The 288358-nt window shown below is 40.1% G+C and overlaps 4 protein-coding genes across 5 annotated transcripts; 2 read left to right on the top strand and 2 right to left on the bottom strand.

Moving 5' to 3' along the window:
- Positions 1-67942: 67942 nt before the first annotated feature.
- Positions 67943-104654, top strand: JAG1 (jagged canonical Notch ligand 1). Its single transcript, XM_050894215.1, has 26 exons — positions 67943-68390; positions 69312-69617; positions 80571-80622; positions 86112-86366; positions 87360-87420; positions 91264-91394; positions 91713-91832; positions 92276-92389; positions 92943-93056; positions 93899-94012; positions 94424-94470; positions 95014-95187; positions 95695-95845; positions 96395-96559; positions 97093-97206; positions 97861-97974; positions 98085-98198; positions 98322-98438; positions 98950-98977; positions 99091-99176; positions 99988-100101; positions 100338-100447; positions 100529-100765; positions 101098-101229; positions 101695-101845; positions 102634-104654. Exons 1-26 carry the CDS (start codon positions 68313-68315, stop codon positions 103089-103091), a joined length of 3657 nt encoding a protein of 1218 aa, XP_050750172.1. The 5' UTR covers positions 67943-68312; the 3' UTR covers positions 103092-104654.
- A 7312-nt stretch (positions 104655-111966) lies between these two features.
- Positions 111967-192978, bottom strand: SLX4IP (SLX4 interacting protein). Its single transcript, XM_050895101.1, is given in 10 exon segments — positions 111967-113179; positions 113182-113795; positions 115302-115408; positions 128348-128436; positions 131169-131246; positions 148668-148791; positions 152138-152227; positions 186722-186770; positions 191447-191627; positions 192932-192978. Coding segments are annotated over 8 exon segments (1329 nt in total). The 5' UTR covers positions 186749-186770; positions 191447-191627; positions 192932-192978; the 3' UTR covers positions 111967-112979.
- Positions 192979-196223: 3245 nt separating this feature from the next.
- On the top strand, positions 196224-200857 carry LOC127015003 (molecular chaperone MKKS-like). Its single transcript, XM_050894701.1, has 4 exons — positions 196224-197214; positions 197740-197915; positions 198613-198723; positions 199188-200857. The coding sequence occupies exons 1-4, from the start codon at positions 196224-196226 to the stop codon at positions 199626-199628; spliced, it is 1719 nt and encodes a 572-aa protein (XP_050750658.1). The 3' UTR covers positions 199629-200857.
- A 31996-nt stretch (positions 200858-232853) lies between these two features.
- SNAP25 (synaptosome associated protein 25) lies at positions 232854-261816 on the bottom strand. Of its 2 annotated transcripts, none has more exons than XM_050894583.1 (7): positions 261745-261816; positions 261052-261093; positions 252310-252358; positions 243833-243950; positions 239476-239601; positions 237185-237329; positions 232854-232922 (listed from the first exon to the last, which is right to left on the bottom strand). In XM_050894583.1, the coding sequence occupies exons 1-7, from the start codon at positions 261814-261816 to the stop codon at positions 232854-232856; spliced, it is 621 nt and encodes a 206-aa protein (XP_050750540.1). The 2 variants fall into 2 exon arrangements, with proteins under 2 accessions (XP_050750540.1, XP_050750539.1); XM_050894582.1 differs by lacking the exon at positions 243833-243950 and adding an exon at positions 243578-243695.
- Positions 261817-288358: the final 26542 nt, after the last annotated feature.

Below are 288358 nucleotides of genomic sequence, written 5' to 3'. Positions count from 1 at the left end.
ATCAAAGTATATGAGGAAATGCGTTTCTTAACAGGTATATAATACAGGCAGTATGGAGGTAACTTTTATTTAAGCAATATAGAAGGAAGGACTGTAGCAGTATTATCATGTAGAACAGGAACCATCTGATGGATTAAGAAGTAAAAAGAACAACCTACAAATACTATAAAAAATGAACCCTCCAATCAACAAAACCTGACACCGTGTCTTTGTACCCGACTGCAAGGCAAAAGGACAAAAACAACAGGTAAGTTTGAAAGGCTCTGGGTGTTAATAACAAAAATATGGCACAGCCATCCAATTCCTCCTTGGTGCTGGCTCCCACTAAAACCACTGGAGTCACCCAGGGGCACTCTGACATGAGCAGTTAAACCTTGACCCTACTGAAGTGAATGACAAAATGTGGGACTTAATGATTGCCTTCCCTGAACATAGCACAGAGCTTTCATTGGCATGATTGCAGCCTCCCTCAAAGTCCACTGTCTTTACAATTACTGCGAACGGCAAAGTCCCTTTGGCCTAAATGAGACAAGTATTAGCTTCTTCTCCAGCAAAACACTTTCAGACGTGAGTAACCTTAGGCCTACAAATGCTGTTGGGACTACCCACGTGCTCAGAGATACACATGGGCTTAGGCACTTTGTTATGAAGGGAATCTCAAAAAGGAGGATATATCCCAAGGTCAAAGAAGTGGGAATGAAGAGCATCCAGCCAAATCCTGTTCATTAGTGGGTAACATTTTTTTCTATTAAAAACTGCCAGGACTTTAATTCCATGTTGTCCTGGTTTCAGCTGGGATAGAGTTAATTTTCTTCCTAGTAGCTGGTATAGTGTTGGTTTTGGATTTAGTAGGAAAATAATGTTGATAACACACTGATGTTTTTAGTTGTTGCTAAGTAGTGTTTATACTAAGTCAAGGATTTTTCAGCTTCTCATGCCCAGCCAGCAAGAAGGCTGGAGGGGCACAAGAAGCTGGGAGGGGACACTGCCAGGACAGCTGACCCAAACTGGCCAAAGTAATATTCCATACCATATGACATCATGCCCAGTATATAAACTGGAGGAGTTGGCCAGGAGGGGCGGATCACTGCTCAGGCATAGGTCAGCAGGTGGTGAGCATTGTGCATCACTTGTTTTGTATATTCTAATCCTTTTATTATTATTACTGTCATTTTTTAATTATTATTATTATCATTATTATTATTTTCTTCCTTTCTGTCCTATTAAACTGCCTTTATCTCAACCCATGAGTTTTACTTTTTTTCGATTCTCTCCTCCATCTCACTGGGTGGGGGGAGTGAGCGAGCGGCTGCGTGGTGCTTAGTTGCCGGCTGGGGTTAAACCACGACACATGCGTTCACAGCAAGAGTGCTGGCCCATAAACAAATCCAAAATATACAGAAGATCGATTTCTTCTAATAAGGAGGGTCAGTGACTTTCCATGAGAGTGAGTCACTGAGTTCTCCAAACCCTTAAGGTGTAGTAGAGCAAATGAAAATGAGGTTAGCTGAGGAATGCAAACAGATACACGGCACATATAGACCTTTAGCTTCACTCCAACATCCATATGTGGCCATAAAATATAGCTTCTTAAATGTAAAATGTATGGATTTCCCTCTGCAACAAAGGCATAAAATATCTCACTCCCAAACAAGTATTTGAGCATACGAACATGATCTTTCACTTCATCTAGGACTACCCACCCAGTAAACCAAGCTGTATTCTTTCTGGGTGGCTCAGAGAATAGCATATTACAGTGGAAACACCCATTTATTTCATTTACTGCCATTTATAATATTTTCCACTATTTGCAGATAATGAATTCATCCACTTTTTGCCAAGATTATGCAGCCTGTTTTATAGCCAAAATTATCCAGAATCCTTCTAAAAATGTGTTACCCTTCATTTTCCATGATTGCTTAGTGGTTCTCTTGGAGCAGGACCAAGATCAACCATATTAACAATGCACAACAATAACTGAACTGTCATGTTCCTATTCTCCTGGCAGCAGGAAGAGTGCCATCGAGCTGGTCCCTGAAGTATGCACAATTCAAGAGCATAACTGTTCAGGTTAATTAAAGCCATTAGATGAGAAAAGAGGAATTACTTTTGGAGTTCTTTCCTCTACACATTCTACAATGGTCTTCTCATAAAGGTAGATACATTTCAGATTATCTGATGTTTTCTTGGCGCCACTGACTCTTCAGTTCTCCAGGATAAATTGTATTTGTAGAATATAACACAATGGAGACCTACAATGTGTAATGCGCCTGAACAGACCTAGCTCCTGACCCTGTAAAGACTGACACACATCTTTAAAATTACACACCATGAGTAGCCCTTTCAGATTCAACAGGGCCACAGACAGTGGGTAATACAGGCACTCTGTGACCAAGCCCGTGCATAGGGCGCTGCATAGCTGCACCAAGCCACAAGCAAGGCAAGCAGAAAACAGTGGAAAGGGACAAGTCCTTTGTGGGATGATGTGTATTGGGTTAGTGCTGATTTCTTAGTAGACAACTTCCCGCTCGCTTCACTGGCTCAGCTGTGCTGGCATGCTATGAAGGGTGGAGCTGCAGCACCATTCACTCCCTGCTCTGCACAAGGGAAGAGGAGAAACAGGCCCGTCACATCTGCTCTTCCCTTGTGCAGGGTCTGGCAGTCTGAAAATCCCATGCAGGGGAGAGAGAGGGCTCCTTGCCATCACCAGGCTCAACAGCTGTGCCCAGCATGTAAAATGAAGCACATGCAAATCTTTGCAGGAATTCCTTAGTGTTCAGCCTGAGGGTTTGATCTTGGAGTCAAGGAAATCTATCTCAGGACCCTAAATGCAAGAAGCAATCCCTGCCCAGAGGTTCCAGTGGTCAATGTTAGCAGTAATAACAGAAGTAATCACACCAATAATTATAAAAAAGGCTAAACAAAACAGATTCACTTGCATTTCTTTGAATTTTATACAAAAAGAAAATGAGTGCAATAAATATCCTAACAGCCAAGTCTTTGTTTTTTAACATTATCACTATTTTCTTTGGCACTACTGGGAATCTCTTAGCGGGAGCTAAGAGGAAGGAGAAATTCTGGCTCAGCAAGAGGCTCTGTAGCAGCCAAAATCTGTTTTTCACCCAAATCGCCATTGATCTGCAAGACTGAAGCTGAGCAGCTGGTACTGAACAAGTTAATCAGCCACCATGTATGACTTGAGAACCAGGGGAGGCAGGGCAGCCACACAGCAGGTTGAGTTATGGCCACCGAAACAAAAACAGGTTGTCATGATATAGCTGAAGATTTCTTAGCACTGACAACTGACAGCACTGCAATAAATATTAATACTCCAAACTCCTACTTGGATTCCCATAAATACTCCAGACTTTGCCAGGACCTCCTTTCCCTTTGGCCACTCCATTATTCAGTTTTACCATACGTAGCTGGCTGGGGTCTTTATAATTTCTCCCTTCCTCTACATGCAGCACCCCGGCACCACCACTTTACCTCTTCCTATACAGCAGGCTCCACTGATACCACCCAATCTGGCCTGGCTTAGACTTCTCCAGCCAACCCAACACACACAGATTTTCTCTTTTTTGGCTCCCTCCCAGTAACATCTTGAGGCCCTAATACTCATCCAGTTGATCTCAACGGAGCAGGATCTCAGCTGATTAGCTTTATTCAGATGGGTTTGTTTAATCTTAATCTCTCTCTTTCTCTCGCCCTTTTTTTTTTTTTTTTTTGCCAGGCTCTTTGATTCCCTTTCTGGTTCTTCTCAGGGTCTCCAAGTTTCAGGCACTTCTCTAAACACCATCTAATGTTTTGACTTTTGATGGTTAAATTTAAACAAAACTTAAAAGCTTTTCCAACTATTTTTACTCATTCTCAGAGTCATTTATCAATCCCATAGAGAGCCTGGATTCCCCCTATATAAATTGATCGCCCTGTTCATGTGTAGCTAATGTGTAACCTCCTTTATCCCACAAAGACAAGATTCTGGCCCCTTCCTTCTGGGTAAAGCAGCTAGAAGCCACTGAACCTTTTCTGCTCAAAACATAACCACTTCTAGGGTATGTCCTGCCAGACCCACCACTAAGGTCACAACCAGTCCAACTCTGGGCCTTCAAGGCAGTTAGGGTGCCCTCAGGATGCTGCAACATATTCTGGCTGTAAAGGTAATCATCTTATTTGCCCTGGCCCAAAAGGCCCCGTGTGGTTGACACTCTAGTCTGGACAGCTGCATACCAACTCTTCCCATGTCAAAGGTGTATTTCCTTTCAAAGCCCAGCTGCAGGCTATGTGAGCTATACACATGCTGCTCCTCTCGTCTGTCCAGTTCCCCAGGCAAAAATTCTGACTTGCACTTCTTGCACTTACTGGAATCGCAGAGAGGCATATGAGAAGGAAATGTGTGGCCTCTCAAATCCTCTAAACATTGTCCAGCTTCCACTAAAAAGGTGCCCTGACTTGAATTCATTTTTTAATTTTATTTTTTAAAAGACAACTACTCCGTGCTTTTGTACAAAGCCATAGGAATTTTATTCTTGGACCAGTAGATAACCACAGCACATCTCTCCCAAGTTTCCAACCCCACAACCATTTTTCTTAATTTTGAAACTTTAAAGGAAGAATGCTGCTTTGGCTTCACAATTTTACACAACTTGTTAGAACCACGGGAGAATGTTACAATACCAAGCCACATGAAATGGAAACATTTGAACAGACCTTTGGGCTGGATCCCCTGCTTCCACCAAGCTGCACTCAGCCCATGACTGAAGAGTGTCTGGCTTGGGTAAAAGACAGTTTTTTGTGACCTCAAGTCCTGCTGGCCTGCAAGAGGAGTGGTTTGACCTCCCAGTGCAATTAAGAACTGCCTCAAATCTACTCAGAATTGTGTCCCTGACTCAGGACCTCCTGAGGACCTTCTGACAGCTAGTGATAACTGAAGCCCTGCACGCTGTGCTGTACTCGGGGACCTGGGAGTTACCCCAGCTCGCTGACATGAACAGCTCTTTCCTAACACCTTTGGCAGGAGGTTCCTGAAGCTGGCTCTGCGGGTTTCACTGCCAACATAGCAGTGCAAGGAGACCAGAACAGTTCCAAGGAACTGTTTCCCCTAAGAGGAAATGAAAAGAGAGACTGAAGCCACTGGCAAGCCATACATTAGACATTTTGGTTAAAAGCAGCTAGGCTGTACTTTGGAATGACTACATTTGTAGAATGCTTTGTTCTTCTTCTGCGTGCATCGTACCCCCACAATTCGTTGCTCCAGTTATAGGCAACGCTTTTAGTTTAGTCCTCCAAAATTGTACTTTTCTAACACAAATTTCCACATCACAACAGGGCTTAAAATACAATAGAGGTATTTAAGTGATGTTCTGCTCCTGTAGACTAGCTGGCTCAGTCACTGCATTTCAGAAGGACACAGCCCAGTTATTAGAACAATACAGGAATGTGCATGGAGAAAAGCATGGTTAGCAGGAATCAAAAACAGAGATTCAAGAGAGATGGACTTCCATATGACAGGTCTGCACTGGGGTCTACACAGCTCAGATACTCTTACAGTGGAGTTGCTTTTGCGAGCACAGTATTAAGCCCTCGGACACCTCAGGTATCCCTTCTCAGGCTGATCATTCCTTAGGCTGGGCTGCTCTGCTTCCCAGGGCAGGGCTAGCTATTCCCTGCTCCCTCTTGCCTTCAGAGGAGCAGACAGCCACAACCCAGTATTAGTTAGGTCAGGAGCCCATGCCATCGTGCCAGGCACTAGTAAAACACATATATCACAGTATCTGCCCCAACAACTGGAAAAACTACACATTTAATGTAAATAAAGTTTTAGTAGGTAATACTACTGTATTACCTCTCTTGTATACGGACAAATGAACTACACAGCAATTCTGTGACCTGCCCAGGGTTAAGGACCATCTTGAAGGGGGGTATTACACCCAGACCTATTAACAGCTGGCCCACTGCCTTCTGCAGAAGGTCATTCTGCCTCCTGTTCAGAACACAGTGCAATGCAAGTTGAGCTCACCCTATAACATCACTTAAAACAACATAAAATCCCCCCAATCCTGGATTTGAAAATGCTTTACAACACAAATGCTATAAATACAGAGGGAAGCCAAGAGCAGGAGCAGAATGAACTTCCGAAACAGAGGCAAGGAAAGAGAGATATGATTTCAACTGAGATGCAGAACCAATGAAGAGAGAAAGAAAAGTCTTTCCAGATGGCTGGAGCTGTAAGAACCCTCTTGCTCTGAAGCTGGCCATACTGGATAAAGAGAGAGAAGTTTTGGGGTGATAATTGGGCTTCACTAAGGTCACAGAAAATAGTTCTTTGCAGCAGGTCAGAGATTCCTCTCACAGAGAGGCAGACTGCTGGTGAGCCCTCAGATGATGTTGAAAGTGAAAAAGACCCTGCCTGTAAATTCAGGCTGCACAAAGAGAGCCTATGCCATCTGGCAGAATTGCTGCAACTCTTCTGGGAGTAGCCCAATGAAGTACTGACAGCCACGTAAAGGCAGTAGCAGCACAAACCTCACCACAGGATAAATGCCTGAGCACTTACTCAGCCATCCCAGGTGGGTTTTGCAGCCTTGGCTGAATCTGCGTGGCTTCTGCTTTGTTGTGATCAGTACCCCACTCTGACCAGTCTAAAGTGACCTCAGAAGTGTCCCTATGGTTGCAGTCACATCTATAAATCACAGCACAGATGTATCCAGTGACTTTGCAAATCCCCCCCAACAGTTACTTTGTCTTCCTTAGCTTTACATGCTTAGAAATGGCTGAGGAAAACCTACAGGCTAATATCTTTTGAAATGGCTTTTAAGGGCTCTTTTTTGTCAGATTCCTCACCTGCTCTGTCAGGATGTTCTTTTAATGCCTTTCATATTTCCCATGAAAGACCATAAGCTCCCTAAGCCCCAGCATATCTGCCATCTCAGCGCTATCAGGAAAGAGCTGATGAGAATATGATTGTCAGTGATGATTACAAGTACTTTACAAACACAGGAAAGCATGTTCTGCATTAATTGCTAATCTATTTCAGTCAATTTGGCACCATGACAAATGCAACTGGTTGTATCTAACAAGCCAGGGGATCGGGAATAATTCTGTTTCAGTACAGTATGTCCAGGGAGAAGAATCAACCGTTAATCCCAGGTGACTAGTTTCTTTATAAATATATTAGCACCATAATGAAGGGCTTTTTAATGGGATTATAACCACACAAGCAGACCCTAAGCAGCTGCTCTGCTAGTCAAAGGGAACATGGCTGACAGTAAGATTTAAGAAACTGAATGAAGGGAAAATGGCAAACCTCTGGCATGGCACACTTAAATGAGCTTGCTGCTTAAAAGGAATTGCATCGTGTTGCATACATGAAAAGAAAATCAAATGTGCTTAAAGCAATCTCTTTGGGCATGCTCATCACTACTTTCTCGGAGAAAAATGGCCAAATCAAGAACTCATCTTTTCATATACTAGAGATAGATTTTAAAGCCAAAAAGATTTCACTCATACACTGAGTAACTGAGGATTCATTGTCAAGGATGGCAGGGCCCATATATTGTCACACAACCTTTGTGTTACTCTCTCTGCAGAGCTGAAATAATTCTTCATTCTGAGTACAATTTAACAGCTCAATGCTGTAAATATGTAAGTGTGCAAGCATGTCTTTGAGCGTGTGTGTGTGTGTGTGTATATGGGTTGGACTAGATGATCTTGGGGATTGGACTAGATGATCTTTAAAGGCCCCTTCCAACCCAACTCATTCTATGATTCTATATATGAATATATATAAATGTACATACAAAAAAGGACAGCCATGAGGCAGCCACTGGGAATGACCCTGCAATGGCACGAGCAAGAGAAGAAACAAATCTCATTCAGAAATCCCTCTCAATACATTTTACAGGACAGGCCTAGATTCTGTCCATGGTAATACTTGGGTTCCCTTTCTTACCATTGCTTTAACTGAGAGGTATAAAGACAGTATTGTAACTTACTAAAGAAATCTATTTTTTTAAAGTTGATGGAAGTAATGAAAGACAACTGTGTCTGTATAAATGGCACGTACACCTCAAAATATAATACTTACATATTTTTTTGAGTCATTCCTTGTTCGTAGTTCAGTGATGAGGCTGAGGCTAGGATTTGGCTCTGACTTTGAAAGGAATACAGTATGGTATAATGCACGTAACTGTTATGGAATACAAGCACTGCAGTATGTAGCTGCTCGAGCAAGGACTATTTAGGCAACTTAACCTTAGCATAATGAAAATAATTTCTGAAGTCCAGATCTAATTTGTGCAGCTCTGGAATCTGTTACCAGAGACCCTTGGTTCAGGGTGGCAGAATGACTCGCAGGAGTATTTAAGCACTCATTTAACACTAAACTACACTTTACATCACTCTGAAATGTTTTTTTTAGAATCAGCTGAAACAAAGGACAGTGACTTACCTAGCCTGACCAACCCACAGTGCCCGTCTGCAATTCACTGATACTAACAAAATATCTTCAGTGATTTCAACAGCTTGGGATCAGACCCACATGTTATTCTTGAACACCTCTTAAACTTTCAGGGCTCGACCTCAGGACACCCTGGCACCAGTCCAGGTGACACTGTGCTTCCTTTCAAACAGCTGCATGGAGCACTCAGCTTGACCTCCTGTTCACCAAACACTGCTGAGCCCATCATGGTGGCACAGGAAGTGTTTAAGATATATATTTTTATACACATGCATGCATTAGCAGGGATACCGAGGCATGTAAAGGTTTAACTGGCCTCAGTTTTCATGGTTGTGATGGCGAGCTAACAAGGTTCAATAAATTCTTGCTATCACACTGATGTGATGGATTCTGCATGCATCACCAAATCTTGGCAAGTACCTAACAGTGTCCTCCAAAACAATTTCCAACCGTATAAGTGCATCACCCTCCAGTCAAGTAACCTGAGTGTCTTCCTGCCTTTTCTGTATGACATTAATCACTGTTATGAAAGCTCCACATCTTAAGGCTAGTTGGTGACAATACTTCTGTAGTGCACATAACAGCGGATGTAATATGACCCCCTGACACATTTACATTTTACTAATGATAAGCACTGGCTGTGATGCACTAAAAATACTGTGACTGTGGGGAGAATTAAGTGTATCTCTAGTGCCTGATTCAGGAGAGCAGTTAATGCTGTGATTAAGTTCATGGTTAGTCAGGACAAGACAGCTTATGTTTAAAGAGAGCTAAGTATGTCCGGTAGTACCATCCTGAATAACACCAACCTCCAGAATTGGGTCTGTACCAAGACTGTGGAAGGATATCCTTATGGAGCCAAAAGCCACTACGACCCTAGCTGTCTGGTACTCAGAGGCTAAGATGTGCTTTTTTGAACTGGCTTTATCATAAAATGTAGCAACCTGTGTAATTTTAAACCCATGTAATTTTAAAAAGTCTAAACCAGAAGACTTACACTGCACACATTTCTCCTCCTAAAGAAAGAATGAAAGAGTCTGCGTGGGACGGCTATTAGACACACTGAGCAACACACCACTGGCAGGGCACTCAGAGAGTAGTTATAGGTGCCTATCAGAATCCATACAAAACCGACTAACAAATGCTGGAATTAAAAATGAAGACTTGCAGGGAGACAGGGGCTTTGAGCAGCACAGTATTTCAGATCATCTTACTGAAAGCTTCAAAATATCACCAGCTTTCAGTCTGAAATGCGTCAGCAATCGTTTCATTTTTATCAAAACACAATTAGGCTGTGGTGAATGACAGTATAAATCTTAAATAAGAAAGATATAGGATGAAAGACCACCAGGGTGGAACATAACTGTAAACCTCTCCATAAAACTGCATTTGAGTTCTGATTATATACACAGGAACTCCTTTAAATGATCCAGCAAGAATCTTAACTCACTGACTTCCAAAGAAAGTGTTACCAATTAAGTGGGAGAAACTTTAACAGTCAATTTTAATTACGCTAAGAGATTCACCAATCAATTCCCAGCTCAAGCTGAAGTTTTTACTAGAGACAACTGGAACCAATTTACATGCTTTTATGTTGCGTCTAGACTTTAATAAATGGTCTAAGCGTGGAGCATTTCTATGCCAGTATCGAACTAGTTTTCATGTATACTGAGAAACGCACCAGCTTCTCTAAAATTCTCCAGTCTTTGTGTCTTGAAACGCTCCCCTGAGAAATGATTGCAAAGGTTACAGAGTATATTACATAAGCACCACTGTAGGGTTACATACCAAGATAGTGATGCCACAGATTGTCCTCCAGCTCATTGCTTTAATCTAACAGACGCGAAGCGTGCAAAGCCAGCTCTTCCCTTTAGCGTGAAATGGAATAGCTTTTCTGATTACAAGACATCATTCCTATTGAGTATTAACCCAAGTCCATTAGACCAAAAAATATCTAAACAATATGGAACCACTCAGGACAGCTACAAATATTTAACTGCTGGCACAAAAAGGTACATCTAGGCAGTCTTTCAAACACCTAAAAAACATATCTTTCTGTTCTGTCACCCCTGCTCTGTACCTCTCATGGTCCTGATTAAGCTGTGAGCTACTGTGCTAAAGGACCTGAGCATCCAGTCATTCCAGCAGCACTGATACAGAGGAAAACGAAGCACCTGGTTGCTAGATTGTTTAAACATTGCAGAGCCTGCTGCAGCACATGCAGTAGCACTCTAGCTATATGAGACTCACCACTACGGCATCACTTTGATCATTGCTGTAGGTCATGGAATCACTCTGAAACCAAAACAGTCTTGTTAAAAAATTAAGTTGAATTACCATTTAGGGAGCTCTGTTGCCTTTTTTTTCTTCCCTCCCTTCCTTCTTTTTAAACATGCCTGTCGGGAGTGTGAAATTGTATGCATTTATCACTACCCTGCTGAGCAAAGCTTGTTAAATTAAGAAAGACATACTTAATTAAATGGATTGATAAACATTCATATACTTGTATTCATAGGGCACTGTAAATAATTTTAATTTTTGAAAACTGAGAGGTTGCTTTGGTGATTCAGAGCTTCTTAAGATGTTTCCCACAGGATGATGTCAGACTAATAAACCTCCAGGGAGATCTGCATGCCAGCGGTCTGACAAAGCTGGGCCTCCTGTCTTCTGGAAGAAACACAAGGATTTACCTGCTACCATATTTTAGGAAAAGGTAGCAAACAACTTTGGAAGTGCTGCACTAGCTTGGCTGCCACCAGAGATAACAGCCATGAAACTCAGAAAGAATTGTTTTCCATTTTGCAGTAGCACATAGCCCTTTGGTGCAGCAACGAGCAGAGGGTGCCCCATCTCACACCTCCCTCCTCCCACCAGCCTGCTGTGCAAAGAGCTCCAGGCTGTGGGGCCACACGCTAACCTACACAGCGTGCACCTGCATACAGGGTCATGCATGCTCTGTAGGCTATTGGTTTGGGCAGCACATCTTGAGGATTGTCTTTGGAGCTATTCTAAACCTGCAATATAGAGAAGGACTCTCCGTTAAGTACAGTACAAATATACAGAAAAGAAGTCTGCTTCAGGGACAGGACAGTGTGGGCAAACAGGACAAAAGGAAGGAAGGAAAAGGAAGCAACTAATAAATGAGGTTACGTGTCTAAGATAGACGGTAGCCCAGTAACAGAGCTCGGACCAGCACCTGCCAGCCTGGTTCCCTGTTCTGTTCACAGGAGTGGTTTATCCAAGGCGTTACTCACAATTGCTGCCAGAATGAGCAAAGCAGACTCATATTAAGGCAGCTGGAGTCTTGACTTGACAAAGTATCCCTTGCTCTCAAGGATTAATTTTGCTGAATGGCAATAATAGCTTGTAAAAATCAAATAAAAACCAAAGGCACCACATGTTGCAGGATGCTGGGATTGTATGGGGTACTGTAGGCAATGCTTTTTGCAAAGACAGGGAATGTTATTCATCACAGTTGTCTGTGGTGGGCAATTTGGTTGCCTTTCAGGGGGCTCACTAACACAGGATCCCTGCCAACATAAAGAAGAACTGGTCAAAGCATTGTGCTTTTCAAAGTTGAAGGATTTTTTTTCCTTCCGTCTCCTTCAGAAAATGTACCAAACTTTGGGACGTCACAATGATCTCCATTGCTGAAAACAAATTACTAGCAATTAAAAATCTTCTGTTTCGTGCACACTTTCATTACACAGAATAATATACAATGTAAAGATTCACAGACTTTTGAGGAAGCATCATGATCTTCAGACCTGACCTTCTGAATAACACAGGCCAAAGCACTTCACTTAGTGGTCGCTGCCTCAAGCCCAGATCTTGTGGCTGAACTGTAGCAAGTCATTCAGAACGACATTCATCTTGATTTATGGGTACCAGTCTTGATGTGAGAATGCCACACAAAGCAGTTCCTGTCTTGAGCTTCATGCAATGAATTGCAAAGTTAAGCTGGTTCATGGGTTTGAAATGCCTGTAATCCAGTAAGATTCTCTCTCCAATTCCAGGCGGAAATAGTGTGTAGGTGGCTTATAAAACTTCCTTTCTACAGTGACCCCAAATCTAAGCAAAAGGTCAGAATCATTTGTGTTGCTTCAAAGGCTCAATTGTTACTCAGGCCAACAAGTTAGCCATGAAAAAAACCATATTCAATTCTTCAATCTATGACATAGCTAAGATAAACATGGTGAAAGATTGTTATTGTTTAGTCAAATTCTTTCTCTACTGAGAGAAATTGTAATATCATCTTTCAGTGCATTAATTGCTTATGGTTCTCATGCCATGGTTTTTAAATCCTAGGTGCTAATAACTACATTTTACTCCCAGATACATACATGGCCAATAGCCTTTCTTTATAGAAATTCCAAAACAGGTGGATGAAATCCTGGTCCCAGTAAAGTTAAAAGGAGTTTTGCCAGAGTCTGTAACCAGCAGAGCAGTCAAGTCCTTGTGGGAACAGTACCAATTCCAGTACCAGTTGAGGTACCAGTTCCAGCACCGACTGAGGTGAGGAAGTGACTCCTTTTGCTTGCATAAGGAAGTTTTCTGTTACATGACCGTAACTAACTGGCAAATACAATCTTTGAAATGTGTCTAGTTTTATGTAGGGGAGGGTACATAAGTCTGTATCTCAATACAGCCCAAGGACCTGGCTGTTGCTGTGTATGTGCATGTGCCTGTGCCTACTAACACAATTACTCACACTGCTATTTGTTGTTGTTACAATGTAATACAAGATATAAAATACATATGTTACACTGCATAAAACAGACTATTACTACAATGACACTAACCACTCATATTTTAGTGCCATCAACTGAAACAGGGACCTCACAATACAAGTATTTGACTGACAAGTGCTTAATGGACAGTACCCCATAAGACTTACAACCAAACTAGTCAAGGCAGGGAAACAAATAGTAGAAGACTGAGAAAGAGGAATTGATTTACTGATGGCCACACAGCAGATAGCTGCAAAAATCAGGAATTGGACAAGACAGATCAGGAATTAACTTAACCATCTACTATTTCCCAACAAATATTAATCATCCAAATGCCAGAAAGTCATTTATTAAGTTACAAGGCCCTTCAACTTTGGTCAATAGCTATTCCATTTCAACCTGGACTGTACCTACCAAGCAAACACACATAAGCCCCATGGAAGTGTTCTTTAAAATGCAAAGCATTGGCTGAAGCTTCATGTTTACCCTTTCAAGTCATGTAAACCTGAGAATAAATCCACCTGTTGCCCTTTCTTCAATAAGGTCGCTAAAAAGACCTCCCTTTTATTTGCAAACAGCTTAGTGGCTACCAAAGAGCAGTTGCCCATAAGCTTATTCCAAACAAAGATTAATTCCTGATTAATCACTGAGAAGGGTTAAATCAGCATTAAGGAAAATGCCAGCTACTGAAAAGTGAGATTTTTCTATAGCAATTTATTGCAAACTTCCATGCTGAGGCTAACTAGAATTGGACAAAAGAAGATTTTAAAAATTGTGAAAAGTAAAGTGAAAGGCCATAAAAACTGAGAAAGTAAATAATGCAGAACAACAAGACTGACAGGGAATCAGGAAAGATAACAATAATGACATGACCAAAAAAGTATACGTTTAGGTAATAACTTGGTAATGGGAAGAAAGGAATAAAATTCAGCTCTATGAAAAGTCAATTCTGAATACGTCATTTGAAAAGAGCTGAACACCATCCTGTTTTTTTAATTAACAGTATATCAAACTTAAAGTAAAACAGATTTATTATCAATGATAAGACCATAATACCTTTAACAATGCATTTATTTTTCCTCAAAAGATCCTACACAATTTTCCTATGATTTGCAAATCCATACACTAAAATAAACAGTTGCTAAGTGTTCCTTACTGTAAGTTCTGCCTGTAAACAGTCTCAGAATGGAGATGGCAACAATCTTCTAGCTGTGTAGCACATTGGCTTCACTGAAGGTACTTCTGATGTGTCTCTGAGAGAAACCCGAGACGAGCAGTATATAACGAACCCTCTGCCATCTACACTGTAATAAATAACCGACAAGTTAGACCGAGGCTGGTAGAAGGTCAAATCCTCCTTCTTGTGCCTCAAGAGACAGGGGAGCAGGAAGATGAGCTCTGCACTACAGCTTCTCTCTGGAGACAAGGGCGCAGCACAGGCTGACCCACAGTGCCACAGAGGCAAGTGAGCAAGAAGGATCCTCAGCAGATGGATGAGTTGCTGCATTATGGAGAATGGAGGATGGAGTCCAACTGGAGATGGGAGGGCACACAGCTTTCTCCAGGCTAAAATCTTCTGGTTTGAGAGAGTGAAAATGTATCCAAGGAAGCAGAGGCTGAAAGAAGAAAGGCCTTCTTCCCAAACTCTCATGGGAAAGCCCAACTTCTCATTAGGCAACAGCCTGGAGGGAAACTTTGACCTGGCCTAGCTCTAACCAGAGCTGGGTATGAAGTTCTTTTCTCTCCCCACTCAAACTTCAGAAATGCCACCTTCAATAAACTATAAGGAATATAAACCAGCACAAATTTTAATGAAAAACAAAAACAACTGTTGCCCAAGTCCAACAGTCTTGAGCTAAACATTTTACTTAAGCAACTCAATAGAATTATACTTCTTGAGCTTATTATTTAAGCAGAATCAAACTTTTTTGAAGTTAAAAAACCCAAAAAAGAGCAAGTGCAAACTAAATAAAAAGGGAAAAATGACCCAACACAAGAGTGTGATCCCCACGTTGATCAAGCACCATGAGCTGAGCTATGGGCCTTTTTGGTAAAAGCAGTTCCATGAGCGACCCTTAGAGCTTCCCCATTGTGCTGCACCACTGTAAATTGAATTGTTGGCTAACTACATAACATAATGTGGTGTTTGCAAAGCCACTGAGATTTGGCTTTACTCCACTCCTGTTTACATCAGTAAGAGTCTGACAATCAAATTCAATGGAAGAAAAGGTAAACTACGGAGTCCAGGGTTTTTTCCAGTATGCTCTCGTAAATAAGACTTGCTAACACTGTATAGACATTTCTGGGATGCTGTTTGCTGGAGCAGTTACAGTGATGTGCTTGTATTCTTTGTTATGAATTGACCATAATGATAAACACATCTGTCTTAGGAAAGAACTGTTATTTAACGATTGGAGAATGATGCCTTTTGCTTGAAGCATTTGCTCAAATGATGTGTTTTTCTCTGACTTTTTCTTTCTATTTTTAATAAGGCAAGGCAAGACCAGGAAGGGGAGAGAGGGAGAGAGAGAGAAAGAGAGAAGAGGAGGGAGAGGAAGAAAGAAAGAGAGGATGAAAGAGAAAGCAAGGAAGTGCTAAAGAGAAAAAGAAAGACAAAAGAAAGAAAAAGAAAAAGGAAAGAAGGCAAGCAAAGCAAGCAGCTGGTGCTGAAAGTGAGCAAGACTCTTTCTCTCTCATTTTCTTCTGTCTTTTAATAAATCATTGTAGCAGCTTTGTGACAGGTCTCTGTTATCCATAATGCCCAAGCAAACAGCTTTTCTTTCAGCCTCTATTCAGTTGGCTGCCAGGGAAGCAGGACTGCAGGCAGGAAACTTCAGTGGCTCAGCCTGCTCCCCTGTAATTCAATTAGAAAAGCAAGCATGAAGTCAATATTCATTGCGCCAGGCCAGAACTGCACAGCACAATGAAATGATAATGAGAAAGTTCACAAAGGAGACGGGCTTAATGATAAGTTTTTAAAGAGGTGCTGCAGCGGGTGACCCTCTGTGCGACTGGCAAACACACATGGGCATATGGGTCTTTCCCCTCAGGGATTTACTCTCATCCCTTACCATCTGTATCCAGGGCAGACGGCCGATTGTGAATCCAAGGGAATCTCATGATATACTGTCTTAGGTCGCCCTATTCAGCTATTTTGCATCTCTGAAGGGAAAGAAGACATGTTTCTTAAACACCCAGGCCCCAAGGGAACACATACAACTTGCTGGATCACAGGCAATGTAGTTTCAAGTGGCACGGAGCTATGACTCCCAAGCCCAGCAGGAAGGTTGGGCCTGTGGGGCACAGATCAAGGAAATCATGAGAAAGAACTTCCAAAACTTCGTGGAAGTGCAGAAGAAGAAGAACTGCACCCTTGTGCTTTCAGAGCAAGGCAGCACTCAGTCCCTACAACCGTGAGAACTTAAACCATTTGTGCTTTAAACTGATCAGTACTGGGTAAATGCTGGACCCAATTCTGCAGCTCCCTCTCAAAAAGATCTCCCACTGGAGAAGGTCTCTACATGATTTCCTTTCTTCTCCTTTTAGCACTTTGCTGGTGACAATAAAATATGTAGTTATTTATTTTGTAAACATCATTGTATTTAGTTTTAAAAATAATGAATGATTGAAGTAGTAATTAAAAAAACAGCATTGGGTGTATAAGCCCAGAGTTGCCTTGTTCTAATTTTGCTTTGGGATTCAACATTCCAGATATGACAGAATTTGTTCTTTTTAAAATTACTTCTATGGTAAAGCCCTGGGCCCCTCACAAAGCGACTTGGGCCTCATTCTTTTCGGTGCAGTACAGAAAGAACGAGTGGCCCCAACTCTAAGCAGGCAAACATGAGAAACAGAAAGTTTTTCTTTTCTTTTCCTTTAACAAAAGGGAAACAGGGCACACAGAGCTTATATAAGCTCCCTGAGGTCACACAAGGTGTCAGTGACAGAGTCACAAACTGAACTCAGATTCTCAGGCTTTCGGTCCCAGTTCGTGTCATATTGTAGTACAAGGCACTCCAAAGCTTTAATGTAATTTTCATAAATATGTTGAAATTTCCCTAAATTAATCTCTTAGCCTAACATATATTAACATTCCACATATCCCCATCAACGGTAATGGCTGCTTAATGTGCTGGTAAATAATTAATACAAGTCAACACCTGTATATTTTCTCAAAATCTGGAGGTATTTTTCAACATTGCTCATGACAACAGCCCATTTTTCACTTCAGAGCCCAACAAAAAGGAAGTCAATTTTGCCATTCTTCCTGATTCAAAAAGCCTTCTACTGCTAATAATAGAAGTGGGTGGTGAATTGCTTCATCTGCAGTAGGAAGCTCTTCATGTCCTATTGGGCCAGTTCTTCAGCTGCTACAAACACGCACAGCTTCACTGAGGGCAATTCAGCTTTGTCAAGTCTCACAAGCCAAGGGCAGATGTATTTGTGTTTCACTGCCCACTGAATCTCTTAAGACTGACCCAATCTCTGCATCTCAAAGGAAGAATGAAACACTGCCCACAACTGGAGCTATATCCAGGGATGTAACAGGTAGAACAGGCTGGCTGGGTGCCTCTTACGGACGTCACTCTTCTCCAGAAATCCTCCGTGGGGAAAAGCAGAGGTAAACACCCGAAACAGCAAGCCTGTCCCAACAAGCCATGCCAATGTCCTGGACTAAACACCCACCCCTCTGGAACATAACACAGGATAACAGCAAAGTGTCTCAGAATGAGCTGCTTTCTTCCGACACTGACCAAGAGATGTTATGCGAAAAAAGGGAAGAGTTTTATCTCTAAATCTGCACACATTTGTGGCTGCTTCTGCAGTTCACAGTTTTCAACAACTTTCTTGCCCTCACTGCAATTTGTTGGCTTTTGCCAGTATTTTGACGGGTTACAGTCCCTTGGTGGACATAAAACTCTTATTCTCCTAGCAGAAGGGATCAGATGCTGAACCGATGTACGTTCATATCTATACTGAATTATGCCAGCAAAGGGCCAGATCCCAAGATTTTTCCTTTTGGTTAATTAATCTCCAGTGCAACTCTCTGAGAGACTAGAGAAAGAGGGGTAGGATAGCCACATCTTCCTATGTATTTGTGCTCATACTTACTATTGTATAAAAGGCCAGATAAGATAAGAAGTACTAGTCACTTTAGATGTCAACACAGAACATAATTATACTCTATCTTTTCACAGGTATATAAACCCCAATTTTCACAACTAAATGCAAATTTTGGGTACTCTCCAAAGGCCCAATATGTAAAACGGAGTCCTCGCTGCTCAAAACAACTAGAGGTCAAATGTCCCTGTGTAACTCCTGCGTGTAGCTGTCAGAAGTGATCACAATAACTTCCCCTTTCTTATTTTAGAGGCAGCACTCTCACTCTTATGTAACGAAGGCAAAATCTGTTGAGGTCAGGGATTCAGAGACACCAGCTTCATCCACTAAACAGCCTTTGCCTCTCAGTGACAAGCCCTGGGAAGTTCACAAGACACTGCAGGTATCTATCTCCCTTTAGTTATCACTCGTTCATGTCAGACCGCGCTATCCTGTTTCATGCTCTGTGCTTTGATGGGAGATGTTGTCTGCACAATATCCTCAGATGAGAATTGGTTTTTCCTGGAGACATTAATGCATGTAATTGGCACATGCTTTTCTGGAGTATTTCTATCACCTTTCAAAGATAGAGACAATCAAATCTCTCCTCCACTCATCAAGGAAATGCTTAAAGCATCAAGTGGGGAATTCCAGGCCAGCTCATAAGCTGGTACTTACTTTACATTTTCTCAAGGAGCAAGGTAACATGGGACGAGGACTGTCACGGTGTTTATTTTGAGTTCCCTGCTGAGAAAAACATTTTACACTTATCCTGTATGGTTGAAACCTTCCTCCCCTCCCGGGAAAGTCAGGCTATCTCTGCCATTCGTATACAGCTGCTGTCACTTGACTTGACCCATCCCCACTGAACACACATCGCAGAGAGGCACTCAAGCCAGTTATCCTAGGTCAGACTCTAACCTTCACAAGGGTAAGGTGAAATAGAGCTCTCATCTCTAGCTAGGTCATAGTTCTCATTAGAGATTAGCTCAAACCTCATAAGCTGACCTCAAAGAAAAGTAGGAAAAGACCAAAATCCTTCTCAAAGTTCTGCATCTCTCTAGTTCCTGCCATGCTGTTTTCAGTCTTGAACTAGGCCATTTAAAAATGGAAGAATCGAGAAAAATACACTCAAAAGGGAAAAGGTGGTCCAGTAATTAAGTGATTAGCCTGACCAGGGTTTAATTTCAAACACTGACGTAAGACTGCTTTGTATCAATGGGCAGATGGAGCTGTGGGCTCTCTTCACCGTGCCATTTTAAGAATAAATGAGACATGATAACACTTTTCTCCCATTCTTTGTTTTGATTGTCAGTGTTTAGAGACAGATATTTTTTATTTGATCAGAAAGTAGCTTGCACAACAGCCCTCTCATCTTCTGAGAGATTGCTGTGTTGTGATACACCTTTTATTTATGCACTACAGAACACGCCCAGATGACAAGGAACGCAATGCACCTCTGTGCTCCATGTATCCTTTCAGCAAAAAGGAGTGAATTTGAAGGTGGAGACACAGATGATCTAGGTACAGGTTATAGCCAAAGACCTACAAAATTGCATGCTGAATTCAATCCAGCAGAGAAGTTACAGAAACACAGAATGGAGAGTCTATTTATGTTATTAATAATAAAGGTACTGCAACCAGTGAGTCCAGAGCTATGCAATTACAAGGAGACATGCAGTGTACACAATCAGGAATCCTTATCAGATTGTTTGGTCTATCTTTTCCATTTAAAAGTGATGTTTAAACTATGTTTATAGACAAAAGAATTGATCAATGAACCTGTCATTTGGTCACGAGTAACATGGAAAAAATTAATCAGGTGATGAAAATATTGCCTTTTCTCCATTTGGGGAATAAATTGAAGATATTTCAAAAAGGTTTTGTCAAAACTTTGGGGATACGTGCATCAGCAAAGTCAAATGTTACATCTTTGAAAATTTCCCACAAGCAAACATCTCTAAAGATATTCGGAAATGAGATTTTCCAAAGGTAAAATAGCTGGAAAAAACAAAACCAGAGATTTACTATTATTTAAGCTTTTCAGCTGCTCCCTGAGAAAATAAACTTGGAGTTAAACAAGAACTTCACTGTTTTCCTACCAAATAAATAACAGTAACATTATACCCACTAAACAGGAATCAGCTGTGTAAACAGTTTACCTGCTTCTGACAGCATCAACTATAGAGAGAATTTCTGGGCAACTATATTCAAAGAAGGAATAACCCAAGTTATGGCAACCATTGTAACCCAATGCATAATAAATGTGAAGTAGCAAGTAGGAAGGAAAAATGCCTAAAAACTTCATCGTCTTGACTAAGCATCTTCAAATTTTATACTTGAAAAAGGTGACAATCGCCACACTCTTCTGTTTGTCACTTTAAGCTTGTCCAATAGTTGCCATCATAAGCCTTTGATTCAAAATTTAACTGTCTTTAACCAGTTAATCTCAGTTCAGTCATTTCTGAAACTTGGGTGTCTGATTTTCCACATTCGTTCCCTTCACCCACAAATAGACAGACAGACATTGTATGCAGTTTGAAAGTATTTTGCAGCTTGGAAACAAACCTCTATTTTTCTATTGTGTAGTCCCCCTAGATACTTTGATTAATTTCAATGAACTAAACCTAAAGAGCTCACAGGCCTCACATGGTCCAAGCAAGGGAAGAAGAGAAAAAAAAATCTATCATTTTCACCGTATCGTTCTCTGCACACTTGAACTACAACTCAGTGATCAAACGATTTGCAGTTGTGAACACTAAGAAATGGGAGCCTTTGAAATATGTCAGCATGGCAGAAACGTATCTCCCCCCTACTCTCATCCTTCCCACCAGTTCAGCATATGTAAACTTTTAGGTACTGCATGTTCAAGTTGTTCCCACAATATATAACAGAAAAATGTATGCTGTTGCAGAACAGAGGCATGTGTAATAAATATTTTGTGTGCTCAAGAGCCTAGAAATAGATTGCAGGCTGCATGTGTATTACAGACTTGTGTCGACATAGCTAGATCCATCAGGTGCATGAAAAGAAATGATCCTGATGGACACAGCCGGGTTTCAGAAGCTGCCTCTACAGCCTTATTTATAGCAGCAAAACTGTCCGTGTTCTAGTTCAGCTCTTGACAAAAGGATATATAACAGAGCTTTGCTAATGGGGCTGCATCTACAGTAGGGGCACATCAGCTGTAGAACACATGATATTTGCAACTGATACAAATCACCCAGTACAAATCTGGCATGAGATCTAGGGATAGAAGTTGGATGTGGAGGGATTGCATCCAGCACTTTCAATGACAGTGCTCTCTGAAGAATAAAAAGGGCTTGACTCTACCTTGCCCCAAATTTTGTGCTGTCATCTTCATCAAAGCAACCAAGATGAAAAACCTTCTCTCTTTAATCTTGGATACTGGTACATTTCACACTACTTTGTGAACACCTTTGTTTAGTAACCAAGTGCCTTGAAATAACAAACCTGAATCCTCTCATACAATTTCAGCTTTACCATGCCTGGAGTCACTTTTCTTTTAGAAGATTTGCAATAGGAACTGAATGCTGAATTCCTCTTTGTGCTTCTTTGGACCAGATCCTCAGCTAGTACAAACTAACTTAACACCCACAGATGTCACAAAATCTTCCCATATTTATACCAGCTGAAGATCCAGCCTTTGTTTGCCAATGAGGGTGTTGCTCTACAGTAATACTGTTTCTGGTCCAAGTAATTCCTAACATTACTGTAATTTACAACACTACCAGGCACAAAAGGGAAAAAGTAATCACCAGGAACAAATCTTCTTTTCTGATTCTCTAGAATATGTGCATATAGCTAATATATGGTCAATAGAAAAAATATAGGGATATGGCCATAAAAATATCCTGTAATTATCTTAACCTGCTGCTTTGCGACAGACTTCATTGTTCACTTCCCTCAGATGCTCTCCTGCCTCCTTCTTCACACCCTGAGCGCTGTCAGTTTGCTGTCAGCTTTACAGTATCAAGTATGTGATCTCTCCGTTGGTACCCTGTTCAGTGTCATTTAAGCTGGGCAGTCTGCAAGGCCACCAAGGTCAAGGAACTATCAGGAGTAAGGTTTCTTAAGTGCAACGTGTGAGACACCATCTGACACTGTTTATAGATAGACTTAGCCTCTTATTGACCACAGGATAGAAGTTAAAAGCATTGCTTTGGGAGTTCAAATGTGTTAACCTCTGAAGTGATGTTTGAATTAGGGTTATAAAGGGCCTAAAGTTTTGATCAGAGGCTTGGAGAATAAAAAGGATTTGGAAAAATTTTAGAGCAGGATCAGAGTAGCTACACTGAGTGTGCCAACTGCTATATTATTGTTGATTTAATTGAGTCCATCTATCAGGTCTGTGCATTATGTGATCCAGTTCCAAAGATGTTTCCCTGCTGCAGCTGACAAAATACAGACTATACACTTCAAATGCAGTTGTCGGTCTTTAAAACAGGCAGTTACAAAACATGTTGGCTGCTCTAGCAATCAATAATGGGAAGGGCAGTGTACGTTGGACTAACTCCCAAACAATTAAATACTTGCCAGTGTAAAGTAAAAAACGACGCGAGACCACGCCAAAAGCTTGTTCACTGTTTGGCAACCCACAGTACTACAAACACTGATGGTTTAATAATCAGGCAAAATTAACAAAGCTGGAAGAGCAGAAACATTTTCTGAGAGGTTTTCTGATGAATACACTGAAGAGGTAACAAATACACCTTCCCTTGAATTGTATCCACATGCCACCTGGAATTCCTGATGCACTGTTTTCCTGGAAGCTGACTCACAGAGGAGGAGGTTAGATACCTGTTATGAATTGCATACACAAACTATGAGGACATTACACCACCTTCAGCGAAAGAAGCAATGCCTTTTACCCAGAAAGGAGGCACCTAACAGCTTAAATATTTTGGAATGCTGGACCTGCACTCTGCAGACTGAGAATGAACAGTTCAACCCAGCCCTGAGAACAAGGGAAGGAAAGTGCCATGTCAGAGTGCACCAAGGGCCAGTTACTCCCTAAGGGACCAGGAGCTGAGCATGATGACACAGCCAGGGGACAGGCCAGCGAGGTGAGTAGAGCAGGTCTAGGGTGACAGCCCAGGGGCAGCCCAGAGCCCGGACCACCAGCCAAGTTCATGGAGAGCTGAGGCCAGGCCAGGCCATTAGACTGCAAGTTGGGCCTGGAGCAGCAGGGCCCGTGGCCAGGCAGGGCAGGGCTGTGACAGAGCTGGAGAGTGGCATCCTACAGCATCACTGGGACAGCAACTGACGGCCCCAGCTGGGCTGAACTGGAGCCCTGAGCCACACGCAGGAATGTGAGTGGAAGTCCCAGGAGAGGCAGCCCATTAGTGCCATTTTTTCCTTAAGATTTTACTGTTTTTCAATATTAAATTATCTCTCTTCCCATGCCTTGGTTTCACCAGAACAAAGTGTTAAATATGTTGGCCCTTTGAGGACTTATTAATTTTACCACGTTTGTGATCTGTCTTATCAATACAGAAAAGAGACAGAAAGAGCACCAAAACTGCAGAGAAAGAATGGTAGAAAGGTCCATGCTATATGCTATTCCAATGGCTATGCTTAAAAAGTATGGACTTCCTTTTACTACTCCACAGTCTTGCAATAAGTATGTTACCCCTCTGCACCAAAATAATAAGGCTTGGGCAACCATGCTTTGATTTACGAGTGGAAGGAGGGAGTCACTTAGGGGCTTAGGGTCAACTTCCCCTTTGCTATTAATGCCAGCCTAATGTGGCATGTTTATTTGTCGTCATGTAACATGCAGGTACAAGGCTGTTACCCTCAACCTCTCCATGCAGACAAGGGCTGGGCATACCCCTGCTCTCTTCCAGGAAGGACTGAGAGGGGTCTGCAGCCAAACTGGATAGATGATGCTTGAGAGATGTCGTAGTGTCAGTCAATGATTATTGCTCATGGGGCCAGAAACAGAGACCCTAACTGGTGTTACAGAGTAGTCCTGAGTAGAAACAGGCCCTTGCGGGCCATTCTTTTTCTGGACTTGTGCTAACAGCTACAGCCTTGTTGCAAATCTCTTCAGTCTTTCAAAGTGTGGAAAATATGGTAGATTTTGTATTATTTCTCTGAAACATAACAGGAAATGCTACGTACTCAGCTGTTCTTGCTGCTTGCTACTGCAGTGTACCCTTTCTATAGTGATGTTATAGGATATAAGATCCATACTCACCTTTTCTATCATCTCCATCGGTTATCTGGGATAATAATCTCTTCATACTTTTTAATCCCCCCACTGCATAGCTGAGGAAATGACAAAGTATAGGTAGCTATTAACCTTGCGTTAAAGGTCATTTAGAATGCTCCCGTTACACACACAAAAACCTCTGAGCTGGACTTAACTTCAAAGACGTTTCTCTTTCAAAAGATGGTGCATTTACCTGGGACAATGAACATTACTAGAAATCAAATATTCTGGTGCCCAAATTAACACAAAACAGGTTGGTTTCTCTAACTCTCCCCCTGTCCCCCTCTCCCTCCCTCCCCTTTCTCACTTTCTCTCTTTTCCTTTCTCTCTTTCTGTCTTCCTTTCTTGATTTCTTAACTGTAGTACATGAAACTAACATGGGAGTAACTGGATATAGAAATACATATCTATTAGCTTTTACGCTTCTGGTAAAGCATGGTACTGTGTGATTTCTAGGCACATACAGAGAGAAAGATGAAACAAAGCAAAGTTACCTAGCAAGTGTCAGTCTTAATACTCCAAACTATCATTTCAGAGTGCTGCAGAATACAGTTCCCTTTCTTCAACCCTCCAATAAAATGTGTTTCAAATCTCTGTAGACCAGACCCCAAGTAGTCCAAGTCCAAGGCTCTGCAACCCTTCCATCTGCCACTCAGCTATCAGTAAAAGAACTGTCCCAGACAGGATGTGTAAACAAATTGTCAAAATACAGTAGCCTGTAGCACCAAAGTCTCAATGTAGACAACAATCTCTGATTAATGAAAGAAAAAACTGATGTCAGCCAAATCAAGAGGTCCTAGACCGGGAGATGACACCATAGGTACATCACAAAAAAGTTCCCAGCCAACAATAAAGAAGGAAGGTAGTGACAGAGTGGTAAGTGGCATTTACTTCAGAAGTGTCAAGAGGTGGATTCTTATGCATAGTCCTACAGCTGTTCAGGTGAGGCGTGCTAGGAGCATGGGCTACCTAAGAAACTTTGACAATCTCACTAGAATATGAACCCAGTGTTACTCAGGCATCTTCCTTTTTTCACCCTTAATTTTTACTCTGAGGAAAAGGAAACGCTGTTAGAAAATGAATTCTGCTGGGATATATTAGTTTGTAGCAGAAGATACAAAATTTTACTCAGTGCTTTATAAGGAAATGCACTGATTTGCAATACAGTCTAACTCAAATTGCCTGCTGGCAAACAGTTCGACTGAAACCCTGGGAAAACCAGACCAACACTATGTGCCCTGTAATAGAAAACCAAAATATAGTTCTAGAGGCTAATTCTCACCCCAAAAGCTTTTTTGAGCTCTCTTGTAATGCTCATAACTTTTTTCTAAGTCAGGATCTTTTTAGATGGAGGTACAATCTGATCTGCAATTTGCAGTTATTCAGAGGACTTGCAATATCGCACTGACATTAAAATTGATACTTTGGCTGAGTATTCCATCCTAGCAGGAATCAGCAAATATTTAGAAGAGAAACCTCAGATTCTGATCACTACCCATTTACAGAAATTATGTAAAAAATCAGAAAGAAAAGTTTGGTCCTGAAAATTCATAAAAATGCAAGCTTGACTTTCCATATTTTAAGAGTGGACTAAAACATAAGTTGGTTGACTTAAGGTAATATTTTAACCAGAAAGCACAAGAAAAGAAACATCCTAATTGACTGAAAATCCAGCTGTGGACTTAAAATAGAATTTTAAAAAGTCGCATTTTTCATGTTACTAAGTTCAGCACTGTCTAGTCTTTGAAGAAATGGATTGGCTCGACAGAGCTAGCTGGAGCACTCAGCATTCACACGGGAACTCTCTTCTGCTGTCAACTGGCCCAAAAGCATGGCTGTGAGACTTACCATATCCTGGCTGCTAGCTATTAAACATATCTGCTAGGGCCACCTTCATGCTTGAAGGAGAGATTTAGAGATGGAACTTTTTAAGCTTTTTGTGGATGCTTTGTTCTGTTTAAAAACATCTTTGCCTTTACCGGAGAGATTTTTCAAAGCTGAGGAAAGAATCTGTGGGCTGGATCCATTCCATTTTAGCAGTAATTAAACTCTATTCCTAAAGGCCCAGTCTAACTCTTAATGAAATAAACAGCATAGCTCCCATTGCATTCTAGAGAGGCAGGATCCAGTTCCATCTACTTGGGGTTCTTCACATGAATGCTTCCTAACTGTAATCAAGACAGCAGCAGATAGAAATCAAAGCAGAGCAAAGTGTTTGAAATTTTTATCTCTAGCACAATGATTAATCTGTGCCACATTTTCCACTATCAGTCCCTTAATGGAAACTCCAAAAACTGTATCCGCTGTCTGTTATATTAGCATTCTGTACTTAAACCAACCACTTCATTCATTGATTTCCATGTAACACCCACCTCGTAACCATATACATTAAAATCCTGCAGTGCCAAGTGTTTCAGGGATCCCGAAATGAGTCCCTGCTAGCACTAACTTTTCCATCTTCAAGGCCTTTACCCTACCCACTGAACTCTCCTCTTATTTCCCTGCTGCCTCATGACTCACCACTGAACCATGCTGTCTGTGCAATGCAACCAAGCGATCTCTAGCCACGGAGCCCCAAAACCCTTCTCGCTCAAAAGCAGTACAGTAGCAGTGTTGTAAAATTCAGCTGAACTCACGAGGCTTCTGACTTCTCTTAGAACCGATACTGGTTGGAAAAAATGCTGATTTGGTGAAATCAAGACGTTCCACAGAATCATTTTTACTTCTTTTTTTTTTTTTTCTGAAGGAAAAAAATCAACAAACATTTCAACCTGAAACCTCTTTAGTTTCCTGACAGCTCATCTATCCAGCACATTGACAGCTCATCAGGTGGAGAGGCATCCAGCACCTGCAGTTTATTACCCAGATGGAGCCAAGGGACCTCAGGCTTCCAACTGATCACTGGAAAGCTCTGTAGTAAGACGTAGTATTTATCTCAATTTATAAGCTTCAGGGACAAGGTTCTTCAAAGAGTGAAAAATCAATGCAGCTGAACAGAAATTAGCAAATGCCAGGGCATTTGCAGGAGCTGGGGATTTGGCCCTTGTTTTGTAATATTTGATTAAAACAGACTTCCACATCCCGAATGCTACACTGCCAAAGTTGAACATCAACTGCATGAGCAGCTATGTGGCAGGATGTGGAAAACTACTTTGTGTTAATGATTCTATGCTCTGATCAATATTCTATAGTCTCCCCGTGAACAAGTTACTGTTTCACAGAAGATAACACAGTGGAAGCAACAAGTGTCAAATCGCTAGGGCATTGCCAGATTTCATACTGCTACAATCCTGTACTGCAAGCATTTGAAAGGCTGCCTGAAGCAAAATAATAGTAATTGCACAAAACATATGCAAAAGAATCTCACTATTCTATGAAATGTAGCATTTAATCACATGGGTTCTTGCTGTTTGGAGGACAAGAGAGGCAAAGAACTCCAATGAATGCTCTTCAATAGGAAGTCTATCAGCTTATGGGTGTTTGTATCGCATAAGGACTTGATCATATGTCTGACTCTCATTTGGTATTTTTTAAAGAATTAATGGTGCATAAATCACATGATTAAAGCCATTGCAGGGTGTTTTATAACTGTAGGCTCTCTTTATAAACCATAAGCTTACTATGTGACCTAAACCTGGCTACGTTTTATAATTCTTTTTAATTCAGTTGCCAAGAAAATCAACTGGCAATGCTTCCCTAATTGTCTGCATACACAACTAGAAGGTTTTCAAGGATTCCTCTTATTCAAATCTTTCTACCTGCCTTCATTAAAATTCTGTGAAGCTCTGCTGATTAGTCAGAAAGACCTCCACCTTGAACAGCCTGTCCCATCTGTGATTACAAACCTGTGTTGCCCTCTCCACTGGGACTTCACTGAGGCAACCATTCACAGGGTGAAAGTGCCAAACCTGAGTGACCACAGATCTATACAGACACCTTCCGCTTGCCCACCAATCACATGTGATTTTTCCCATTCATGATTTTTTCCAAATCCCAGAAGCCTGTTCTGGGTGCCTGATCAGTTAGTCTTTACCTTCTTATTTTAAGAGGTCCAGAAGTGAATGAAGAATGTTGTAACATGAGACATAGTTCACTAACATGAGGGTGGAAAAGATCTTTGGCACTGTCAAAACCACCTGTTAAAATGAATATATTTAACAAAACCTTATCTCTCTTGATGGCATGAAAAGCTAAGCACTTTATCCCAAAGGTTTTCTCTGCTCTCAGTTTTTTTTTTCCAGATCAATTTCCAGTTCTGGTATTTAAAGATGGCTTCAAACTGTTTCTGTCTGTAAAGTACCACATAATTTATTAGTCTGAAGACAGGAAGTATTCTGCTTTAAAAACTTCTTCTGCTTATGTGGTGTTGGAAATTGGAAAGGGTTAAATATCTGGGCAGTGGGGACTGTCCAACATAGGCCCAACAAGTCAGCAAAGCCCAGTCTTTTTTTTTTTTTACACAAGCAATACAGGAAGAGACTGATAATTAAAAGAATAACAATGAAGTTACTCTCACAGCCTAGGAATAGAGAAGCCTATGAAGGCAATCATGAATTAAAAGTTCAGAGTCCAAGTTCTTCATTCTGAAACTAGAAGACAGTTGGGGGAAAAGGGACATCTGTTCCCAGAACAAAAGGCCAAGAGGGACAGGATGGGGGGAGCTCAGCTTGTTGCCGCCCGCCCTGAGCCGCTACATAAGTTTGTTTTAACCTGATATGATTTTTAGCTCTCCTTGGAAGACGCATGCATTTGACACTGTGCTTGTTCTACTTACTGTCACTACTAAACCCTTTTTCTTCCTCTGCAGGGAAAGCTTAGTCACTGGATCTGTCTACTCCTTCTCCCATCTTGTCCCATCTCCTCCCCTCCCCTCCCCTCTGACCCTCAAAGCCAAGACATGAAGTTACATTTCTCTATTTCTTCCATCAGCTATTGTGGTATGAGAGTTCCACTAAGACATGGGCACGTTCCAAAAATAACATGCGAATAAGGACTTCTGTGTTTTTAAGACCTGACCCAAAATATTTATTTATCCAGAAGTTGAAATTCTCACGAGCAATGGGTGAAATTCTGAGGAGAGGAGATCTGCAGCAGGCCTGGACATAACACTGAATCTCAGGGCAACAAGTGCTATAATACAGGCAATGAAGAATAAGCCATAAACCAAGCGTCAGCAGAAATCTATATATTAACATCATTTCATAACTCGCATCAGTCACTTTTATATTAGAAAGGAGTGAGAATGAAAGCATAGGTACACTTGAATAATAATAGAGATTCCTACAAATCCTGAAATGATTTACTACTGACAGTCCAGTAATGGATTGCTTATGGCAAACAGGAGAGTCACAGTTTCCCAGGAGGCTTATTCCCCCACTGCAGGATACAAATAATTCCCATTGACTTCAGTGCCTTTCCTGCCGTGAAGGACGAGGAATTTATTGGCTTCAGTGGGAGTTACGAATAACTTGCATGAGGAAAATGAAACCCTAAAGAAACAAATTAAGAATGACTCTGTCTACTTCTTAAATCTATTTCAAATATTTCTCTCTATGTCAGCTGGAAAAAACCCACACTCAGCTCAAACTTACCCATCGTTAGAAACTAAAAATTCTAGCAACGTCTATAAACAAATGTATATATGGTCAGTGTAGAGCAGAAGTAGCAACAAAAGCCATAAGAAGCTGAAAGATTTCTCATGGAAGAAGTTCTCTGTAAAGGATTTGTCTCCTGGGCAGATTTCACCAGCTAAAAGCCAAGATGCCTTCACCCTGCAGATGCACACAGGATTCCCTCACTAACACTGTGTAGTCATCTCGCTGTAATTGTGCACTTTGTTCCATTTACCAGTGAAGAGCAATTACATTAAAAAATCAACCCAAATAATAGGTTCTACTTTTTGACAGTTGTGTGCTTAAATTCCCATCCTGCCCATCTGTGCCACTTGTCTGACAGCATATCTGGTGCAGAAGAAGAGGAGGAAGAAGTGTTCTTCTTTGAGAACTGTATTTGGAGAAAAATTCATTGCTTTAAAGGAGACATAAGGGCTAATATTTAATCTGGTAGACCAGCAGATGGACAATCACACAGCTGTTGGCCTACCTAGTCAGGCGTATCACATTTCCACAACAAGAGAGTGTTTTCAAGAAACCAGTGAAGTGTGTATGTTTGGCAGCTAAGTGGGTGAGCAGAGGACTGTTGTGGATTTCTTACCGCCTCCTCGCAGACATCTAGCTGGGGCAACTCCTGATGACAGGAAACACGGCCAGAGGACCCGCTCCAGTGTAGCAACTTGTGTGGAAGGAGACCCTCCCGCAATCTCCACTGGAATGGCAGCACTGAAGGAATCACTCCTGGAAAGAGGAATTAATAAATTACTCTCAGACATCCTAGGAAGTCTCCCACTGATGTCAGTGAGACCATGGGCATAGGTGAGGGAATAAACCTGAAAAGGCAGGGCTTTTCAACAAGAGGAAAATACATACAGTATTTATATATATGTAATTTATAATATATATACTCATTGTGCCTAAATCAGTAATTTTACATGTGATATAGCACTTGGTTTCAGCTGGGCTTTTCCAAGCTAATGGAGACTCGCAAAACTGAGTAAACTATCGAAACATGTCCTTGTAAATGTCACCTTTATGTAGCAGATAGGGATTATGCAATGTGTTTGTTATTTTCAACTTCCCATTTAAAAATAAAAATTCTTTTGCTTTGACAAACTCTACTGCCCTTGTGACATCCCCAAAAGATAGCACTGTGAGGTGTCTCAGATTGTACTAGAAACGTAAGATGATTTCTAGTCACACAGCCCTCAGTAAATTGAGGGGAGGATTGTATTATGGTAAAGTGGTTCAATACTACCATAGAAAATCTACATCCAGCTGGAAAGGAAATAGCATCTCCAGAGTATTCAGTACCATATATGCTGGCAGGACAGTTTGGGGACATAGGAATTGCTCCATATACTTATTTTCCTTTTAAGCAGAAACTAGGCCCTGAAAAAGCTAACAGTTAGCGTGTACACAAGAATATAAGCAATGTATTTGCTAGAATTGGTTTGCCTTTGCTGTTGTAGAAAGTGTGGACAGCCTGTATGACTAAGTAATACAGGTTCTGCTGGAAAGGGATGAAGTAAAGATGCAGTTTTGTAAAGGATTTAGAAGGAAGCAGGGAAAAAAGGGAGGCTTCATTCTCTATTTAATATTTTTTAAAACACCTGCCATTCAGTCAGTTCCTAAAGCTCAAAAAGAAAGTATCCTTCCAGAGGACTTTCATGAGCCCTGGGGCCAGGCAGTTGCTCATCTGGATGAGTCAAGAGCATCCACTACAGAGGAAACAACAGCAGGAAGCGTGGAAATCATCTCAGACTTCCCTTGGCTTTACTGACTTAATAGGGAGACCCCACCTACACATTTAATAGGGTCAGAGCTATAACCCAAGGCCATAGGGTATACAGATTCTTGATCATTCCATTACAGTAAGGCTGTACATTTCTAGTTAAACCTACAAATAATGCTGAATAGCTACTCAGAAGATTAACAGGACCTCCCACTTCATGGAAACAGTGACTGTTTACATAATATGTAATGACAATAAATCATAACAAATCCTAGGAGAAAACTCCAGTGAGAGATAAAATAACATGACCTTCTGATTTTTCTTCTTTTCTCAGTCATACAATCCATATCTTTATTCCCCATCCTGTAAGGATTTCTGCATGTGCTTAACTTTCAGCACATCAGTAGTCCCACAGGTTTCAATTAGTCTAATTAGGTGCAAAAAAATAAGTGCATCCATAAGAGAATGTCCTTTCTTCCCTTTGCTTATGCAGTGCCTAACATGGTAGGATCCCTCTCCATAGCTTGAGCTCCCTACCACTGTGATATAAATAATACAATACGTTCCACTTTGCAAGGTTAAACAATTAGCATTCTAAATACAGGGCTGGTATAAAGTAGCACCACTATTGATCTCCATTACTGTGCTGAGCTAGACCAGCTGAGGATCAGACCCTGCCTAAGGTGGTGAATAGCTTGCAATATGCAAAGGAACTAAACAAACATACTTCTGTGGGGAAAAAATTTGCAACTGGACAACTCGTTTCTGAAATTCATCTGTCAGTTGAAATTAATTACTGAAGAATGTCCTGCATGAGAAATTCTCGTTCTATCATTTGCTATATTATAATACAGCATCGCTTTCGCAAGACAAACAGACTTCATTACTCTTCCCCTGGGAACTCCTCCACTCTCTTTTTGTGCATGTGCACGTGCATGTGAGCAGATCCATAATTACACAACCAGAACTCAGATTTGCTTAAAATGAACCATTCAAGTTCTTCTTCCCTGACAGGACACTCCTGTGAAAAAATACCTACTCCCTGCTAAGACAACAGAGTCAAGGCAAGAAAAAAATATATTAAAATTTGTTTCCTTTCACATCTAGCATTTACTTGTGCTGCACTTGCATCAAGAAGTTAACGTCAGGCCTGAAAGCCAGTATGCTAGGTATTGTACCAACATGTGAAAGAAAAGACAGAGTCTACTCCTGAAGCTTTCCATCAGAAGTGTGTCTGCATTACATTACAATGCGTGACTTCTAAGGGAAGGGATTGCCTGTAGCAGATGTGCAAGGCTTGGTGCAAAAGGTCTGCATGCCTGCCAGAGGCTGCAGGAATGCAAATCCTTCACATCAGTGCTAGAAGGAGGTGATGCACATCCTGAGAGCACTGTCTGCAGCCTTCTGCCAGCCCTCGCGACGTGGCCAGGGTGTCCGACACAGGTTGGAGAGTCCTCCTGCAGAGTCTCCCCGTGTGGTCAGCAGTCAGGAGAGGGTTCTAGCCTCTTTTAATATTATTAGTGATTTAATCATCCAACAAAGAAACAAAATTCAAAACAAGTACTCTCACGTGTGAATTCACTACACTTCAGCACTTGCGCAGCTCCCATTCATATGGCAGCTAAAAGATCTAGTGGAAAAGAACAGACTTTAATGACCATGCGTCCTTGTGCTCTGGAGTGTGGGCTACAGCAACTAATAATAGATGAAGGTTTACATGTTTTTCTTGTGTTTCTGCTGGGGCTGCTGTGTCATTAATTCAGCTTGTGCCTGACTACTTATATTAAACATTCCCTTTGTGGCTTTCTCTAAATCTTAAATTTTGCATGTGACCACATGTAAATGTAAATGTGTATTTTTATGGTCCTGTAATCTCAGTGCTTTTAAATCTCAATTGCCTGAAGGCATACAGGGAGCTGAAGCAGAAAAGCTTGGTCAGTTTGTGATCATTTAGAGCTAGTTTATTTGCTCTTTCTGAGTGGATTCAGTTCCTGTAGAGGTTTTTGCCTTTCGTGTAATAGAGTAAAGATAAGATCTAGGAACCTAATTAACCCTGCAGGGCCTGTGAACAAGGCTCATTAGAAAACAGTCCAACACATTTATACTTAAATACCTTATTTACAGGAATTCATATCATATTTCTGAACAGCAGATATACATGCTACACACTCATACCTTTAACCACTGTAAACCATCTCCTTAAATAAAGCTGCAAAATGCACCAAGTCTGAGCTCAAAGTCATCTGGATTATACGTGTAAACAGCTTATAGTTTGAAAAGACTACCCAGTAATAAATGAAAGTCCTGTCTGCAGGACAGTGTAAACTATAGTATCTTTCACCTGCACCCAAAAAAAAGTGCACGTTCCACAAAACCAGCATTATTGCAGCCCACGTCCTGACAAGTAAACACCACTCTGAAGCAATTTCTCTGGTGACTTTCCCATCTGTCCTAGGCAGTGACAATAAGATATATGTGATCACAGACATCTCTGAGGACTTCTGAAAAGACTTCAGAAGAAGTCAGAATAAGGTTATTAAAAACCTCATTCTGAGGTTACTTCCTATCTCTGTAAATATCCTGGGTCAGACAGTAGCAAAGCATGGGTTCTAGTACTCAGTGCCTATGAATATATATGTACTTGTCATACAGGTTCCAGTTATTTGAGAACAAAAGTATCCTCAGCAATTCCGAATTCTCCTTCTTTCCTAACCCTTCATTCCTTCCACCCCCAACCCTCATCACAGAGAGACCAGAAAAGCCAAGTGAAGAGAGATCTTCGGAAATACCTGACCCAATCTTCTACTCTGAAGAAAGGTATGGGAAAAGAAACGTTTATTTGTGGGCACAATTGGTAGTTCAAATCCACGTCCTCAAAGTGCCAGCACTTGACATATCCTGTTGATTGAGGATGCTGATGATTAGCCCCTGCCTCATATGTTGGTGCATTACTAGGTGCAGCTCTACACATGTACCATGTGCATAGTGGCTTAAAAGCCAGAAGAATTAGTCTTGCTTCTCGTGACATCTTGAAGGGCAGTCTGGATTCAGAATTAGGTCTGGTCAGTACTTAACTCTGCTATAAGTGACTGCCTGCCCAGTGAGTAGGATAAATGATGCCACTGGGACTGAAATGTATCTTAAAATTAATCATTTGCTTAATGGTTTTCCTGGAGAAGGATGGGTTTAAATACAAATTTAAGAGCATTTTCTGCTGCCAGGCTTGTGGGAGTGAAGATCCCATCACAGAGAGATTCTAAGCAAGACAGACCTACATTGTGTCATGGATATTTTAAAATCAAAGACATTATAAATTTAATTTATTCTAAATTCTATATCCAGACACAATTGGTAAAAGCAACCAAATCTTTACACTGTAAGTTCTTCAGGAAAGAAATGAGTTTTGTTTGGGATTTATATGGCATTCAATACAACAGGAACCAGTCTAGGACTGGGGCAACGGCACTGTAATGCTATACAAATGAATATAATTGTGTTTTTTTAAAAAACCCTTAGCTTAAAGTTCTGCTTCAAAGGCCTGAAATTAGTATTTTATTAGCCAGTTTAAAAGCGTGCTGTTTAAAAAAGACAAAACCTCGACTGCTTCTGTAAGTAGATCCATGATTTATATTGTGAATCACTTTGCCAAGAGCAGGAAAATCCCAAATCAAGTTACTCTTCAACCTGCACTAATAAATCCTGTGTTGACATGAATTCTTTTTTCAGTGCTTCACTTTCAAGGAGTCATGTGGTTTTTTAATAATCAGTCTTGCTGTTTCCTCTTCTTCCTATTCAACAAAGCAGCGATAACTGCAAAAGCATCTTAGGCAACACACAGCAACTCAAATGCAGCACTGAGAAATATCTCTGTGAAATCAAGTTTAATGAGATATCAAAATATTACATCTGCAAGTCTTGGCTGCTGGACAGTACTTTGGAAAGCAAAGCCAGTTTCCCTAGTCCAGATTAGTCAACATCAGGTTCACTGGTCTAACATTTCACAAAATATTTTCCCACATTTGTCCGACTGCAGTTTGAAGGGTGTAGCTGACAACATAAATGTGCCCTTAGGTGAAAATCCCTAAACATTTCCCTCGGCGATCTTTTCGTCTGGACATTACCAATGCAGATGTCTGTAATCAAGAGATCTCTATGGACCTGCTAATTATTCCCTAGACTTTTCCACTGGCAATAAAAATCCCATTTGTCGCAGCTTGCTTGCAGAACTGCTTCCATTTCCACAGTGGTGGCATTAATTAGCAAAAACCTGTGAAAATTGTTGGAGTTTATAGGTTCAAAAAACCCCACTAAGCATTGCTCCTAAATATTCCTATAAATTCAACCATGGCAACAAGTCCTGAAAGTCCAACTTTCTCAGTTGGAACAATTTTTCATGCTTGTAGCAATAAGTGGGAAATAATGGGGGTCTCAGATTCACATTAGGAAAGTTGCTTCTGTGACCTCTTCATGCAGATGGATGGTGAATTTCTCAGATAATAAATCAAAGTTTCCTGATGGTACAGTGGCATCTCTTGCTGAGCCCCATAGAGCTGCTGGCTGCCCTCTATTCAAAGGCAGCAGGCCTCTACCCTGCAGGATGCTTTCTCTACAAATCCTTCAGTCACGATCAGGAGATATTAGGGCCTCTATAAACTGCCCAGGCATTTTGGGGAACAGCCAGCATCCTGCTGGGAAACGGACACTTTTCAACTTCATTGACATCTGTCACACATACAAAGAATAGAAAGTGATCAGGAAAAGCGCCACATTATGACTTTCCCATCAGCAGGGCCAGTTAAGTCTTTGTTCTTGAAAGATATTTTAAAAGTTCATCAGAGCTACCTTGCTTAATAGTATCTTTACTAAGAGAATCTTACCTTTGGGTTTTAATGACCATAGAGTGTTTCTCTGTTTCTTGATACTTTTTGCATTCAGCTAACTTTCCTGTAGGAATTTCAAACAAAAAAAAAAAAATAGCTGTGATGCTAGTTTTTCCATGAAGTTTTTATTAACTTTCTTCCGAATAAGTCCCTGCAAGGAAAATGACACCGATTTTTATTATCAGAAATATATTTATTAAGTGACAATCTAACTCCCAGAATAGCAATGCATTCATTTTTTTGGAGTTAAAGCTTTTTCCCAAATGACCCTAAAATAAGCATGGGAAAGCAGTATTGTAAATACAGTAATGAACTTCAAGCGAATATACTTTTTTCCCTCAATGTATTGCCTATATTAAACACCATATGGGGGATAGGGCTGTCAATTATTGTGCTTATATAACATACGGATAAAACTTAAGGTGATGCTCTCTTGCTATTTATAATCATTTTTAAGTGTCTTAAACGCAAGTGACAAAACTTCAATAGGAATTTCCCCTCCTCTGAGTGTGTTGTATACACACTACTTTTTCAGTTTCTTCTTTATGCAAGTATTTCCCTCAAAAAGCAATAGAATCCAGCAGGTAAAAGCACGTGGTAGGGAAACAAGAATTTTCAACTGTAGCTCTGACACGCTATGGGACCATGGGCATACTTCTGGGACTCAGTTTCTTCAAAAGCTCATGATGCATAATGTAAATGCTTTTACATGGAATTGTGATACCTAATGATAAAAAGAATTTTTAATTGCTTTTGCACTTATCACAGAAGTCAATATAATCTATTCATTCAGGGTTTTCTCTATTGACTTCAGTAGAGTCAGTGTAGTTTATGTAGTGATAACTGAAAGCAGGATCTGGCCAACTGGCTTCAGTCTTTTTACTAGTTCCACCCAAGTCAACGAAATTCAACAGTGAGATGAACGAAGCAAGCAGGACTAGGCCATATTTTATACAAAGACAACATTGAGCTTGATCCAGCAGAAGTATGGGAGATAATGTACTTATCCAAATAAAACCTGGGGGAAAAATCTCAACATGCCTGCTCGGCTACAATGACAAAGCCCTGGTACTGCATAGGTGCCTGAGGAAAGGGATTTAGCTGCTGGTGGCTGGACAAAGAGGGGCAGTGACAGGTTGGGATCATCAGTCACTGAATGCTGACCATGGTATAATATTTGCGATTTAAGATTAGATGTAAGATTAGATGAGTAAAGGATAAGGTGGGCTTAGAAATGGGTCCTGGTGAGGCTTACAGCAGACCACTAAGCCCAAAGCCAGCTGGTGCACTGGTTTCCCAAAGCAGCATGAGAGCCAAAGAGTCATACAAGTAAGTCGCACCTGCTTAAAGCCATCGCAATAGAGAGCGATGAAGGGCAACCTGGTAATGGCAAGCAGTGTGGATCCCTCCATTGGGTGTTAGATTTTTAATAACCTTTTTTCCCCCTCTAGTTAGAAGACTTTTTTCTAAAGGCTGAGCCTGACTGAGCAAACTTAGCAGCAATGTCAAATTTAGCAGTCTTGAAAGTTGTAATGGAAAACACTATCAAATTCTGTTGGGCAGAAAATGTGCTTTTCATGAAGAAAACCTCTTTGTTAAAAATTAACATACTGAAAGCATTAACATAGTGTTTAAAAGACTAGGCTCATTCCGAACACCTTAAAACAAAAGTAACTACAACATTCCAGAAACAGGTTTTCATTCAGTCAGGAGTTTAACAGTTAAATACCTTTAAAGGTCCAAAGTTTAATGATTCAGACCCTGGAATGACTTTTTAAAACTGCCTAATTCTACTAAAGCATGTAATTTTTTATAGCAAATGGGCTTTTCTGAAATAAAGCTGCAACTTCCATCTTTCTTCTTATGATTTCATGGACTGCCCACAGAATTTAGTTCGCTGCATACTTCAGTTCTGGGTATATGTGAACATGGCACAAGGCTGATGGAGCTCAGTTTATCACCGTCAGTCCTACCTGTGCTCAGAGCTCAGGTTTGGAGCACAGGACAACCCAATGAAGTATTTAAGCATACGCTTCATATTCTAGGACACAAACAGTGAAACTAAAGTCAAAGAGTCTGTTTGAATGCTTAAAACTACTCATAACCTCAAGCATTTCACTAGATGAGCCTAAAGTACTCTCTATCTTGCCGGATCAAACTCTGATGTAAGGGCAAAGAGGTGTAAAATTGCAACACAGCCAAATCAAGCCAAAGGCAGCACTGAAGTAAGTCAGTGGTCTTCCCAGTTCATGCTAAAGCTACTCCATACAAAACATTTAAAATGTCAATGCTTTAATTATGTATTGACTCTTTCAAAAAGGGAAATTATTCGAAATAAATTGAAAAGGATCTTTCTATTTTTGAACACAGTTTAAATATTGCAAAACTGAGATTTTCAAAGTGTTGGTTTGTTTTCTGTTTATTTTCTGGAAACTGTCAAATAAACTATTGTCCTTCTACTCCTTCTATCAGGCTGTACCTTTTTCTGAACAGCTGCGTCTTTTATAACTCTATATAGAGGGCATTTTATCACCGAGATTTGAAACAATCAAGATATTTTGGAATATAAATATTCTAGAAGCGTCCTTAACAATCTGCAAGTATCTACATACACTAAAGTAGCGTATTTAATACTGAGAATCAGTGCACAGCTAAAGTCTTAAGGCAAACAGCACAAATTCTGAAACACAGACTTTTATGGTTTTTAATTATATATCATCAGGTTCTCTTTCTAGCATTATAATATAACGTCAGAAATAATCTGATACTATTGTTCCCATGTGCCCTGTATATAAGAAACTGCCATCCTTCTTTTACCTATTGTCTTATTCCATAGAGGGACTTCTGGGTTCTTGTTTTGTTTAGGAATATGCTACAGAATGCTGAACATGCTTTACTGTCATGCAAGCATATTTAAAAGCTAAGGGATGTCTCTCCTCTCCCTGGATCAAATAATTTCCTCTGTGTAAATATGTTTAACATTTTAAAACTCCTTTTACACATGAAAAAATCTGGCAATCTTTTCCCCAGGATTTTCTGAAGAAAATATGAATACTTCATACTCCTGTGCTGTAAAGGGGAAAATTCATTCATCCTTTGCAGTTACTGCAGAAGATAAGCTAATGACCCAAGATTTGCAAGGGGACTGCCCCATGCTGCGACTCCCAGCTTTGTAAAGGCCACACGGAACGTTTCATTTGTCTCATTCACTTTCTCACTGTACCAACCAGAAGTTTATTATACAGCACTTTTCTCTTTCAACTTTTACAGTTCATATACCTCGGCAGGAGCCTGGACACAATGACCCAGGACGCCCCTTCCAGTCCTAGGTTCCTATGAGATGCATGAAAACAAATCACAAAGGTCCAAAGCAGTATTTTTAGAAACTCTAGATTAGATGAAGCACAACAATGGAACATATAATTACAACAACAACCTTCAAGGTAATATGACAGACACAAACTATATTGTGTTGTGTATAAACTATACAAACATCTCCACTTGATTTCCTAAGGAAATGAGGCTTATGCAGTCATGCCGTCTGTCCATGTATCCCCCTAATAACTTTCAAACCCACTGGCACAATTCAATGTAAGTTGTCAGGGGAGAAGCAAAAGATTTGGAGATAATTATGCTCCTACAGGTCTTGTCATTGCACAAAGGAAAGAGACCTAAATTAGTGCCCCCAGCTGAGGAAAATCTCCTTGAAGGTGTGGGATCAATGGTTACTTGTCCAATCAGTACAAATCAGCTTATTTCTAGCCTTTGAATCAGTACATGCGTAGCTCCACAGCAGATGCAGCAGAAGCTGCCTTTTTCCCTTCTGGTCATGAGTGGTTCTGGGAAGGATCTGAGGGTCTCATGAAGGTCCCTAGAAGGTACATGGGAGATAGAGGATATGGTTCCATAGGAAACTGAGCTTCTGCTGCTCCTGGAACAGCTCCTTATATTTTTTCACAGAACGAACAGGATAGTTTCCGATTTTAATCCCTTGGCTGGACTATTTCTGCTCTGTCAGTTCTTCCATTGGCTGCAAAGAGCTAGGAATCCAGTACATAGTCATCCAAGAATGCTTGGTCATACCACTGGCTGCATTTTTCATTTGAGATCGAGAAATTTATTACTGGGCCCAGGATTCCCTCAGACCTTTCAGAGACTCTTCTAGAGAGGCCATGTCCCATTCTCCTAACCTTCCAGTAATTTATTAAACCACATGAGTCCCTGCTGACATGCAAGGTTTGCTCTTTCTCACACTAAAGTTAAATCTACCTAATTTTATTCTTTTGCCACCCTTTGCTTGAGGGTGTCCTTTGGAACCAGTTCATCTTCCACAGTTACCTTCCTTTCCCCCCCTCCTGTCTTTTTTTTTTATTCCCAGATCGCATACACTAATACTGTCATATCCAGAGGCATTCTGAGACACCTGTTAAACTCATGCTAAGTGGAAAGCAAAATGAGAAGACACTCATTGAAGCTGTGCTGCTGACATGCATCATATGGAAAAGTTTTGTGAAAGTGGCTGATTTCAGCATCCTGTGGAGCATTCTAAATCCTGTTGCTGCACTTGAAAAAAAAAAATCAAATTAATACATCTGGGTGCAAGAAAAATCACCCTGAAAAAAGAATTAACGCTCTGAAAAACATCTGACATGGTTTCCAAGCCACTAAGACAGTCAAATAGAGCAGGTAGTGCAGCAACTTGAGAACTGAGCAGAAGAAAAAGAAAGCTTTAATCTAAATGTACCTTGAAGTACAATACTTATGGATCCAGCAAGGCCTGTCCTCTTAAGTTAACAGCTATTAAGTACTTACACACAAGGAAGAAGGACAGATTCATTGCATCTGAGATAAACAGAATACTGATGCCAAGTTGGAGAGTCTTTTAAAAGTCAGATCAATTCAGTCAATAAATTAAAGACTCCAATGCTTTACACACTTGGGATGGAAAGCTTCTTCCCTTTCCAAGTTATCTGACCCTTCTTTTGAGGAATTAAAGTACACATAAAGGAATTCTAGAGATTGTGATTTTGAAAAAGGTTTATGCTTGCATTCTTCGCTGAAAATGAGTTACTTGCTGGGGATGTAGTCATATTTTTAAAGGATTCACTAGCAGACCTTATTTTTAGTAACTGTTTAACCATTCTGCCAACAGAGCATTACTCGTAAGAATTCATGAATGGATAATGTTGTCAAAACAGTGTTTTTCAAGAAGGACCAAGCAAAAATGAAACTGCAATCAGGGCATCTGAACAAACAACACACCATTGTCCAAACTCAGTGTTATAACTCAGCTGGGCACTGTTGCTGAAGCCAGTCTGTTATTTGCATGGATATGAATTGTGAGAATTGGGCTTTTTTCTTTTTAATGAGTTATTGATTTTAGAAAATCACTCAAGGCAGAAAATCCATACATTAACAGGCTGGCTTCACTCGCCAAGATGTGTTATTTTATAGCACTACTGAGAAAATTCAATGCATAAAGTCCTTTCAGCTACTCTAGACAAGACAGATCAATGTGCCTCTTAGAGATCAACGCTTTACAGTAGTGATCAATAAGGAAATACCTGAGAGACTCCTCCCTCAGAGGGATTAAGATGTTTACACTTATTCACTATGACAAAGACCTGAGATACAGAACTAGGGGGTGAAGTAGATACCCTATTCATTGTATACAGAGCTCTTATAGCTTTCCAGGAGATTTCCTTGCAAAAGAAATTCCAGGTCTTGAAAACTAAGAGCTTGTGAGAATGTAAAGGAATATACTTTTAAACTCAACAGGATGTTACAGCAGATGTGTTTTTGAAGGGAAGAAAGAAGAAAAGCAGCAAGATGCCAGAAAATAGAACTCCCTTGAAACAGATGAAGCACACAAGTTATATCTCCAGTTCAGGAAAGCATCCCTATTCAGAAAAGGTGTTTATACACACAATTACATGTTGTCCGTAAGAAGGATGGATTTCAGTATGTGTTGTCAGAGTCTGGATTGGCAGCCTTCTATAAAATAAGTGTGTTCAAATACATTTAGACAATAGTCCTGAACTTAGGAAATGCAATGGTAACAAAGCTCAAAAGGACTTTTGAAGAGGATTTTTTGTCTGGGCTCACCTGTTTTTTAAATAACCCCCCCCCCCCCAAAAGTACAAATTAAGTATAAATTAAATTCCTACTTCAACTATCTTAGGTGTTAAAGGTACTCACTTCCTTGTCACTTGTTAACTGACAAATATTTCCAAGTTAAACATTGATTTTTCCTTTGCCTCCTTTCATTCGTGTCTTGAGCAATCTCTCGGATTGTGGGATTACAAAAAGAGTACATACGTATATCACCCATTTCAGGTTTCATGGACTTCGGAATCATTAGCTCTTTATACAGTAAACTTACAACAGCCTAGTCAGACTACATCTTTGGAGAGTGCTATTGCTTTGAAACCGAAGTAGTAAAAGTTAGCAGAGGTGCGATCTGGCCCACTATCTGGCAGGAAATAGTTTTGCAGAGATAACTGATAGGAATTCTGTGGCATGCAAAATATATATGGTCATATTAGATAGTCTTGAGTTTCCTTCTCATCTAAAATCCATTAATTTAGTTATGTTTCCTTGGTAAATGGAAGAGTAACTTTTGACGAGATGCAGATATATTTGCATCTTCACTAAATTTCTGCTGTACCTCTTGAACTCAACATTGTCCCAACTTTGGACTAAATTCACTGTGATTTTACTGCTTTCTGTTTATGAAAGTAATCACAAAAATGAATAAAATAAGCACAACATCTTATGAAAAACATTTAAAAAGTAAAATGTCAGTGGAGTAGACAAAGCCCAGAACAAAAATCTTCCGAATTTTGGGTCTGCTTTGCTACGTGCTCCCAAGAGCAGAGTTACTTGCTTCATTTCTCTGCCTCATTTTTTTCTTAAAAGTAAGAGAATAGCTGCCTGCTTGCTTTTCTCTCAAGCATATTGTAAAAATTAATTGATTTTTGTGCTTGCTTGGCTTATTTAGTTTACTCATATTTAATAAGGCCCTCATCCAGCAAAGCTCCTAAGCATATACTCCACAAACAACTGTACAGCCTTCTGTAAGAACAGAACACCTTGAACCTGACCTCCACAACTGTGATTTTTCATCTTACTTTCTGTGCACTCAGTGAAGTTTACCAGTACATTTAGGGGTTCATGTTAAAATGGATTTCCCCTTCTACACTTGCAATGAGACTATCTCTTAAGAGCAAACCTGTCCTCCAGCTTGGCTTCTCTGGACACAGTGGAGACCGCACCGATGAATGCAGGGAAGAGAAAAGCTTGTTGAAGAGAGATGTAAGGGAGATGAATGGGGCTTTATGTTTCTTCTGCAATGAAAAGAGTAATGATATAGAAGGGCAGAAGAAAAGATTTGAGATACTACTCTGGGTTCTTCAGGTTTAGGCAGGGGTCACCTACCCTGGTTTCTAAGGAAAAAAGCAAAACGGAACCCAGTGGCCATACAGCACATTTAAGGCTCGTGGAAACCGTACCTTCAATACGCTCTGATATCTGTCAGCCAGACTCTCATTAGCAAATCAGGCTCCAGCACTAAGTGAGGTTGCTATTAGGAGTGAAGGAGGCTGTTGGTTAGGCAGAGTACTGTCTCCCTTTATTTGGAGCAACTTCTGAGAACTGTAAAATAATAGGAATAAAGTGAACAAAGACACTATTCCATGTGGAAGAAAAAAGAATTTAAAAATCCCACCAAAGCCAAAGCCGTTCAGAAAGACAGAGTAGAGATAAGGGAAATTTAAGCAGTAACTTTCCTTCCTAGCCAACAGGAACATGGTCTCCTTTCAGGTAATGGCTGATTCTGAAGCCATAGATGATTTATATAGTTTAGTTAACTCAGGCAGGGGAGGCAGACTATTAAATGTACAGGAGTACTATACTGAAACAGTACAGAAAAAAAGATGGAGATATTCTGTTACTAATTGATAGCTGACAACACAAGCTGGTATGAGGGTCAAGCTGATATTACAGTGTAGGGGGGGGGAAGAGAGAGAGAAATATTGTTAAAAGATTTAGAAATAACCCAACTAGAACTTGCCAAGAAAAGGAAGCCACTCTACCCAAACTGAAACTTAGGGGGCAGGGACAGTTCTGACAGATATGAGAGACAACATACAGAAAAAGAGACCTGTGGCAAAAATATCGGAGTCCGCAAAAACAAGACATAGTTTATGAATAAAAGAAGCCAAGACAACATCTGCTATTTGGAAAAAGATACCAGAACTGCAATGGCTCACATCATTTTGGCATTTGCAAACTCTTGAAGGGAGGTACTGGAGAAAGTCCAGTACAATGTCAATGGCCACTGTGTGACTAGCTCAGAAAAGACTGTCAGACATTAGATAACGCTGCAGAGGATCAACTCACTGCTTAGAAAATGGATTGTTTCATTCAAGTTGGACACAAATGTGCAAGATAGTTTGATCCCAAAAAGCAATATTTGTGCTACCTTGCCAATATTAGCGACGACCATAGAAAACAGCCAACAAAAAGGCAAAACTCTTCTCTTTACTAAGGAAATGTAAACTAAGCATTGAGGTAGATAAACTAGAGAGATATATTGTGTAGCACTACCAAGAGAAAGTATCTGCTGTGGTAAAAACATGTTCTTGGGTCTTCTTAAGAGTGTACATTCACTGCAAGGTTATGGGAGAGAAACAAATGAAGACTTTGATATAAACTTTCAGGGGCGAGCAACTTGTCTGAGTACACAAAACTCAGAGAGCCCAAACACATGATATTTTACACTCCTGGGAAAGTGTCGCTGGAAGCTACTAGAATATTTGAATAAGATTATTGTTTGAGAATAAGCAGAAGAGCCAAGAGTCAATTCAATCATCAGTTCAGATTAAGGGAAAAAACTGAGTTCTTCAGCTGTGTATTGGCACCTCCATTCTCCCCCAACAAAAAAAACCCCGAAACTTCAAATGTGCTCACTCAAGCAGGCGAAGAGATCAGATACAGAGATCCATTGGGAGAGTAGTGTGCGATATGAAGATAATGCTCATTCTAACCATCCAATACTGTTCTGAGAGGACAATGGCAGGGAACAGACGTAAGGGCAAATCACAGTAAAAAACAGGAGAAACTGAAGCAACAAGTTAGAGGTGCCAAACCCAAGGTGTGACTGCAAACTTAAATCTGAATTCCCTCGGAAATTTCTAAGGTGGGTACCAGCACAGCCTTCATAGCTGGGATGCTGAGGTTTCTGAAGACTCACAGCTTGCTGTAGTGGCACAGAGCATCCTGAACATTGAATGAATATTACTAATTAGTTAATAGATATTTAGACACATAAAATGCTGTCTTAGGTTAATGTTTTGTGGGAAACTATCTCAAACATAATTTATTATGAGCAAGTTGGAATTTCATATGTTATACAGTCTCATATTAAGTAAAGCTGGGTCTGTCAGACATCTTGGCTCCAAGCAATTTCTGCATGGCAGAGGACTGAATGCTACTCTTGCTTTTTACATGTTTCTCAGTGATGATAGTCCTCTGCCAAAACTTGCAAGGTTGTACCTATGTCAAGTTCATGGTGAATGAGGTAAGGCTCTGCTCACTCTGATGTAATCTGAAATAAGTGGGATGGACAAGTGATCAGATTAAAGAAGTGGGTCAGATCTGCTGCTGGCGCTGCTCCACTGACGTCAATGGAACTAAGCTGATTTACACTAGTTGAGTATCTGGCCTGGAGGTTTCAGTGTATTTAGACAAAATAAATGAAAATGCACATAAAAAACTCCCCTTGGAAGACCCCAAGTCCAAACCCCTCATTCCTAAATAGAGTAAATAAATTACAAGAAAGCAGTTACTGTAGACATCACTCGTTACAAGTCAACAATGAACAGAATAAAGGTCAGGCCACCCTAAATTGCCCCTTACACTCCTGAGTGAGAAAGAAACTGATAATTCAGCACAAAATCACCTTAACTCTGACCCAAAACAAACATCTTAGCAGTAACCGTTCCTGGAATGAACAGGTGCTGTCCTTTGCTTCATGAAACATTAACTTCAATCCACATCAGGCCATTGAGGCTACAAAACAAAGCTTAGCTTCTGCCCAGAACCGGGTCATACCTTTATTGCTGAAGAAAAGCAGTGTTTGTGGTCTATATACAGGAACACAAACGCTTTCTGAAAACAAATCTACATGCATAGATAAACTCTCAGGTGTTCCTCAGACTTAAGTGCACACCCCCACACCCTTATCCTAACTAACTCTAATACAATTTCCTTTGGAAAATGTCTTTATAATTGCTGTTCTAAATAATACGTTGAAAATATTACAGTCAGACAATATGTGTGCATTGTAATACTTCATAACTTCAGCCCTGATGAGGAAATATTTAGCTGTTGATAGTGTAAAACAACCATAAGAAATGGAAAATCAGGCTTATTATAATGAAATTATAAATCATATACATTTCTTTGCATCTAGGAAAAATAGGCCATATCCTCAAATTGTTCGAAATCAGTGTTGCCCTGCAGAAATTACATAGCTTTGCCACTCACACCAAGTGAGTGTTTGCTTTGGCGCATTTATCATACCAAAAAATAAAACATACCCTCAGTTATTTAAGGATAGTGATCTAGAGAGGTGGAATTTCAGACAAGTTTAGATACACTTATTTTCACGAATGACACCAAGCTGTATGTATTCCATACAAAAGCACTCTAATCTGTGTTTCCAATTTACTTCAACCTTAGCAATTCCTATGTGCTTCTGTTCACACTGTGTTGAATTAAAGCACAGATGTTTCTGCTGAGACCTAGAAGAGAGCTGGAGACTTGTATCATGTGTTAAAAGTCCACCAGACATCATGCATTCAAGAAGCAGTCAAATTGTCTTGCTGGACATACAAACTTACTCTGGCATCTCTCAAGTCTCTACTGCTTGTGTTTGCCACAATAAACTTAGGTGTGTTTTACATACACAAACTCCCCCCCAAATATTGCAAAGTAAATAGATTTGTTTATATTTATATTGCTGATCTTTTTTTCCTCACAGAAAAATAACTATTTTCCACTTCTACACTTCAGCCTCAGTTTTGAGATCTTACTGATTCCAGCTTTCTGCTGTCTTGGGACTCCATCTACACCTGCTTTGTGCTACAGAGAGCATGAGCAAGGATGCAAACCTGGGAAGGCTGACTTGCTAGTCTAATCTTTCCTCCTCTACATGCAATTATCGAAGCCTTCTTCCCTGCTGTGTGTTTGTGCACTAGAAACCCTCCTCTCCGAACATCTACCCTGGGTAGTTGTATGCAGAATAAGTCTTGTGTTGAACTTATGTTGCCAGCATTCCTAAAATGCTACAGCTAAGCACAGAATTTGACCTATAGCACAGTGGAGGAAAAGTTCAAACACAAAATGAGATATCCATTCCACAATCTGAATTTCAATAAGCAATTTCCTTTTCCCGGTGTATCACGGATTCTCATCAGATAGGCAATAACAGACAGAAACCTTGCCAGTTTTTATTTTATTTTTTTATAACCCATAAAATTTCTTCAAGTAATTGTACAGATTTCAGGCTTCCCTTTGATCGGTCTTTGCAACAATGACTCCGGGTCTTTGCCTAGGTATGATTCCTCAATCCCAATACATACAATGGAAGTGCCCTAGCCCACAGAAAGACTTCTCATTAAAGCTCTAATCTGTTCCACTACATTCTTGCAAGACAGAATTATCCAGCTTTAAAGCATGCCTCAATAGTGAGCCGTAGTAAGACTGATAGAAACAGCTTAAGTAATTGGATTGCTATATGGTATTGAATGTCTGACAACAAAAGATATCAATCTCTATTCTACTACCGAATCTTTGTTCCAGCAATGAATTCATTTAGTAATGCACTTGGAGGCTTGCAGTCCCTGCAGGAGAAATAACAGACTGCGGACACAAAAGCAGGGCCATCTGATGAGCACAGAGAAAGCGACTGTGCCATTCCAAGAAGTTAATTACAGTGAACAAAAGCAGAAGACTATGACTTGTTGACCATTACCATAATCACATTACTATAGTCTTCTTTTATTCCCAGCAGCAGAGGGTCTATTCTTTCTTTCCATTTGGCACTGTGCATCATATTTGTGTTTTGTCACCTGAAATGTATTGTGGAACAGACCTCCCTCTAAAGATAGCTGGAAATGTCACACTTCTGCTTTGGTGCTGTTTCTTTTACAATTTATTCTTTCAAGGCTGACTTACAAATACTGTAAGTAGATTACTTTTTTTTAACTTTGAACAAAGACAACAGCTCCCAAGATTTTCTGCAAATGAAAATTTGTAAGAATGATTGCCTATGAAAGCTTGTGCTTATGACATATGATACTTCTATGATTTATGTATATTATTGTAACTCAGACACGATAGACATGGTTCATGATTCATGACAGACTGTTTACACCCACACCACTTTTGGAGCTAAACATATCCCACACTTGCATATAAACTAAAAGAGGGTAGATTTAGACTAGATATAAGGAAGAAATTTTTTACAATGAGGGTGGTGAAACACTGGAACAGGTTGCCCAGAGAGGTGGTAGATGCCCCATCCCTGGAAACATTCAAGGTCACGTTGGACAGGGCTCTGAGCAACCTGACGTAGTTGAAGATGTCCCTGCTCATTGCAGGGGGATTGGACTAGGTGGCCTTTAAAGGTTCCTTCCAACCCAAACTATTCTATGATTCTATGTTATTTCACAATGTTTTATATCGTTCTGGTTACTCCTGATTTACTCCACAGTAAGGTCCCTTCTAATAACATGTGACAAATATTTTGCTTCAGACAAAAGCAAGTTCTAAGACCTTTAAAATGGATGACTTGATGAAATAGCACTGGGACCCAGTGTTTTCACATCTATTAGACATAGTAACGTACCAGGGCACTAGAATCGAGGGAGCTGGGTGGCATCTGTGTCTGAGAAAACCCTCAGCTTTCGATTCCATATGCCAGGGGACAAATTTTTAACTGGTGTACATCAGCCTAGCACAAAGTTAATATATCTGGTTCCAATAACTCCATTTCATACAAAATACAACCAAAATAAAATGTAGCTAGATCTCTTCTTCTTCAAAGTAGCTTAAATGGCACAGTGAATTTATTTCCAACCAGTTAGAATTACTCAAATGGTGCCGTGCCAAAAACTGTACGAATTTATTTTTTAACACTATGATCAGCTTCAGTAGAGCAGTAAGTACTTCCCAGTTTGGAGGACACGGAGAAATGGGATTGTTTGCAGTGGAAAAGACCAGAGCAGTGTCCATTCCTCCCAGAAAGCTCCAGAAACAAGACCCCCAAGTGCTCTCCAAGAAAAGGGAGAAATGAACAAAAACATGGGAGAATATCAAGATCATCAACTTTCTCTGGTGTTCAACCAGTGGCCAGGAAGAAAATGGGTAAGTAGCAGGAACCTGCCTGCAATCCATCATGGATTCATAGTTTCTGTACAAAGGGCCCAATATCTCTGCTATTTAACTTAACATAAGGATCACAAATTAGCAGAACAATGCCCTTTAACTACCCAGCCAGGGTATCAAGAGTGCTGTCATAGGAGCAACTGAATTGCCAAGTGCTAATTGAACAATCAAGCCTCAAAAGAAGGTCTAGTCTATCCAAACCCTACCTCACCCATGGCTGGTCACAGAACACCTTAGCTAGTCATTACAGCCCACATCCTGCCGCTGTAGTGAACCATCTCTGTCACAGTGCAGCTCCCAAACGAAGGACAGGGAGGTTTAGTGAAGCATGGTTCTCCAGACCTCAGCTGACCAGCGTAATTTCTACTTTGCTAGAATTCATCTCACCCAAACCGATCCTTTTCACACCCCAAAAGAATCCCTTGTGGACCAGCCAAACCCTGAAAAATTTCAACCAAAGCAGGACATGCTATTGAACAAGAAAATCCCCAGCAGAGCCCTGGGGAGCCCACTGGATGACCACAGGGCAGTCTGATAAAAATCACCCACCATTGACTGGAATCGCTCTCTGTGGTACAGTCTGACACAGCAGAGCACATTTCCTGTCATATGCAACCCACATTCCGGCAACAGCCCATCAACACCAAAAAACAAAAATACCCATCTCTCCCGAAGCATTTCTACCCTCCAGAATGGCAATGCGCTACAGAGCACTGGCCACAGAACCCAGTGTTCAGACATGGAAACCGAGGCACCAAACGGCAGTGTGGCTTACTGGTTAGCTAAACCTGGAGAGGACCGTGGGGTTTCCACTCACCAGGCCTCTCCTCTTTCAGCTGTGAATTCAAGAATCTCCCAAAAAGTTTTGTTTGAATTGTGACAGCTTCTAAATCCAGGCCTGACTTTTTAATAGCAGCACTGCTGGTTTGGAAACACTAAGCAGTATAGACACTTCCCTATGTAATGATTAAAATCAGCAGTGCTGTAGGCTCTCTTGAAACTTGCTGAAGATTTATTCTTTAAACAAGAGAATGATTTATTTCAACAATTATCTTCAGGCGGATTAAATTATGTGCTTTCAGGGCTCTTATTCACCACAAAATTAAGAACACTGGGTGCCAGCCATGGAAGCCCCATGATCCTTTGAGACTCGGCACTGATGGAGACTCATCCCGACCCAGGAGAAAGAGCTGTCTCTTTCCCATGGCCACAAAATGCCATCCCTGACCTTCTGCTTGGCTCCGCCATTTGCACAAATCCTTTGGCTTCCCCCTACTTGACCTCCTAAAAGTTGCAATGGACATATAAGGCACATGGCTCCCCAGGACCACACTAGGCATGTCCTGGGTCGGTGTCATGACAGAAGAGTTAGGCTCTGAAAGGACTGACTGATTACAAGCCAGATGCCCCAAAGCAATAGCATTTCCTAAGAGTATCTGTTTTAAAATGCTCTAAAAGACCATAGAATTTTCAAGGAAGCAGGAGCTTTCAATGAGCGGGAAGTCTCCACCAGGAACCCTGAAAGCTTTTTTTTTTAAGAATAAAATTTAAGAAAGCTTTTCCTGCATCTTATGAGGGAGGACCCTAGCTTCAGCTAGCAGTCTAAGAGTATATTTATCATCATGTAAGGCTACTTTTCGGCTTTGATGAATCAGGCTGAAAGTTGAGACGGAGGGAAGGTGTTGGTGAATTCTTGCTGACAAATAATCTTCACCTCTAAGAACCTCAAATCCAAACTTAAATAAAGGGGTTCTTGCGTCAAGCAAAGTTTTGGAAGAATGACTCATGCCTTTCCCCCATTGCTGGAACCCAGATCTCTGTTCCGTACAGAAGAACCCTCAAATGTTGATTCTCTTTTTCCCTTCCCACTCCATTATTTCTATTTCCCTTGATTTCAGCTTTTGCTCCCTTTATGGTTTTACAGCTTTGACTCACTAAACAAAAGCCAGTTGTTCTGTGTGTACTGGACTTGTTCCTGTTCTTTTCACCACAGACCAAGATCACTTGAAATGAGCCATTCACACTGCCTAATGCTCAGTGTCAGCAGCAAGACACTGAAATATGGAGAGTGCAAGCCTTCCTAAAACACATACTCCAGAATTAAAGATACCCAAATGTACAGGAAACATTAAAATTGTAATGTGATCATCCTGTAGAAGACCACAGGCCCTGAACCAACAGATTTTCAGTACCACCATGCTATGAGTCACTATCAATTTACCTCCAGCAGCAATATGAAAGATCATGCTCAGGCTGAAAAGTCATGCTCAGTGCTGCAGCTCTCCTGTAATTTAAATACCTTTATTTTCACTCAGCTGTAATTATTAAGTAGTAGCAGCACAGCATGCCTACCTGGCTCAGCCAAGCCATTGTTTTCTTAGCAACAGAAGTCATTATACTTCTACTTTGTTAGTCTAAAACCTAAAAAATAAGAGCCTTAGATGAGATAAGTGTTGTAAAATCTTGTCTAGACGATTGTTTATAATATATGGGCATTTAGTATAAATTCTATAACTTTTCCATTACAATAGTGTCCCTATGTAAGTTCCTTGTCTGAAATACTGAATCCACAGGAAGGAGAGAAGAGAGCAGAAACAAGAGGGGTCCAGAAATTGGCAAGTGAAGTCCGTAGAAGCTTAAAGAAATATCTGGAAAAAATAGGCTGAAAACACTAGGATTATCATTGTTAAATGAAAATGAGATGAGAGTTACATAACAGATCAAACATACAGAAAGTGAGCCATGTCCTCTTCAGCCTCTCTCATAACAGAAGACAAAGGTTCTGCCAATGAAACAGGAAGATAATATTTAAAAGTGATTTAAGAAAAGTCTCAATATGAATAATTAATCTGTGGAACTCTCTGCCAGAAGAACAACTGGGAAACCAAAAATGTTGCATTTCAAAATGAATTAGTGTTATTTATGACAAGATACAACTAAACGGTTATAAAGCCCTGTGATTCTGATCCAAACTACTAACTAAAGACTCAGGATATTTTTTTTCTCTAGGCAAATAATTGCTTTCTAATTTCTTTGCCCCTTGTACTGACCAATACTGACAAATGTTATCGCACTGGATATCTTACTGGTACGACAGTGTTCGCGCTTCTCTTGCTTTCCTTCTTATGTAACTGACTTCTCTATAATATAGTGATATTAATAGCATTTTCCTTTTTTAAAAACAGTCCCTTTCAAGCTCAGAGTTGTTAGAAATCTCTTGAATGCAGGACTTTCATTGTGAAAGTGCTGCTTATACGAAAATTATTCTGATTATAGCTTTTTGTTGACAAAAAGCCAATGACTATTTTGAGTGAGAATACAATTCTTGTGCTAACATACGTAAGCGTAACAGATACAGTGAAGGAACCACACTGTAATAAAAGCAATAGCTATATTAACGGTTATGTAAAAGCAGCTGTTTCTAATGTTTAAAGATCTTCTTTACAGGCTTTTGAGCTTCTGCAAGTTTGGGGGCAATTGTTTATTTTTGAAAAACCTTGAGTTACAGACTAATCAGTTTTAATTGTGGTCAAAGTTATCAAATATTTAATCATGTTTTAGAAAGCTGTGTCCTGATGAAAAATGTGTAAAATAAAAACCCCATAGGTCCTTTTAGATCAGTTTTCAAGCTATGTTTATCAATACTGGTTGAGTCATCAGAATGAAGGACTAGCCTTGTAGTCAATCCATGGGGCACACAGCAAGGTATTTCAGCAAAAGAACCTCAGACAATTGATGCCTTCAGTTTCATGTTAAAGTATGTATTTCATTTCCTGGCTGGGTTGTTTTTGTGTAAGGTCTGGGCTAACTGCTTATTTCTAAGCAGGATTTCTTACACACTTTAATTCACTTTATGTCTCTACGCCATTCTTCTGTCCCAACTACTTAAACTCAGTTTTATGGACTAGAGATTGTCTCCTGATTAATATAATTGATCTCTGCTACTGGTTATCAGTGCTAACCAATCATACTGGAAGCTGTCTCACAGGAGTCAGCCTTTCACTCTTCATCTCTGTACAAGGCCTTCACCAAGCGATTTGTTGTCCTTAAAAAAATTCCAATTCCAATATGACTTTCCATATATCTGAGGCCAACTAAACACAGTGGGACAGTATAAAAACTCCTGGACTCAACGAGAGATTTTCTAGCAACTTCGAAATACTCTGTATAAAATTACTCAGAAGTTGTCCAGCCTGCTTCAGGGCTGGTCTACTCCATGGCTTTCATCAAGGTCTCTTCAACCTTTCTCCCATCAATGAACTTCCTCCCAAAACTCTGCAAGTCCAGCATCTTCTCCTCTGGTGACCAGGATCACCCAGTTAGCCACTGGATGCAGAGTGCTGACCGAATTTCAGATCTGCTGGCCATATATCTACCAAGAACAAAGGAGGTCACAAATATAAATTTCTTCTGTACTTGGAAGGCATCACCTTGGGAATAAATTTTGCAAAAGTCCTCCTCTAGTAGCAAGTTTCCCTTAGCAAAGCTAGCTTGGGCTTGGGGATAATCCTCTTTCAACAAATCCCCCCACATTTTTTGTAACCTTTAGTCACAAAAAAAAAGACCACATTTGAGTAGAAAAACGGAAGTCACTGTATGGACATACTCTTTTTAGAATGCCAGCTTTATTTTGCCAGTTCAGGTCTGACAGCTTTGCATTCTGTCACTTGATGTGGATAGGTTGAAACAACCTAAAACCAAGCCATGCACAAACTTCTGTACAGCAACAAATCTTCCCAATCACTTGCCATCAATGACTGCAGTGCACTCACCCTGCCTACAGAGCACCATAAGCACTCTTTCTAAGGGAAACATCATGCTTATAATCACAGCATAGTGAACTGTCAAGTCCTATTTCCCTTCTTAATGGGTTAGCAAATGGGCTGACATTTTTTTTACAAGCATCTAACTTGTGAATTGATAGTGTTTACCCTTGGCTATTATTTTTAAGGAAGCCTACTCTGGCCACAGTACAAACATCCCTTTTGCTGCAGGCTGCCCCTTTGTCTAACAATCTGATACATGGAGCCTATTGACTGGTCCACTGCTCACACAGAGATGAGCTTCCCCAGATATAGAGCTCAAACTTTCACTAGTCTCCAGTCAGGCTAAAAGTGGCAGTGTTAAAAAAAGTTCAAAGAACTGGCAAACAATTCCAGAGTCCTAGAGAAATAAAAAATTGCTAGAGGAAATCTTCGTCTGGCGCAAACAAGCCTCTATTGGTACAGTGGGAAAGCATTGTTTTCCACGTACCCCATAGCTATCCCAGTGACAGTCTTCAGAAGAGTAGCGTTTCTACAGTAACCTGCCCTTCACACAATGAGCAGGCATCTTTCTGTGCGCAGCCAAGGGGAAGATGGGAAGGTGCGACGTATATCCTATGACCTGTACAGGATGGGTGCAGTGGGGCCTGCCCTTCCTGATGGCAGGCTGCTCTGGAAAGCAGAGAGAAAAGGGGCTGCTCTACATAAAAAAAAAAAAAAAAAAAAAGGAAAAAAAAAAAAGAAGGAAATAAATAGAATCTTTCCAACTACCAGGACATCGTCAATCCAGCTTGCGTCCTGTCCTCACATCTACAGAGCCCTGGGGAACCCACTCTGCTCCAGCCTTAGGCAATATGGACCAGGGTGCTTTCAAAAGGTATGTATGTGGCTGCAGAAGTAAGAGATGGGGGGTGAGAGGTAAGAGGCAGTTCTATGTAAAAAAATGTGGCTCATAAAGAAGTGTTGCCTTCTCACTTGTTGGCCTAGATGAAATAAACTACCTTCTGCACTTGTTTCCTACCAAAGGTAAGGTAGGTGCCACACATGCAGCTTCTTCAGCTGGAGAGGCACATGGAAGGAGCTAGCAGGACAAAAGAGACAGGGAGAGGTCTGCAGGACCCACAGGAGGGAACACACCTATCCCAGAAATCCCAGTCTCTTCATGGCTGTTGGACAAAGGACCCTTCTCCCTTCTGCAAGGTCCTTCCTCTTGTATCGAGAATTCTGTGAATCAAAACCCTGAGGAGTTCAGGAATTATATGCCCATCACTTCATGAAGATGCATTCAAGAAAGGACTGGACAAGTCATTAAGCTAAAGAACGACTTCACTGCAACAATTGCCAAATCCCTATCAAATCAATTTTTACAAGCATTGATTATTGCAGCAACATATTTACTTAAACATAAGTAAAACAATGAGTTTAAAAATATTTAGCAATAACTTTCTCTTCGTATTTTCTATTAAAAACAATTCTGAGGTAGATTTGTACTCTCATATGTAACACATTAAATAAATGCATTCCAATTTAACCAGCTAATACCTATATACATTCAGAATTGTTCTCTTCTGAAAGTATGGAAGTTAAACTACCTAAATATTGGAAGTCTAGTTATGGAAGATGACTTGATGCTGTGCTTTAACAGCATTATGGGCAAGCAGTAAAACAAACATGTTTTGCCACAGACTTAGGCAGAGGGAGGCTCAGGGCAGCTAGCAAGAGAAAGAAATTAAGAGATAAGATAGAGTGGTGAAAGGCAAAAGTTGATATCAGTGAGATCTGGTGCTGAGTATGTCCCTTATATGTTACTTTGCAAATACAATGGACATGCAAAAACAGGCTGGAAAAAATCCTCTGAGGAGAAAAATCTATAGCCTTATATGCCCCTCTCAAGTATCTTCTTTAGCAATCTTGCATTTGGTTTCAGTGTAATATGAACAGACCTATCTACTTACAAAAGCTCCCCTCTTCCCACCAGCCTTGTTTGTTATTTTATGTGTTTCTGCATCATTTGCAGAGTTTGCTTTGATCTACATTCCTCCTGGATGTGTGGTTTCCTTTTCGGCTACCAAAAGGAAAACTGTTTGGTTTGAGAATTTGCTTATTTTGAAGCTCTGCTGGCCCAAAATACCTATTTTTAATCCAAATGAGCACAGCTCAGTGCTTTCAGCTCTTCAGCGCTGGTTGCCTTCCTTTCAGGAAAAACCTCTTTGAAACAATAAGTGACCTCTTCATACTCTAATAAAATTTGCAAACTGTAATCCTAGCTGGCATAAATGAGAGCATTCTGTTTGCTACAGCTGAGTTTGAATATTTACACTCATGCATAATTTGATCCTTGAATTGCTTTTATTTTAGCACCATCCTGAAATGGTCAATATTTTGTTCCACATCTGACACCCAACAACATATATCATGCTGCTCTAAACATCACCAGAATAGGTAATTATGAATTCTTTCAATATTTCTCTATTACAGACTCAATCTGTCTTCCACTGATGGCAGAATTCCTGCTGCCTCCAAGAGTTGGCTGGGCTTTGGTGCATTTGTAATATGACTGTAAATCCTTCTGCATACAATATGTGATGCTGAATGTAAAGTCTGAGCCATTTTAATCCTTCCTCCTTCTCTAATAAGTATCACAATGCCACCACACTAGGAATAGTCCACAGACAAAACACAGTTCATAAATAACAGGTAAACAATCTTCAAATGAGAAGAGAAGACAGGACACATCCTTGGAATGACTCTTTGACTGGGAAACAGGATATATTCTTCAAGGACCTTGCAGGAATACTCCCAGAGGACAATTAGAGATTAGATCTTCTCTTCTATGGGGTTAGACCACAGGAGTTAACTTGGGAAACAATTCAGATAAACAAAGTGCTAGCAAGAGGAAGGACACTGTTAGATTTTGCTTCTGTGTCTTTACTAGACACAGGCCTTCATGTCAAGCTCCACATTGAGAACTTAGTTTCAAATGGTTACAGAGCATTAACTGACATCACCAGTATTGGAAAGGAGCAAACCCCTATGATCCTGGAGACTAATTAACTATTGTGAGAATATTCTTAATGAGGTAGCCTAGAATTAGAGTATCCTGATCCACTGACTGAAAGTAAGGGCAAATATGGTTAGTATCCCTCAGCAAATACACAACTCCTTCTATAAGAGCAAGTGCAGAAGCTTGGAGATGTATGCTCTTTTCATCTGCAGCCTGGTGTACTATATGCAGTCAAAAGCAGACATGCTCTCTACAAATAATTTTTGTTTTAAGAAAAAATTGATAAGGGAAATTTATATTCAAGTGCATGTGTGCGCACAGACACCACCACATGTAGAGCTGCATAAGTAGTGGAGGAAACAGTGTTCCTACTTCGCAAGAAGAACGTTCTTTATAAAAACAGCTATGCCCACTTTACCAGAGTAAATATTAAGAAAACAGTTATCAAGGATGAGTAACTGAAATGTCTAAGAATAGCTCTCCTTTTTCATACAGATATATATGAGGGGGAAAAAAAGCAAATACATGGACCAATGTATATGCCCACCCTTGTAAGCCTGTATGAATTCTGAAGAAGCTTTGCTGGAAGAGGAGACATATATAGAAGATCTGAACTTCTAAGCTGCTCTGTATCCAATCTAAAATTAAGAAAATGGAAGCTGTTTCCTGCTAAGTGTATGTGGATAAAGCTATTACAGATTCTAATGTAAACCGCAGTGGTTTTCTGTATGTACTCTTTTGAAACACATTTCTCTGTATCTTTAAAGTATAAGACTTTAATAATAAGGATACATTAGAACATAGTGATGGCGCTCTGTGTGGCTTATTCTGTGAAGCCAGGCTCCCTGTCTCAGAAAGTGAGAAGATTAAAATATCACACAAGAGAATCAGTACTTGAGGCACCCAAATAGTAATGCCAGTGGATCATCCAGGGAATCACCTGGTTTCTTTTTTCTAGATTTAAAGTATCTAGAAACATATATAAATTGTAAATCTCAGATAAATAAGCTAAAAGCAGGAAACATCATGTCCCAGCTGGCAATGCGTTACAAAAGCAGCACATCAGGGTTACCCCAAAGCAGACCCCTAAGAGCAGTGTCTGTCCCGCTGCCTGCAACACAGTGCCTCAGCTGCGCTGCCTGCCATCTTCTGCATTGTCAGTACCACAGCTTGCATCGTTAAGACTTGAAACTGATCCACTTCAGTGATTAGGCTGATCCAAGGACACGGACAGAAGAGCAGGATTTAATGGGCAGGCAGGCAGGAAAAGTCTTTTAACACTTCAGAAAACATTGACTTGGTGGAAGGAATTGGCTAGCTCAAGGGATTAGTAATGAGATACTGAGCCCCTTAGCTCTAGGTCACCACACGGAATCTGGTCCAGGTCAATAAAAATCAAAAGCTGTTGCTGATCGGTGGCCTTCAGGAAGTCAGTTGGTGGTCCTACCCCAGCTACTACTGGCAACATATCTGTACCGCCATTACCGATAACAGTTGGCAGCACTTACAGGAAAGGTTTAGGACTGGCACGGTACAGGAAAAGACTGAGCAGAGAAAGATGTCCCAGCAAACACACTAGGCTGGGACTCAAGAAAAATGAGAAAACAAGCTCCCTGATCATCTACGGACTTCCAGTGTGACTTGGGGCACGAGATTAAGGACCCTGTGCAAGAAAACTTTGTTTCCTCACTGCTATGGTCTTCACAAGGCATTTGTGGCCTAAATGTCTCTGAAGGGCATAGCAATTGCCGAAGTTCAGATCCTCACCTTTAAAATGGGAGTAACTAGCTCACAGAGTTGCTGCAGAGAGATCCACAGTAAAGGGGTGATTAGATACAAGAGCTAAACAAGAAACCAAGACGGGTGAGGAAATCCTTTCTACCTAAAATCAGCTCCCCTAACTCCAAAGCAAGGCATTTGCTGCGTATGCACAGGGCTCCCATTTGCAAAGCTCTGTTTTTAATGTGCTTGAAAAGAACAAATTCCCCTTATAGCAAAAAGTACCCTCAAAAAACCCCCACATTTCCACTGTTGCCCGGCAGAGCAGCATCAAGGAATCCAGCTGCTCCCAGCTTTTATCCCACCTAGGATGAAATTCTAATGTCTGTGTTGTGCAGGAGGTCAAATAGATTATCATAATAGTCCCTTCTGGCCTTAAAAACTATGAAATTGGAGAGTGAGTCACAAGATATTGGTCACTATTGAAGGCAGGATGGTAGGCGGCATAGCTCAGTGATAGGGTGTGATATGGCAGAGTAAATCCGATGTTCTTAGGCCATGTGAAGCTGGGAAACTGACATTTTGCCTTCTTTGTTGCCCCTTTGGGACACTGAGAGAGATGCAGGTTATTATAATAAGCCCAGTCCACTCTCAATGCAGCCTAAGAATATTGCCTCTTACAAGAGTGAGTGCGTGAAGGATTGAGAAACACTAGTTATTTTCAAACTGGATTAAGTCTTTCAAAAGCTAATAGGTTTCCAATGAGCTGTGGTGTTGCTGCTGCAGCTGCTCTAATTTGAGAATAAAAGAATGCAGGCTTTGTGCCTAGAGACCTGTTATTGATCTGAGCAAGGAAGATGGGAAAGAAGGGGGTAGAGGAGGGTTATCCTCCTTTCAGCTGGGGTGGGGGCGTTCTTTTCAAAGTCACATTATCTGCTAGTAACAACAAAGCCTAACCCCATGACATGCTGCTCTATACAGGATTGCACTTGTTGAGAACTAAAAGCATTAGAGAAAAAAACCTCCTCTGGCAACCTTGCCCAGCTAACTTCATTGAAGGCCCACGAGACTCAACAGATGGGTCTCGGGACTCCCTCATTAGGAAACGCGCCTGTCCCTTTGCATCTGGTGCCCCGCTCTGCTCTGTGCCACGCACTCATTAGCATTGCAGGCTCACAGATTCCTTAGCACGTGCTTCCAATAAATATTGGCAAGAAAGGAGGGGAGGGAAGCCAATGCTTGGAGCAGCAAGATGAGGGGTCACCCACTAGGCTGGGAAATCCTTCTGCACACACACACACACTCCCCTGCAGCCCCAGAGGAGGGAGGACAATAAAAGGCAGCCAATCACAAATGTGCATTTAAAGAGACAGGTGTGGAATTGCTTCTATTCAAGTTGTGGCAGATCCTCATTCGTTCCCCTCTGCCACAGTAAATAAAAATCATCATTATATATATAAAAAAACCAACAATTCAGGCCAACACACAGATTGTGGATCTTCGAGAGTCTGTGGCCCTTTTCAGACATAAAGCGGATGCACACTGGGTAATGCCATTACCTTCAAAGAAATTAATTGGTTTTAAGCTTCCAATTCTACAGCCAGGCTCCTTTTCTTTCAGGTCTTCACCAAGCATGTCTTGCTGCCACAGTGCCACAAATCAGGGATGTCTTTCATCACACTTGGAGTGGTCCTTGACTCAGGGCCGAGATCAGGAGCAATTGAAGGGAAAATCATCTCCTGTGTGTTTGAAAACGTTGTGAGACAGAATGGCTGACAGGGAGGCAGGAATGTAAAACCTTCCAGGTACTGTGGAAAGAGCAAAGAAAAACCTTTAATCAGAGAGGCAGGGTGACAGGGCACTGTATCTTGCTCATACTCCTAAGAATAAGGCCTGTTATTTGCCATCTCTCCATGATGCCCCTAGCCTATTCTTATTCCATTCCTTCTCATTCACTCTTGTTTCCACTGTCCTGCTAGTAGTTGCAGGCACTTTGATAACAGCTAACTCCAGAGCGGGGCCGGGAGAGGCTCAAGCGATTAACTGCTTAAGTTGATACAGACCTTGTTCAAAATGCAGTGTTTCAGCACCAAAACTCCCAAATCAGAGCAGACTCAGACTCTTCCAAATGCTGCTGGCTCTAACATACAGTCCTGTCACACCTCTCACTGCGTGATCAGTGATAGAAAAGCCCTCAATGCGCAGACAGGTAACACCTGCATGTCAGTGGCACTGTTGTACCATGCAGAATGGTCAAGGTTTTTTTTTTAATTCCTCTGTAAAGGATGGACACAGAGAAAGCCATTTTTAGCCCCTTTGCCTAGGACCTTGTCTTTATCTGTACCACCAAGGATGCTAGCCACTCTCTGGGGCCTGTGCTTTATCTAAAAAGATGTAGCTGATACAAAAAGGTTCCTTCTGCCAGGGAGCAGGCAGTGCCAAGGAACTGGATAAACACAGGCCGTTGTGCCACTGTATATACCCCTAACTCCCTGGAGAAATGTTTCCCCTGTAGATCAGCAGGGTCACTCCCATCCACCCAACTCTGAGGCTCAACTCACTGGCCATTCCAGCAAGTTACTTAAGCACATCCCTAACTTAAAGTTTTTTGTTCCTTGATTTAGGCACATTTATATTTTGGATTGAATCTGGATTTTAGTAGTCCTAACGCCTCTAAATGTTTCTTTATGCCAAATGAAGCAACTCCCTTTATATCCCCCATGCAGGACTAAGCAAACTCAAGGCCCAAAATATTAGATCAGCCATGGAATAATGGCAGGCAAGGGCAAGAAGTCATATACTGTACACCCAAATTTAAATTTGCTAATCACAGCTCTCTTCTTTTTAATCATTTCCTTAGCTAAATGACACCCCTGTATACTTCAGTCTTGCACCCTTAGGATAGTTCATGATTGAGAACGTATTGAACACATACTATCATATGCATTTAACAACGAAAATAATCTACATGAAAAGAAAACTTCAGACATTTTGATGCTTTCATAACAAGAAAATGAAACTTGATCTGAGCACTTACTCTATGAAATTGGCTAAAAGAAGCACCCTTGCAGAAAGCTGTGAGGAAAACCCTACTAGAAACTTGGAGCTCTCTTAAAAGCATCTGTTGTTTATTGGCAACAGGGCTCAGCCTAAGTTTCAGTGCAGCTTTTTCTACGACTGACAAGAATAGCTGAGGTTACTGCTTATCAAATGAAAGTGTCATCTTGTCTGTGACAGATGTGCCAGCACTGCTCAGTGTCATAGTCTTTGCACCTACTGGAAGCTACTCTAGCTTGATAAGCTGTACCCCTACTCAGACCTAAAACACTAGTCTCAGCTCTCCCCCATTTTTAGAAAGCAGGGATTTGAGATCAAATCACTGGTGTGTAGGAATCCCACCACTGGGGAGGATAACTGAAGGACAAAGCAATTGGGTTCACAGGTTAACGTGGAGGCATCCGATCCTTGAAGGGTTAACAGAGAAACAACCAGAGAGCAGGTTTTATATGCATATAAGAAAGGAAACTGAAGGAGAAACAGTACTATTATCTGGAATGGAGTAAGGTCTCAATTTTAAGCTGTGACAGAAAGCAATAATGTTATGGATTCAGTTAATTACAGCTGGATAAAACTTAAAAGCTCTACAATAGGCACATTTTTTGGCTCTACAACTTTTAACTCTTTCAGGGATTTTACTGGTTCTCACTACAGTCATTTCTGAGTACTCCACAGTCTTTATTTTTTATTGTTCTCAGAGTATCCTCTGAATTAGATTTAGTGCCTCATTTTAATTCCAGGGAGCTAAGGTACAGAAAAACTAAGGTGGGAATTCCAAAGTCACAAAACGCACATGCACAACGGGGCTTTGAAATTTTAATTCTCTTAAGCGACGTGCTCCAGGGAAAGAGGAAAGTAACTGCTTGTAGCAGCAAACTGGATTTGGGTCTGTGGCACTAGAACATCTTCTCCAAAATCTTTTGTCACATTTGGAAAGCTTGCCTAGAGATACAGCTTTAAGAAATTGCCTGACTCTGAAGAACTGAAGATTTTATGGAACTAGGCATGCACTGCTCAGTCGCTGGTAAACTGTACTCTTTCTCCTAACCTCTGCCACTTGCTCAACTTTCTCATCAGAGCTAGTTTTCTCTCCTGATCCATTTGTGAACTACTCTAACACGGGGTGTGGCCTCCCCACAAAAATGCTTTCTAATTAGTTTCTAAACATTAAATGATTATGGAAGTGCAATTCCCATTCCACTCAGGTGATGAAAAGCTTTACAGGAGTTCAGTGTCACTTTGTAATTAGAGAAATTAGCTTTCTAAGTTTAGATCACTCAACTGTGCAAATGGGTTCATCTGCTGGAATGTGTTGCTCTGAAATGCGTGTCAGCCAAGCAGCACGGCACAGTCCCTATCTCTGCCTCCGCGACACTTGCCCAAGTGGGGAGGTCACTTCCAGTACAGCAAGAGGAAAATAAAGTGTTATGGGTGTATTATAGGAAAGGCCTTATCTAAAAGCTCACTCATCCGTGATTGACTGGAGTGATACGTTCTTCTCCTTGCAATAGGGAAGCTTAACTCCTAGATAAAGGATTATCCAAGTGGATGAAATTTTCGCTCTTTCACTCAGTTTGTCCAGAATTATATCTAAAACTGCAGCAAATTAATTTTAGAGGGTGGCTAGTTTCAAGAAGCAAAACTACTTTTATAAAAATCTAGAGAAACAAAGGGCGCCTCTAGCCTCTTCATTTGCTGTGAAATGAGGTTGTCAAGCTTTATGAAGTCTTTATGACTACAGATTTCACATTTCAACAGATTCTTTTCTGGTAGCCCTTTCTACTGGTTTATTGAAGGCTGATGCAGAATCAGGCCCCCACGATTATGCAACCATCTTGATCTGCATTACAGTAGTAAACAAAAGTTTAGTCACTGACTTGAAAATGAGATGGATCAGGTCCCTGAACGAAGAATTTTTCCAGGGGCGCCTTTCCAAGCTTACCTTCAGGTATCGCAAATCTAAGGAAATCCTGTGGGATTGTTCACAGCCATGATTCAATGAGTCACTGAGCTTTAAAAGGAAATTACAACTTTCCTAACACAAAGAATTGACTTCACGACACCTGACCCTCATAAGCCAGGCGCTCCCTCTAAAGACGGTGATCCTTGTCCCACCAAAGTCCTGGGCATTCTCCCAGTGGCTTCAGTGAAGCGGGATCTAACTCTATATTAGGGAACGGATTCAGGCCCGAAGCGAAGTACCGTCTGTAACACCGGACCTTGGCACACTAGATGTTTATAACGGCTTCTAATGTGGATGTAATCTAATTATGTCAGAATAGGAAGATTAGCAGGAAGTAGCTTTACGCAATGTAAAAAGCTGAGTGCCAGACATGGAAAAGTTCTTCACCGGCCTCAAAGGAAGACGCGTTGGCTCCACACCTTGTGAGACATAGACATAAGCAAGCAGAGCATTGCAGCAGGAATTTTACATGCACCAGTCTCGGGCTACTCAAAGCAACTACAATTCAGGCCCTCTGTGCACATGCAGCAATTTGTACATTGCTGTATATGTAGTGAAACGGGCATCTTAAAAAGGTCCTCAGGCTGCGTAATGCACCATGCTCAATTGGTTTTCAGTGCTGCTGTGCACTGGCTAAAGATCTGGCCTTTAGAGCTCGGTGAAAAAAAGCAGGAGATAGGACTTCAAGGATGAAATTCTGGCCTTAGTAAATTATGGGGATTTTACTCCTGACTTCCATGAGGTCAAAATTTCTTTCAGGGCTTCAAGGGAGAGGGTTTGCAATGTGCTTCTGCACATGACTCACACTCTGCCTTGGTTTACCTATCAGTAATACTTCGCATCTCAAAGACATCGGGAGGCTTAATTCATTAGTGCTTGCAAAGCATTTTAAGTCGTTGGACGAGTAATTCTGTTTAAGGGCAGCTACACTGCTGAGTCACAAGCACTGTGGGAACCAGAACTCTGGATTTCCTAAGCACTGGAGTCAAACAGGTGGAGTAACCTTTCGCAGAAAGGCCAACTCCAGACCTGCCCTAAAGGTACGGAGCATACCAGCAAGCAGCAGGGTATTTAAAGGCCCAGAGGAGCACATGTGTGGCACTTGTGAATGAGTAACATTTAAATAGGCTGCGGAAGCTAACCAATAGCCACTGAAAAAAAGAAGAGAGGCACTGGTTCTTGTATCACCAAACTGCAGCCGCTTTGTGGATAAAACGCAATGAAGGTTTACCGGCCTAAGAAAAGTTATTGACTCCAAGTAAGGAACAACCGATACTATTAGAACTTCTGAGCTGAATGAGGCTGGAAGGAGGATTCGGCAACCACGCACCTCACAGGTGTGCCAAAATTGCTGGTATGTAATCTAAGTTTTGAACTCATAAATGAGAAGTGATCTGCAGGAGTCTGATGGAAGTATGAGCATGGTTCTAGGGACAGGGGCACAAATATCACCGGCTTCACAGCCTTAGACACTCCATAACAGGACAGACCTCACTACAGCCAAGAACAAGCCTGCACTTTGCTTTTGCCATAGGAAATGAAAACAAAGGATATAAAATTAGGTCAGAAATCTTGTTTTCCTCTGTACCACTGACTCTGGTGTATAAAATAGACATTCACACATCTACTACATTAGATCAGGGTGGAATGAATAGGAGATAGGGACTTAAGAATAGCTGTTCTGGGTCAGACCGAACGTCATGTAGGCCAGGTTCCTGTCTCCAGCGCCTCAGGAAGAAAGGGACAGTGATGCAGTGACAGTTCCCAGCACACTCGCCCAACTTCTAGATCAGCGGCTCAGGGACTTCCCGAACCAGAGACAAAATTAGGGGTGGGTTGTTTTTTTTTGTTCAACGCCCTTTGATGTGTGGCTCTTCCTCTGGGAGCTAGTCTGAACACTGCTACTGTGCAAACTGGTGGGCTTCTCAGTGTCCTGTGGCAAGGAGTCCCACAGCTAACCACCCGGCTATGTGGCTCTGGACCCTGCTCCTGAAGGGATGTGGCTGACAAACTCCAGCACTCACTTGGAAGCTGGGCAGCCAGGATGTGCGTCTCCAGCGCCGGGAGCAGGCGAGCCTGAGGGAGCCTCTGCACTCAGCCAGCGTTGTCTTCCCCTGAGTAATCAGCCTGGAGCTGCAGCTGAGGGATGCACCCCGCTTCCAGCTCTTGCCCTGCTGAACCACGGGAGATCCTTAGCGGTGCGGCCTCGTTTTAAGGAGGGGACAACGAGCCCCACGGGGGTGACTGCCACCTCCGCTTCCCTCAGGAAAGCCGCTGGCCAGGGCAGCGGCCCCTACCTCAGAGACCGGGTGGTCCGTCCCTCTTTTCCCCCCGGGGAGCGCAAACCCGCTCCCGGGGAGCGCCGTCACCTCAGCGGCCCCGCTGCCCCCTCAACGGTCCCTCAACGGTCGCGCCACGAGCCCGCGCGCGCCCCCCGCCCCGTAACGGCTGCGCTGCCTCAGGTAACGCGGGGCGGGAAGGCGGGCGGCTGCCGCCGGCCGAGGGCAGGGGAAGTTTTCATTGCGAAAGCGATCCCAAAGGCTTCATTTTTCCTTCAGCCAGCCCCGAGGAGGCGAGGAGGAAAGGGCTACGGCTCCCGCTCCGCTCCCGGGCGGGGAGGACACGCACGTCCCCTCAGCGAGCGGCGGGCGGGAAAAGCCCTCTCCTCCGCGCGGCGCTACCTCAGCCGCGAGCGCCGCTGAGGGAACGCGCGCGCGCCCGCCCGCCCGCCCGCCGTTCCTGGGCCGCCTCAGCGAGGCGGCGGCGGCGGGCTGCTGCTCCAGGTAGCCGGGGAAGGCACCTGCGGAGCGGGGCTTCCTGAGGGAGGCAGGGCGGCGCAGCGGGCTGCGACCCTCGGGGCGGCGTCGGGCCGGGGCCCGCCACCTCCCTCAGGAGGAGCAGCCGCCGCCCGCGGCTCGCTCCCTCCCGCGGCCGGCTAGCCCTCTCTCTCCTCTCTCCGCCTCCTCCTCTCCTGCCGGTACCTGCCTTCCCCTACTCCTGCCATTCTCCTCCTCCTCCTCCTCCTCCTCCTCCTCCCTCCCCTCATGCATATGGATAGGCGCATGCGCGGGCAGGCGGCCTCCCCGCCTGCCGCCGTGGGCTAGATGAAGCCGAGCGGCGACGGGGCTCCCAGACGGGCGGCCGGCTCCCGGGCGGTGTGTGTGCTGCATGTGCGTGTGTGTGTGTGCGTGTGTGTGTGTCTCGGGGGGGCGGGGGGCTCGCCGCGCCTCCACCGCGCGGTGGCCGGCGACCTGAAAGAAATAAAAGGATAGGGATAATAATCGCAATAATAAAAAAAAAGAGAGAGAGAGAAAAGAAAAGGGAAAGAAAAGAGGGAGGCGAGAGAATAAGGAGAATAAAAGGAGGCTGGGCTGCTTTGCATTGAAGACCGGGGCGCTATTGAAAGCGCTTGAAAAGCGGCGTTGTTCGACGCGGGTGCGCGCCGCGGCCGGCGCGGTATATTAGAGTGGGGCGGCGGCGGCGGCGGGCAGCAGCGGCGGCGCCTCCTCCTCCCCTCCTGGCCCTCCCCGTCCCGTCCCGGAGCTGAGCGGCGGCGGCGGCGGCCTGCAGGCGGGCGGGCGGGCAGCGCGGCGGCGGCGGCATGCGTGCGCCCCGGCGGGCAGCCGCGGCGGCGTGCTCCCTCGTCCTCCTCCTGGCCCTGCTGGGGCTGCGGGCAAAGGTACGTACCTGGGCACCGCGCGTCCTGCCGGGCTGCTGCCCCGCGCGGGAGGGGAGGGAGGGAGAGGGGAAACTTCAGCGAGCCGGAGTCGGGCTCTCGAGTCCGCCGCGCAGAGCGGATTGCAGTAATTTTGCCGCTTTTCTGCGAAACGCGGCTCCCGCAGCGATTGCGGTAGACGGCTTTTAAAAAACCCAAACCTTCAGCGGTGCACAAGGCGCTTTTGCAAAGCTCCTCCAGCGAGAGTGGAGTTACTGCTGCTAACTTTTCTGCGGAGATGGCAAACGTAGAAGTCCTCCTTGCAGCAAGATTAATTCCCTGGGAATAAAAAATGCAATTACTGCAAACCGCTTTTTTTCGAAATTACTTTTTTTCCTTTCCTTTTTTTTTTTTTTTTTTAAAACCAGGGCTAATTGCATTACTCTTGGGGTGACTAATGAGCAAGGTCTGAATCTCAGCTGGGCAGCCTTGAGCGGGGAGGCTATTTTCCCCGTCTCAGCTGCACCTCGGAGAAGGCACAGGGGTTGCATTTCCAGGGTGCTTTAGCTACGTCGTTTTGTTGGGTTTGCCCTCGTCTATGCACTCTTGGTTTGGTTTAGTTTTATTTCCTAACGATTTAGAAGCCTTCCTCACGCACATGGTGGTTTTTGGAGTTGGCACTTAATGTTCTTTTTTAGCATTAATGGCATTATTTGGTTGGGATGATTTATGAGCCTTTCTCGTGGATGTCTGATAGGGAAAAGCTTGGAGTGGTTACCTTTTTAAAAAAAAAAAAACTATGCATGTGCTTCTCGAAAGCATACTTAAAATGACTTTCTCCTGTCTGCAGAGTTGTTGTAGATTGCGTTTGGGAAAAAAGTGAGGTAACTGTCTGTTTCTTGTTTCTTGTTTTTTTGTTTTTTTGTTCTTTCTTGGGATTAACAGGTGACTTTAGCATCGGGACAGTTCGAGTTGGAGATCTTATCCATGCAAAATGTGAATGGTGAACTGCAAAATGGAAATTGCTGTGATGGCACCCGAAACCCAGGAGACAGAAAATGCACCAGAGACGAGTGTGATACCTATTTTAAAGTTTGCCTGAAGGAGTATCAATCGCGGGTCACTGCTGGTGGTCCTTGCAGCTTTGGATCCAAATCCACGCCCGTCATCGGAGGAAATACCTTCAATTTAAAGTACAACCGGAATAATGAAAAGAACCGGATTGTTATCCCTTTCAGCTTCGCCTGGCCGGTGAGTTGCGTGGCCTGCTCTGGCTCTGCTTCTGTTGGACGATGCTGTTTGAGATGGCCATAGTGAGCTGAGCTCTTAACTTCTTGTGCGGGGGGAGAGGGACCAGGATTGGGGAGGGAGCAGGCGTCTTGGCAAGAGCGTCGGGAATCCGCAGCACAGAAATGAGTAAAATGTGGTGGTGTTTTTGTTTTTGTTCCCTGGGGCTCACAATGCATAGCCTGTTAAATTTGAAAGTCAGATGTGCAGTGAGGGGGATCTAAATGGGTCAGGGAAGCAAACCCAGTATCTCTGCACTTTACAGCATGAATAAGTCTCTTGAGACTTAGAAGGTCAGAAGTTCATTTTTTTTCTTTTTTTTTTTTTACTTCCCCCCCCCCCCCCCCCCCCCCCCCCACCAGTGAAGTCTTGGGCTTAAGCCAAAAGAGCAGTGGGTTAGGGGCTGTAGAGGGATCCCGTGTGAAAAGTGTGTGTCATAGCTGGCCTCCTTCCCTGGAGCGTGTTTGGGAAGGCTTCCTGCTTCTCCCAAGGGGAGATCTCGCTGCACTGCTTGGTGTTGATGGGAGCTGCTGTTGCTGCTCTTGGTGAACTAGGTCAGTTTCCTTAGGAAGCTTGCTATGTTTTGAGGTACTTGCGGACTCTAGAAGCTAAAGACTGAGAAAAGCCTGGCCTTAGCTTTTGGTCCAATTCACCCACTCCTCCCCACAGTACACCTTTTCCTGGCTACTTGCCTCTGCGGTCCATAGATTCTGGCTTCCCTCTAGTTGTGTGCAAAACTGGATGGCTCAAGGAGGTGGGGCTCTTTGCCAGGCACTTTCCCAGCGTTGTCCACTCTAGCAAATACTGGTCAGCCTTGTAGAGCGGTGAGATGGAGGACAGGTGACCCCTTCATTAGCTGAAGCCTGCTTTGTTGTTGGTCACATAAAGAACACTCGTTTAGACTTCAGTGCTGCTTGTTTCTTCTGGGGTGCTCGAGAGGGTTGAAGCTTTGATATGGTCAGCTCTGCAGAGGAGTCCTCTACTCCCTGCACAGAAACTGAGGACCATCTTTCCAAAACGGCCATCACCGAGGACAGACCCACAGATGCAGGCGCCAGGGCCGTAGAGTTTCTGGACACAGAAGACTGCCATGGCCTTGGATGGCAGGAGGTGCATTGTTTTGTGCCCAGCAGTGCTGTGTGCAGACAAGTAAAAACTGAGGATGACTGATCTGGGGGGGCTCTTATGCACACACAACAGTCCGTCTTTTCGAGGTGCCTCTCTGGGATGCTATGGTCTAGAAGCTGAAAACTCCCAAATTTATGCTCCTAAAACTTATATTTAGAGATCACCTAGGAAACAAAACTGTTTTTCCCCCCCCTCCCCTTCTCCAAAGGCGCTGAGCAGACAATTTCCCACCGACTGCCTTGGGATATGTTGATGCTCAGCAGTTTTGAAAATCCAGTCATCCTAACCTAGATGCCTAAGGTCACTTTTGCGAGGGGAGGAGGGCTCTTACGCGCACACAGGGGAGGGGTGAATCTTGTTTCCTATCCTCTGTTGCTATCGCTGCTGGTGAGGTGGAAGCATGTGTAGACTTTCTGCTCCCTCCAAAGCTTGGCCCTTCCTAGTCAGATAAGGACTGGTTGCTGGGAGGGCCTGGACTTTTGGGGGGGAAAGCCCGCCCCAAATGCATTCCTTCTCCAGTTGTAGTGTAGACACCCACTTTGTAGTCCTAACGCCAAGTGCTGCAGGCAGCCATGTGTTCTTGAAATGTCCTGTGCTGCCTCCTACCTGCCTCCTCTGTCAGTTGTGACTTCTGGAGTATTGAGGGCTGGAGACACACAAGGGTGAAATCAAATCTGCATTTTTAAGGAGATAGTATTACAAAGTACAATAGCAGAGTTAACAAAAGTATTCTCTGTTGGAAGTACAAGTCCTTCCTTTCTTTCTTTCTCTTTTCTTTCTCTTTTTCTCTAACATGAAATGAGATAAAACTGTTATCAAATATGCCATCAAAGGGATAAAGGGCTTTGTAAAAATCTGAGGTATTTGAAGCTCTGCCAATGGCTGCAGTGCTTGTGTTGCGGATTTTGACTTTTTTCAGAAAAGTCAGGTTTATCAAGGATTTTTTTTTTTTTTTAAGCTAGCCCCCTACCCTGCTCCCAGTAATTAGAGTGCCTTGAATCTGAAGATACATGTATGTATATAAAAATTATGTGAAAACTGAACATGTTCCTTCTAACAACCCCTCTCTTTGTAGGGTTGGGAAGGGAAATCTCTGCGTAGACGGTGGGTTTTGGGGGGTGGGGACCCTGGGAGAAGTTTCTTAAGCTTGCCTGCATCTTAGTAAAAGAAGTGCTTCTATTGTCCTGCTGAATCTAATTGAGCACTGGAATCCTAGAGCAGCAGCAGCAAAACTCCAGTGCAGCCTTTGAAATGTGTAAAAGCCGACAACTTCAGACACTCTAGTTCCTAAGACTGGAATTTTCGGAATAAAATCTTGCATATGCCCATGCAGAAATGCACTTTTTGAGATTGTGATGATAGTCTGTTTGCAATTATCAAGCCTGCCTCCCAGCTTTAACTTCCATAGGACACAGCTTTTATGCTAGCCATTGTGACTTTCAAATGGCATTTGAACAAAAGAATATCTAATGTGGCAAAGCTCTTATTTGTACTAAAATTGTGTACACAAATCATTTTAGGCATTTTGAAAGCTCTACAGATAAAGTAGTAAACTTAATTAGTCAACTCAAATCTGGTGCTGAAATCTCAGAACTTAAAAAAATTTCTTTAGATGGGTGAACACTGTTGACTTTAGTAAAAACTTGAGACTAGCATTGCATTTACCAATGTGGCTAATCATGAGAGTTGTCTTTGAATACATCCAACTGAAAATTACAGTAAAGGTAGTAGGAGCTAGACCGAAATGTTAATCATATTGCACTTGAAAATTCATGCTCGTCTCTGAATATGTATTGTTTGCGTTCTACTGTCTGAGGGAGGCTTTTCTTGGATGTTCCAGCTTGAGTCAGTAACATTAAGAAGTCTTGTTGCCTTGACTACTTTAAAAAAAAAAACCTTAAAAAAAAATCTCTTCCCATGTCAAGCTGCCCCCTTATGCCATTTGTGAAAAATAGTTAGATTGCATTAGAGGTCTTTATTCATCATGCAGGAGAAGAAGAAAAGAGAATGATGTGCCTTAAATGTATTGTTAGATTTGGCTTGTAGTTGTAACGTAGACTTGAAGTGTCAGAGTCTTATTAATAAAACTTACGCGGTTTGCTCTTGTCAGTTTTGATATGTACCTCTGTGAGTAATGGGTGTGGAGATGGTGGGCCATAAATTAATTTAAGTGATGGGAGGTTTGAGTAAGTTGCTAGGAAACAGGGTGGCAGACCAGCATAAAGGAACTAGAGTGCATCAGAAAGCTGCCCCTGCAGTAGCTAGCAATTCTTCAGTAAATTGAAACAATAGTGATGAAGATTTAAAAAAAAAAAAAAAAACCAAACAAAAAAACCCCACCACATAGGCTTGCTTCTTGCATTCATTTTGAGACTTCAGTGACTTTCTTGACAGGCAAAGTTGGCTTATGAAGCCATATAGAAAAGTATGGAACAAAAGAATTTCCATGTTCCACTTGTCAAAGTCTGTCTCAACAAGTTTTGTTTCATGGTAGACACATGCTCTTCTCTGACATAAATCAAATCTCTTGTGTTTCTGAAAGAATCCAAAGTGTGATGTGTGCTATACCTTAAGGGAGCTGTGCGTGAATTAACTAAGCAAAGCTTAGCACTAAACTTTGCTTTTATTTAAAGAAAGATCTTTTGGGGGTTTGGCGAGACTGTGAGTAAGAAGGAGGTCAAACTTGGCAGTTCCTTTGGTATGCATAGCTCCAATTTCAAACGGCTTGTTTATCCTGAAATTATGATCCTTGTAATTATTTAATATTGGGGCCAACTGAACCAACACACCAGGAAACTACTGAGGTGGAAAAAAACCCTCCAGCATCTAAATGACTTTAGCATAAAATACAATTAAAAAGAGTTTTGAACATCTCATTTCAACCTTACTCTAAAAAATAAAATAGCCAGCCTTTCCCCTTTTTAATGACAAATCTTACTGCTACTGGTTCCTGAAGACGTAAAGTATGTTTTCTGGGTAGGCATTGTTTTTTCTGGCGAGAAAGAGATAATGAAAGAGCTTTAGTGTTTTTTTAAGCTTCATGAACTTTTTCCCCCTGTCTTGACACAAGAAGCTTCCAAAATACTAATCTGCAGCTGATATTAAAGTAACAGCCTTTTGAATCTGAGAGAAAAATACCACTTCATTCAACTGCTTTTTTTTAAAAAACAAAACAAAAAACAGTAGGTCACAGTCATAAAACTAAAGCTTGTTTTTTGATTTTGATTTTCCCTCCCTCCAGTTAACTTCTTGAAAACTTGTAGAAGAAAATGCTAGATATTGTTCAAGCTTTTCTTAAAGAATGCCTGATAAGTCATCTTGAAGCATGGACAGATCAGAAGAAATTTTTATAATAACAAAATGCATATTAATCAAATCCATACTGTGTCATTTATTGTTGACTAATAATTTAAGAATAAATCTTCAGCACTCAGTGCAATGTTTTGCCTAGGATTACTATCCAAAACAGAGCTGAGAGCATTAAGTGACATCTGAAGCATAATTAGCATCCACAAGGCTGCTTTTTCCCAGGACTGCAGAGAAGCGATGCATCTATTCAGAGGTTTTGGACTTCTTACATGTTCTTAAGAGTTATTTATGTTCCAGTCAGTTCAGAACTTCATCTTCCTGGTAAATCCATTTGACTATATTACCATAATATGTCTAAAAATAAATCCTCATCCTGCCTGCTCCCAGAATTTTTGTTCTTGTTATAATAAAGGCCTGCTCCAGTTCAACTTCAGTGGCAGCTGGATTGGGCCTGGCATTGAAGCTTATTCCTAAACTTTCTCAGACTACATACATACAAGCACTGTCAGCTTGTTTATGCAGCTGGAAGTCTGCGTGTCTGAAAATGAATTGCATAAAATTGATGCTTTATGCTTAAAATTCTAGTTAAGTCAGAAACTTACCGCTTCATTGTGGACTGAAGCTAGTAAAGTTGGGCCTTAGCTAATTAAGTGAGATGATGTGCCATGCAAGAGGCTTGCGCTCTCATACATGGCGCTTACTCCAACTTCAGTTCTTGAGTCTGATGCCCTGCAGTGCATGCAAAAACCTTAAGCTACAGTTCTTAAAAGTATTTCTGTGTAGGTAATACTAACGACAGGATTGGTTTTGAAAATTCAAACTAAACTTGATTTTGCATTTCTGCTGATGAATAGAAGTTTTATATGTTAATTGACACAGTTCTAATAATTTTAGCCGGTAACCTGTATGCCTTAACATGGGGAAAGATGTCAAAACTAGAAGCTGTTGCGTTCATTTCTTGTTAGTCTGTGGAGCTCATGGTTCTGTGGTCACTGTTGTGCAGCATAAATTACACTCGTTATTCTTGTAGTATTCAGAAGAAACTGTAAAATGTGGATAGAAGTGGTTAAAGTGGTTTGTAAATAGTCAAACATCCAGAGTCCCTTACCAGCTCAACCCAGTTCTTATGCACTTAGGTAAATAAGTAGAAAGGCTTCTTGTTCAGGCTTGCTCTATGTGAACCTGACTGTTTTGCTTGGCTGGCTACTAGGTATTCTCTCTATTAACCTTGCCACCCTTTTGTAACTGGTGCATTTAATTATCAGTGGGATGCTTTAAACAGGTAGGGGGACTGATAAGAGCAGGTAATCTGCTTGTTGGGAAAGGTTGAAAGCAACCATTGACATTTTGGCCTACCTGCTAGTCTTTGACAAGTGGGGCTCCGTGAGAAAATAACTCCGTAACTAGATAAGGTGCTGATTAAAATGCTGTTGTTGTATGAAGCACCCTGGTAGCTGAGATCACTTAAAATCATTAGTTTAAAAAGAAAGAGAAAAGGAAAAAAATAAAGATGCTATACTTTTTTCTTTTCTTTTTTTTTAAAGGAGGGGTGGAGGGAGGACCCCAAGTCTCCCCCTTCTATCTCAGTACATTGTTTGGTTAATGCATGCTAGTTTTATGATTGAAATACATTGTAGTCCGGCCACCCAGACAGAGGCATTGACTGCTAATATTAACGAAGAACAATAGTGTGGCCGTACTGACTGCAGTGAGGATTACAGAACATAATGGGGCCTATCCAAAAATAATGCTAATACAGGACAAGCAACAGGAAGCAGCAGTAGACTCAGCATTGCTCGGCTCCCAGACAAACCATGGACTTACTTCACACAATGGCAACTTCAGCACATTATGTATTCACAGGATACTCATTATTCCAGCAGGCTTGCCAGATCAGAGATCAGCCTGGTTTACTGGATGCTTAAGCATATGCATAGTTTGGATAGCGGTACTTTTGTGTCCTTCGTCATTTGGCAGGAGGGTGGCAGCTGTATCGCAGAGAAGGTCTTGACTTCAGTTACTGACTTGGCTTGTGCCAAGGCAGAATGGGGGGGAAAGTCTCTCCTGGAAGCTGCTAATATAGTTAAATTTGTTTTCATGTCTTCTCCTTTATGTGGCAATGAAGTGTTTACTGGCACTAACAGCAATGAAGGAACTACTCAAAACGAAGACTAAAGGAACAGTGTGCTCTGTTTTCATGTGGGCATATTCTGATGAGGCTCTTGGCTGGGCTGCCTGCTTGAGGTTGAGCCTAGCTCTTGGCCATGGACTCTGAGGCATGAGATTGTTACAGCTTAGACTTTGTTTATATACGCAGGGTTGAGAGAGTAACAGCTTTATAGGGTGTTGCCTTATCCTTATGTAGGCTGGCCCAAAGAAGAGCTTCCTGATGATGTTGCATTCGACAAAGGGTTAAGAGGGTTAGGTTATTTCCATCCTTTTCCCAAATACGTCCATATCTCCTCTGGATGAGGAACCAGTTGTTTTCAACTCCTTTGAAGGAATATTCTGTTGTCAACGTTGACTGGCTGACCATGGCACGATGTCGTGATGCATCTGTATAGTATCATCGTGACTTGTCATGTGGCAACAGGGGTACCCAAGTAAGAGTCCTGCTGATATTTAGAGGAAGTGGGTTTGTGACTAGCCTTAACTCTGGTCAGAGATGCCCTCCTCCCCGGCCCTTGGGCACTTTGAAATACGCCTTGGTTTCCCTTTTCCCTATCTTACCCCCTTCCAGCTGAAGGGGGGAGGGATTGCCAGAGCTCTTGGAAATTTGCTGTGACAGCGTGCCAGTCTCCTAGCCTTCTTCCCTAGGACACAGGCAGGGTTGCGAGCACTGTTCTCAAACTGCTCTTCACAGCTGTGTGTGGCTGGCAGAGCGTGAGGAGAACATTGCTGGGCTTAACCTGCTCTCCTTGTTTGGCAGAGGAGGAGCAGGCACAGCATTCAGAATGCAAACTTCCCACTGCATTTGTCTAGTCATGGTTTCACATGCTCAGCAAAGCTCTTGCATGGTTTAACCACAAGGATAGGAGGGAAAGAAGTTTGACTAGTTGCAACCTTTTCAAAAAGGAGGCAGTCCTTTCACTAATGAGCCTGATGTTTTAATCTTGCTCTGTCCTACTGACTTGCAGAATGCCTTTAGAAGCCAAAGTACAAAAACACCTCTCTTGGGTGGATGTCTGGATGAAGGGAGGGAAGAAGGTAATCAAGCAGAGAGCTTTAAACACCTTCTGCTTACCTGGAGCTGCTAGTATTTCATTTAAATAACCAGAAAAGAGGTTGCATTGCCCTTTTAGACCCTTAAAAGGGACAGTTTCTGATGGGTTTCAGGGTCTTTACAGTCTTTCTGAGTTGTATTATCAATGGATCGAGACTAAATAGTGGTGTCTTGTCATTGAGGAAAATAGCTCTTGCACATCGGTGCTTGCTTTGTTTTTTGGAGTGTGAACTTAACCATTTCCATCCTCTCATAGCTTAACTCATAGGAGTTTTGCTTAAATTTGACCATGCTGCCTTTCAGTCCTCTGGGCCGATCAGACTGTGGATGTTCTGCAAAGTGTGCTGGCTTGCTGTTCCTTTCAAGCTGCCTTTCCTCTCGAGCCAGAATCCCTGCCTTCTGGTCAAGCTCAGGTTTACAGTGGCTAATTGGGTGTGACTCTGGAAAGTTCACTGCTGCCTTGTTGCCTAGGACATTGCTTTGATGGAATAAGGTGCATGATGTGGAATTCTTGTGTCTGGATATATATATTTATTCAAAGATGGGCAGAGGTCATCTATGGGCATGGGAAAACTTAAACCTCCACGCTGTAAGTAGTCATTCCTGAGATATCTGAATTGTTGATCTATAGAGTGGGGATGATATGCACTTTAAAAAAAAAAATCTCAACAGTGCAGTCTTTGCACAGAACTAGGTTTTGGGGGGGGGATTGCCTAGAGGTATGTGATAGTTGGATTGTTGAGGGGGGCTTGCTACTGTTGTGGGGCTGTGGGTGTCTGTGTGCCTTTTGTTTAGAAGTGTCCCATCTTGAACAAAAAGTCTTGTCCTCTCTTTGCCTCGTGCTGAGAGGGACAGAGCCAAGAGATTAAACTGCCATTCTTTGTATCATCCCTTTTCAGGACGGGGATTCCTCATTTAAAGTATTCAGATGAGGTGAGAGGGGGGCACATAGAAACAAGGGAATTGCTAGGGTAGGTCTATTTCCCCTTCATTTTGTTTCCATTCGGTTAAGCAGAAGCGTCTCTTTTCTTTAAACAAAGTCCTGTGTGGTGTTGGAAAGTGGTCACACAAGTATCTAGCAACAGTAGCACTTAAAGCTAGGATTCAGCCTTTCCTTTCCTTAAGGGCTAGGTGTGTTGGTAAACAGTCCTGAGAACCAACTGGGAACTGTTGCTATGAGTTTAGACAAAATATCTTCCAAAACAATTATGCAAGGCCGAAAGGAAAACATCCTTAACTTTATTGGAAGTAGTGCTAGTTGCCATAATTCATTCTCTATATCATAATATTTTTTTTCAAGCTTGCAGTAACATGTTGTGCTTGTGCCTTTCAATGTTGGTAATTAAACCAGTGAGGAAGCACCCAAGATAGTGCAATCTGTATCTGTAATGTGGATCGGGAGTTCTATTCTGGTTTTGGGTTTGTGTTGGTGGGGTTTTTGTGGGTTTGTTTTTTTTTTTGTTTGTTTGTTTTTTTTACCTCTGACTTGTGTAAGGACTTCTTAAATCTACTTTAAACAGTGTTAAATGATCATGTTGTGTTTTATTTTCAGAGTTTCTTTCAAGTTGACAGACTTGGTCTAGAATAGTAACAAATAACATGTAACTTTCATGAAATATTAACCAAAAATGGTTTGGGCCAATGGAGCCTCTGCATAGAAGTTTGGGCACATGTCTCGGCTTGCCCAGCTTTGCTTACTTTTGGAAGCATTTTCCCACAGTTATCGGTGAATGAAATGGAATCCTAGTCTGCTTTGAATATGAAACATATTTAGGCTATATTGCAAGCCAGTGTCCATCACAAACTAGGTTTTCATTCAGAGGCTGCATGCTGTGTCCAGTCGTGAGAAAGCAGTCTGCTTCAACTCTTTCTTTTCTTTTTTTTCTTCTTTTTTTTTTTTTCTCTCTTCTTAAGGAATTTGAGGTCTGCCATACACTTGCACCTTGTAGCAGCTTACTCTCAGAACTGTATTTTGGTTTCTGTTACAGAAAAGGTGTTAAGCGCTGCAAACCACAAATGAGCAGACTGTGACTGAGCGCAGATACAATTAAGAAGAAATAAACCTTACGATACACAGCTTCTATGGCAAAGCATAGAAACCCTTAATAGAGAGTTTTTATTTGTTCTATTATTGTTCTGCTCACCAGAAAGATGTTACACTTATTACCTCATTTATAGTTATTATTATACTTCTTACTTTTCAAGTCTTATTTTTTTCTTATTTTTCCTCAGCTTTTTTTTTTCCCGAGAGGGGGTCTTTTGTTTTGTTTTTGAATCATTCTCTGAGTTTGGATATGGCTGGCTAAGTGGCAATTTTGAAAGATACAGCCTGGATAATAATATCTCAGCGTAGAGCTGGGGGAGGAGAAGATGTTTTAATGGCTCTTGTTCTCAAGTTAGGATTGAAGATAAAGGTGGCTTAGATGTAATAGCTGGCATCTTTCCAACCCATGGAGTCACTTCAGTTAGCTTATGCTTATGATTATTATTACTGGAGTGCTAGCGAGCTCATTGGCAGATTAGTGCGTCTGTAAATGTGACACGGGGTGGATAGTGCCTCTTCCCTTTCCCTGCTCTTCCAAATAGTCTGATCTTAGCCTTTGTTTTACAATGCTTCTCTCTCACCCCACCCCCTTCCCATATCCATCAGTTCTTCCCTCAGTTACCTGATACTTGTGGGAGCTGCGATGGCCCTCATGCAGACAAAGCTTTCAAAGGGGGTGCTGAAAAGCAAAGTCCCTAGAGATTGCGCTGTCAAGGCAGAGCACAGTAATCTTAGCAACACTCCTTGCTTTCAGGATGGTTGGGGGAAGGGACATCAAGACTACTTTTCTGTAACTAAAATTCTTTTGAAGCAGTTTTTGAGGGTGGGGGTTTGGTTTTGGGTTTTTTGATGCTACTATGCTAGCCCGGTGTTTTCTGTCTTCCGTGCGCAATTCTTCCACACATGCTTTATTGTGGCTACAGCATAGTGTCAAACGCTGTACTTCCTGGTTAAGTACATAAGATGCTTTAATGATGACAAAGATGAGCTATCCAAGGTGAAAGGTCTTCTAAGTCAGACTGGATAAGGTAGCTTATGGGGTTTCAAGAAGATCATGTTTGTCTCAAGTATAATCTATTACCTATTTATGCTTTCAAGTATTCCATTTTAGGCAGAGACCAGGATTTTTCTTTTTAATTAAAATTGTTGTGGTTGGTTTTTTTTCTTACAGTCATGTGTGGCTTTGAAACTAACTCTTCTTTCTCTTTTGCAGAGATCCTACACATTGCTTGTTGAGGCATGGGATTACAATGATAATTCTACTAGTAAGTATTCATTCCGCCGGTTTACTTAGTTCAGACACCTTGATTTCCTGTCCATTGAAAGGCCTTTGGTAGTCTAACCAGCTCACTGTGAAGTAGAGCATGAGGAGAGGGAAAAGCTCTCCCCCAGACAATTTGGAGCAACTACTCCAGGCTCTGCAGCAGCCTGTCTCCCTCACGTTGCCTGTAGAGGGTGAGTAGCTTGCTCACCTAGGCACCAACGGTTTGATGCCTAAAAATAGATGCTGTTAATTCCCTCTTTCTCCTTAGGGAGAATAAAAGCAAAGGGGTTTCTTCAGGGGTTTTTGTTTGGATTTTTTTTTTTTAAAATTGGGAGTCATATTCAGAAGCCTAAGTCTTGTTGGCTTGGGACCTCTCTATAAACTGTGTACTTCTCAAAACTGAACATGCTGCTTTAAAAAAAAAAAATCTCCATAAGACTTGGTACAGATATCCATCTAATGACTGTAGATGAGAAACAGGAGTGACTACCAGCTCTTCCTTGGGAGCTGGATGTCTAGGGATTTATATTCAGGGGCTGAAAAATATTTACCAGACACCATCTGGTAGAGCTGGCTGGAAATCAAGGGTGGGAATCTTTCGCCTGGAATGTCTTTGGTTGGTTTCAGAAACTTTCTGCTAAGCTTTTCCTGTTGGCTAGACGAAGCTGTGTAGAGTCTCTTGGTGTATGAGCTGTTCTGCTTATTGCCTACTGTTACTGAAGTAGGTGGGCAAAATTAGCTCTATTTTCAATCTAAGGCTTTAGTAGTGTGTGGTAAAAGCCACAGGGGAAAGTATGAATCTGAACTCATAAACCTTTTGTTGACACAACAAGCCTTTTCCTTCAACAAGGAAGCAGCAGCATTGTGGCTTGTCTTACACAAATCTTATAACAGCTTCTTGTAGTCTGCTTCGGAATGCCAGGTGACAGCCACACAGTAATGAAATGGACTTCATGCTTCATGAAAGAAAGGACTTGTAGAAATGTGCACAGTGCTGTGGTTTTATGTCTTAATTGGTGAAGAGTACGCTGCTTGGGAATGGCCTTTGAGTCTGGGAACCTTTCTGCGCAGATCTGCTCTTTAATTTTTGTTTAACATACATGCGATGTCCTGTTAGTTCCAGAAAAGAAGTTGTCCATTGCAGGTGATTCATGTGACCTGTCAGTGATAGCCAGGGTTTGCTTTACAACCAGCCACATTCAACATTGTTGCAGTACCTGTGATTTCAGGCCCTACCCCAGCACAGTCATGGAGTGGTGGCTGGGAGACTTCTGGGCTCTTGACTATGGAGTGGTTTACGCAGGAGCAGAAAATAGATTGCTGCAGCAGCAGGGTTGTATGGAAGATGCCTGAATTCAAAATGAAGGTCTTGTTTACAGTAGGATCTGAGAGTTTTTTCAGACTGGGTCTCTGCCACTTTTACTATTATTAGATCTCATCTTTTTTCATGAAACAACTGCATTTCCAAAGCTACACAATGAACCCTTTCTTTGCTTTCATGTTCTGGAAGTACAATTGTCTTCAGACAAAATTGCCTCATTTCTCAGCAGTGCATTTGACCAAGTGCAGACATGTTCTTACATATGTTCCTGATTTGCATTCCTGCTCTAGCTTTGCTGTCACATATCCATCTGTAGGTCACTTCAGTCACTGTATTGCACAAAGCTTTTCCTTTGTACCTCATTGCTTTACTTACAGTCAGCTTTCCCATTAGCTGAAGAATAAGTCTTGAAGACCTAGTTAAGGAAATCATTAGAACTAAACAATTGTCATCATATAACGTGATGAGTATTTTTTTGATGTCCAGGATTTTCTTTTACCCTAATTACCACTGAATTGTAAGGACTCTCTGAGAGCTCTCAAAAAAAAAAAAAAAAAAAAAAAAAAAAGTGGGTTTAGTAGGCTTTGTAAGTTTTCAATAGCTCTAGCATCCTCTGATCAATGCAGTCGTTAGAGGAGATCCTAGAGTGGATGCTTCCTTCCCCCTGTACATTCCACTCCTCCTACGTTCCCTTTACCACATACTCTTTCTTGTCTCACTTCCAAGAGCGGCTTGCAGTTAAATTCTGGTCCTGTTGAAGTTGATGAGAATAGTTTTTGTTGGAGCCAAGATTCAACTTAAACGGTTTTCTTACTCTGGTTCTTGTCTAGATGCCATCTTGCTACCGTCGCTTCATACGTAAAGCTAATGGGGCTGACATTGCATCTCGAACTATGTCAAAGAGCTATTGTAAATTACTGGTATCAGTTGCATGTGAATTCCAGTCAGGCATAAGAGACTTCAGCACAATGTAAACCAAGCCATAGCTGGAAGCTGTCTGAAACAAAGACTTTCAAAAATAACTGTGGTGTCCTTGGCCACCCAAACTGCTTGGAGGGGTCTGGGCTTTTTTTGTTGTTGTTTGCTTCCTGATGCTGCATAGTTATAATTTCCAGAAATTGGAGCACTGAAAAGCAAAGGTGGGCAGTCAAAATAGCTAATTTCCCTGTGGCTAAAAACTTTGATACAGTTGCCCACCGAATAAAAAGACCGATTAATAGCTTTGAAGTGTAGCCGCAAAAAGGGAATGAAACCAACAAACTCTCTGACAGCGAAGTGCAGCGTGGAAGCTAAAGATGTACAGAAAGCCTCTCTCTTCCACTTCATCAATTTCTAATTGGTTAGTGTTTCCTCTAACCTTTCTATCAAAGCATGGGCTTCTGAGTCAGATGATGTCCGGGGAGTTAGGAAGATCGCTTTCTGTCAAGCCTGGCTGACCGCTTCTTTTTATTTACTTAACCAGTCTGCTGCTTTGGGATTGCTTACTATAAAACTTAAAACATTGTTGGAGCAGGCTAAGAATGGAAGAGTTGTTGCAATGCCTTCCCCGAAGTCTGGGTCAGCAGACTTGTGTAAGTGCGTACTGACAGGTGGGAATAGGGAAGGGTGGAGAAATTTTTGTACAAGAAGGAACATGCCAATACTTCATTGTGAAAACTGTGGGTGATGGCTAATGGAAAGGGTTCTTGAGTCCGTGAGACCTTACTTGAATTTAAATGTATGGTGGTAGCTTTATAATGTGTATCAAATGAAAGGCATTTTAGCCATGATCCAAAGGGAAATCGCAGCTGGTTTTCATCTGGGCCCTTAAAAAAATAAAGTCCAGCGGACTAATAAGGATGTTTCCATTTGAGTTCAGCCTGTGGTTAAGGGCTCAAAAGAGCCGGTGGCTGGAGTGAGATGTCATAGACGTACAGCAAGGACATGCTTCCTAATGAGCTGGCAGATAGGGGAAGAATGATAGACCAGAGGCAAGAGGAAAGATCTCTTTTCCAAGGCGACTATTTTTCTGGTGCCAAGGACTGAAATAGCTGTCAGTGGTATGTTCCCAACGGGGAACAGGAAAAGACTAGAAAAGCAAGAGCGTGTTTGTGGAGGGGGGGTGGTTTGCAAAACTAAATTGAGTGTCATTCCCCTTTTCTCCTGCCACTTACAGGAGAAAAGGATAGAGTTGTTTTACTCGCAAGAAACAGGATGTCTTTATGCACAGACTCGTATTTGGGGAAATGCATTTGCTTTCCAACTGTGCTGTAGATCGGGGTGTAATCTTGGCAAGTGCAGCAAAGCCATCTCCAGCACGCATGAGTGGAACTATAATCGCTTGACTAGCCCCATTCAAGGCGAATAGATATGCATCTGCTTAAGTACCTTTTAGAATTAGTCAGTAATCTTGTTGATGAGATCTAAGAGCCTTACACCTGCACGGTACAGGACATGATATTGCTCTGGATATACCAGTATGGAAAAGTCCTTAGGCATCTACATTACTTGTGAATGGGATTTAAATTAATAAAGGCCTGCATGCATTTGAAAGTCTTACACATAGATGTGGGGTTGGGGGCTCAGTGCCAGTGAATAATAAAAACTGATTTAAATGGAAAATGTTATAGAACCAGAAATACTAGAAGGTGAATAAGAAGTTGTTGCCCTTAATTTCACACTGTAAACACTTAACGAATGCTGTAGTCTGGAGCAAAGAATAGCCCCCAAAATGGCTAAATGCTTACAATGTGTGTGTATTGACACTTTCCTGTGGTTGTGCAGCAAGTGCTTTGACTTAACTTTATTCAAAACTGTAGGCAAGCTGGCAGGATCTAGTAGTGAATTGATAATGGGTATCTGAGGCTTGAGAAGCCTGTTTGGAAGTTCTTTTTGAAAGCTACAAATCAAAGTTCCTTAGCAATACATTTAAAGGTATTTTAGATGGAAAAACTGCCCGTGTGTCATCTTAAGCTTGATGTAGCTACTTCATTAGTCTTCAGCTCTGCCTTATGTAAAATCCCCAAACTTTCCTTTGTAATTGTTGGAAGAACAAGCTGAACATAAGTATGTTTGAATTCTTAACACTTGAATGTGCCAGTACTTCACACGCTGTTTTCTAACACATCATTGGCAAACTGCCCTTCTACCTAAAATTCTTCTGTCGCTGGATTATGCTCCCATATACAGAACAGTGTAGCCTGGTACTTATTTTTGTTTTTGTACTATGTCTGCAAGGGTATTTTGGCTGTTTTATGATAAACTTTCACTCGGCAGTCAAGTGCTTGCTAGCAGCAGGTTGTAAGGCAGTGTCAGATCATTTAAGTCACAAGACCTGGACTACAAAGTGAAATACCACAGATATATACAATGTTCCGAGCTAATGTGAAATATTATTATTTCAAGGCATAATTTAGACAGTTGTAGGGCTCTAAAAGCCAGAAGACTTTTGCTGGAACTAAATGTCAAGTACAAAGTCTAAACTTTGAAATGCTCTATAGAGAGAAGCGGGATCTATAGCACATATATGCAGTAATTTGAGTTCTCTGCTTGGAGCTCTGGTAGTTTTGAATTTTTAGTGTCAGCTAACATCTGAAGAGAGAACTTCCATGGTATTTCTCAGCCAAAACCCAGTGAGATCACTGATGTCATCTGAATGCCGGAGTTGCTAGTTTTCAATTTAGTGTTTACACCAGAGTCCCAGAAGGCTGTAAACCTTTTGCGGTGCTTATGTTCAGTTTGTAGACATTGCTTTATTAGGCTATTGTAATATGATGTTTTCATAAATATTCCAGTTAAAAAACAAAACTAGTACCGTCAATGGAGGAGCCTGGAAAACTACATTATGTACCATTCTATTGGAGCTAGAAGTAAAAGCAGCTGAATTTTCTTTAATCACGAACTGTGTGATTCTTATTGGATGTCCTTACACTGCAAAAGGGATAAGTGATTGGCAGTAACCTAACAGTCCCTTTTGATTTCAAGCTTTGTTCAGTTTGATAATGCTGCATGTGTGTTTCAGTTAATGGTTTATAGCTCCAGGGCAGCCTTATCTTACTCTCTAAAACAGAAAATTAATAAAACCAACTGGCTGCCTCAGAGAGTCTTGCCTGCGAAGCTAGAGGGCTGTGATGTGGGAGGTAGCGATACCTAAACGAAGTTTTAACTCTGACATCTCTTCTGACTTCTAGATCCTGATCGCGTTATTGAGAAGGCATCCCACTCTGGCATGATCAATCCAAGCCGTCAGTGGCAGACTTTGAAACATAACGCAGGAGTTGCCCACTTTGAGTATCAAATCCGTGTGACTTGTGCAGAACATTACTATGGCTTTGGCTGCAACAAGTTTTGTCGACCAAGAGATGACTTCTTCACTCACCATACCTGTGACCAGAACGGCAACAAAACGTGCTTGGAAGGCTGGATGGGACCAGAATGCAACAAAGGTTTGTGACGAATGCTCGACCCCCAAATGATCAGCGGGGTTGGATAGGATTTGAGTGCATTGTATCCAGGTTGCAATTCAGTGGTCAGTTTGTGCAGACAACAGGGCTAAGGACTGATGGGACAGCGACTAACTCTTTACACAGAGAACTAGGGGCAGGAGAAGACTAGTTTCTGCCTTGTTTTAAAATCTTGGAGAGATCTGACAAGTACTGGGCACTTAGCAGATGTGTTCTTTCTCTGATTATCCACATTTTTGCCCTTGGGAAGAAAACCCAGCCCATTGACTTCAATGGGAGTTCTGCTGCTGACTTCAAAAAGGATTTCCCCTTTGGTGCAGAACTTCAAGACAAGCAGGAAGGAGAGACTTGTTTTAGAGCTGACCTGGCAAGTGTAAAGCTTTGGTGTTTGAAAAGTCCCAGGCTGTTTGTTCTACCTGAGATGATGTTTAACATGTTTATTAGGGAATGGCAACTTCCTAGGTAATTTCAGAAGGAGAAAGCAGGACTCTGAGTAGGAACAGACTATCAGCATGTCTTGCTGACTGAGTTTACCTGCAATTTGAATCGATGCTCATCTTAATATCTTGTCTGTTCAGAGATACAGCTCAAAAGTAAATCCAGAGTAGTTAAAAGTTGCTTTGCATTAGATGTAAAGCCAGGGAGGGTGGGCCAGTTCCCCTGCAAAAGACAGAGAAAGGAAACCTGTGGACTCGAAGTGACTTGAGCTCTCTAAGGCGAGACGGTTTCTCTTGGATAGAAACAACTCCTTGAACAGCACTAGGTACGATTCCTCCGCAAAGGTAGCGGATAGATTTCCTGTCACAGGGAGCCACCTACCTTGGTTTTCCTTCCAGTAGACTTGATACGAGAGACTTGTTAAAACCCTGGATTTAGTAGGATTACAATGCTGGTTAGAGATTAAAACATTCCCACGAGTGTGAAGATGCAGGAAGCAGGCAGCATGCTGATTACTCTTCTTTTCTGTTTTAACAGCTATTTGTCGTCAGGGATGTAGCCCCAAGCATGGTTCTTGCACAATTCCAGGAGAGTGCAGGTAAATGCTCCCTCTCCCTCCTTGTTTCCCCCCACTTCCCCAAATAATTAAACAACTGATGCTAAACACAAGAGGATTGGGGAGGGAGGGTGTTTTTGGAGTCGTGTTTTTTTGACCAAGGCACATTATTCATGCTGACTTGCCTAGAATAAGGGGGGAGCAGGCTTTTAATGCACTGATAATTTTAAGAAGCTTTTGGGTTGTGAAATGGTGGCACTGGAGGGGAGGGGGGTATGGGATAAATCGTGTGAATGCTGCCTAATGAGCACTAACTAATTGTTTCTGCATAAATAGTGCAAATGTTTTGTGGGTATGTGTGTTTTTTCCAACAGCCTGATTAATAGGCTTTTTCAGCTACAGGCTTGAAGTACAGCGTGGCTTTTCTCTCCTCTTCTCCCTTTCACTCTTTACCCCTTCCTCCCTCCCACCCCCTGGTTTCTTCCATCAGTAGGCAAAAGTCAAGCATTCTTTAGAATGGGATTAGTTAAATCTCTCGGTTCCTTTACCATTGTGAGCCAGGCTCCGAGTGCTGAGAGGTTAATAGCTGGGATGAAATCTTGTCAGTAGGCTCCGATGAATGCAGAATTTTGCTCCCATGCTTTGAAGTCCGTTCTGTCCTGGCAAGGAGACAATGAAAAGCAGAGTTTCTCCATAACCCAGCAATTAAATATTTGGAATGCCTCAAAATATACAGCATATATTTACAGCACAGGGAGGTTTTCTCCCTTACTAATAGAGGGTTAATGGATATTAAATGTGGACATTCTTTATCAACAAACTGGTTGTAAGTTGCTTCATGTAACCTTTTATCATATCTGTTTACATGCGATAGGGAACTGAGGGCTTCTGAGGTTACAAAATGTTGATATTGATCCTGTGTAGGAAGGGTTAAAAGTGAAGCTTGGGTATTCACGAATAAAACACAGAAGTATGAAGGAACAGAAAGTAATTTTTCTGCCTAACAAACATATTGGTGGATTCTCTATTGCTGGAAACTTTTGCATGAAGTGGACTGCTTTTCTTTCCAGATAAGCTGTAGTTCAAACAAGAATGAAATCTGGGGTGTCTGACAGACTATATCATATAAGAAGTCAGCCTAAACAGTCACAGTGGTTCATTCTTTCTCTCTGTCCCACTAATCTATGCTTCAAAAACCAAACAAAAAAATCAGCAAGGAACGTTCTGCAAGTAAGGTAGGAAGTAACTTCTCATCCTCCACAAGAGACACGGCAAAGTGAAAGTCAAGCCACAGGATGGGCTGCTGTAGGTTGTTCAGGGATTTTAATGTTTAGCAGCACTGATATAAGCTGGTTAACCCCCAGAACACCAAATCTAAATCTTTTTTTAATTAAAAAAAGAAAAAAGCCTAGCAAGTAGTAGAAAGTATCGGGGGCCAGATGGCGAGAGGAGTGTATCAGTCAAGGCTACCAGTGATTTGTGCTTCTGTCATCAGAATAAACATGCCTTGTAGGGTTGCTGTCTCCTAGTCAGAACAACAGGCTTTGTTTCCAGATTTTTTTCTTTCCTTTCTCTTTCTAAGTCTCTTACCTCCCACTCGCTGCCCAGACATGCGCTAGTGCTCTTATTTACTTAAGGTGCAACTTTCCCACACTTGATTTGCATAGTCTTGAAACAATGCTGTCCTTCTGGTGCTTTCAGATAACTTCTGCTTGCCAAGTTAGACCAATATCTTTAAAGTGAACACAGAAACAAGATTTTATTTTCTTTTAAGTTTTGATGAGTCATATAGGCTGTATGTTACAAATGCAACAGAGTTTAAAAATAACGTCCCAGCAGAAACTGCTCTGGGTTCTGGTACAATAGACAACTTGCAAACATTCTTAAAATATCCTTTTCCCTTTTGGTGCGAGTCACTTTCTTTAATGCAGGCCAGCCAACAAAACCATATTTACTCATGAATCACTATACAAGGAAAGTTAACTTTAAATTTCTCATGAGAAACTGCTGCATACATATTATTAAACAAGAATTATTACCATGAATCTTTTTCTGGAATTGATATCTAACTTTTTTTTTAAATGCCCATAGCCTTATCCAATTTTGTTTGTTACCCTTTGAAGCCGATGTTTGAAGAAAGTCATATCTTTGGCTCTAAAGCTCATGGCTTTTTTTCTGTGTGTTGGGTTTTTTTAATTACTTGTTTCTCTTTACACTTGCTTTAAAGAAAACAAAAAAACCACCCCTTTGATTTGGCAGAAAGGAGTAAAATTCTCGATTTGGATACCTGTTTTTGCAGGTGAGGTCCCTTTAGTTTTGCTTGTGTGCAAGCTCACAGGCAAGTTGCTTTGAATGCAATACAAATTAAAAGGGTATGTTCCTAAATTCTGATCTTTGTGCATTCTTATGATATTCCCTATACAGAAGGATTTTCCAAGAGCTACTTGAGAGAGGTTGTTTTGCCTCATCTGGTTTTCTTTCATGTTCTTTGCACACAAAGACACATAAGTTAGACTAGCTTTTTTTTTTTTAACAGACCAACTAATAAGAATTTCCCATTGACTTTGAATAGGCTGCTATTGAAATAGCTATTTAAAAAAAAAAAAACAGTTAATTAGGATGCAGTTTGTCACCTCAGATTTTTAGAAGGGAAGTCGGACTTACCACTAGCTGTGTGTGATTACCCAGTGGATAGATCCTTCTAGCTTTTTCCCATGAGAAGAAATCGCCAGTAGAAGAGTGGTGGGGGGTTTTATAAATAGAAAGCTTAGCTGACTTCTGTACAGATGAGGTTTGTTTTCATAATTTAGTGACAGCTTAGTGCATAATTGCTGCTGATCAATTACTCTCAGGACCTGTTAATGAAATACAGTACCTCAACAAACCCTTGCTTTTCATTTTCAACTTGTTTTCCTTGTTTCTATCTATAGATCCACTTTCATTTGAAGAATGCTTGGTCTGCCTTGCTAGTGAGAACTAAATGAAAGCCAAAATGAGCTTTCCCTTAAGGGGACTTTACTTTAAAAGAACATCTTCCTTTTAAGTACAGAATTCAGGTAGCTCATTGATAGTGGCAATAAATAATTTAAATAATAATAAATTCTTCTCCAGACATGAAATTAACGTTTCTCACAATTGGATATGTTTTAGTTATTCCCTGAGAAGAGGTTAGCATAAATCAAACTCTGAAATACACTGACAACTGATCTTCTTTGAACACATGTCAAATCCTGATGTGTGCTGTTTTCTTTCATATCTCACTGTGGCCCAGTCCATACTTGCTGTGTGTCTTCTAGTTCAGAACAAGGTTAACTTCCCATAGAGCAGAGAACTCCTAACGCTTTGCTACTGCATTGCCGAGGGCTCGGAGTTGGTGTTTATGGTTTTGTTTGTCTTCCTGCAAACCCAGCATGGCTGAAATGCCTGGAACCTTGTATTGATGAGGATCTCTGGATCACTGTTGTTTCCACTGACTTTTTCTCTCCCCCCTCGATTTATAAAGCACCCTGTCAAAGTCCAGCGATTGATTTGTAGTGCACACCCACCCTCTCTGCCACATTTGTATGAGGCTCCAAAAGAGTATTATTGTGCTGAATGGCCTCATGCTGGTTCTCTCAGAACAGTTATTCTTTTGTCAGGAGGCTGGCCACAGAGACCTTGGCAAAACTACTAAAATGTTTGTTTACAAGAAACCATCAAACCAACCTTGAATAGCTTCTCCCCTCCTCTTGTCCTGCCCTTCTCCCCCACCTCCCCAGTCTTTCTCCAAGCTTTGGAGTTCCACACTCTACACAGAGCAATTCTAACGGGTTTTTGGTTTGTTTCCCTGTTCTGATTTTCTTTTTTTTTTTTTTTCTTTTTCTTTTTTTTCTTTTTTAAATGAAGGTGTCAGTACGGATGGCAAGGCCAGTACTGTGATAAGTGCATTCCACACCCAGGATGTGTCCATGGCACTTGCATTGAACCATGGCAATGCCTCTGTGAAACCAACTGGGGTGGTCAGCTCTGTGACAAAGGTATGCTTATCTTATGGATAGCCAAGTATAACACTTGAATTTTAACACTGGCAGACTTAGCAAGGAGAGAGTGCACGCGAGACTGAGTGAGCGAGCCTCCTGAAACGTGGTGGAAGTTTTTTGTCCTTCAGCTGCTTAGTGTTGTCTTCTCTGCTGTTCTCGCATTGTTAGCATGTGTGCTTAACTTTTCCCTGTCCTGTCCTACTCTTGTGTGCGGATGTATTCTGTGAGGGCTCTACAATAATGGAACAAAGCATGCATGTGGTGATGTTCCTGTTCTTTTTCAACCATGGCTTTAATGCTGCTCACCTCTTGCAGATCTGAACTACTGTGGAACCCACCCACCCTGTTTGAATGGTGGTACCTGCAGCAACACTGGCCCTGATAAATACCAATGTTCCTGCCCTGAGGGCTACTCAGGACAGAACTGTGAAATTGGTAAGCGTTTGATGCAGCTGCTGAGCTGCCACTTGGCAGTTAATTCTTGCCAGCTTTTAGTGGCTGGTTTTGGATATATTTCATGAGGTTGGGGCAAAGTCAATTTCTAATATTAATTATGATGTCAGGGCTAGCTACAAAGATCCAGTCTTGCTTGTTCATGCTTCATCATGAACAGTTGGTATCTCTGAACATCAGCCTTCTGCTCACCGGAGAGATCACTACAAGTTACCTTGTCTGGCTCTCACTCAAACAGGCGCGAGTCAGTGTGGTGATGAGTTTAGCACGGAAGATGACTTCCTGCTGGCTAGTAGCTTTTTGATTCACAGTTCTCACAGGAGTGCAATACATCAAGAGTCATGATGGTGTATGGAGGGAGCAGGGGGTGGCTTCTGGTGATATTGCTGTTGTCTCTACCGTGATGTACTTCTGTCCCGGTGCAGCGGAGCACGCCTGCCTCTCTGATCCTTGTCACAACGGAGGAAGCTGCTTAGAGACGTCTACAGGATTTGAATGTGTGTGTGCGCCTGGCTGGGCTGGACCAACTTGCACTGATAGTAAGTTCTTTCGAAAGTGAATTAAAAATGTGCTAGTTTGCTCTTTTAGATCAGTCTTTCTAATCCCTGATAAACTTACAGGGCAGCCTACTTAACCTTTCCCAGCTTTATTTAGCATTGGTTCTTGGCAGCCATTTATACCACTGCGCGCTCTCTTCTCCTTTGCTTGTACCAAGGTTTTTGTTAAATGCCAGGGGAAAGAATAGCTAATGGCTTCTTGAAAGAAGCAGAACACTGAATTTTTGTAGCATTCTGGCAAGTTGTTTAAAACACTGTTTTTAGAGATTTGCTGGATCAAAATCTGACTTCCACTTGCAAAAAGGCCACAGGTGTAAACTTCTTCCCCTGTGCTTTGAAACCCCTTTCACACTACTGTTATTTTTAAAGGAGGCTTTTGCTGAAATCAGAGTAGACCTAGAAATTCCAAGTAGAAGTCCTCTTTTTCTGTTCCTCAGGGCAAATCCTAGTAGCAGCAACCGTTTATCAAATTTGTCAGTTACTGACATTGCCTGTTCAGTAACAGAGCTAAGCCTCTCCTTACTCTGCATTACAGATATTGATGATTGTTCTCCAAATCCCTGTGGTCATGGAGGAACTTGCCAAGATCTAGTTGATGGATTTAAGTGTATTTGCCCACCTCAGTGGACTGGCAAAACATGCCAGCTAGGTGAGAACTGCTTTTCTCTTCATCCAGTGTTGCTCTGGGAGGGGGGAGATAAACGCAAGAGGGATCACAGTCCAGCAGGCAAGGCCAATCATGCCCTTTGCTTTAGGCATGTTTACGGTTCCAAAGCCTATGGACGTATTCTGGCACATTGAGAATATTAAGTGTCGGTGTTTGCAGGACTGGGGTCTAGGACAGTCTCAAAGCATAGAGCGGCTTTCTTCTGTCGTCGTTTTGCTGATGCATGCTAGCAGTTGAAGGAAATAGTTAACTAAGCCAAACAGACATACTTTAAACCGTAAATGAACTGAAGTGGGGAGGGTGCGTGTGTATGCCTTCCAGTCCCGCCCCCACATGTATTTCTTCCTTTAGCCTGTGAGAAAGTTGCTGTATGGCTTCAGCCATGTCAACTCCTCCGACCAAGGAGTTCACAGCTGGGTTCCAAAATGTGGATGATCTCACGAAGAATGAGCTGTCTGCATTCTTTACACAACACACTAATCCCAATGACCAGGCTGCAGCGCTCCTCCTTCAGAATGTTCAGTTGAGATGTGCGTGGGGGGGGGGGAAGTTGCTCTTAATGAGTGGCTGGGTAATTATCAAATAATTAGCATAGCCTCTATGTTCTAATTGCAGAGAAATTGAAAGAGCCTTCAGAGACTGATGTATGATTTGACTTTTGTTCGTTCAAGTCACCCTAATCCATGCTGTACGTTACAAGTTCCTCTTAGATCTGAATGAAGTGCTGATTATTGCTGTGAAAACCGGCTGTAGGCTTTTTTTTTTCCCCTTCTCCCTCCTGCCCTACAAGCCCTGCATTTGGTCATTCACATTGTTTTTTTCAGATGCGAATGAATGTGAGGGCAAACCCTGTGTCAATGCCAACTCCTGCAGGAACCTGATTGGCAGCTACTATTGTGACTGCATTACCGGCTGGTCTGGCCACAACTGTGATATAAGTAAGTGTCTATATCCTTGGGTTTATTAAAAGCCAGTTTTGTGTGTGTGTGTGTGTATGTATATATGCCACTGAGTTCTAAGCTCAGATTTAAACATCAGGCAGAGTCCCAGCGGCTGATGTTTTTAGAAAGGGAGTAGTTGGTGTGGAATGAAAATACACAATTTTATCAAACTCATTAGTCCATAACATAGCTATATTCTGATAAAGTGACTAAAACAATGATGTGAAGTTTCACTGCCTCTAGTAGAAGAATCACGAAAGGTTCCCACCCATTATAATAACCTTATCTCAAGGAAGGCATGCCGGAAACTTGACAAAAGGTTTATCTGGCTGCAGTTTTAGAGAGACTTGAACTCTGTATCTACTGTAAATATATTTTTGCCTTCTAACCACGCTAATTTTATTACAGATATTAACGACTGTCGTGGACAATGTCAGAATGGAGGATCCTGTCGGGTGAGCCATTCTTGTTTTATTTTGGTCTCCCTGAGACTTGCAACAGTAACTAAAACACTTGAGTCTGAACACAAATAGTGTGGAAAATAGCAATTAGCTGGTATAAATTGTCATTTCTTTGAGTTGGGGGGAGGGCCTATGTCATGCTACAGCATGTCGGGGTATGTCTGTAGAACAGCAAGGGCAAAAAATATAACTGCACTAAATGACTCATTTTCACTGCCAGTGTCACCAGTGAACGGGCTGGTTGTTGTGCAGGCTACCTACTGTCAATGTAGATACTCCACTTCAGAATGTGGATTAATGTATCCTGCCTGGAAATTAAGAACAGAAGCCAGTACTGGTGTGTGTCTGTATTTTTTTCCCCCTAAATATTCTTGCTTTGTTTGGACATAGTAGAGATATATTTTTTTTAGACTGTCGTCTTTTTTTCTTTTTTTTCATTCTTTTTTTTCTTTTTTTTTCTTCTTTTTTTTCTTTAATAAGAATATATCAAGAGGGAGAAAAAAAACCTTAACTCTAAATTTTCTTGTTCCTTCCCAGGACTTGGTTAATGGTTATCGGTGTATCTGTTCACCTGGCTATGCAGGAGATCACTGTGAGAAAGACATCAATGAATGTGCAAGTAACCCTTGCATGAATGGGGGTCATTGCCAGGATGAAATCAATGGATTCCAATGTCTGTGTCCCGCTGGTTTCTCAGGAAACCTCTGTCAGGTAAGAAGCATGGGTGAAAGGCAGGCCCTCAGCCAGTGGCGTTTCTACCAGCACCCTGGATCTGTACACTGAATGCCTTGCATCCAGTGAACCATAGTATAAAGTTGTACTTGATATCGCTGTCAGTCTGCCAAGAAAGTGCTTGATTAATATATATTGGGGGGGAAAAAAGAAACCAACAAAAACCCCTGACGGGCTGCTGAGGATTCTTTTTGTTAAACAGACTGCAAGTGTTTTGCATGTCAGGTTTTGTTGCGCGCTAACTATTAACTTTCAGTGGCTGTTTAATATCAAGAGTGCTGTCTGCTGAAATAGTTGCAAGTCTAACTAAACTCTGTGCATTATGAACAATTCATTGAGGCAGCAGATAAAAAGGTCAGATTCCACAATGTCTGCCTGTCATAGTGAGGGAAAGGTATGATAAAACTTCTGTTTCACTCTGCCTTCCCCTCTCTCCTTTCCCGCTCCCCTTTTTATTTCCCGTTCCTCTCTTTGCACTACTTACAGCTGGACATAGATTATTGTGAGCCAAATCCTTGCCAGAACGGTGCCCAGTGCTTCAATCTTGCTATGGACTATTTCTGTAACTGCCCTGAAGATTACGAAGGGAAGAACTGCTCCCACCTGAAAGATCACTGCCGCACAACTCCTTGTGAAGGTTTGTGTCACCTTGCAGGTGAATGGGAATGACTGGCAATAGTTTCTGCCCCTCCCCTGGCTGGAGCCATAACGCAGCTCCAGCAGTGTCGTCACCGGAGTAGCTCTTGTCTAAAGAGGCTGAATTTTGCCCTGTGCCTTATGCCTCTATTTGTATGAGAAGATGAGTAATATTTGTAAATATCAGCTATTTGAAAGACAGTGTTATGTCAGTGTGGACAGAAAACACACGTAGCAAATAGCCTGCTTTGCTGAATTTATTCCAGGCCATGGATGTGGTCCAGCAACCTTCAGATAAGATGCTGTGATTGTTTTACGCACCAACAGTTGGTATAGTCCTTTTATTTTAAAGCAGCAAGCATATTTGGCAGTGTCAGGTTTACGGTTGGACTGGATGATCTTAAAGGTCTTTTCCGACGTAAATGATTCAATGATTCTATGATATGCATGTCTTTTAAACGTCCATCACTGGAAATTAAAAATGTTGCTCTTAGCTTAAGAAATCAGATAGAATGGGCAATCCTCACGCAGGTTTCTGCTTTTTCTACAGTAATTGACAGCTGTACTGTGGCAGTAGCTTCTAACAGCACACCGGAAGGGGTTCGTTATATTTCTTCAAATGTCTGTGGTCCTCACGGAAAATGCAAGAGCCAAGCAGGTGGAAAATTCACCTGTGAATGCAACAAAGGATTCACTGGCACCTACTGTCACGAGAGTAAGAGCTAAAAAGAGAATATATTTTATCGTCCCCTACTCTTTTTTTGGAAAAAGATTCCATCCTTTCCTCCCAGACTGCTTTAAGGTTTCTTTCTTGTAACACAGTGAACCTTGGAACTGCTTTAAGTTTTCATATCCCGCTTGGGCGAGGCAGATTGGAATTTGCTAGGCCTTGGGGAAAGTTCACAGTAATGAACCTTCTGGCCTTGAATTGTATGTTTTTAAAACCCTTATGCATACAAGGTCTGAGGTAGTTAATAGTGGGGTTTAGCATGGATCGTAAGGACTCCTGATTTTTGTTGTTGTTGTTTTTAATAGTAATTGTTGAGTGACAGGCTCATCACTTTGTGCACTGTTTTTTAGCTATTTCTCATCTTGCTTATAACCCTTCCTCTCAAAAGGGTCTTAGAAATGGAAATAGCACCAAATAGTCTGCAATAAGAAGATGACTTCGAGTAGCTGTACTTCTAGTTTGATTTTTTCTCTTTTTTTTTTTTTCCCTCCCCTCTCCTCCCCTCCAAACCGTTGCAGATATTAATGACTGCGAGAGCAACCCCTGTAAAAATGGTGGCACTTGTATCGATGGCATCAACTCCTACAAATGTATTTGTAGTGATGGATGGGAAGGAACGTATTGTGAAACAAGTAAGTTACCCGTTCTTCAGCACGCAGAAAGATCTCTTGGAAAAACATAAGGAAGGAATGGCTGGTACTGTCTTCAAGATGATAGCGACCAATGCCAATTCAACATAAAGTCTGCTTCAAAGGCCACAGAGGACAAGGTGTCCTCTTTTTTTCCACGGAATCCCAGACTTTTGTATCGGAACTAAACCCAAGTTATGAAGGTGGACTGGGAGTAGAACCTGGCTCTCCTACTGTTCGATTTTCTGCTCTGCCCTTTAGATAACTTTCTGTAAGAAACCCGTAGCATCAGTACACACCATTTTAGGAATGGCGTATCTGCATATCACACTTGTATTTCGTCAGTCGGGGAACAGAAGAGGAGTGAGCGCTCAACTCCTATCCTCTGCCTGCTAGGATAGTTTATGTAATAGGCCTTTTCACTTCTTGTTTACTGAAACAAGATGACAAGCAAAATAAAAACAAACTGGAGGAATGTGGTGGAATATTCTTCACCTCTGTGACAGCACTTAAAGCTTTAAAATACTGGCTTAGGTGTTTAATCCGTGTTTGAAACACAGGCCAAAATTAGGGATGGGAGATGCACCTTTCAAGCATTAAGTGTTTGTCAATTCTGTAAACACTGCTTAGCTTGTTTTGTCTCCTTAACATATCTAGATATTAATGACTGCAGTAAAAACCCTTGCCACAATGGAGGAACTTGCCGAGACTTGGTCAACGACTTCTTCTGTGAATGTAAAAATGGGTGGAAAGGAAAAACTTGCCACTCCCGTAAGTTGAGCATTTCCAAAACAAAACAGGCGTGCTCTGTTAGGCTGTTTAAACTTGTCGCATTGCATTAAGAAAGCACTGGTATTAAGGCTAGTTTGGGTTCTTCACAGGTGACAGCCAGTGCGATGAGGCAACGTGCAACAACGGAGGAACGTGTTATGACGAGGGGGACACTTTCAAGTGCATGTGTCCTGCAGGATGGGAAGGAGCCACTTGTAATATAGGTAAATATCCTGCATAATCACCAGGAAGCAGATGCAGCACTGAATCTGTGACCTCAGTTTTTCCTCTTGGCTCAGTTTTGACGCTTTCTAACAACTTAGCGGCAAATCTTGTTTCTGTTACAGCAAGGAACAGCAGCTGCCTGCCAAACCCCTGTCATAACGGTGGTACCTGTGTAGTCAGCGGGGATTCTTTTACTTGTGTCTGCAAGGAGGGCTGGGAAGGACCCACGTGTACTCAGAGTAAGTCATCTCTGCTTGAACTTTTCCAGAGTGTTGCATGATGAGAACATTAGCTCATCCTGTCGCCCTTGGAGTCAAGATTGAAACCAGAAGGGAGAGCTTGTTTGATGTAGGCTTTAGCATCACCTGAATCTTTGTTTTTAATGACTTTATGTGATAGAGCCTTGACCTGGGCATGAGAAAGTTGCAAATGAGCTAAGTGGAGACAGATGTTGTCTTGTTTTCTCCCGCATTCTTTTTCTACGAGCAGCTCTGTCTGCTTCCACTTTTTTTTTTTCCCTGTTAGATTCTTTACAAGGATCTCTTCCTGTGTACATGTGTTCCACAATGTAGTTAACAAATTTTGTGGTAGAAGCCTGGAATCAATTTAGTAGAGAATTTCAGCGTATTTTTGTTAAAGTTGAGCTAAGTGTAACGTGGGCATTAGAGGAAGTTTGATCCTTCTCTACTGACAGTAGAGTTCTACTAGCCAAAGGCTGCATATTTAATGTTGTCTGTCTTTGCTTTGCAGACACAAACGACTGCAGTCCTCATCCTTGGTAGGTTGAATATGTTTATCTTTCATCCTTTCCTTTTTTGTTGTTTTAGAATTCTAGATTCTTTTTAGCTGTAGCAGTCTTTTTAATGTATATAATGACTTTTTTCTTTACAGTTATAATAGTGGCTCTTGTGTGGATGGAGACAACTGGTACCGCTGCGAATGCGCTCCAGGCTTCGCAGGTCCTGACTGCAGGATCAGTAAGTGTTTCAATGGCACTCTACCTTGATTTTTTGTCTCACTTGAATCTTGTTGCAAGACAATCATCTTAATTGAGTTAAGCGGTAGATCAGATTAATGGCAGATGTCCTGTGTCTTCTGTATCCGTACTTAGATCTGTAGCAGATGTGGGGAGGGCAGGAACTGCGCTGAAAAGGAAAGAAATCTTAAAGTCTGTTCAGCCGGAGCTGAAACCTCTTGGTTCAGCTTGAGTGGGCAAAATGCCCTTCAGTCTTCCCAGTCAGAACGTGTTTGTGTGGCATAGGTTTCTGCTTGAGATGAAAGCGTGCCAGCCAAAAACCTTGTCAACTAATAATCCATCTACAAGCCCTGAGGTGATGTATGCACTTCCCTGTAATTTAATAATAATTACAAGTAGGAGGACACTAACACTTTTTTTTAATAACAGCCATGGAAATAGAAGTTTCATAGTAGCGATACAACTGGAAAGGGGTTTAACATTGTCATCAGTTGAAGAATCTAGGAGGGGGACAAAACTGGAGTATGTCAAAGGAGAGGAAGTGTGTGTGTGAGAAGGAATGTGTCCTTGCCCTTGAAAAGCTTAAGTAGCCATAGGGGTCAGGTTTTGATCTTTGTTAGTGCCACACAGCAGAAACTTCAAAGAACTTGCTCTGAGATTATACCGGTGCTGCTAAGAAGAATCTATCTCCGAGTAGACACTAGAAAACTAACAGAAAGCTCCAGTAGGCAAATCTCTCGTATGTTTTTTGACAAAATAAAAGGATACTATAGAGTAACTTTTTTTTTTATTTCCTCTCCTTCCCATCATAGATATCAACGAATGCCAGTCTTCGCCCTGTGCCTTTGGAGCTACGTGTGTAGACGAAATTAACGGGTACCGTTGCATTTGCCCACCGGGTCGTAGTGGTCCAGGATGCCAAGAAGGTATTTCAGATGTCATAGCTGGTCGTAATACTTGTAGCGAGATCTGTATAATTGCATGTTAACAGGTTTGTGGTTGTATGGGTTTTTTGGGGGGGGTTATTTTGTTGTTGTTTTAAAGCAAGTATCTTTCTTTATTGAAGAAGCAAACTTATCACTAAGTTTAGATGAACTTAGGAAAGGGGTTTTTTCACTTTTTTCCTATTTTAAGTTTATAATTTTGTTCAATCTCTCTTCAGTTACAGGAAGGCCTTGCATTACCAGTGTGCGAGTAATGCCAGATGGGGCTAAGTGGGATGATGACTGTAATACCTGTCAGTGTTTGAATGGAAAAGTCACCTGTTCTAAGGTACAACTGTGCTGTGTTTTGGGTTATACTGTCTTCTGTCCTGTAACCAGTGGTTACTTACCGGCATTTATTCTCTTCTAGGTTTGGTGTGGTCCTCGACCTTGTGTCATACATGCCAAAGGTCATAACGAATGCCCAGCTGGACATGCTTGTGTTCCTGTTAAAGAAGACCACTGTTTCACTCACCCTTGCGCTGCAGTGGGTGAATGTTGGCCTTCGAATCAACAGCCTGTGAAGACCAAATGCAATTCTGATTCTTACTACCAAGACAACTGTGCCAACATCACCTTTACCTTTAATAAAGAAATGATGGCACCAGTAAGTAGCAGAACATAGCTCACTGTGCTGTGGCGCACGCGTGCTGGCTTCCCAGGGCACGAAACAACTTTTTTGACTGGTAAAAGTACAGGAAGAGCTGAGGCTCCCTTATTATCAAAGAAAACAGAAGGTATAGAAGGATTAATAGAGACTTCTAATCTAAATGCTTTTGTGTCTGGAGAAGAACAAAAGCTGGTTCAGGGGGAATTCCACCTCCTCTTCCCTTGAGAACTCTTACTTCAGGGCAAAAAAAAAAAAAAAATTCTTATATTTGTGTGTTTGTGTGCATATATATTTAAAAAAAAACCCAACACCTTTTTTGTATCCTCCAGGGACTTACCACAGAGCACATTTGCAGTGAATTGAGGAATCTGAATATTCTGAAGAATGTTTCTGTTGATTATTCTATCTATATTACCTGTGAGCCTTCGCACTTGGCAAATAATGAAATACACGTTGCTATTGTAAGTATTCCTGGAATATTTTTAAATGTCTTAGTAGTTAATGGCTTGGATATGTGTGCAACATGTGGATTTCATAAAAATCGTAATTCCTGGCTTTGTCAGCACTTCTCGTGGTTTAGTTTCCATCCCAATTCCCTTTAAGAACAGGGAAGAAATCCCGGTTACAAATGCATACCTGAAAGCTACCATCTGGTGGCAACTGTAATAGGGGTAGTAAAACATTTTTCTGTTCTGCTCTCTTGAGCACTGCTTTTTGGGGGTTTTTTGGTCATCTTTTTTGAAGATGGGGCCAAAAATTCTGCATTATTAGTTTCTGCCCATAGCTGGGCTTTTTGTTTGTTTCCGTTTTGTTTTTTAAGTACGAAAAGTACTGAGAGCCTTAACTGATTGTGAAAGTTTATAAACAGCAGATTATCCACGCATCTGATCTGGCATTTGGTACTAATTGTATGACTTCTTCTGTAGTCTGCAGAAGATATAGGGGAAGATGAAAACCCAATCAAAGACATCACAGATAAGATTATTGACCTTGTCAGTAAGCGCGATGGTAACAACACACTAATTGCCGCAGTCGCGGAAGTCAGAGTACAACGGCGACCGGTTAAAAACAAAACAGGTGAGCTTTTCCTTGTCTCCAAAGACGCGTACGCTGGCCATGACTAGAATGGCCTTTCAAAGCGGGTGAAGCTTTTCTCGCTTTTGAGATTGTGTAGCAAGTCTGAGAATCTCTGCCTCTTGGCCCGTTAACTGGGAACAATAAGGTGGCTTTGCACCAGGATCTTACTACTTTAAAAAACCCAAAAGTTCTGAAAATGCTCTAAACCAGTGGCCTAGCCTGTTAAAAGGGCTGCTGCTCTTCTGCGTTCTTCACGGAGAAATAAGGAAGAAGCCAGGAGGCGGCTGGCTCTGAAAGCTCCCATGTATTTACCTGGCAACGCCCCTGTCCAGATGTATGATGAATTAAAGTATTGTCAGAAACATCCATTATTAGCTTGCCGCATAGCGCCAGGCGTGCACTGGCGTCTTACTGACAGCCACCAGTGGAAAGAGAGAAATTTCCGTAGTGGGTATGGAGCCAACTGCCCTCAGGGCAGGAGATGTTCCCTCTGAGCTGGGAGCCGTGGCAGGGCAGCGTAATGAAGTCTGCGTTACTCTTGCCAGTGACGAGCGGCTCTGTGCATGTGAGGAAGACATTTTCCACGAGGGCTATCAGACAGTACTCCCGAGTCCTAAACTCACTTTAAACACCCTGTATTCTAAAAGAGCCAAGGTGATCCTGGTGTTACCGTCTGGAGCCCGGTGAAAAAAATAAGGCTTAAGAAGTGAGATTTGTTTTCTTTGTAGAAAGCCTGGACTGGAACACTTGATTTGCAGCAGGGTTAACTGGTCTCGTATCTCTTCCAGATTTCTTGGTGCCGTTACTGAGCTCAGTCCTAACAGTAGCCTGGATCTGTTGCCTGGTAACTGTTTTTTATTGGTGCATTCGAAAGCGCAGAAAGCAGAGCAGTCATACTCACACGGCGTCTGATGACAACACTACCAACAACGTAAGGGAGCAGCTGAATCAGATAAAAAACCCCATTGAGAAACACGGAGCAAATACTGTCCCAATTAAAGACTACGAAAACAAAAACTCTAAAATTGCCAAAATAAGGACACACAATTCAGAGGTGGAGGAAGACGACATGGACAAACACCAGCAGAAGGCCCGATTTGCCAAGCAGCCAGCGTACACTTTGGTAGACAGAGATGAAAAGCCCCCCAACAGCACACCTACAAAACACCCGAACTGGACAAATAAACAGGACAACAGAGACTTGGAAAGTGCACAAAGCCTAAATAGAATGGAGTACATTGTATAGCAGACAGTGGGGTGCTGCCGTGCAGGGCCTTTAAATATCATTATAAAGGCACTCAAGAGCTTGTAGTTCTTAAACTGTTGTGTAATATTTGAGTCTAAGGCTATTATTTACTTAGAAACCCTGTGTTAATTTAAGTTTTGACAAGCTGGCTTACACTGGCAATGATAGTTGCTGTGGTTGGCTGGAATACCAAGTGCTGCATTTCACATCTATGCAAAACTAGTCAAAAGTGCCCTCACGTCAATTCAGCTGTAGCTGATGCATCACGGAACCGTTTCATAAGGTGGTCTTACATAGCCTTATTACTCTTCCTTAGCGTTTAATTTTTTTTTTTCTTTCTGCCAGATGTCCCGATTTATACAGTTTCTTTAGAATAATACATTTTATTTATATTTATTGAATTTGAGTTTTTTGTATATTGGTTTTATGGTGACGTACAACTAGTTCTGTATTTGAAAGTGCCTTTGCAGCTCGGAACCACAGCAACTATCAGAAATAAGTTTATTATTTATTTTTTTATTGTATTTTTGTTGGGGCGGGTGGGGGGAACTTGTCAGCAGTTGCTGGTAAATGAAGAATTTAAAGAGGAAAATGTGTCAAAAATAGAAGTTTGTATAGATATGTAAATAATTCTTTTTTTTATTAATCACTGTGTATATTTGATTTATTAACTTAATAATCAAGAGCCTTAAAATATCATTCCTTTTTATTTATATGTATGTGTTTAGAGTTGAAGGTTTTTGATAGCATTGTAAGCTTGTGGCTTCTCTATTTTGAATTTATTTTCTTGTTACATGTTGCCTATATGCCAAAACTAAGGTGTTCTAAAATAGTTTATTTTTAATAGGATGGGCTCTCATGCCTTGATGCTGGTTTTTGTACAATGTCAAACGTTTGAAACACCTTCCATAGTATCACTTTAAGACTCTTTGTAAGTACTGACTGAGGCAGTTTAGATAATTAGACTAGAACATTTTTTTTGCTGCTTTAGACTTGAAAAACGAGTGACAGGCAGATAATCTGCTAAGAAGCAGTTTAAGGGAACAAAACTGAGCTATTACTTTATGTAGATGAAATGTGAGTGGTTGCATGTAATTAAAATATCAAATTAGCGTGTGAAGTTGGAAACACAGCAATCTTATTTTGTAAATTCTAATTATTTTTTTTTTCTCACCATGAATATGTAATACTGAACCACTTGTAGATTTGACTTTTTTTGTAATCTACTGCATTTAGGGAGTATTCTAATAAGCTAGTTGTTGAATACTTGAACAGTAGAATGTCCAGTAAGATCACTGTGTAGGTTTGCCATAGATTACACTGCCCGCCTTAACAAGTGAGGAAATCAAAGTGCTATTACGATGTTTAAGATCAAAAGGCTTATAAACATAGTAATCTCGATGGTTAACCATTGAGATCATGAAGATACCTTGTATTGTGATATTAGTGTTATATGAAAATGCATCTTTGATGTGTTGTTCCTGGCAATAAATCTTGAAAAGTAATATTTATTAAATTTTTTGTATGAAAACATAAAAGAGCGTGGAGATTATTGAGCTTGGAGGCACTCCCGCCGAGGTGGTTGTGCAAAAACAGCGGCAGGTGCCGGTTTACGTTTCCAAGACCTGCCACTGATTTCGGTGGAGGCAGTTTTTTCTTAGATGATTACGCGTTCCCCTCTCTGAATCAGATTGAAGGGGTTCGAAAGCAGCATGTCCCTTGTTCTCAGTGTCTTTCGGCTCACGTACCTCCGTGCACTTCTCAGAGGACGATGATGTGACTGGAATTGTGCAATGAGGTTACTTTGCATGGGCCAATGAGCTACCACCAGATAGTAACCAAATCTAAGTCGCTAGGCAAGATACAAACTGCTGACCTGGATGGGAAAGGATCCATAGATTATACTGACTTCTAATGGGCAAAAAGTGCTTTGTAAAGCATAAAATAAACTCTTAAAATATTCAACACAATGGCTTTTAATGCTTAACTAATGCAGCCCCTCCCACCTAAGAGGGGCTGTGTGTGGAAGTACGGGTTAGCTGTCTGATAGTTGACTCTTCTTTTAGCACGTTTTCCTGATGAAGCTGCAAATTTGCTAGTACAAATCTGAAGGAACAACTAACAGAGTGTAAGAAACTCAATTGAAAAATAATATAAAATAGGGTCAGGCTGCTGCTTGTACTTCAGCTTAAACCAACCCGCTGCAACGCTAGGCCTTTTCATCCATATTTTGTTTGTAGTAAATACAGATACTTTATATATAAAGATGGCTGCGATATGAATACAATGAACACTTAAAAAATCTGACAGCAAGACATACTCTGTTCTGTACCACTCTTACAGCTGTCTAAAAAAAAAAAAAAATCGATAAAACCTATTTAGTGTTACTTTTTATTTCAAACTCACTTTAAAAGGAGATTTCTAACTACACTACCTTGAAACGGGCACTGCTCTTACTCTTTACAATCACATGCCACATAAGTACCAAAGAATCATCAGTTTACTGCCTGCTGAATGGGAAGTCAACAAGATTAGCTTCATCTGACCGCTTCAATAATTCCTCATCAAACAAATCCCATGAGTATTTATTTCTCTTCGTTCCCTGACTTCTACAATCTGCAATAAAGCAAACATGTTGTGTCTAAAAAAGCCACTTAAAGGTAACAGAATCTTCCACCTGCCTCAGGAGTACAAAGTGAGGCTATGGACTGAATGCTTTTCCATACTTTTAACGTTGAATTAACCACCTTCCTGATGTCTACTGTTCACGTAGGTCTCAAATTCAATGATGCAGAAACCAACTACCTCTTCTAAATGCCTGAAACATTTGTAGCTGAATTTGTAGGAATAAATCTGAGTGCCTTCTATTAAGCAAAAGCAAAAAAAAAAAAAAAGGAGGGGGACTTCTTTTGCTAGCCCTGGGAACATGTATTTGACAGGCTACTTCGAAACCTACTGAGGCAGATTCTAATTACAGACTTAATCATTTAATACAGTGACAAAGCTGTTTAGATCTCCGAAGACTCAGTATAGAGCAAAACCTGGGCTCCTCAAGCTTCAAAACTCGTCAAAGCCTCGAGCGCCGTATTCATTTATTTATTTCCAGCCTTTCCTGTGCTACAAAATACTGTACTGACTGTGCAGAGGTTTTGTTACTGCAGAGTTTTTCTCCACACACAACCTATGTTTCCCATATAACTCATGTCATCGCTACCTCATAGTGTTATAAAATTAGAGCCGCAAAAATTGTCTGGGGGGGAGGGAAAAGAATGCTGTGAAATTACTATAATGATATTTTTAAATTATATCCTTATATCTCAGTGGTAGCTTCAAACTTTACACTGGTGAATATAACACAAAAACCGTCTTCCAAAGCCCAGAACCATCACCAAGCCAGGGGCTGGTATATAAAGTGTTTTCTGTTGTCATGAAAAATAAATAGAAACATGCAGTTTAAGGCTTTCCCATTAGAATACCAAGGCACATTTAGTTTTGTGGAAATTACACTTTGCCAGTTCACAGTTTACTACTCCGGGAAGATACATTCTGTTTAGTCAGGAGAAGTTTCCCGCTGCTAGCATGTGTTTGTTCTTTGGACCCTTATTTGTCTAAGAACTGAAAAATGTGTGCTTCCTGAGCTGCCATTTAAACATAGGAGCTTTAAAAAATAAATAAATAAATAAAATTACTCCCCTTAGCACCCTCAGCTTTGCTATACCTACAGCTAATTGAACCTGTCGAACCTGGGTTTGGTTCCACTCGAGCTGAACACAGCCACATCAAAGCCGCTGCACCTCCGCACGGAAAGGGCCCATCTTACGTAGAGCGAAGAGGCGCTGATCGTGCACGTTACATCAGCCTTAACGCCAATATATTCCCGTCACTGGGGGAAAGACAGCCTTGGGAACAGCTATTTCTGCATTGCTAATGGGAGCAAATGACAGCCAGCTAGCGCTTGTACATCTGAAGCCTAGCAAGTGACTAACATAAACCAGTTCAGGGCCTAAACATGAGACCAGCATCTTCAAGCAATTTCGCTGATGAAGCTATTCTCCCTTCCACAGAAGCAGCGCTTGTTCTTACACCAGCTGACGCACCTGCGCAGCAAGAGTTAATACTACTCATCAGCGCTCTGCCAAGCTAGAAAATGTACAAGGTTATGCTCTCCGTTGCTCTTTAAAGACTGCACGATTCAGCTTCTTACCTGCCGGCCCCCAGCGCGGCTGCTCCAGCCGTCAGGCTGAAGTTAGCCTTGCCTCCTCAGCTATCCCGGGGCCCACATTGCTACCCTTGCCGTTTGCAGAGTCCCTCTGGAACAAGTCACAAGGCAGAGGCTTCATGTTTTTATTAGTGTATGCAAAGATGAGAAGTTCTGACAAGGGAAGTACCAAATTCAGCCTTTTCCTCCCCAGAAGATGGAAGTGATTGCATAAGCTCCCCCTCCCCTCCTAAACGGAGCAAGAATATTTAAGTATATTTAAGAATTTTTCAACTTCCTTTTTTTCAGTATTGACACCAGCAGCCATCGTGATTACTGTTTACCAGCGCACTCAGAGTTTGCTTTTAAAGGCTAGCTGTTGTTCCCAAGAGAGTAAAAACCAGTAAAATAGCTGTGCAATGATTAATTCCAGTTTCTGGGGGTGAAGAGGAGGAAAGCGGTGAAGGTTCTGTATGGTCTGTCGGCCACCGGATGGAGGCCCAGCAGATGGCTTACGTAGCACTGGGGCAGCATTGGAGCGACGTGGTATCAGACAGGGCGTCAGACTGGAGTTCCAGCCCAGATCTTCCAGTAAGCGCCTTCTCTGTGATGTGCAAATTGTTTCAACCAGTTTCTCTACAGGGTGGAGAAATCAATCTCTATTCTTTTCATTCTAGCACTGTGAGATCATATTAATATTAAAAAGGGGCATGCCCATCTCTAGAATTATAGCTCAAGACACTTTTCTTTAAAGATCTGATGCATAAATCAAAAAGATAATTATTATGGCAGCAAATAAAGCAGTTATGGAGCTAGATTACCAATTCCTACTACCGAAGTACTATGTCTCAGCTATACTAAAGGATCTAACTTTGACAGAATGGGAGCAAATCAGTGAAATTCTCACTCAAAAAAGGTGCGCTGTCAGCTCTCACGGGAACCGATTCCCAGCTCTGGAATAATTTAAATGGATAGTAAAGGAGGTAGGACAGTGGAGGTTAATTCCCTGGACAATTTCCAGGTTACAGCTGAAATGCCCTGCGATACTACATCATTTTCACAACTCTTCTATGATTTCTCAGCATAAGCCGACACCAACCAACCAACCAACCGAACAGTCCCCGTCTAAAAATGTCACCTTATTGCCACTGTGGAAAGGACAAGGTCACGCACTACCAGGTTCCATTTTAATTATCTGGGGAAAAAAGTGAACAAGATGGGGGAAACTGTGTTCAAAAATACTTGAGCAAGTTGACGAAAGAGTTTGCAGTACGAGTTCCTTAACCAGCTTGCTTTACCTTGAAGAAATTGCTTACCCTCCGTGCTGTCCCAACTGTCAAAATAAGCATATTCATACCCCTCCCAGGTTCAACTGCAGAATGCTTTGATATCCCTTTGATGAAAGGCTCGGTGTGCTGCTATTCCCCCATCCCACATCTGCTCGTTCACATAGGGTTTTGGATGCTAGTTAATGCTTATTAGAGAAGCAAAAAGCAGAAAGCAAAGAAGTGAGGAGTGCCTTTTATTAAAGCTAATTTCTGAGGCCAACCCACACTTCCCACTGCTGGCTAAAAGGCTCTTGATACTATTAACTCTGTTTGCTCGAGCCTGCATTAGAGTGTTTTAATACAGTATGAAACGTTTTATTAGATACGGATATAGGCAAGGAGATAACTACTCATAACATGCAATCTGGGATAGTCTAACGATGTTTTACATCTTTCTTATTCCAATTGCAAACAAAAAAATTATTTTCTCCATCTTTTTCCTTAAAAGCCAATGAAATGATGATATAAAAACGTCAATTAAAACTCAGCCAATGCGACCCACATGCAGAGCGGCGAGAGGGAAGGAAGTTCACACTGACTAAATAAACGCCTTCAGAAGGCTACTTTACACCTCACTTGGTCAGAACTTTCTGTAGCAAGGAAAGTTTTGGTTCTTACAATTTTCCTTTTTTGTTAGAAACAGGTGCTCTTGAAATTATCCAAGTCAAGCGTAACACAGAAATGCGGCTATGCAATTGTAATAACACACTAACATACGCTCTAGACCCTGGTACGCAGAACTACAACCTGACAGATAATATCAGACCTAGCACAAAGCTTATTACTCAAAATAACTCTTGCGATAGTTAAAACCTTCCTACCGATCAACACTGGGCAAGGGAGATTTTACATCAGCCTGCTTCCTCTTTATAAATAAATATGTAAAAGGCTGGTCTAGCTTTTGATGTGTGTTTAAACACAAAAGTTCGCTAAACAAATATTTTTAACTACTTTGATGTAAAGAATAATGGAAACGATAGTCTGCACACATTAGAAAGCGTTTGGCTAGGAAAGGACTGTTTCACTATCAGCAAACAGCACAGACCAAATTAACCAGATGATTCATTAAAAAAAAAAAAAAACAAAAACAACCAACCAAAGCTGGCTGGTTTGGAATAGACAGTTATTTCTCTTTAAGACAAACATGTATTTTTCAATGTGAGCTCTGCATTCTGGCTTTAGCCAGTCTCAGATCTACACATATTTCAGAGGAGTTCAAAGACGCTCTGAAAATGAAAAAACCCAACATAACAAACAAACAAACACAAAAGAAAAAAATGAACCAAAGAAATTGTTTCTGTGCTTCAACGGCAGTTTCAGAACAGAACAGAGCCTTAAATATTTATGACTTTTAACAGAAAGGTATGCTAATGCTGCTCAGAAGCAAATTGGTAATAGAAAGCCACAGCCAAGACTTGCAAAGTGCTAATTTTACTCCAGCTCAGTTTCCACCTCCTTTTTTTCCCCCCCCTAAACCTGCTTTAGGAAATCAGGTTTGCGGTTCAAGACCACATCAGACCACACCTCTGCCAGTCACCTGGGTGCAGGTGGATTGTTGATAAAGAAAAACGCAAAGACTGAGAAGACGACCTTGGGCTTAAAGTACAGAGATAGCAGAGACATACGGTAACAATACAGCCCGGATGTCACAGCATCACGTAAAGCACCCATAAGGTTTGCAAAAGGGAAACTTTTATAATAGTCCTGCTGCACAGACAAAAGAAAGAACAGTTTTGAGCAGCGACACCATCTAAAAATCCAGAAATGACCATGAATTCAAAGCTTTTTCCCTGAATAACTGCATTTCTAAGAGGATCCAAGAGACAACTTTTTAAAGTAACTAAGCTCTAAATACACAGCTACAAAGAGCCTAGGAACCTAACAAGTCAGTAATTACAGTAAGAATGATGCAACTATGCACTTTTGAGAAACTCCACTTGTATTTGTTCTGATTCTGTAGGCTCTAACACCTTTAATCGATCTAGCCCTGCATTTCTTATTGTTGCACAATCTCTGTTTTAAAAGGAGGATGTTCCCATGCTATCAGTGAGGTGATGGAAAACAGCATTTTAAGTAACATAACAAAATATTCTAAAGGAAAAATCAAGTGTTCTTAGCTACACAGACAATGGTTTAATCTACCCAAGCCCCCTATTAATGTATGACATTCATTTGTAAGGGTGCATGCAGGTAGGTGATTCAGTTAAGACTAAAAACTAAATTGTAATTATAAGGTTGAACTATATATAATAACAGTATGCGATGATACAAACTATATGTGGTTGCCCTCTGGTTTCTAATACTTGAGTTAAATGGATTAGGAGAGGAAAGAGGCAAGAAGAAGGGAAGCTTCAGAATCCAAAACTGTTCGCAGTAATAGTTTGGGGCGTACTTGCTCAAGACCATCCGCGATTTTCACAGATACAACCAGTGCATTCGCCAGTTTGCAAAAGCAAGCATAAGGTCTTTTTCCTAACCAGAATGAAATGAAAAAAAGTAGCTGAAGTGATTTTATCAACTCAACATGTGTCTGTTACTGCGTAATCATCTAAACCTCTCCTGTAAGTATCTGTTACAACCAAGATCACCATCACAAAGATCCAAGGAAAAGCAAAGTAGAAATAATGGAAATTTAAAACTGCAGTTTAGAATATATGCTTGGACCATTTTTTATCGGTTTATTCACTGTAAGAACTTAAAGAAGCCACCCAGAAAATCTACGCTAAGATTTTAATGTAAACTATCAAATTATTCTATTTTAATTACTCTTATTTTTCTGATAAATACTTAATTAAACGTCCTTATACCTCAAAATATTAAGTCCAACAAAAAGGGGCTTTTTACTCCCTTCCTGGCCCAGTATCTCGAGTCCATACAAAAGACAACAGTAAACATACCTCAGGCTATTCTTCCTCCAAACCCAGGTTCATTTGCAGCCTCAGTTTTGCTGTTACTAGGAAAGACCTTTTTGCAGAGCCTGAAGATTGGTAAGGATTAGCAACCTTATTGCAAAGCACTGTGAGAAACATCATGCAAACAGGCTGAAAGAAAAAAGAGAAAATGTCTTCTAGCAGGCACGCAGAATCTTTTTCATTTATAGCAAAAGCAGAAAAGCTTTATAGCAGAAAGATGCTGTCAATTGACAGTGTCTTGCTGTCAACTGCTGAGTTGCTAGCTCTCATAAGGACCTGTATTACACCACCAACTCTACTGCTTATGGATGTGAATCTTCTTCTTAACCTAAATGAGGATATCCACAGTCGTAAGTATAGGTCAGCAAGATTTTTCAAAATTGCTTCACATAAAATGTCTGTGGTCACACTGATTTTAAGAGAATGATGAAAGAAAATTGCTTATAATTTTATTTTAAACATATCAAAAAGATAAGCATGAAATAAAAAGTTACATTTCCTTAGCTCATTAGCACGTAAGTTACAAAAGCAGTATGAAAAAGCACTGTGCAATTAAAAATTACCTCTGTCTTAAAATAACAAATAACTCGGGTGTTGCTAACACATGAAAAACAGTGTGTTGTCCTTGCACACAAACAAGGCCTGATTTTGAAACATGAATGCATGAAGATGTGTATGCATGTTTATGTATGAACTTTTCCCAATAGCAATGTTTGCACGTCCAGGTGACTGCGCATATATAAAACCCATCTTCATTTTTCCAAAGACTGAATGCATGATCACTTGTATCCACAATGCAGGTTAGAAATAAATGTTCATATCAAAACTGCACAAGCAGAAACTATAGTTATTTTGAAACTCCACTGAAAAGGTGGGCCTTAAATTATCAGCAACATTAAATTCTGGTTAAAGATTTATTTGAAATAACCTCAATTCGCCTTATGGTTGTAAAAATCATGACACAGTTCATGTGAATAAACCATGAACTTCCTAACAGAGAGAGAGAGAGAGAAGGGATTAATTTTTACTAAAATAAACTATGTGTTCAGAAACCAGCAAAACACTGAATAACTGCAGCTGCTAACAGATCACAAAGGTGGTTTTAACTTTTGCTGTCATCAGCTGATATGACTTTTTAATAGTACTAAAACATACACAGATGTAAAAGTTTGCTTTGTAAATATTATAAGAGATTTTTCTTTCTATAAATACTACACTGGTTCGTACAATATTAATGTCTAATTCCTAAAGACTTAACGGAATTATCTTCGTTACAGTTCCAAATGACTAAAATACTTAATTAACTAAATTCTCTTTAAAAGTTTTATCTAATTTTGACTTTGTATTTTTATTATTTTTCATTATTTTGAATTGCTTCCTACTTTTTGCATATGCTTTCCGAATACAAATTTGGCTGTCCACCCATGCCATCAAGGTAATATTTCAAACTTTATGTCTTCTTAAGCCTTCGCAGTTTTAACTTCCCAAGACCGTTTTCAACTTCTTTTTTTCTTTTTTGGATAAGCTTCTCTGAAGACACAGGCTGCAGTTCTAAACAAGATGATGGCATCACAGGCAATTCTTCAGTGGTTGTGCTTGGCTCATTTTGGCTTGTCTGCACTATATTGTTCCTCACAGAAAGAGGCCGGAGAGGTTTTTTCTGAAAGTTAGTGACTCCTCATCACACGCAGTCTTTGTCATGTCTTGTTTAGAAAACAACCTGGAATTAAGTGGGGTCTTCTCCTCCAGGAATGGATCTAAACAATCATCATCGCACTTAATCATTTCTGTATCACTAGGAATTAAAGGAGTCCCTTCGAAAGATACTTTTTTGAAATGCTCTAACTTTTCTTCTGAACCACAGCTCTTTTGTTGAGCCTGTGTTTCGGTCACTTTTTGACTTTGTTTTGGACCTAGCAGTGCTGACTCAGAGCTACAAGGAGGGTTCTCGCTTAGAAGACTCGACTTCAACCACTCCACAGAGTGAGGTTTTTGCTGGCTGCTAACATCATCTGGCTGTCTCTGATTAACATAATTTTCCAGCTCTAAAACAGGAAGCTCCAAGTTGCTCTCAGCTGTATTTATGCAGTCCTTTAGCAGTCCTGTACTCCTACATTTCACTTCAGATTGAGGACTGAGAGAAGTTGGACAGTCGTTCTTTCTGTTCCCTGTCTGCGAGTCCACTGAGCCAAGATACACTTTCTTGGAGTCCTTGCTGATTTGAGGTTTGCTTGTGCTAGTTTTCCTTTTTTTTGTCCTTTTCACGCTGCAATAAAAAGGAATTTTGTTTTTAAACTAAAAAGGAACTTCCCTGCCTCAATCTGCCCTTCTTACAAACTCTGAAACACCACTAGGGCAATCCTCTTTCTGAATATGGAAAAAAACCCTGTATATCATCTTGACAAGCAGTAATGTTTGTCTAGTGTGGATAATATCAAGTGTTATCCATCTGATTTTCCACTGCACTAGGGAACCCTATTTATTAATGACTAAGCCATGAAGGAGTTCACATTCTATTCCAAGAGGCAGAACTGGATTCATTACAGATGTTAAAGGTCAACACGGCATAAGTATATTGAATTCCTTCCCAAACTGGCTAGATAAAATAGTATTTCATAAGTGCCTAAATGATTTCAAACCATTCCCATATATTCACATGCATAATGTATATCTAAAGAATAGAGGGGGGCAGGCGGGGAGAGGCAGCGTGTGCATCTCTGTGTGAGAGTTTCTAATCTCTATTTTAGAACGTTCCTCTGGAATTTTTCCCAGGACATTTCAAAGCATTACTTTAAAGTTAACCACTACTCATCTAGTATCAAGCCCGTTCATCTGGGAAGGACTTAGTTAATGCAAGTAGATGATATTCTAAAAGGAATTATACAGGAAAGTAGGATTGCAAGGGACCTGATGGAGTGACAGTACATAAACACTCCTCAGCAGCGTGTTACCTACAAATCTAGATTTCACATAGGCTGTAAGATGAACTTTATGCACAAGTACTGAAGCTGCCTATGCAAGATTTTGAGTCTGAAGATATTACTCTAGATCATCCCACGCTGAGACTGCTTTCTGCTGCTCTGCTGATGCCGAGCAGCTCCCAGGTCAGCATATCTAACTCTTCAAAAAGAGGACTCTTCCAAAATCGGTAGAGCTGGCACACCTCCAAATCTAATCTCATTTCTAAAGACAACACAGATGAGACAACATGGGCAAAAAGAAAAGTTGCCAGGGTTCACAGTAAATCCCTGATTCCACAGTTGATTTGGGGCTACTGGCAGCTTGCACAAGTAAGAATGGCATCCTGGTACAGCAGAGGACCAGTAAAATGTTCAGCTGACCAACTAACTCTCCCCATCCACTACACTTTGTGACCAAAGATCGAGACTGATATAGTGGTACACTGCAGACTCTCAAAATGAACAAAAAAAAAAAAAAAAAATAGATTTGCAAAGTGTTTTTCACCAGATTCAAGCATCACATATTTATTTTGGCTCAGAGCTTCATTCAAGGAAAAAACACCCTGTTTTGATTCTGCCTAGTGCTATGCAAGATATCTATGTGGGTTGTAATAGCTTTTTTCATGCCGTACAAAACAACAACGATCATTTTATGTGCTTATCCACACTAGAGTAGTAGTCTCTTAGTAATTTAAACCAATCTTTTGCAAAGGAGTTTATATTATTTGAAATTTTATTACGTAGTCTAGATTCTATTTACCCAAATCTTACCAGATTATAAATTTAACACCTTAGAAAGAATAGTGACATACATTTCTTTCAAGATGTCTTGCTTTATTTGTTCATTCAGACTAATCTTGAGCTTCTTGTTCTCGGCAGATTCAGTAAAATATTCAGACGTCCCATTGGAAAGTTCTTTCTGCTCCAAAAGAAAATACAGGTTTAAAACATGACACATCAAGCTATGATTATTCAACATAAAACTCCATTTCTAATACTTACAGATGTTCTTTATTATTTTGATCTGAGCAGTCTAAGAGAAACAGAATTATTTTTAATCTTTTAATATTTGGGAGTCTAGTCAGTTCCCTCCCCTTTCAGACTCCCAACGAACATACTTCATATGCTAAAATATACCGCAAACAAACAAGGCTGTAATGTAAAGGATGTAGCTTTCCAAACCATCTGAGGAAACTGTTGGCAAATATTTGACATCTTTGTGGCTCAAACTGTGACAAATGCCAGGAATCTCTCTTGCAGACAGGAGCATGTTTGTCAGTTTTTTTTCTGAAGAGACTGACTGGCGCAGTGGTCTATACACTTATTCTCAGAAGAATTCCCATGATTTTCCATACTTACAAAAAAATATACAGTGTTATTTTCTCCTTTAAGCGGCAAGGGTTAAAACTTTTAATACTAACATTCAAACGCTCACAGCTTGTAGTGGTTGGCTACTACAGGACAACAGGGGAATTCTTTCTGGTCTCAGCTAACAGCAGCACCATGGTTTTATATAATACAGGATTGGGGCGAGAGGGAGGGAAGGAAAATGCTCTTTTTCTTCAAGCTGTGAGCATTTCCTTTCACAATGAAACAATCTCAATGAGAGAAGGGCCATTTGCTGACTTCACTATTAACTACCACATACTTCAAAAAAGTATTATCTCTGAGGCTATGGAGAGGAGAGAAAAAAATGCGGCGAAGTCAGGAAGAGAAGAGGCTTTTGTGCATCTCCTTTTCTTTGATAGCATTTTTCTTCATCAGCCTGCACGAAGCAACTTCTGATTGGGGCTCATCAAACGTAGGGAGCGCTTATTTATACTGCTTCTTGCTCCGCACTGTGAAGCTAGCACACTGGAGCCAGGCGGTACGAAAGAACTGAAGAAAGTAGAGAAAGACTGCGGAGGTGCAAAGCCAAAGCGTGTACATGAGCGCTGCCTGGAACACCCCTCAGGAACCTGTCACTTACAGGGGATTAAGCCCTGCCCATTTTTATTTTTATTTCTGTTTTAAAGGAGAGGGGGTAAACCTCGCCGCTCTTTCCAGAAGACTAAGCCAGTGAAAACAACTTCCTGTTTTGTAAGCAGAAAGAGGGTAGTCAGGCAAAGAAAGCAAGCCATTTCAACAGTTTAAAAAACTACAGCTGTTTTGAGCCTTCCCTTCAGAGGCAAATTACGCAAACGTTTTTGTGTGTATTGATAGATGCATGAAGTTCTGCGCACTAGTGCTGCAACACATGTGTTTACAGCAGGCAGAAAACACATGGGACATACATGCAATGTGATTTCAACCTCAGAAATCAAGCCTAACTAGTTTAATCTGAGGGATTAATTGCTGCTTCTGTCCTTGTTAGAGGTATGGACTCCCCTAATTTGACTAAATATGTTTTCATATTTTGTAAACTATTAAAAGAAGGGAATATTCTTAAGATGCTCAAGAGCTTTGCTAATTTTAAGAGAAGGTACAGACTCTAAGTCTGTAGAAACTATTCTGATTTCCAGTAACACATTCACACAACTCAGACTGAAGGATCTTGCACAATCATTCTGCATCAAAGCAGCTGGAGAGCACTCTTACTGAGCCAGAGAACAGGAGCACAAGCAGAAGCATTTGAACTGTCCTTGTTCTGCTTTACGGTAACTGGTAAGGCTAATTCTATTAAGTCGTCTTCAGTCCTCAGCTGAGGACATCAACACGGCAGACTGACAGGATCGCCAGTCCACTAAGGCAGTTCTTGTAGGTGTGGTAAGGAACGGGTGGAAAGTAGCACTTCGTACAAAATCCAGAGGAGGACTGGGGACAGTTCCTGTCCACACGTACTCGCTACTGCAGATAAGCAATAAACCTCAGTTCTAACTTGCATCTGATTATGAACAGCGCATGATCGTTGCCTGGAGTGTACCGTCATGCCGGGGTGCGAAGAGCAGACCCTGGAGAGAGGCAAAGGTGACGAAGCCGTGTCACTTGTGAGTTGAGTCAGACTGGAGTTAATGGTCCAGAGTTGAAGGGCTAACACATTCCCTCGCTATGCCATCATCAACCTTTTATTTTGTTTTCAAATAACTTATCACATAAAGCAGTGACAGAAAAGGGTTAAGGCATTAAAAAAATTAAAAATCAAAATGATTTATATGTGAAACACTTCTGAACATGCCCTCTAAGTACAGTAGATTTTCCCCTTGGAACCACACCCTGTAAGTGCTGTATTTTGAGAGCTGAACAATTAACATAAGGCATATGAGTCAGTCTTTGAAAGACTCTGTGGGAACCAGAGAGCCTTTTGCTATTAGGAGTGATGTAAACTCCCTAAGGCTGGAATAAGTCCACAATAGAAGGCAAAGAGAGTCATAAATAACAACAATGGGCACTCCATATACTACTAAGACACTCAGCCATTCTTGGTGATACTTCCTTTATTTTCTTTATTAGACTTAATAATTTTAGTTAATTAAAAAAAAAATAAAAAACACTGTCTGTTTTGGGAATACTATTTATTTCCTATGGGAACTTGAGGACTTGTTAAAGAAAGAAAAAAGCTAATCTGCTCTCATCCTGTCTAGTAATCCCAAATTCCTTTTAGGCTGTGAAATAATTAAAGAAAAATATTCCAGGCATAAAAAGGAGGACAGCAGAAGCAGACATCGTATAAACAATGACACCATGACAGAGAAAAACGTCAAAGCACCGCCAGACTTGTGACTTGACTCTGAAAGCTGCAGGGAGTGGGATTGCTGCTAACAAATTAAAACCACATTTCTTGGCAAATTGTTAAAGACAGACATATTTACATTTGTATAGAGACTGGGTGGGCACGAAAGATTAAAATGCTTCTTTAGCCCTTGAACTGCCAAGTTCTATCAGAAATATGTGCTCTTAAAATCCTAGGGTAAGCTCACTCCTTTTTGTCACTAAAACTCGGCAAAGAACGGCCTGCAGAAATGAAGCTTACAAGGTCTTACTACCCTACCTGCTCATAATACTGGCCTCTCAAAGCCTGGTTTTAAGATCCTTAGCACTTATCCTAAGAGATGTCTGGGAAAAAACTCTATTAAGACCTGCAGAGAAACATGGCTGTTAGGCACAAAATATACTTGCTTTAAGGCTTATCAACTTGAAAATCCATTCTTTTACTATCCTACTCAACTTACTATCTCATTCAAAATGAAAAAGAAGCCCTCAGAAATGTAAAAGTGGTGACTGCCATCTGCAGCTCTCTCCAGGACGGCTGAGCTCAGCAATACAGCATTAAATATCTGTAAAAGAACTACTCATGGATGTGCACTTGTGAAGAATCCTTACAACTCATTATCATGAAGAAGAGTGAAAGGTTTGGCCTTTTCAGCCTGACAATAATACTCACACAAATATTGATTTTTTTTTTCAGTCTATGGTTTGGGATGCTGGGCTGAAAGAAAAATTTCGAAAGTGAACAATACTGCCCTCCTTCCCGCCTCTCATTTGGTTTCATACTTTCCAGTTGTCTCTTACTATGCTCAGGAAAACAGTTGCACATGCTTATGTACCAATAAAGTAACACTAAGGGATAATTAAATTTTGTGTCTGGTTAACAAAAAACACACAATAAAAAACACATATTGTTTCTGAATTGCATTTATCAATGTGGCTCAACTTGCTCATCAAAAAATACTTACTAGAAAACATCAATGGGTCCAATAAATCAAATTTAGTATCAGAGTGGCATAGGGGAGGGGACTCTGAATATAATAATGTAGATGAAGTAATGAAATAAAGTATTATCCCAGGCACACACAAGTGAATAAAATTAAAATTAGTAAAAGGAATCAGAAACAGTTATTTAGGGGAGCTTTATGTGAGCTTGCAATTGCATGATTTCTCTTAATGCCACTCTAAGCAGTATCATGAGCTCAACCATCTAAGATAACCTTTAGGTCTCAGAACTGTTCTAATAGATGATTGGCAGATCAGAGAGGTCATACAGGACTCCTTCCAATCTGATAAATGGAAAAGCACTCCTAAAGCAAGTGAGGAGGCTTGTCAGTGAAGGATGAATCAGATACTATCATCTAACTGATAGGAAATCGACAGACACAGAACTTTGGGTCTAGTCTTCCATCCTCTCCCACCCCACATGAAGGAAAAGCTTCCCGCAATTTCACGATGCAAATTTTTCAGCGTTTCCAATGTACTGATGCATCTGTCCTAGCAATTCTACTTATGAACTCCTACCACATCATAAAACATTCATAGAAGTTTTCCAAGTACAGAAATGGATATTATTCTCAAGCTGAAATACAGTTCCTTGATTGGACTTGCAGAATATTGCTCTACATTTTAAAATGGACTGTCCTGCTCTATATGTCAGTACGTTCCAGTAAAAACCATTAAGGATCATTCCATGGTACACATGGGAGTACTGATTTTTCATTTGAAATAGGTATTTTTAAGGAATGCTGATGGTTTTAAAAAATACATTCTTTTCAAGATTGAAATTGGAGAAACAACCAGAGAAAACTGCATCTCTCTGGTGAGCAGCAGAACTGTATAACCTACCCGTGTCCTAGCACAGAAAGCAAAATCTAACTCCTGGATCAGTACAGTCTTCATTATCTACTACCAAAATTCATTTTGATTTGACACCATGGATCTTAACTATTAAGTTTTCGCTTGTCAAGAGTCCCTATGGTCCGTACTATTTAGTCCAAGAGTTGGCCCAATCTGTTACAAGTCCCTGTGACACACATTCCACTTTCTCAAAATACAAGGTGTGAACCTGGGTTTCTCACTCGATACATAAATCCTGGCAATTCCAAACACTCCAAAGGTCCCCAAAGCATCATCAGATTAGCTTAAAGCTTATGACTTCTATGAGGAAAATGCCTTCTTGTTTTTGAAGTCTTTTGTTTGGACTTTAACCATATTTTACATATAGCAGGAATCCCAGACTATTCGGAATGTAGGAAATTCAGAGTTTTCTAGATTTGCATTTGAATGCTTGCTAGATAATAGAAAATAGAAAAATTCCTAATAAGCTGTAAATGGCATAAAACAAATAAAATGTGAATAAAACCCCTAAAGTTGCAGGGGGGCCTTTTTAAAAATTGATACACATCTGTAACACAGCAGGAACATACATAACATTTTCTAAAGCCACAGAAGGTGCTCTTGAAACAAACGATTTATTTACATACTGAGAAGCACGTGATACGTGCTGTGTGTATTTGCTTGAAGGCAAAAAGCGTTAAAATTAATGTTAAGTAATTGAGCTATTAATCATTCTGATTTTATATACTGATGCTACAAGACTCAGATTCTATCTTCAGAGAAAGTGTCCACTGATAAGAAACAGAGGAAAAGACAATAGCTTTTCAAGCAAAATAACTTTTCTCAATGACACTGAGGAAAAATGTAAAGCATACTAATGCTGAATTCTTTTTTTTTTTTTTTAAGAAAACCAATTTCTTAAAGGCATGCATCTTTAGCTAGCCTTTCCCATCAATTTTAAGGTTCCTGCCTCCAGTAGTTATGAAAGAGGACATGCATGCAAGATATACGTCTTATACTTCAAACACTTTTTTATAAAATAAGAAGATAGCAATTTTATGTGGAGCTCGACCCCTTTCCCCAACTTACAAAGCATGAGGGAAGGAATCTACTACTCAATTGTCACATGAGTATCTGAAAAAGCAAGGCACTCCTGTAATCCTGTACTATAGCTTTTAACAGTCTGACATGAGGATCCTCTATCTGCTTACCAAATCTAAATGGATATCAGAGTCAACCAGTACAGATATCTAAACACCTATCAGTAATACTGAGGTAAACTTTGTATTTACCCATCCAGACATAGCACGGGTTATATGACATAACAGAATACTACTTATAGTACCTGACGTATACAACAACATGATTCATATACTTAAAACTTCAATTCTTACAGAAAAAAAAAATCTGGAAAAGAATACATCCATTTTTAAAAAACAACTGTTCTCTTTATACAATTACAATAGTGTTTAACAACTGTAGGAGATCTTGGAAAGAATAACTAATACTCTTGATCTTGCTGGTTATACAGAAGCAAAATATGTAAAGTAGGCAGAACGCACAGCCCAGGAGATAATTACCGTTCAACAATTTAGTCAATGTTTTAGCTTGGTTTCCAAAACAAATACCACCATCACCACCTCCAAAGCCCTCAAGATTTCTGAGCTCACACTGGGGATCTGTCCCTCCAAATAATTTCAAATAGTTACAAATTGTTCAAAAATCCTTCCATGAACTTTACCATCATATATTTCAGCTTACTGTTCAGTCAAGTTATGAAATTCCTATTAGTCGTAACAGATTTCTGCTGAAGGCTGAGGAATGGATTGCTCTTTAAAACAACTAAAAAAAAAAAAAACCCCGTCAAATATTCTTTGCCCAACAGGAATATAGAGCATTACTATCAAAAACTGAAGTAATGTAAACCTTTTTAAGTCCTAGAGTCATCAAAATCTCGCAGATGCAGAGCAGCTAAATAAAACCTTTAGCTCACTGTAGCTTTAAACATTATCACTGCCAGCCTTCCACTCTGCACCTTTGCTGGAGGTGCCCATCCTCTCAAAGTCTGCAGAGAGGAAAGAACATCATTCAGTGCAACGTCCAGAATCTTAGCTCAAATCCGCATTAACCACCAACATGAGCTGTGACAGCAAGACAGTGAGAGGGGAGAGGAAAATGAAGGAAGTGAAAGGATGATGACAGATGATAATATCTTAAATAACCACAAGGCTTTGACAAATGAGATCTTGTGAATGCTGCTAAGTAGTTACATTTAAATCAACTGGAGCACTCATATAAGAAGCAACTACCAAAATCAGTAAAAGATTACTCAATTTGTCCCTACTTTTTGAAGATGACTTCACATGGAAATCATTTTATGTGCTTAATCATTTATACTGCAGTTACAGGACCTTTTGTATTTCTGCTATCCTTCATCTGGATTTTGCACAATGAGAGGTACATAATCTTTTACTGAAGAGGTATTCAACTTACTTATTGGCTTTAAGACAATTTAAGTATTACTTTTTATTTCATTCCATATATACTCTAATATTCTGTCTGCTTTTCAGATAAATAATGCTATGGAACACAGATTTTCAAATCAGTTCCTTACAGCAACATCTTGGCCTTTTTCCAGAGATCGTACAGTTAATTCACTCAGCGGTATGCATGAACACTGTAATTGCTCTTTTCAGTAAAAATACTGTGCATTTATCAACAGATGATTTTCATTTACAGTCCTAATGCCCCTCTACCCAGCTCTGTGAGGTTTCTCTGAAATTCTCCACAGCCTTCTCCAGTCTTGACTAATTGAAATAATTGTGTCAGATTTCATTTCATCATTTGTCCACTTCTCCGGATCATTAATACAACAAACAGCAGACAGCTATTAGACTTTTGCCATGCAGAAAATAAATCAGTCAGTTTGCAAGCTATAAGAAGAAACTAAGACAAGTTCAGACAAATCTCACTGAGGCAATTCACAGCATTACCGCTCTCAGGTATCCTCCCTCCCCTTTTGCAGGGGGTTCCTACCCCCACTGCAGAGTTAGCAGAAGGGAGCACACACACACGCCCCAGCTGCTCCCACCTGCAATTCAACGCACTAGCTTAAAAACCAGGGAAGTTTGGTTTGCATGAATCCACAAGACTGTGATATGCAGCAAGATGAGATGCAGGCACACAGCCCTTTTGGCAAACGCTGCTATGGGAGCGGTAATCTCCAAGGAGAAGAGGCAGACAGCTGGGACAAAAGGGAATATTGTAAAACTGCCGTAGCTTTCTTCTTTATGACCAAGTCAAAGACGTTAGTATCGTTACTTTGTGATGTAGTTTCTCAGCAAGAGCAGTCTTATGATTCAAGCTAATTTAAAGCTATCCTGACACTGAAAGGGAATCTCACCCTTACCCAGCACATGGTCCTGCCAAGTTTCTGTATCAACACTAGCGTTTATGCAGCCACGCAGTGAGAGTCTGACTGAAGTGATCCAGCTGAAAGCTAACCATGCAAACAACAAAAAAATCTCAAAACCAAAAAAAACCCCTTGTTTTCAGAGGGGTCAATGAACTAACCCAACTCCCCACACATGCCAGTACTGACAGACACTGAGGACAAAAATGCATGGCCAAGAGAAGGGAAAAGAAGGCAGGAAGGACTGCATGTTTCAGTATCATCAGTCTTGCATCAGCTTGAGCAGAATATGAAGGATGAGTAGAAAAAAGTGAGAGAAGCTTGAAGTGTCAGAAGGGAAAACTCACCAAAGAGAAAAGCAATTCTTTACCTGTTCCACTATGTGGTATTTGGATGGGGTTCATTAGTCTGCAGTTTCTCCCTCTCTACCTTTTTGAAAAAAGTAGTGAACCCTGTTCATACAGTTACCAAACTACAGCTTAATATTAAGTTGCTTTTCTCTAGCTATGTTTCCTATAATGAATGGAAAGAATTAAGCATATTATCTGAAAACACATGAAAACTAGATTTTATGAAATTTAAAAAAGGATAATGAAATCGAAAACCATCAACAAGACAAGTATTACAACAAATTTAACATTAGTGTGTGTTTTGGATGTTCCTTCCAAACTGGGGTAACTATCAGCTGCTACCTAAAGGGGTGGTCCTGCTCTCTTCATCCAAATCCTGGCTGCATGCTCCTGCAACATCTTGTGTGTCACAATTGGCAACTGTGTGGGTACAGGATGAGTTGGTTCAGTGAACTGACATGACGGAAAACTAATCCTCCAATAAAAAACAGAGAAACTTCACAAATAAATCGTCTTCTGCTGGATCAAGTCAATGAACTAATTCATTCTTGACTGAAGAATCACTTGGTCCATTGTAACCAGAAAGGAAAGGAATATGTAAGCTGGAACTAGAGGGGATGTGAACTGACCTTTTCAGTAGTAGCCCACCATTACAGCAGTTTAACTGTGATTTTTTTTTATATATATATATATATACACACACACACACAGAGTTCCATGCCAAGATTAGCACTTATACAGTGTGAATTGTGCAACTGTATTTCACAGCGTTTCCTTCTTTCCCTATCCAATCTGGTATCACTTAACAATAAAATAGTCTTTAAAGTATTTAACTAAATTCCACATAAAGTCTTCTAGTAATCTTTACAAATTGCTGCTATCTGAAAAAAGTTTTCATTCTACCTTCCAATAGATACGCTATTCCAGCAGCACATACTTTAATGTTAAGTCTCCTGTTAATTACAGCTAATTAACATGTTTTCATGAAAGAACCAGAAGCCTCTTCCCAGCATAATCAAAATCCAAGCAAATCATGTCATTTATGCTCTTATGAGTTTTTAAGAAAGAGACTGCTCTAATGTACTTGAAGCATGTTCTAATGACACAATTTATAAAATCAGACATGTATGAAGAAGACGACATAGTTTGCTTTTATTTCTGTGTTGGGGATTTAAAAAGCACTGGGCATATCTTTAGCACTTTTCTTCTCCTTACGTACCTATGCGAGTTTTTTTGTTTGGTTGGTTTTTTTAAGAGTAACATTCTGTCTGGAAAAGAATCTTTATTTTTGTATAATATTCTCTGTAACTTAAACAAGGCTCAGGGGAAACCCTGAGATCTTTTTAATCCAGACAGGATCTCCTACTCCCCACTTTCTTTTCTGATTTCACATGAATGGTAACTTCAAATTTCCATTTTAATATCATCATTAGCTTAACCTCCTTCATGCTTTCCCTACAACTGCTTCCTCTCATAGATTCTAGTATAAAGCCAATGTGATTAGCATGAATACTCCATTGTTAGCACATTTTCAAATGCTCACAAGCCTCCAATAAGCCTTCCACCCATTTCCATTTCCACTGTTTCTTCAGATAACCCATTTCCAATTTTCCATTTTAGCTCTCTACATAATAATCATCAAGAAAATGTCGTCACTGACAAAGATGACTAATCTCTCCAGAGCTCTTATATATTTCCCTGGGTTTCCTCTTTTGCCATGTTCCCAAAACTGTCTTCTTTTTCAAGATAAAACTATTCAAGATTACAAACATAGTTTGGCAAAACAGGAAACAATGATTTTATGTTTAAACTTAGCATTAATCAGCCAGGCTATTCATCCATCTTTTCCTTGAGACTTCCAATTTGCTTATGTATTTTCAATAACTTGCTGTATTGTTTCTTTAATAGAGATTTCCCTTCTTCCAAAATGATTATTACTGCCTGCAGCCTGATTTTGAGATGTGACCACAGAAACACCCATTTCTAAATAGATTCTAGAAAATAGAAAATTACATATCAATAGATTTTCTGCTATTTTATTTCAGCTTTACTCTTTAGAAGTGCTCTCAAATATTTTATTAGTTTATGCTTAAAGCTAATTTGACAGAGACTGCCTAATCCACCTTCTCCTTGGTCTTACAAGATGCACCACCAAAGGCTTCAAATTGCTTCATTCAGCAATTGATGCTAAGGTTTGTGCTTGTGAATATCTCAAAAGCAATCTAATTATGACCTTTCCTAAGATGCAGGACATAAGAATTTCATTTCATATCTGGCTACATCCCTTGAAACTCTCGGTTTAAGCACAGTCTATTTCGGAGATATGGAAATAGCCTAAAAGGCAGTGAAAAGGCAAAGAATAAAGTGCTGAAGATAGGTGAAGAAAGAGAGAGTTGCAGTGAGTGAAAGAAATGTGTATCAGGCTAACATAAAACTGATTCCAAGTAACGGGAAAGCAGGGCATTGAGCCTGACTTGTCTTGACAGAGCTGAGGAATGAAAGCTTGACCCAAACCATAAACCAGCATAAAAGCAGTTTAAAAAAAAAAAAAAAAGTTAAGTCTTAAGTCAATTGCAGTGACATTCAGCAACACTGAAAAGTGACAAAGTCTCCATTAACGTACAGTCAAGTACTTTTATAAAATACAGATAGGCCCTCAAAACCAAGGGTGTGAGCTGATTAAACGTTTAAAAGAACTTGCATGCAACATTATGAAATTTTTCAAACCCAAACAACACACAGAGGAAAACAAAACATGTGCCTCATTTTTAGCCCATGACAGAATACACTGGAGTATATCAACGGAAAGGTCTTCTGGGTGGTCTTTTGTAGTCTAGTTTAGAGTTCAAGCATACTCACTACTAAATTGCATAGAGACAAGTACACACACAAAGTGCAGATCCTTAGCCTTTACTTCTAGGGTGCCAAAAACTTGAAATTACCTCTCGGTGGCAATCAAACACTCCCCCAGTTTGGCAAAGTACTGAACTGGAGTGTATGACAAATTTGGTACTAACATGCTGTAGAAATTCTGGATTAACAAAACAGTCTGGAGTGGACCCTTTAAGTTAGAGTGGTAAGAATTAAAAAGATACTCCAAAACATTTGCTGAGGGTCTGTTCACATCTTGTTAGTTCTTCAAATCAGGGAAGATGGTTTGGGAATAACTTTATCTTACTCTCTCCTACCAACATAGTACACCGACCGTTCCAGCCAGTTCTATGCATCCATATTGCATCTGTAAGTAAAGTGAACTCCCAGGACTTTATTATTGATTAAGTTATGATCCTACTAAGAGATTTTTTTTTTTAACATAAAAGCATTTAAACTCCCTTTTTAAACAATAAGGAGTTTCCACAGATCAAGATCAAATTTTGAAACAGTCAAGCTAAAGTCCACAACATTGTATTTTTCATTTGCCTTCTCCTTATTAGACAGAATCATGTGAAAGAAACTAAAGAAAACTTCTCATCTTTTATTTTATGGAAAGATTAAAAATACCAAATGGGGGAATTGGATATCTCATAAGAGATACTTAAGCAAGAAAAAAAAAGATAATTATTTCTCAGTCAAAGTGCAGAGACAGGATTTTCTACTTAAACCATCTAAGTAGTTTTCAAGACAATACTGAGAAAGTAATAATTTTCAAAATAGCAAAGTAATTCTAAAGCAGTTAGATTTTTTTTTTCTGAGAGAGAGAAAAACATTTGCTTGATCCTTTGACATTTAAGGATACTTACCAATGTAGGAATCAAGATAATAAAACCTGCATTTAGTATCATAAATAAAAACACCCTGCTTGATATTAAAAAAATACTAAGTTGAATGAGTAGAAGAAACACTTTTTTTTCAAGGGTCAAATATACTTTAATACATCTAAGATAAACTACTAAAATATACATAGACCTCAGCATGTGATTCTGACTCTTACTGTGAGCACAGAAGAGACTGCCTGCCATACAGCAGGCCACCTGGGTCAATGTGAGCACTCCTGAGACAATCAGCAGTCAACTGCAGCATAAAATTCATAAGCCTTTGACCCTGATAAAGCCTTCAGGATGAAATATTTAAGTACAATTGTTTATGGTATTTAACTACACACCAGTGCCTTTTTCTCCATAAATGTCTGGGGATTTTTTTTTTTCCCCAGCAGGACTAGCACTGATTCGAGTTGTTTTGCAGAACAAGTGCTAAGAAAACATACAAGAAACCTGTGGACATTAAAAACTGCCCCATTATAATTTTGGAAAGTATAATGTTACAAGGACAAAATATAAAGGAAAAAAGATCCTTAAATCAAGGTACTAAAATCATACCTAGCTTTCTAAATACATGGTCTTTTTCTCTGAGCCTTATATGGCTCACAAAATGCAGAGCTTCCAAAAATTCCCATTTTTGTCCGCTTCAGACTCACTTCAGGATGTCCTTTTGAATACTTTGGCCCAACTGTTAACACAACTTTCTGGTTCCAAGATGACAGTCACAAATACGTGAATAACTACATCTATATATAAACATTCATCTTACCTCTATAAAATAAACGAGGAAACTTATAGAACGGTTTTATACATACCAATACACCATTTTCACATGTCCAAGCACTTGGATTCGATTCAAGTTTACTGACACAAACTATAAATCTGTCTGGAAACACACGCAGCTCTATAAAAAAATAATTGAAAAGAAGATTACAAAAATTATGACCATATTCAAAACCACACATAATGACAACATATATACATGTTATTTTAGTAAACAAAATAATTTGTTTTTCAAATTGCACACTAACTCACTTCATGCACTCCACTAGTTTCTTACCTACTCTCTTCAACATCCCATCCCTCCTTTTGTTTTGCTTTTTTAAACCATTCAAAAAAATCAATAAGTCAGAGTAAGTTTAGTTCCCAAGAGGATAGTCATGGCTGCAAATTAGTCCACCTGCACCCCTGGACAAATATACCAGACAGAACCAATAGACAATCCACTTAACGATGATTTCTTTTGTGCTATTCTGGTGACCAGTCTTTTCATCACTAAAGCTGTAAATTATGTTTGTAATACAGCACAACATATTCAATCAGGACTTGGCATAAAAACTCAGCATAAGAGTAAGTGTTTCAAACTCTGAGTACAGTGATTTTTGTAGTCATTAAACAAATTGGATAACTACTACCAAATTACATATTTTACTCAAGATCACATGGTTTACTATGAACACAACAAAGTTTCTATTTACAAAGGATTAAAAGTGAAAGGTTCTTAGATGAGAATAGATCAGACAAAGCTTTATTCAGTACCTAGCAATGCTATGAAAAGAGCATAGCTGGATATTTTGTTATTTTACATATCAGATTATTTCCAGTTTACTATCTTCATACTTTCAGCTCAGGTATTTTTGTTGTTGGTTTTTGGTTTGGTTTTATAAAGAGAGAGTTACTAATTTTTAAAGTTTGTTATACTTCAAAACCAAGCCGTAACACCCTGTTTTCTGTGACAAGAAGGAGACAAGGCATGCAGAAAAAACATGAGGTTGACCTCTTAGATTTTTTTGGTAGAATATCTCCTCACAACAAATTGAGTGTAGGCATGATGTGCACAATTTGCCAGTGATGATCAGGTCATCCATATGGGTGACTGCCTCTCTACAAGGTATTGCTTCTTCACCAACAGCGTATCTCCATTAGTATCTGACAAACCCCTCTGAGTGCGTACCAGCAGTGACTTTTCTAGAGTCATTACAATGAAAGATGGGGATGCTGAAACAGATTACCTTGCATTTGCCATTGGTTGAAAAAGCATACACAGAGACCTCAGATGCATCTGTACTGGTACAGTAGCTTGTTAAGCTACTATAACTTGACAATGAATATAAGCCTTTCATAATCCTTTCAGAAATATCAACTCTGTTAGCAAAACTGTGTCCAAGGAAGTATTCATGCTGTGCCTTATGTTCAGACTATTCTTTCTCTGCTTCTATTCTCAAGACCTGAAAAGCCACCCACAAAGGTCTAGTACAGTGGCTTTCAAACTGCAAGCAGTCTACGGACATCTTCCAAATGGGCTACGAAAGAAAAGCTGGACAACTGTTGAAAGGACTGAATTTGTTATGTGGGGTTCCAATAACAGCCTCTTAGGTAAGTTTACTTTAGATATTGAGTGAGCATCACCGATTACGCATGATTCTTCTTCTACTAGGCTTAATGTCTGGTTTTTGCTTGTGAAGTACTAGGTGTATCTTACAGAAAGGAAACATTGGTGCCAAATTATATATTTTTTTAGGATATGTGCTTATTTTGCTATTTATTGGGAGTGAAACCCAGCAAAATGAAGTTCCTTTCTTGTTAGGAACTTCACATGGAAGCAAAGTTTTGACTGCAGCATCAGAGCTTCTCTTTTTGGCAGCACTAGTAGGGCAAGTTCCAGTTAGACGTTTTTATTGTTACATTTTATAACAATCTCACTTGCTGGCTAACAAAATGAAAGTATCTTTAGGTATTAGTTGATGCTTAAAAAAAGTTCAAATTTAATACACAGAAACCAATGTTGAGATACGAATGCAGACACTCTGCTATTCTATTCTAACTATTCTTCCAGGAAGCTAGGAGAACAAGTTTGATGAAATATTTAAAATTAACACTCCAATCTCTTCAACCAATATGGACTTAGAAAACAACTAGTTGGCATTTGAAGAAAGATTTAAACATTTACGAATAGAATTAATTCTTATGAAAATAAGAAATTCTTTTAAAATATTCATTCAAGTATTCAATATTTTTAAGGGCACCTAATTGATTTATTTTGCTTTTTTAAATATGAAAAGCTCAACACAAAGGGCAGTGATCATTATAGCTCCTTTTCATTGCTCTTGGCAGGACAGGATTGATATAACTTCCTTACAGAACATCTTGGCTTGAGAAAACATGAAAAAAAGATCTGGTCCAATGACATCACCTATGTAAAGATTTTATAGCACTGTGGTGAATAAAAGCCTTTTCTTGCATACACTTGTACTGTACAGTTGATGTCACAAGACACTCGAGCAATAATGAAGTGATTCATACTGCAACCTCTGGTTGATTCACCCTGCAGAGACTCAGTAAAATGCTGAGTCTCATCATACTTACAGAATTTGGTGTGGCTTAGCTGATTACCCTGGGGCAAGGCATACACAAATTTAAAATTAAGTTAAAAAAAAAAAAATATCCATCATATGTTAAGAAACACTTCTCTTTTTTTTTTTTAGGAAACGTCCTCTGGAAAGAAAACTAAAACCAAGCTCTGAAAGAAATTTTGATTAAGTAGACCAAAATCTGACAAAGTATTAGTTTATGTTCCCTTTTTTTCTCCCAGAAATGCACAATTCTAAGTAACGCTATAAGAAACTGATTTCTTACCACGATAACGTTTCCCTACAGCACAACGGAGATTAACCCATCTCTTCATAAAGTAGGCAGTAATGTGAAAACTGTTGGCTGCAACATAAAACAAAGGGATAATAATAAGTGTAAGGGTATCTTGGGCATTCTGGTCTCAAAGTGTTGCACATCTGCGAAGACAGGATTGAGAGAAAGCAGCAGCAGCTCAAGAATACAAAAGAAAACATAACTTTAAAGGAATATTTTTAAAAAGAAACTGCTCATACTTAAGTCTCAAGAAATTAGTATCTGAAACGGGAAAAATCTAAACAAATTACTAGCCACCAAGTTCTGGTATCCAACCACAGAAATAAATTTAAATCAATTAATTCATCAGAGATGTTATCCGCTTAATAGCCTAGTGTCATGGTCACTAGTCCAATAGGCTAGAGTCCTATTCACTATGATGTTTTCATACATATTCTACAAGAACACTACAGATGACCATTTACTTAACTGCCTTCTAGAGAAAGATGACATACTCAAAGCTGACAGAAAAAAATGCTAGCTATAAAAAAACCCAAAAAACCAAACATGAACGGTCTTAATTATGTACAATTCTATTGAATTAACTGAGAAATGCATACATCTAAACTGCTCAGTATCTACAAGTAGACAGAGCTAGCCTGGCTGACCCAGCAGATACCTGTAACATACACAGAGGCTTCTTCAATTTCTGTTCCTGAGAACGACAGAAATCCTTGTGCACCAGGAGCATAAGAAAAGGACAGAAAAGATTATATTATAGCAAAGAGACTATTAGACTACAGCTAAGGAAATCAGCTTTTACTTTTGTTCTACTTAAATTCCCAAATGACCCTGAGTAAATCAGTTAGGACTGGATTCATAAAGGTATTTAGCAACCTAACTCCACCGAAATTAAAAGTAGTTAGCATCTGTGACTCCTCCTCCATAGTCTCTCTGTATACCTTACTAAAATGAATGTGCCAAAGAGGGGTTAGTGGTATTTCCCCTAACTCTGATGGGTTTTGCAAGACTTAAATTATTGCTGCTTCCAAGACAGTCAGATACCCTAGGTGCAATTACCACAGAAGAGTTAGAAAATTAAGTGCTACTGCTGTTTTTCTAATCTAACCATTTAAAAAGTAGTAAGGAAAGCTTGTTTGTTCCAGTCTCAATCTCTACCGAGTAAGTGCCAAGGCATGCCTTATTTCTAAGTATAAGCCCCCAACTGCATGTCCTCTCCTGCACAGTCTACAACTCTCCTACTTGTACAAGGTCTCCTGGAGCTCACCATCAAGCGCTGTTCAGCATCACCTCTCATTAAGAACTATAGTTATTGATCACAATCAATCCCTTTGAAATTTATCAGCCATCTTTTTTCCTTCCCCTCAGGAAGATACCTAAAATTTGACTTCCCTTTAGAGATCAAGTCAAGATGTGACAAGTTGAACCATCCTTTAAAAATGATGAGTGCTAGAAAAAAATTTGGATGTAATCCACCAGCTTTATTAACTGTATATTTACGAGCACAATTAAAGAAAATTACTTTTAGCTATTTCCAGTTTGGCATCCACAATTCTTTAACGTTGTTAGTAGGGTTAGCCAAATCAAAGAATTTGCCCTGTATATAAATAAGTTATTAGTGTGATAATAGCATCTTCCACTGTGACCACTGTAATGCTGTAAAAGTGACATTCCTAAAAGTACAACTTTGCAAACAAATCTTCAAACAGAGAGTAAATATTAACAGAGTCTTTTCACCTCCATTTGTCTGGGATATTCCAAATGTATTTTTCTTGAGAGGAACTTAAAATGAAAAAGGGTGAATCTTTTGCTTTTCACAGGGAAAAGCACGACACTTCATTCCCGAAATTCTTTTATGAATCAGTGACACGTATATCTGTTTATTTTTCTTGCTATCCTGGTATTCTCTGAGAGGTTAAGTGTTTAATCATATTTGATTGACTAATGGCCTGAAAAAAGTTTCAAACTCCTCTTAAAGGCCCTTGATTCAGCTAGCTACTGTTCTCTGGAAGAGAACACCTACCTCAATTCTAACAAAATAAATAATTACATAAGAGATCAAGACACCTCTATGCTATTTTTGCAGTGTCAGCTCAAGTCTGAAAGTCTTATAAAGCCTTCACAGGGAGTTGCACCTGAGCTAATAAGCTCAGCCCAGACAGACGAACACTAGAAAATAATTTTAGTTTCCATGGCTATTTACTACTTGACTTTGCTGAAAAAGCCTGAACAGATGATTTGCTGTTACTTATTGCTAGCCGTGAGAAAATTTTAAGATGCATTACATTCAAGATACCTATATTTTGAAAGTTTCACGCAGCTACGCTCATCAAATGTTTTGAAACCCTCTTGTATGTGACATCTGATCTAATCCACAGTCAGCTGGAGTTTGCAAAACTTCCCTAGTTTGAAAGTTGCCAGAACTATAGAAACTGTGATATCCTCTTTCTGCTTCCTTCAAGAGAAATTTATTATCCAATTAACCATTCTGCTTCATGAAATAAGAAACTAAAAAATAAGCCCCACAAGAAAACCTTCTTATCCGACAACCTCATGCAACCTGCAGCTTTTAAAACTTTCTACACAGTTACTCAGCATGAGTCTAAGTCTGTTCTCAATTCCAAACTTGTCCACCACCAATGCTGTTTATATACTAGCATATACTAATGTTGGCTCTGGGCAAGCTGTGGATTATGCTCCAGGGAAGACGGCTAGTGTATACTCAGCAAGGACCAAAAGTTGCTGTTCATGATATCTGAAGGAGGGACCAACTGATATGTACCAAATGATCCATCACTAACTCCTTTTAAGCACACCATAGAAGTTTTAACCTCAAGCTACATACAGTGTTTTGCAGCCAGTAACGCAGAGAGAAAATTCACAGATCTTAGGCTCAGCAAACCCAGCTGACCCAATCCTCAATTTCCTCTTCATCGTGCAATGGAGATAAAGCTCCATTTGTAGATTACTAATGCAGAAGGGGAAATCAAATTATTATTAGTGATTTGGAGTTTTGTTTTTCTTACTTCAAAACCGTGCACCTAAATCATCAGATCCAGGTTCCAAAAACAAACAAGAAAAAAAACAAACCAAAAAAACCCCAAACAAACAAAAAACCCCAAACCCAACAAAATAAATAGACCCTGAAACCCTAAATGTGACTGAATAAAAGTGGTTCTAGAAAAGCCACAGTTCAGTTTCAGCTGAAATACACACCAGTGAGTGCTGCCTTTTAAGGGAATGCTAATTTGCCCCGCTTGTTACATTTCATAGTCCCACAACACCAAGAGGAAGTATCAGACAGTGACTCTCTACTGTAAGACTATCCAGCAACACTTGTTTTCCAAAGGAGTCACAGCCAAGCTGACTTGCGCTTCCAGAAGGCTGCCAAGAAGAGGCTGTGGTACAGCGTGGAGCAGTGGGAAGCCCTCTCCCACGGCTATTACGGACCATTCATCTGGGAGCCTGGGAAAATGCCTCTGAGCTGCTGAGTTATCTGGAGCAGCCTGGCAGGTGTTCACTTCCCAGCACAATCTGGCACCTGCATGGCTCTGGAACTAAATTCAGTCAACTCTTCTCCAAAGCCACAGTACAAGCCGAAGGAGACTGACTGCCCCCCAAATGTTTCCATATCTGACAGGCATATTTCTCATCGCACAGTATTTTTATACCATCTTTAAAAAAAAAAACCCACCTATTTTTCCTCCCAGCCTAGACGTTTCACATTTCTGACAGGTTGTTCTGGATTAGAACGGCCTCTACGTTTGGAAAGTAACAACAAAGTAAATCATTGCAACACACAGATATTAAAAAAATAAGAGGATGAATTTCTTATGTTACAGTGTGTAAGTAAATACATAGGTGCATTAGACTTTCTGAAACACTGTATTGTACATTTTAAAAAAAAAAAATCTACATTTTGCTTACGCTAGATTAATTATTCCACACAGATTAAGCTATACTAGTAATAATGTTTACAGTATATAAAGCTTTTCATCTTCAAAGTGCTCTACAGACATATTATTACACTGCTTTTTAGCAGTCATATTTCTCCACTTAAAATTATTCACCACCAAATCCAGATTCCTGATTGTTTGTAAACCAAACAAAAAAGGAACATTTTATTCTAAACCTACTGTTAACCGTGCAGCTTTCCTTCCCCAAAACAAATGTTCATGTTCATAGCATGTGCTCCAGAGTAGGCTGCCATTTCTAATTCAGAAGAGATTCAAAACCAAATGTTGGCGTGTAAGTTTAAGTCCAAATCTAGGATAGACCAGGGACAGCAGACACAAGACAGCAGATACAAAAAGCTGTCGTGACTTCCTGAGCCTCTTCTGGTGTTTGGAATGGGTACAGAATTTCTGTATCGTCTCAGACACTGCCCGCCCCCCCGCCCCCAATCAACTTCATAGTTAACGACAACAAGCATCTTCACCTAGTGCAAATTTTTATACACCAAACAGTGGGTTTCAGAACAACTTAAACAGCTCAGGATGGCATCTGTTCTTTCCATCCATTCTGCCTTCAGTTCAAAGAATTTTTAAATTATTTTTTAAAATTTTCATTATTTCAAGTGATAATCACAAGCAAGTACACAGGAAAATGTGTACTGATCAATAAAGCCCATAAACTTGAAAAAAAAAAATGTTTAATACCTAAAAAAAAACATTCAGGCCATTAAATTTACATACATAAAGCATGGCCTTAAAAAAAAAAAAAAAAAAAAAAAAAGACTTGCATGCAGTATTGAGTGAGTGAGTATTGCTGCAGGGTCTGATCTTGCAAACTCTAATACCTGCAAATAAATTCAGTGATGTAATTTGCCTCTGTCTTTTTCCAGGGTGCCTTACAGTCAGCTTAAACCAAGCATAGACAAAAACAGATTACTGATTTTTTTTCCTCCTTACTCTTTCACAATTTTATTAGTATTAGTGCTATTCTTCTATCTGCTAAATCATCTGAACACAGGCCAGTTGCCAACACAAATAGGTGAGAGATCTGTCCCATCAAGGATGGGGGGACAAGATGCAGTTCCTATCAGGGAACATGGTCCCTGACTGGAAGACAGACATTAACCTTCAAATGAATCTGATCAAGACAGGATGAGATATGCCTAGCAGGATCCTCTCTGCTATCAGAACATTGATAGCTGGACATGGCACACTGTCCAAACCCTTCAGAATATGAGCCATTAACAGTGAAACTGGTCTGAGCCATTTTATGAAATCCAAGAGTAGGGCTGTAGGGCTCTCCTCTAGCAGGAGAGGTGCGGAATTCACCCCGAAATCAGAACTATACTGGCCAAACTGGATCCAGGATAAGGCATTTCTTAGCCTGCTTCTCATGGGTATTCTGGAGGAAATAACAGTGAAAAAAAACACATATGAGACCATCTGGCCCCAAGACGAGAAATGCACCTGATGGAGGTCCTGAGAACACACCAGCTCTGAAGGAAAAAAAACACCTTCCCCTCAGTAACGCTTGAGATGGAGAGGCAGGCTGATCCAGTCCTGGAAAACAGCTCTTAAGATACCGCCTCTCAATACCCATTCATAATGTATAAGCAATAATAGCTAGCACCACCTGCTAATGCATTCAAGCAGATGAACATACAGCAATATATTTGATGGTCAGTGTACCATTATCACAGACAACTGTTTTCTAATAGGAGACAAGATTTGATTTCACTCTTTTGTTGATCTCAGACTCAATGACCATATTATTAATGGCATGTGATGGGCTTTAACACATGAACTGAAAGCTATTTATGAATCCTCACTGTTTTGAACATATAAACTGTATTCCAGAGGAAGCCATGTGCCTGGACTTCTTTAACCACTGGAATGAGCCCGACAACTGAGAGAAAGGCTGAGAAAGGCATCTGTCGCTACCAGCCAAAAGGCAGAGAGAACTGGAAAACAAACCCTGTGGTAAACGCTGTCTGACAAGTCAGCGGCAGAGGAGAATCTAAAGTCTCTTCAAAGTGGCTGTATCGCCATGAGGGAGCAGCTTAGTTAAAAACTGTCTGATGCCACATTTGCACATCAAGCTAAGCATGTCCCCCAAACTGGCCAGACACAGCTGTATCCAAATGGAGCAATGTCGCTTACTTACACCACTGAATTCCTCGCAGTGGTGACAGTAAGGTAGATTCTAGCTAAAATGAAACACAGACACTGTGATGGGCACAAGTTTGACTTCCAGGGCACTAGGGAATGCATACAGTTGCCTTTAAAGCACATGCCTCTTTCAAAAAATATGTCCTTTCAGCCTAACTGTCTCTGTGGTTTTTTCCTTGAGGATATCCATGAGCTTCATGAAATTTTTTGATGCCATGAAATACTTGAAAGGGAGGATTTTGTATTTTAAATGTCAGGAATCTCTAACAAAGCAAAGTCTCCTCTAGCACAAAAACTCAACCAAAATGTGGTAATGAGCCTTTCGGAATTTAACAGACATGACTGGTTCCCCTTATTGTTCATTAGAACAACATAATCGTGGGTGCCAATACCATGATGCTGAAAGATTTTCAAATAAAGTCAATCAAACTCTTCACAGGTCTCCAGGCTCTATTTTTTTTTCCCTGGCAACAGGAAATAACTTCTGCAAAACTTCTTCCCCGAGAGGAAAGGGTTTTAACCCTATAGCTCCCACAGCTGACAAGACTTTCATCTTCTACCAACAACAAGGTCTCTAGGCAAGGGTCACTAAAAATGTCAGGAATATATTGCATCACATGGCTACAAAACCTATGGGTTTGGTGAAAAAAGCCCGACAGTCTGCCACTGGAGACTGAAAGGGGGATGCTGAGAGGGAAAGCAAAGCTAGTAGCAGGTATCTTCAGCAGAACTTTAAAAAGATGGCAGGAATGTGAAAAGGTACTTTCTTCAAAGCTGATCTCGCTATATGGCAGCAATAAATGTCTTTTTTTTTTTTTTTTTTTTTTTTTTTGAGGACTCCTGTTAGGATAGCCCAGTGGAGCTAAGAGGTAGATGTTGATGGTCATGACTCCTCTTTTCTTCTACCCTATCATCTAGAGGACACTTCAAAAGAAAGTGAGTTCTAAGAGACGCGTGTGGACTTGAACCAGCATGCATTTCATGCTGTTGTCTGAATAAAGCAAGTTGTGCCAGAGGTTCATGGTTTTTCGTCTTTTCATACAACAGACTCTGGTTAGGTTTATAACAACTCAGAATATAAGGGAATTCTGGAGCATAGGAAATAGCTGGAAAGTCACCCCAATGGAGCCTTCTGTATTTTCTCTTTTTAAATGCTGGCAAATAGACCGTAATTAAGTCAGCTGCTGAAAGGCTCTATTTCCAAATAAGTCTCAATCTCCTTCTGCTCTCACAAGCTCTGATGCAAAGAGGATACCATCAAAAAGACCAAGAACAACCCATGACTGTGATCATCTGATCAGTGCCACTCAGGTCTAGCAGTGAAAGCAGGTGCTGGTTGTGGTGCAAAGAATTGGAGACTGACTGCAAAATGGTTTGTAACAAACTGCTCATTTTAGCTTACTCAAGAATGCAGTGTTATAAGGGACCACCTGAACTACACAGCTCAGTATCTTGTAGTTTCTAGCATCAGTGTAACAGATGCTAAGTGCAAAAAAAAGTACACAGAACATCCTCTTTCTCAGTATTAAATACCAAATTTAAGGTCTTTTATACAAAAGACCAAAACCCATGAGCCTGTCTTGTGCCATGGGAAGACAACAGAAAAGAACAGCCAGGCATTGCCCATATCCTATGACCCACATGCACGCACACAAAAAAAAAGAAAACTATCTTAATTAAAAGAATAAGACAAAGGTACTCTGCAAACAAATATAAGATTGTCACCTTCTATCCTCTCTAAAGCAAGCTCTGTCATTTAAACAACTTTATTTTCCACGGATTTGTATAGTGAATATTTCACAGTTAGAATGTTTCTCTCTGAATAAATGTAGTTCGCTCTGCATAAGAATATCTCTTATCTGTTTGAAGTAGATGGAATACATAAGTTCTGTTACTATGTCCACAACACGTATTCAAGATTGCACTGGACTTTTTTTCCTCCTCTTTTCAAGTAAAAGTCTTTATTATTTGCTGCACTACTAAATTTTTATTTACTTCTATATGTTTTTAACAAATTAAGGCCTGGGCCCTGCAAAGCTTTGCTGATGTAGTTTTGTTTATGGTCTGTCACTTGTGCCTTTGTAGTCAACAGAAATACTCAGTGTGTAATAAACACAACATATCTAGTACCTTCAACGGTGAATCAAATGCACATAACTGCTCTCACTGAACTACTTACGCAAAGAAAGTATGCATAACTTGTTTCAGGAATTGGCCCTCCATGTCTATCTGGACAGATTTCTGTAAAGCCTCATAAAAATTTTCCAAATACAAATAAACCCACAAAAATGTTTGCAATTTTAAAAGCTGTATTTTCTCTCTACCTTTGTCATGTGATAATGAAACTTAAGAACAAAAGAACAAAGGAGAATATTATTGTGTAATATGGTAACATGGAAAGTTTAAAAGAAATTCCTATTCATATTTAACCATGAAATTACACCCACAATTACTTCCAGTTATAATGAAAATAGAAAGGACTTCAATGTTCAACACATACCTGTAATGATTTTTTTTCTTAAAATGTAATGACAATTTTTGTTTTTCTTGGACTGCTGGTGATAGTTTGGGGACTTTTATATTGAGACTTTTAGGGAATGCAAGGGTTAAAGACGTGTAAAACAGATTTTCTCACAGTTTAAAGAGAGCAAAACAACACATTTAGGAAACCAGACAGCTGAAAGGTCAAAACGTTACACTTCCAGGTCAAACTTCTGGTTGCAATTAAGTAAATTCCTCTAAACATTTCTAGGGAAATCATATTTCTTTTAGGTTTTATTTCAAATCCCTATTCTTTCTTGCTTACATTGTAACCAAAACAATATTGCTCTCTTTAGAAACATTTAATAAAGAGTACTTACTTTTGTTTTCTTTACTTTTTTTTTTAAAGGAACCTGACATTTCATCTCAAAATAAAAATAAAATCCTTATTTTTTTCATCTCATTTAATATACAGTTGAACTAATTAAAAAAAAAAAGGCAAAAGAAGCTATCAAACCTAGTTAATTTTTAAAAAATAGATACAGTCTTTCTTTTCCCCTTAGAAATCATATTTGCCTTTTCATCCACTTACATTATCTGTATTTTCATAGTAGGGTTTGATTTGGGTTTTCTGGGTTTTTTTACTACATCAAGCTATTTTCCCCCTCCCATGCAGTTACACCAAAAACCCTCAAACCTAAGATGCTGACAATGGCCCTGATGTAAACGCTGACATGCCTGCTAAAACATACTAGCAATCTCACGGCTCCTATCACTGCCCAACAAGACTACTTAGGTCTAAAAACGTAGAATTTCTGCCCCAGTAACACACACAGATTTTCAGAGGTTTTTCAAAGTCCCAAACAGACGGCCACCACAACTGCACACAGACACAGCATTATCTGCATGTGCGACATGGACAACAAGCACAACAGCAATGCAGTGTATGTGGTTTTTGTAACGCACAAGAGGTAGACCTGATATGCCTCTAAACAACGCAACCCACTATGTATGTTAGCAAGTGATACACACAATCATACGTACCCAAGCTGAAAAAATGAAATCCTAAAGGCGTATTCATACTACATTAAAAATTTAGCCAAACACAAAAGATATGACCAGATTCAGACATTATTTGCAAACGCTTTACTTCAGCAGAATGCACATATTATGTTAAACTGCCCTCACTACTTTATCTGTAGCATTTTCCAGGCAGCACAGTCTTTGAGCTATCCCACACACATATTTGTAAAGGTCAGACAGCTAAGGAAAGTCAGGTCCATCATACTGACCAAATAATTTCTTCTCTGGTATTTTAGACATTCCAACACAAGGAATTCGAGCATTCAATGCAGACCACAGAATCTATAAAATGCTTCTAGCAGAAATCCTATTTGCCATGTTCACAAAAGATGGGAGAAGATAATTTAAAGTCAAACTTATTCTTCAGAAAATTTCAACTGAAACAGTGAGCACTCAAAAAACCCCCCAAACCTATCTGCTACCTATTCTAGCTGTGCCTAGTGCTTGAACAGGTCTGTAGAAGCTGTACACTGATACCTATCCCTCTGTATTCTGGCTTCCAAGTGACTACAGAATCTTTAAAAAACTGTACAGAGCACACAAGAAAGAGTACTTTCAAGAGAAACAGCTGTTACAAAGAAGAATCAGGCAGTCAAATAAGAAATGGTAAGTGCTCAGGGACAGATTTTCAAAACCACTCTGTGTGGATTCCACAAATGTTGAATTCCCACTCGGGACAAACAGATGCTAAGGGCTCTTTCAAAAGGTAGCTGTATGTTCCCTGGCCTAGATGAGAGTCACTTTGATATTCTCAAGTGAATATCAAATCAGAAATTAAAGGTGGGGTTCATCTTGCCTAACTTGCAACATCTGCATCAAACTAGTATCCTAAACTTCATTTTTAACTGATAGAGATTAATTGCCTATCAACTTCTAGCCAGCTTTGATAAACTGAAAGAGGAGACATAATTCCACTTTGTAAATACACATGATTAATGGATACTGACTTTTTGCCTAACTATCTAATGAAAACTACAAAGATAAACTTTAAATTTGCATAAATATATGTGTCTTTGCATGAACTGAAGTACTAACAGCAAAATTACTATGCAGAAGTACTTGGATGCTATAGAAAGACCTTTGTAGCTTATATAGATGTGTAAGATAGTAGCTGTCAATGTTTGTGCATGCAAACACACTTTTTTTGCACACACACATACTGAAGAGTAATTTTCATAATATTGTTTTTCTTTTCATAAAACAAGAGATAAACAAAAGATGGAAAAAAGATGGAAGAAGCAAGAGAAAGAAACAGAATGAATTAAGGCAGATAGTAATTAAAGGTTAGAGGTCAAGGCTGTTTTCAAAACCAACACCAAATTCTTTCTCTTCACAAAAATACACCAAATTAAACAACTCTCCTGTCATTTTAAATAAATGATATTTCTTTTCACCACAATACTAACTATATAAAACACTTTATTAAGGGTATCTTTAAAATAAATACACTATTTCATTTCCTATCCAACACCATAAATAACTTCACATGGGAGCTGCAACTAGGGAAGAAGTAAAATAAGAACGCATTCAACCCACCTGGTGCTGCAGCTGCAAATGTCCCATGTAAGACAAGGACAGCAATTGCTAAAGTCTCTGCAAATATCAGTGTAATAACAGGAAGACAAAGGTAGATCCTTCAATCTAGAAAGTGCAGAACTTTCTCTGACAATCTTTGAAACACACCGACTCTCTCTGACATACTAATGAGTTTTCAGTTTATAGTGCAGGCTTTTTCCAGAAAAGTACAATGATAAGAAAGGCCATACTGGGTAAGATCAAAGGCCCATATAGCTAAATGCCTTGCATGTAAAAGTCGCTATAAATGGCTACAAGGGGAGACTAAATACAAGAGCAAAGTGCATGTGGTTACTTCCCCAATACTCTCCCAAACTCCAAGCACTCTCAACTCAGGCCTTTATTGAACGAAAGGAGATTTATGAATTCTGTACCCTCCCTGGATTACTCTCCCATGTTCTCGTGGACTCAGCGTAAGCTTTTATCATACCCATTACCCTTCGGCAAAGAGTTCCACAGTTCTGCTAACTACCACGGTGCTTCCAATACCTTCATTTGATGCCCTCTTGTTCTCAAATTGGAAGAGAATGAGAGAAGAAATTATTTCATAGATCTCTGTTGCGTTCCCCCTAATTCATGTATTTTCCAGGCTGAAGAGTCCTAGCACACTTAACTGTTCCCTGTATTTCGTATGTTCCCTGTACTGCATTTCCTCATCTTGGATCATCTTTGTTGCCCTTCTTGGAGTTTTTCCCAACTCTATTGTATCATAATCTAAGGTAAGGAAAAAAAAAAAAATAATCACTAAAAAGAAAATACCCAAACAGTGCATAAGTATGGCGGTTTTTTGTTCTTGTCAAACATCCTCTACCCTGAGAAAAGAACAAAAAAAAAAAAATTCTGATATATAACCTTGATCTTCTAGAAGAAAAATGTTTTGGTGAAAAAAGATGCCTTTATTCCCCATTAGCTGGCTGTAAAAAATGGAAAAAAGTAATCTAAAGCAAATACAGGAAATATTAAGTACAAGATACTAATCAAAACATTTTTCATAAGTTATTGCATAAGTTACTGCATACTTCAGGGAGCTATGAGGCTCTGTTGTCACAGACAGATGAATGTAAGTTTAAAGTTCACAAAGATCTGCAGGACTTGGCCACAAATCATAAATGAGTCCATTGTAAAGAAACTGCAGTATAATTCTTTTGAGACAGAAATTACAATGTGCAACTGCAAACATCAAAGATCTTTTAAAAGACTTCTGTCCTCCTCAGTCCCCTATGGTAGTTTATCTGCCATAGCTTACTTTCCCTCCAGTTATACCCATCAAATTTTTTGTGGAGTTGCTCTTTAAGCCAGATAGGTGAAAAGATTCTAGTTAAAACCAAACAAAACACTGTTTCACAGCAGAGGAGTAAGAGTTAACAGCTGGGAGGGTGGGAATAAATCAGTTTTGCTGCTACAGGATTGTAATGTGGAACATACCCTACGAACATCTTACACAATTCACGTTCTACAGTAATAGTGAACACTCATAAAGCAAATTAGGGCAGTCTGAAAAGGCGTTTTCCTTAAAAACGTCATAATGTTCAAATTAAAATGCAAGGCCAAAATAGTTCGGAATATTTACCATCATGATTTATTGTATATTTTTTGTGTGCTTACAGGAGCCAAACAAACAGTTTCATAAGCAACAGAAACGTATTTTCTTATGAAATTGCATCTTATGCATTTTTTTATACTAAATAAGACGTGAACTTTGACTCCAGATCTTTGTAAGGCTGAACTATTCATAATAGCATTTGTACTTCTTCCAGTTTCTCATTTTAGTAAGCTTATCAGAAGTTAATATCTGAAAATTTAACGTCTGAGACTTCTACCTGTTAATAAAGTTGAATCACATTTGCAAAAAGCAACTGGGAAAAAGATGGACAGACAAACAGGCACACAGAGAGAAAACATGATCACAATAAGCCCCGTTTCCTTAGAAAACTAGGTTAAAAATATTAAAAAAAAAAATACACAATCCCAGAGAAAGCAGATAAAATCAAGCTGGGAGCTCATTGTGCCAGTGACAGCATGCTCTCTAATTATTTTCACTGTAGAAGAGACTGTACAATAAAAAGGTCTGAAATCAGAGCAAAAATGTTCCACCCTCAAGCAAAGAAAAACAACAAGGATGCTAGGGAAGGAATGAGAAAAGATCTGAAAATTACTTGTAGGATAAACATAGTTAACTTTTTCCTCCCTCAAGAGGGGGAAGAAGGTCAGTTTACAAGATACCTTCTTCCTTCCTTCCATTTCTAACGTGGACATGTCTACCAGCCATATTTTCTTTCCACATCCTCCTTTTCCTCTGTGTCCATGTAAACTTTGCCGCCTTCCTTAATTGTCCACAGTTCTCCCTTTGTCATTCCCCCGCATTTAATATCTCCACTCGGCCCTCTTTATAGCCTCTTGTTACTTAATTCTCATTGCTCTTAATCAAAAACAGCCACCTTCTGTGGAATACGAAAAAACAGGCTCTGCTTTTAGCTTAAGTCTACAGTAGGCGAGCATTATGACACACTAACATGCTTGACATCATCACCAAAAACCAGTATATGTTACTGAGTAGCGCATGTGGTGCAAAGTGAAAACATATGGCACATATATATAAAAACGTAAGTTCTAACTTTAAAGATTATACGTTTGTAAAGTGAAGTAGTGGGGTTTTTTTAATGAGAGAAACTCACTAATACATGGGGTTTGTTATTGGATGGCTTACATTCATGGAACTTCAAATAATGCAAGCAAACCATACCTGATCGATGCTCTTCTTGCATGATTTTGGCCATGCAGATTGGATGCAGGCAAAATTACATCTTTGAAAATCTACCCCATTTTAATTTTCTCTTAAAAAAATAAAACAAACCAAAATCAAACACGTTTGGACATTAATTAAACACAGGAAACAGAGAGTTTATACCAAAGCCTATGTCCAAAGACTAAATTAAAGCTTACTTTGGCAAATTGTACATACTGGCCATTTGGGAGGGGTGGGGAAATTGTTCAGACAGAAGGAAGAATAGGAAGAACTTGCTTGTCTTGGCTACTTTCTCTCATTTTTCCATTCTTTCTTTCTTTCTTCTCCTGTGTGTAACACCCACAGATTTCCTAATGAGATGGTATGCGACCCACCACACACTGCTGTGTGGGTGTAACTTAAATGAAAACGAAATGTAAATTAAGAAGTAACATGCATGGATATTTATAATATGTGTCACAAAACTGAAAGGTGGTATTAAATAATATTAATATTAAATATAATATAACATTAATACTAAAAAGAAATTGTGATAGGTGAAAATTTTCTCTTCAAAATAGTTATGGTAGCCAGCTTAACAAGAGTCTTCTCTGCTCAACAGATCTAGACAGCAGGATGAGATCTGCTCAAAGTAAGGTAGCTTGGCTTCTGTTTCTGAAGAAAATCCTAATACAACATGCTTTGATATTAGAGGTAGTCTAAAATCTTACTAATACTGGTCTAATAATTCTAATTCTAATAAATTTTGAATACATCTTGTGATGTGGAGAGCAAACTAATTAAAATTGACCTGAAAAGATGGGAGTTCAAATAGGGGTGGAATGCTGACCTGGGATACTTGTAGTAGTAAGTAACCAGCTCATAAGCATCTTAATGTTCCTTCTATAGATACAGTCTTCCTTACAATAGCGGGGGTTTTACAGCAGTGAAACTCTAGACACAGACTTGCATAACTTTGAGCACAAGAAACCACATTCAGTTTGAAGAGCTCAAAAACTTTTAATAACCTCCAAATGCAACAATAGCTGCAAGCTTAAAAATTTCACCAGCAGCACCTACAGTATGTGTATGTAGTTAGGCACATACCAAGCTTGTGCATTTCTTTGTGTACCACAGAACGCTGCCAGCCAAATACTGGCCAGCTATCTTGCGCTTCGTTTGTGAAAAAAAACCACAAAAACTTATCACTGTACTCTACAAACAGAATCTGTGCTCCTAGAGAGGAAGGCAAAACACAAGAGGTTTTGGAGCCATGTTTGAGTGATGATAACTGCTAGACCATTACACTTGTGGCTCACCTAAAAGGATCAGTCCCTTAGAGGTAGGTCCCAGTTGCTCTGGTGAACACCCACCTATTCTGTTGTTTCCTTCTCAGGTAAGAACAGACTTGAATGTAACTTGAATAAACTTGATTCTTGGACTTGAACAAAGCACTCCTTTCTTACAAATTATAGCCCTGAGCAAAGCAGGCTGAGAGAAGAGGGAAGAGATGGATTTGGAAATTAAGTTGAACATGAATGTTCGTTATCACAGACTGTTTTCTTCCTTTATTTCTTTAGTGTTAATTAACAACAGTGAGATTAACTGCAGAAAACTGATGGAACAGTAATTTTACCGCATCCAAAGTAAATATTCTTTAATCTAAAACTGTCACAGATATTACTGATGACCTCCTCAAATGCATATCCTTAAGTTTTTCATTTTCAGGAAATAAGGGGAAGAGTCAAATAGAAGATCAGTTCACAACCCTGGGACAGCATACCAGTATTTTTACTGAAAAGCTCATGATATAAAGAAAATATAAGACCCTAAAATATCACGAGCACCCTCAAATTAGTGTTGCATCTGTCTGCATATATAAACACAATTATTATGTCTGGCAGTTTTATCTTACAAAATCATTATTTTTGAAAACCTATTTTTTACTGAGGCAGAAACTTTAAAAAATAAATAATAAAAAATATCACTCAGTAAAAGAAAACATAGAAAAACCTCAACAAATCTCAGAAATTCTGATCCTACCCTCTGTAATGTCTCTCTGCTTTCACTGTAAGAAAATTCTATTTGTTCACTCAAAACTAGAAGAGCATGGGGATCTGAAAGTTCATGCGTTTTTTAAACATTAATAATATTTTAAAGGGATAAAATGTAGTTACAGCTTGCAAGGAAAAAAAGGGTTTGAAAATCCTTTAATGTCCTGAAGCACTTTTTGCTTCTGCGGTATTGTGTTCTTGTGGGTGGAAAAAACCCTCCTGTCATGTCATAACAATCTGGCTCCCATATATGCCTAAAATTTTGCAATAATAAGCCAACCACACAGTATTTAACCTGTGTTTTCTTTATTAAAAACACTGATTAATATTGATAATAGTGTTTAAAGCCGCAACCATCAACTAGAATTCTATAGGAATATACCTTTTCAATAACTGAAAATATTTTGAGAGGCAAAGAATTTGTTCAGAATTAAAATCGCTAATATACATTGAATTCAAGAATTTGTATCAGTATACTGATTGCATATTGTAAGTATGTAATTACATTAATTGCGGAATTCATATTTCAGTACAGATCTATTTCAATATATTTAAGGAAATGTGAGAAACCATAGCCAACACAGGGCTTTACTATTGCAGCCCTTCTTTTCTGTGACAAGTTTATAACATGGTTCCAGGCTGGTAATTAAAAAAAAAAAAAAAGTCATTTCCTAAGAACTGTTTAAAAATAAATTGCTTGTATGATATAACACCAACAGATAAGCCTATCAACTGTAAAACCCACCATGATGACCACAACAGCTAGTGAAATAACATTAAATAAAAACTGGCAAGACATTTAGCCCCAAAGCTGATCTAACATTAGAGCACAAGCTGTAGTGATCATTATCTTTAGTTTAAAACATGCATGTACTGAAATTGCACCTATTAGTCTCACCACACACACACAAAAAAAAAAGTTCCAATTGGATAAATGCTCTTACTACTGTTCTCTTCTGCACAGTAATTACTCCCAAGGTCATTGACGCTACTGCCAAACCTGCAGTAACACCGGTGAAATGGCAAATGCCGTTTATCACATCATAGCAACTTTTTAAGACTGAACAGACTGTCAGAAGAGGGAGAAGTAAAGATATTATTTCTAAATTAAAAACTTCTAAACTAAATGTGGAAAGCAGGCTTAACAAACCAGCAAGATTTCCATCAATTTTGGAGGACCACGATTATACCATTTATTCTTTTTAGGTCTAATTATAGGCTCTCATACTAATAGTACAAGCGTTACGTTCATTTTTCAATAACATAGAAAATTAAAACCCACTTAATTTTTTCAATAACATAGCTGAAGTAATTGCAGACCCAAACACCAGCTATTTCAGGCTTACTGGCTTTCCCGATGGCAAATTTCTCATGGAAAAAATAAAGAACAGCAGTTTCCACCATACTTTATCTTACTTTATTTCACAATAAGTTAAATAATTTGTTTTACCGGTAAGAAACAAAGGACCAGATGGTGCATGTTCCATTGATTTCCATTGACCACGTTGTTTAGACGCTTCCAAGTAGTGTTTGACCCTTGAAGCCACAACTTCTTCTAGCAGCATGCAGACCTCCTGAAAGAGTAATCATTGGCCTATGTAGATCTAAATTTACATACATGCCCACAGACACACAGCAGAAATCAATACAAAATCACTCCCTTTCAGATAAAAAGGAAAAACATTATCTGCAATTAAGTACTGAGGTATTACATAGAGGTGAGAAGCACATAATTCAGGAAATGAATGGGAACAAGGGGAGGGGGGTGTCAAAATTTTGCTACAAAACAAGAGAGGAAGTATGTTATGAAATTCTCAGTTGGCAGATGAAATATGCTATATTACAATACTAATAATTTTTGAACAGCAAATTAGTTTCATTTGTATGCAGAGTAGGAAAAAAATACATGTTAAAAATGTATCATAACATTAGGTATTTAAGCAAAATATTAGTAAAAATCCTCCCAGGAATTGTCAACACACTATTTCTTTGCAAGAATCCTTACAAACCACAACAGATATTTTGGTTCAATTCAGTGTAGTTTTGGGGGGAAGACTCAGAGCTAATTAGGTCACAGCAACCTGATTTCTCTAGTTCATTTTTATTTTTCTGCTGCTAAACATAACCATTCGTATCTTTCATACTTCCTTCAGCAAAGCACAATAAAAACCACATACTACTCAAGAAGAACAAACCCTTCAGCCAGAATAACCATAGAAAAAAAACTTGGAGTAAAAGCAAAAAATTAATCTCTTGAATACCAGAATAAGTTTTCAGATTAATACATACATATTTGAGACTTTTCCCTCAGTATTCTCATTTTCCATTATGCATAACTATGTGCTCACAGAAATGATACTTTGTGGCACACAAAAATATCATTTTACCTTTTTACAGTATTTGGACAATAGACAAAATTATATTAGTACTATCTAAACTACAATATCTTGGCTTGAAATTTACTTTTGATTAATCTAGAAAGTATGCAGAGCAACAAATTTTTAATGTATTGCTCTAAATGAAAGCAATGCACATATATTGGTCAACCACAAACAGTGTTTTCTCCTTACAGTAAGAAATACATTTTCCTTTCTGCTTGAAGAGTATAATTATAAAATACTGTATTTACTTATTCTTCTGTTTAACTCATTAAAGTGATCTCGTTACACATTCCTTCACAGGACTATGCGTTCAGGTTAGAATGAAAAGATCTAGAAAGCAGCGGAAACATAGTGTGCATTTGGTTCCTTCTGCAACAATAAAGATTAGCATGCATTTCCTTAATTTACATGGAAAATATTTTACTTGTTATGCTTATGGAAATATTATTGAAATGATTCTCCACAAAGAACTACACAGACCTATATTTAAGAAAGCATAAACAAGAGCAGGCTTCAAGAGAATCGTCTCTACGTACTTTCCACCGCTAAAAAGAACTTGTAACTGAGACCTTCTATAAGCATATGGAGAGATCATACCAATGACATGAATAGAAATCAGTTTAATAAATGTTCCTCAAAGTACAAAGATAAAACTTTGACTTTGTTATTCCAGGGGAGAAGATACAGGACAGAAAGGGCAGGGAAATTTGAAGGGCAGAAAGAGAGAAAAGCTCCCAAATGCGTCAATTTGCATCTCGCAGCAATCCCAAGATGACTTTATATACAACGCATGTGACAGCAGTGTGCAAACTGTGGTCTTTACAATGCCCAGCTAGACAACATGCACTGTATTTTCTCACACCAGCCTCATGCCTATAGGCACTCATTTAGTTCCTAGCCTGCTCTACATGACCCATGCTCCAAGCAGGAGCTGGCAGCTGACAAGCCAGCACCGCTCCCTCCTTCTGCCTGGGACCGCATCCCCAGGCTCCATTTGCTACAAACAGCAGCCACTGACTTTCATCCAGGGTAAGCAGGGGATCAGCAGAAATCATATTTGTGTTACAAGAGGTCTAAGAGGCATCTGCTTTTCCCACAGACAAGCAAAGAGGGCTGTACCACCATTAGTATCTTCCAGAATTTGGAAACAACAAAAATGTAGAAACCTGCTTGCGATGAATATGTAAAAGCTCCCATAAAAAAATATGTAGGCATAATTTGTCTATAATACCTTACTGACCTTTTTCTTCCCACTTTAACAAAGATTCCGCATAGGACTTTCAGGAAGCGAATTGTAAAGCTATTGGAATCACACTTCTCGGTTGTCGAAAATATGCAACCTTTGCACTTCACTCAAAATGTGCGGTCACAGAAATTTAATGAATGCTGCCCTGTCATGCCTCTTTATTAAATCAATCATGATCTAATTTCCTGAAATTCATATCTTTTGTTTTGGCAGTCTTACAAAATACATTTTGAAAACACTTAAAAGTCAGATAACCAGGAGAGTAAAACTGGTTATAAATAGAAGGGGTAATGAGTATTCATTTAGTCAGAAAAAAGTAGTCTAAAAGATTTCCCCTATTTTCCTCTTTCTCTGCTTAATAAGCACATATCGGATGAACCACATGCTGTTAAATATTCCGCTTTCACTCCCTCAGGATATTAATTTATTGCTGCTTCTAATTTTATTTGAATGTATTACTTTGAGACGTATGGGGATGCTCTGCAGTGACAAGTTAATTATGCCATTATTAGGAAGGCTATCTGCTGAAAATTACCGTAACAGAGACTTGCGGGAAAGTCCACAGGCATTTGAAACATGTCCTGCATTCATTTTCAATAGGGAACTTCTCAAGTTCCCACACAGACTGAAACAGGGGAAAACTCCCACCAGTAACTCATCACAAGATTGTAGCAGAAATCACACAGAATCTGATGAAAGTTACATTCATAATTTTGCTGGTCACTGATGCACTGATTTTCCAAAATTTCATCTGTTGTCAGGATATACAAATGATAGACTTAAAAATAAAGATTGGAAGTTTCTTTTCAGAAGATACAATGGTTCTACGATAGTTTAACATGCATACTCATTACGTTTTCTTGCACTTTCTAAATGCAACATCAGTCATGCTTCTCCGAATGAGAAAAAAACAATTAATAGAAAGATATTTCACCAATAAGCTCTGCAAAAATGATACCTGTCACAATCTGTTTTATATCACTCAGGATAATTTACAAACTTTCATGAGAAATATGTTTTTAAAATTAAAAGTTAAGTCAGAAGAATCAAAACAGCATACACACATGCATGTATGCACACACACAGAGTTTAAAAATTAAAAGGCAAATTGAAAGTGGTCATTAGTGACCCAAAAAGCACATATGGTTGACTTAGGGGTCCCACAGCAGCCGTTGACGGTTAGGTATAACTAACAATATTCTCATAACATTGAAAAATTCTGAACAGTTCAAGGCAATCCAACTTTTTCCCTGCAGCCACATGCTTTTGAAGTAGAATTGATATTTGTTGTACCTCTTTCTCATGATCTGAAAACCAGCTGGTGTCTTTACTGGAGCCTTGGGGCAAAATATGAACATCCACCAAAACAGCAAAGTTCCCACACTGAAAAAAAAACGAAGAAGAAAAAAAATGTTCAACTGTAGCTGCTAGGAAGCACATGTTGAGCAGACAAGGAGGTAAACAATCAGGTAAGCATATGCATCTGATTCAGAGATACAGCAGGCAGAACATAAAACTGTGGAAGATTATGAAGTATGGAATTACAAATTTACCATTGTTTGTGAGCTTAATGAGAAACAAGAGCACCAGACCTATCTTGGATAGCTCACTGAAAAGTTTAAACAATAACAACAAGCACAAGTACATGATATTTTCTTCTGCTATCTATATGCCACTTTTAAATCTGAGTTCAAGCAAATTTTAACTTTGAAAAATTAGCTATTCCTTCACCAAACTCCCATCATTCTGTTTTCTGAGAATTTAGTACTATATTAGTTACCTAGTTTGCATTTTTAATTTATTAAGTCCTTAAAAACTCAGCCTCTTTAGAAGTCTTTTCCTCTCTCCAAACTACCTAATGTAAAGAACATCAAGTTTGAAGAACTTGTGGAAACCACCTAATAATTCATTGACATCTGCCATTTAGCCAATACTATACTTTGAATGGTTAAATGATAATAAGGCTAACCTATTAATAAACACTATATACAGTTGTTAGGATGATACAGGCTACATCCCAAGACACATGAACTATTTCTGAAATTCCTTGACAAGCTTTAATTGAGGACAGTGTGACATAAGTGGTTTAATTATGTTCTTTCGTCAGTACATCAGTCATTACAATGACCTTCTAATATAAGGAAGAGTGAACAGCACAAACACATCGCCTTAGTTCCGCTGTGCACTAACTCACCCCTAAAGCAAGAGAATACTGCCTCTTTTCATGCACAGAGGTATGGTGCATTACAAGCTAATGCTTTCCCTTTCTTCTACTGTAACACAGCACCAAATCTCACTCAGACATCCTTTAACTAAACAACTTGCAAGGTAAAAGCCAATTTCATCATTCTGTTTTGGCTGCTTGTGCCGCACTTGTGATGCAATAAACTCACTCTTTGAAAAGACTGGACATGTGCGGTCATGGCAATTGCACATCCGGAATGTCTGATGGAATAGAAACAACATCCTGATTCCAGACAAATCTCAAATGTGTATGTGCAATCCAGCATTCGATTGGTCTCGTTTCAAGTGGACATTGCAGCGCACACTTCCTGTCCTAACTCTCTCTCTCCCCATATTTGCTCTTCACTGCCAAACATCTGCAAATCCCATGCCAGAATTCCAATTGCTAACAGAATTAGTTCTAGAAATAGTATAACATATATTTTTACACTATAGTTCTACATCACCTACAGTCTAAGAGGTACATCTATACCTTAGGCTTATGGTATAGAAGAAGTAGAGTCTTTGAGAGTACCCTTACCTGTACAGTTAGTACAAAGAACAACAAGATTTAGCATTGATTTTATTAATCATGGTAGCATATTTGGCAAATTAGAAATCTCTGGGTTTACAAAACACTTAGATCTGTAAATTAGCCAGAAGTATTTAAATAATGATTTAAATAATGATTTAAATATAATTAAAATATAATTCATGACCAATATTGTACCATAACTAGAATACAAAAGTTTGGCAAATGAGACAGGCATTGTGAAATCATTTTGAGAAACTTCTAAGTTACTTATAGGTATCAGCCACTGAAAGAGCAGAATGCTTTGATCTATTTTATCAAAAGGCTTCTCTTTCCTCCAGAGAACCAAGAATTACCAGATGGTTGCAACAGCAAACCTCTCCAAGCTTTAAATTGATGACAAAATATCTCTCAAAAATCTCTGGTGAATCATTAGTCAGCTCCAGCAAACTTTTGAGTTGACTACTGAACTTCAAAGTTAGCAGACACTGCATATTATAAAGAGAAAGCCAGTAAATTATTCATAGTTCAGCACTTATAACAACGAACAAGTATTTGATACATCAAGAAAATTCAAATTATCAAACGCTACATGTTAGCTTGCATCATTTTCTATTGACTACAGAAACTTTATATATACATACAGATGCAAAGTATAGACCTGTTTTTCAAGGAGAGAGAATGTTTGTAATTATTTTCTTTTGAATGGCAATATTTGTCTCATTTGCAATCTTGAAACAACTGGAAAAAAGAAAATAATGAACCATATTTGAAACTATAAAATAGAACAGTTCAAAATTATCTTAAAAATATTACAAACAGACCAAACATTTGTACTACTTCAAAGAAAAACAAATATATAGGAATAATGTGTAAATCCTTGTAATAGACAAGCTTTCCCAAGGGAAGATTTCTATCCCTCTGAGTTTTGGAGCACTCTTCTTGTAGACAGCATACCTGGAACTATTTCAATATCCAAAAGCCAACAGTTTTGCCACTCAATTAGAACAGCTTTGGGACAGGACACAAGGAAGCATAACTGTCACAGACAAAGAGGAAGATGGGGAGAATATAAGCACAGATCTTTGTGGGTGTCGTTACCTCCTATTTTTCCTGAGTCCTGAACATCATACAAGCAACAGCTCCCATGCAAGCTCCTTTGCGTTCTCAAATTATACAATACCTTGTATACCCTACACCTGTATTTATACTTTATATGCTTTCACATGGTACAGCTTTATGTATGATATTTTCACTAAGCAGCTCAATACAGCTTTGGCTGCTCCAGCAGCAAAGGAAGAGTTCCCTGTACAGACTAAATTCCAATACAAATAATTGTGGGGAACAGAGGGAAGTGGAAGAAAAATGTATACTGTTTATATTAACAGATTTGGTGATCTTATAAAAGCTTCTAAATATTTTTTATTTTTATTCTGAAGACATGCAATTCCATGAAAATACTAGCTTTTCTTTTAGAGGAAATGAAGTGCTTCCAGTCATTGTGGCTGCAAGAAGCAACTCGTGACTCCTAAGTACTGTAACTGAAAGGCAAACAAAAAGAACAGAACTTTTTAATTTTATATTTTCAACCTCAATCGCACAATTTGCACTGGAAATTATTTTTAGATTGTCAAAACTGAAACCCAAACGCCTGATTTGATGGGAAACGCTTCTGTCAAGAATCAATAGAAAAACATTTCACTGAAAAATTAAAGACAGAAACAGATGTGCCAATTAGATATACTCCATAATTCTAGAATTCAAAAATTCTTCATTTTTACAAGCTGCTTTTTAATGTTAACGTACTTACTGTAACAGTCTAATAACATTCACTGTTATTAAACAAAGGGCTTTACATGATCTCAGAATGTTGTTAGTGTTTTGTTGTACAGTAATGGCATCTAATTCAGAACATATTTTCAGGAATCAAATTGTTTACACAAATACATCAAACACTTCATAGATTCTGCAAATGGAAAAGATAACCAGACATGTAACATAAACAGAATGAATACCAACGCGAAGTGGTAAGTCAGTCAAGGAAAGTCAACTGCTCATAACCTGTTATAATCTTGGCCCAGGATAAGCACATATTAGATGGTGGATTATTATGTCAAATCGCCCAATAAGCAGATAAACCCAAACAAATAATTTTTATTGCTATGCTCATCTTTACAATCAGGGTGCTCCTACATGGGTACTTGCATTTCTTTAAACTGCATCCCTTCAAATAGCATAACAACAGTCATTATAAACAAAAATACTTGGGATGCTGTGGATAAGCATGGTGAGTTTGTGTTCAGTTACATCATTCCAAACGTGCTGTATCATTAAGCCAAACAGGACTGGAGAGCCAGCCTCCCAAGACACATATTAGCGTTTCCCATTTCTGTGATTATTCTACGAATGCGGGCTGTAGGGTCAGAATTAATTGATGCTTAGTTGAAAAGGAAACATATGATAGTTTGGCCAGCTTCTGGGGGCGGGCGGGAAGGAGGCGAGCTGCAACTGTCACACACGCTTTCACTTCCCAGAAGGATAGCTGCAAACATAGGTGACACCATCAGCATAATAGTAGCAGGTTGAAGTTTGCTGCCTCTGCTTCAAATCAGAACAGTCTTTGTAGTACCAAAAGCTTGGGAAGTTTGTTATATTAATTGGTCTACAGAAAGACAATACCCTTCCCTATAAGCCTTTCTTTGTTTATAATCAATTTTAATTAAAGACGATTCTGAAACACATTTCCCAGTTCCACTGGGAGAGAAGCATGCCCTACACTGTAAAACTTTAGTTCTCCAGGTTAAGCATACGGGGACTGTTTCTTTCTGATGTTACCTCTTCCCTGAAAGGTGTGATACTTAGTTACAGTGATAATTTTATTCCACTCTCAGATGATGTCAATAGTTCAAAAAACTAGACTAGATCCCGATGACCACTCAAAAACGTCACAATGCTGAAAAAGGGCTTCCAGAGACATAACTCATAGAATCACAGAATGGTTTAGGTTGGAAGGGACCTTAAAAAGCATCTAGTTCCAACCCCCCTGCCATGGGCAGCGACACCTTCCACTAGACCAGGGTGCTCAAAGCCCCATCCAACCTGGCCTTGAACACTTCCAGGGATGGGGCAACCACAACCTCTCTGGGCAACCTGTTCCAGTGCCTTCACCACCCTCACGGTGAAGAACTTCTTCCTTACATCTAATCTAAATCTACCCTCTTTCAGTTTAAAGCCATTACCCCTTGTCCTATCACTACATGCCCTTGTAAAAAGTTCTTCTCTGGCTTTCTTGTAGGCCCCCTTTAGGTACTGGAAGGCTGCTATAAGGTCTCCCCGGAGCCTCCTCTTCTCCAGGCTGAACCACCCCAACTCTCTCAGCCTGTCTTCAAAGGAGAAGTGCTCCAGCCCTCTGGCCCTCCTCCATCTTCGTGGCCTCCTCTGGACTCGCTCCAACAGGTCCATGTCCTTCTTATGTTGGAGAAAATGATGTGTCTTCCTTTTGTTTATACATTTAGCACCAATCATTTTCAATATTTTGACTTTTTCTCTTCTACAGCAATAGCAACAGGCAAAAATCATTTAAGCAAGTAAGCACACAGCACAGGAGATGTATTTGTCATTATACAAAATGAATTTGCCTTTCATTTACAAGCATGTCTAGGAGCACTATGATTCGAGGCCATATACAGTTTTCCCAGACTGTAGGACACACTTTTCCAGTAGTCAATGCCTCAACCTGCATAAACACATGAGTCAGGATAGCTCTTTATGCCACCACCACTGCTGATGGCCATATGGGAGCAAAGGAGGTTTGGTGACACCTGACACTGTACGTTTCTCATTCTTTTAAGTAGATAGTTACAATTTGGTATGTGCATAGCTTTTCTACATATTTTTCCAGAATCTCCAGAGTTTGTTTTTGGGGGGTTTTCCTCCTAGGAAAAAAAAAAAAAGGATCGAATTTTTTTTCACCATACAGTCAAGTTGCACAGAAATAGTGCCTCTCTAGTTACTGTTCAAATCAAGATGGTTTTTCAACTTTGAATTTCAGTAGAGTGTTTAGAAACCACGAGGTCACTAGTGATTGGTTTTACTGTCATGAGATTAATCAGAAGGTCACCTAACAAGAGGAACTGGTGATTATAAAAGGATTTCTCACCAGCTGATTCAGAAAGAGAGCAGAACAGACCAGAGAGAAGGCTCCAGAAGGAGCCACAAGCAGGAACCCTCAAGGAATTGATGAGACAAGTCCATTCTTCAGAATGCTCAAGAAACAAGAAGCAAATGTCGGGGGGGGGAAGTATATTCCACTTTTGACCTTTTCTCTTTTCTGGATGAGAACTCCTTGGTTCTGGAAATTTTGCAAAGCTTGTAGTTTGTTATAAATATTGCATGGCTCTGAGGAGATGAGTAGTAACCCAAAACCATCCTCAATGCTGAGCCATTCACCATATTATTGGGGAATCCACAGCTGCTTGTACTAGATGCAAAATGGGACTACAGGATCTGGAATCACAAAAAGGGGAAAAGATGGAAGATGCGCACAACTGGAAGAGTAAGTAGGAACTCATGCCAACAGACTGAGCTCTGCTATGTTTCAGAAAACTTCACAGTATCTGGGCTGTATCTTGCAGTTTTGTGAGTGTCCAGCAAACAACTAGGCTGCCGTTCGGAAATCTCAAATGGGATTCTATTTTCTTTACTAGAGTTGTAGAAGAGTTTTGACAAATAGCTGGTCTTGTTAAAGAAGGATTATAGCCATCAGCTAACATTGCCTAGCTCTTTGCAGTCCCCTGCTTTCAAAAATCTATGGGATCACTCTGCAACACTAAAAAGGGAGCAGCAGATCAACAGCAATGGCATAAGGGGGTCTAACTTGAAGATCTATTGTCAAAGATAGCTGTACTAAATTATACACAGATTCAGCAGGAATCGGGCAACCTAAAATGCATTCAGACTTTCCAAAAGCAGGGAGGAAATTCCCCCTTTTATAACCTGAATACAAGTTATATCTAAGTAATCTCTTGCAAGTGGTTGGCTTGCTTTTTTAGGAGTATAGTTTATGTATGAGAAATTCCTAAAGGGAGGAGTGTTTAATTTTCTGGTGTTTTAGTGGAAGAAAAGAAGTAGTTATCTGAAAATTCAATCAATGAGCTATGGGAGCATTAAGATCACATTCAGAGGTTCCCATGCCAAGCAAAAGAGGTGCAAGCAGAGAACAAGCCTTTAGAACAAACTTTTCAGAAATGTGGTCTGAGAACACAAGAAACTAGGATGCAACATCAGGGCAATATTTTAGACTCTTAAAAGATGCAGATGGACAGGATATTAAACATAAGAAATGATGGGAAAAAGAAAACAAGATATACTTGTGAATGATTCAACCCTTAGGAAAATGTTAAGTAGTTTCAAATCTGATAGAGCTGTGTATGATACTGGAGACTTTCAAATTAAGGACTAATACGCTGTTGTTAAAGCACGTAATTGCAAGAGATCCACCCAAATCAACAGATTAAAATAAATTAATCAAGACAATTCCTTCAAGAACACCTTAAGTATCTGCCAACGTAAAGGATCTGCATGTTTTTAGCAACATAAGAATGCTTCAGTGCAAACAAAGCCCTTCAGTTCATCACCCACAGTCAGGCTAAGCAGTAATTACTTAATCTAAACATCTGAACTGGTCTTGGAGAACTGCTCTATCAGGTACAATGTTGAAAAAGAGGCCTAAATTGCATGAGAGAATTAAGCTTAATTTAGGTTGTCAATCTGTGCTGGTCTGATCCCAATTCCGTAGGAGGTTTTGTAGCCTACATATTGAAAGGAGCCATGAAGCTGGAGCTCAAACAATTGCAAAAAGCAAGTTTTTCCTCAGGGCAAAGTCTCCAAGTAACAGTGCAATCTCAACATTGTTTTGAAAGGATATATACCATGTCCCTGCCTGTGTCAGAACTGATCCAGAAAAACAGAAATAGCAGCACAGTATTTGTTCAAGATAATAAAAAGATAATTTGAGATTCCAACAAGCTGCTTTCACCCTTTTGTCGTAAAATACTATTATAAAAACTATGGTATTTTTTAAATCATAACTAGCAAGCGATGAAGGAATACTAATCTCTGCAGCAACCTGCATTTATGACATTTTGAGTTGGGGAGGGTGAGAGGCCTTATTAACTGGATAGCTCAACCTATTCACAATCTATCTAAATGCAATTAATTCTTAATTGTAAATTTTAAGGACATTTCCTAGGGCTTGGACACACCAATAGAGTGCCACAGGATAACACGTTATTATATATCACCTGATCTTTGGTGAGTGGGTGCAGGTAAAGATTAGAGCTACCTTACCTAGCTCTCACCCTAAGCTATCAACAATAAAAGTTTGGTATTACAGAAGTGATTCATGATGAGAAGAATGGCCTTGTCACTGCTGTACTAAACTGGAATTTGGGATGTCCTTTGTGGTTCTAGAAAGTCAGTGCTAGGATTTAGTTTCTTACCCAGGTGGAAAGACAAAGGAACTAGTACGCACCCTGTACAAAAAGCTCTGCACGTCTGAATCATTCATTTTGTAATGATCAGATACTACAGTAATAGGTATCATCATCTTAAGTATTGAGAATTGGTAACCCTAACAATGATCGTTACTTCCTTTGATTTCTGCACTGTAGATCAGAGAAGTACCTAGTTCACTATCAGCTTCTTCAATACTTCCTCAGAGTAACTAAATTGAATTTCAAATTTAGCTATTTCTAACTATCACAAGTCTAGCCATTGGTTAAAACAACTAGAATAATTAGAGGTTCATAATACATAAAAGGGCTTGCTTAAAGTCCTGCTAAGAAACAGCAGGGATGACTAAAGTTTCCAACAAACCTAAAAATTACAAACAGTAAAGTGACAATATAATTTTCTGAAGAAATTACAGCCACTAATAAAAAGGCTTGAGGGCCTTGTTCAGACCTTTAACTTGTTAAATAATTTTCACAGGTTTTCACATACATGCTCTACATGCTATATTTTAATATTAATGAGCCAAACTTTAAAGTATAAACAAAAGATCACCAAGTATGCATTGGCAAGCTACTGATGTATTTGTTAAGCATATGAAAAGAAGAACCATACAGGATGGCTAAGGAGCTTAGTAATGTACCACCTGATTTTATATGTTTCTGCATATGCTAGTCGTGACTAGAAAATTAAGTGCAATAAAAATTAGGGTAAAAAGACACCACCCTCAGTATCTTTTGATGTAAACTCTGCCAGAGGAAATAAATCCAGCCATTGGATAGCACGGAAAAAACAATTTACAAAATTCTTGTAAGGTGAAGAAGAGATAAACCACAATGTTTGTTTGGTAAGGTAATGTGCACATTACTAAGATGAAGGGAGCAGCAGTTCTCAAGCGTATGATGCATCCAGTAACATATTTCTTGAGTTTATTGTACAACAGCTGCAGGGATGGGCTGACTTCCCTCTCACAAAAACAGAACGGGGAAGTGAGGGCAGGTCCCATGCAGGAAATTGTTTCACGCTCCCCAACTTTGCAATTAGTTCACAAAGCCTCTGATTCCTTTTTATACTAAGAGACAAGGTCTCACCTGCCCTAAAATTTACTTCCTTCCCTCCCTCTCATGAAGATGTTACCTACCGCAGCATGCAGCTACTGAAGTGGGAAGCAGGAGGCAACAGAAAACCAAACCAAACATCTGCAGTCCATGTTTCAATATAAAATATTTGCAGATGTTAAATCTTTATGCCAAAATAATTTAACAGATTAAAGATACATTGATTACACATGCTCAGACTTTAAGACAAAAACATAAAGTATTTTTTTATTTGCAAAAAAGGACTAGCAAGCCAAATTTCTTAATATTGTTAAATTTGCTTAAGTGGTTGAAATGTTACATTTTCCAAGTGCGTAAAAGAAGTACTTTTTAACTCTGCATTTTAACTAATTTGTCTTTGAAACAAAGCTAAGCCAGGAAAGTTTCAGAACTGCATGAAAGCTTTTTCAGAAACAACATAAGAAAAGAGTGATTCACTTCTGAAAAAGGCATATTACAAAAGTGACACCCTTTGGACAAAATCCTTCAATTAAGTGGGAGCATATTTAGTCAACATAAAGCAGAGGAAAGCTCAACAAAACAATCAATGCTTTATCTACAAAGGTACAAGGGAAGAAACAGATGAGCCTTTCAAGTGAAAAAGTGATGCTCTAATTCTTGCTGCTGAAAAGCAGAATTAAATGGATGGAGAATACATGGTATTTCAAAATGGAAACAGATCAGCGAAAACCTCAAGGAATTACCAGCTGGAAAGCAAAAGAATATAATTTTTTTTTAATGTCCAAGGGAAAAAATTGTTTTCATCTGGCATTGAACAGTGTATATAATATATAGACTTTGTGCATAAATAAAAAGAAAAATTGATACAAAAGGAATAGGAGCAACAACTGATTTATAAAAATATGTAAAATATTAACGTAGTTGAACACTGAAGACTTAGCAACAAGCAAGAATGAGTTGTGAAATGTACCGCTGATTCCTGGTGGAGGTGTTTGTCACCAGAACAGCTGCTTAGACTAAAATTTAACCTGCTAAGGAAGCTATTTCCCCATTTGTCTGTCCTTGCCCATTCTCCCTCCATCTTCTTCCAGAGGTTACCGCTTCCAGAACTGAACAGGTACAACTGTCCCCTAACTAAACCAGTTTTGATACAAATTCTGTTTTAAAATGCATACTAAAAACTACTGAGCTTGATAGAAATAAAGAGGGAGTGGACTACTCATATATCTCTTCTAGGAAACTTAAGAAGTGGCAACCTCTGGTAGTAGAATAGGGCAATGAAAAGCAGGTGGTGGATGACTAGATCTTAACTTAAATCAGATGCAGCTGAAAAAGTACACCTGACACTGTTCTAACATCAGGCCTTCAGAAGGCACCCAGTAACACATCACCAACCTATAAGGCAGGCAGGTGTGTACAGCATTAGATGATACATATGTTAATCAGTATTTACATGCACCTAGCAGGCATATAAAAAATTTGTAACAAAAAAAAGTGAATCCTTCTGCAAATATTCGTCTTTCTACAACTCAGTTTCTCAGGTTAGGGGGGGAATTGCCTACCATTTTTCTTCTAAAGATTTGTAAAAATGAGTTAACTCAAGTCTCTTCCACTAGGGGAAAAGAAGATCCAAACTAAGTGCGATTGTTTTTAACATGAAAACAAACATTGAATGGACACAGAAAGAAACAAACTTTACACAAGTATAGTTTAATCTGTAACTGGTTTTGTCAGTTTCTATAATTCTTTTTCACACTAAGTGCATTGATAGGTATTATATTCACATGTGGTCAATCAAGTAATGAAAACCCAAGGGAAAACACTTGTTTTTAATATAAGGTACAGACAGTATGGTTAACACATTTGCTCATTTTCACCTATTATGAAGTATAATAGAAACAACATGCTCCCAAGATTTCAGAGAAGTCCTATTTTATAGCTGGGAGGCAGGGAATGGCAAGAAGGACTGAATTATTCTCAAAAAATATTTATCTATTTCACTGAGATCAAAAAAGCTGTTGCCTCAAAGAAAAAAAGGACATAATTTTGGTAATGTTAAAAAGGACTATCAGTACCCAGGATTTCAACTGATATTTGGGAATGCATTTTTTAAAAGTTGAAGCTTTAAATTTCAAAGCCAATTTTTTCAAATTTCCCGTGGATTATGTTACTAATTAGGAATATGTGGGAAATATTTCCCACGATTATGTTTATAAAAGTCAAGTTCCAGTGATAATTAGCAGCAATCCTAACACACGTGGAAAACATTAAAATCACTTAAAATGATAAATAGTGTTGATTTTATGTAACAAAATGTACACTTTAAATACATAAAAAGTTACATTGGGTCAATCCAAAGGTCCACAACGACCCATATGCTCTGACAGCGACGAGTTGTAGACCACTACAGGAAAAGGTTAAAAAAGATAAGCAAATAACGATACTTTCCTCAGTAGCTGTATTAGACATTTGGCAATGTGAGATTCCGGGGGTTTCTATCCCATAGGCTGTATCTGTATTTAGAAGTCATTGGTGATTGTTTTCTCCCAGAATTTGTTAAACTGGTTCGCAAAACTGCGTGAATTTTTGCATCCACAATATCATGTGGCAAGCAGTCCCACAAACTGATCACATGTGCATGAGGAAGCGTATCTTCTAGGTCTTTTCAAATTATCATGTTGGTTTAATTAAATGCCCTCAGTTGTTAAATTAGAACAAACAGTCATTTCTTATTTATCTCTTCGCGCCATCCATGATTTAATAGACCACTATTATTCCCCACCCACACACCTCCAGCCTTCTCTCTTCCAGGCTGAAGATTGTTAAATTGTTCCTTATACTGAAGAAGTTCCACACCTCTCACTAATTCTCTTAGTTCCACTAAGGAGAACTATAAGCAGATGTAGTGTTTAAAAAGTAGACGTGCCCTCAATTTGTACCATGGCGCAGTGATGGTATTGCTTACGTTTTCTTCATTCTGTTCCTACTAATTCCCCAAATTGACTTTGCTTTTTAAAACGCTGCTGTGAACCGAGCTGATGCTTTCAGAAAATAGTATAAACTTTAAGAAGTCATTCCTGTGCGGTGGGCCTGTGTTCAGGACCCATCACCTGTATGCATAAGTTTGGAACTGTTCTCCCTTACCCCCACATACATAGCATTTACCTATTCATCTGTCATTTTATTGACCGGTCAGTCAACAGTCTGAGATTTTTTTGCAATACTTCATTGTAAGCCTTTGTTATTCACCTCCTTTCTCAGGTCATTTACAAACACAAACGGTGTCCACCCCAGAGTACCCTGTTTGACTCCAGTACTGCCTCCATCTTCCTTTATCCTTTAGTCAGGTAATCTACACAAGGACCTTCTTTTTCAGCTCACTTAAAGCGACTTTGGTGAGGCACCTTGTCAATCACTTTTGGAGAATCTAAATGGGTTATAGCAACCAGATTTCCCTGTTCCTTACACTCACCAGTTCCTGTAAAGAGGCCAGGAGGCTGTGATGCACGACTTCTCCTTACAACCGGTGTTTTGACTTTTTCCCAACGTACTACACAAATCTGTATATCCATTCATTCTGCCTTAATAGAGTTTGTGCTAATTTGCCTGCTACAGATGTTAGACATTGATCTGACAACTTTCTAGTCCTATCATATGAGGCACCCTCAAATACATGGAACTAGGGCAGCTTAAAAAGAACACAACTTACTGAAGTTTATTATTCACACATATGCTAAAATCTGGCTTTCTGTGTACTTACTCCAGTGCAAAGTACCAATTAACTAAAATAGACAACTACATTAAAACCTATTGTTTCTTTTGCAGCTAAGAACACTATGAAACTGGAAAATTAGTTCTCAAAGTTAATGTGTCTGTTTCAAAAATGTCAGCTTTTTAATGACATCTTAGTAAATAGCAAAACTCTACAAATGCATCTTAGTACCCTCTCCTGTTGTGTACAAATAGAGAGAGAGAATCATGCTCAAGCTAGTGCTTTCTCCCTCAGGAGACTAATTCTGCTTCATTTGTCTCCCAGATTCCCCCCGTACTGAACCAAACTGCTGAAAAAAAACCCCCACCTTCTGTAAATAAGATGATAATCTTGTGAAAAACAGTCTCTTAGCATTTTTTTATTTTTATCACTTTCTAGCCAAAGATACATATATTTCTACATTTATCAGATTCTTTTTCTCCTTGCTTTATCAGTAAGCCTATCGCAAAAAATTGCCATAGGTCTCCTAATGCTTCAAGACATTTTAAACTAATTTAAGTTCATCACTCAAGACTTTCTCCGTGCCTGCCAAGGTCACAATTCCTCCTTAATGCATCTTCTAAACAAGCGAGTGCTATAGTAAAACTGACAGAAGAAAGTCAGGTATGCCATCTAATAACGAGCGTCTAAGATGTCACCTAGCTGAATTAAATCTTGCTTAATTGCAGTGTTTATGTCTATCCAGCCATATGTTAAAATGGAAAACTAAAACTGAATTACTTAACATGTCTGCAGTACACCTAATTTTCCATAACCTGTATCCACCTGCTTAGCTCTGTAACTGGGAAAGAAATACAGTTTACATGCAACAAACATCCCTACCTGCTGCATTGCAATTTGACACTCATAATCAATACAAACAAGACAACCATCACTGTCAACTGCTTCGTATCCCACAAGAGGTAAACAATTTTCATCAGTTTTGATTTTGCTCTTCTGAAAAATGAAATTCTGAGAGTGATACAGCATTTTGCATTAATAAAAACAGCACATTTTTCTTTAAACAAGTCAACCATCAGTTGCCAGAGCTGTAAAAACTAGGCCCAGTTTACACTACGTGCCAACGAAAACAACTGTTTCTTAGCTTGCTAGTCCTCTTAATTTATTACCGTATCAAGGAGATATAACTCAAATTTGTAATCAACAAAAAAAAAAAAAAATTATTGGTGCAGCAGCCTAAGAGAAGACTTTTTCCCCTGCTTGCTGAAGTACAGTTCTGGTCTATATCACTCTCAGTTCCCAAGCCTCTTTCCACCTCTCCTTATCTCGGTCTTCATTTTCCCACTGTCAAAGCCTGTTTTTCCAGGAAGGAAAGTTATGGTAAAGATGAGGAATATTGTTCAGCACCTCTTTGCCCTTTGGCACTGCTATCAAACACTGGGATTGTATCTGCCACATTAGCAGAGATCTTACAAAAAACACATTCCTTTTTGTATAATGTACATGGTGGTCACTCAAACAATAACCAGTAACAGATGTCTGAAGTGAGGAGAATGGACTATTTAAATAGAACTTTATAAATTCTGATGATACTTTCCCAGATTTGAAACCTTGACACTTAATTTATAACTATCATTATGGCCATATACTTTCCTTTGTGTGTTTATTTCTAGTTCCAACCTCAGTAAGTATACTTTGTCCATCATGCTTTAAGTTTCACTATGACCTTGCAGATAATCTTACCCTCAACTTGCATTCATTTAATAGTGTAAAGATAGTGGTAAAAAATGAAAAAACCCTTTGCAAAGGAATTCAATACCCAAATAAGGAATACTGACAGGGGCTATGAACTTAAATGCTTACATAAAATTACTGGTCACATTCAGTACCCTGCAATGACCATCTGGGAAAGTTTTTCTTTCAAAGGAAACACAAAAGTATGAAAGAAATGTAACCTGCCAGAGTCTTTTCCATTGAAGTTTTAATGTTACAAGATTTCTATTGACATCTGCTTTCCAGGGATTTTTAAAACGCACTCTCACTCAATATGCATGGGAAATTAAATAATAACTGCTTTAAATATCCTTACAGTTTAGTATTACACAAAAGTGTTGGAGGTTTTAGAAGAAAATTCTCCATGAATCTACATATGTAATCCATATCTGCCAATAGCACTTTTGCTTGTATAGAAACAGTAGAACTAAAGATCAGTTTGGCATAACACAGAAGCAGTTTTTTAAGACTACAGTCTTTATAATGCTGCATTATGTTTAATTATCTTGTTTTCACAATCCCTTTTATCAAATAAAGATTCCTATATGTATTTCTGGTTACAGCTGCTTAAGAAAAATGTAATTTTTTTTAAATGTCATTAAAAAAAAAATCCATCGCAGCTACAGAAACAAAGGATACCAACAACAGTAGCAGCAATAGAGAAGAATAGATTTTAAAAGACAAGGTCAAATTCTGCCATTGTAACATATCTGCATAGATGCAGAAAAGGTTTACAGACACACACTTCGAGACAATTTGTTGTACTTGAGGACAAAACGTATCCTTCAGGATCTTTAAACTTGCTGATATGTAAATACAAGCAGATCCAGTAGAAGTTTCACATTCCTGATTAAATTTTTAAAACAGTTGACTAAGATGAATAATAATCCCAGAAAACATGCAACTCCAACATTTTAAAGCTCTGCAATCAGTTTCAATAACATAAATCCACTTGCATTTTGCTCAAGACATTCAGCCACAAATTTCAGGGTCGTTTTTAGGAAATATACTTCCCCTTTCTTCTAAAGGCAGTGCAACAGTAGTATCCTGTGTAAAGGTTTTACCCTCCGTCGGCAGTAGACAAACAGATCTACGAAGCATTCTTCCAATAGACAGATCTTATTACAGGTCAGAAAGTTTCTTTTCTTCCTGTTAGAATATTCACTTGTACTCATGTTATTGGAAACCCATAAAGTTCAAAAAGACAGGTTGACAAGATGGAAAGGCCTCTTTGTATACACCAATAAGATTTCTGATAGAACTTAAGCAACACCGACCAGTAGTCAGAAATTTTGTATTAAAATACATGATGATAGATGCTACTAATATAACGTCATTTCATTGGTTTAAAAAAAAGCTACAGCTGTCATACAACTGTAAGTGTGAAAATCATAGGAGCGAAACCAAAGGATGAACTCTCAACATACTGCAAAAATCACCTACCAAAACCAATAGCTGATAAGACTATGCCAGCTAAGGATCTTCAACGATATCTGCAAAGCTCGACTGCTATGGCTGAGTTTTCACTTCCTACATGTCTGCATCTTTTTAAAGAGCCAACACAGGAAAGAGTACACTTTATAAATTAAGTAAAAAAAAAAAAAACACCTGATTTTTTTCCATGGATTTCAACAGAAAAAAACCTACGTTACAGATTGAGAGGGAATTACCCCTTGGAAAGCAACAGCTCATTTTTTAATTAAAAAAATTGATAGTACGCTAGTCTCACAACTGTCTTTGTTAAAAGGAATGAAGAAACAGAGATGACAGCACATGACAGATTACAGTTCCTGGATGTCAGGAACACAGAGTACCACAGAGACAGGAACAAGTGAACACACTGTCCATTTTATCTGATTCACATTCGTAAGAGGAAGACCAAAAAAAAGAACTTTGCTTTAACATGTCCGAGAATGTTGTTAAGCTTCATTATACTTACATATAGCCATATATTTATATCTTTGTATTATTTTTCGCTTGAACTTAGTAACAAGGGTCCACTCAGAGCTTTTTAAAAAGACAGAAAGACAAGCATTTGTATATAGCAAACACAGCAAAAATACATGGTATTAATCAACTAATAAGACCTACTATGTTGCTAAGGGACACAGTTAAATGAAGAGGAAATATTTCCTTACTTGTCTGACATCAAGAATGAATTTATGTGAGCTAATGTAAAGTAATTAACATCAAAGAGAACACTAGAGACCAGGGTGTGTAAACATTTTAATTCATTAATATTAATGATTATCACATGATAAAAGCGCTAGATGCTCCAAATCTTGCTGGCTTTAAAGTTTTTCAATATGGCCTTCAACTTTCCTTCATTAGGCTGAAGATTACTCTGAAATAGTTACACTAAAATTTAACAGATAAAAAGTCATCCTGAGCTTAACAAGAGTTGCATCTTCTTGAAATTATACAATAAGTCATGAATAGCTAAATAAGCATGACTAGCAAAAAAAAAGTTATTAATTGATAGTATTCAGTGAAAAGTTTTTCACAGACCAAAATTTTATATTTGATGCTTCAGAAAAACAATGAAAAATAACAACCTACCAAAAATCTGCAATTTTATCAACCAAGCATTTTTGAAACATTCAGGCAAATATACAAGTGTTTAAAAGCCATTAAGAGAAATATACACTTTTTGGATAAAATGTTAGATCTTTTCTATAACTGTAGATGACAAAAACATAATAAAATCAAAATTAAAAAATCTATTCATACAGATTTTCTGTTTTAAAAGGGGTTTGATTTGTTTTTTAAGGAAACAGTGTCCTTCTATACTACTGAGGATGTGGAGATTATCCAAATTTATTTTATCCACCATTAACTGATAATAAGTAGGAATAGCTAGGAGATAAACGTTCAAGAATAGGTCTGACCTTTCTAACAAAGTCTTGAAAAATAGACTCCTGGAATAGCTTACCTATATTCCAGTTAAGTACTGGAATACTTTAAAGACTTGCTCCTGTAAGAATACCACACTGAAGTGAACTTTATTTTTTCCAGCCTTACACAGATACTGTTCATCTCTTTGTAAGAAAAATGCACGCAGTGACGCAGCAATATACTAAAAACACAATCACAATATACTACAGGAAGACTTCAAAAAAGGCCAAGGACATCACACATGCTCCTAGATGACTGCAGGTAGATTTGTTAAGTTAAAGTTTCTGAATATGACCTTGGAAAGGGCAGGTGGAAAACTGATTAAGGAAAATCTACCATATGGTGACACGTTGACTCCCACAGGGAAATTAGCAGGATTGGAAGCACCACAGAAGTCTCCACCAATTGAACCAATACAATTAACCTGGAGTAAACCATCATCCTTTCTTTGGATTAGTACTGGAGAAGGATAAAACATTTTGCGACTTTGTTTCACTTCAGAGGCCTTAGGTTCTCCTTCCAGGGTGCAAAGGAGAGCACAGACTATAAAGCAGACAATTGTGCCCATCATCCCCCCAAAATGACACTTTGCAGCATCTGGATATTTCTAATCTCTTCCCTATTTCAAGTTGCCAAAAACAGCCTTTCAACAAATTAATCTTGCCACTCAAGATTTTCCATCAGTTTGAACATCGTTTACTACTCCATAACATGCAGCTAGAAAAAGATCTACTGGTTCTGGAAAAAATATTCTGTTCCAATTACTGTAGTAAACAAATTCTTTGCACAAAATTCACAACTTAAGTTAAATGTTTAGAATCTGGAAAACAAAACTGGTATCAAGAATTTAGTTTTAAGTAACAGATAAAGATCATTTGCTGCCTCACTTTGTAATTTATATTTATCATTTTTCCATCAAAGAAAATGAAGCTGGGCCAGACAGCTGAACAGGAATGATGAAACACATTGATTCTCTTTGTTCACAAGCTGTTCGGGAGAATGGTAGGTTTGGTTTTTGCTGGGCAAAAGATTCATTCAAATTTTAGCACTTACAAAACATCTGGTCTGAGTGGTATTCAGTAATGGTAACAGAATTTAAGCAGCAAAGAGCATTTAAGTCTTAAAAATGAAAAGATAGTGATCTACAAACTGAAAGCTTTACTAACCTCCTATAGTAATAGTGACACATTTATTAAATGCTTTATAACAGTGACTTCAAAAATACAGGTTTGCCTTTTAAGAGTTTCATATAATAGGTTATTCTATCAGCTGACTATTCCTAAAACTGAATTTTCCCCCAATAATTTAGCTCATCCATCTTGCAATTCTGTCTGTATTTTGAGATTTTTAAAGTGGCAGTCTTATGGATTGGTATGCATTCTATACTATGCTGTTATTTTTATCTCTTAAATAAAATACTCATAGGAAAACAAATACTTTAAATTTGTACAACCTTACAAGAAAAGCTCAGGTGAAATATTTTAACAAAGTGCCCCTGAGATCATGGAATTAATTAATGGCAACCTTCTCAGGAGCAGTGGCAAGTTTTAGTTAGTGATTATACAGTCTACTTCTAAGTAAACAAAAAAATCCTTACCAAAGTTCTGTAGATATGTCTAGTAAGTTTTGGGAGTTGTTTGGGGTTTTTTGTTACCTGTAAAACCTCAAAGACATGCTGAAACTAAATTCATAAATATATTAATAAAGACTTTGAGAACAGCGATAAAAGACTATCTAAAAACAACTATTTATTATTTGACTAGATATGATGTCCATAAAAATGCTTCTATGCCATCTCACTCTTATTAGCTCCATACTATAAACAAATGAAGAACAGTCTATCAGAACTTGTATTCTTCACAATTCTTTGTGATGAAGATGATATGGCACTTGGATAATATTGCACATGACCACTGCACTTGCAGTTCCTAATGGTAATAAGAACGCTGAAAACATGCATTAATTAAAAAAAATAAACAAACCAAAAAATCCTAGCTATGTTGAAGCCATGTCAGGTCTCACAATAACCGAGGCCTGAAAGAGACATACGTTCCTGTTTCTATAGCTAAATTAATGTCAAATAGGAGTTACAGAATCTTATTTAATGTATTGTACCTGTGCCTTCTAACATCAAACAGGTATAAGAACAATATTTATGAAATTTATTGCTCCAATATCCCTTTAAAGAGCCCAAAGCCAGCTAAAAAAAAAAAATCCTTTGTTTTACTAAAACTAGAGTGATGATGCAAAATAATTCTTTGATCTATTATCTATTTGAAAGTACTAAGCTAAATGCAGACAGTAATTGCTGACAAATCCCAGTAGTAAACAAACCAGTTTCACATTTTACATATTATCAAGAGGCTACAGAATTAATGGTTACAGCCAAAGAAATGTTGACACAGTTGCAGATTGAGCCTTAACATGCTGATCATGTTAAAATACTGCACAAGAAATATTTTTCCACTTTGTAAAAAGCCAGACTGTTTACATGCATAAGTGGCTAGAGACCTTGTTGTCTGTGTGTGGTCTTAACATTTCAGTATCATAACCATGAACATAAAGAGAAGCAGCATGAAATAACCTATTATACTTACAATGAATGCCAGACTGCCAATATTAGAAGCGTTGAGATTTAAGTTTCTTAAAATGAGCATTACAACATATATATACACCTACATCTTTACCCCTTTTTATAAAAGTAATTAGTAAATCAATTGAAACAAAGCTTTTTAAAAGTAAACAGAGGAGTCACACTTCACAAAAGTTAATTTTTCTTCCCTTTAGATTGTTTAGAAAGGAAAAGAATTTGGGGGAAAAAAATCAAGAAATTAAAAAGAACAAACATTGTCATCGTTAAAAACCAAGACATTCTGAAACTATGGTACCTTCACTCATATTCTCTTAGCATGTAAGATGTATTAAATTATTCTAATTTTTATTACAACTGTAACTATCATAGCACAGCTCTAGTACATGAATGTCTTATATCTCTAATTTGCTGATTTTTAGCAAATTTTCACTGCAAAAAATTTACAGCAAATTTTTGCTGTAAATCGCTGTTGCTAATTGACTTAGAAATCACTGGAAAGTCTTCCGCAACTACCGGTAATTTTTTTTTTTTTTCTTTTTTTGATGAAAAACACAGCCCTACTGCTCTCATGGTTTACTGAGGAGAGTACTGTGAAACCATTGGGGAAAAGAAGATGCAAGCTATCTGCAACACAGGGAGATCAATTAGCAGCTTTACCATTCACACACTTATAGCTAAAGACTACCATAAAGTGTATCAAACTGTCCCATCTTCCCATTCTATGTCTAGCAATAAACCACACAATTTTAAAAGGCAAGTATGCAATATAAATATTTTTTTGCATATTTATATGCAAAGTAAAAATATTTTCTTCAATCACTCAATGCAAGAACTCTCAATATTTTTCACACTGATTGAGATTTCCTCCCACAGCCAGCAATAAAAAGCAGACGCCATTGTCTTTCCAGCATCTATCTGTGAACGCCACTACCCATGGCTGAAATTTCTAAGACCTCACTGAAAAAAAAAGACAGATTGAAAGTACAAGGTTGTAACCAAGAATGTGGGTGTAAAAAGGTCAGAGACAGATTTCTGGTTCTCTTTGCCTTCTTTTTTTCTCCTAATGTTCATTTGCATATGTGGGAAGGTGAAGGGGGAAGGAGAAATTGCCTATTAAGTTTTCCATATGCTTATACCTGCTGTGGTTTAACCCCAGCCAGCAACTAAGCACCACACAGCCGCTCCCTCACTCCTCCCCCCTCCCAGCGGGATGGGGAGGACAATTGAAAAAAAGAAGTAAAACTCATGGGTTGAGATAAGAACGATTTAATAATAAGTAAAATAAAATATTATAATAATAATAATATATAATAATAGTAATGAAAAGGAATATAACAAAAAAAAAGACAGAGAGAGAGAAATAAAACCCAAGAAAAGACAAGGGATGCACAATGCAATTGCTCACCACCCGCTGACCAATGCCCGAGCAGTGATCCACCCCTCCCGGGCAACTACCTCCGTTTATATACTGGGCATAACGTTCCATGGTATGGAATATCCCTTTGGCTAGTTCAGGTCAGCTGTCCTGGCTCTGCTCCCTCCCAGCTTCTTGCACACCTGCTTGCTGGCAGAGCATGGGAAACTGAGAAATCCTCAATTTAGGATAAACACTACTTAGCAACAACTAAAACATCAGTGTGTTATCAACATTATTCTCACACTAAATCCAAAACACAGCACTGTACCAGCTACTAGGAAGAAAATTGACTCTATCCCAGCTGAAACCAGGACAATACCCTATTGATATTTTTAATGTGTGCATGGAAAGCAAGGTTCTTCAAAATAGTTCCTTCTCTAAAATTACAGGATTAAAGTTAGAAGAGAAAAATTCAGAGGTATAATGAACAGACAGAATTAACACTGTGGGACCATTCTAATTCCATTTGGGAGACACATACCTCATGAGGTTGTGTTTCTGTTCCATAAGCATTTAAGAAAAATAACCACGTCACCGAAAGTCTTTAAAAGTATACTTCCCAAATTAGAGAAATGATCAAGTCGTCATTGGAAAAGAAATATGTACGAAGGGTAATTCACTATAAAAACAAACAGTAAATGACCCTTGAAAGGGGTTCTTCTGAGTTTCCTCAAAGGAAGCAGTATGGCTTTGTAACTAGGCAGAACCAAAATGAGCTAACACCGCATTCCATTTCTCTGTCTTTGAAAAGGAGGACTAGTTAGCTAAACTATACCAGGGAGGAAGAAACCAAGCAGCATCACTCGATTCCCACATCGATACCGGCCAGTCAGGCTGAATCGGACCAAGTCTAGAAGGCAGGCCTTCCCCGCGCTGAGGAGCCCGCCCTTCCGCAGGAGGGCCGCGGGGCAGGAGCGGGGCGGCCGGGCGGCTCGGCGAGCCGCTGTCCGAGCCGGGCCTGGTGCTGAAGCCTCCCCCCGCTCCGCTCCGCCCCGGCAGCGGCCCGCCCCAGCGGGGGTCGCCAGCTGTTGCACTGACGGCCTAGGAGCCGCGTCCTCCATCACTAACATTATCGCCACCTTATTTTTAGTGCCTGCTGCTTTTATACCATCGGCCAGCCAGACCAAACTTCCTCAGATCAAACTTTATCTTGCATCAAAGGAGCAATGCGAGAATTGTATCCCACCATGACTGGACTCTTAACTTTTTTTTTTTTTCCCTAAAGCTAAATAAAGCTTTATGCTAGGCATTTCTTCAGTGTGGAATTATTTCTAAACATTCAGCTTTTGCTCTAATCCAGAAACATTGATGGATTGGTTGAAGACAGCTGCAAACAACAAAGGCAGGCCTGAGAATCTATTTTGTATAATGCCAGATTGCAGAAGCTTCCTATGGAAGTCACAGAGGGAAACTCCAGAATATACAAGTATTCGGTGACAGATTTTCTTTCCGTTTAGGTAGCAGCATAATCATTCCAATCCCATTACCTGTTCACGTGCAATCTGTTCCTTAGAATATTAATGGTACATTATTGCATTTTCATGCTTATAATCTGCAGTTTATCTGCAATTTAAAAAGTTAAACATACACCCCTGCTATTCCACAGCAGTTATACAAGTGAAAGCTTATCCAAAGTTGCTCCCCCCGCAGGACACTGACCATCCACAGCCTGTTCCAGAACCCTGCCACTTTTCATTTTACTCTTTCTTCCCCTAGTTCTGTCCAATTTGTAAGCTCCTATAAGGTGCTGTTATAAACATGAAAATAAAAGCAAGGGAGATGTTCGCTGCTGAGAATGAGCTCTCACAGAACAGAATTTTCATAGTCTTTTCACTTTGTGGAAAAGTCTGGAATCTTCACCTTTAACACATGGGAACCTCCATCACGCAGCCCACAACAGAACTACCATTTGAAAAAAACCTTGCTGTTTTTCACCACACTAGTAAGATAACAGATAGCATCGCATTTAAACTACATTGTATTTTAATAGATTTGGACTAACGTCTTACTACTTTAACATTTAAACATGTAGCATACCGACTTTTTGAAGAGGTCCAAACTATTACTGAAGAGACAAGGAACTGATCCAAACATCTTGAGGATCACTACACTAATTTACAGATGGTCAAATCAGAGACATGAGCATGCCACTTGCTGATCAAAGTCTAACCGCTACATCCGTGTGGCAATCCAAAGAGAAAGAAGTAGTATTTCAAAATCAAGTACCAATATGATGACAGCCATCAGCAGCAGAGAAGATTTTGATTTGTGCATTACTATAAAGCAGATGTTCAGGGTGAATGAGTTTACCTTCTTAAATGTCATTATGTTGCCTACTCTAAAACTACCATTTGCACCAATTTGATGTCACTAGTATCTATGTAGATAAAGTCTGGTGTTAAGGACACAACTACTTACATGGAATAGAAATACTCTGAAGGAGGATACAAGCTGAAGTTACTTCAGGAACACCTGTGCTCTCTGAAGAGTAGATACAACTCTGTATTACTATTCAGGCATCATTTCAAAAAGCCCCATATAACAGAGCCCACAGCTAATGAGAGTTAATGGTGACAGTGAAGATCTCCACTTCTTGCTTCTTCATAAAAGAAGCTAAAGCGTTTGACAATTCCTAATATCTCCATGTAAAGGAGGAATACCAAATCAGCCAAGCAATAGAATGTGAAGCAAGGCTCTGCTTACACGTGAGTCTCCAAGGAACACGACGAGCAATGCTGCTGGTAATTCCCAAAGTATTTTCTCCTTCTAAACTACTTTTGAATTTGTAGTCCACTGTGACAATCAAACTTTCTATTATGGTTTAATAATCTGTGATCATCAGTGGTATTCATTAACACTTTGTTACAGATCCAATGGCCTGGCCAACTTACAAATCTGGTAATTGTATTTTGCCACCTTCGTTTTCTCTACTTGGAGTAGGAATGCTGTCTCATAACAGTACGTGAATAACGGTTGCCTCACTCTGTCACAACACTGGCTACCAACAACAGAGCTTTAAGTGATTTTCTAGGTGTACAGCTTGAAATATGGTGAGATTTCCTGATGCTTGCAAAAGATACTCTAACAAAGAGGTAGGTTCTAACAATATCTGAATATCATTTCACCTCTGAACTTACAGTATTTTTTAATTGTATTCTTCAGCACTGGATTTTTCCCTCCCAAAATTCGTACCATAGTTCAAATAGGAATTTACAAAACCAGGCTAAATCCCACCAGTTCCTACATGCTTAATAACATAGGCCTCTATAAAACAACGACGACGACATATGAACCTTCTCTAATAGCCCTACAGAAAATGGCTTCAAATTAGCCAAGAATTTTCTGAACTATGTAGAATATGCTCAGCATCTGTAATTAAATCTCTTTCCAGTTCATAAGCAGCAAGTACCCCTAGTTGTATCCTCCAAACATTCTGCAAATCAAATCACAATTCCTGCCAATTATCAGGGTGAAGAAGGGATATAGGCAAAGAAACATTTTGCTTAGCATTTTTTAAGTCTTTTAAGGTCATCTCCAAACAGCACCCTCTGTTTTCACCAAACAATAAAAGCAAAATAAAATATTCAATTCAATTTCCTGAAAAATGTGTGAACTGACATATAAGGGTTTCAAACTAATGACAAATTCTAACAATTTTCCGAAGAAACCTATAAACCAATGTTGTTCTTTTATTCCAAATCCTCCTGTAAGATTTCTCTCCGCTGGGATGCCCACGGCAGCCAATGATGATTTAATCACCAGTCACTGCTATTCAGTGTATTTCATGTTATACTACAAACATTCAGTACTCAGCACTTGTTTGAGGTGAGAATATGTTCTGATTGATTGCTTTCTTAAATTGTGGGCTTCACTTTCAAGTTTTGATGTGTCAGACTTACTCCTATCATCTAAATTGTTTGCAAATTCGCTGAGACATGGATTGAGACTACATGAGAGTTTAACGCCCAGCAAAATAAGAACGAGAGACCTACAGACAATACCACAAAGGGAATAACTCTTTATAACCTTGTTTTCTATTACTGAAGATCACGGTATTATGGCAAGACAATGCATTATGGTAGTGCTACTTATATTACTCTCCTTCCTATTTCTGTACTATAGGAACGTCAAAATAAAGAAGGGAAAGTTATATACTGCATGACCCTACCGACTGTCAAATCCTAGGATCTTGGCATTGAACAGATCCTCTTTAAGAGCCCAAGACTTAGCTCTTTCCCAGCTCTTTAGTTCAGCAAATATTTTATGTTCAGAGCTATACACTTCTCTTCTATCAGCCTTTATCTGTATGATACAAAGCAGGATAAACCACAACCATGTATATTTGGTTAATTATGAGTGCTATTAAATCACTGGTATATTCAATGAACAAAGACAACCCGCTGAGTTTAAAATAGGAGAATATTGGCTTGAACTTGAAAGGCTGTATTTAACTGTATCTTATATAAACTATTGTTTCACCAGCTGAGTGGTGTCAGATATGCCAGGCACCTTACTACTTCCTGGAAACTAAGCAGGGCCATGCAAAGTGAACCTTGCATGTGGGATAGAGCTTAGTTTAGTTATTGCACAGGTTTTTAGAGCAAAATGAGGATAGAGTCACCAACAATACGAAAATGCTGAGAAAATGTTCTGTGGCTGTGTCACATTTTGTTGCACGGAAACCAGTGATATGTCATTCTTCCTTACATCTGTTCTTTTCCTCACTCTCCCTCAAGACTAACAACTAACTATTCTTCAATGCACATTTGATGCAACATCTTTATAGCTATTCTCCACTTGAATGCTATTTAATATGTACGCGGCAAGTGACGTAAAAAAGGAATAAAATCTTTGTTTTGCTGAAGCTCGTAGAGTCAGGATTTCATGCAAGAGGACCTGTCTGTAAAACACACAGACAGCAGAAATAACAAAGAAGCCTCAATGAAAGAAGTTACAAAGACAAGAAAGTACAAAACCAAGAAGGATGACGCTTGCTCTTAAGGCTTCATAAACGGACCATACTTCCCTAGCAAAGTGTACACAGCCAACAGGAAAAGATCATCTTGAAGCACTCAGATCACTGAAGTTAAGATTTTTGCTCAAAACCATCTCCACATGATCTAGACCACAAACTATTCTTTCCCCACTTTGCCAAATGAAAATCTCTCAGCTAGAAATACTGTTTTGTAGTAAGAAGGCAGAGTTGTCTTCTGTGTAGGCCTCATTAAAAATACTGCATTCTCTGAAGCAGGGAAATAAAAAAACAGGTTAGCTTGATATGCAAAGGTACAGACACCACGGCTTGGCAAGACCTATCTTCATTTACCATTTATTTGTATAACTAAATGAACCTATACAGCTAATCTGATTTTTATTCGTTATATAAAGGTGTTTATTCTTTCTGTTCATTTGGCCAAGCAATATCACACGAAGGCAAAAGTAGACAGATTCTGTTTAAAAACAGGAGGATAGAACAATACACAACAGCAGAAGGGCTAGAATACGGACAAACTCTACACAACTTGCCTTCTGTAGTAAGAGTTCTTTTTTGTCAATTAAGATACCACTTCACGCGATATTGCAGCTTGTTTTTCAAATGTGTTTCTGACATTATTACTAAATTTCTTTATTAAATGTGCAATTTTTTGCCTCTTCATTACCACACTGCTTGTGGTAATGAAAACGGTGGAGAGGGATTCAGGGGAAAAAAAACCACCACCACACAAACAAGCCATGACTTTCCCATATGTAATTTGTTGACTTAGTTTGTATGACTGATATTATAGCAGCTAAGAAATTTATCTTGTTTCTACCTTTTTTCTTCCCTAATATCTGAAGTTAATATTCAATTCTGATCAGACCATTCTTTTTCAAACTAGACGAGTCCCAGTTTTTAGCACAGAATAAATACATAAAGTTCATCATCTAAGTTTGAAATGAGTCAGCTGGAAAATAAATGGAAAAAACAAACAGAAATGGAGATATAATTGAAGAAATTGTAGGAGTCTGCATGTTAAATTTTAAAGCATGAATTTTACCTAGTCAACATCCGTTTAAAGAGAAAGAGAAAATAATAATTTTATATTGGTCCCATACACACACCATTATTCATTCTAGCAAAAGTTTCAATCATACACATTTGAAATCACTTAATATTTTGATTTAAGTATGGTGTCTCACAGCATTTCAAGTTAGAAATATTTCCAGTCAAAAGAGGGAAACTAGTTTAAGACAAAAATCACCAGTCGAGCTCCTGATCATTTAAGAGTGAATGAATGATCCCTACACTACCCTACATTCAATTACTTGTTGAGAACCTTCTTCTGCTTTATAATATAGACTCATACACACCTAAAGTCTAATTTACTGTTTTTTCATAGTTCTATTTTCACTTTATCCATCTTTTCACAGTCCCTGGGTAATCACAAGTGGCCAATACAGGAGTTTTCATTTTACTCTTTTCATATTGGAATTAAAACTGATTTATATTTTATTATTTGGCTGTATCACTTTTCAGTATTTTTCCAACCTAACTTCTTTAGACATTGACATTATAGACAAACAGACTGCATTTAAAAAAGACAGATAAACTGAACTGAGGAAGGCTGTTCATGAAATAAATTACTATGTTCTTAGTTAAGCTACAGTGTGCTACCAATATACTCCTACAGGCTCTGATCCAAAGCCCATTGACTTCAGTGAGGTTTGGGTCAGATCCACTGTAAAAAGGACTTAATTCAGTAGTGGTAAATGAAATCTAAAATGTATAATTAGATTAGAAAACACTCCAAGTAACACTGCAAATAACGTTGGTGACTTCTTCACAGCTCATACAGATTTTTAGTTCCTTAAACTATTATTTTAAAAGTCTGGAATTTATAGGTTTTGCCAACTACATTGTCACAGCTTAATTGAGCAGCTGTCAACTGCTAGAAAATAACTGCATCATCATCCCTTTTAGAAGAACTAGTGTGGGAAGTGAAACACTGACATGGGATCTAAAGTTTCTGGAGTCATGTAAATGAATCTGTTTTCATCAGGTGACCATGAGTCATCATTTTATCAGCAGTTTAAAGGGTTTTCACAATAGTTGAGCGTCATCAGTGCTCATGCTTAGCAATGACTGCAGCAGAATACTGAAATAGGGTGCCATGTCCTGTGGTACCATTATTTAAGGAAAAGTTTGGCTACTGAGTCAAGAAAAATACTGCAAAGTCACGGCTGAATAAGTGCTACAGTGAACACAAAATGTCCAGAAATTAAGCTTTTATTTGAGAATTGAAACCAAGCAATAATTTTGCTTTTAAAAATAGACTCCTTTTAAGGAAGTTGTGAACCACATGTATGAAACACAAGGAAAGAATAAAAATGTGTCGTCAGTCTCTCTTCTCCCTTTTACTCCATAGTCCAGTCAGAATACACTCATATATCAAATACTCAGATAACGTCTACATATCAGAATCCATCTACATTGTTCAGGGTGGGGAGAGGCCACATGAAACAATACAAAAGTTTTTATATTAAATTTTCATGATACTAACATCAAGACCAAAGACTGCACCATTAAACTGTTTGTACATGACATTACCAGGTACTATACGAAACATGGATCCCTTTACCTCCCAGCCTACTAACCTCCATCTGAACTCACTGGAAAGAATTGAAGAATTTCACCTACAAACAAGCTGAAGCCTCTCTCAGGAACTAAGGACATTCAGTGACTCCATGCAGCATCTCTGCTAAGCCCTGATGTTTTGCTGGACTCAGAGAGATTGAAGTCTGCTTCTAAGTTTCCCATCCCTTCCTCCTTTGCTGCTGGACTCAAGGGTCAAGCAAGCAGTACCACCAAGATCTCCAAGAAGCAGAACAGCGGAGGAGTAAAATATGGTACTGCTGGTCAGAAATAAGGCATATAGCAAATATCATGGAGATTACATCTTTGAATTAATTATGTCTAAAAAAAAAAAATCAGTATCACTTGGTATGGTGTGTATTTAGAATGCCATATCACTGCCACAGTAGTATAGTGCTCACAATTAGCAAAAACCTAATTTTCTGGCACAACTGGTACTTTTGAAACTAATCAGATTTATTTGAATTACCAAAAAAAAGTAATGCAAGTTGAACCATCCTTTTATTCCTTATTTGAAGTGATCCCCGTGAAAGCAATGTTTCCACTATTGATGTTTATCCCTCTGGCTTCCTATTCCTTTCTCCTGCTAACACTTTAATCTCTCAACTCTTCATCCACTCATCATTTCCCTAGGCTTGAAAATTAATCCTCTGAGGTCAGTGAGGAAACTTCCATTGACTCCAGGAGGTTTAGAACTAGATCGTACACTTAATTTTCCTCCCCCCTCTACCTCCCAACTTCTTTCTTCTGGAACTTATTTACTCATCACTCTAGTCATTCCAGATCTGGTCCCATGAAATTTGGAATTAAATGTAGAGTTAAGAAAGAGAACTAAACAGATGTCCCTCCATCCAGTATTATTGTTTTCTACTTCCTATTTTAAATCATATTCCCCCCCGCCCCCCCAGTCCCTTTTTATCTTCTTCTTTAAGACTTTTAAGCCCTTTTAGACAAGTATCATAGTTTATGCATTCATATAGAAACAAACATCACAGCTGAGTGAAGTGTATGATGCTATTTGATAATAACAATTCCAACCACCTGTATTTACAGTTGTTCTGAGCAATGCTGCTTTAGAACTCCATCTCTAGAAAACCACTATTTAATGGTTAATAAAGCTATTTCTAATTTTTAAAGACCCCAAAACCAAATGTAAGAACACACAGTACATGTAAAATTCAACAACCTTTAATCAGTGCAGAGAATACCAGTACCTTACTTTAAATCTTAAAATACTTTTACAAATTCTATCTAATCGCAGAAAACCTAATCTTAGCACATTTCTATTGAAACATTTGTGAGTAGTCCAACTACAGGAATTTCACATACAAATGTCTTAGTTTTGCAATGGTGAAAAGAAATGAACATCAGAAAATGTTGTATTTATTAGTTATTTTAACTAAGCACTCTCTAAAAAAACCTAGTGCTCAAACTAGAAATCAATATGCTAACAAGTTCAAAACTATGTATGTAAAAAAAGCATCTGTAGTACCAGTCTAGTAACTCTGAGCAGTCATAACATGCGAAAAAATTATTTTAAACACAAACAGTATCCCTTATTCTTCCTCTCCACTTGAGCGCACTGCATTCATGTATCTATGGACTGAATATAGCAGTAAAATGCATTTACTATCCTCCATTACTCATTATATGGGATCAGAGAAAATTAAAAAATTAGATAAGAAAACCTACTCATCTCCCTAGTATTTTTCTCTCCAAACAACTCGCAAGAAGCAGCAAACACGCCACTTTCAAACAGGGCAAAATATTTACAGAAATATTGATCAGCTAATTCAATGGACACACTTCACAGAAATGTGAACTTGAAAAAAATCTGTCTAGCCCACTTAGACATCACCTAAGAATCATCCAAACAGACATATCTGATACAGAAATCTTTGTCGACATACTACTGCTGTATTACATTTCAACTGGTAGCTAAAAAAAAGAAAGCACTGGAAAGGCCAGAGATATGGTGAAGCTTTAGCATTAGAAATCTATTAACATATTTAAGCACGCATGGAAATATCAAAAAAGGCCCCTTCAAAATAAACTGCTCATTTTCTTATTCCAGACCAAAGACAATAATACCTTCTACAGGTCTGTGAGCGGACCTGGAAATGACCTGTGCAGCACTATAAGTACATACTAGCATACTGTGTGACAGGAAGATATCTTTCCATTTCCTTCTACCTACTGTTAGGGTCTATAATCAACATCCTTTCTACGCACGCTTTCTTTCATGGAGCACTTCTAAGATATGTAAAGACCGATGTTAAGATGCCTTTGGTTATAAATCAGTATCTTAATGATTACATTAAGGTACATCAACATAAAAAAAGTAAAGGATACATACACAAGCAAAATGAAGGGGAAAATTGACCACATTATAGTCGTACTGTCATTCTTCTGTCCAATCATTTCCAGTCCTTCCATCTTTGTTCTTAATATAAAACAGAAAAATATGCTCGCTGCTTCAAAGGAACTTGCAAGTTAAAGCAAGCAAAAAGTTTGAAGTAGGAAGGACCAAAAAGTTTCATATACACTTCCAGCATGCAAAAATTTAAATTGATAACAAGGAACACTGCTGAAAAATCGATTGCAGAGTGTGCTGCAGACCAGAGGGAACACTGAAATCATAATTATCTTAATCTAAGATATGTGCTAGCAACGGCCTACAAATCTGAGACAGAACAGAGCTTTTAATTTTTCAAAGTAGGAAACAGCAAAGTAAAAAAAGCTTCCCTTTGAGTTGAGCTATTGAAATGTAGTGACAACTTAAAGTCTTCAGTGTTTGGCAAATGAATGAACCGCAGAAAACAGTAAACGAAATTTTTCTATTACAGCCATAAAAATTACTATATTTAGTTCTGCAGTTTGGCATGAATAAAGTCAATTTACACAATTCTGGAAGAGCAATTCTTTCTAGTCTGTCCAAAGTTTTAAACAAGGCCCTAGTGATATTACTTTTCAAATCCATATAGAGTTCATGATTTTGCTTTAAGCCTCACCAATTAAAGTTAAGATTTATTTCTCAGAACAGCAGTAAAATATTTTAGCAACACACAGAGAAAGCTTAATTAAATTCATATGTCTTATTTTCCAGATTTGGAGGTATTTTACCATGCAGCACTTTATGAAGTATCAATATTTCCTAAAATTGAAAATTGCTGATCAAATTAACTGGCAGAAGATATTATCTATTGCACATCACAACACTAGGGCATCCAGCCACTTGGCAAGTGAAGAAAGTGTGTTTAGGACCTCACTGTAGTTTTTGTATTAAGGTTTAAAGCTATTTTACTGCATCAATTGTTTTATTTCAATCGCTCTTAACTGCCCATAAAACCAAGCTTAGGATTGCCTTTCAAAAATAGGCCAACTACTCCCTCTACTGAAAATAATTGACCATTACATTGGAGGTACAGAGATGCTCATATAAAACACGTGTTGTTAAGAAGTAAAGCCATTAAGCACATCATAGGTGTTTTCCTCTTAATTACGTTCCAGTCAGCTAAGACTTGAAAGACTGATAAGCTGTACTTTTCACTCTCTTACCAGACAGATTAACATACACACGCTTACAAAATCTAAAAACTTAAAGTAGAGAATGTAGAAGACAAGGCATGCATGAAACATTTTCAGACTCGGTAAAATACCTCTATCAATTTCAAACACGAGGAACCTAAAAGTAAGAATACAGTATTTTCTATACTCCCCCTGCAGATAGGAGTGAGAATATTTTCTGCCTTTTAATGGAGAATCTTCTGCACAGGGATCTTCCTTGAAAAATTTATGTGAGAGTTGAACAGTCTTTAAAAGGGAATATTCACATTAAATACAAATCCAGTGAATGTAAAGAAGCAAAAATTCACACACAAAATCCCCAATTTAACAAGTAAAATGTTACACATCTGTGCACAAAGTGAATTCCAATCAGTTTTTCACATATTTACATTATATATTTGATTCATTTTAGTCAAGGAAAAGTTAATTTTCAGCATTCAGTCCATGCAAAAACTTATCCTCATTATTTTCTTTCTGATAGCATTTGAGAAAAGTTGTATCTGTGATATTGCTTACTTACAAATGCATGCTCAGTGAGAACCTATCCGTTTGCTCAGATAGTCAGTGATGTTAAACTAGTTAGTGATTGCCAGGGTACATGCTGAATACCAGTAAAGTGTCTATGCTGAATCAGCAAGCTGTAATAATGCAGGTCAGTAATCAATTACCTTAAGGCTTTTTATCTAGTGAAGATATTTCAACTCACACCACTTGTTTTTTGGGGGCACTTACATTAACGTCGATGATATCAAGAGTTCTCAGCTGAGTAAAACAACGCCTTCAGCGTCAGCTCCTGTTGTTACCCACATCGGTGGCATATAGACTCAGAGTATCAGCTAAAACGTGCTCAAAATCAGAGATATTTCTCCTAACTCCTATATCAATTCAGAAGCAGTGAATAGTATAGACATGATATGGTCAATTTAAAGTTTACAATCATGTTGAACAGTAAAAAAATTAAAGCAAATGTCCCACTAAATGACAGCAGTTTTCCTTGGAAAAGAACACATAGCACACAAAAATTAAGTGTTTGGTCTGCTCGTTGAACAGGTTGGGTACCCACAAAACCAAGCTTCAACAGCTTCCACAGCCTGATCAGTCAGGAAGGTTTTTGTAGATGCCTTCCAAAAAACCCAAGCTAATCCAGAGAGGAAAAAGTATCTTCTGTTAAGAAAATTCCTGGAAAAAACATTTCCAAGAGAATAATACATTGCGCTAATCACTTCGAAATGTATGCATTACCTAAACTACCCTAGACATGCAGGAACGCAGAAACAAGAGAGAAGGTCCAAAAGAGAAGGTTTCACAATTTTTACTGAACAATCAGTTTTATTTATTGATAAGCTGATATAGTTACAGTAGAAGAATTATGAAGTGCTATGTTTATTACAGAATGTTTTGAAAAGCATTACTCTTCAGATACGTAACCAAAAGTCAGAGACTGTTTGCAAAATAAACTGCAATGGCATTTTACTGGATGTAAGACAACTAATCCCTGAAAACAGGAAAAGATGCAAAAAAAGATGCAAATACAGAGTCAAGTGTGATAAATAGTTTAAGAACATTGCTATGCCTTAAACCAGGAGCTCTTAGATTATCTGGGAAGAACACAAATAATATTGCAAGATTACAGTAAGAGAAGAATCAAACCTAAATTTTATTTCAGGTAGCAAATACTGTTTTACTGAGAATTCATGCAGCTTCTAATTCTAACTACACAACTAATCACTTTTAGTTACACAGTTTCAATCTTCAGCTGACCTCAGACACTCTGCCATGATACAGCAGCGATTCAAGAAGTTTGCTTCCAAAAAGAGAAAAGCTGATACAAAATATGCTACTATGACCAGAAGCTTGAAGGATGCACTTCTTCATTAACTTTTAAGATCAACACACACACATTCTAAGTAGTATTACAGATTTTTTTTTTTTTTTTTAAATGAAAGCTATGACATTCTACTTACCTTAATGACAAATTTGTTGGATGCCATGATAGGTCAGTGTGAGCTGGTCCTATAAAAATATCAATTAAAAGTGATCAGCACTAGAGAAAAACTCCGATCTCTATACCAACTGAGAAGGATTTTTAAAATCTATTACTCATTTTTTTCATTACTGCTGTTCTTCAAACCCTATACTCTGCTTTAAGAAAACCAAGGAAAACTCTTATTTAAAGGAGAATTACTTGGCTACCTGTGTTGGTTTCTTTTAGTGAACTTCCTAACTGTTCAGGCACTTAGCATCCAACACATGAAATACAAAATTAGAACTATTTTTCAGACCACTACCAAGACAGAGACAAACCCACATAACTTATCCTCAAGAAGCCTTTCAGAGAGCAGCAAACGGAACCTGGAATATTCCTTTACTACTGCCTCAACCACTAGTCCATATGTATACAGCCCCTGGCCTACTTTCTCTTTCAAAATAATAGCTTCACATAAAATCCCTTCACATTGCTTAAAGAAAGAATGAATAAGAACAGAGGGAAGAAAACACACAAAATTAAAAAAGACATTGTTTTCAAGAAAAAACAATCTTAATACATGAAATAATACCTGCTCTAGTCAAGAGAGTCCTCAAACCTCTCTACGTAAAGTTCATCCCTTCCTATCTTGCAGATACTCCATTTCTATTTAGCTACAGAGCCCACAACCGCCTGCATACATCAATGGCCCTATAGAAATAATATCCTCCACCATGCTCTCTTAACAGAGGTTCAGCAACACTAAGCAAATTTCAGAATTTGCTTTCAGATCAAGCAGGAGTAAGCAAACTTCAGAATTGAGACACCCATTCACTACCTGCAGTTCTGTTAATCAGTAGTATCAGTTTAAACCTGTTCAAGAACAAAGCACAGTCACTTTTTTTTTTAAATAAGAAACTATGGCTTTTGGTGCACCTAGTATGCATATATATACACACATTATGTATATTTAAAATTTTAGACTACTACACACATAAAGCAATGTGACCTGAGCATTACTGTGGTTGCACAAAAGTAAAGTGAACTTTGGACATCCTCTTCTCTTGCTTATCCCAAACAGGATTTAGATTGCTTAATTTGGGATATTGAGTGAAGTATATTTAGCTGCACAGACCCTGACCCTGCCTCAGACCATGCCAAGTAACTCAGGAAGCATTAATTCATGCTGGAAGTTATACACACCCTCCCTTGGGCGCAAGAAGAAACCTTCAATTAATTGCTAAGAATTCCCACCCCCCCCTTAGAAGAACACTGTATCTCACTCAAGTGACTACAAGCTCCAAGTTGGCTTACAAGCCAAACCACAAGTCTAGTCACCTTCTACACTGATTTCAGTTTTTCAACTGCTTTTCCCCCCCCCCCCCAAACGGACAACATTTACTGTCACAGCACTGAAACTACTGGGAAAGTTCATCATTCTCCACATAAACAGGAGCTAAACATTCACTTGTCAAAAGGTAGAAAATTAGGTTAAATTCATGAAAGTCTTTCCAGCTAACCCCACAATGTCGGGATTCAGAAGAGACATGGAATGGGCCCTATGGTACCAAATTAGTATTTACAAAAACCCCAGAATAAAAAAATTCAGATAAATTCTGTTTTCACACAGGATAGGAGCAGAGGCAACAGACAAGGAAGTGCCTTGGATTGGACAGAAAACCAGGTGAACAAGGGTCTCGGTATACTGGCAGAAGATAGAGTACCCAAACAACAAGTTCAAGCTTCAAAATCAAGAAAGAAAACAAGCGTCAGTAGCTGCTGCCTGCAATAGACAAACTGCAACAGAAACTACACTGAGAACAGAGCTGCCTTTTACACTCTACAATTTCCTAAAGGATTAGTCTCCTAATAAGATGGACAAATCTGGTCAATTCTGTAAGAGATGGTATAGGAAAATAGTAAGAATGCAGGAAGACATACTCATTTCTCACTGCATACTTCAAGTTATTGTCAAGTACTGCGATAGAGCTGTCAAAATTTCAGGATACAAGTCAGCTTGGTGATATGTGTCTCTGTCAGGCACCACACTTACACATTTCAAAATGCAGTCATTATATCCTTATTTAACTTCAAAAAAGTGCAAAACAAGATAAAGACCCACTTTACAACTACATAGCATAGCACAGATAATTTTGATCTTAAGATTCAACAGTAATCATTTTGAACTAAATAAACACTTATATGCAGTGCTTCCATTCCAAATATCCAAAAGCTGAGACCCAAGATTTCAAAACAACTATGAGAAAATGTGAAAGTAAGGGCACAATTCCATATACTGGCTCAAGGAAAACTCCCAATTACTTCAATGATTTTTTTCTATATATCATATCAATATCCAAGCAGTAAGAAACAGAAACAGTAAAAGGATCATAAACAGTGAGAAGTAAAATGGTTGTTACTGTAACCAGGTTAAAATGAGTTTGAACTGAGAACCATTCTGCAAGTAACTACTGAAAATAAACTTCAATATAGTTAATAAAATGTTTCAACTATGTTCTGAAAAAGCTCAGTTAGAGCTTTTATCAGCTGCACAGTAATAGTAAGCAGAAAGTCATATAGAGAAAACTGAATTTTCAAATAACAGTCATGCAGACAGAAGCTGGAATACCATGCCTTCTGCCACACGGCTATCATTCTCCCTTGCACAAAACAGCCCTAGAAACTTTTCTATCTTATCAGAGTAAATTCTGTCAACTTCATCGATAGCAATTTTGAGAAACACAATGTAAGGAACAGTGCTCTGGACCACGTGGGACGTCATATTTCAATTCAGTCAGGTAGTAAGGTGCTACTCTATAGAATTAACCATAGTAGAACAACTATAAGAAGAATCTTAGTAGGAGATAAAACTCAGAAATTCTTGAAACAGCAGCTACTAGGACTAGGTTCTAGAAGAGCATCTAGAAGAGAAGCTAAAGGGAAACGGCAGCCACCAAGTGAAAATCAACTGTGCTTCTCAGTTTCTTATAATGGTGTACAAGATTGTATTCTTGGTGTTCAAGAACTCCAAGGAAGGACTACCCACCCCATCACGCAAAAAGAAAAAGCAAAGATATATCACAGCCCTTTCAAAACACCACAAAACCTGGGCATATATGACTCATCAGATTCTCTTAAAAAAAAAGGTCTCAGCAGCATTTCAGGCTTGGGTTTTTAATTTTAATGAAAGGCTAGTATCTAGAGCTTTACTAATGAACCCCACCTCCTCCCCCAACAAAAAAAAAACAAACAAAAATAGGAAAAACAGTAGGCAAGAAACAGCAAAAAGCAGGAGAATGTTAAATGCTATAGTCTCTTCCCCAAGCAGCTAGAATCGTAACCTGAAGTTAGGAAATCTGTAACTACAAACACAGTTTACTGTGGAGTGCACCATCAACTATGAGCTCCTACAACAGTAATGACAATATTGAACAAATTTAACATTTACACGGAATTACCTGTACCTTGGGATATGGTAGAACACAAGGTACTTTGCCTCGTGCTTCCAGGAACATAGTTTACCTAGATAGTATGTAATTTTTGAGCTGCATATGGCATACAATTCACAATGGTGCTGCAGGCCTGGGATCTGAAGAACAGTATTTGGGCTGCTAATGTTTTATCATTAATCCTTACAGTAGCAATAATATGAAGAACAGTTGCAACAAAACATGCCAGAGCATCATCTCTTCTCCAAATGCTCATGTCCTGCTTGAGAACAAACAAAGCACGTGGATGAATCAGCTGAACTTATCCTGGCATCACCAATCTTTTTGTAACAATTTGCCATCCAGAATACTACTGTTTCAACAAGTCTGCTACTACAGATACGAGAACAACTGCTGGCAGGCAGAAATCCTCTCCAAATCCAATTTACAAAATAATAGAAGAAAAAAAAGAAAGAAGATGCACAAGAAAAGTTACCTTTGGTTCAATTTGCTCTTCATGGGAGTAAGCTGACTTTGAGAGTTTGCCAACTACCTATTCTTTGCATTGACCATACAGATAAGACAAAGGAAATACAGCAGACAGAATAAATGTAAGCAAATCCTTAGAAAACCAAAAAGAATACACCTAATGTGTGAACCATCAGGAAAGTCACTGAACTGTCTAAGTATTAGTCTGTAACTAGTAACTGTCTATGTAAATGTCTGTAACATTAGTAACTGTCTTAGTATTGTCTACCCAATACTAAGACATCAGAAAATGAGGAAAAACACCCGTCAATTGTACAAGAAAAAAAGCCAGCAAGCCCCACAATACTTTGCCATTTTCAAAACCACAAGAAACACAGATCTATTACAATGGCTACTATTTGGTGACAAGACTCTGTTTCATGGAATACGGTATCTGTTGCAAACTAATTCAAACCTCTAAAGGAAACTGTACAAAAGGAAATGTGAAGATAAGCAAATAAGGCAGAAAAGCTCCTCTCAGAAACTATATATATTTATATGTTTAAAAATAAAGTCTTGATACAGTATTTGTAGTATTTCAACATTTAAATTTTTGATAGACAGCCTATACAAGAAAACATGCTCTAGAATTAAACAAATAGGTTCCCTGTAGCTAGAGTGAGACACACTTCAAAAATAACATGGCAGAATATCTTTCGTTCCTAAATTCGATGTTAAATGGAACAGTAGACAGGAGAGGCCAGGAAACATGGCCTCCCAGAGAGCAACCTAAAGCGTTTTCAGCCAGCTGATGAACAGCATCTTACCTTAGCAAAGAAGTAGCTTCCTGTGGTGAGGGAATTTGGAACTCAGCAGGAACGAGGAACTGAAAACTCCTGCCACATGTGCCCACTTCAAGATATAGCAGCTTCTAACACAACAGCTGCAAACTATTCACACACTGCCCATCTTTGGGTGCCTTTACCATGTGCGGGGAGAGGTGGGCACCTGAAAAAGGCAGAAACAAAACCACAAATGCTAGTTAAGGAACTCTCTAGAATAAGTTAAAATTAAATATTTTTGTAGTTCAAAATTAGCTATCACAACATAAAAGAGAATTTTTCTGAACTTTCCAGCCCTTCGGTATCAGAGTCAAATGCTGTCCAGCCCAGACCAGACCCAGCACTCGTCAGTTTCTGAGAGCTGATCCTAAGCTTGGGATGAGCAGTGTAATACTCAGCTACTCACATGTTTAGTAAAGTATTTCTCATTCTGAAAAGACATACCAGAATCTTCACATTTTGGAGTTTTAGGATTCTTAGGCCCACTGTTGCCAATTTCTCCACTTCACCTTTGGAAACTACTCCTCCAACAAGTTAGCATATTTTTAGCTCATTGTTATCTACACTCCTTCATTCATGAACTGCCAGTTCACCTTTCAAGTTCAACAATTCACTTTCAAAAATGTTACCCATTCACCACACAACTGCATAGAACTACAGGAATGAGAAATTCTGAGGAACATCAGAGTGCTTATTACAGACAGGTGCTGGCTATTATCTTTTTGCATTGCTGAATGCCTTTTTTTTTTAAGTTTTGCAGAACAGCTGACTACAATGTTCATTATTAAAAAAATTGTTATACTCTTTTCTGTATGGAGATTAGGCATTAAAAACTTGGGGTTTGGCTACAGTTGTAAACTCTGCAACTATCCATAAAATTAAAAATAAACCCCTCCATTAACACATGAATATAATACAAGATATTCTTGACAGCGACTGCAGGAGTAGGGGGAGAGAGGAGACGAGTGAATACAGAAAAGGTGCAGAACAGAAGAGCTAAGGAAAAAATTGAGAAGAGGTCAGGCACCAAAGTTTTCTTGAACTTGTTTTGGTCAGGGCAACACTGTCCGCCTGCAGGAAGGCTCAGGCAGGCGCGCGCAGAAGTAATGCGGAGTGACTGCAACAGGAGTTAAGCAAGGAAGAAAAAAATCAGAGAAATAGAGATAATTTTAAGCCTGGCCGGTGCTTTGGAAGCTCGCACCTCGCCGGGCCGGGAGGGGGTGCTGACGCGCGGGGCGGCGCAGGAGGGAACCAGCCGAGCCAGCGCCTGAGGGAGGTGCGGCAGGAGCCGGCTGCCGCCACTACCGCCGCCACCGCAGCAGCAGCAGCTTCCCCAGGACATCACCTCACACGTTTATCTAGGGAGGAAAGCGAGACTGAAGACCGAGGCGCGGCCGCTCCCCCCAAGAGCCTCCCGGCTGAGGGTCCCAGCCGGGCGGCGGCAAGGCTGCCGCCGTAGTCGCGCCGTACCTCCTCCCGCCGCCGCGCCTGCCTCCAACGGTTCTAACGGCTCCTCTGCCCCCAAGCAAGATGGCTGCGAGCACGAGCTTCTTGTCCCCTATCCAAAATGGCCGCCGGCTGTAGCCGCCGCCCGCCTTACCCTGCCCGAACGCAAAATGGCCGCCGGGGCAGCCGCACAGCGGGTGGCTGAGGCGTACGCGGGCCCCGCGAGTGAGCGAGCGCGCCTCGTGGCCACGTGACGCGGGGCTTGGCCAATGGTGGGCGAGAGGAGGAACGTCCCCGCGCTAGCCTCAGCCCCGTACGGGCGGGGAGGCGGGGCGCGAGCCGCACTTCCGGGCTGCGCGAGGCCGCTTCCTGCCGTTGAGGGTTTAAACGGGCGGGGGAGGGTGCGCGGCCCTGGGGCCTGTCCTGCTGAGGTGCGGGCGGTCGGTCGGTCGGGCAGCCGAGTGTTCCCTACGCCTCCTCGGGGCGAGACTAGAGGTGAGCGCCAGGAGGGGCTGCTGGGGGGCGGCCGGGCGGCGCCTTCCTCACCTGTGGCCTCTTGCTGCGTGAGGAAAAGGGAGAGGAGCGCCATCCACCTCCCTCACCCCGGTCCCTCCCGCCGCGCCGGTCCTCCTCAGCAGTCTCTGGGCCCAAGGGGAGCCGCGGCCCCCTCAGGCGTCCGCGCTGCAAGGTCGCTGGGACGCAGGGTACGGGGGGGTCGACTGGGGACGTGTCGCGGCGTGACGGAGGGCGGTAGGGTCCCTGTCGTCGGCCCGCCCGTCAGAGGCCGGGCTGCAGCCACTGGCGTCAGCGTCTCCTTAGTAGCTTACAGCCGGAGTGCGGCTGCCTCACGCATACTGGCCGGCTCTGTGACTTTCGAGTCTGCTTTGCCTTATGTGCCAAGTGGCGTGAAGCTGTGAAATCTCCGCAGCATGATGGAGGGGAGTTTAGTAAGACGCGTTACTCCTGTAAGGTGGATGAAGTTGGGCAGGCGTAGGAACATTTACTCTGAGTTGTGCCTTTGTAGCTGTTTAAACCAAGAAGTTATTTTGATATGAAACCTGAGTATGCATACCTTTTTTCCTCTAGTAGGTACTTCTTAATGAAATCCTGTGGAAAGTAGAGTTTTGTGCATTCTTTTTAGATAAGGACAAATTTATTGTGTTTGTACTGATACTGTTGTACCCTCTGAAGGTCAAAAGCTAAGGTAGTCAGGCATAGCTGCTACTCTGGGCAATGTGAAGTGATGTCAGAAGCATTGCAGCTTGTTTGGCCTGCAAATTAAAAGCTCCATAGTCTGTTAGGAGCTCAGTTAGTCATTGAATTTTATTAACTATGGGGGGGGAAAAAAGGTGTATTTTGAAACTGCTTTGTTGTAGATTTCAAGTATTTACTATCTGAAGCAGTAAGATTTGTAATTAGATAAATGTAAACTAATAAAGCTTTAAGATTTAGCATGCCAAAGGTTGAAGAAAATGCAGCAATTAACATTTCAAGATGTCTGAATTGAGGTTATTTTTATAGCTTTTTTTTGAAGTTCACAAAGTAAGGCTTTCTTGTGTCATTTGGTGTTTTAATCATCTGCTGCTCTGTAATTAAAGACAATAACATTCAGGTTCATCTGTTCTGTGCTATTATTATAGAGTAAAAAAGGGATTTCTAGAATATATTCAAAATAATAAATTATCTTTACCTAGGTAGATGCCAGTTTGCAATGGGTCTTAAAACCATCTGGAAGGACTACAAAGTTCTGATTGTTATGGGAACTAGCCTTGGGCTGGTGCACTGGGGGTGGTTTTACATCAAGTCCAGTCCTATTTTCCAAGTGAAGACAGAGGACTTTGTTCGAGAACCTGGGATTGTGGCATACGTGATGCGAAGTGATCACAAAAATAAAGAAAAATAGCATTAGTGCTATGTATTGTGGGTAAGTTGCCTAATCAGTTGTATCTTTGAGGCAGGAGATGAGTCAATTAAATGAGAGTTTTCTAACAGATGCAGTCTTGCTGCTCTAACTTCAGTATTCCAGAGTTTTATTATTTTTTGCTGAGTTAATCTGGTAGTTACATGGACCCAAAAATGCATCATACATCTCAAAAACTACTGCTAAATCCTATCAATTAAGTGATGGTATTGCAGGTCTTAAAGATATTTAAAAACAAGCTCCAATAACTTCAAGGCAACAGTCAAACTCTTGTGACTGGGTCTGCAACAGTGTCCTTTCAGGATCAAAACTGCCCAGAAATAATTGTGACTTTACATAGTAACATATTCTGTGTTGTTAGTAGGGATGGTAATTACAAGAGAAACTAAACAAAATTAGGTATGAGAGAAGTCTAAATACTGTAGAGATTACATAGAAATGTAAATAAATATCCCTTTAAGTTTTGAAGTGTTTAAGAACTGAAAAAAAAAAATTATACATTAGGCATCTTGAAGTAAGAAACCTTTCTTTCAGAGGCAGAGATTTCTTAAAGTTGTTTGAACATTAAAAGCTTTTGTTTCTGAAGTGCTTGCCTGGGAAGCAGTGCTGAGTAGTTCAGTTCTTTTGTTCTCGAGTAAAAAGAGGTTAACATCACTATCGTTTTGATACTTTCATACAATTCAGTGCAGTTTATAGTGGCCTGTTACTTATAGATCTACAGGTAAAACAGTGTATAAACTGGTGGTCAGAATTGAAGTTATTAACAAACATGTATAATTTGTGTACTATATGCTTGTATTATATATAATATTAATAGGTTTTTTCAATTAAAAAGCATTATAGTTTGGTATTTGTCCTTATGTGAGTTTTTTGTGAAAAATAAAATAGCAGTTCAAGCTATGCAATGTTGTCATAAGATTATCCTAATACCTTTATGGTTTTTATTGTAGGTATAATTAGCTTTGAAGCGTTTCATCTGAGAGTGTTGCCAGAAGAAGAGATGAGGAAAGCTAGCTGGAGTAAACAGAACTTTCTGCTTGTGGCAGCACTGTCACTTATAGGTGTCCATTTTGGAAGCATGCTTGTAAACTTTGTTGCAAAAAAATCTGTTCGATCACATTCAGAAGCTAAAAAAGACCATCATGAATGAAATGGCTTACTACTGTTGTTATGTATCAATTTCACAATAGGATTTAAGCCTCATTTTAAGAGAGAGATAATGAGCAGTCACAGGAATGTCGTTATCGTACTGTATGTACTGTTTCACATTAAAAATAATCCTTAGCTGCAAAGAACTAAAATGTACTACTTTAAATTTTAAAAGTGCTATGAATTATAGATCCAAGTAAAAATGAAATCTGTTTTGTTGGCCAGAATTAAAATCTTACTTTGAAAATGTCTCGTCTTGAAGCTAAAAAGCCTCCATTATTTATTAGTGAACCTTTAACTAAAGATACAGTTAGTCAGTCACTGTCTCTGCTGAGTGGAATATTAAAATCTTGCTACGGTCCTGCTGGTAGACTCAAACAGCTCCACAATGGCATGGGAGGCTATGTTTGTACAACTTCACAATCTTCAGCTATGCTCAGTCGTCTTTCCGTCAGTCATCCTGTATTAAGGGTTTTGACAGCCTCTGTACAAAACCATGTATCCCGCTTCAGTGACTGTGGCTTATTTACTGCCATTCTGTGCTGTAGTTTGATTGAAAACTTTAAAAGCCTAAGTGTTGCATCTTGCACTGTCATTAAAATAAGTAAACATCTTTTGAGTTTATGTATGGACTACCTCAAATCTGAGGCCTGTGGTTGCCGAGTATCTGTGGATTTTAGCAGTGTTGAGACTCTTCTTTGTTTGGTACGTAGCGTATTAACAAGCAAACCTGCTTGCATGCTTAATAAACCAGAAGTTGATCATCTCACCATGCTAATTTTAAAGGCTTTTATGTTTACTGTTCCATGTCATGTTGAGACTAATGCTGTTTTAGGAAAGTGTATAATAGTACCTGTGAAAGGTAGAAGAGTTGTGGATTCTACGGTTCTTCCTGGACTACTGATAGAAACACCAGAAGTTCAATTGGCAAAACCACTTACTGTCAAAAGAACTTGTTCAAACATGATCAAGATAGCACTTTTCTGTGTGTCCATGTCAGGAGACCTCTTCAACCCTGAAGAAGGAACTATAACAGTCCATCATGGAATTTCTCTAGAAATGTTAGAGCTGAATCAGTTGCTTAATGTAGGAAAGCAGCTGGTTAATGATGAGGTCGGCCTTGTAGTGTGCCAGAAAGTTATCCATCCGTCCTTGAAACAGTATCTGAAAGAGAACCATGTCATCGCTGTGGACAGAGCTGGGCTATCTCTGATGGAACCCCTGAGTCGAATGACAGGTAACAAGCGAGTTTTCTGTACTAACATTGTCCTTAATGCTCATCTTGTAATGAAAACCTATCTAGCTTGGTGTCATTGCAGAGTAAGGTTTCTCTTATTTCTGTCTGTATCCTACCTTAGCAGCTGAGCAACAGTTGTTCTCTTCTAGTCTGAAAACCATTTTTTAAGGTGAGATTGGTCTTTTGCAGGCTCTAACGATGACATACTGCACATGTGATTACCGATTGCTCCATGCGGAATATCCGATTATACAACTGTTTGCAAATGTAGATTATTTTCAAACTCTTATCTAATGAGAATAAAAAATTACTTTTTTTTAATCTTAAACTATCACTAAGTCTTGCACTTTGAAAACTTGGTGGTTTCTGTTTGTGATTTCCTGTGTAGATTGAAATGTTAGGTATTGAAGAATGTATATAACTTAAAAAGCCAAGAGGAAAAAAGTTCATGCTTTATGAAATGCAACAGATAGCTGTTGTGGTGTCAGTAATACATACTGTTCTCTGCTTTTCTTAATTGGACAGGTTCAAAGCCTATAGCTTCCATACATTCATTGTCTCCCAGTTGTTACGGCAGTTTGAAAGATGTGTGCATTGAGAGTTTTGCTTCAAAACATTTTGTGCATCTAATTCCTACCGACACAGTTGTCTGCAGCTTGATACTCTGCAACAGAAATGAAACAGCATGGGATGAATTGAAGGTAGATGAATTTTTGTGACATCTTTTTCGAAAAGTCGTATTTTTAATGGAAAAATAAAGTAATGAGAAATATAGGTACGGTGAGTTTAGAAAAGTACATAAATGGAGTTTAGTTAGAGTATAGGTATACAATTTTAAGAAAGCTATTCAGGAATGCCCTTGTTTCCAGAATTTCAAAATCCTTGAAGTGCTCATGTTAATTCAATGCCTCTATTTTAATACGGAAGTTGTTTAGAGAGAGCAACATTTTTCACCTGTTCTTGAGGCCAGTGCCGGAAAAACATTTTCATTCTGATTACTTGGTCTATGAGAACATAAAGGAAAAATTGCCCAGCAAAAGGCCGGCAGCAATACCTGCAGTGGTAGTCAAGCATAGTTTTGCATTGAATAGTTGCTCTAGAAATGTCATTGATACTGATTGACTTTTTATGTATAACCCTGTTTTGCAAAAAGAAGGAATAAAATACAGCTTTTTTTATTTCTGCTTTTCCGTACTGAGTGTGGACAAATAAAGACAATTTCTCATTAAGTGAAACATGGTTTTGGAAGTCACTCAGCAGCTTTATATCCACACGTAATTCAAGTTTATGAAGTCTGTACCAGAAACTACTGAAATTTTTTTATTCCAGTAGTTTTTTCAATGGGGGCAAATCCTATTAATCATGCTATGTCTAACGACAAATTCATATGGTTTTCAGCGCGCCTGTGAAACTGCAGAACATGTGTTACAGTTAACAATCAAGGAACCTTTGGCATTATTAGGAGGTGGCTGTACAGAAACTCACCTGGCTTCATACATAAGACACAAGGTATGTAAGACATAAGGTTTTTTAAAGCTGCTTAATACACTTAGGAAACAAGTAGTTATGTAGAATCATTGCTACACTTAAAACACTTGTCTCTTCTAGATTAACATTGCATTTTTGCTGTCTAACTACTAATATAAAACGAGTCTATTTGAAGCACTCGGTGCTAATTACATCTTTGAGACTTGTTAACACTGTATTTGTACTTGTCTTTAGGTATCTATTGTAGTAAGTGCTTGTTTTTTAAGAGTTAAAAATGTGTAGAATTTTTATATTGAAAGATAATCATGCAGAACTCAGCTTTGACTTGTCTAGAAATCTTTCCTATTGTGGAATAATCATCACATGAAAAATTCTTTTTAGTTAGGACTGAACAATCTGTTAAAAAAGTAACAGTATATGTTTGAGTAAAATTTTCTGTAAAACAGTGTTCTAATTTTCTGTGTTCCTGGTTTTGTTTTTTTTAGAGTTGCAGTCTGTCCACCAGCAGTTTTAAAGATCTGGATTGTTCTCCGACACAATACCAATTGGTTGCTGATGGGTTTTGCCGTTCCCTGGAGTCTGTAGCTTGCTCTCTGAATCATGATGATGGAGAAATTCTTACAGACGTGGTTTATGGACACTGTTGGTTTGTTCCATCAGGTTTTCCCTCTGTCTCTAATTGGTCAGATTTAGTTTCAAAATGTGGCTGTGGGATTAATGGTAACACTGAGAATCTCAACTGGAGGCTTTTGCAAGGCCAGTTTGGCTGTCCTGTTATACAGGGCTGCCCTAAAGAGCCCTCAGTAAAGGTTGCTGATTTTCTGACGTTGGACTGTTTTGCTGCAAAGTGTAGTGGCCTACAAGTAGCTCTGGAGACAGCCAATCTGATTTTGGAGATCTCATACGTAATTGAGGATCAAAATTAGCTCTGATCTTATGTGAATTCTGTTGCATAGCAAGATAATTAATTGAAAGCAGAGTAATACATAATGTGTTAAGATACTTTAAATGGTTAGAATATGGACAACAGACAGAAATTTTAAATCAAACAGTTGGCCACTAATTACTCTTCTGATTGTTAATCTACTGTGCCCTCAAGCGTTTTCAAATGTTTAACATTTTGTTAGGAACTGTTAAATGATTAGCCAAATATACAGTGAATCATAGTAACATATGACTTATGAGTATTCAAATTAGTGTATTCAAAAGAGTGAATGACACTTTGATATTCCCTCTGCATTAAGCAAAGTTTTGGATGTTTGTTAGCTCTGGCATCTTCAAAGGAATGGGAAAAATTGATTCACTTGCTGGGAAAACGTACGTTATGGGTTAGCATTTCTGTAGTCTCAGCAAAAGCTTTACACATTCAAACAGACTTTCGTATTGCAGCAGAACTTTATCACTGGTATTTTTAATTTTGTAGGTAAAAAAGAAGGCTTTCCTTAGCAAATATCTTGAGCTACTTGTTTTCAAATTTTGTTCTGAATATCTTGGCACCAAGTACTATATGCAGTTTCTGTTTCTAAATGGCTGGAAAATTTTAATTCATATGTGTAATTTATTTAGCGAGTTATTAAAACTCAATCTGGACATCTTAAGGTAGCAGGTAGGTAATAGAAGATTTGAAAAGAAATGGCAGACTGTGGAAAAAACTTTTGTAAAGTGGACCTTGATTGTCTTCTGTGGAATACAGGACAGTTTATAAATAATGATGTTTCTATCATTTAAGCAAAGCTGCAAGGAAGGATGTCCCACTTACCATTCAATTAACTCTTTGACTGTGCATTGCTTCTTTTCTTTTAATGAAGTAAGACTTTAAGCTGCTCAGGCTTGTTTTGATCTTTAAATAAAGCTGTAGACTGAATGATTGAAACTTTCTCATTTTCAGCTTGCATGGAAGATCAAAAGGGGTGTTACACTTTCTTGCTTAAACTCATTTTCTTTGCCCCTTTTCTTCTCCCTCTTTGTTTTCAGTCACTAGGGACAAATTGTTCATGACATGCTTTTCCAGAAAACATCCGAGTTAGTTACAGAGTAATCTGCGTATTTGTTTCCTGGTCTCTTAAGTTTTTAATATATTTACTGAGTATCAGCGGTAGAATTGTTTTGTATAACTCAGGTTTGAAATATGTAATTAAAAACAGATCTTTCCAGACCTTTTGTACAAAGTCCTTTTCATTTTAAGAGCATAAATAATCATTTTCTCACTGGAAAAAATGAGAAATTATTTAAAGTTCTTTATCTTTTTATGACCTGAAATGATTGCTTCAGTGCTATAAGGCATCCTTTGGGAATTTGTGGAAGAATGTTACAAGGGTTGAGATGGAGGCTGTTCAAAGTCGGTTGCTAAAAAGGCTGCTTTCATATCTTGATCCTCCCATATACCATAAACCATATGAAAACATCAGGAATAATGAAGCCAAATGATGGTGTATATCTTAAGGCACAGAAGAATCTTGGTAATACTTCATCTAATTATGAGTCTCTAACTCAGAGTGGCGAATTAGAGTATTTTACTTCCTATAATAACAGCTTGTTATGCAGTGCAAAAATGTTGAGTTTAGTGACTACAGCTGTGAAGTGAAAATTAAAACAATATTTAAGTAGAAGTAGTTGCTAGTGTTCTTTTGTCTTGGTATCTGAAGGTTGGTTCACAGCTCCTGTAAAACTGTTGTTAGCTCTGATTCTATTCTTCCCCCTCTCACAGTTTTAAGAAAATCACACATTAGAAAATTGAAAAAATTAAATTTAATTTTTGGTGAGTAGGTAAAAATTCATTTATACCTGAACCAAAGATGGTTTCATATAGGGATAGTTTTAATAACAATGAATTTTTGTCTCCCAATGTGACTGAAAAGGATAAATAAGCAGCTGGTACTGCTGCTTATGGGCAGTTCAGGTTCAGTTCTCTGTTGTGCTACAGTCTTCCTGAAGCTTTAGTGGTTAGTGTTACCCTACCTTTAGTGGGTAACATAGGAGGAATACTACTTTGGATACTGTTTAAAATGCAAGTAAATCGAATTTTGACTCTCAATCCAAGAGCAACATAACTTTGCTGAATTCCTGTGTTTCCTGATAAAACATAGGTGCAAAAATGGTGGGTTTCCGCCTCTGTGTTTTGCAGTTGCCAAAATGAAATATTCCCCAGTTGTAAGTCCTCTGAGAAGCCACTGTGGTTTTATTCCTGCTCCCCTTGGAATTTAAAAATCTGTTCTGTGGGAAAAATCAGCCTTACACAAGTACTGAGACAAATGTCTTCAGATCATGACCTCAGTCATGTCTGACTTCCACAGATTGCTCAGAGGCTATTAATTTAAATTTTAATAATTCTACTGATAATGCACAAGAAGTAGAACATTTATCTCCAGTCTTCTCAGCTGTGCTAGTGCTCCAGGCCTAGCAGGAGAAAAAAAAAGTGCTGATGATATAATCATTCAGGTCAGCGTGTTTAAGTAAGATGCCAGTTTCATATAGTTGCACCTCAGTTCGGTATTTCAGTTTTCGTTTGGTATTTCAGTTCCCATTTGGTATTTAAAACTTCAAAGTGAAGAAGACCTGAAATGCTGATTAATTTAGGGATCTTCAGTATTTCTATTATTGCATCCTATTTCAAGTAGACACACCATTAAAAGTTACTATTTTGGCATTGGCAAAGAATGCAGAATACCTGCTTTTCACTGATTCTGCTACTGATTTGTGAATTTGTAGAGTCACTCTGAGCCGTATCTGAAGTCTTTTTCTGTCTATTTTCCTACCTATAAAATGAGAACAAAGATAACTCTCCTTAAGGCATGGAGATTTGTGGGTGAAGAGTTCTAAGTAAGATCCAGATGTGAAGTGAAGAACTACTTGCTGCACAGGAACAAAGAAATAGATAATTCAAACCAAACTCAAATCTTTGCTGAAGTATTATTTCATTAAGGGAACTCTGGCCAGGATTTATGTAGACTCCTTAAGCTAGTCTGCTAGGTAAAACTCCCCTATTGTCCCTGTGTATTGAACCTGGATGCATTTTCTTTTTCTCTGAAATTTCGGCAACAGTATATTACTGTTGCTAACAGTATATTACTGTTGCTAACAGTAACCTAATTTATTGCCTTGCAGCCTCAGTACACGCACACAGAGAAATGTGACCTTAAAGCCCTGTGCAGGAATGGTTGAACTTCAAGACGAGCGTTGTCAGATACCTCAGCAATCCTTACTGTATCGTGTATGTCTTCAGAGTCTGTGCTCTGCATGTGTTTCAGACCAGATGTTCATGTGATGCTAATCCTTGAAGATAGGGTAGAAACCGATTTATGAGTTTGGGAACTGTATTGGTGGTGTAACGCTAATTTTTTTTAGAAGTGTTTGGGCATTTTTAGGCTAACTAGCTGTTATAGTGTTATATCTGTCCTGGTAAGGGGAGAGGATACTTATTGTTGTCAAAGCTTGTAAGAAAAATACTGCCTGGAATATCGCAAGCACAGTAGAGCATGTACAAAACAATTCACCTTACCCAAAATGTGAACTTTGAATTTTACTTGTGCCCTTATTTTGCTGTGCTGAGTAGCAAAATGTAGTATTTGTCACATTTTCAGCAGTGCCACGTGAACTGAGTCACGTAAGTACTACGCTCTTCAATCTCAGAAAAATCAATATCTGTGAGTCAGTCAATGTCATAGGAAGAACTTTAACTGGATTTGCATTTACTACTGTTCTGAAGATGCAGAAATGGTCTGTTTTTATTGCAAAGAGACTGCCTCCAGCATGCTTATCATCTGTGCAGACAGGCTTTTTGAGAAGTCAGTTGCTAGTCACATTACAATGTTTATTTCATGAATTTTAGTAGCTTTTATCCAGTAATGTAAATAAGAGTTATTTCTACCTGCTTGTCAGCAGAGACAAGTTGCACAGTACTAATAAGTAACTTTTTGGCCAGTAACACTGTGATCTTAAATTCTCAGTTAAGAAACACCTTTACTTTTTGTCTATGTACATTGCACTATAAATGTCATGCACATTATAAGCTCAGAAGTATATACTGATTTATTATTTATGCTGGAAGCAGAAATGTAGTCACAGCATATGTACATAGAGCCACTATGTCATTAGTCCAGACACCAATAGAATTAGTTGCAGAATAGGTTCCAGGATTGGGCTGGGCACTCTGTATCTTTAACTGTGCTGCCTTGCATTATTCTTGACCTAGATTTACATTAAACATATATAAATATCTTGTAGACATACCTTTTGCAGAATTTTATTTTCATACCTTACTACAAACATCTTTATAAACTTGAACTTTCAAATCTGCTTGCACATGAAAACCTTTTATTCAAGCTTTCATCATGTGCCTTGAAGGCCACAGCTGTATACTGTCTGGCTTCTGCAAACTGATTACTGGTGTCTCTTGTTTTCTGTCCTGACAACATCAGCTCTCTTCAGGTACACATTAAATACAAATTAAATACTAGCTGCTTATTATTACAATACTATTACATGTTGTCTGCTAAGCATTTGTGTGGCAGCATACCACAACATCAACAGCTATTCCTTATCGATAACCTTTTTATAAACCATTAAGTCTTTTTACAAGTAGAGAAGCTGAATCACCTCTCTTTCATCTCTAAAAGCCATCTTTAGTATTGTCTCCCTTAAGGCTTATGATATTGTTAGTCTAATCTATTACACCTGGTCAGTATTGGCTAAAAAAAAAAGGGAGTTTGGGGGGGAAAAATGAGTTTGCTAGTCTGTAGTGATGACTTATAAAGACTCTGAGTCATCACTTGTGTGTGAGGCTACGCAGGATCCTCTGCTGATGGATGGTGTACTCAAGGGTGATGACCGAGTGATTTTTCAGGGAATTGTAGGGACTGTGGTAGTTCAGTTCTTGAAAGACTTTGTCACTTGGAGAGGCAGAAAGAAAACTATTACGCCCTCATTTAATACTCCTTGTTCATGTGCCAGCATGAACTCAGGTACAAATTAAAAATTTGTAAGCTCTAGCAGGATTTGTCTTAGGGTTTCTGGTACATTTGATTTGATTACAAGTGCACTTTTGCAGGTGAATCTCAGGGTTGTCCATGGCCAGCTGCCAGGCACCTACCCAGCTGCTTGCTCACTCCCTGCCTCAACAGGACAGAGGGGAGAAAACAGAGTGAAAAACTTCCTGGGTCGAGATAAACCTCCTCTCCCTGTGTTTCTCTCACTCTTCCCCCTCATTCCTCGCTGCCGAGCAGCGTTTTGCCCTTTCTTAAATCTGTTTATGCAGAGGTGCTGCTGGCATGGCTGAGGGGCTTGGCTGTGCCCTGTGGTGCAGCTGCTGGAACCAGCTGGAACCGGCCTCTCCCCACAGAGGCTGCGCAGCCCCTCGCAGGACGCCATTTTGTGAGCCCTCTCTTAATCGTTGGTGAAGGATGTGGAAAAATTACTGATTTTAAAGAAACTTGGAGGAGGGGAAAGCCAAGGAAGAGTGCTAGAGATGTTAGCAAAGCCGAATCCTGGAGGAGGTGCTGAGAAAAAGAGATTTTGCTTGTGTGGTGAGTGCTTCAGGAGGGACATGTGCCACTCCTGGAGATCAATCAGCCAAAAGGGCTGACCTCAAAAAAACAGGCAGGGGCAAAGAAAAACCCAACAGCTATTGGATGTGGATGGTGTAAAGGTGTGGTTGCTGATGGCTGTTATCTGGGGCAGGTGTGACATGGTGCTGTGCTCCCCTAAGAGGCAGATCACTGGGACCTACCTGTGGAGAAACAAGGGTTTGAAGGTGTGCTTAAGGTCTGAGGAACTTCCTGAAATTGGCGCTTTCTGGGAGGGCTGAGATGGCTTCCAGTATCTTTGAGAAGGGGAATGGCCCAAGAGCCACTTCGTGTGGGGCTCCCTGGTGGAGTTCAGATGGGAAGACCACGTACCTGCACCCATAAAAATGGCATGGTGCCTACTAAACAGGGGGGAGTGTGGCATGGCCGTCTGTCTATGCCAGCCTTTTTTCTCTTTTTTGCTTTCCATTGCTTCATTTTTAAGCAAGCAAACGTTTCTTCTGTAACTAACAAAGGTACAACAAATTCTTCACTTGATTTTATATGCCTTAACCCTGGCCTCCTGTTTTATTCTTTGTTGGGATCAGGCAACAGAGGTTAGAAAAGGAAAATTAGATTTTTAATTTGTTACCTGAGTTCTTTTTGGCATTTAAACAATGATCCTAGAAAGTGTCTCCTGAAATTGTCTATCCCTGTATCACTTAAGTGTGAGGTAGTTCTGTGATAAGTGTTGGACTGACTTCCATGCTTTGTGTTTGGCCCAGATGTCTTTGCTGAATCAGATCTTGAACGGTTCTGTCGTGATGCTTTACTTGTAAACATGAATTTGTCCATAAATTATGCTTTTTCAGTATTATACACAGACACTGAAGTGTTTGGTCTGGCCACTCAAATGTGTTAATGTTCCCCAGCTGGGAACATTTCTAATTGAAAGTTGCTCTCAGCTGAAACATGATTAATCAGGCAGTAGCTAAGACAGTTGAAGATGTCCCTGCTGTCTCTTACCTTTGAAATAAACTGTTTTATATGTGTTGGTAATTAAAAGAATATAATACAAAATGCTAAGCAAGTGGAATACTTGAAACCTGCATTGAATAATCCAGTCTTTTTTTTATTGGTATGGTGCGGGCCTTTCCAAATAAGGTATTCATCTCCAAAGCAAAGCAGCAGAGAAATTAGTTTAGATTTTTAATAATGAAAATTGCTGTGTAAAATCCTCCTTTCAGTACTGAAATATTATAGTGTCAAATAAGAAAAGCTGTATGCACTTGATGTCTTTGTGAATGTAAAATCTCTTCAAGGACTTCTTTATATCAGCGTTCAACAGAATAGCAGCATTTTGAGAGCAGCGTGAGTGCACGTGCGTCCTGTTTTTAGGTGTTAAGAAGATCCATTGCATCTGTTTAATCAAAATGGCTGCTAAATGAAAAATCTTGTTAGTAAAACTCCATGCGAAACAGCAGATGTCACTCCAGTCTTCTCTATGTGGGCCAGAGAAGAATTTGCTCCTGTACAAGAATAACTCATGTGTGACATTATGGCTTATGTTTAATACAGTGTATGTTAAGGAATAGATACAATACATTACAGAATTTCTGAGGTTAACCATGGATTGTTGTTTTGTGTACTAGAGAAACACTGTTTCTGGACTGTCTCCATTTGGAGCTGTGTATGTTGGCATGGGGTGGAACCAATTTATGAAGACGTGGGCAATGAGTAGCAACACATACCATTCTCTAATGCATGGCTTATATTTAAGACAGTGGGGTTATTTATTACCTGAGAAAAATACACAGTTGCATAGCTGAATTGTTTTAAGCAATTGCTTTAAGATTGCATTATGGTTCTTAAGTTCAGGATGAAGTTAACATTTTAAACTACAGCAAATAGTTTGAATGAGCAGTTAATTTGTGTTCATAGTTTGGTCATAAGAATTGCTAAATTTATAATAAATTTGTATGTATAGCAGCCCAGAATGAAACTCTTAAGTTTCTTGAAGTAGTGCTGATTTAAGTACGCACATCTTGTATGACTTTATATGTAGCACGTGCTGCAAAATATAGGCCACGGATCTCATGGCAAGGTGGCAAAAATAGTTTCCTGCATCACAGAGAATCATAAGCATCCACAAACTCCATAGTAGATGCTGTGAATACTCAGTGTAATCTTGAGAATGTGATTTTCAGTGTGTGGGTGGTTTTGGTTGGTTTTGTTTGGTTTTGCACACTGGTAGGGATCTAAAGCTTACCTTGCTATTGGCTCTAAAGACACTAGAGTAGAAAGCAAGCTATTTCTTTCTCATAGGTTACTTTTAGTTGCTTAAAACTCTTACTATGGGCATAAAGTCACCCAGGACTACATCTGTCTGAATCTAGTGCCTCTAGGGGAAGGAAGATGGAGTTTTTCTTACATTGGGGGAAGAAAAGAAAAAAGTTTTACAATATCATAATGCACTTTACAGGAAAAGAACTGTGGTGTTTTGTTTTTTAATTAAAATAACAATATAGCCCCATGTAATTCTGTTTTAAGAAAATCAGAATTAATGAGCCTGCGTTGTTACAGAAAACAAAAGCTTAGGAATTGTAGATGTCTTTGGCACTGCACAAAACTGTAAATTTTTTGTTTACCTGTAAGTTCAATCTTCAATTATTAGTTTCTCTCCTGAGACTTGGATCTTAGCAATATTAAAAGTTCTGCTGTTTTAAAAGCTTTGTAAGCACATACAGCCTCCGCTTCACTAAGTGCACAATCTGAATTTTGTTACTAGGTCTTGGTATTTTAAATAACTGATTTTTCCCTTCCTCCTTTAAACCCTAATTTTTTGAATCTTGTGATATTTTGAGAGGGACAGGAAGGGAAAAACTCGGTTGTCTTTTCCCTTTTTTGTTTCCTCTTTTTTAAATCCACAACACCATTAAGTGATTGAAAAGACCTGAACTTACCAAATTTAAAAAGTAATTGTAAGAATTACTTTTGGGCATTAGACATGGTTTTCTGAGGGGGGAAATTCCTGGAGTGGTTCTTGACAGTTCCTTAAAGTGCCTGTGAGCAGTATCTGAAAATTTTGGGGACATAATTGTTGACTATGAAATGCCTGGTCTCCAAGAGAGGTGTCTGTGTGGACCGAACAAAAAAACAACGCTTGACACTTCATTGAGCTTTGCTAGGAGTAGTTCCACCTCTGAGATAAAAACATAGATGAGTTTACATTTTGCTGACAGACATTTTGCCTGAAGTTTTGCATAGTGAAAGATGTTGCAGATAGTTACCCTTTAAACAGGTTAATATTAACCTCTCTTGAATATGCCTACCAGCCTTAGAAGGACTATTTGTATTATTGGGAAATAGGAGTTTATTTGCAATGATGCTTTGGTCATACATAGCAGTTGTTGCAAGGTGCCAGGCAGATGATGTTAAAAGATTCAAAATAAATGTGCAAGTCTGCTTTGGAAATCATTCCAAAGCACATATTTCTTTGTTCTGCTGTGAGGCCTTGTGACAAGGCTGCCTGGCTTACTATGAGTTTTACCTTCAATTCATCACTGGTGTGCCATTGCTACAATTGCAAGTCTTTCTTACTTATCTGTATTTATATTTATAGCTCCAGATAGAGAATATTTGCCAGCCTAAAAGATGACTAGGCATAGTGAGTGGCAAACCCAGCCGTAATTATAAGGCACAAAATCAATTCTGTAGCTGTAATAAATACAATTTTAAAAACAGCCAAGAAATGCAGAGGAGCAAGTAGATTTGGAGCCACAGGCCAAAAGATTATTTCTGTGCAGGGGGGAAAGAAAACACTCTATTTTATCATAATTGTGTAGAAAGGCTCCCTGAATAGAGAATTAGATTGATATTCCAAGTAATAAAAACATAGAATAGTTTGTGTGGCAAGTATGCTATGGCCTTTACTGTGTGTTTAGTGGAAAGAATACCTGAACAAAATAATCAGTGCATTGCATATATAAGCTTGAACTTTGTTTGGTAAAGATGGGCAAACTATGTCCAATATGCTTGTCACTTGCATTCAGTAATGTTTAATCAAGAATTTGTCTAAATTCCTATGCAGACATACTCTTTATAACTGTTTAAAGTTAGGAAAAAAGGATTGGTCCTGCCCGGGGATCTGGCTATCAATAGAAGTCCAGCTGAACGTGATGTTTATCTTTTTTGTGGGTAAGTCACTTAAATATGAACTTTTTGCCATAAGGAGACATCCAGAAGCGGAAACGCTGTGCTTCAGCCTCTTCCTGATGGAATCCTCAGGGATAGGTTGACAATAAATTGAGTTGAAGAAATTATCTCAACAGAAGGTTCTTTGTGTGATGAATTTGAAGGCAGTCATAGGTCTGTGTGGTTCTGGTTATCGTCAGAGTATGGCAGGCTGTGCTCTGTGTAGACCCTGATGGAGAACCTGGAGATTTTGTGTGAAAAGTGAGTGTCTTCCAAAGAGATTCTCTCCTTCAGCCAGACAGTAGGTGCAGGAATTGCTGTGTTCCCAGAGCTCGCACAAACACTTACTGGTTTCTTTTGGCCTTAAGCAATGTGCCAGGAGGATGTTGTCGTAGTGCTGTGCACTCAGCTTAGCTTGCAAGAGCTGGAGTTGATGAGATTCTGGCCTTTTCAAAAACTAGCATGTTTATTTTTATTTTGACTGTCTGATGTGTTAAGCTTTTTTGCTTCCTTTTTTAATGGGGGGATTACAGTGACTTGTATGGTAAGAAAAACTGTAAATCTGATTTTATTCTGATTTTTAAAAAGAGATATTCAAAATTTGGGCCAGATCTTAGGAATGTCAAGGAGACTTTTGTCTCTTCTTTGTCCTAGGAGCATGGAAATTGTCATTTCCTCAACACCATGTGGAGAATTTGGTCTGTTCCTTGACACTTTGAGTACGGAAGGCACAAAACAAGGTACAGACCAACAAGATGGTCCCTGTCCTCAAAAGATATGACTGATAAGACAAAGTTAGCACACTCTCAGATGAGATACAATTATCTTTATTCTCTACAGTGGCCTTTAAGTGCTGAGGGAAGAACAGCAAGAACTCTCCTGGACTGCTCTTGTAGCTTCTAGCAATCAGCAATTTAAGGACTTTCTAGGTCAGGCTGCATCTGGATTGTCAGTTTTAACAGGCACTGTTAGGACTATTTCTCAGTTATGCTTAAATGTGTGTTTCTTTCTTTATGTCCATATTTGGAGCAACTATTTAAAAATGTGGCTCAAAAGAAAATAAGGGGACAAAGCAAGCAAGTGCTCAATTGAGATTTCAGATCTGCAAAGGAGTATGTTTAGGGCTGAGCCTTGCTTGGGCTAGTTCTGACTAACACCAGTACCTAAAAGCCACAGTGAAAATACTGAAATGGCAGGATGAGGTACAAAAGTGTTTATATGGACTGTCTCTGAGGCCCTGGGTCATGTTTTAGTGAGAGATTTTCAGGCTCTGCTATGGTCATAAGAATCATGAGATCAGAGGTCACTTTTATCTGCTCTGGGGACAGAGCAGGAGGGCTGAGCTTAAGATCCAAACAGATTTATCATGTGACAGCAGGGAAAGAAATCTGAAAGATGTGCATGTCCTATTCTTGAATTCTCTAGGTGCCCCTGTTCTTCTGCCCACCCATACTGAATGCCGTCTCTTCTCTAGCTCACAGAATCAAATAACAGTCATAATACAAAAAATTTAAGAATACAAAAGATTTACAGGTGAAGTTGCCTAAGGAAGTTCATAGTAAATGTACTCCAGACTGGTTAGCTATTCTGTAACAGCAAGTATTTAAGATGGTTTAGGTTCCCGATGTCTAAATGGTCACATTGCTCTGAGTAAACCGATGCACTAAGTTGTTATAAGCATGCAAAACAGATTAAAAAAATGCAACTGCAAAGCACAGTGTAGGCTGGACAAACCACCTGTGATGGAGTGCTGTCCTCTGCAGCAGGAGCAGCCTTGAATTATTCATAATGTAAGTGCTAGTAGTAAGAGACCACAAGGTGAATTTAACAGATCTTTTAACGTACGTTGGGGACTTAACTTTGGACTTGTTTCCTGTTGTGATAATAAATACAGTAAAATAAGTCCTACTTGCTTTGGTTTTTTTAAATGGGGATGAAGGAAGTTAGGAGAGACCCACCTGAGTGTAGTCGATATTCTACTGACCAGGGCATTCACCTGAGAATCTAGTTAAAATCCTTGTGCATCCCACAGTCAATGGGAGTGCCCTACCTACCAGGCTGAATCTTCTGAGGGGAAAAAAACCGTGTGTATTTCCTGTTTTTATTAAGAAAAGCAAACAAACAAAAATTATTCTTCAGTCAGAACTGTCCACATATAAGATAAAGGGCAGAGTCAGGCTCATTTTGTTAGATAATCCTTACAACAGAGCAAGTGTAGAGAGATGCGGCTTCCAGATAGATTAGGAGGCCTAATTTAAGATGCTGTAGGTCACACCTTAGGTGAGATGAGGTGGTATTTGATCTTTTGTCTCATGGGTCCTAAACTCATGTCTTGTCTACAGGGGGTCTGAGATTTTCTGCTTTACATCCATGTCCTTATAAATTAAAGAGTAAGTGTTCATTTGATCTGGACATTTGAGATTTTGCAGCTCTATACATCTCAGTTCTCCTATACCTGTGTGTGAAGTTATACTGAAGTTCACGTTGCATTAAAGGTTGAAACCTTTGAGATGCCCTTGATGTCAAGGAGGACAACCTCCATTCTTCTAGAAGTAGCTTTTTGGCCAATTGTTGGACTAGGGAAACAAGCATGAGAGAGGAAATCTGTGCCTTTTTGCTGAATTTCTGTCTGGAGTAACTATGCAAATCAAAGAAAAGATCTGCTTCTCTGCTTTTGCTGCTTTTCTTCCCTCTGCTATTTGTATACTTTAACACTTTTGTCAGCTGCAGATGGGCAGTAAGAGAAGGACAGAGAAAGTGGCAGGTGTCCAATCCTACCAAACCCAATCCCATTTTAGCAAAATAAAAAAACATAAAAAAAAAAAATTGGTTGCTATGATAAGACTAAGTCATCAATTACTCTGGCTTGCTGCAACGCTGTCATGGGACTGCAGTCAGGCTGCTCTGCTAAGGCAGACACCTTACTCCCAATCTTTTGGTTTAATTTGCACAAAATGCTTCTAAAATTTGGAATGGTAATAAAGTTGGATTGCAAATGTACATTTTACATTTCTCTTGGTATTGGACATATCTATTTCCAGAGCACCTCAGGACTTAGCAGTATTTGTGCCCCACCCCCAATACACCAGTGAAACACTGCAGTGTTGCTTATGTTGGTTCACAAAACTGGCAAGTGAAATATGCAAGCCTCGTGGCAAATCTTTTAAAGAACAAGCTGTTGAACTTGGATTTTCTGTATGGTTTGGTTCTGGCTGATGGGTGGGAATAGCAAGACCAAAGAGGTCAAACCCCCCAGTGATCTGGCCAGCCCCTATGCTTTCGTTGTTGAACTGCAGCAGTTTAACGCGCTGCCTTTTAATGCGAGTAAGTGACGACTGACACTAAAACAATGCGGTACTATAACTCGAGGATTTCAACAGCTAATTTGAAGATGTTTCAGTCCATTGTATAGTAGGTGTGGGTCAACCAGTTGGGGTTGCTAACCTTGGCCGCTGTGCCATGTCTGCTCATTGAACAGATATTTTTAGGCCATTGCCCAGGCCAGCAGTCAGTCTAGCCTTCCTCTTTCTCGTTATCCCAAACAATGGTTTGGGTTCCTGGGCTCTTTGGTGTTCTGGGGATTTTTTTGCTTTGTGTTTTTTTCGAGTGAAATGGATTAAATTAGAGAGGGATAGCCAGCACACTAAAAGTGACATTGGGGAAATGACATGATGGCCAAGAATTGTTCTTGAAAAAGGGAGCCAAAGCAGATAGCAATAGGGGAAAGTGTAAAGTCAGTTTTAAGCTAACGACAATGGTGCTCTGTAATGATCTGCATTCAGCCATTAGCTATCTGTGTGGTATAGAGTGCTTTAAGGAAGAGGTAGCCTGGGTAAACAAAGGAGCTAAAGCTGGAGTCTTTTTCACATTGAAAGTGTTTATTTGGATCTGTATTTATAACCACTTTCTTTAATAAATACCTCTGTTTAGGAGGTACTGTTATGCCATATGTTTCAACAAATGTGGTATTAAACAAGTCCTGATGGCTGAAAAGCATTTTATGAAATGTCTAGTCTTTTTTTTGCCTTTTCAGTTGGTAAAAGCAATATATGAAGTCATGCACAGTGTATCCAGATGCTACTGTTCTTCTGAGATCTGTCTAAAAAACCATTATTCTTCTGTGGTTTTAAAAGCAGAAAAGGTAGAGATCCAGGTTGGTTTGAATTTTCCACTTTACCGGTGTCCAGGATGAATGGAAATAGCTCTTTCCATAATGACTGAGTGGGGTATGATTTCTATCTTTTTTTTATAAGGTCAAGCTAGTGTATTGCTTTGGGGTGTGATGCACTATTTTGGTCTGTACAGTAAGTTTTATATTGAAAATGAGTATCTAATGGGTTCAACATTTTTTCTTAAAATGCAATATATAAAGCAACTTCCACCCAACACATCAGTTTCCCCTCCATGACTGTGTCTCAGGATTTCTATTTTTAAGACAAAATTTTAAACTTACTTTCCTTATACAAGCAAATGTGTCCTGGACTATGTCTGAAAATGTTCTGATCCAATTATTTTATTTTCTAATATATTTGCTAGATTCACCTATCGGTCTGGCCTAATTTTGGCGAGGGGTGGAGAGTGTGGAAAATTACTTTCTTTTCCATGAGATTAGGGGGAGTGATCAGCAGCAAAAAGCCAGGGATGCAGTTTGTGTACCTGGAGAAATTGAGAAACACTTTTTTCTTTAATGCTTGCCTGTTGGTACTTACTTGAATGGCACAGCCAGAAGTGTCATGACATTCAGAAGACTGAGTTACATGAGTGTTCAATGCTTCTGTCATGTTAAGGATAATCATATAGTCTTGGAGCAGTGCCTTATAACATGCAGCATCTCACTACATGGCGTTGTCATGGCTCAAGCGAATCCCCTCCATGTAACCCATCATTTGTTCTCTGTTTTAAAATGAATCTTTCTATACTGTAAAAAGTCTGAGGTCACTTCAATAGGTACTTGTTACTATGGTTCAACACTTAAATTTGCATATTTATTACAAAGGAAGTAGCTGGTCATGAGCTATAAGTCCTGTTTAAGACATCTCACATTGAGTCATCTTGACCTCCTGTATTTCACAGGTAAAGTGACTGTGACTTTATAGTCACCTGCCGTAGCCAAAGGGACCTGACCTCCAAAAGGTCCCAAGCATTATCTTTTTAAAAGAAATGGCAGCATTCAAATTTTTGTAGTAGTCACAAACTGTTTTATAGCAAAAATCACGAGTCATCTCTGACAATCGTCATCCTGTGGTAGGTTTGTGGTTTTCTAACTGCTTCACACCTACTCACAACTCCCTGTTGCTGTGACTCAACAGCAGGAGTGCTTCTGTACTTTGGTGGCTGGCCTAGAGCTACGCTAGTCACTGTATTTTTTGTCAATTCACATCTAGGCAGTTCTCTTGGTTCTGATATGTTTTGATTACTTGATGTGAGCTCTGAGTAGGGCGAGCTAGTGAAGCTCTGCACAGGCTAGCGCTTGTCCTGGCCTTTCTGGGAATGGGAAGGTGTTGGCTGTTAAGTGGTTAGTGGGCTTCCTATGTACTCCCATCCTCTTTGCTTGCTGACAGGCTGCCCCTGCTGATCTTTCTCAGTTCTCTTACAGCTAGCTAGGCCAGACAACAGATAGTTTCTTCTGAAAAAAATAAGCACTCTTACTCTCCAATTTCTTGCATGTTTCCTCTGTGTGCACTTCTCCTTTTCCAGTGGTCCCAGGGTGTCTTATCACTGTAGCTGATCCAGTGCTTGGATACCTTCTGTATCAGTGTATTGTGTCAGCAGAATTTCTTTACAAAAAAAGGAGAGAGATGTATTTACATTTTACCTGGATATCTCATTCCTCCAGCTTGGTTAATTGAATATGGGAATCTTAAGGGCAGAATCGACAGAGATAAACTATTCAACTAGCTTTCAGAATTCAACACTATAGTTTATAATCTGCTTGCTAAAAGAAAGCATTCTGGGGAATAAAATGTATTTTTGTTACTGAAGTGTTCTTGTAATGAAAATATGGGAGTTTTGCACAAAGAAGAAAAAGAGTAAAACAAAATACAGAAGTCCTTTTTGTTGTTGTTTTAGTAGCACAGGGCAAATGAATGTTTAACATGAAAGGAAATATAGATAAGATTAAAGTAATCATTAACTAAACTAGTTTCACTGCAGGAACTTGATTAAATCCATTTGAGACTACTGTTTTGTGATATCTTCCTTTTCACAGTGTGTTTTAGGTTAAAATACAATGAAACATTACTTGATCACTCAAGGATATGAGGAAAATAGGATTACTGCAGGGTTTCCGAGGAAAAGAACTGGTGCTCTGTAATTTGAGTGTTTAGACACTTGAAATGGGCTCATTAAATTAAAGGTTACTCAATAAGAGCGAGTATTAAGTGGCTGCCTTAAGTTATCATATAGCAATTACAAGGAATTTTTTAAAAAAAATATTTCACAGGTATACTTGAAGTTGATGGAAAGTCTTGGTATAATTCTGTTTAAAAGTCAAGCAAGAAACTTGTGGAGAACAGAATTGTACAGGAATAGAAGGAATAGTCAGAGATTGCAGGACACAGAATTGTCTTAGTCTTGCTGTTCACAGGACTCCTTAGTGTGCTTAGGTCCAGTAGTTGATCAAGAGATTTCTAGGCTTAGCCAGCCAAAGCAAGGATGGTTTTGTTTGCTGGAGACAATTTACCAGAATAATTTGTGCCACAGTCTATGCTATTAACTTCTGTTGTGTTCTTCCATCTCAAAACGGCAAATAAGGAGAGCAAGCACTCTTGCAAACACAGAGGGAATTCTTTGTTTGGGCTGCTATGCACGAATACCCAAAAATTCCTTGGCTCACATCCCCAGGAGCACAAAAACTCATGGGCAATCACAGAATAAATTAGCAGGATTTCTGGCCCATTGATTTGTTGGAGAAATAGCTGTTGAGTATGCTTCAGTCTTTATTTCTTAATAAAGAAATTACAGCTGGTTACCTATGTTGCTTCTGCTTTCTATCCAGATTAATCTAAGCTTTTCAAGTAAAATTTTCCGAAATACTCCTCTGTCAGTGACCTTGTGAATTTAGACACATATTTGTAAATCCTACAGTTTCTTCTCTAAAGTGACTAAGGTGTTTTGTCTGTATTTCGGGACTTTGGTAGTTCCTATCTTGAATCCAAAGTCAGTGTCCTCCTTTTCCTCCTTGTGTTATTCTGACTTTGTGAAAGACATTCAGCAGTATAGAAAGCCTGAAAAAAAGTGTTAGAGCTCTCTGAAGATCTGATTCACTTCATCCCAGTAGTGGATTGACTATTGTTAGTCCAAGCCCTGTTGTACTGATCTTTATGTCCCTTGATCTTTTTAGGGAACTGCTTCAAGTGATGTTCAGTCTATCTGAATTCTCAGACACCCATCGTGCATGTATATTGTTGCTCCTAGGAAGGCTGCCTCTTAACCATTGTAGTGGCAAATGCAGTAGAAAGTTGCTGGAAAAGTCTGATAGAAAGGGAAATATCATGCAGGAGGTTTTCATTTTATACATAGCAACATTTGAGACAGTAAGCGACTTTTCACAACTGCAACTGTAGAGCGTGGACCACCAGAAGGCCTCTGAACATAAGGCTGCCCTGAGAGTTAGGATGGAGGATGAACACTGAGTCTGAGATCTGTATCAGGAAATTGGGAAATTTGTGAGTTTGGATGAGAGATTTTACTATTCTTTAAGAAAGAAATTCTTTAAGGAAGTTCCCTTTTGGAATCAAGCAAAAAAAAAAAAATCATAGTTGGTGTACTCCGAAGTAAAAAAAAAAAAAAAAGCCTGGTTGCTTAAATGATAGGAACTAATGGTAAAGATCCAAATCAACCTCCAAGCAGTAACAAGTGAATTAATTCAGATTCTTTTCAGTTAGGTTTCCCCCTGTTTCGGTTAGACGGCTTTACTTTAGCCTTGTTTCATCTTGTCCTGTCAGTTTTCACAACATCAGCCAAATGCATTCCTGGGAAGTCATCCGCTGCAATGGCCTTCCTAATTTTTATGTTTTAATATGCTTTCATATATGTACATGTATATGTATGTAGAGAAATGTTTTTTGCTTGGAGCTGTAGTCAAGAGAAGCAGCCGTCGTGAAGTATTAATCTCAAGTTGAGTCCAAATCATCTCTACAGAAGTACAGTGGAAAATCAAATAAGTACTCTTTTGTTGATCTGCTCAAAAATGTGATAGTTTTGACATTTGGATCATAAATAAGCTCTTCCTTTACATGTGTGCTTGTGCAGCTAATAGAACTATAGTGAGGATATTGTATGTGCAACAGAGGGCAAATGCAAGCATCATATAGCAAGAAACCTGTCCCAAATCCCTAGTTTTGGGATAATCTGTAACCTTAATTTCTGCTAAAATACTCTTACATTCATTCCCATTTACTGATCTTGAGTGTCCTCTGGGGTTTTAGAGCGTGCGTAAGCAGCCACAAGCAGTTCCACCCTTTGGCAGCAGCAGTTTTACTGTGTATCTGGTTAATTCCTTGTAAATCATGGTGCAAATGTCCACTCTTTTTGTCTAGGAAGACTGAAGTACTCCTACTGCAGTGTTAAATAGTCAAATATAATGATTTAACTTGGCAGATACATAATATTTAACTCTTGAGATTTCTGTCCTGAAGCAGTGGAAATAGGCATACCTGCACTTCCTGCAAAAACTTTTGTGAGCTTGGCTTCTTCCTGCAGTTACAAACAGTTGGAGTCCCAGTTTTCAGTTTTAAAAAAAAAAAAAAATCCGTGTGTACTGATTGCAGTACAAAGGAGCTTGAAAATATGAATCTGACAGTTTCCAAGCAGGTGAAAAAACGTAACTATAAAGACAATCTTTTGGTCTACCTTATTATAAATAGAGGGGGAGTTGGAGGGGGTTTAAAAGTTTGACATGACTAATATTGGTTTTAAAAATGTGGGTTGGATTAGTGTATGTGCTAGGGGTCTCAAGTGGGGAGTCGTGATGAATTTTGTCCCAGAGATGCGTCAGGAGCACATCTGCTTTCCCCGCTGATGTGCGTAGTGAGACATAACTGCCCATAGCACAGTCGGTCATGTCTATTAGCTCTGTAGCTGCTGTGGAGGTTTTAATTTTTTTTTTCCACCCCCAGTCCTCACACTTTCCAACTTTGCCATGTCCATCCCAGCTGAAGGAATTGGACAAGCCACCTTTCTTCTTTCCCGTGGGCAGTGAGTGCAATTCTTCCTGGAAGCGTGAGCCACAGGAAGCCTAAGAAACAGCCTGTTCTCCTCCACTGTAGTGTTATATAAATAACGGGCTCCTGAGACCTCTGCCATCTCTGCACTGAGAGGACCATCTGACTGACATGCAGCCAAAGCAATAACTGGGAGGTACAGGGGTAGAAGAGGACCCCTCCATTTTGGAGGGGGTGGCAAATGCCATTGTTATCCTGATGCTGTCAGACAAGACCTCTGTTTTCGTTAGGGCCTCATCAAATAATAGGCACGTGCTAATTTATTTGGCAGTTAACAAAGTAGATTCTCTCATAGTCTTTCACTTTTTCTTCTGGACATGAGGAGATAAAAACAGAAGAATGAAGAAGGAAAACAGCTAGATCTCAGTAGCTGTCCACTGTTAATCCTTACTGCTTTTCCACATGATCTGTGTGGCAAGGGTTGAAAGCAAAACACAGGACAGGTACTCAAATCTACACTGGGTTGTTATTTTTTTTTTCTTTTGAGGGAGAAGTTGCTAGTTGTCGAAGGCATAAATGGGTCATGTAGCTGCTGCATCTTAAAAATAAAATTGTTGGCAGGGTTCCCTGCCTGCAACATAGTGCGCTGAATTTCAATGAAAATCACCCAAATATACAGAGCTTATAGGCTGCTCAGAACGCTGCAATATAAAATGCTGCAGCATACATTTCTAGGCAACTTCCGTGCCATTTGATCTGCTTGTTCATAAATCTTTTCTCAATCAAAGTGCTATTATTTTTTTCAGATGAATATCTAGATTCTGAACTGAACAGCATTAATAATACTCTCTATTTCCTCTTCCATACCCATACAGGAGATGATGGTTACTTTGAAAACATAAAATATATTCTTCTGAAAACAGTCAATTTAAAAGGCAAAAAACAAATCCAAAACCTATGGTTTTGAAGGAGTGGAAAAAGTAGTTTATTGTCACAATTTATTTTAACAGACAGATATGAAGACTTTGTCTTGCTTAGACTGTTGAGCATTCTCTTTTCCCTTTGATCTCTTTTTTTTTGTAGTGCTTTGCATGTGCTAAAACTATCACAGATGTGAGATAGCAATATAGCATTATTGCTATTTAACCAGCCTCCTGGCTGGTTAACAACTGCTGTGTTGATGCTGGCATTGTTCCCCATGCTCGTTAGCCATTAGTTTGTTTCTACCACGTTATGCTTCTATCATAGTACTGTGCCAGGTAAATGCTGCAAAGTATGCGTGATCAAGTCTAAATCATCAGCTGGCCTGGGATGAAATCTCTAGAGCCTCTCTTGGATTCTCCACTGGTATGTCCCATTAGCATGAAGTGCAGACTGAACAAAGCAAGCACCAAGTCTTTTTATTTCTGTATTCTTCCCACCTGCCTCAGATTTTATGGCTGTTCTTCATTCATAAACTGGTCTTATCTAAACTACTAGCATTAGTAGTAAATTGTATAATGTGAAGGAATAGAAGAATCATGTTTGCATATGGCTGGCAGTGGTGTCTCAGTCTGTGTATCTCATCTAGCGGCTGCATGTAAGTGCTAGAAGAGCAGGAAGAGGTTTGGTTCTGGTATGATCAGTAACTGAATTTCCTAGTGGAGTGTCTGCATCCTTTTCACAGGGAGGAATCTCTCTCCAGAAGGGCTAGAACCATTTCAGTACATTCCCCTAAAGCCCTGCTGCTTGTCTAGCAAACACACAGCAAGTTCTCAGTTTTCCTGCTGCTGGATAGTGCAGCAGCATTACAGAAGATGAAGAAGGGTGTCTATCTTCTCTCCTCTGACAACGCATCGGGCATGAGTGATATTAATGTATTTTCAGTTCTGTGTCTCAGCCTAAACCCAGACGGGGACAGACCTGAAGTATAAACTTTAGAGCAACTGGTGGCTGTGGTTTGGCAAGATCGTTTCTGAGGTTGCTCAGGAATGGAAATCTTGGTAGTGGTCAGCAGGTGGGGAGGTCTCTGTGACTGGTCCATCTACCAAAACTGTCAGTAGAAGGGAAGGGCTCTTCTCTGAATGTTTAAATCACATGATTTTACCTTCACTGACTGTACAGTGTATCTAGCTGCCTTTGCTATTTTATCTAGTCACTGCAGGCAAATTATTCATCATATATTTTTACATCAGTTAGCACTTGCTCGTGTGAAGTTTGCCTATGGTAAGAAATGTCTGATGTCACTGGACTGTGGGGTCATATTCTCCAAATATTAGCATTTTCATTTGTAATATCTAAAGGGGATGTTGACCACATTTCAATCTAAATTAATCTCATTTATGTTTGTTTTGAAAACATTAGCTGTCCTGTCTTTCCTTCTTCCCGGTGGTTAATTTTCCCATATTTATTCTTGCTGGCTGATAAATGTCTCTGTGCTAGTTGTTTAATTGGCAGTTAGGTTCATTTAACTTGATGGAATACCTAACTCTGAAGGGAAGCATGTTATCAAAATGCATAGACTAATCTTATTAGGTGAAAGCATTTTTGTTTAAATAGAAAATGATTAGACTAACTTCAGTATCTCTTCAAGAGTGGCTATAGCTGATTGCTGTTCCTGGAGGCTCATATGGTATTTCCTGCGTCATATAACTGTGAACAGAGAGGCAAAGGAAAATGGTTTCCCCTAATTGTAAGTGGTGAACTCTGTCTTGCTTCCCATGCTGAAATCACTGTATTGTGTTGTTTTCAGATATCATTGGAATAAGCAATATGATATAGTGCCTGTTGGGAAGTATATGAAATCCCCCCCTTTTTTTATCCTCCCCCTAACTGAATCCACTCTGTTTTATTCCTGGCTGTGCCTGCAGCTGAAGTCATGTGGTAGTACATCTGCTTTACACCAACAGGACCATTTTACATAATTCATTATGTGCAACCACAATGTCAGCTGCTAATCCGGGCTCATCCAGCACTTCCCTGAAGAGCTGCGTTAACAAATCTTGCTTCAGCATTTTCAGCTCAGCCCTTAACGGCTAGTGGTCCACTGGCCGGCATGTGGCACGCAGAGCTCAGAGGAGGTCAAGCCAGGATGTGCAGAGCCACCAGTCTCCCTTCATCCCTGATGACCGCAGCCCTCCAGGGCAAGGCTGTAGCAGAAAGCCGCGGGGTGCACTGCTGGACTTGCTCCTCAGCCCTCGGTCTGCAGAGACTACAGCAACACAAGTAGACGTGGTGCCTGGGAGAGCCAGCACTGAAAGCAAAGAGCTGATGTGCCAAGACGGGCAGAGCCTCTAGTCTGCATCAGTGACTTCTAAAACAAATCCTGACAAGCACATCTCTGGGGGAGTGCAGATTGTGGTGCGCAGTGTGTCCTTGCATACCTGCATGGCCAAATCCAATGCCAATCCAGGGATCCTATTTGTTTCCCTGAGAGGCAGCAGGGGGCGGGGAGTGTCACAGTAATTTCTGCAACCTGCAAGAGTATAGTTTGGGGGGGGGGGCGTGAAGGTTGAGGGGATTTTTGTTTGCTTTTTGGTTTTAGTTTTTTAGAATTGTGCTGTCAGAAGATGCCTCCTGGCATTTGGGAAAGGGAGCTCTCGTAAATGGCAGTGAACACCTGAACATATGCTCCTCGAGTGGAGCCAGCAAGAACTAAGAGCTCAGGCTGTACTCCCACAGAAATTGTTGAATTTCAAGCTGCTGCTTCAGAGCCCCTTCTTTCACTATTATGGGTCTTAGCACCTCTTCGTTGAAAATGACAGACTTGAAGCTGTTTTCTTTTTTAATTTACCCTTAAGTCCTTATTTCTGACTGAATTTTTCTTTTCTACCTATATATTTATATGGCCCTACTATCCTGGTATAGGCTTTGTATATCTTGGTCCTGCCTGAAAAGAAAAACGGAGCTTATTACTTTTAATTTTTCATTTTTGGCAAATATAGATGTTTAGGTCTGATTTTTGTCCTGAGACTGCTCTGATGGAGATGATGGCGCAATCTTAGGTCTCCAGAGTCAAGAGAGCACAGCCTGGCATAAAGCTGTGCCACGGATATGGATGTGCAGAAGCAATCACTACCCTACGCTATCTGCTGTCAGGAGCAACTCCAGGTCAATTTGGTGCATTTTTGAATAGCATTTGGCCCAGAGCCATAGGGATCTCCTGAAGGTGTCCCCTGTCCAAGCACCTAAGTCCCTTGGAGCAAAACTAGATGGAATATCCCTAAGTGTTTTCTCAGTGTTGCTGTTAGCTATCCTTACATCCATATGGTTGTGATATGCTGTAGCATGGAGGGGTCAACATCAGAAACCCATTGACAGCCAGAGAGTCTGTGCTCTATTTAACACTTAATATCGCTTGTACAGCCACGCTGATTTTAGTAGGGCTGCTTGAGACTAGGCGAAATGTTCTCTCCTCTTCTGAACTATTTGTTCAAAAAACAGCAACAACAACCCACCCAAACCACAAGCTGTGGAAGCATGACTTCATCTTCTTGGTTTTCTCCACGCTGTGCTGGGCAGAAGAGCAGCTAAGGCATTTGCAGATGCAAAAATACACTTCTGGGACTTCTCCCTGTGGGAAACCATTGCTTCACAGAGGAATGATTTTAAACAGCTGTAGTTTGTCTTGACAGCATATTTTCTTTATTCTGAGCTGCAAAATAACCTTTTTGCCAAAGTTACTTTCAGCTGTGAAAATCAGTGGCTGCAGTAGATGCCTTTGCAGGTGTTGGGCGTTTCTTGAAAGAGAGAGAGATAGTTGAAAAATGGAGGGACACTTTGAAAAAAAAGTATTCTTTTCCTGCCAAAAATTTAAAAGGAAAAAAGAGTGTAGTTCACCTAGAAACCAAGATAAAATTTACAGGGGACACCCCACCCCCCCCAACAGTATTTGATCCAGAAATGCTGCCATTCTGTTCCATGGAAGTTGCTGTCCAGGTCTTTTGTGCACTTTCTGGTTTTGGGGGTTTGTTGGGGTTTTGGTTTTGGGAGGAATTTGTTTGGAGGGTGATTTTTTTTTTTTTTATTCCTCACACCACCACCGCTTTCCCACCCCCATATCCCCTTCCCTGGGGATAATCTTCCTTGTCCCACAATACTTCCTATTACTTATGATTGTACCTACACTGGATTATATCCCCTGTCAGCGCTAAAATCCAGCTCAGATAAAAGAACAAGAACCAGTGGTGGTAGTTCTAAGCTTTAAAATCACTAGACTTAGTTTTAGGCTTGCCTAAACAAAGTAGTGGTGTTTGGTTTTGTTGGGTTTTTTTAATAGAACAATGAAAATTCTTCGTGCAGAAACACTTCTTACCAGAAAAAAAATTGCTCAAAAGACTTCATTTCTTTAGTGTAAAAATAGATTTAATGTGGCTGGTCATTCAAGTAAGCAGAAAGAGATGTTATAGAAAGTACCACCCATGGCGGGGGGGAATATCTGCAAGGATATTCTGTAAGAAATGGATCAAACCAAAGACTATACCAGACTCAAGAGGTTTGGGGTTTTTGTGTTGTCTCTTAAGTGTTCAATTCAGACTGAAGTTCTGCCAGCTACTCCTCAGTGACAGGATGGACAGGGCTTGTTTAGAGAGCTGTCCCTTCCTCACCTTGCTTTCTGCTTTTTTTTTTCCTTGCCTCAGTTGTTAACATTTTCTGTGTTTGTGTGACTCACTGGCAGCAAGCCAGTGTCCGTGTGTATCATGCAACCATTTACTTGTACGTTTCCATCATATTTAATTCTTGTAACTTCCATGATGATTTTGGGTGCTTTGTGAATCACTAACTTCATAAAAAGCTGATTGTATCACAAAGTTGTACAATACATGAAGTGGATTCTTAATCCTAGAGAGTTTTCACAGGACAGTGATAGTTGTTCAGAGTATTTTTGTTTGAGGAGATGCTTATGTTGCAGAGCTGGTATGGACCTGCACCACCTTTGTTTTTCAGATTAATTTTACTGTTACCTGTGTCACTTCATTGACTGAAGTCACATGTCCTAGTTAGTTTCCCTTTAAGTAAAATAGGATTGAGTAATCTAATTTCAGACTTAATATTGAAACTAGCTAGTTTGCCATGCTGGCTTGGGATTGAATACTTGACTAGCAGTCACTGTCAGAAGACTCGGGAAGTAAAGGAGAACAAATGTTCTGCTTAGCGCTCTGTCACAGTTTCATAAAAACCATAAAATCTCCAGTCCTGTCACCCTCATCTTACACTTTCTCTACATTCAAAAGATTTTCTGTATTTCAAAGGATTTGTGGAAATAATTTTGAAGTTATGTGAAAGTGTTTCCTACCCCTCATGATATTCAGAGCTTCAGGAGTTTGTCTTAGGCAAGACCTATTGAACTGGGCATTTCCAGGCAGTACTGTACAGGGGCTGGCAAGAGGTAAAGTACCCCTTAAAGATTTCTCTGGTGGCTGCAACCCCACTCATCATTTCTCAGGTTTTCCTTAGTATTTTGTTGGACTGGAACTCTAAATGACTAATAATGTGCTTAGTTGTTTTGGACAATTAAATAAGGAGTGAAAATCAAAGCTGGTACATAGCAATGGTATTTTTTATGTATGTTACTCCTTTAATAATGACCTCAATTCTCAGCAGCCGTTCTCGCTTTTAAAACTCTGCAGAAACACGGTCTATGTGTTGGACCACAAATAGCAGGTGAATTTTGATTAGCATAGGATGACATGCATCATTGCAAAGTCTCTAGATAGCCATGAAAAAAAGAACTGCATTCACTCCGACTTCTGCACTGTCAACGCATTTGCCAGCCAGACTGGACTAAGATGAACCTTTATCGGTAGAGATGGCTGAAAGAAGACAGCCCCGTGCCAGTTTCAGTTTCTCCCTCAGATGTATGGATATTGGCTTTTGAGCAAAGTGCCTACATACAGTTCCTTTTCTATAACTACACCTTTGCCTGTCTTGTCTGCTTAGGCTGTAAGCTTGTTGGGGCAGCGACGGGCTGTGCGTGCCTGTACCAAAGGGATGCTGACCTCAGTAGGAGCCTTGAGATGCTGCTGTGACACAAGCGCTGTTGGTGCAGAGGATGTGATGGGCAGAGAGAACATCTGGCTGGCACCTAACGCGTAACAAGTCAGACCCTTTCCTGCAACAAACTGCTACTGACTTAAGTTGAACTAAGGCTTTTTAGTTCTCCTGATTGGCTTTAAACAGAAATATTTTAAAGGGAATTATAAGCAAATATTTTGAATAAGTTACCAAGATACTTTGGTAGAGTTTTCTCCCTGCCCCAGACTGCTTTTCTTGGTTTAACTTTTACTATTGAGCATAATCAGAACTATTCTAGAGTAATTTCATAATACAGTAATATACAGTCTATAGGTTTCCAACTTAGTGTCAACTGAGCCCCTGATCTTACTGAAGTCTTTGCTCACTCAAGTAACTGTCCATGTTTGCAGTGGTCTGTACTATCAAGTCCTTACTGTCTGTTCACTTTCTGTGTCTTTAAATGAGGTCGCTGTGGGGCAGAACACTACTGCAGGGCTGTGGCTTGAGTTCCCGCATGGCTATGGTGTCCTCGCATCCACCGCAGCAGCTCTGCTTCGCAGCGTGTGTTTTATTGTGTCCATTTTCAACTTTGATTACTTGTCCTCTGCACCCTTCTCTAGCCTCAGTCCTTTCCCCTTCTCCAGCTGTCTGACTTACCAGTGCTTCTGGTGTGTGTTTAGGGGTTTAAAACCTAATTATACTTCAGTTTGAGGGCAAATAGGCTTTCTCTCTTTTTTTACCTCAAGGCCTACCAAGAGTCAGTGAACATGGATTGACTTCCCAGGGTAAGGCTGTAAGGATCGCCCAAAAGAAGCAGCAGTTCATTAAATTTTATGTTTCTGGTTAGTTTCCCCTTGTACTCTAATTTAATCCAAGAAACAGAAATGTGCAGTGGACACTGAAAATCTTTGTTTAAGATAAGGGCTTAAGGCTGATTGTCAGAATTATAGCTGCTGTTTCTTCAAAATTATCTTTTCAGCATGTGTTTTCGTGGAGTTTATAAACTGACTCTAGGGCCACCTAGGCTTTTAGGGGTCCTGCAGAGCGTCAAAGGTAGTTAATAAAATACTGTCATCAGCTGGATTTGTTATTGTTGATACAGTAAAGTCTGGGAGTACTGTACAGTAAAGTCAAAATAGGTAAGGTTTCTTAAAGATATTTTCTTACTTGCATGCTGTTGGTTTTGATACCCAAGAATACCCTTAGTGAAGTGGGATTTATGCATATTCATGCTTTGGAGGTCTAATCAACCCCCTATGAATGTGGAAAAGAACCATTTTGTTCCTTTTAATGAACTTTTGATCAGAATTTAGATGGAAAACCTACTGTGCTGTAAGTGGAACTTACAGCTGCCTGTATTTAAGTTAACACTTAGCAAATTAACTTAGGACTGCCTATGGCGAAGTTCACTAAACCATTTCCGATATAGTATTTCATTTTAACTTTCTGATGCCAACTTGAGCTGTTCTGGATTTTGGATTAAACCCAGCACTGGATAGTTATCCTAGGTGGGGTGAGGGAAACCTACTTCCTCTACCTGCTTTTTAAAAGCACAAGTTGTAAAAGCTTCAGTAAAAACAAAACAAAAAAACCCCCACAATCTTGGTAGTTTTAATGAATGAAATTTGGGGAAGAAGGGAAGGAGAATTGTTTTGCCTGTGTTAGAAAAGATTCTTCAGCTGTCTTGTGGAGAAGCACTACTATCCACTAGTGCTGTGGACCAGAGACATAAAATTTAGCAGGCTGGAGGGCCTCTCAGTTATTGCCTTCCTGTGAAATACCTACCTGGTGCTTGCCTGTCTGTCCTCAGCTGTCCAAACATCTTTGTTTACCCCAACCTACAGAGACTTTTTAGATCCTCTTGGATAGACTATCCAAAAAATTCCCCTGGCAATGTGCATGCTGCCTTCTGGGAGTGTCAGGGCTAAGCAAGACTTTTTTTGCAGGTGTCCCTCCGGGTGACACTGGCATGGTGCTCAGCTGTGGAGCAGAAAGCAGGAGGCTGTTTGTTTCTTTGGTGCTTCTCCTGCCGAAGTTGTGGAGGAGAGTGCCTGACTGAAAGCCCAGGGGTGAAAAACATGCAGGTGGAGGGATGTGAAGCAAGTGAAATGAGGGACAGGACTGAAGGCAGGCTAATTCAGCACAAGAAAAACAGGAAGAGAACAAGCAATTGGGTAGGTACTGGGGGATGTAGGAGAGAGAGGAGAGCCAAGAGAAGCCAGGGGAGAAGAGGACAGAGGTGCAGGGTGCACTGGAGTACGAGCCAGTGGTCTGGTAGGTGGGGAGAAAAGACAGTTCAAGGCGGGGACTCTGCAATGAAAGATCTCCACAGCACTGTTTTTAACCAAGGCAGTAACTGAACTCTGATACCCTAGTTGCAAATTTTCACTTTCAGCAGGCAGCTGTGAAGCCTACCAGGCAAATGAGCACCCCCTCCATCTGCTACCCACTGCTTGACCAAATTGTTTACCCCATTATATGCAGGTTTTGCATGGGCAACAGTGATCTTGGAATAGATCCCAAATGTGTGGGAATCAGCATGGTCCCACATAATGCTCTATTTAGATTTCCATCACTGCCATCTTGTGTGGGTTTTTTTGGGTTTTTTTGGGGGGGGGGGTGGTGTTTGTTTTTTTTTTTAAAAAATTACAAAATAACATTCGAAACTAAACACATTAAAACTGCTTGGTATTTTGCAACACAAACATCTCTCTGAATACTGTTACAGAGAGGGTCCAACACTATTTGGCAAGTGCTTTGCAAAATAAATCAACTAGAACCTGCCCCTCTCACCCCCATCGAACCAGCCCAATGCCCTAACTTCTCAGCAGGGTTTATCTCCCATGTCTGCATTTCTTGTAGCTATTTACAGGTTTAAAAATACTCTATTTATGTTCTACTAACTTCCAAACAAACTGTCCTCATCTCTAGCAACAAAATGGCTCAGAAGACAGCAGTCACATCCTGTACACCTACGCCCACAGGCGCGCACAGCAGCAGTGCATATACTTAAGCTGTCTCTAACACACATAATTTTCCTTATTACCAAGTACTTGTCTCTTCCCTTTTCAGTGCCTTCAAAATAAAAGGTTTATATGTGCATACATACACATAGGAGAAGAAAGAGCGAGGAAAAAAAGTGCGGGATTTGGTTTGTCTGCCTCTAGATCCCTCAAATAAGTCTTGAGCGATCTTTCCAGATTCAGGTCCAAATCCAAAGCCTGTGGAATTTATCAGTTACTAGTGTGGCACACAGAATATTTTGGAGAATAATTGTCATCTATGTTTCTAGATTTAAAGTATATCTGTAATAAGTGTGTCAAGTGGTACAGGCATCTCTCTAAGGGGGTGCTTTACAGTTTGCCCTGCAAACTCTGGCATATTTAGTTTTCTTCAGAAATGAAGAATGCATAGTATTTAACCCATGTAAGTTAACAAAATTTACACTTTAAAAAAAAAAACTCATCACTGTTCTTTAGAGTTATGATTTTGTTGTATACAATAATACCATCAAATCTTCAAAGAATGCTAATGAATTATTTTTCACTCTGTACCTTTACATCAAGTCTATCTGCTTTTCATAAGATGTACTCTATCAAACCACGAGGTGCTGTGTATGATCCATAGTTTCTTTTCTTGCATTTTGTCAATCTGGAAAGCTGCAACAGTCTCTTTTTAGTTTAGAAGCTGTGTGTTTATGCTAAGGTTGGGAATCATTAACATCCTAAAAGGTTCAAAGTTCTTTGAGATAAGCCACCTTGATTTTTACTTAGCTTTTCCATCTTTCTCTCTTGGTTTCTCACTGCTGAAATCCGGCCAGGTATTTAATGAAGGTGACTTTTTTTGCATAAGATATTACACTACTTATGAATTTTGTTCTGTTGAGTAGTAACATTCAAATATCCTTCCTTGGGATTATTTTGATATTTCCAGCATAGGAAATTTCCACTAGGGAAGGAGGAGAATGCATGATATGAAAGAAGTCATTAATCGTGGATTTGTAGAGCTCAACAGAAGTTTGTCTTTTAGTTGGACTTCAGTTTTTAAGCAAAACTTTAGGTAATCCAGCTGGGTAGTTCATTCAGCTATGGCACTTGAGAATATGAAACAACCTTTTCCATATGATGACCTCAAACCAACACCAATGTGAGGATCTTGCTATGTTACAAACTGTTGGTGAAATTGCATTGAAAGTCTAGAAATAAGTGAGATTTCATGAAGCTTTAAGTCTTTGAGCACCCCCATATTGTTTTTTTCTCTCAAACATGGATTTCCAGATGGCACTGGTACAGAGACAAAAGGAATTACTGATTGGAAAATATAATATGGTCAAAGGGAAATTTCTTACCAGGAAAAGAAGTCTTTGCCTTCAGAAAAACCTAGGTGTGTTTTGTTTCCACAATCAATGTGACCATTTTATCTTATGGGAACTGTAATTCCAGTTCCTTGCTGTGTCCTTTCCTTCTAGTGAGCCTTGCCCCTCAAGCGGGTAACTGTGCACTGTGCTTGTTCAGCCTCAGGGAAAGCCTGCAGCATATCATGGGAAACAGGGGCCGACCAGAGGGGGAAAGGGCTAAAAAAGGGAAATGCCACATTTGAGGCAATGTTCTGCTGAAAACATCTCTCTTTTTTTTTTTTTTCTTCCCTATTGAGTCAGCTGCTACATCAGGGATTTGGTGTGCGCAAAACTTAACGAACAGAAGTGGATTGTTCTAATAACAAACCACATGAGATCGAGCCTTTCTTTGAATTATTTTGAGGTTAATTAATCCTAGAAAAGTCAATTTTCAAAAACATCAGAGAAATGCAACGTATTAAACTTATTTACTTAAGTCATTTTCAGCCAGCTCCTAAGAGACCCTGCATACAGTGGAGAAGGATACAAAGATAAATGAAATTAAACATTTCAATATTTCTATCCTTTAAACTTTCCATTTGGCAAAAAGTTCCAATAGTTTGGTTTTTGATCTTTGTTCAAGACAAAAACAGATGTCGAAACATAGTGATTTCCTTCATAGCAACGGCTTATATTTTTGATCAGCCATTATGACTTTTGGAAGTATGATCTTCTTCAGATAGGGTGCATTCTTGTCAAACAGATGAGAATAATACCTCCATTAATATCTTCATTACTTTCTTATGTATTTCTTGCCCTTCTCAAACGTCCTTGTATTTCTGTGTTCCCATACCGACGTGTTTTCCAGTATGATTATTGCCCTCCTTCAGTAGGCTTTGACATTGCAGAATGATAGTGCTGTCACAAATACTAGAATCTCTGAATGAACAGGATTGGAAATGGTCAGCAGATTGAAAATGTTTGCTTGAAGTTTACTCTTTGGTTTGAAGTAGTGGGGGGAAATATTTGCATAAATGAATTTTTAATAGATACTAAAAATAAAAAGCTGCTAAAGAAAATATAGCTTGTCTACATTGTCATGCGATTTTAATTATGCAAGCATTTATGTTCTTTGTGTATTTTGACTTAGGGCCATGTGAGACACATGAGTGAACTGTCACTCATGCAGAGTTAATTATAATTTGTCCATATAGGGGAAAAAAACCCTGAGAAAATATGATAACACTTTTCATTGGCAGTAAACACTAGTTGTTGTTAGTCATTTGAGAAAATTATTCTTAGTAGATGATACAAACTCTGTAGTTTAAAGTGTTCCCTGAAAAGAGGTGTATTAGCACGTGGCTAGATCCACTACAGGAACAGATTTTATTGACTGAGGAACTGTATGCTTCTGTACCATAACATTTGTTTCATTTTTTCTTTCCCTTGAACAAGGGAATATATTTTGATTCAGTGTTTGGCAATCCAAGCCAGGTTATTTAAAATAATATTCACTTGGAATGTGCTGAGTGTAAAATGCTATTTTTAGAGTACTTACTTTTATACAGTATTGCAAACAGAGATCTTTAGTTTCCCACATGTAATACAGAACTAGTTTGTAAAGAGTCTTTAGACTTTGCACTTCTCCTTTTCCCAGGTAAGTGGCAAATAGCTAGTTGTCATTGACACATAGGGCAACAAATGGATAAAGCAAACGGATTCTGAGATCTATAATTTTTAATAATTTTTAAACTAGCTACAAAATGTCAATCACTTCACAAACTGACAGGAGACATAAGGAATTTCATATTACATGCTGTAAATGATATTTATCTCACAGTTTATCTAGAGTTCATTCATTTAGGTTTTTTTATTATTTTTTAATTAAGTCAGCTACTAAACATCTCAGCGATTTGGTGTGCATAGCTCTAGGTAAGCAACAGAGAACTGTACCGATAACGAACCACATGGGGATAGCGACTAGTAAGAGAGAGCCTTATAAAAATTACATTTCTTTGCACCATTTCATATGGTAGTCGTTTCCTCCAAAAGATAGTCTTCAAAAGCAGCAGACAAACCCAATATATTACACTTATTTCTTTTTGTCTTTGACATATTTTCAGCCAAGCTTTTATTTTGCTGGCAATGGCTAAATGGTGAGTGCCAAATCCCTCTTTTTTCATAATTAAAAAAAATGATCATGATTAATAACTATATATATATATCAACAAGAAAAAAGTGGCACAACTGCAAACTTGCTGGTATAACATAGTCCCAAAAGAGTCCGAATACTGAGCATGCTTTTGTTGTCATTGTTGGTGTGCTACTGCCATGGGAAAATTCTTGTTTAAGTAGGAGTCTAAAAGTCTATTTATTCCTCATGCATAAATGCATAAATCACATCACTTTTTAGTGCAATGCTTGTTATAGTAATATAATTCCACATTGTCTAATCATGAAATCATAACAACAGATAATGGCAATGAAGAACTGAAGACAGCAGGTTTAAGTGCTTAAACATCATGATACCCAGACAGGAGCATGGCAGTAGCTCTGTGGAATGTCACAGTTTTACAAGAACAATACTGTATATTTAAAGGTTAACAGCACGTTTAGCATTCCAACAGTGTTGTCATTCAGCAAACATCATTTAAAAAAAAGAATGAGGAGAGGGGAAAAAAGGAAAGGAATCCAAAACAGAAACAAGGAAAGGAAAAATCCCAGAAAACATCATAGTGAGCTATAGCCATCAAATCAGCACTATGTACAACCTTTGGAAAGAAAGATATCTAGAAAAAAATAATTACAAGTATCATTTTTGGAAAGCTGACAAACTACACAGGACAACATTTACAATGGGGCTGATATGTGCATGTGTGCAAACCTAGTAGGTAAATACCATGATAAAAGCATGAAGGTACTGCCCTGTTGGACAGCGTTAAAAGGAAATGCACTTCACTGCATTTAACCACTGCCCAGCATCTTTGTTGCACGCTGGTTGGCTTCATCAATCCTGGTTTTGTTGGAATCAGCCTAGGGAAACACAAAGGAAAGAAACAAATGAATACAGGGCAGAAAGAGAACATCTACAATGTTTTGTGGACACTTCTCTAGTTTTGGCTAGGTCAGGAAAAAAAAGAAGCTTGAAAATACCGGAGAGCTGGTTTTTTATAGTGGTATTAGGGACCCAAAAGGAAATTACAGATTTGCTGGTTTTGTGACGCTTCAGGTAGCCTTTGAGTAGAGCTTTTATGTTTGTATTCAGCTTCACTGAATTCTTGTAAATGCTGTGCCAGATCTGTAGCTGGTGCTATTGATAGTGCTAGCAGTATTGATGGTAATGGATGACAGGATGAGAACTGATGATGTGCACATGGATTTCACTGGTGAAAACTTCAGTGCTCTCTAAGATTCAGTGGACCTGGACTCTGTTCTAATTTAGATCACCAGGTATGCAGTCAAAACTAAAATTTTGGTCAGTGTAGAGAATCGCTGGAGCAGGGAAGCTAGTTCATCTGATGTAGGGAATGCTGGCAAAGATAAATTGCTTTGAAAATACGTCAGTCTGGATCTCTTTGCTCTACATGTGAAAGGAAGGGAATAGGTAGGGATGCCATTATTCCTTTCTCTCAACAAAGTTCACCAGTCTAGTTGTGAGACAGAGTAACTTCTCTCATGGGGCAGCAGCGCAAACAGGAATTAAGAAAAGGCAGGGATTTTACCATTACTTGAAGCAGTCAAACTGGAATTTAGTCCAGCGTAGGCTGAACCGTTAACTTCACTGTCTTCCATGGGTTAACACTTGCCATGATTATAAAATGCCGTTAATAAAACAGCACCACTTGGGAGGTTAGGAGTTCTCTTTAAGGGGGAAGGCACTTTGACCATGGCTTTCTGTAGCTCTGTAGAAGTTAGTTTGGGAGACTAAAGACATTGTTTTAGCTGACAAAAATTGGCAGAGCTCCATTCAAGCCCATGTTGCTATGCCGACTTATGCTAGCAGAGGGACTAGATAGAAAATGTTTTCAATTTTTTAAATCAGACCTGTAGGAAAGGTGAGAATTCTGTCACTGCTTTAAAAGCATGAACTCAAATAGCAGACTCTTTTCTGTGGTTTGATGGCTGTGCTTTGTTAGCTTTGATGATCATTCCCACATCTCTGGGGTGTATCCAAATTGTACAGTTTTATTTTAAATCTCCAATTTGCAAAGACAGAGTGGTGAAGCAACTTTCCCACATACATTTAAAAATCCTTTAAAAATGGTTATACTGATGTGCAATAAATCATTCTTAAATATCTTGGGCTTTTCTCCATAATTGTTTTGGCAAATGCTATGCAGATGTGTATTTTTAGTACAGTAGCATGTGCCAGATCCTCAACAAGCGTAAATCAGCATAACTACTCATTATAAGCCACACTCCTTTATTTTAGCCATGAGTTTGACCTTGTCTACCACAGTACAGTTTTGTGTGCTTTTGCCAAAAGACTACCTAAAAAATAAGTTAACGGTTTTGGAAGCAGTTACGTTTGTCATGAAATACATGAATATTAATTGAATATTGATGAAACATAATGTTCCTGAATAGGAATGCTAAGGTCTAACTCTGGATGATGTTGCATCGAAGTCAGTGGGAGTCTTTGTGCAGACCTTCCCACCTAGGTCAAGACAGAATGTTTTGAGCCCTTCTTACTTTCCTCCCAGCCTCCTATTTATGGCTCATTTTAGGGCCAGGGTCTTCTGATGATGATGTCTGGGCCATTTGACCTACTCATCACATCATCATTTTGTTTTGTCCCTTTCTCTCTGACCTGAGGGAAGGATAAAGCCTTTTATTCATTGCTATCCTGATTACTGTGGATAGATCAGATTACATCTCTTCATTATGAGATTGCTCTGGTTTGGATGCATGCATCCAGTTTAACATAAATGCTTTAGGAGCATTTGGGTTAGCTTTGTGATGCACCCCAGCTTTTGCAAAGTGTGCCAGCCAAGGGTCTTTCTAATGATCATAATTGATCAAAACCACAGTGCTCCAGCTGGTCAGGAAAAGAAAACAACTCCAGTAATGCTGTATGCTCACCGCCAGCTAGGGATGATGGTCTATTGGCATATTTCATTGCAAAATGGATGTGTATACATTTGTGGTTTTGGTATTATCCGGCTAACTGTCATTTCTGTCTTTTATAGAGGGTTTTCCTAATATATTGTGTTTCTTTTTCTAGTATCTCATTACTGTGTGTCCTTACTCTGAGAAGTTTGGCAGATCTTTGCTAAGACTGAAGACTGTCTTGGTTTTGTGCTGCTTTCATGATGACCCCTCTGTGTACACTGCAAGTCCCTCTTTCAGAAATGTGTCACTGTTCTTTAGCCAAGGGCTCTGTCTGGCGAGGCCTGCCTGTGAGGCTGGGTTTAATGAATCACATTAGCTTGCAATGTTGTTCTTCTATTGCTGTATGAAATGCTTAACTCCGTAAGAAGACTGCATAGATGTGGAAGGCCAGTCCCTCAGTTAGCCAACTGCTCTCAGCATGCACTGCCTAGAGATTTGGCCCATGTGCTTCATGTGCACAAAAGGCTTGGTCAATGTTTTCAAAATCCGGATGTTTGCAAGCCTGAACTGGTGGGAGAACAGGGACTTGTTATGCTTGCTGTAGTTTGTGATAGTATCCTGTGGGCACGGATAGGACGCAGTTGATTTTCATCCACAGGGCATGTCTCCTGCCATTATGTTATATCATGAGTAGGGTAGCTGGTAATATGTAATAGTGCATGTCCTCATACTTGCTCTGAGAAAATAAAGCATGTCCTAGGCTTCTTATTTAAAGGTAGTTATGATGTAGGCTGTATAATCTTCCAGGCCCTTCTTGCAATGTAGATAGATGTGCTGCTTTCTAGTGCTTTTCATATGAATAACAGCGGTAAATCCTTCCCCCCCATGCTCCTATTTTTCCCAGAAATATGAAATGCTACAGGATGGCATCACAGTAATACTGTGCATTTTCCAATACAGTCAAACTAACAGATGCAGCTTTATAAAGCAAAACTTTTGACCGATGCAAAGCCATGTGCTCTACTGTGTTATTGTGACTGTCTCTCTGTCAGAGGTGAACTTCCCACCTTTAAGGCAATGTATGCTTCACCCAGTTCCCTCTGGAATCAAACTCCAATAAGGAAAGCTATCTGAGTGAATCCCTCAGTGCAGTATTTTCTTTAATTTTTTCACTGGGCTCTGATGTAGTTAATTGACATGAAAAATAGGCATCGGCATCCCGCTCGTGTGAGAAGGCTTGCACGTGTAAAAAGGCTCAAGACTACAAGCTCTACCACTTAAGGTCAGCATTAACTCTAAGCAGCACATACGAGTCCTTGGGTTAGATCCTCAGGTTGTGTAAATCTCAGGCTGAAGTCAAGTGTTGTATTGATTTTACACCAGATGAAGATCAGCCTCTTATGTCACTTCAGCCTGGCTGTGCCTGTGCCTGGAGCTCTGCCACTTTGAATGCAGATGGCTTGCAGATCTTGGGATCTGAGGATGGCAGTGAGTTCCCAGCCAGGTTTGGAGGGTGCTGCTATCTGCTTCAGAAATCTGCAATGCAGGTCTGGCACTGGAATGGTGCTCTCTGCCTTTTTAGATGGTGATTTCACAATAGTAATGCTAAGCCTAAGTTATTTTTATATATATGCACAGCCCCCCCATACACACCCCACACACACCCCACACACCCCCCCAAGACAGCTGGAAGATCTGTCCTAATGTGGTTATAAGCAGGCAGCACAACAAGACTGGCTGCACTGTTACCATACAGCAAAGCCTTACTTAATAAATCCCCATCCTCTTTTTGGGACTGGTCCTCCAAACAGGTGATTCAATTCTAATTGCTCATGGAATTTCCAAGGGAAGGAAAGTCCAGAAAAGCTTGAAACTTGCCAGGAAGTGCCAGAGCATTCAGACCCAAGCCCCGTGGTTCTGCATAGCTCAGGGCACTTCTCCTTTCCCAAAGCTGTTGCAGAAGGAGTCTTGATTTGTGCTAAGGGGTCCCCTTGCCAGCTATTGTCTTGCAAACCCAACAGTGTGGGTTCAACCCGGCCTGCACTGAACGTTACTGGAGATCCACAGCAGCAAGCTCTTCTGTGGTCCAATGATTTGGAGGGAGAAGAGAGAGGAGCTCTAGCAGCTATTTCTGTCCCTTGTCCTTCTCTGAGCTGAAGAAAAACTGCAGTATGCACAGCCTGTGCTTGTAGAAGGGAAAACACAGCCCCTTTTGAGGTCCTCTTAGAAATGTAATCTCTTACCTTCTCCATGATCCTGTCAATCTGGCGATTCTGTGTGTCGATCTCGTTGCCCATGTCCAGGGCCATGTGACGTAAGTTGCCAATGATGCCGCTGACCTGCTCGAGGTTCTCATCCATTTCATTTTCCCGGGCATCGTTTGTTACCCTGGGAGCAAAAAAGCAATTCTTTGAAGCAGAGACAGAGGAGGTTCCCCCCGAAACTCTGATCCACCCGAAACCTCCCCTGCAACTTCTTTCACTTGTCACCTGAGGAGCATGCTGCTGTGCTCAGCTTTGAAGAAGAGGGATTAATAAGTAGCTCGCCTGAAAAACATTACATGCTTTTTTGTTGTTGTTGGGATTAATTGTCTGAGTTCATCACTGCTCCATTTATACTGCTTGTGTCTGCTGCTCCTAGAAGTGTTGCTGTCTGAGCTTTTCTGTACCACATACTGCACCTTTCTGCTAGTGATGGTCCTTCTCAAACGAAGAATGAAAGGGTGCTCCGTTTGGACGTGTGTGTGGTTAGAGTAAGTGTGAAATGCCGGAGAGTGGTGGAATTGAAGCTATACCAGCTCCCCTCCTTGAACTACACATAGCTAATGGATACTGTCCAGCCCTCGTACACCTGGGGCTCACTGAAATATTGGGGAAGAGCTGCTTCAGCTGTAAAAATCCTGACCTAACATCCTATTTCATTAAATGTATTTCTGGTAAATGACAGAAGCAGCTTCTCTCAGATTTACTGGCTTTAGTAAAGATCCTTTGTGTCTCATTCTTAGCACTGTCTTTTTCAGTTGCTTGGTTTTTAGAAGAAAAAACTTGCGCTTGAACCAAGGTCCAGTTCAACGCTCCAGTGACTGGAGAGGCATGTGGTGACTGACACAGGGGAAAGCAAAGTCCGTGGGCCCCACTCAGAAAATCACTACTTTGAGCCTCTTGTGCAGTTTGTCTTCACGTAGGTGCCAAAAGGGCGCTACAGGCTATTTGCAGAATGATTATGGTGTAGCATAACTTTCTTCGCTGCTATTCTGTTATCATGCCCCAGCCTTCATTTTCGTGGGGCTGCCATCCAGAAATAAAAAAAAACATGAATGGCAGACCCAGCAAACTTAAATGGCAACTCTCTCCCACACTCCAGATTGCATGACAGCATTGTTTCTATCACACTGATTTCCCTTTATCACAGCAGCCAAAAAAATAAGTGGATAATAGTTTTTGGAAAGATAATTACTTATTAATCCAGTGTCCTTAATCTTCAGAGATCAAAGCTTTGCCTACTGGTATGCCTTTATCCATTCAGCTGATAGCATTGTCATCTAAATACATGCTCTATAAGCACTGTAATCAGTATGTACTTACTGCTGGATCCCTATGTATTGCTGAAAGTTTGCAGTTTGGTTGCCATTGGTATAGCTGTGTGTTTCAAACTGGCTTTCATCTGAGTGCACAGGGGTTGCCACAAAAGCATCAATGTTTCTCCATAGTTGTGGCTTTACAGCAGCTGAGGAATGGGGCATCATTCCCCATTCAGTGAGGTTTTCTGGATAGACACAAGCAGGGAAGCGGTGTATCTCTAGTTAAAAGTGTGCTTCAAGTTCTGCGCTTGGCTCGGTGCTTTGGCAGGGAGCCTGAGGCTTTTTTCTTTTTGAAAAGAAAGGAAGGGCTGCTGGATGCTTTGGTACATCTTCTGGCAAGGATGGATAACGAGCACTACATATCTTGAGACATAATAATAATAAACTAGTATTTATCTGACACTTCATTTCTGAGGCATTTGACAACTGTCATTAATGAGACCCATAATAAGGCCCCCAGGAAAAGTGCATTGTTCACGCCAGGGAGATGGAGTTCAGAGGACGGTGCTGACTGGCCATGACAGTCTGCAACCGCACATTGCTGCTGTGAAGTAAATAAATAGGTATTATTTCTATTTTATTATTGCCCAAGTCTGAGCAGTCTCAAGGAGGAAGGTTTAGGGCCATGTTTTCAAGCACCTTCTTCTGGTTCTCAGGGCTAAGACCCTTACTTCCAGGATTTCCAGCAACGTAACCATCCTTTGCACTAGCTCTGGCAAGCACCTACAGGGCCAGGGGAAGTCAGTGGACGCAGTAAGCCTTTAGTACCTGTCTTAATCGCTGTGAACCTAAATTTGAGCACCCACCACTTGGTGGAAAACACGGGCTCCATTGCATTACTCAGTGCCACTGAAGGAGTTAATGAGCATCACAGAACTCATGACCATATGGAAGAAATCTAAATATATCAGTGACGAGGAGAATAGAGAGAAAACAGTGGATAAGAAGGCTCACCTGCGGATAAAGCCACCACTGATGGCCATCTGCTCCCGTTCGTCTACGACACGTGCAGGCTGGCTGGCTACAACACCATCCTGATTATTGCCCCAGGCTTTTTTGTAAGCATCACTTGATTTAAGCCTATGCAAAAAAGATGATGAGTAACAAAGCATCAAGTGGACAAGGACAAATGCAAAACTCTTTACTTCTCCAAGCTAAAAGCTGAATCAAGCAAATGAGTTTTCAGATAGAGGGTCATTGATTGTATACCGATATATCATAACCCTGAATAAAAGGAGGGGTTTGGTTTTTGGTTTTTTACTTTACTGCCACAACAACTGTGATGGTCAGAGGTTTTGTTTCCAATAGGGTGAATTGCAATTGTCAAGTCTACAACACTGCACACAGGTTTTTGGATGTTGACTTAGTTTCCAGAAAGAAGGAAAAAAAAAAAAAGGGAAAAAGAAAAAAGAAGAGGAGAAGAAATACAGATAAGTAGAAAACATTGTTTCATTTCAGCGACACATACGTTTTGACATAAAACACAGAGAACGTACTGGCAGACAGACATAAAAACAGAACTGCCAAGTATAGTGTGTACATCACATCACAGCAACACACCCTCTTAGAGAAAAACGGATTTGGCTAGATTTTAACATTTTACCATGCAGAAGATGGGGCTTCTGTTGATACTTTTCAACATGTATGTGGCATGATAGGCATTTAAAGCCACTGACCTTTCCCAAGGTGATTTGGGGATGATTTTATCATAAAATTCATAGGGTTTGTTAGATTTTTCAAATAATATATCGGTACTTGAAAATAGTAATCATACATCGACAGTTGATGTACAAACCTTTGTCCACAGAGACAAAAAGTAAAATAGGCAGAAGTGAAATGAGTGCAGGAGAAAAGAAAAGATACGAGCAATCTAGCATCAGAAAGGGAAATTTTTCTACATTTTTCTTCATGCACCAGCTACAGGCATGAATAAGAAGTGAAGCATTCTCACTAAGCACAGTTGCCCCAATAGTTCATCATACTCTTAATGCATCAGCAGTAACAGCCTTCACAATAAGCAAGACACAGGCAAAAATGGATCATCACTTCCTTCAGGAGCTTTAAACCACCGGACTTTAAAATAACCTAGCAACTTGTTATATTTGTTGTTTATGACAGTTTCACTAGCTTTCAGAGAGCCATTTTTGACTGAGCTGCCGTGGATAGAAAATTAAAATCCAGGCATACCTTCAGTGGCAGATTAGCATGTGCAGCATGTTTAGGGTTGCTGTCATTAGAGTCGTCAGATGAGACTGAAAACTTTAACAAGAGTGTGAGTGTTTGCGGTCTGGAGGTATAAGTTCTTGATTTTATTCTGGAAATGGAGCAGTTTCCAACAAAGCTGTTGGGAACTGCAAATCTCCATGGTTTCCCTGTTCTTCGGTCAGCTCTAATCAGTCATATGAACAGCCCTGTGGCTTGGATTTGGGGGGAGAAACCAAACGTGCTTCTGGGGGATTTGGGAAAGGACACAACAAACCCATCCCTGGTGTTATGTTCTTTCCATGCTCCCTGAAGCAGCTGAGCTTCTATTGAGCCTGAAGATGTGTCGCATGCTCCAATATAGAATTAAAATGTAGACGAAAAAAGGATCTTTCCTACTCATCGGTTTTGTTGCTTATTTCCTATTAAAGTTTGTGAAGACTTAAAAAGATGATGGTTGGCTTGTTTGTTCTTAGTTCTCTGAAACTGTAAATCAGCTTTGGCATTTCTAGAAATGAGTGAAAGTAGATCTCTTGCTGCACATACATGTACAGGTTTTTGCCTGTTCTTTACACCTGTGCAACTTTGAGAGTGAGACAGTCTCTGTGTTTGAGGTGAATGATTTTATACACCCAGAACTTGATCTCTGTTTTCTTGTGGACTTCCCATTAAAGTCGACAGGTGGAGTCTGGGTCTGCTCATGGTCAATAGCAGTTGTCCTTTTGAATGCAGTCTGGTCAAAGTTTCACACCATGGGCATTTTGGGTCTCCTAAGAATGTAGGATCAAGCCTTACATTTTGGTAAGGCTCATGGAGTTGTATTTACTCTCTATATCAGAGTATAGTTATGTGTGAAATGGTTAATCTTTTTAAAATATATGCCATTAATCTACCACCAGCCAGAAAAGCATTAGGGGATCATGGTGATACCGATGCCCAGAACTGTATCGATTTCTCTCCCTCCTACGCTCAGCTTCTCAGAATATCATCTTATTTGTACCAGTTGAGTCCTGGCATAGTGATTCAAGGAACAGTCTCTAAAAGCATTGTTCATCCATACTCTGTTTCTGAACACATTGACTGATTAGCAATGCTAGTTTATGAAATCTGGCTGCAGATTGCAAAGGTCAGAATACTGCCTTAAAGCAGGGAAGAGACACCTTTAAAAATGAACGTCTCCCACATCGAATACAGTATCTGTCTGTTCTTGCATCTATTGATTTCATGATACTGCGATGATAGTCAAGTGGTAAATATTTTAAGGCCACGTGTCAGGTGCTAACCCCATCCATGCCACAGGTCTGGCTGTCAGTTCTGAACAGCCTTTCCTACAGTACAGAATATTAAAGCTGCTCTAAAAAATCGTGATTCCTGCAAAATACTTCGGAATTTTTTGTACTTCAAGGGTGAACTTTTGATGTAGGCGTCATGCCAGGTGTCTCCAGGAGGAGCAAGCCAGGACAGTGTTCCTCTTTAAGTTGCAACAGCTTTTAGAATGTGGGAGATGTAAAGTTTCTGCTGCATACTCTTGTACCTGCAGCTCTTCTGCACTGGGTCCTCTGGTGCAGGATAGCAGGGCTAAAGCCTGTTTCAAAGCTGATACCAATTGCAGGCAGTCCCACTGACAAAGGCTGTGTGTGTGTGTGTAGCTCTTTCCATTCCTCCTTGCCTCTCTCCCATTGTGCACACCAAGGCAATAGTACACATATTCTAGGCAAAATGTTTACCCCAGCCAAGTATTCGTGGCTTGGTACACGGGAGCAAAATTGATTTTTTTAAAGCTGGGGTGGTATCTGCATTGTGTCCCAAGGGAATTAACTTCAAAATAAATGGTGACTGATAAGGCAGAAACCCAGTCCTACCGTTCTGATTCCTGGCAAAACACCCACTGAACTCCATGACAGCGCTCTTTCCTTTGGTCTTGATAATCATGGTAGGATCGGGCCCTGGCTGTGAATAAACTGTCTGTGCCACGCAGAGAGGGAGTATAATACTACAGAACCACTGCACTCTGTTTCCTGCACAATCTCTGGCCAACCATTTGTGAATGTTTTCACTGTAACCTGGTTGCATGCCTACTCACTGCATGCTGGATTTGCCATTCCTCAAGGACTTCTGGTTGGTCCACTTTGTCCCCGATTTCCTACATCCACATAACCGCACATCACATTTTCATTTGGCATTTAAAACAAGCTTTGCATTACTTGGAGGACGGTTTCGTTCAAGTGTGATGGCATGCAAGCAAATTCGATGCATTTCAACATTTCTGCTTAGTGTACGTGCTACCCAAACGAGAGAAATTTGGCGTGTTCAGGTTTTCTCAAATTTGTTGCCTATGGCAGGATGAAAACCATTTCAAGTTGGGTTCCAATTGTGAAACATCATGTCTCTTTCAAGATCTTCATCAAGGACTACTTCTGTTGAACAATGAAAAAAGGTGTGATTTTCATCCATAATTTTGAGTAATGTTTATTATGAACTCTTTTGCATTTTTTCAGCTGTTTTGTTTTGTTTGTTAAACTTGTTTGTGAAAATATGTTTCAAAATTTAGGGTCTCCAGGAATAAGGTAGCCCCAGTGTTTTGAACCACTCAGTACACTTTGTGTAAAATGTTGAAACTTTTACCATTAAAAGGTGTTGACAGTGAAGCTTTCACTGCAGTATGCCTGACTTTAATGCATCTACAGTAATTCCCAGTCAGTTGTCTATGCTATGAGATGAATGCATTTGAACCAGAATCGTTCTTTCTGCATGCCACATGCTCATCCTGTCCATGTGCCTAGCAAGGATGAGCTTCACAAGGCCTTTGGGATCAGCCTTAAGTGCTCAAAGAGATGAGGCAGGCAGCACCTACTTGTTACATGGACAGACACAAAGACCACAGAATTTTCCTAGGTCCGTCAAATTCTTTTCTGCTTCTTTCATGTCCTTATTGATTTGGTCCATTCCCTCTTCGATGCGTTCCAGTTGTTCTGATTAAACACAAGTATTTTATCCCCACAGAATGAAGCAGATGGAAAAGGACAAAGAAAAAAAAGACAAAAACTTCAGACATTCACTGTGACAAAAAACTGGACGCCACATAGCAGAGCCGGTACCCAGTACCTACTTGTTACAAGGACATATGAAAAGGCCACAGCATTTCCCTAAATCTTTTAAATTTTTCTCGGCCTCCTTCATGTCTTGGTTGATATGGTTCATGCCTTCTTCAACACGATCGAGTTGTTCTGGTCAGGACAAAGGGATGACAGTGTGGAATGAATTGTATTTTTGTTTGTTTGCTTTTGTCTTCAACAGAACATGAAAAATGACCATGTAGAACTGAATTAATAATGACATTACAATGCATTAATCTGAGCTGATGCATTGTTGAAAGGATGTATGCCGCACTGGATGCCGAAGATGCTTTTCACTAATATGGGAAGAGTAAAACAAAGGAGGAAGATGTTTGAAATATATTAATTTAAACAAGATGTAATGATGTAGAAAGGAAGGGTTATAAAGTTCAAGGTCCAGAAACATAATACAATACATCCACTTACTAAGACACCAATGACATCCAAGAGCAAGAAAGATAGTATTATTATTTTGCATTTATGTATGTTAATAGAAGAGAAAAATTGTCCTTCCATGGAAAACACTTCAGTTACTTATGCTTACAAATGCCTTGGAATTAGGTGATTTGGGGCAGCGTAATTGCTTTGATTAGTGAGTGAGAGAGCTGGTAGTAACGGTACCAGAGATGGAGCAAGCTGTTAAGAGCCGTGTCCAAGTACTCCTTTTTCCAGAGGCTGAGGAAACTTAGATCTGCCACTTTGATTGGCATTGGATATTAATCTCTAATCTGAGTATGGCCTCAGGGCTGGTTTTCTTTCTGGTGTGGATGCTGCAAATCAGGAGTAACCCCAGTGCGCACAGAGCAATTGCAACCACTCCAGGAGCCTGACGCTCACTGAAAGAGGACCACCGGCTGTGTCATTCGTTGTCTCTGTCCCCAAGGGATCTTATGAAAACAAGCATTGGGTGAAGACTCAGGTTTTCAGTGGGGTCACCTCTGCTTTGCCCCAGGGTAAGTTATGAAGCACCAAGCCCAGTAATCAGCCATATATAGACACTGTCTCTCTGCTGGCATCAAACAGAATTTGGCTTATTTCCACCTAAGGCTGACGATGATGTAGGGTTTTCTTAGTGACTTGGTAGCTCAGAATAATTTAATGTGTTCATTTCTTCACTATTAAAGCTGGGAAAAATGGCCTAGAGGAACAGAATGCCACAATGTAAAATTGTAGGAATGGCTCCTCCACTGATGTAGAGGTATGAATCCAGTGGGATCAGGGGTCTTATGTGGACTCTGCAGTAGTGACAGCATTTTACATGGGTGGAAAGCCTCACCATTTGTTTTATGAAGGATAAACCCAAATAAGTATTACACAGGATGAGAAAGTTACTTGGAGTGGCATTTCAATCCATTAAAAATTGTAACTGTACCTAAAGAAGCAAAGTAAAGCAATCCCAGTAAAACACAAATAAATCCCTATTCCCTGTATTGAACAGAAAACAATATAAACACAGAATTAGACCTGAGAGGAAAGGAACTAAGAGAACACTGGTTATAGGAGGAATTTAATGTCATTCCTGATGTTAACTGAGTCCTATCCGGAAGGGGCGGGGGGAAAAGGGCGGCATTTTAGAAAAAAAATCATGTGCATATTGATGTCAGTACAAAACTCCTCTTGACTTCTTTGGCAACATGAATAGGCCTAATTTCTTACTTGAGTTTCTAATAACAATTGAGGTTTAGAGTTTCAAAGCTTTCTGGGGGATCTGGATACCCAATTCCCATTAAAATTAATTTTATTTAATTAATTTTCATGGAAAATGAGCATCTCACCCCTAGAGGGCCTTGAAAATCCGGGCCTAAATTATTCAAGCTGAAATAATTTGAATATTGAACTTGTGCACTTTGTTTAATTCTTGTATGAGGCTGGGCTTTGAGGAGGAGAGGTGCCGTGTCAGTATGACGAGCTGCATCTGCTTTTCAGCTGTCGGTTCTCATTCTCCTCAGCTGGATGTGCCTGTCTCCTGATACCACAGGAGTTATTGATCCCAAATCCAAGGATACATTTAGAGGATCAGAGTTAACCTGGCACTGTCCTCTAAAAGGGGCACATATAATGTGAGCAAAGGATTGGGAAACTAATAAGGAAACCTGAGAGATACACTGTACAAGTTCCGCCAGATAAACTGCTGAGCCAAGAACCAGAAATACAAGGTTGGATTGTTTTAATGCACATTATAATTTTACATTTTGGTTGGGAGGCTTTAGCAGAAGCTTTGGTTTATGTTTGTAGCCATAGATTGTCAATCTCATCAGAAATGTGAGTATGTGGTAGAAGGTGATACTCCTCTAAGTGCACCTGCTCCTCACTAACTCCGAGTCCTGCCTGCTCCTGCATAGTTGGGCAACACTTGCTCTTGTTCTGAGAAGCAGCTGTGGGAGGGTGAACTGACTTTTATGTTGGTTCATGCAGCGTGATGGGAATTGCTAAATTTCAGTTGTGGATTCCCACCTCCTGCTTGTGAGAGCTGTGTTTGCAGAGCCCGGCTGGTTTTCAGGGCTCTCAGTTAAAAGAAGGTTATTTCCACGTGTGTATTTTGACACTGGGAGGGACAAGAGGCACTGACCTTTCTTCCACTGATTTTGCTGCTAGTATTTCTCTAACCTTGGCTGGCCAGTAGAAAATGCCAGGTAAGACCGCAGGGATCAGTCCTAGATCTGGTACCACTAGTGGCTTTCTGTCTAAGTATGTTTCCTTGCTCAGATGCACATTCTCTGAAGCCAGGTATGTAGTAGGGCCTTTTGAACTTTCTCTCCCTGTTTCCTATTTTGCCTGAATAGATGAGTGCTAATTGAAGAGTATATTTGACATGACTCAAAGACTTCCATTTAAATTATAGCTCTCTCCAGGAACCTGACTTAATTTATCCTGCTTCAGGATTTGTGTGTGATGCCTGTGCTATTTCTGAATAGAAAAGGGACCCACAACTAATTTATCTTCCATTAAAGGAAACCTCATCAATGTAAAAAGCCCATGTCATATTTGTAGCCCAGAAGTCTAGACAACTGGCTGCTTGTCCTAAAGCCATTTGCTAGTTGTTAATGTCATGGGCTGGATTGTTAACTGGTTTAAATTGGCGTAGTTATGCTGGCTTCATGGAGCAACACCAATTTATACCTGTCAAAGATCTGGTCCCACAGGCAAGGAAATAGATTCATGAGTCTAACCACAATTATTGAGGCACAAATATTATAGAGGAATTAACTTAATGGGGTCACTCTGGATTTGTTTTGGTATAACTGATGTTAAAATCTGACCCAGAATGAATCACTGCTGGTAGGAAACCAGATGGCTATCAAAAGGTTAATTTAATGTCTGTTTTCATAGATCTTCCCTATTCCAACTTTGTGTATTTTATTAAAGGTTTTAGGGAAGACAGTCTGCTGGCATACACTGCCATGAACCTACGCAAATTCACACCTACAAAAGATCATGTCCTTTATCTCCCATTTAGAGAAGCACTTCAAGGTCAGAGTTTAAACATCTTTTGATAGTTTGTTGCAGTATTCTTTGAATATACTACATCTATATATATGTTTATATATCATATATGAAATATATGTATATATATCATATATGAGAGAATTGGCGTTGTCTGGAAGCAGAATACACATCAGAGGTATGTTTCATTGAGATTTCTTTTTTTTCTGGGAAGCTCTGCTAATTATTAGCACTTTTTGCATGTTGATACCCTTTTATGTCTGAGAATGTGACTTTGATTCAAAAATAGTGGCCATATATCTTCTTACAGCAAACTAATGGCATATCTTAGGATACAAATGAGGATATTTTTTTACCTGTATTGTTATACTTGTGAATTACTTCTGTATTAAAACCACAGGCAACTGAGGGACCATAAGCTAGTCCTGTTAGTTTTACCGTAGCATTGTGGCCCTTTGCCAGTGGGTCCTTGCCAGGATCTTCCGTAACAGCCTGGCAAATGCCCACTCTGCGACTGATCTGGGGAAGCGGCTGGGAGAGGGAAGCTGTAGCGAGGGCATCCCTCAGCTGTTCCTGCGGTCTCTTGAGCAAACACAGCTGCAAAAGCATCTTAACACAGCATTGGATGCAGGACCAGGACAGGGCAAGTGTGGTGTTGCTCCACCTTTGCATCCTCATCTGTAATTTATAACAAATGTTCCTTGACTAGTGTCCAGGATCTGAGGCCTGTGCTTGAATGTCAATTAAATGCCTGTGGAGAAGGGGACTTGCTTCTTTGCCTGGAATATTGTGCAATGAAACAATTTCCACCAAGGACAATTTTAATTGGAGGGAAAAAAAAAAAAAAAGGACATCTAAGAACACATTGTAATCATAATTGCATACAAGAGGGCTGAATTTGAAAGAGAGTCAGCAGATTAACTATTTCCAATGATACTTGGTGATCCCATTTTCTATAAAGGAGAATCATATCGGAGCGCGGCACATTTCTAGGACAGCCTTTTCAGAAATCCAGAGTCTTGACCTAGCTCCGCTCTGAAAGGCGTTGCTGAGCACAGGTACGAATGGAAGAAAGCTAGCAGGGAGTGCTTGTGAGCCCACGTGTAGCTGTGCTAAAAATAACAGTAGACAAGGCACAACCTGCTTTTGCGGGGAGTTCGTTTGTCTTTTGTTCTGCACTGCATTTTCAACATAATTAATAGCATTTTCCCTGTAGAATCTGGAATAGTTGATAGTCACCATTTTTTTTTCTCCCTAATTAGCAAACCATTTCTGACTGTGATCAGCTCAGCTCATAGGTGTCGTTGGAGCGCCTCTAGCAACTCTGCTTTTGGCATCTTGCTGCCTGTCCATTTTCGTGGTAGCTGTTGAACAGGAGATAAGCTGGGGAAGGGGCCTGCACAAGGGGCCATAATTTTGCTTTCTGATGGAAAGGAATGGTAATCATCTTTGTATTTACTGCAGTTGTTTCTCCAGTGCTGTAGATACAGGTCAGCCATAACTCATACAAAACTGTAAAACTCGCAACTCCTGCAAAAACAGTAGAGGTCAGCTAGCATGGGTACCATCACATGGTGCCAACACTTTTGCTTGTGGAGTTGCCCAGTTATTCCAAAGTTTTATCTGCATACTTCAACTTGATGTGGAGTACAGATCTGCTGGGTAGATTAAGCTGCTCCCCATGTTCACTGGCATTGCTGGTCATGCATTTGCTGTTGCTGTGGTGCAGGGAGAAAATTTCAATTGCATTGACGTTTTCTTTGTGGCTTATGAAAGTTGCGGCTATTCCTCTATCTTGTCTTGGATGAAAAATGGCTGTGCTGCTACTGTTGTTATTGGAAAAGTTTCTCCCCTCCACCCCATTTTGAATACAAGAACAAAATTCTTTTGTAATAAACTGCATGAGGACATCATCACACAAAAAAATGTCCTTGAAGGTCCAAATCTCTCTGCCTGCTGATACTCCCAGGTGATGGGAGTTCCCTTTGGAAGAAGAGAGCTACCACTGTGGGACCCCTCCTATGTCAGCAGTTCAGGTTTATCTTCATATCCCCACTTTGTACTATCTGTTTCATTTCTACGGTCTGCTTTCAACCAACATGCATCGAAAGATTAACATTTTTCTAAGTTAACGTGTTTCAAAGACATATTTAATGAAGCAGAGCAATTGCCACTGCTCAATAATCCTTTGCAGCGTGACATTTTTAGTGTAAAATGTAAATATTTTAAAGTGTTATGTACATATTTATATTTAATTAATTAAGGGAGCTTGACTCAAGGCCAGGTTTAAAAAAATGTAAGCATTATGGATGCACATAGGGTCTGGGAAAGACTTTCTCACTGATGGAAAAAATCTCAACAAGGAGAATCTAACCTCTTAGCTCCTTCCTGTTGGCTCCCCAGGGGAAGAGCTGTGTTGAACTGGTTTGGGTGACAATACCTGGCTCAAAAAATAATAACTTGCAGAGGGAATACTCCAAAAGCCCACTCAGATTCCCAGTGACTTCAAAGGGCACTGGAGGAGGTCTCTAGTTTTTGTGGCAGTCCCATTCTCTGTGAAACAGGAGTAATGAAAGCTCTTGTGAAGCTCCACATCTCTGTAGGGTCATAACAGACTCTGTGATCTGCTGAGCAGCCATCTGCACTAAAGGTTTAGGCAACAGGAGCTAGCTAGGCTGGCTTTATTGTATAAATACCTAGTATTGTAAAATTACATTGACTTATTTCCTTTTATGATCCCAAAGACTTCTGCTTATTGATGTCAGAAAATGAGTTCTGCTTTGCGTTATTTAAATTGAGATCGGCTCAAAGAAGTTTTCCTTGTAAGGTCTGTTTAACTTCAAAGCAAGCAATTCTGTAAGGAAACCTAGAAATAGAGCTTCAAGCAATTGCAGAGATTAGATATTCTGCTTGCCGCCCACTGGAAAGATCAATGTCATGTTTTTTGTATATTTAACACCTAATAATCTTAAGTGACTTGTGCAGTCAGCTGAAAAGAGATCACATGGCAGTGTTAGCAAATTATTTCCTTAATCTGATAATCTGCTGAGACATCCATGAGTTGCACACATTGCACTAATTACAGAGGGTTCAAAGTCATCATTAGTGTATTTTGCCCAATAATATAAGTCCTTTATCGCTAAAATAAAAAAAAATCAGTAATTATTACAGCTACATGTGCCTAAAATGGACAAAACTTAATTAAACATTTAGCATAGTACAGTGGTTACAATATTCACAGGGTTTGTAGCATTTTTCCTTGAGAAACCCATACGGTATAGTCACAAGCTAAATTTGCTGAACCACTTAAGGCATGACCATAACCAATTTAAAGAGGCTTTTAAATTGTCTGATTCTTTCCTGTAAGTATCAACTAACTGCATCTCTGGCCATACAATACACATTTCAGGTTTCACTGTCAATAAGAGTTTAATACTGAGTTCCCTGGACTCCAGAGAGGTCAGTGGGTCCAGTCTCAGCTCCTTGGCTCACACAGACCGTCCTTCCTAGCGTGACTAGAGAGTTGGTCAGACAACTTTTGCGTACAGGGGTTTAGCAATAGTAGAACTTCAAAGTAAAAAACAAAATTCAGGGTTAAAAACAAAATAAAAACCCCTAGCAATCTGTGGAAAAATAACAGTTAAAGAACAGAAACATACTTTCCCAAGATTAAACACAAGGGAAGTTATAGGAACCACTAAAGTTTCTGCTGATCTGCCTGGGAATTACATTGCAAGACACACTTGGGTATTTACAGACTTTCTTTGACAATATTTGTGATTTATTTTAACTGTATAATTCACTTCTGAAGCAAAACACATCATTTAGACAGGTGCCATATCTGTTTCAATATAAGTAATTTCTAGCTTTCTATATTCAGTGATAGTTCTTTTGCTGCCATTATTCAGAAAAAAATTTTCGAAGACAACAAAATATTCTCTGTAATATTTTTCTTGTCAAGACAAATTGATGTGACAAAATTTGGTTAGGTTAAATTCTTTTCCCTAAAAGGGGTTGTGGGGGGGAAGCAATGAGACATACATAAAAAAGCAAATAGCAGAAAATACTTTCTGTTTAGGTCCTGTTATTACTTTTCATTCATTTCGTGCCAGAGAGGCAGGAACATTACAGATGAAAAGGGCCTGTCAGGTTCTGCAGTCCACTTCCCAACAATGCCGTACCGTTATCATCGTCTGGGCTTGATGAATAATACAGCATTACCTCTGTAGAAAACATTTCCTAATACAGTTTTGTATCATGCCGCATTGTAAATAATAACAAGGGCTTGGGGGGGGCTCGTTTGATATAGAGTAGCTGTGGGTCTGCAGCAAATGAAGACTTATTAGTTTTGTTGGGGGGGGGGGGCGGGCGGGGAAGCTACCTACTTCTTTGTAATATTATGAAGGGCAAAAATGTAATTTCCTGGAATGTATTGAATATAGCTAGCTCTGTCTTTGTCACTGTCATCCACAGACAGGGACTCGTCTAAGCTTGAAAGCTCCTATATGGTCAATTGTAATGAGCTGATAGTGTCATAGCTTTTAATGTTAAATTCCTGTTATCCTCACTGACGTTTCTATACAAAAAGCAACTGAATTTTACACAAACTAAACCTGTTTTACCTTCTCTTGGGATGCATTTTTTGCATGCCTTTCAGTTGTGGCTAAAACAAGTGAGAAAATTACATAGCACCTGCGTAAATAATGTTGGATTTTACACTTATGGAGGCAAATCTTCTCATCGTGTAGCTGGATCTTGACCCAAAGCTTGCTAAAAAAAATAATGATTTGGATGAGTTCAGCCTGCAGCTCTCTCTGACACTAATGGGAAAAGATCAAAGGAAGTACAGACTCATATGCAGTTATTGTATGTTCCTCTGTCAGACAACGAAGCTGAAGGCAAAGAGGTTTTGGGGTTCTCATGCACAACCACACGTATTTTATGGCCCTCATTTTCAGGATTGCACACAGTTAGTACAGTACTTTGAGAATGGTTATACTTCCTTACTGAAGCAATCTGAACTTACCTCCTTGCTCATCCAACATAACCAAAGTCCTGATACCAGCATCTTTACTCTACATCCCAATAGTGGTAGCAAGGTAAGGAGAGAGAGGGGGAGAAGAAAAAGAGAGAGAGAGAGAAAGAGAGATCAGTGAGGGAACACTCAGCCCTAGGTATGGGACATAGGAAGACAAAAGAAAAACAGTGAAAGGAATGACAAGGTCATAAGGGGCTGGTGGCACAGTCCAAAGACCTTATGTGCCTGGACACTGTATAAGGAACCAAGTACTCTCAATTGTACCATCAGTCCTTCCGGATTCACTGGGATACTGAACTACAGCAGAAAACACAGAGTCCTGGACCTTGAGATTAAAATAATCACTTTACACAAGAGTAATTTCTAAAAAGAGAGGGCTCATCTCCAAGTTCTCTGAAGCAGGAGAAGGGAAGAAGGGGGTGTTGACATTGCAGGTGTATGTTCATCCCACAGGAGAAATTCCCAAGGAAAACAGATATGACACAAACATGTTTGGGAAGGAGGTATAGTGGTTTGTACACAGCCCTTGCAACACAAAAGTCAGAAATCTTACCTACTTAGGAAATCCATTTTAAAGCAGGCTAATATTGAACAGGCTTAAGCCACACTTTTTGGCTCAGAGATCTAATAGATATGGGTTTAAGCCAAGTTTTAATTCAGCCAGCAGACACCTTTAGCATCAATGGACTTTGGATTGAGCTTGAAGGTAGGATTTTTAAAACACCTACATGCTGAATCTGCCCCTGCTCCCACAGGTTAGTGGGAATCTTATCATCGCCTTTGCTGGATACAGGGTTTGAGCAAAGCTGAGGAATTCAGAGCTCCCACCTGCCTAAACCAGCAGCAGGGCACCTTTCACAAGTACAATTTTTGCATGCAGTATCATCACTCTGGGATGTGATCAGGTGTCTCGAGTTTCTGGGTGCTGTGATACTAAGCTATATCACAGATCGGATTAGCTCCTTTTTAATTACAAAGGGAAACTAGCTCCATTCTGCTTGGAGCAGTGATAACATCTGTGAATAATTAATGGCCTGAACAATGTCCTGACTGTTGCATTTCAATAACAGATGAAGTAAGTCCTCTGCAGCCTGACAGCTTGCCAGTGGAGTTACCTGGACATGTGCAGCAGTAATTTAGTTTCTTCCAAGAACGTAAAAGCATCCATACCCCCATGAAGCAGATAAATATGGCGGTGTTGATTTTTGCAGAGGGCAGGGGAGATGCCCACAGTTGCACAGGAACGTGAGGATCAGAAACTTGGAGTCCTGACCGTCCATCTTGCTTTTCAGGCCATCCTCCCCCTCCTTGAGGCAAATTAAGGACTTCATATTATCCTTCCTCCCAACTGCCCTGCTCACTGCCATCACTTATCTCTTTTTTCTGGGAGCAGTGAAGTCTCTCTGGCCATCAGCTGCCCGGTCCGCGCTTGCAGGGCGCTCCCGGGCAGGCCGGCAGCACACTGCCCACATTGGCTCAGCTACAAGCCTGACTCCCTGCCACACTCGAGGGCTGTCTGGCTGGTGCAGCTGGTGCTTCTCTGCTTTGCTTCAAGAGGATCCTGCTTGGTTCAAGAGGGATGTGAGATGCCTCTTGTTGCGCTCTCGTCTGCCTCTCTCTGCACTCCCATTCTTGTCTTTAATGTCTACATCACTGTAGAAACTGGGAAAAACATCAGATGTGTGCAGCCTGGTTTGCTCCCTCTTTTTCAAAAATCCCTGCGTGAGTTGCCAGGTGGAGAGAAGAAGCCTCCTGCCTCTCCCCATGGTCTGCTGCACCCTACTGCCCTTGGGTCAGCTATCTACCAGGTACCTGCTGCTGCTCTCTCTCCCTTCAAGCTCATACTGCATTTACTTGAATCCCAGCCAGCTTTTATTTTTGCAACCTTTAGAAACTTAGGGTCCAAGGGTCATCTTAGATTTGCCTATTTAGAGTAAGGAAACCACCTTTACCTATCTTACGTTTTCTGTGGGGCAGGTGTCAGATCTGCTAAGTACTGGATGTGCAATAGCTTTTTATTGTGCTCTTTCTGTGCTCTTGGTACCCAGGGATGTCTTACCCCAAAAGATTTATGTGTATTTTAAAAAACATACCTCATGCAAACACAAGAAGGCTGCTTGCGTTCTGAGTCATCTTGTGTTTAAGTAAACATGGTGCAGTCTGACATGGGACCCTTCTAAATATTGGACCTGGAAACCTGCAATTGGTGGTGTGATAGTTGTTGGCTTTCAGTGAGTCAAACGTAGCCAGGCTGAGAAATGTTTACTGCTCCTTAACCCTCTGACCATATTTTCCTGTTTTTTTAAACATCTGAGCAAACTGCCTTTAAGCAGCTAAGATGTCCTGTAACCTGAATGAGACCTATGCTGAGAGACGAACTCGACAATTAGACCTTATGGTTTGTATTTCATATTAAATCCTTGCACAGAGTGAAAGAGGTGCAATTTTCTTTTACTTACCTGACCATCAGTGCCATTTAATTTTATCAGGCAATACTGTATCTCTTAAGAGCAGCCTGCCACAGCATTAATACTAATGTGAAAATATTGAAGGGTGTACATTGAATATACTTGTCTGCATCTGAGGTCTAATCCAAAGCATATTGAAGCTAATAAAAAGATGCTCACTGACGAAGATGAGAGGTGATTCACACATCAAGTGACAATCTCCTCCTGTTCCAAGTTTCTATTAAGCATTAATTTTCAGCTTTTTCACAAAAAATTAACTGTGTAAAGCCAATTAAAAAAACCCCCACATTTGTGCATTTAAAACAGATCCACACTTTCCTGAAATCAGTATTTCCATTGTGACTGATCTTTTAGATAATAGCTCAAAACCAAACATGTCTGTAAGACAGAACTATTCTAAAAATGTGCTCATCACCTAGATGTCTGAGCAGGAGAGAAACACTCAGTAACTGACCCTCAGTGACAACAGACTGAGGTATCTCTGGAAACTACAAAACCTCTTCATTTAAAGGAATATAGAGGAAGAAATGTGCCAGACAAGTGTGTTTGGGGCCCAAACACAGACAATGTTGGCGTTTTCTGCACTAGAAGTATCACAGAAACTCCCCTTGGTCTCAGTGGGAGCAGGTGTCAGCAGACACACTCGAACTGGTTGCTTAGAGAGTGTGTAACAGGAGGTGACGAAAGCTGTGTTTGCAAAGTGCCAGCCCAGAAGAATATGTTTTACAACAACCAATCACAAAACCTTGATAACAGGCTCCCAGAAGAGCCACGGTCAGAGCAGGGGCCCGGTGACCATGCTTTGATTTGTCTGGTCCTGAGGGCTCAGGAAGGGTTCCCACCCACATCCAGTGCTCACCAACATCAATGAGGTCCTACGTGGGAAGCCATGAATGGGCAGAACTAGTAAGGTCCCTCTTGTTATGAAAATATGTGCTAATGGTACACTTTGCCCAGGATTAGAGCCTTTCTTTCTTCCTGTGCAATGGAGAAATTTCTTAAGAACCTCCAGTCCTTGCGCAGGCAATCGTCTGTTTAGTTCATGGCAAAATAAGGATTCTCAAAAAATGAGATGCTTAGGGTAGTTCAAGCCAGAGAGAAGAAAAATGCATCTTTCACAGGACCCTACAAAGTTCGTGGAGCACATGTCATTTTAATCCAGCTCTTAAACCTGTAAGAGCCTTCTCTTTCTAGAGTTACTTCTGACTCTCTTTGTCTTCTTGTTACACTTGAGAGGAGAATTTGGACTGCTGGATTTTGCCAAGGTACAGCAAACATCTGACACTCTTGTCCTTTAGAAGAAAGTGGCACAGCATGAATTGCTTTTGTTGAGGCATTAAAATGACAGCTGTGGAGTTCCTGTGTTTATCCATAAAGCAGGTATACCGCAGACGGTAAAATATATAATCTTTCCCATGCAGCCTTCGAACATACTCAGCCCTGACTCTAGGAATGAGCAGGTTGACTGGAGTGTCCTCCCAGACTTTGATTTCCATGGAGACTGCTGTGGGTTGCCAAGTGTTTTTCTGCAAAGATCTGCCCAATTTTGCACACAAGAAGAACCCTCAGAGCAGGAAGCCATCACTTTCAACTTAAAAATTAATCACATGAGGTGAAACAGCACCATGAATATAGACCCCATAAAATTTATGAAAGTCGTTGTCCTTCAACCTTTCAGTAACACTAAGCTCTAGTGTTTGAATAAAAGCTAACCAACAAGGAGTACTGGTTTGGATTCAACATGCTTTCTATGAAGCACATGCTCAGGTTCTCCACTGGACCGCTGGCTAAGCTACTGATCAGAAAGTCAGAATATATGATTTTAAAATTCTGGGCTTAATTCAGCTCTTTCTTAGATACCTAAGTCTGTTGATGCGTCAGTGAAGCCAGTTTAACAGCATAACTGGGAACCCTTTTGGAGGCTTTAATATACATTATCCTCAATCTTCTGTAACAGCTTTTTAAAACTTTTTTTTACGATGGTCTCACTTAGAGCAAGTCAGCAACAAAACGTTCACTGAAATTCACCCAGCACTTTGGATGGGAAATGCATTGCTGTATCACTTCTTATTATTGCTGTTATGTCACTGAATTTCCCAAGGTGGGAATAAAACTAGGAAGAGAATTGGGATGACTTCTCAAAGGGCCGATCAGTCCCTCCAGGAGCACAGCGTGTTGTGTCCTATCCGTGCCTGCTACAAAAGACAGCTACTCCAACTTTGGTTTAGCCTGAGGGGTGATTTTCATAACAGTATAAGGGAATGATGTATCAGACAGAGAATCCAAATTCTAGAAGTCACTTTCTCTGCATTTCAGGAGATACCCTGAAAAACAGATATACACTCTCAGTTATGTGAAGAATGCATCAACTTCCACTTCGATGAAGAATTTTGCTTTAATCAATATGGATTATAGAGTTTGTTTTGAATAAATTAACACAGACAATTATGTACCCAGACAGGCTGACATTGCTAGCAGTTCCCAGAGACACTAAAGAGAAGCGTCAACACCCTGAAGACAAAAATGTGGTCAAAGAAATATTTTTTAGTCATCCGTAGTAATGCATTTCCTCAGCTCTTGCTCCAAGTTCCCTGTCACCCTGTTAATGCTTCAATGTCTCTCCGTGCCTGATTAAAGAGCCATGTTACTTCTCAGCCTGTTAATTCACCCTGTGGTTCAGGTCCTCAGCCGATACAAATCTGTGACCCTGGTCTTGAATCCTGTGTGCCTGGTTTTCATCCAGTGCAGTGACCCTGAGTCCAGTGCTACCCTGCCGGCTTACATAGACAAAGGGGCCTAATCCTGCGTAGGAAAAACTGAGACCAGAATTATGAATCACATTCGCCTGTGCCAGATATGTCTTTCTGTGGAATTACACAGATTAAAACACTTTTCTGAGTAGAACTGTTCCAATAGCTAATGATGTCAAAGGGATTTTTCAAATTAGCTTTGACAAGCTTTGGACCAAACTCTAAATTAATAGAATACTTTTTCTTTTATTCTTCAGACTAAGGAACATTTGACTATGATAACAATGTCAGGGGAAACTCACTTCCCAATCACGAATGAAGGAAGGTAGTAAAATGGCATACTGTGTGTTCAGAGTCCTGCGTAGAGCAGCATCATGAGGTTATCAAACGTTTATAGCTTACCAGTTCAGCTTTGATATGTTAGTAAAGTTGACTCTAACCCCCCAGCATATGAGAGGAGAAGATAGTCCTGTCTGGATTTAAATGTACAAAACAGCCCTTTTGTCTGTACATGTTGCTAAGTGCTTTCTTGCTGGGCTTTCTGCAGTACTGATCTTGTTGATATTTTTTCCCTTGCTGCATCATAGCTAGAAACCATCTTTTTTTCCCATCCTAGAATGATTGATTTTCTTTAAGGGCCATGGTGGTTCCTCTGGAAGATGGTAGTAGACTCACAGCTTTTCCCCTTGCATGTGTTATTCTGCATTTCATAAAGTTGGCTCAGAGGTAAAAAGCTTGAACAAGAAAATAAGAAGGTCAGCTACAAACTGTGTATTTAGTCTCACTACTTCTGCCTAGTTCATTTTTATTTTGTGTTTTGGCCCAAACATTGCACAGCATCATCATAAAATACAGGTATTTATAGCACTGAGTAGCTGAGTAGCTCAAATGAGCGTTGGTCAGTGTAGATGTAACCGTGTTGTATGGGTATGCTGGGCACCACAGAGCAAACTGATTTTTGTAATCTGCCTTCCCAGTATGTAGCTGCTTTGGGGCAAAGCAATGGCAACTTTACAACAGCCACTCACCACTTCTCCTTGCTTCCCCTGTTGTGCTAGGGCTGAAACAATCAGCTTCTTGCAAAGCTGGGTTATAAAAATGAGAAGCAGTAACAGATTTGGTTTTCCTTGCCAACAGTCCCTGGGAACAGCACCAGGGCTTAGTCTCCAAACTCAGTCTTCTTGGGCAAGGAGGGCATGGTCTTTTGGGGACATCGGTTTTGTCCCCCAGGCTATGACCTACATTTCAACAGTAAGGATGCCTTGTACTGCTATGGGGCTTCCCTGGGTGGACAGCACTTTTCTGTCTTTAGAGTGGAGCCAAGTCAGACTTTATTCTATATTTTCCTGGTATCTAACAGAGCAGAGCCAACCATGACAGGACTTCATACATATGTACACAATAATGATGCTTAAACATCGAGCCATCCTTTTCCTGAGTAAGGAATAACAGATTTGCTGTATCAAGAGAATAAAGTAAAAAGCATTCTTTCACTGAGAAAGAATATTTTCTATCTCTACTCACTAGACAGGTTCTGCTAAGCAAGGGAGTCTAATTGGATTTTGGGGGGTCTATTAAATCAGAGCAGTGCGAGTTCGATTTCAAAGACATTCACCATTTGTCTTTTCAGTATAAAATCTCTAACTCCCTAAATGCTGCATTCTTTTAAAAGTACCTAGGAAATGGAGTCAGAGTAATCAACCAACCATTTAGACCACAGAAGAATTTTAAAGGTCTTTTGTAGTCACATTAGTGAAAATAATATTCAGCTTGTTGTAGAAGAATTCCCTTGACTATTCATTGCTAGTTTTAGAAACTTCTCTATTTGGACAGGAAGATATTGTAGCATCTAAATAAAAGCCAGGGCCGGAGACATGCTGAGCTCTTCCAAGAAGCGCTAGAGTCCTACATAAATTCATTGGTAAATTCAGCAGTCCCAGTTCTCCTCCCACTTTGCCATTTGCTGTGATTTAATACTGCAATTCCCGTGGCATTCACAATATGCTGGTTCAATATGTTAGGAAGACTCAAGCAGTGCATAGGTCACACAAATACGGCTCAGGAGAGACAGGGCTGATATTTACTGATGGCTTGGCCCTGAGCAAATCACTTCCCTTTCCTGCGCCTCTCTTTCTTCCCACTCATCATCTGCCTTTTCTGTTTAGATCACAGGCACTTTGGGGCAGCAGGCTCTCCTGCCTTGCGTTTGTGGAGGTACCCAAATGAGACTCTCTTCCATGTCATTGAATTGATTTCAGCAGGAGCTGCATCCAGCATAGAGTTGACATAAAGTGATGGTTAGAAATGGCATGTCCAGGGAAATGAGCAGCAAAAAGGGACAGATTGCTCGTAAGACAAGAGCATGTTTTGGCTGCAAGGGGCCCAGATCTGAAGTGTTTGTGGAGGAGAAGCCATGCTGACTATGCTCAATGACCTGTCTGTCTATCCGTACATGGAAATTTAATTTTGTCTCCACTGGACTCCATTGATCTCCACAGTCGTGATTGATTTCAAGGCCATGAAGCCTATGGCTGGGCTTGTGCTTGTTCCTGAACGTGGGACCTAATGTAATTTTCTTCCCGTTGTCTCTGCTGGAGACTCCTCTGGTTGTCAGGAGTACTGGGACTGTCAGTGCTGATGACCCTGATTAAAAATGTCACCATCTCCAGAGCCAAGGCTTGCATGGTGGCTGAAATAATATGTCCTGTCAGGCAGGAGCAAAGTTTTCCACCACCTGATGGGTGAACACTCTAAACTAAACTGAGTTTGGGAATTTCCAACTTTTAAACCCCTTTGTTATGAAGAGGGTGAAATGAAACCTGACTGAATTGTTTTTTCCCTTCTGGGAGTGACCCCTCCAGGCAGGTATAAGCTGTATTAGCCATGAGGACTGAGCCCAGGTCCCCTTCCTTAGCACTGTGGAAAATCAGAGAACTTTCTTTTCCAAAGCTGTCAATTTAGGACATCTCAAGAGCCTTGAAATCCTAATAAATGTTTCAGAGACACATAAAGAAGTGGCATTTAAATGCTGTGGTGACTGATGCTCTATAAATAGCTGCAAGTGTTTATGGAGAGGGGGATATTTAGAGACAACAGGGCAAACAGACCGAGGGCCTTTCTCACCTTCCCCACTTGCAGTGTTATGGCAAGGATGTCAGAGAGGTGCCAGCATGAGGCTCCAGGAGCTCTGCAGCAAAATCAGCCGCTTGTCCCTGACTCCAGGTCACCTTCAGAGGCTGTTTCCTTGGTTTATCTCGAGTAGCCTGTCTCAATGGATCCTCAGGCATGGGCAAAACAGTGTCTCAGCAGCTGGTCTGCAGTGTGACACTTGACAACTAGGGCACAGTGTCTTGAATGACCCTCATAAGGGGTAAGGATAAGGAGGGATGGAGCGGCACATAAAGCCATGGCCATGCCCTAGCAATGTGAGTTAAAAAAAAAACCACTTCCAGTGTCAGACTCTCCATCACTTTTGCTCACAAGAGAAGTGCAAATAAAATGCAAGTCCTTACCTCTTCAACAAGCTGCAGCATTCGACGGGTGCTTTCAAGGGACTGAAAAAAACGGAGGAAAAAACACTTAGATTCGGTAAGATACAGTTTCCAACACTAACGTGCAGGCTCATGCTGACATGTTTTTCCTACACTCTTTGCCCTCCCTCAAAATCAGGCCATCAGCAGGGTACTGGTGATCTCTTCATCTTCAGCTCTCTGTTACGGCTCGCTAATGCAGCAGTTCCCACCGCATCTTGAGGCAGCTGCAGTCTCTAAGGCTTGTGTTCCCCTTGCTCACGCATTGCGGTGGTAGTGCTTGGAACAGCTGGTGTTCCACTTTAAAAATAACATCTGTGGTTTTCAGCTAAGACTTTTTAGAGACCTAATTGGTGACTTTTAACATTTAATAGCTTTGGCAAATTGAAGGAATCCTCAGAAAATATTAAATTGCTGGTTTTTGCTCTGAGGTCAGTCAAATTGATGCAGACTCTAATACCTAAACCAAATTCACGATCAATAAATGCCTTAATCTAGACTAAACATGACATTAAATTTTACCCCGGCTCATTCTTTTCCAATTCTGCTTTCAGTGTAAAGCTGACAGAAAACAGAATCAGCCCTAGAAATCCTTTGCCGGATCAGCTCCTATTTCTGGATGTGTCTGTCATGCCAACCCCAAGCCCAAGCTTCCGATTTAGCTATCGGTCTCACTTCATCAGCAAGCTGGTCAGCACGCCGCTGCATTTCTTCCAACTCATTGCGCATATCAGCGTCTTCCGCCATTTTAGCTGTGGGTGTGTTTGTGGAAGCTGCAGATCAAGGATTTGCGCTCAGCTGCTTGTGAGCCTGGAAGACAGCGAAAAGGGAAAGAAACAGTGTGGTTAGGCTCCCTGACTCACTGAATTGTGCTTAAATGTCAGTCCCACGAAAGTGCTTTTATTACATGAGTGCCCTCACCCAAACTCTTTTGTTCTGGATAGCGCTTCCTATATAGTAGAGAGCACATAGGATTTTTCAAGGTGGTGCTTTGTTCCTGTATTATTAATCACTTTCGAAGAACAAGGATGTATCCTTGTCATGTTCTTTGAGGAAAATCCTTCCTTTTTTCTTAACCTTTCAAATGCTATCCCTATCAAAGCTGGAGATTTAGGAGGTGTTATTTGCTACAAGCTTGAAACCCATTCATTCTTCTCTAAAATTAAAAGTCTTAATATGAAGGAGGTCAAGGTCAAGCCTATGCCCCTCATGTCCTATATTTTAGCTGCATCACTTGGAGGGCCAGACAGTCAGCTAATATATCTGCAATGAAATTAAAGACAATGAAACTTTGCAGATTTTTATCGGCTAATGACTTGTACACCATGCTCTAGTTCAGACTCTGAAATAATATTTACAGGTAGATCGGGTGAAGTTGTCTACCTAGGATAATCCTTTGTTTCAGGGGAAGTGACTAAAGGACCTAACTGGTATTTTCAACTTCTCCCCAAAGTGGGTCAGATTCTGAACTTGGTTATCCCTCTCAATACAGAACGATGTCACTGAGCTCATCCTAACCAGAAACCAGGATGCAGCCCATTAATCCTCATTTGGGTAAGGTTTCTTTTTTGTTATAAATTTGAGCTAGCTCTGATTACTAAGTATGACTTGATTAAGAAAGGCGGGTCCTCCTACCATCTGTCAGGTCTTTGTAACAACAACACTGGCTTATTTCTTTGCTTGATTCAAGCATGGCACATTGCAAATTACTGCTCACTGAATGTTAGATTTGTTCATTGCAGGAAAACCTAATCCCAGGTGCAGAGGAGGTGGGGAAGTTGTGGGGGACTGCAAATAAACAGCCATAAAGCACATGCCATCATGCTCAATTACAGAAAGAGGACAAAAGCAGCCCCTTGCAGCAAAGCTGCTCTAAGAAGGCAAAATCCCAGGGGCTATTTTCTGTCCTGTCTTTGCGATACATGCAGCCTTTATGAAACAAGATAAGTCAGGGCAGAGCTTGGCTCTAAAATTTTAGCAGTAATAACTCTGTTTAAACAGAAGTTATTATCTATTGGAGATTAATCCATTCCTCACTTTGACAGTGCTCTCCATCAGGACATCAGGAGTATGGGCTGAACAGGTACAGCTGGGTGGCAGGGATACTTCCTGGATCACACTCTGTTTGCTTAGAAATGTATAAGGAAAGCAGACAGCTCCTTGCATTTCCTTTGCAGCTTCAGCAACAGATTTGCTATTTTTCTTATCTAAGAGGGAATATGTGACCTTCATGCTTTTGCATTAGCTGTGTCCTCACTCATGGTTGCTTTTCCTCTTTGAAGCTACAGCAGGAAGAAATCCATCTCAAAGAGTCAGCCCTGCAGCTACTGGCACGGCATCCTACTTTCATCACTGAGCACATCGCCACATCCTTCTCAGAGGGAGACTGACATTTTGTGATGGGTCACACAATGTTTAGGAGCCCAAATGTATGCTGGAGAAGAAGCCCACCCGGTTCTGCCAGCTGCATGGTCACAGCAGTGTGAAGGACCAAGCTTTAGCAACTCATCTACAGCCCTGGCTGATGCAAATGCAGAGCTTAATTTCATGGCTAATATTCAGACTGATACCAGACACTTCAAGGATGCTCACAAACAGCAGTAAATAGGCTTTACAAAAAAAGGCACACTCTGAGGTTTAGGAGGAAAAGATGAACCAGGAATTGGTCTCCTCCTGAAGGGCATGTGAAAGTGTGGGGATACTCTCAAGGCCACCCCAAACTTCCCACCCTGCTGCTTGCACTCGTGTTGCCCTTTGTGGCACATCACGCAGCTCCAGGAAGACACTGCTCCTGATCAGCAAATGGAGCATGCTCAGCTGGGATAAAAAGAAGTTATTTTGGTAAAGAACTGCTCTCCAAACTGTCCCACTTGGCACAGGCTGGCACTAGCACTGGTCACTGCTTCACAAATTGTGTTTTTTCCCAGATTGAGGCAAAACTCAGCATTTAAATATTTCTGGCACAGCCTCTGTGAGAGAATATCAGGATTAAGTCTGTGGACCTAGTTTTAGAATATCTAGTTAAAATATTCTCCTCTGCCTGAATCCCTTGCTACACTTGTGCTGGCAGAATAGCAGCACTGCTTAGCAAAAATCAGGACAATTTAGACATGACTTTGGGACTGATCTAATTGGTATATACATATAGCTGTGAGGGGCAGGAAACTGGTTCTGTGTTATGTCTATCTGGTAGCATCTTACTAGCTGTAAAGTGGGAGGTGATGCATCAGTGAGAGGTTGGGATGCTAACAGGGGATTTGGTTCAGTCTCTAAGCATATCCAATGTGAGCTGAATGATTACAGACCTGTAAGCGAGTGAAGGTGAGGTGAGTGCTTCTCCTGACAATAACGAATCATAACAGTCTGTTTGTCAGTCACTGCAGGTAATAAAAATTGCACAGAAAATACAGTTCTCGAGTAGATTCCAGCCTGACTTTTGATCTTTTACCTATTGATTTTTGATCATGAGCCAGCGGTGGTGTTGGGCGGTGCAAAAAAGAAACACAGTGAGGAAACTTTGTGATTTTTCTTTAGAGTTATCCTTCTCAGTTAGTTAGAACCATCAGTTGGCAGCTTAGTGACAGACGCATCCTATTTTGCATCGAGCTAAAAAAAATGTCAGAGGTTGTAACCAGAGACATGTTTTGTAGCAAGTGATCAAACTTGACAGGTTTATTGAGATTGTTTGGTATTTGTAAAGCACTTAGAATGGATTGAGAAATAGCAAAAAGCATTCTTCCAGACAAGTCATTTTACATCAAGTTTTAGTCATAAACAAAAGTGCCCCGCAGCAGTGCTGATTCAACTTTATTTAATAGAAAACCGTGCACAAGAATCAATAAAGGTTACTGATTTCCACGCAGTATGATAAACTACATATATTTTGCAGATGGCTGAGAATGGGTTTAAATTTTTTGCAGATTTTGCAGTTTAAAATGTGGAATAGGACAGATTAGAGAGAGGATTTTCCTTGAAAAGCCCCATTTAGGCTGAAATTCCATTCCAGTGTCATGAATTTCCAACAACAAACCCTGTTATCAATAAAATCCTGTAGAGAGCAGATATGTGTTTTAAAGGGAATTATTTCTCTACAGTACAAATTAACAGTTTTCCCTCTATGGTGTTTCTTAGGAACACCTATATATAGTCCTCTTGATGTATTAAAACATTGAAACCAAATGATTACAGGAATGGCCAAGAAAAGGTAAACCATAATGGATTTGCTCTCACTGATTACTGGACAGACTTTCAAAAGCATAAGGTATTTGTCTTGGGCCCACTGAAACCTGCTCTTGTTTTAGTAGAACGAGAACAGGCCAAAGATACTACTGAGGACTTGGGGTAATAAATTCCCTGTGGAATTTATATTTTTTATAATAGCTGATATTTTGCATTCTATTCTCATTCAAGCTGGTTTGAACCAAGTATCAAAATCCTATAATTGCCTTAGGAACCTCTAATATAACTGGAAATAAACTCTCCAAAAGGTACTCTGTACTTTCAACATAAACTACATTTTATTTTGTCTGCAGTCACTGCAGAGATGACAGATCAGAAAACCGAAGTTGTGATGTAATATGTTAGGCTCTTTAGATCTAAAACTTTGATTAAAAAAAAAGTTGCTACAAAAGTTACAGCCACTTGCACGCACTCAGTCAATTTGTGTTTGTACTTGCAATAATTGTATATACAAATGCAAGCTCAAAATTTCACGAGGACCTTGGTTTTTCCATTTCAGAAAAGGGAAAGGAAATCCTCCGGGTTCACGTACAAACATACACGGTGCTCTCTTAAAAGGAGACAAAAGTCCAAATGTTGCTACAAAAAACTGTGTACGTCATGTACCAAGCTGTGCTCTGTGTCTTCTAGACAACGCAAGTAACTTCAGGGATTTGGGTGACTTACATCAAATTCCCTGTGAGCCAGTCTTATATGTTACGCCAGTGCTCGTACAGAAGCACAATAGACTAAGGGTTAAAGAAAAATACAAAGAGAGACTGGCTGATGGAAACGCATTGCCTATTATACTTTGAATTCTGCATCTGCTATTTTAGTAGTGCTCAGACACAATAAAGAATCTCATAGCGAGAACATTATATATCCTCATGGAGTTATACTGAAGTCTAAGACAGACCTACATATATCCCCAGAGGAAAAGAGATACAAGTGACCTTTGAAAGCAAATATTTGCTTCACAGTGATATAAACACTTCAATGCAATAAATACAGGAAAATGAAAATGCTGCAATTTACTGTGATGACGGCAACACTGCAATAAAATGTTCTTTTTTAAGCACTCTCCCTGTTATTAAAGGACACATCTATTCTTCCTGTGGATATTTGTAGCCAGAGGATGACTGCATTGGCGTATTCTACTAAAAAAGTCAGAGTCCGTCAATACCACACTTTATGCTTCTTTCTTCTAGGATTGAAAGAGCATTACCGCAGTGGTGTGGCATTAGTAGAGCTGCAGAAAACCCAAAGAGAGACTTTGGTTCAAGCACCACAGGATGGATGTTGAGCCATTTCAAGCTGGAAGTTGGATTGCAGCTATTTTCCTTTCATTTTTAACCTGGTCGTTGGTAGAAGGAGAAACACACACTGTCAAAGGGGGAGATGAAGTTCAGCTACAGATGAAGAGGGTCATCCTTGCTCCCCAGTGTTGCCTTCCAGCTGCTGAGTTGGCTCCCCGAGTGCTGTGCAAGGCATGTTCAGCCACAATGGGGCCAGGCACAAGGCAATTCTGGGGCTGTATAGGATCCTCCTGTCAAGGTGCACATCCTTTTCCCTGCTGTACCTCCCCGACAGTTGTCACTGCCCAGCGGGGAGCTATCTAGAGCTTAGCTGCCCAGCACGTTGGCCATGTCTTTTGTCACCTTCACCAGCCTTTCCAAGATGGGCTTTTTGCAGATGGGTTATAAGAAATGCACTGGCATTAACCCCAAAGCTCAGTCTAGATCAGAAACTGCCTACAAACACCAGTAGGGAATGAAATTACATCAAAAGTGAGAACCTGCTGCAAAAGGATGCTTAGATACCAATACCTCTGTGTGTTGCTGACACCAGCAGCTTGCCCCTGAAATTGTGTTGAGGATGTAGCATTTGAAGGCAGATCCCAACAGAAAGCCAAGAAAGGCGTGTGTGTGATGCCCACAGTCGGTGTGACAAACAACAGCTAGTGAGAAATTATTTAAGGGAGTTGGGAGCATAGTTTTTATAGATCGTGGGCTCTCAGCAATGGCCTTCACAAGCTCTAACTCTTCTGGGTTTTGACTTCTGTCATCTCCATTTCACCCAGAGCTCACCACAATTAATACTGTCTATAACAGAAACATTTCCTGCTTTTGCTCTTATTGTATTTTAATTGATCTGAAAGCACTTGGAGAACAAATCAGCTAATTTTGTAATGAAAAATCCTATTTAAAGATTTTATGCTATTACATAAAATGTAACAATGAAAAATGACTCAAATTTGTTATTTAGATTTAAATTTTAAATAACTCTGAAATAAAATCTTGAGGAAAGTCTGCTTTCTATATCAATTCTGCAGCACAGCCTATTGCCTGGATGTAATTTATTCACAAGATTTTCAGCAAAGTTCTCATTTCCAAAGAAACACCTTTGTTATGTTTGTGTTACTGATTAAGCCAAAAAGCTGCCTCTGTGTTTCCGTAGGGTATGTTAGCATTAACCTGTGGCACAGACACCTCATCTCTCTTCCGTTGCTGTCCCACAGCAGGTTGCTTGCAGGCCTTCGGGCCCAGCTCCACACCCCAGGCTGACGGAGTGTGGTGATAACCAATTTCACTCTGGTTTTTGCTTGATATTCAGTAAAGAATAATGCCTACTGGTGAGGGCTTGTCAGGGAGTAACTTTGCGAAAGACAAGCACTGAGATCTTGCAAATCTGAATTCAGGAGAAGCAGGCAATTCTAGTTTGTCACTGTCTTCCTGCATCGCCTTAGACAACTTATTTTACTCCCAGGGCTTGCTTGCATTGCCTGAAGATAGGTCTCTAGAGCTATGTGAAATGCTGTAGGTATTTGGTTTCCTGCTGTGGGCTGTATCTGTCAGTGTCACGCAGATGTCTTGGATACCCTCTGATAGAACTGCTTGTCCATGTTTAACAACTGAATCTGTCTCCAATCTACACAATTCGGATAAAATTCTTCTTTTCCTTCCTATCTTGTACTTTTTTTTTTTTTTCCTACTTAAATTGCAGATGTTTCAGGGCATGGACTGGCACTTGCTTTGGAGATGTATGTGGTGCAGGACAACGGGGGCTTTTGGATAAATGCTAGTGAGCATGACGTCATATTCTCATGCTGCATCTCAGGGTCAGAACCCATACCTAGCTGGAACAAGAATTCTCCAGTCAGAGGCCAAAATGAAGATGTTGAAGTATAATTAGACAAAATCATGACTCCTGACTATTTGCTGAATGCGTTGGGAAAAATAATTGGAAAGCAGTTTTCCTATGGGCTTGTGTTGCTATAATAACAAAAAGCTCAATAAAATGATTTCTTAGAGTGAATGCAGTTACGCAACATAAATGTGCTACCACGGGAATTACTTCTTCTTGTAAACGTGGGCACCGCTACCCCTGGCAAACCCCTGATCATTAGTGGGTAAATGAGCGTGACTGTGTGGATACACACTTGCAGTGCGGCAGACAAGTTGTGTTGACACAACCGCTCCGTGCCTCCGGTTTCTGCAAATAGGGAGGTTATGAGCAATACCTCCCACACTTCCCCCCAGGCGCTGCAGCCAGGGGCAATGGCAGGTGGAAAAAGTTGCCGTTGAGATCTCGGAGAATAACAGGCAGTCATAAAAGAAATGCCTGGAGCCTCCCCATCCCAATACAAAGCAAGTCATTGTTGTCCTGTCAGTTGTCAGACAACTGCTGTTTTATGAGGCTCCAACATGTGCACGTCGCTTTATCAGGCTCCTGCACCGAAAAAAATAAAAGCACAGAGCAGCCATTTTGTAACAATTTCACTTCAGAGTAATAACAACTTGACTTTCTATCTATTTTACTGCTAACAAAACCGTTTTAGAAAATAAACCTTTCAATGTGTTATCTCTTTGCAGTCATTTCTACAGCTATGTACCCACACATTTTTCCTTTTCTTTTTCCTTTCCGACAGCAACAGAAAAACATTGCAGGCAAAAATGTTTGTTTTGTCCGTCTGGGAGAGCAACCAGCCAGAGTGGTGGAGGGTGAAGAAAGAAACCCGCATACCAGGAGTGGACCCCTTGTCTGGAGGTAGCTGTTGGCAACACAAAGACACTGAACAAAGACCTGGACTGAACGGGCTGCTGTGAGTCTAATTCCCTGTTACTACAGGTAGCTGCCTCATACAGCTTCATTTATAATTTAGCAAGCAATGTCCTATGATTCCCTAAGTTTATTGTGTTCCCACTAGTTCTGAGTCCAGACCCTCACTTCTCCAGCATCCAGAAAACATTTCACTTCTAGCACAAATTAATTCACAGCCAGAAAACATCAGCTTGTTCCTATGCTGGTCTTGTCCTGTGGCTTAAATAGTTTCTCTCCTTCCCTGCTCTCTCCTTCTCTCTCTGTGAGGTATATGAACAGCAGTCATAACCTTTCTCAGCATTTCTTATGACATGAAAGATCAGACTCTGTTAGTCCTTTCTTGGTAGATGGACTGTTTGTTGCCCTTATCATCCTAGTAGCTGTTGGTTATGCTGGTTCCAGCTTGAATTAGTCTTCTCTGGAAAAGGCTGACATTTCACAGCGTATTTTAAATGAGGATATAGGCTTTGCTTGAAGGGCTTAGTGCTTCCCCATCCCTCCAGGAGATACCTGCTCCAAAATATCCTACAACCTCACTTGCCATTTGCATAGCTGGATCTTGGTGGCTCAGGACAAGAAATCCAGGTATTAGTAGAGAGGATTAAAGAAAATGTCTTGACTCGTGACAAAGCTATTTACATTCTGTGGCCAGAATCTGGGAGAAAAACAAAAGGCACCTGCTTAGCTGGAGGATGAGATTTCTGACTGTGTCATGATTTTCAGTGAAAATCACACCCTGAATTCGTTCAGGTCTTCCTCAAAATACTCACTCACCATCACTGCAGCAGAGACAAACAGTCAGCCCCTCTTCTCTTTGATTATATTCCAACCTGGGTTTCTTTATGCTGCTCCTAAGCCACTAAATCTGATTAATGGCCAATTTTAGAAGCTAGAGGTGAAAGTCAGGCCCCATTTCAATTTGGAGGAAGTTTCACCGCTGCCATTAGCAGGGTCAGGCTTGCAGGTGGGGCTACCAGCCAGCAACGTGCTGGTAGATGCCAGCAGTGTGTGGAGAGTGAACAGCAGTGTGTGGGGGGGGTGTCTGTGTGCAAACATAAAACAGCAGTGCTTGGTGTCTTAAATGCTTTTGTGCCAGATTTTCCTGGGGCTCTACCTGCCCCCTTCTGTTTCTCTTAGATGAATAGATGGATAGATAGATAGATAGATAGATAGGTAGATGGCATATAAATATAAATATAAAATGGAATTATTGCAAGAGATTTATTGAGGGATTCAGGAGACAACAAGGAATAAGAAAACTGCATGGCAGATTTTCCTGAGCAGCATAAAGGACGTTCCCACTAGGCTGCATGAGGCCTGTTGCGTTTGCTGTTCCTAGGTTTGTAGAAAGAAACTGTTCCCTCTGCAGAGTCTTCTCAAAAGTGCACAGAGCTCCTGGTTGAGCCCGCTGCCTCCATATGCACATCCAAGCCTCTTCCACATCTCCTGGTTTAAGTTAATCATCACCTCTGCTGAGCATCCCAAACCAAAATGATCTTCTGAGGTGAGGGCAGGAGTCAAACTTGGGCAGTGACAGGGAAACCAGTGTGGGGCAAAGGCAGGCACAGATTTCCTGGGAAGCCGAGTGGGACCTGCGTCGCTACCCTTGGCTCATAGCACCAAAGGTGTTCAGCGCCTGTCTGCACCAAAGCGTTATTGCTCCTTTTCCTCGCTGTTTAAGAGGTGCTCATGGACCACGACTGCGAAGTGCTGAGGTTTTGCAGGTGATATGAGACACCTACTTTCAGTGGGCTCCAGGAAAGGGGTCGGTCATAGCCTGGGAAGTCAGTGGGCAGTGAGCAACGGCCTGTTTGCTCACATCTCTCCCACAGAGGCTGGATCAATCTGGTTCAACCTTATAAAGTCACTGTAATACAGAAGATGAACTGTGTCTGTGCCTATTAACTACCCGCTGGTGCTGCAGTTAGTGTCTGTGAGTCAGGAGTGCTTCAGCTACACAACAGGTAATGCAGCATGAGAAAATTACAGTAACAGCCCTGTCTGCTCATTCTTTTGCTCTTAGTCCTGCCGGTGGGGATGTCTTACACATCAGTGAGGTGGCAACCAACCGGCTGCTGTTGGTTTGCGTTCGTGGGTGAAGGGTCTCTCTCTGTACCTTCATATATCAAGAGGAGCAGACCCAGTGGCAACAGAGAGTGAACCGAGTTTCTGCAAGAGAGGATTAAACATGAGTGGTTGTTCAAAAGGCCTCACTCTGCATTGCATCAACACTTTCTAAGTCTTCTCTGCCTTTGCAAAGTCAGTGCAAAATGCCACCGTGTCAGAAGAGTTACACACATTTATGTTATATGCGGATCAAATCAATGGCAGAAAATGCAAAACGATCCAAGAAAGCAGACAACTGAAGAAGGCTAAATGGGTGATAAAAAGGAAACCCACAAACTGGAGAAAAATTTTTTTTAGGCTAAATGGATATTAGAAAGGAAACCCACGAGTATTATAGGAAGAAAAGAGAGCACATTGGCATTGGCCTCTGTCACAAAGTAGAGTTAGTTTCTGCTGTATTCTGCAGAAGTCTGCAAGCCAGGGGGAAATTTTGTGGTAATTTTATTTAATTTAAAAGTGATTTTTTTTTTTAAATTAATTGAATGGAACAGTGAATAACTCGGGCATGAAAAAAGCCACAGAATTCTTCATTTGTATGTTAAAAAATGGTTAATTTGGTGCTATCCCTTCTTTACTAATCCTGATGCTTTTAGGACTGGATGAGACAAGCTGTGAGTGTAACTAGCGCTTTTACAAGCTTAGTATGGAATGGCTGATGATTTTGGTAGATGGGAAAATATGGAAAAAGATTTTGTGGCGAAAGAAAAATAACTCAATGTTTTACTTTAAAAGATTGGCAGTGACATAGTTAACACCATCAGCATCAATGTTGTCATAGATTTAATTTCAAAGCGATAGACAGGAATAAAGTGTTCCCCTGATGGTGTTTGTTACGAGCTGTCAGCAGATTCAGGCAGACAACATTTCATTTCTTTCTGTGTGGTTCATATTTGCAAGATTTCTTTGCAGTCCAGGACTCACATCTACCCCTGCCCCTGAGCTGTATTACACCAGTAAGGACTTGCTTTTCCTACGCTGAACAGGACTTGATAACTGTGTATTTGTTAAATTGCGTGCTGCACAAGCCCCACTCCTTTACTCCTTCTCAGCATTCAGTCTTAGTTTTATGCTCTTTTTACCCTCACAGCACCACTGACACCTTGTAAGTGCAGTATTGCTTTGCCAGTGGAGCACGCACGCACTTGGCTGCTGGGCCAAAGGGCTGTGGCTTCGCTGTGGCTTTTGTGGGTAGGTTTCACGGGCCTTCAGTGCATTTGTGTGGGCACTGAGGCAAACGTGCGATGCCAAAGGACACCTTCTAGCGAGAGTTGATAGTGTAGATTCTGGCTTATGCAGCTGTGACCTTAACTTTAACAGAAAAAAATGAAAGACAATTAATGCAGCTATTGCTACATAAAAACATTTTAATAGGGGAGTAAAATTCTATGCACTACGATCATGAGGGTATTAAGAATGTAAATAGACAACTTCCACTATTGACATGTATTTGCGGTAAACAAAGCAATTCATTATGTTAATAATATTCATCCTTTCCTTTCATTTCTGCCTGATGGTAAAAGTCTGGCCGTGTTTCAACCAATGGACTGATATATTTTTAGCAGAAATCTTCTTTAACTAAGTCGCCGGAGTCAAATCAGCAGCTGACAAAACATAAGCATTATGAAACTGGGCTGATGGTGTTATTTGTAGAATGGGATTTTTAACTGAAGAAGGGCAGTTTTTTTCAGCTATGAGGGACAGCAAAAAAGATGTTAAAGAAAAGATCTCATTATCTTTGAGAGTCTTGGTTATTACTGATTATTCATGTTCTTCTCTTTTTCAAATTAAAGAGCCTTATCTTTAAAGAAACAATTTCATTATGCATATATCCATATATCAACCTCTCTGTCTGTCCATCCTTCTGTTCATTATATCATACAGCACTTGCAGCAGGTAGCAAGAAGGAAGGGAGCTTGCCAACTTGAGGTTTTTCCCTTGTGCATGCAGCCATTTGTGGTGAAGGCACTTTCATGTGGAAATGCAACACCATAAGTAAAAGAGAAAAGGCACAAGAGATTATAGGCCTGAGTCAAAGCCCCAACGCCTCAAGGAACTGCTATCCAAAATGTGTCTGAAAGGAGTTCGGGAGACCATCTGCACCTCCCCACTACTGCCAATGGATTTTCTCTAGCGCAACGGAGCTGTAATAATGGACATGCAAAAAAAAAAAATAAGGTTGACCTTTCTAAGGGCACTCTGAGTTACCCCCGAGGATGTCTTGTGTTTTGCAGCCACGCTCTTGGCTCAGGGCTTACTTTCTGCCACGTCCAGGGCAGCCCAGCCCTGCCCCCGCTCCACTCTCCTCTACTTTGTGCTGTTGTCTCCACTGGGAACTTAAACTGTGGAAGTAGGAGTTAAAGCTGAAGAAAGTCCATGAGCTTTGAAAAACTTACTTCCCTTCAAGAAAGAAAAAGAAATAGCTACAGCTACATTATAAAAAGAAAGGACCCTACTTAGTTTTTAACTACCCTCATTCTCTGTTTATATATAGGTGATACACAGATAGACATGTGAGTACATAAAATGCAGCTGGCACAATATAAGGACACAGCAGAGTATCTTTTTTAAATGCAGTTTATATAGCAAAAAGGCCTGGGAACCCAATTTTAAACCAATAAACCTTTTACGGATGTAAATTTCATTATATCAAGGCTCTTTTATAGACCCACAATGACAAAAAATTCTGCTGCTGTTAAACAGATCATCTCCCTGAGGTGAAGCTGGACCCTTGACCAGCCCAGACCCACTCCCAAAAACCTGCAGTATTGCAGAGGCCGTTCAGACAAGGGAGAGGATCTGGCTGCTCCCTTCACTGGGCACAACTGGGATACTAAATGGGAAGATCCTAGTGTCATATCCACTGTTCATTACTGGTGAATATTTATACCCAAAACAATAAATTGGGAACGAACTGTTTAAGGTGTATACTTAGAATGCACTTACAGTTGTACAAGTCAAATATTGAAAGCATCTGACATTTCTAGGCTAAATAACAAATTATATTAGCCACAGGAATGCATAATAGCACCCCACGGATATGTAAAACTTATTCACTCATTTTCAAAGGCCACTGCTGCTTTCTGATTCACACCTACAACTAATTCCTGGCTGCTACTCATTTCCCAGGAACTGAAATTTGAAGAAGCCAAGGGCACACATGCACACTGGCTTTCCCTGGTGCAGGGTGTGAGAACTCCTCATTATTTATTACAGGCTCACGAGGCTGATTTAGAAACCTCTCTTTCTTCTGAAGTCCATTTCAGCCTTCACAGGCTGTTGAAAAAAAAACCAGCACACTCCTCCAGTGAAGATTACCCGCACTTGCAGGCGAGGATTTAGCTGTACTAATAGAAGAGCACAACTTCTATTCTTTTTTTTTCTCCTTTCTTTTTTTGTTGACCAATCAATTCAACAACAGGCTAGATAGTGCCTCAAGGGCATCGCTTTCAACCACGTGATCAGCAGATTAACAGAGAGGCTGCAAAATCCTTTCCGCTCAAACTGTTTTAACAGAGGATCAAAATCTTTCTCTCTGCATGGGGATTTTTATTTAGCTAGTTCTTTTTATGCAGTTTGCATGTGTTTGTGAAGGAATTAAGGCCTGCAAGGGCACATACGATGGTCTGGTTTGGCTTCTAACCTTTTCCTTTCAATTTGTGTTTGGGAGTAGAAAGTTTTCCAGTTCCTTGTGGGAATGTTGCCCCTTCCCTGGGTCTTACAGTTGCATCGTTACTGGTTGAATCTCATCAACCCACAGATGATGGACCTGAAAGGTCAGAACTTAAAACATTTTGCAAAAGCTCCCCCTTTTCCCTGCTGCAGTTCATGTTCTTGTTAAGGGAGATGGATATATTGAAATAGGCTGTGATACAATCTGTAGGGGAAAGGTTCGGGAAAGACAAGAGCTAGGTGGGTCCTGTGGGGTTACGTGAGATTTACAGAGTTCTGCTGAACAATAAAATATGAGATTAAATTTGATCACGTAAATAAAATAAATGACAATTGACGGATTCTTGGCCCCAGCAGCCTGGCTACTGGGAAGCTGATGTGCTAACTATTTGCAACATAGAGGTATATGGGGATTCCTGTTGAAATCCTTTCTATTTAATGCACAGATCTCTGAGGTACGTAGGTACAACTACTGCTGACAGCAAGAGGGTACATTCACTGTTGTAGCACAGGATTGGTTTTACTGGAGAAAACAGGACTCAAAAAAACCAAAACAAAAGCAGAAAACCAGACTGCCTTATATTCATCTAAGGCACAAAAGCACACCTGGAGCTACACAGATTGAGGATCACATGTGAAGGTCTACACACAGCATGGCCAAGAGGTTTCTTTGGCTACAGCGTGTGTTGAAACAAAACTAACCCACTTGCTCAGCTGCTGGATGAAGAACCGCAGCAGTGAGCTGGGATGAGAGCAATTCACATACTACCAACAGAAACGGCAAGAATAAACTCAGCACAAAAAATTAATAGCCGACATTTGAGAGCAATCACAGTCTGGTCACGAACAAGTCACAGAATCCAGCAAATAGAGGATTTCCCCAGAACTGTGCTTGGATATTCCCACAGTCTCACTGTCAATATCCTACAGCTCCAGATTTCAAGCTGGGGAGCAGAGTATGTGCTACACAGCTGAGGGCAGAGGGATTTTGTCTCACTTCCTGGCAATGAAAGCTCCGATTCTTTTTTCATTTAAATCGCTAAACCTTTTCCTGCCATCACTGGGACCTACATGGGGTGGCTTGGGGCCTTTAAGACCAGAGGCTTTATAAAGAGCCATGCCCAAATGAAGGAATAAAATATTCCTTCCAGTGGATGAATAGTGACAGCCAATCTGATTCTTCTAAACATTAAAATGATACTTTTTTTACATCAGAAAAACAGGATTTGCCTTCCAACCTCTACCTTCATAAGACTCTCATTTATTTAGGCACACCGATGTTCATTCACCTGAGCATAAATCCAATTCTGGATTTCAGCTGAGACAGTCTGCTTTTCCAGTCCTCTATATGAGAGCACAGCTTGTCCCAAGGACAAGCGACTATCAGCAGTGCTCCCTCCAGAGCATCGCAGAGATGACTCACCCAGACTCAGCCCCCAGCAGACTGGGAGCAAGAGGCACAGTTGCTTACGAAGCTGCAGCATGACAAGGACCAGGGGGCAAAGCCCATCATGAGACCGAGCTGGGGGCTTACAACTCGTAACGCTGAGCGCATCTGGCCCAGCACGGTCTATGACACAGAAGAAATGCCTGAATAAGAAGGACGGCAGCAGACATCCTCCCAAAAGGCATGTTCAGCAGTGGTACGTGGCTTCTGGTAATGTCCCCAAACAGGGAGTTAGGAGTTGGTACGCTGTGAAGCCTGTGAGATCAGGTGTTGTAAAATAAGGAAACTCTACCCCACAAGGTGCTTTTACACTTTTAAGTGGCCAAGTGGTCAGTGTTCAAGGCTAGGTGTCTCAAGCAGATGGTGCACCCAAGGGTTTTGCTGGAGCTGTTAAGGAAACAGTAAATGTGTCTCTCCTCTGAGACCCCCCAGTAGAGAGCCATCTTTTCAGGTTTTGGTAGAAATGCTCTGGTCTTTCAATATCAGCCAAAACCCCTTTGTTCTTTCAGCTGGTTTTAGTTTGGAGAGCTCTCCCTTCACTTCTATCCCTCCTGCAAATGTATGTTTGATGAGGATTTTTAGAAATGGGAATATTTTGAAGACAAGAACAATACTTGCTAATGAAGTCATTCATTAGTAAAATAAGTTCTAATCAAGAATATTGACATGCTTTACTATATATTTATAAATACTACTCCTGTAAGTAAAGACAGTAGGATGGGGCATGAACTTCACTTGAAAGTAATCCAATTTAAATCTAAAGCAATCATTGTTTTCTTGTGAAATTTATGTAATCTAAATTCCTGGATGAAGAATGAGCCAGTCTTCATTCTTGACCTAAGAATAATGTGGGAACAATTCTATGTCTGATACAGAAATTGTTTTCTGTAGGCAACATTGCTCAGTTCAGATATTTCAGACTGAACTGCTTTCATGGTGCTGACACTTATTTCTCAATAAGTGAATAAAAAGAGGGAGGTGACTCCTTCCTTCATGAAAGCCCAATGACACATACAGCAGAAAATCCATGCAGTGTAAGAGATCTTGTAGTGCAGCTGCTGCCTTCACACTTAACCCAAGGGTAAATTGAAGACCACAGATTTAACTGAAGTTACCCTCTTAAGCTCTGAAAATGCATCTAAAGAGCACACCTCGAGGACATATAGCCTGGACCCATCTGGTAGTCTAAAAGCCCCTTGTTCAAGCAAATGAAAAAAAAAAAGCCATTGTTGAGGAAAAAAAGGAATATTTATGTCACTTAAATCAGTTAATGGCTTAAGAGAGCTTTGTAACTGTATTTCAGCCCCTGTAAGCACAGAGCCCTGTGACTGACAGCCAAGCTGTGGTCTGAAATGCCCCAGGCTTAGCCCAGATACGACGACGTGTGATGGGCAAAGACAGCAAGCACATCTGTGGTCACAGCCCTCAGGCTCTCTGGTCTCCTCCCTCATGTGGTGAAATACCGACCACTAGTGAAAAGCTGCACTTCCAGGTGACCTTGAGCTGAAGAGAACAGGGCCAAGAAATTTATTTAAGGAGCTTGTGGGAGGGGCATGCTCTATTTTTAAAGAAAAATAATCCATTTGGGGGTTTTATTACACTTTGGGCCTGGGTGGCTGCCAGAGAAAAAGGAGCGCCCTCCTCCTCAGAGGGATGTATTGCAAACCCGTCATGAGCCTTCACGTTTTCTGCAGCACCTGCCTGTCCTCACTGGGCTCTTCTGCTCTGGAGCAGCCCTATGAGCAGTGGGATGCCTTTCCCCCTCTCCCACCACTCACAGCTGGACCCACAAATCCTTCTTTCCCAGGGGTGTCGCCTCCTTGCCTTCGGCAACATCCCCTGGTTCCTGCAAACCAGAGGGCACCGCAATCTCTGCAGTGAGTGACTCTGCTGCAAGTGCTGCTTCCAAGGTTGCAGTGAAGAGGCTGAGAAGGAGGTTTCCTGGGTGTTAAATTTGAGCAGGAGCAAAGCAAGGAGGGCATGCTGCAGTATCCGTTGTAATATTTGATGCAACGAAGCCCTCTGCCTCGGGGATTTGCTGTCAGCTGCTGCAGCATGTGCAGTCTGATGCAGGATCCGGTGCTGGAGCCCTGCAGGAACCAGACTCAAGCGCACGTCCCTGGGGCAGAAGGTGTAGCAGGCGGTGGGCAAGGAGAGGGGTCGGGTTTGGCAGCCTCCTTCCCCTCGGGCGGAAGGAGCCGTGCAGCTGTTAGCGAGGCTTTGTGCTCTGTCCTGCTTTTGTTCAAACCCCAGGTGAAGGGAGGCACAACAACAAGCTGCCAAATTATTTATTTTCTTCCCTTTTCCCTACATTCCCTGTTCCTCACCATGAGGCTGTCTTGAATCCAGATTAAGTAATGCAGGATAGCAGAGTCACAAAAAAGACTAATTACTTCCTCGGGTTTCATTAGATAATGAGGGTAGTCGCTGTCTGAAACTTCAGACAGGCCCTGGATGAACATGAACCATCATCAATGCCCAGTAGACAACTGGCAGCAGTCTGTGAAGCAAACTTAGCTTCAGTCTGAATTTCCGGCAACCCAAAAATACAGGCCATGATTTAAAACTTTGTCTTGGCATATGGAAATAACTGTAGCTGTGGCTGAAATTGGCATATGTGGAAAATTAATTTTAGATTAATTTTGTATTAAAGAAAAAAACGCCAGCTTGTGAGGAAGGGCTCTGCACGCCTCTTTTTCTTCACTGCTGGAAAGCAGTGAAGTGCCTTGGGCTGGGTGAACTAAGCTATCGCTGGGTTCATCGAGGGAAGGATTTAAAATCTGTCTCTTCTGAGGACTTCGCCTAAGAGCCTGGAACAGGTCACTCCATTTAATGAAACACTATAAAGATCCTTCTCCCTGTCAGGCTAAGGTGAGAAAGAAACTCCTGCATAATTTTTCTCAGAGGAGTTCATCTCACTTCTACTGAAGCACTGAAGTCTTCCTTATGAACCCAGTGGTAGCAAATTTTAGCTCATAAGGCTGATGTCATAGTAGCTCATATTGACTGCCTTGTCTAACTATAGAAATTTATTCATAATGAAAAATCAATATTTATTCATATTTAATAATCATTCTTTGAAAGCAGAGATTTCCCCTGCTTATCAATATCAAGTAATAGCCCCCTTTGGTAAAAGAAAGCTCTCTGCTACTGAAACGTGGCACTTCCTATGCTGCATCACAATATGAGTCCACTCAGTCCGGTCACCTGCCTTCATAATAACCTGTGCCATCTTCTTCTGAGGAATGTATAAAATTCCCTGAGATGGAAAGCAATAGACCAACCCATCAGTCCTCAGTTAGAAGTTGATTAATGTCAGGAGTGATCATCCACTAGGAAATTTCTCCCAGTTATTTTATGTGTCTGAGCCAGGTTAGTGAAACTTTTTGTGACATAGGAATCCTAGTTCTTTGGCAAGCCTTGCTGCTTCAAACCTCCTCTGACTTAAAACAGGAACAAGAATTTAAAAATCTACCCCAAAGCTTAATGAGGCTATTGTATTTCCAGGACATTTCAATAGGCCTTAAGCTAAGCACTAATACGAGCTCACAAATAATACAGGCACAGCAAACGCTATGTTTTATGGCACGTGTATGGAGAACAGAATAGAAGCCACATATCTTCACTTCATTGTGTCTCAGTGCAACAATAAAATTCATATGAAAGTTCGTTCCTAGAATTAATAAACACACTGAACTGCAGCGCTGGGAGCATTAGGTCAGGAGCAAATTAATGTCATTGAGCCAATGAAGCTTGACTAGATAAGGCATGTGCCATGTTTGGGCTGCTGAAAAGGCTCCTTCGTTCCACTGCTGATTAACACTTGCCCTTGGTTAGCAGATATAGTAATGGTAAGATGTGAAGACGGCCTGTGAAAGCAGTCTGCCTCCTGAGTCAGCACAAGAAATTGTTAACAGAGCCTTTAGGGTTCCCTGCCCAAGAAGTTACCAAATCCGGAACAAAATCCAAACCGAGTGTTGTGTCACTTATACCCATTTAAGAGGAAAAACAATAAGTCGTTAAGTATACTCTCCCCTTCCCCCTACCTTGGAGTAGAGGTTTGACCACTAGGATTTACTGCCTTAGCTCTTCTGGACATAAAGACCGTAACCACTGAGGAGCGATACCCGTCACACACTAAAGGTCTGTGCGCAAATCACTGGAAGTTCATGGCATGAACAACTGCTCACAGAGACCCAGGAATGAAAGTGGATGCCTGTCCTCTGACCCTCAGTAGTTATCCACTCCCAGGGTAAGGGCAATCTCTAAACATGATCAATTCAAAAGACAGGAGATCACAAAATATGAGCCTTTCAGGTATCCCCAAAATCACCTCCCAACAAGTGCCTTGGCAATCTTCCCTGACTGATCCGTAGCCTCAGACCCTTGGTGGTCCCATCCAGGACCACTAAGGAATAGCAGTGCCTATCAGCTTGTTTTCTTTTAAGACCCACCAAGGACCACAAGCAGAAGAGGCATGGAGCATGTGGAAAGCCAGGGAAAGGAGAAAGGTGTTAAGCTTTTCTAGCTGTTGTGGTGGGTGATTTTGTCCCATGAGAGCCTAAGACTTGAGCAGGTGCCCAGAAGGCACCATAAGGGATCAATTACAAGTATATGCTGTGATACAAGTAAAGTACAGAATTCGGTAGGACACCGGTATTAAAATACAATTTCTCCAGCTATTTGGTTTTTTTTAAAAAAGATGCTTCTTTCCGAAACACGGCACAACATTTGCTATTCCAGACAATATAAGTTTCGAGGCCATACATTTTATGCTTAATACTATTTCCAGAAGAGACAGGAACCTGCATTAGAGGCTGCCAACCACAGCTTCCACATTATCCCAGACATCTGATGCATCGTCTCCAGAAATGGCTCAGCCATGGGAAGCCCAATCAGTCTTCATCTGCTTCATCTCATCCAAAAACGAGATGTAAACATTTCCCACTTTCGCTACATTTCTGTCGCCAAAGTTATGAGGCTAGAAAAGCTTTTTTAACATCTCCAAAGCACAAGCAAAAAAACTTTGCCCCCTTCTCTCTCCAATTCTGATTGTATATCAGTATTTCTTGGCTCTGAAGTCTATAATCAGTCTAAATGCGTTAGGGGGTTTTGGACTAAACAACAGTACAAATGTCATTCATCAGTATAGACTCTTTGGCAGGAGTTGAACTAGACTCATGCCAGACACAGATAGACACAAGTAAGCAAAGAACCAGAAAAAAGTTTGCCTTTTCGTTAGAAATGTGCAATATACTGATTTTATAAACTAATCAAATAATGATCAAAAAGCTTACTAAGAAGATTAAAACTCTTCATTTCTTACATAAATGGAAGCTTTGCAGAAAATGAAAAAAGTGCAAGTATTTATTTCTAAAAATTACTCTTATCCTTTTCAAAGCTTTGACAAAAATGATTCCTTTTCTTTCTGCTAGCAAATCAAAGGTCCATCTTCACTGCCTAGGGATCTGACTACCTTATCACACATTCTGTACCCATACTTAGTTAACCAGCTATTAAAATAAATGCAATAGGTTATGTTACTTCTGGAGGGAAGTACTGTTCTCTTTGGTATTGGAATAGGTAGAAAATGGGTAACATTTCTTATTTAAAATACTGAATTTCCCCCAATATTTCACATTCTGAGCTTTCAGATTTTACCATATAATTGAAATGTCCTCATGTGAGAAATACTAAGTAGTTTAAGCAGTAATGGAGACATTTATACAGAGTGAGGTGGTTGAATTCCAAAATAAATTAATTTCAACAGCATTGATTAAAGAATGTTTCTATATTCTTTGCACGTCTGATTTATTAAGCAAACAATTTGTCTCTCAGTGACCCATAGTTAACACCTATACCAGGATATCATTCAACAGGACACAACAACAGTATAGATGAATAAACTTTACTGGTAGTTTACTCAAAAATCTAATTCATTACAAACAATAATAATTGTATCCACTAGAACAAATATTTACATTTTTACATAGGCAAAACAGGCAATATTGGTTTTCACAGTGACAACAAATAGTTGCAACTCTTTTCTTCAATTTATCTTTTCTTGAGTACTAGAGAACCTCATCCTTTAAGAACTTACTTCCTTAGTTCATTGTTAAACTCTATAAAGTTAATTCTTCACATGGTTTTACAATGTGCTTCCCATAAAAATGGTACTTGTCCTTTGCTTCTTTATGAGTTCTAGGCAGAAAACTTCAAGAAAAGTCAGAGATGTTTGCAGTAATGGCCAACTAAGCTGTCGTCTGACCTAGAAATGGAACTTCTTGAATCACAAGCACAAGTGAATGGCTTAATTTCATGTGACATCTGCAGTTACATCTGGACATTTCCCTTTGGTCCATCTGTATTTGGCAGGCCTGCAGTGTGTATAATTTGCTCAAAGAATGCCAGATTGCTGCTGACCCTTACAAGTCCACATGCATGCGTCTTCTCTTCCTTTGAAGAGAGACAGGTCCTGGCAGTTCTGTTAAGAAATTTTAAATAGTGGATCACATGTCTCTATCTCAGCTCAAAGTAAAACACCTCTGGCTTGAGATGGACACTTTTTTGATCTCGTGCATCTTGTTTGCTATGTCCCATCTCAGAGTGACCATTGAGCAATGAGTTTGTGAAAATGAGACTGTCACCCAGGCAACAAAAACTTTTTACACCTCACTGGTTCAAAGCCAGTTTTGTGGCTTTTCCCGGTATATGGCAGCACAGAAAGGGATTTTCTAAAATTCAGGTTGAATGTTGTTCCAGCATTCCCTACAACTTGCTTAGAATTTTTCATGTCACTGTATCATATAATATTAGCCTTGCCGCAATTGCTATTTGTTCCTCTCTTTTACTCATGGCAGACATGAATAGCCTGTCGTCTTCCTTTAGGAGGACTTTTAACAATGTTAAAGCATCTATGAGGAATGTTATAATCCAGACAAGCTAAATCACTGTCCTAGATTCCTTCTTTGCTCAATGTGATTCTCTGCGGGCTGCATCTCTTGTGACTGTTGCTAGTGACAGTTGCTATTTCTGCAGAGGTGAACATGATAGCTCAGCTGAGGAAATGTGACCAACATATATCCAGCTGCAATTCTGCATTTTTAATAGCATCCTCCTGGTGCCTCAAAGCAATATTATTATTTCACATGCCTCTGTTAAGATTCCTATCAAAAACCTTGTGGGCAAAATTACTGGAACTAATGCTTGCCAAAACATCAATTTTTGAAATGTTTAATTAAGAATATTCATAGAGAGCAAATTCTGGATTTGAAACACAAGCTTTTCACTCTTCCCACATCTGTAGCCCTTGCACACTCGGTAAGGGAGCAGAAAGCCCTCTGTACAAAATGGAAGGAATGCAGCACAGGTGGAGCTTCAAATGTGTGCAATGAGCAGTCTGAAGATCTAGAAATTATTTTCTGAGAAAAGATTCATCAAATCATCTCAGACAAAGAGGAAGTCAAGAAAAATCAAAATTTGTAGTGAGCATTCCCAAAACACAGAAAAATAATGAAGATTTCACTATATAATTTATTTGCTGCAAATCGTTCTCTTGCTTCTTCAACTGAGTCATACCTTGAGAGTATCTCAGCCATGTGACTACTGACGTGCTGATGAGCTGCTTTTCTCAGCCTTGCCCCTGCTTTGGACTTAAAGAACTGATTCAGTAGAGGTGAGTCACTTCTGCTCTGCCATGCTGGAGAGAGGACCTGCCCAAGTTCTCCTTTAGACTTATGATGATTCATAGCAAAATTCCTATTACGCTCAACTGATTAAGGGTTTTATAGAATAGGCTATGTTCCTGCCTTGTATAAACCACTGTATGTTTGTGTATACGTAACTTTCTGCCTAGTTTCTCAGTCAGTGAATTAAATTATTATTAACTCTGAGATTTAGGCAGGGGATGTGCTGTTGGTTCTTTGTGGCATGCAGAGGACCACAAGTGCAGCTCCTATTTTCTTAGGGCACATGAGAAATGGCATTCAATGCTTCCTGAGCCTCCGTCCTGCACTGTGCACTCCAGTTGCACGCTGCACTTCCCTTGGAAAGGAGGAGCAGCTCCACAGCTTGTCTTCTGCGTAATGCAGCTATGCATTATTAAAGTGTTTGCACTTAAGATGTTTGCTTTTTGAATAGGCTCCTTTGTTACTGTGTCCAGAGAGTTAAAAAAGTGCTTAATTACTGTCAGGAAGACCTTCCTCTTCCTCTTCCTCTTCCTCTTCCTCTTCCTCTTCCTCTTCCTCTTCCTCTTCCTCTTCCTCTTCCAGTGTGTTTTTAAGTCAGTTGTTGTTAGGATCTCCACATGGTGCCGATCAGGTTCGCTCTTCTGATTGCAGTGGTGCTGTACTGATTTACCCCAGCTAAGCATCTGGGACTAAATACTCAGTTGAAATGGGGAGCATCCTGCCACTGAAACAACTTCCTTTTCTTGTATCTATTGTTCTGGTTATTTCAGCTCTGTAGGCTGTCTTATTACCAGCATGGTATGTCAGCTGCAGAAGGGCTATCTCTGGCTGGTATGACCTGCCCATGGCAGGTTCTTAGCCATCCTGTTGCTAATAGTCTGCACAACTGTTTCTGGCACAGACCTATAGGCCTTTATGTGTCAGGACATCCCTAGTCCAAGTGCCAGTCTAAAAGACTTTGCAAAAATGTTCTTACTTGGTTTTTTGGGATGTCTCATTTTTGCTGAGGACTTGGTATTTGAACATTTTTCTATAATCCTTCCTCAATTTTTCCTTGCCCTATTCATAATTAGCAAAAGTGGTTTTTTACTTTCTCTTTACCCACTGAAAGTGGAGATGAGACAGGAAGAAACATTCTTCCTACCCAAGTGAAACATAAATGAAATATTTTGAGAAACACCTATATTAAAGAATTGCTTTCTCAATGTAAGAACTGCTATTTTTCAGTAACAACACCTGTAAACCTGGAATTTTTCTGACGAAGCTCCCTGTTGCTCTGGAAGCGGACCCAGTTAGTGCCAAGCCAGTTAGTGCTGTCCCAACTCAACAGCCTGTGGTGGGTTGACCCTGGCTGGACGCCAGGTGCCCACCAAAGCTGCTCTATCACTCCCCCTCCTCAGCTGGACAGAGGAGAGAAAATATAACGAAAGGCTTACGGGTCGAGATAAGGACAGGGAGATCACTCAGCAATTACCGTCACGGGCAAAACAGACTTGACTTGGGGAAAAAAAATTAATTTAATTTATTACCAATCAAATCAGAGTAGGATAATGAGAAATAAAAACCTAAATCTTAAAACACTTTCCCCCCACCCCTCCCTTCTTCCCAGGCTCAACTTTACTCCTGAATTCTCTACCTCCTCCCTCTGAGCAGCACAGGGGGACGGGGAATGGGGGTTGTGGTCAGTTCATCACACGTTTCTGCTGTTCCTTCCTCCTCAGGGGGAGGACTCCTCACACTCTTCCCCTGCTCCAGCGTGGGGTCCCTCCCACAGGAGACAGTCCTTCATGAACTTCTCCAACGTGAGTCCTTCCCACGGGCTACAGTTCTTCACGAACTGCTCCAGTGTGGGTCCCTTCCATGGGGTGCAGTCCTTCAGGAACAGACTGCTCCAGCGTGGGTCCCCCGGGGGGTCCCAAGTCCTGCCAGCAAACCTGCTCCAGCATGGGCTCCTCTCTCCGGGGATCCACAGGTCCTGCCAGGAGCCTGCTCCAGTGCAGGCTTCCCACGGGGTCACAGCCTCCTTCGGGCATCCACCTGCTCCGGCGTGGGGTCCTCCACGGGCTGCAGGTGGAGATCTGCTCCACCGTGGACCTCCATGGGCTGCAGGGGGACAGCCTGCCTCACCATGGTCTTCACCACAGGCTGCAGGGGAATCTCTGCTCCGGCACCTGGAGCAGCTCCTCCCCCTCCTTCTTCACTGACCTTGGTGTCTGCAGAGCTGTTCCTCTCACATATTCTCACTCCTCTCTCCGGCTGCAGTTGCACAGGGTTTTTTTTCCCCTTCTTAAATATGTTATCACAGAGGCACTACCACTGTTGCTGATGGGCTCGGCCTTGGCCAGCGGTAGGTCCGTCTTGGAGCCAGCTGGCATTGGCTCTGTCAGACACAGGGGAAGCTTCTAGCAGCTTCTCACAGAAGCCACCCCTATAGCCACCCCCGCTACCAAAACCTTGCCACGCAAACCCAATACACAGCCACATTTATTTGACTGCTCTGGCGAGCTCCCCTGTTCCTGGCAGCTGTGTGCCAGCCCAGGAGACAAAGCCCTATGATATTTAATTGTAGCTTGTGCTGCTGGACAGCTTGTCCTGAGCAAAGCAGTAAACTACGAGACATGATCTTCAAAATGACTGTGACTTTTTTCCTTTCTCTTCCTCGCTCTGGCCCATAAAACCATTCATCTGAGCAACTGCTTACAAGCACGAGCGCAGTGTTCACAAATCCCACCTTACAGTGGGATCTCATCATGTCTGGTGATACCCTTTTTATAGTCTACCACTTTCATTCTGTCTCATGTCTTCAGCTGTGAGGCAGTAATTTAACCCCCCATCTGGCGCTATTAATTTGCACTGATAACTTCATGTCTCTTCTAAAATAGGCTTCTATTTCTAACACACTTGAAAAAAGTGCCTTTTTTAGGCCTGCTAGCTAAAAGAAAAAAGTCTGGGCTCTACCTTGCGATATTACAAACACTGGGTTGCTTTTATTTTCAGCATAACTGCTGCAAAGCAAGTGCGTGTCTCAAATACCGCAGTGAGTAGATAGCAGTTGTTAAGGTTTTGCTTAGCTATTTGTCTCTGAAACACTAACTACAGGGGAACAGTTCTCACAAATACTGCCATCCTGGTGTCTTGGTGTCTGTATATGCATCTGTAAGACTTCATTGTGGCTAAACTCTGGCTGGTTCTTAATTTCCCCCTTTTCTATTAACTTGCCACAACCCTTAAGAGTAGCATAGCTTGAATACACAAAGAGCATGTATTGCCTGCACAAAAAAATGTTGTGATGTGTCTGTGCTGCCCCTAGATGTCATGCCAAGTTGTAGGCCTGAATCTGAATGCCACCCCTCTGCTTCCCTCCCTAGGGTCTGCTCTTCCTCGATCTGGCAGCAGGACAGAGGAGGAAGAGGACACCCTGCATCCAGGTCTTTCCACTCCCCATCTTTGCCCACAGCTGGCAGTACAGAGAGCTTGACTCAAGAATCAGTCAGACTGGAGGTTATTAAGCAGCTAAGGTGGCTTTGCTTTGTCATTGGCCCAGCTTTCTTGCTAAGAGATCTGGTGCCAGAAAGATTGGCACTTGAAGAAAGTAGCCAGCAGAAAAGTTTAAGGTAAAGGCAAACACTGGAGTGTGAGCTTGGGGCGTGCTGCCTGCTGGTCAGAGCTTCTCTTTCTCAGTCTGCAGCAGTGGTTTGCAAAGCTGTCCTTCAGGGTTCGTGCCCACCAACTGCTATAGGTTTTCTTCTCTTAGTGAAAGAAGTAGAAGTTAAACTAATCCAAACTCTTCATGAGATTAGGAGTAAGGGTGCACCCCTGCACCTCCTCTGCATTTTAAAATGCAAAGATTGAACAGAAGGTTGTGTCTGCTAAAGGGATGCAGTCTGGACACCAGGAGCGAGAATGTTCTATTACCTAACACTTCAGGGCACTTCTAAGATGCTCCTACCAAAAACTTGAGTATTGAAGTTTACTTTTTAAGTCTAGGTAATTGTCATTGGCATGCTGATAGGGAAAGACCAGCAAGAAAAAGAATCAA

This window comes from Gymnogyps californianus, chromosome 3 (assembly GCF_018139145.2).
Source record: "Gymnogyps californianus isolate 813 chromosome 3, ASM1813914v2, whole genome shotgun sequence".
Lineage (NCBI taxonomy): Eukaryota > Metazoa > Chordata > Aves > Accipitriformes > Cathartidae > Gymnogyps > Gymnogyps californianus.
The sequence above is the reverse complement of the archived record's forward strand: the minus strand, read 5'-3'. Positions and strand labels throughout refer to the sequence as shown.

Bases quoted from the DNA above. Each gene is read 5' to 3' on its own strand.
- JAG1 (XM_050894215.1), top strand. From the start codon at position 68,313: ATGCGTGCGCCCCGGCGGGCAGCCGCGGCGGCGTGCTCCCTCGTCCTC. The intron at 68,391-69,311 runs GTACGTACCTGG...TGGGATTAACAG, and splicing joins TGCTGGGGCTGCGGGCAAAG to GTGACTTTAGCATCGGGACA. The intron at 91,833-92,275 runs GTAAGCGTTTGA...GTCCCGGTGCAG, and splicing joins AGGACAGAACTGTGAAATTG to CGGAGCACGCCTGCCTCTCT.
- LOC127015003 (XM_050894701.1), top strand. From the start codon at position 196,224: ATGTCTCGTCTTGAAGCTAAAAAGCCTCCATTATTTATTAGTGAACCT. The intron at 197,215-197,739 runs GTAACAAGCGAG...TTAATTGGACAG, and splicing joins ACCCCTGAGTCGAATGACAG to GTTCAAAGCCTATAGCTTCC. The intron at 198,724-199,187 runs GTATGTAAGACA...TGTTTTTTTTAG, and splicing joins CTTCATACATAAGACACAAG to AGTTGCAGTCTGTCCACCAG.
- SNAP25 (XM_050894583.1), bottom strand. From the start codon at position 261,816: ATGGCGGAAGACGCTGATATGCGCAATGAGTTGGAAGAAATGCAGCGG. The intron at 261,094-261,744 runs GTGAGACCGATA...CGTTTTTTTCAG, and splicing joins CTGACCAGCTTGCTGATGAA to TCCCTTGAAAGCACCCGTCG. The intron at 252,359-261,051 runs GTAAGGACTTGC...ATTGGGATGTAG, and splicing joins TGCTGCAGCTTGTTGAAGAG to AGTAAAGATGCTGGTATCAG.